Source organism: Chiloscyllium plagiosum, unplaced genomic scaffold (genome assembly GCF_037043375.1).
Source record: "Chiloscyllium plagiosum isolate Xiang-an unplaced genomic scaffold, Cpla_swu_hap1 HiC_scaffold_14, whole genome shotgun sequence".
Classification (NCBI taxonomy): Eukaryota; Metazoa; Chordata; class Chondrichthyes; order Orectolobiformes; family Hemiscylliidae; genus Chiloscyllium; species Chiloscyllium plagiosum.
The window spans coordinates 54760308-55025058 of record NW_028270152.1 but is presented as its reverse complement, the minus strand read 5'-3'; the positions used below and the strand labels follow the sequence as shown (position 1 = coordinate 55025058).

The window sequence follows — 264751 nt, the reverse complement described above, 5'->3', positions numbered from 1 at the left end:
GCCTGATGCATAAAATATTAAGAGACGAGAAGAATTTGGATTGTTAGAAGGTATTTGGTGTCTACGCTCAAGTGCCAGGTAGAAGATTGTGCCATGTCAAGATGCCAGACGCAGTTCCCCAATTTGTTAACATTCCAGATGAGAAGCCGCAAATTGTTAAGCTCCAGGGTGATGACGGATGAACTGGCTCCCTTCTTCATTCACCCACTCTCCTGGTTGGTCATAAAAAGGTTAATTTAATAACAGACATATCTTGTGGGATACATTTCTCACAAGGGTGACGTGTTTTAAAAGGAACCAATACAATGAGGCTCTCTTTAGTTAACAATAAAGAAATAAGAGGTCCTTCAAACATAAAAGCAAAAAAGACACAGATGTACAAATCAGTGTCTGAATTATTCGTTAAGAGCAGATAGTTGGACATTGCAGCAATTGCAGTGGAGAATATTGGTCAGATTGATATTGAGAATCGAACAGTCAATTTTATAATATATATCTTTGCAGATTGATTGAAATTCTGAGTCTTTTCGATCATTATTGAATTCCAGCATTCAGGGTGACAAAGAGAGTCATCTTATTGTTCTTTTTTCCTTTTATTTGGCTACTCACTCTTTGACTTCCAGCAAGCAGACTGACCGAGAGTCTTTACTTTCAATGTTGGGGTAACTAGGAGACAGTGTTTTCACTGTGACTTTCACTGCATGCTAATGCTTGAAGCAAAGTTGGACACATGAAAGTGTTTAGTCCCAAGAACAGACTTCAGTAGAGTTGAAACTACCTTTTTATCCCCTGTATTATTTGAAGGGAAAAACATGAAATGTATCTGTAGCTTGTGACACAATCTGCAGGGTGTGGTTTGTTGTTGAGTAGGAAGCCATCAGCTCCACGTTATATTTTTAGTCACAAAAGATCATATGATAGTCTTTTTTGGCTTGCCTCCACCCTCCTTTGAACGACTTTTGATTGAAGTCACTTTTGCATTCCTAGGAGTGACATTCATGGCCCTCTCTCTCTCTCTCTCTGTCCAGACAATCAATTAATTTACATTTGCACCAATTCTTAAAATATATCAGCCTACTTCTTTAAAAGAAAACATTTTCTCGCTTAATTTACATTTGCAACTTTTTAACATTTTGGAACAACAAGATAAAAATGTCCTTCCTCTTTATGATTCAAAAACATGACCCATGGTCAGGACAATAGCCAACAATATCATCGATAAGAACTATGGATGAAAAAGTCCTCCTCATCAGAGCAATAAGTCTAAAGTGACACTCATAGCTCAGGGTTTCAAAGTGAAACTTGAGATCAAGATGGTAGAATGAATTTCCCATGGTGGTAAAAGTAATCTTGAAAATGTTCTTAGCTCTGTTGGCCACGTTAGTGGGAATATTGGCCTATTGATATAAAAGTTGCATATTTTCATGGAGGAAAAACACCAATCAGTGTTCTTGAAACTACTTAAAATAGAGAGAATTGTCAAAAGAGAGCCATGGAATTTTTAAAACTGCTTTTATTCATTGAATGATATATTAAATAAAGTCATTGAGTCACACAACATGGAAACAGACCCTTCGGTCCAACTCGTCTGCATCAACCATTCATCCCAATCTAGCCTAGTCCCATTTGCCAGCACTTGGCCCACATCCCTCTAAACCCTTCTGATTCATATACCCATCCAGATACGTTTTAAATGTTGTAATTGTACCCACCTCCACCACTTCCTCTGGCAGCTCATTCCATATGCATCACCGTCTGTGTGAAAAAGTTACCACTCAGGTCCTTTATAAATCTTTTCCTTGTCACCTTAAACCTATGTCTCCTAATTTTGGATTCCCCCGTATTAGGAAAAAGACCCTGGCTATCAACCCTATCCATGCCCCTCATGATTTTGGAAACTGCTGCAAGGTCACCCCCTCAGCCTCTGACGCTTCAGGGATAATAGACCCAGCCTATTCAGCCTGTCCCTATAACTCAAACCCTCCAGTCCTGGCCACATCCTCGAGTCATATAGTCATAGAGTAAAAGAGATGTACAGCATGGAAACAGACTCTTCAGTCCAACTTGTGGGATGATGTTCAGGTAATGACCGGAATCAGGGAGTGGCAAAAATAGCCTCTTCATTCGGGCAATCACAGGACAAGTTCGAGGCAGCAATAGAATCCTGAGATATAGTTCTTACAACAGCCTCTTTATACACAGCCTTACATATACAATATTAAAATTCCATTATTATAGTGTTACATTTTTTTATTGATTGTACACAAAGGTTTGAAAGGTTTCTGTCCTGGGAGACAGGAGATGGGTTGAAATGTGCTAAATGCTGGCTGCTACCTCTGAAAAGATTAAGAGAGCCTGTCCGGTTTGCTTGCATAATTAAAAGGTCCATTTGTCTTTTAAGTTCGTAAATGTTAATAAAAGTACTAGGCCTATATGCTCTAAAGAAATTAGAAATTGTACATGTACTTAATAAAAGAATAAAGGATATTAAACTGATTACTGCAGCTGGATTGTGAGATTTATTTACTATTTGCCGGTATGAGTTCATTCGTTCATGCAATTTCATGGAAGCGATGTTTTTCAGTTAGTTTCTTAAAGGGATAATGGAACAGTTAAAAAGTATTTAACATGTACTTACTAACTGGGGAATCTACTCAGGTCCAGGAGATGGTTGGTAAGGGCTGATTAATATTATAATGTTTTGTGGAGATGCAGTGGGAATGGTAATTGTTTTGTATGATATGCTTATTCGAAGATAAACACTGCTTGTAGCAAGGGCTGATAAGGTGTGAAAATGCAGTAACGGGTTTGACAGGGTTGTTTTGATCAGAATGGGTTATTTTAAATTTGGATACTAAAATATACTGCAGAACTGCAGTTTTATGAGTAAATGCATGAAACTGTGTTATAGTAAATAACAGGTTAATAAAAGGTTATGAATGAATGAACGGTAATCCGGTATTAATGAATACACAAACTAGTGAGTGAGTTAATAAAACTAACCTATAACACAACATCTTATAATACAATATCTCACAAGCTCATCTATGCTGACCAGATATCGTATATAAATCTAGTCCTATTTGTCAGCATTTGGCCCATATCCTTCTAAACCCTTGCTATTCATATATCCATCCAGACCCCTTTTAAATGTTGTAATTGTAGCAGCCTCCACCACTTCCTCTGGCGGCTCATTCCATATACACACTACCCTCTGCAAAAAGTTGCCCCTCATATCTGTTTTATATCTTTCCCTTCTCACCTTAAACCTATGCCCTTGGGTTTGGACTCCCCCACCCTGGGGAAATGACCTTACCTATTTACCCTATGCATGCCCCTCATGATTTTATAAACCTCAATAAAGTCACCCCTCAGCTCCAGAGAAAATAGCCTCAGCCTATTCAGCCTCTCTATAGCTCAAACCCTCCAACCTTGGCAATATCCTTGTAAATCTTTTCTGAACCTTTACAAGTTTCACAACATCCTTCTCACAGGAGGAAGACAAGAATTTTCTTTTATATTCATTCACAGAATGAGAGCGTCACTGGCTGGCCAGCATTTATTTCCCATCCCTAATTGCCCAGAAGACAGTTAAGAGTCAATCACAATACTGTGATCTGGAGTCATATGTATGTCAGACCGGGTAGGGATGGCAGTTTCTCTCGCTGAAGGACATCTAGATGGATTTTTCCAACAATTGGAAATGGATTCATGGTCATCATTAGACTCTTAATTCCAGGTTCTTATTGAATTCAAATTCCACAATCTGCTCTGGCAGAATTTGAATCTGTGTCCCCTGAATATTAGCAGGGTCTCTAGGTTAACAGTCCAGCGATAATACCACTCGGCCATCACCTCCCTGATTTGCATGCAAAAGTGGCCGAACCAATGTCCTGTACAGCTGCAACATGACCTCCCAACTCCTATACTCAATGCACTGACCAATAAAGGCAAGCATACCAAACCTGAATCTTTACTGCACCTTCTCAAGTTTACTAACATCTTCCTATAAAAGATCAACCAAATTTATATGCCGTATTCCAAGTGTGACCTCATCAATGTCAGCAGCAACATAATATCCCAACTCCTATACTCAATGTTCTGCCCAACGATGGCAAATGTGCCAAATGCTTTTTTTCACCACCCTGTCTACCTGCAACTCCATTTCTAAGGAACTGTGCACCTGCATCTCTTAGTCTCTCTATTCTGTGGAATTTGAGCAATTGCTTACATATACTATTAAAGTGGGATTTCATAGAATCCCTACAGTGTGGAAACAGGCCCAACAAGTCCACACTGACCCTTCAAGGAGTAACCCAGCCAGGCCTATTTCTACTACCCTATTACTCTACACTTCCCATGACTAATGCACCTAACCAACACATCCCTGAACACTATGTGCAATTTATATGGCCAATTCACCTAACTGGCACATCGTTGGACTTGTAGGAGGAGATCCATACAGACATGTTGAGAATACGCAAACTCCACACAGACAGTCGCCTGAGGTTGGCATCGAACCTGGGCCCCTGATGCTGTGAGGCATCAGTGCTAACCACTGAGCCACCATGCCCCTGATAAGATTTAAGATTGAACTCAGGCTTCAGGGTGATTTAAGTACATAGGCTGAGACATAAAGCAGAATAGGTTAGTGGTAACTTGGAATCAACAATTTTATCAATCATTAGTTATTTGTATTCCAATAAATCATTCCAGGTCATCACAGAAAGATAATGTTGCATTAAAAGAAGAAATGGATCAGTTAAGACTCTTGATTGAATAATGAAATTGGCTATACTCTCAGACAAGACCGGATGCGCATCTTGTTGTATTAGAATTAGGCATTATGACAAGACAAACTTAAACTGAGAATATTTTAAGGGCAAATAATATTTACTCAAGCTTCAAGCCTTTGCAGACCCAAAGTACATGAAATCAGACATTTTTAGTGAAGTTTCATGTTCAAAACATCTGGATGGGTATTTGATACAGCTGAAAATGTGTTGCTGGAAAAGCACAGCAGGTCAGGCAGCATCCAAGGAGCAGGAGAATCGATGTTTCGGCCATGAGCCCTTCTTCAGCCCTTCTTCATTCCTGAAGAAGGGCTCATGCCCGAAACGTCGATTTTCCTGCTCCTTGGATGCTGCCTGACCTGCTGCGCTTTTCCAGCAACACATTTTCAGCTCTGATCTCCAGCATCTGCAGTCCTCACTTTCTCCTATTTGATACAGCTGGGTTTATCATATTCTTGGTGGTGAAAATGGAACATGTATCTTTTGGCCTAGAAAGCTTAAAAAATGAAAGTGCTTATTAAAAATGTGCAAAGAAGCGATAAACATATGTTTTTATTTTGTAAGGATCATTCTGATAATAGAACCTTATACAAATAGTATTTCTTTGGAGGATAATATTCATTCAACAAAAAGTGTAACTGAGAAGTTAACCTTGCTACTGTAGAAGAGATGCTCAAAAGAAATCTCCAAGACTAAATGGGTTGATGCAAATCATCAATTCTCAGATTGTTTAACAAGAATGTTTGCACAAAGAGAATTGTGGAAATCCTTGTTGCATTGTATTATGGTGTGGTGCACAGAATATGAACATTATTTTTTTTCTCTCTTGTATGGTTTGTTTCAAAATATTTTTTGTGTATTATAATTTTTTGAAAAAAAGAATGGAGTCTCTGTTGTATGCTGATTATACTAAGGTTGAGAATACATATTGATTAAGAAACTGAAACACAGATAAACAGAAAACTATAGTATTTCATTAGACCCATTAATGATAATTTAACTTAATAAGCATCCATTTAAAATTTTGTTTATGATACCTGTTAATGGATAGTGTAATTAATTTATTCATTTGATCATATGACTTAGTCAAAATTAGGACCTCTGAGACATATTGATGGTTTGAAAGAAAGTAGGCATTTGTAATGTTGTGAACTGTAAATAATGTAGTGTCATGTAAAATATTGAAATTACATTCCCTTTTTCAAAAACTCAGAATGAGTCAATTCAGAATGAATCCATTCTTTACACTGGGGAACTATTTATGAAGCTCAGTATCCAAAATGCCTGCAAATAAACCTGCCCTACAACTTTCAATGTTTTGTGCACACATAAAGCCTCAGCTTTCTCTGCTCTTACAACCCCTTTAATATTGTTCTCTTTAGTTACAATACCTCTCTTATTCTTTCTACCAAAATGCACCGCACAATACGTCTCTGCATTAAATGTAATTTGTCATGCACCTACACTTTCTATCAGCCTATTACCACCCTCTTCACATAATCATAGATTCTTACAGTGTAGAAGCAGGTTATTCAGCCAATCGAGCCCACATCAACCCTCCGAACAGCATTCCACCCAGACCCACCCTGTCCCTGGAAACCTGCATTTCCCGTGGCTAATCCACATTGCCTGCATATCCCTGGACACTACAGGCAATTTAGCATGACCAATCTACCTAATATGCACATCTTTGGACTGTGGGAGAAACTGGAGCACCCAAAAGAAACCCACACAGACACAGGAAGACAGACAGTCGCCCAAGACTGGAAATTAACCTGGGTCCCTAGTACTGTGAGGCAGCAGTGATAACTCATTGAGCTACCGTGCAAATTTTGAATTTGTGCCCTTTACACCCAAATCATGGATAGTATATCAAGAAAAGTAGTGGCCCTAGTACTGACCTCTGGTGAGCAACTCTCCTCCTCACCAGCTTTCATCCAGTCTGGAAAATAACTATTCGCCACCACTCTCTGTTTTCTATCAAGCAGTTCTAATGGCAGGAACAACAGAAGTGTACATAATAATCATGTATACTGACGAATCCTCAACAGAATTGGAATCAGTACTCCTTCAACTGTAGAAAGACAGAAAGCATAGACCAATCTGCTCTGCCTTTAGATTACTTGCTAAAGTGAAACAACATTAAACCACAAATGAAAAAGAAACTTTAAAGGCAACTTATGCATGTAAAAATGTCTCAGATGATGTTTTGGATTGATAATTTAAGTTAGAAACTGACTATAAGTCCTGTAGGAAATATTAAAGACGCAACTCAAAAATCAATGGTTCAAATTGAAGCTAATGTGGTTAAAAACATCAGTTAGATTCATGTGGGCATTACAAACTGTTGTCTGAGAGTGTAACAGTCAACATGATGGCCAGGAAATATACACTCTGTTCAAGAAATGATTAAAAATTGCATTTTTTATGTGATGAATACGTTTTTGACGAGTACCAAAGGTGATTTGACATAAACTGTCTTCAAAAATCATAAAAGAGGTAGTGACTGAATGACTCAAGAAAATCTGTTTAGTTCTATATCTCAGACTTTTTGATCTCAGACAGTGATTGACAGTTTGCAAATGACCAGTTCAAGAGAATTACATGTGAATATAATTTTATTAATTCACCAAACTATCTTTTAGTTTCATGCACACTGTCCTCAAGTTGAGACACGTTTGCACAATCAAGGTATTCTTGAAAAAAAGAATGAAGATTTTTATCTCACTCTATTAAGTGTAAGAAAAACACGTGTATTGATGGATTAGGAGAAACTGGAAAATGGGTTGAAGAGATTTTATCATATGATTTCTTGGAAAAGGCTATGGAAAACTCTGGATTATTTGTTGTTCATCGGAAAACTAAATCATTTTGGTCAATGATACGACCGACAGCTTTTTTAAAAATAAGGTAAGACATTGCTCTTATGGCCTTAATGGCTTGTCAAACAAACCTGAAGAGAAATTGGAGGATCAATGCTTCTGTTGCCAAGCAACAACTTCTGGGCTTTTTGACTTCTGTTTTGCCACAGAGCTGGGAGCTATTTGCAGTTTGAAGAAAGGTGACAGGAGGGAAAACATCTTTCTCCTTCAGTGAATAAAAGATAACTCTCAGAAAAGCAATAATTAAAAAGATATTTTGATGAAGTATTTTCTGGGATTCAAAGAAAATTCCATAAATCAGTATCTCTGATCTCCTCATAAAGTCCAAAAATGATCAGTTAACTCAATACAAAAATCTGGGTCTAACTGAACTTCCAATTACATTGAGGGTTTCTATCACTCTGTGGCTGACAGCAATTTGATGTTGTTGACAGGGGACGAGAGGAACTATGAGAGATCAACTGATTCTACATTTTTAGTTTTACTTTGGACTTTTGATCCACAAGGGAATGGTCTTCCCTAATTTAGCCTACTCACAATTCCTCTGTAGAGCTGTGTCTTGACCTGCCTGTGTATGTGGGATAAAAAGAACATAGTATCTCAGTTAATAATTAATTTTGCGAGTTGTTTCATGGAAAAGCTTGTTCTTGATAAACAAGTTATTGTTGAGTTCATTGACGAAACCTGGTAAAAGGTTGTTTTGTTCTTAGAACAAGAAAGGGAGGCAATAGCCTAATGATATTACCGCTAAGCTATTAATCTCGAAACTCAACTAATGTTCTCGGGATGGGGTTCGAACTCCATCACAGCAAACAGTAGCATTTTAGAAAATATCTGGACTTAAGAACCATTGTAGATTATCAGAAAAAAACTCATCTGACTCACTAATGTCCTTCAGAAAAGGAAATCTGCCACCTTTGCCTGCTGTGTCCTACATGTGACTGCTGACCCATGGCAATATCATTGACTGTCAACTGCCCTTTGAAGTGGCCTAACAAGCAGCCATTCAGCTGCTATCATATCTCAACAAATAAATGAAAGTAAACTGACCACCTGGCATCGACTTAGGCACTGGAAACGACAATGGCAGAAGCAGCCCTGTTGACTCTGTCAGTTCTCCTTAATAATATCTGGGGACTAGTGTCATAATTGGGAGAATTGTCTCACAGGCTAGTCAAACAACAGCCTTATGTAGTCATGATCACAGAATAATATGTTACAAACCATCTTCCAGATACCACCATCACCATCCCTGCATATATCCTGTCCTTACTGGCAGGACAGACTCAGCATAGGTGGTAGCACAGTGGGATACAGTCATGGGAGTTGCTCTGGGAGTCCTTAAAATTCTGTCCAAACACAAAGTCTCATGGCTTCAGGTTAAACATGGACATGGAAACCTCCTGTTGATTATCACGTGTCATCATGCTTCGGCCAACGAATCTGTACTCCTCCATGTTGAACAACACTTGGAGGCCAGCAAGAGTGCAAATTTTCAATGCCCACCAAAAGTGACTCAGCCACAGTATTACTGATCGAGCTGGTCGGGTCCCAAAGGACAGAGCTGCTAGACTGGGTCTGCAGCAGGTGGTGAGGAAACCAACAAGAGAGAAAAACATACTTGATCACATCCTTACCAATCTGCCAGCTGCAGATGAATCTGACCATGACAGTTTCAATAAGAGTGACTACTGCACAGTCCTTGTTTACATGAAGTCTCATCTTCAAATTGAGAGTAACCTCCATCATTGCTATCACCCGTGCTAAATGGGACAGACTTTCAACAGATTTAGAAACTCAAGACTGGGCATCCATGAGGTGCTGTGGGCCGTTAACAGCAGCAGAACTGTACTCCAGCACAATCTGTAACTTCATAGCCCAGCATATCTCCCACTCAACAATTATCATCAAACCAGGGAATCAACCCTGGTTCAATGGAGGGTGCAGGAGGGCATGCAGGAGCAGCACAAGGCATACCTAAAAATAAAATGTCAACCTGGTGAAGCTACCAAACAGGACTACTTGCATGCCAAACAGCATAAGCAGCACAAACAGAGCGAAGCAATCCCACAACCTATGGATCAGATCTAAGCTGTGCAGTCCTTCCAATCCAGTGTGAATGCTGCTGGATAATTAAATAAGACAGTGGAGGATGTGGCTTCATAAACATCTCCATCCTCATTAATGGGGAAGCCCAACACATCAGTGCATATAACATATCACTCCATGTGATATCGATAAATGATTGGAGGCACCGAAAATTAGAAAGGTTATGGGCTCTGACAACATTCTGGCAACTGTACTGAAGACTTGTTCTCCAGAACTTGCCACTCTCCTACCCATGTTCCAATATAGTAACAAAACTGGCATCTACTTGACAATGTGAAAATTGCCCAGGTATGTCCTGTACTCAAAAAAGAAAGACAAATCCAACCTGGCCTACGAGTGCCCCATCAGTCTACTCTCAATCATCAGTAAAGTGATGGAAGGTGTCATCAACAGTACTATCAAGCAACACCTGCTTAGCAATAACCTACTCAGTGACACCCAGTTTGGGTTCTGCCAAGGCCACTCAGCACCTGATCTCATTATAGCCTTGGTTCAAACACAGACAAAAGAGGTTAATTCCAGACAAGAGGTGAAAGTGACAGCTCTTGACATCAAGGCTACATTCGGTCGAGTGTGACATCAAGGAGCTCTAGCAAAACTGGAGTTAATGAGTATGGGGGGGCAACTCTCTGGTGGTTGGAGTCATACCTGACACACAGGAGGATGGTTGTGATTTTGGAGGTTAGTCATCTCAACTCCAGGACATCCCTCAGGAGTTCCTCAGGCTGGTGTCCTAGGTCCAACCATCTTCAGCTGCCTTATCAATGACCTTCCCACCATTGTAAGGTCAAAAGTGGGGATGTTTGCTGATAATTGCACCATTTTCAGCAACATTCACAACTCCTCAGATACAGAAGCAATCTGTATTCAAATGCAATAAGATCTGGACAATATCCAGGCTTGGGCTGACAAGTGGCAAGTAACATTCATGTCGCACAAAGGCCAGCCAATTACCATTTCCATTAAGAGACAATCGAACTACTACTCCTTGACATTCAATGGTGTTACCAAGACTGAATTCCCCCCTTATCAATATCCTTGGGATTACCATTGACCAGAAACCAAACTGGACTCACCGCATAAACACAACGGCAACAAGAGCAAGCTAGAGACTAGGAATATTGTGGCAAGTAACTCACCTCCTGTCTCCCTAAATCCTGTCCACCATTGACAAGGCACAAGACAGTAGTGTGATAGAATGCTCCCCATTTGTCTTGATGGGTACAGCTCTAACAACAATCAAGAAGCTTCATACCATACAGGGCAAACTAGCTCAATTTTTGGCACCACATCCAACAACATTGTGTACTGTCTACAAGATGCACTGAAAAAATTCACAAAAAGTCCTCAGACCCACGACCACTCCCATCAAGAAGGACAAGTACATATGGGAATACCAGTACCTGCACTTTTGCCCACTTGCCATGCTGGCTTGGAAATATATCACCTTTCCTATACTGTCATTGGATAAAGATCCTGGTATTCTCCCCTGAACAGCATTGTGGGTCAACATGGCCATGGACTGCAGCGGTTCAGGAAGGCAGTTCATCATCATCTTTTCAAGGGCAACTAGAGATAGGCAATAAATGCTGGCCCAGCCAGCAATGCCCACCACCCATGACAGAATTAAAAAATCTAAGAAAGAAAGGAAATTGGCCAGCTTGATGATTAATTAAGACATTCATACGTTTTGGCATGGCTAGTGGAAGAATTGGATTTGATTTTCTGCACACCCATCCCATCAGAGTTATAACTTCAGTGATAGATTCCTCCAGAACACAATGTTACCATCAGAGTTATTGATTGGTGGGAGATTGATGTCACAACTTTCATCTCCATCACAGAAGCAACAGCACTGAGTGTGATCATAACAGAATAACATGGCACAAAGAAGAGGGAAGAGACAACTAGACAAAAAAAAAATGACAAAAGGTTCAGAACATAAGATATAGCACACCTACAACCCAGGGAGAGAATAAACATAAGCAATCAACAGGGGGCAGGAATGATCACAAGAAAAAAGACCACAACTCAGATTGCATAGGGTCTTGAATATTGATTGCTAACCAAAAGAAAGCAGTGGAAAAGTGGAACTATTTCTTAGAAGAAAGGAAACACGAACACACTGCACCCATTAAGGAGAGGAACAATCAGCCTGAAAAAGGGCAATGTGCAGAACATCCTCGCCCTCAGAATGAGACTACGACCAGAGTAGGGAGATTGGTCAAAGCACCATGTGAAGTCTGAGACTCTGGGGCCAATGTTCATCGTGATGCATTAAAGGGGGATATAAATGTGGGGGCGATATAGGGAAATGGAATGAACTTCAGTATTATGCATAATGAAGATGCAATCATAATATCAGAGTTGTATGATTAAGTCGAGAGAATACAAAGGTACCAGGGTATGTAATGATCAATGAAGAGATCTTTGATTTATTAACTCCAGCAGTAGTATTTTGGGAGGATTAAATAGAGTAAGATCATGTACACTGAACAAAGTAGCAGCCAATTTCATATTCATACTCAACAGTCCATCTTGTTCCATGGGCTTCAGCTTTTCTGGCAAGCTTCTGGTGTGGCACATTACCAAACAGCTTTTAAAAATTAGTATACCTCATCAACCACATAATCTTCATCAACTCTGTCTGTTACCTCATTGGAAATCTTAATAAGGCTGCCATTAATTAATCTGTACTGCCTTTCAGTAATGAATCCATATTTGTCCTCATGCCTATTAATTTTGTTCAATTATTATTTCTAAAAAGCTATTCCCAAAGTGAAGTTAAACTGACTGACTTCTAATTGCAAAATTTATCCTCACATCTGTTTTGTTGAACAAACGTAAAACATTTGTAAAATAAAAACTGAAAGAACTACTGATGCTGGAAGTCAGAAACAAAAGCAGAAACTGCTAGAAAGGATCAGCAGGGGAGGCAGCATCTGTGCAGAGAAGTCAGAGTTAATTTTTAGGGTTCAGCAACCTCAGTTCTGAGGAAAGGTCATTGAATTCAAAACATTAATTCCAATTTCTCTCCACAGATGCTGCCTCCCCTGCTGAGCCTTTCCAGCAGTTTCTGCTTTTGTGTGCAAAATATTTGCAGTTCTCCCATAATCTAGTGCCAATCCACATGCCATCTCCTCTACGCCCCAATTTCCAAGGGCCCTAAGAAAATAATAGACAGTACCTGTGTTATTTCTTCCTTACTTCCCTCAGCATCCTAGGTTGTTTCCCACCAACTACTTCTGACTTGTCAATTGTAAGTAGAATCAGCCTTCCTAATACCTCCTTCATCAAACTTGTTCAATAACTTCTTCATTCACTTTGACTCTAGCCACATTTTCTTCCTTGTTGGAAACAGATGAAAAATACTAATTTAGAAACTTGACCATGTCCTGCTTCCATACATAGGTTTATTATCTTTTTGGTTTGGAATCAAACCAGCCTTCTTCGTACTGCGTTTTTACTAATAACATGCCTGTAAAAGACTTTTGGATTCATATCTATTTTTTGGCTGCCCATCTGTTTGTTTCATCATTCTTTCTCTTTGCCTGTCTTCATTCCTTTGTTATTTCCCTTTTGAACTTTCTATATTTGGTCAAATTCTCACTTGTATTATCAACCTGACATCTGTCTCACACATCCTTTTCACTTCTGCTGCATTTTCCATTGTATCTTGTTCCTCATTCATGAAATTCTAGTTTTGTTTATCCTGCCTTCTTTCATCTGGAAACATATCTCAATTCCACCCATACCATCTCTTTAAAGGCAACCCAGGACCGTTTTGTTTTCCAATCTTTAATTGGAATTTACACAAACATGTCCTTTCTTAACCCAGTGAAATTTGCATTCTTCTGAAGTGGGAGATGGCACAGGGCAGGGGACACTAGATACATGGACACACAAGATGGCCACTGAGCCATCAGTTAGCCACTAGACACACAAAATGTTCGCCAGACCACAATATGGAGAGAGACAGCAGAGCAAATGCAGACACTGCCTGGGGCCACCAGAATGCCAGCACAATGCACTCACACCCTAGGTGATTAGTTTAAGCCAGGTGGGGGAGAGTAGCGTACACTCCCTGCCGAAGTGTCTGGATCCAGCCAACACCTTTGATAGAAATGCTAACAGCTTGATATGGACTCAACACGAAATGCCAATAGCAAGGGCTGCAGTAATCGCCCTTCTCAGGAAGAGTGATTTTCACCCATTACTACAGCAATGGACTTCCGCACAGACATTGAAACTGACAAAGTCTGCGCTGAAACTGACACTGACCGCGCTGAAATTAACAAAGGCTATGCCGGAATTGACAATGACTGCAGCGAAACTATTAACGATTCTACAATGTTTACCATAAACAATAATACCTCATCACCAACCTATTATTACAAAACATATAAAAGTATCTTGACATGTGCTCCGGGTTGAGAGAAGACTTGCAACTTACCATTGTGCTGAGGTGTCTTTCTCTCCCCGGAGCTCCGGTATAATTAACTCTGTAATTGAACCCTGACTCTGATGCTGAGGCTGGTGACTTTCCCCACAACACTTCCAATCAAGTAGGTTGGTGTAGATTGTAAAACAGATGAAAGCATTAAGAGAAGATGACCTATTCCACACTTCTCACGATAATTATATGCATTGAAGTCCATTTGAATCTCTGATATCCAGAGATACTAATCTCTGGATATTCTTTTCTACCTTAAAATCACACTATAAGTACACATTGTTCTCAAGTTACATACATTGAAAATTTAACTCTCATGGTTTATGCACAATTACTAAGCTATACAAACAAGAAAGGTGCTACCTTTGATGTTAGAGCTGTGTTGAGTTAGCTGAGCTCAGTGCAGATGGTGGTGGTAGGTGTGGAAAGCTACAACTGGTTTTCATACACCTAGGTAAATGTAAAAATAGAGCCCGCCAACAATACTGAAATAATCAGTTTTGTAAAACAGGTAGTTTGAGGCAACTTGACATGCTGATGAATCATAATAAATATTAATAGAAATAAAATCAGATTGAAAACCTTTTGTGTGAAATGATATAAATATTTCCATACACTATGCTTTCCTCATCAAAATGTCCTCTGGTCTAATGATTAATAAATAGTTATGGCTGGAGCCCAGTTGCACCTTGTAACTCAATAAGCTATGAAAATTATATTAGATATCACACAGTGAGTGAATATGGGGACTTAATAATTTACAGATAAATGTATTATGCAGACACAAATCCCAACAAGAATACTTAAATGGATTTAACTTCAATTCTCATCAATTCAAGGACCTATGAAGTCACATAACAGTGGAGTCTAAAAATAAGACACAGCACTGAGAAAGAAGGGGCAACAAGACTTGAAACAAGTGCTGAGAGAGGTGAGTGGCTTCATTCTGAGCACAGCATTAGAGGGGAGGCAACAAATTAGAAAGGGCGCAGAGTGAGGAGAGTTGTTTCATGCTGAACACAGAGGCAAGAGAGGAAGTGGCAAGTTAATTAAGGTCATGGGGAGTGGGCAGTGACTAGGTTCTGAACACAGTGCAGAGAGATGAGGTAGCAAATTCAAATAGAGCGTGGAGAGTGAGCAAGTTCTTTCTCACCACAGGGTCATGTGAAGAGGCAGCAAGTTTTAAAAATGCGCAGAGGGAGAACAATAGCTCCACTAGGATCATGTTGCCAAGAGAAACAGACATCAAGTTTATAAAGAGCATGGAGTGTGGGCAATGACTTCATTCTCAATACAGTGTCGAGAAAGCCTAAATCCAAAAAGGAATCCATGGGTGATATGGCAGTTAGTGAGCAGTTGCTGTTATGGGGTGATACTAAAAGAAAGTATAATTTTAAAAGTAAAATAGAATAAAATAATCCAGCTACTTGGATTTCAGTAAAGAACACAAACAAAAACTAAAGGACTACATGGAGAATACCTACAGGGAGGCAGTCACACCACAGCTTAGAAGTGTACAGACAGAAAGGGAATGGTTGATTATCAGACAGTCTAAAATAAAACCAGGCAGGTACTGCACGAGTCTACTGAGTCTCTTGTGCTTGCTTATCAAAATTCTATTCTGGAAAGCAGTGCAAGTGATGGTTTGTGTGGGGCCAGACACAAATCTGTGGCACGAAGCGTGTTTCAACTGTAAGGGGATGAGAAAAGGAAAAAAAAAATGGAAAGGCAATAGTAATAGGGGATTCCATAGTCAGGAGATCAGGCAAGCATTTCTGTGGCATGAAAGATGACTCCAAGATGTGTGTGGCCTCCTTGGTAACAGGAGAAAGTGAGGACTGCAGATGCTGGAGATCAGAGCTGAAAATCAGTCAACTGATTCCTCACTCTGAACAACTTCTCTTTCCAATCCTCCCACTTCCTCCAAACCAAAGGAGTAGCCATGGGCACCCGCATGGGCCCCAGCTATGCCTGCCTCTTCGTCGGATATGTGGAACAGTCCATCTTCCGCAGCCACACTGGTACCACCTTCCACCTTTTCCTCCGCTACATCGATGCTATATCGGCGCTACCTTGTGCTCCAACGAGGAGGGTGAACAGTTCATCCACTTTACTAACACCTTCCACCCCGACCTCAAATTTACCTGGACCGTCTCAGACTCCTCCCTCCCCTTCCTAGACCTCTCCATTTCTCGGGTGACCGACTCAACACGGACATTTACTATAAACCAACCGACTCCCACAGCTACCTAGATTACACCTCCTCCCATCCTGCCCCCTGTAAAAACACCAACCCATATTCCCAATTCCTTCGCCTCTGCCGCATCTGCTCCCAGGAGGGCCAGTTCCAATACCGTACAACCCAGATGGCCTCCTTCTTCAAAGACGGCAATTTCCCTTCAGATGTGGTTGACGATGCTCTCCACCGCATCTCCTCTACTTCCCGCTCCTCCGCCCTTGAACCCTGCCCCTCCAATCGCCACCGGGACAGAACCCCACTGGTCCTCACCTACCACCCCACCAACCTCCAGATACATCGTATCATCCTTAGTCATTTCTGCCACCTCCAAACAGACCCCACCACCAAGGATATATTTCCCTCCCCTCCTCTAACAGCGTTCCGAAAAGACCACTCCCTCCCCGACTCCCTCGTCAGGTCCACACCCCCAACCAACCCAAACTCCACTCCCAGCACCTTCCCCTGCAACCGCAAGAAATGCAAAACTTGCGCCCAAACCTCCTCCCTCACTTCCCTCCAAGGTCCCAAGGGATCCTTCCATATCTATCACAAATTCACCTACACCTCCACACACATCATTTACTGCATCCGCTGCACCCAAGGTGGCCTGCTCTATATTGGGGAGACAGGCCGCCTACTTGCGGAACATTTCAGAGAACACCTCTGGGACACCCGCACCAACCAACCCAACTGCCCCGTGGCTGAACACTTTAACTCCCCCTCCCACTCCGCCAAGGACATGTAGGTCCTTGGCCTGCTCCATCGCCAGACCCTGGCAACACGACGCCTGGAGGAAGAGCGCCTCATCTTCTGCCTAGGAACCCTCCAACCACAAGGGATGAATGCAGATTTCTCCAGCTTCTTCATTTCCCCTGCCCCCACCTTATCTCAGTCCCAACCCTTGGACTCAGCACCGCCTTCTTGACCTGCAATCTTCTTCCTGATCTCTCCGCCCCCACCCCCTCTCCGGCCTATCACCCTCACCTCCTTCCACCTATCGCATTTCCAACGCCCCTCCCCCAAGTCCCTCCTCCCTATCTTTTATCTTAGCCTGCTTGGCAGACCTTCCTCATTCCTGAAGAAGGGCTTATGCCAAAAATGTCGATTCTCCTGCTCCTTGGATGCTGCCTGACCTGCTGCGCTTTTCCAGCAACACATTTTTCAGCTCCTTGGTAACCGGGTCAAGGCTGCAGGATATATGAGAGGAGAGGGCTCAGCCAGAAGTTGTGGTCTACATCAGTTCCAACATCATAAACAGGAAGAGGGATGAGGTCCTGAAGGTAGATTTCAAGCAATGAAATTGAAAAGCTCAGGTTGATTCCTAGTGCCATCTGCTAGTGAGCACAAGAACAAAAACAACAACTGATTCAATACATTGCTGGAAAAATAGTGTAGAAGGGAAGGCCATCAAATTTCTGAGACATTGGAACTATCGTTGGGACACATAGGACCTGTAGCAGTTGGATGGATTACACCTTGACAGTCCTAGGGCTGATATCCCCACAGGAATTATTGTTGGAGTACTATTAAGCTAGCTTATCAGAGGTTTGGGAACCTGAGTGGCAACTCAAATTGGATGGGAGTTAAGCTGGTAATAGGGAGTGGAAAAGTTTTGAAGGAGACTAGAAGAAGTGTCTTTGAGTGTGGAACGATATTGAGAAGACAGAGTTAGGGATACCTAAATGCAACATTTCCAATAAAATAGATCTAATGGCACAAATTGAAATAGATGGTTATGGGGCTACAACAGCCTTGGAATTAACTGGTCATCATATACAGCATTAATCACTTTACAAAAAGTCATACTGTTAACATACCATCTCTTTCATATATGCTGCTAGACTTGCAGTGTATTTCCAACTCCTGTTTGTATTTACTTCCTTTCCCTTCACTGAATTTTCTTTGGAATCCTGTCTATCCTGCAATGAATTCTAAGGCAACTTGCTTATTCAGGGTATTAGTCTAGTAAATCATCTCTGAACTCCTTCCAATATGGTGGGTCAGTGGTAGGCACTGCTGCTTCACAGTGTCAGGGACCTGTGTTCAATTCCAACCTCAAGACGACTGTCTATGTGGAGTTTGCACATTCTCCGTGTCTGAATAGGTTTCCGCCAGGTGCTTGGTTTCCTCCCACAGACCAAAGATGTGCAGGTTAGGCAGATTGGCTATGCAAAATTGTCCATAGTGTTCAGGGATGTTCAAGCCAGGTAGGTAAACCATAGGAAATATCGGGGGATGGATCTGGATGGGATGTTGTTCGGTCTGGGCCTGTTGGGTCAAATGGCCTACTTCCACACTGTAGGGACTCTATGCTAGAAGCATGGCTGCATTATGACCAGGACTGGAAACTAAGTCAGGAGAATGTATAATGGGGAAAAGAGAAATGGCAGAGAAGCTAAATTATTACTTTATGTCTGATTTCACTGAGAAAGATAAACAAAAATATTCCAGAATTAGAGAGTCAAGTGACTACGGGAAATAAGGAGTTAAAGGAAATTAGTATTGACTAGAAGGATGAACTAGAGAAATTACTGGAGTTGAAAGTTATTGAGTCTCTAGGACCTGGTAGTCTACATCCCACCATGTTGAAGGAGATGGCTATAGAGATAATTGATGCATTGCGAACCATTTTCCAAACTTCTACAGGTTCTGGAATGATTCTGCAGATTGGAAACTAACAAATGTCATGCCATTATTTAAGAAAGGAGCCAGGGAAAAAAAAAAGAGGACTACAGACCCATCAATCTTATATCAGTGGTATAGAAAATGCTAAAATCTATCACAATGGATGTAACAAATGGACACTTGGATCAGAATTATCTGATTGGGCATAATCAGCAAGAGTTTGCAAATGAAAAATCATTTTGATGAACATGTTAAATTTTCTTCAGGATGTTTTTGAACAAAATGGATAAAGGGCAGACGATGGGTGTACTGCTTTTGAATTTTCAGAGGGTTTTTGATGCCTATGGGTCACAAGCAATGCTGAGCTCACAAGCCTGTTTCACCCTCACTGTGTGGTAGTATGTCTACCAGGGTTGTACTTTGAGAGGCCTCATATAGCTGTTACTTACAGACCCCTCCCTCATGTATGGCAGCACACATTCCACCCACTCTGGGTGTGGACCCAACCATTTTCATTTCTATGATGCACTTTGTGAAGATGATGGAGGGCAACAGCAACCGTTCCTCTGACCATGAGTTCTAGGTTTCACCTCCAGCAATAGGTGAGCACTTTCCCCCACTACCCCATTCCTGTTGCTCCTTCCTGTCAACCTCAACAGTGTTGTACCTCCTCAAGACCCCACTCAACCCATCTATCTGAGGTTACATCCTCATGAGTTAGCTGGAAAATAATTTCCAGAGTAACTACCCATCAAGTTACTCACAAAATAAGCGCCTGTTGAGCCTGTCTACATTTCACATCAAGAGTTGGTGGAGCACGGTGTATGATTTTAAAAATAGCTTCTTCTTAGTGATTTAAATTTGGCAACTGAAAATTAGAGTTATCCTGTCATTTTCTATTTCACAATGACATGATGCCGTAACTTTATAGCAATGTCATTACTTAGCTTCCCTTGAGGGAGCCATCTGACAGGATTTTTACTCCAAGATAAGTTGTGAACAATATACATTACTCAAATGGTGCACTGGGCTTACTGAGCAGTTATAAAGTGTAGTTAAGCAGTTCTTAAGTCCACACAAAATTTGCAGTTACAGTAGAGCTGTCTAATGTGTGTCGTATATGTTGATGTTGTTGATTCTGAAATTTATTTGAGATCAGAACATGTACGGTCTCAGTCCAACTGCAGCTGAATAGGTGAATTGCTACAAAATTGATACAAAACGATGTTTTCATAAAATTATTACAAAATATTTAGCCATTTTATGTGACACTCTTGTCTTTTGTTCCTTCCTTTAGAAAATGACTGAAGATTGCATTTCCCAAACTTTAAGTGCTTCAAAAGGCATTGATTGATTTTGACCAGGGCTTTAAATCTAATGTAGAATATTCCAGTCGCGTAAAATGGCAGTTGAGCTTGAAAGAAGTTGACCTGGAACTTCTGCTCGATTGTGTGCAATTTACACAATATCGAAGTAATGAACAATAGATTGCAGAATTTTATGTCATACAGTCATAGGGACGTCATACAGTCACAGCACGGAAACAGACCGTTCAGTCCAACTCGTCATTGCCGACCAGGTGTCCTAAACTAATGTAGATTCATTTGGCAGCACTCGCCACATATCCCTCCAAACCCTTCCTATTCATATACCCATCCAGATGCCTTTTAAATGTTGTAATTGTACCAGCCTCCACCACTTCCTCTCACATCTCATTCTGTACACGCATCACTCTCTTTGTGAAAAAGTGGTCCCTTCGGTCTCTTTTATATTTTCCGCTCTCACCCTAAACCTATGCCCTCTCACCCTAAACCTATGCCCTCATCCATCCCAGGGAAAATACCTTGTCTATTTACCCTAGCCATGCCCCTCTGATTTTATAAACCTCTATAAGGTCACCCCTCAGCCTCCAACTGCTCTAGCGAAAACAGCCCCAGTCGATTAGGCCTCTTCCTGTAGCTCAAATCCTCCAAACGTGGCAACATTCTTGTATATCTTTTCTGAACCCTTTCAAGTTTCACAACACTCTTCCTATAGGAGGGAGACCAAAATTGCACACAATATTCCAAAAGTGGCAGAACCAATGTCCTGTACAGCCGCTACATGACTTCCCAACTCCCATACTCAAAGCTCTGTCTAATAAAGGAAAGCATACCAAACAACCAAACACCTTCTTCACTATCCTATCTAGCTGCAACTCCACTTTCAAAAAACTATGCATCTATACTCCAAGGTCTCTTCATTCAGCAACACACCCTAAGACCTTACCATTAAGTGCATAAGTCCTGCCCTGATTTGCCTTTCCAAAATGCAGCACCTCATATTTATCTAAATTAAACTCCATCTGCCAGTCCTTGCACCATTGGCCCATCTGGTCAAGATCCTGTTGTACTCGGAGGTAACCTTCTTCCCTCAAGCGTTCCTTAATTCAGCAGACCTTGAGTTTGGGCAATAAAAACAAAAAAATTCTGGCTGAATCAGTGGAGAGAAACAGATTTAATGGGATGGAATTTTGATTTTTGGGTTGTGAGTCTAATGTTGAATGAATTCCCATCTCCTCAGTGCATTGGTGTCAGATGCCTGATGAGAAGTTTGTAGCGATAACCAAATCATGTCTAATAAGGAGGCACTGGCAGTGTCAGTGTCACAAGCCAAGGTGAGAGTTGCCACGACATTTGTGTGTGAGAAAGAGAGAGGAGCAATCCTCAATGATGGCACACTGTGAAAAGAGGTTTGTTCTAAAAAGTTCAATTTAAAGACTCCATAGCTGCCAAGCTGTCACCATGGAGAGAAAATCTCTCAACTGGACAGTCAGCAACTGCAGGTATGGCCTGAGAGCCTTGGTGGGGCATGGACCCCAGTGTGATTTTGTGGCCCAGTTCCAACTCTGATCCTCTGCCAAGGACCATCTGCATTCCCTGGTTGTGTTTTCATCTCAGTAGGGTTCCATAGGCCATAAGGAAACTTCAGGTCGACTTCTGCTGACTAAATCTAACAGGCCAATAAATTAACTTATTCACTCCTGCTGTTAGCCCCACCTAACTCACTCCTGGCTCCTTCCAGATGAAAAAAATGGGCCAGAGCAAGCAACATGACCTGCCACTTACCAAAACCCAGCCTCTGGTCCCATGTCCAAAATCCAAAAGCCTGCCCAATTTTCAGGTCAACAATCGTTAGAACTCCTTTCTGTATTCTTTTGCAGTAGTTTTAAAAAGGTCTTGTGACTCCACCTGTACGATTGACCATACCCCTGGTCACCTAATCACTTTTGGCAGATTCCATTCAGTGCATTGCCTTCTATCATGTGCATAGATTTCATTTGTAAGTTCTGAAAATTTACACAAAAACATAGACTTAAAGAGCAAGATTAGGCCATGTGGACCTCCAACCCCGCTTTCCTGTCCGCCACCCATGAAACCTTGAATGAATTCAATGAACCAGCCTCCACTGTTTTCTGGGAAAGAGAATTCCATTCTGAGACCTCCTCTTCTCAAACTGTGTCCCCGAGGTCGAGACTCTCATGCAAGAGGAAAATATCATCTCAGTATCCACCCTGTCAAATCCTCTCAGGACTTTACATGTTTCCCAAGTTCAGCTCAAACAACTCCACAATGTCCACTGGATAAAGGTCCAACCTGTAACTTAAGGTGCAAAGCCACCAATAGGTACTATTTCTTCAAAAAATCAAAAGAAAATTGAAAACCTAAAGCTGTGCAGGTTTAATACCCCAATTAAATCAGGAAATAGCTTTTCATCTTTGTATGTCATTTTCCGTCATTTAAAATCAATGGCTATGAGGGGCAGGCGGGAAATCAGCACTGTGGCCCAATAGCTGCCATGATCATATTAAATAGTGCAGCAAGCTCAAAGGGTTTTACATTTTACTCCTGCTGTTATTTCTATCCTTATTTCAACTCTCAGGCAATGACTGATACTGATTTAAAATGTTAATTTTCTGTGATAAGATCCATTTTTAGCCACATGAATCAAATTTTATCAAGTTCATCCACACTAATACATCAAGGAGTTTTTTTTTTGAAAAATAATCTTTTTTGTAAAACTGCATTTTTAAAACGTCAGTTAATTCTGTTGGTTCAAGGCAGATCTGTTTTTGGCGATATACAAAGAAACTTCAGCAGAAAAGCAAGAGAAAAGCAAAAGACTTTATAACATGAGCAGAATTAAATTGTCATTTGGACGCAACTTTAAAAAAATACACAAAAGCTTATTGTGCAAAAATAATGCAAATGAATACTGTAGGAGACACCTTTTTTGAATGAAATGTTACTTTATATTAAAAACAGACACGTACAAATATTAGAGATTATAGATATCACATAACAAAAAAAAACTTGGACCTCAATGCAAATCTTTAGTTGGTGTCTGGAGGATTCGTTCTTTTTAAACTGTATTTTCTGTGAAAATCAATTTTAGGATACAGATGATCCTGCTGTCCCAAGTTGGTATGTTCAGAGAACATAAACTGCTGATGGTTGATTAAATATAGTGACACAAGAACAAAATCATTGCTGAATTATATCTCTTTGCATCAGATTATAGATAATTGTCAGTTCTGGAGTACAGAAGAAAATCTATTTCTGTAAAGTTCCAGTTTCATTTCAATACTTTGGTACCATAAAATCCTCCCCTTTCCCATCCTCTGCAATTTTCTACCTCTTCTCAAAGTGCTGAGGTCTGACGCATGGTATCTCTCCGATGTGATCAGATCTCGTCTGTAACTGACAGCAGGCTGTTCCTGCCTAAAGGCTATCACCAGTTCAGCTCTGAACCTGCAGCCAGACCATCGATTTCCAGTCTGACTCATGAGACTTCGGTTTGCTTCCTTCTTAAAAATGATACAAGGGCACTGAGCCCCAAAGTGGTACTTCAGCTGACATCAGTTAAGTCAGCACAGACCAGGAATTGAACCCGCAACCTTCCCGTCTGCAGTCACTTAGTTTTAAGTCAAGTTCCACCTTTACCCATATCATGGTCAAATGCAGCTTAAGAAATCTTCAGTTAAGTAATTCACAGCGTCTGTCTCAAGGAATGTTTTTGCTATGCCAAGTGTGGTGATATTACTCAAAAAAAAATTAAATTTCAGCACACTAAGTACTAGAACAGATTGTATATACCCATTGTTAATTCTTAGAAGGAGAAAAATAATCCAATTGTTTTCCACACAGTTTGCACCACTCACTCTACTTTTTTAACCTCAGATTCTCCTGAGGACAAAGGCATTTTGCAACAGTGGCTTAATATCGTGTAGATACTATCAACAGCGTAGTTCTCCAACACAGGTTATCATTGCAAGTGGCAGCCTGATCTTAACAATGCATTTGGCTAGATTCATTCTAACATTCCTGGCTTCACAGTTAGCCAATTGTACAGTTCATAAAAGGGTGTAAGACAAGCCAAAGTGATATCTTAAGGCTAATGAGAGGAAAGCTCTTCCGCAAGATGAAAAAGTGCATCAAATTTCAAAATAATTACTACTACGAAGTTTTTGCCGTATAAAACTTGCACAGTAACAGGACAGAAACAAAAACGTATGCAAAGTAAAACTGGAAAATTTAAATCGGAGTATTCCCTTTGAAATACAGTGCAGCACACACAAAAATATCTTCCACTTTCAGTCATTATCCGACATGGATAACGCGTAGCTCATATACTTTCCTCATGGCTTGTTCAACCTGTTTCAGGAACACTTGTGGAAGCCTCCCACATAATGTATGTACAGTTTTCAAGAAGTTGTTTTGGAGGGGGAAGTATAGTGACTGAAACAAATTTTCTTCAAAAGGAAACTGAAAGACAAAAATAAGTCATGATCAACATCTTTGCTTTAACATAAATTTCAGTTGTTCCACTGCACATTTATGAATGGATTGGACACATTTTTGCTAGTGATTAAAATAAATTATCAATATTTGACTTCCATTATGTGATTTTAAGACCCAACACCTTTTATGAACTAAGATTATATTAGAAAAGGGAAGACACTAACCTAGGGTAGTCACAGTGATCACTTAAACATGACATCGAAAATTACATCGATAGCCAATTGTACAGTTCATAAAAGGGTGTAATGACAAGCCAAAGTGACATCTTAAGGCTAATGAGAGGAAAGCTCTTCCGCAAGATGAAAAAATGCATCAAATTTCAAAATAATTACTACTACGAGGTTTTTGCTGTATAAAACTTGCACACTAACAGGACAGAAACAAAAACGTATGCAAAGTAAAACTGGAAAATCAACCACCCAGATCTACAGCTCCTGTTTGACTTGCATCTTTATCAAAATAGGAGAAAGCGAGGACTGCAGATGCTGGGTAACAGAGTCGAAAAATGTGGAGCTGAAAAAACACAGCAGGTCAAGCAGGATAAAAGGCTTAGAACATAGAAGATAGAACATAGAACACTACAGCACAGATCAGGCCCTTTGGCCCACGATGTTGTGCCGAACATTTGTCCTAGCTTAAGCACCCATCCATGTACCTATCCAATTGCCGCTTAAAGGTCGCCAGTGATTCTGACTCTACCACTCCCACAGGCAGTGCATTCCATGCCCCCACCACTCTCTGGGTAAAGAATCTACCCTGACATCCCCCCCTATACCTTCCACCCTTCACCTTAAATTTATGTCCCCTTGTAACACTCTTGTACCCGGGGAAAAAGTTTCTGACTGTCTACTCTATCTATTCCTCTGATCATCTTATAAACCTCTATCAAGTCACCCCTCATCCTTCGCTGTTCCAATGAGAAAAGGCGTAGCACTCTCAACTTATCCTCGTACAACCTATTCTGCATTCCAGGCAACATCCTGGTAAATCTTCTCTGCACCCTCTCCAAAGCTTCCACATCTTTCCCAAAGTGAGGCGACCAGAACTGCACACAGTACTCCAAATGTGGCTTAACCAAGGTCCTGTACAGCTGCAACATCACTTCACGACTCTTGAATTCAATCCCTCTGCTAATGAACGCTAATACACCATATGCCTTCTTACAAGCTCTATCCACCTGAGTGGCAACTTTCAAAGATCTATGAACATAGACCCCAAGATCTCTCTGCTCCTCCACCTTACTAAGAACCCTACCATTAACCCTGTATTCCGCATTCTTATTTGTCCTTCCAAAGTGGACAACCTCACACTTGGCAGGGTTGAACTCCATCTGCCACTCCTCAGCCCAGCTCTGCATCATATCCAAGTCTCTTTGCAGCCGACAACGGCCCTCCTCACTATCCACAACTCCACCAATCTTCGTATCATCTGCAAATTTACTGACCCACCCTTCGACTCCCTCTTCCAAGTCATTAATAAAAATTACAAACAGCAGAGGACCCAGAACTGATCCCTACGGAACTCCACTTGTAACTGGGCTCCAGGCTGAATATTTACCATCTACCACCACTCTCTGACTTCGACCGGTTAGCCAGTTTTCTATCCAACTGGCCAAATTTCCCTCTACCCCATGCCTCCTGACTTTCCGCATAAGCCTACCATGGGGAACCTTATCAAATGCCTTACTAAAATCCACGTACACTACATCCACTGCTCTACCCTCATCCACATGCTTGGTCACCTCCTCAAAGAATTCAATCAGACTTGTAAGGCAAGACCTACCCTTCACAAATCCGTGCTGGCTATCCCTAATCAAGCAGCAGCTTTCCAGATACTCATAAATCCTATCCCTCAGTACCCTTTCCATTACTTTGCCTACCACCGAAGTAAGACTAACTGGACTGTAATTCCCAGGGTTATCCCTATTCCCTTTTTTGAACAGGGGCACAACATTCGCCACTCTCCAGTCCCCTGGTACCACCCCCCGTTGACAGTGAAAACGAAAAGATCATTGCCAACGGCATTGCAATTTCCTCTCTTGCTTCCCACATAATCCTGGAATATATCCCGTCAGGCCCGGGGGACTGGTCTATCCTCAAGATGTTCAAAATGCCCAACATATCTTCCTTCCTAACAAGTATCTCTTCTAGCTTACCAGTCCGTTTCACACTCTCCTCTTCAACAATACGGTCCCTCTCATTTGTAAATACTGAAGAAAAGTACTCATTCAAGACCTCTCCTATCTCTTCCAACTCAATACACAGTCTCCCACTACTGTCCTTGATCGGACCTACCCTCGTTCTCGTCATTCTCATGTTTCTCACATACGCATAAAATGCCTTGGGGTTATCCTTGATCCTATCCGCCAAAGATTTTTCATGCCCTCTCTTAGCTCTCCTAATCCCTTTCTTCAGCTCCCTCCTGGCTATCCTGTATCCCTCCAATGCTCTGTCTGAACCTTGTTTCCTCAACCTTATGAATGAGGTAAGCTTATGCCTGCAATGCTGACTCTCCTGCTCCTCGGATGCTGCTTGACCTCCTGTGCTTTTGCAGTGCCACACTTTTTGACATCTTTCCCAAAACGTCATAGAATGAGGTGAAAGTCGATTACAAATTATCCAATTTGATAAAACAATAAATCCAATTCAATGATTTAGTACAGGAGCTAAAATCCCCAATAAACAAGGAAATCTCACAAAATTTACTCACTCTTTCCTGAAAGGATTTTAAGTTAATAACAGGCTCGTACGCTCAGGCAGGCTGGGGTCTAGAAACTTTCATATACCAGAGACCAATGTGGGTGAATTAAATAACTCTGAGACAAGCTGGTGAGAAAGGAAAGAATGGCAGAGAAAATGGAACTGTCTCCAACTGTTAAAAGACGGGATCTCACAGAAGACAGAGAGGAAGAAAATCCAGCATCCCACACAGTCTCAAACTACAAGACCTGTGTCTGCAGCATCAGTGTCTGCTCACGCATGACCACTGACCAGAATATTTACCAGCAGTCTGTAGTCAAAGTAATGCTACCTACTTACTCATTATCTGGGGAGAGATATCTATGTTCTCCAAGACAGCGGGTGCTCACAGTCCTTGCTGGTTGGGAAAACTAAAACTTGAAGTGTGCTGATAAACGAGTTCAAGGGAGGAGTGCAGAAGTGCCATTAATCAACGCTTACTTGAAATGTGAACTTGTTATGGGCCTGGTGACAGTGTGGCAGTTTAAATTTTGCCAGTGCCAGTGACAGATATTTGATTGGGGAACAACTTGGCAACAAATCTCTCACATGCAGAGAAAGATAGTCTGGAGTAGGCAAAAAATTGGCAGATGGAATACAAATGTGGGAAAGTGTCATGTAATGCACTTTAGTAGGAAGAATAAAAGCACAGACTACTTTCTAAATGGGGTAATGCTTCAGAAATCTGAAGCACAAAGGGATTTTGGAGTCCTCATTCAGGATTTTCTTAAGGTTAACACACAGGTTCAGTTGGCAGTTAGGAAGACAAATGCAATATGACATTTATTTCAAGAGGACTGGAAAACAATAGCAGGGACGTATGCTGAGGCTGTATAAGGTCCTGGTCAGGCCACATTTGGAATATTGCGAGCGGTTTTGGGCCCTGTATCTAAAGGAGGATGTGCTGGCATTGGAGGGAGTCCAGAGGAGATTTACAAGAATGATCCCAGGGATGAAGGGCTTGTCATATGAGGAGCATTTGAGGCCCCTCTGTACCTGTATTTCTTTAGTTTAGAAGGATGAGGGTGGCAATCGGATTGAAACTTACAGAATACTGAGAGACCTGGATAGAGTAGACGTAGAGAAGATGTTTCCAAGGGTAGGAGAGACTAGGACCCAAGGGATCAACCTCAGAGTGAGGGGATGACCCTTTAGAACTGAGATGAGGAGGAATTTCATCAACCAGAGGGTGTTTAATCTGTGGATCTCATTGCCCCAGAGGGCCATTGAGGCCAAGTCATTGAGCATATTTAAAACAGAGATAGATCGGTTCTTGATTTATAAGGGGCTCAAGGATTATGGGGAGAAGGCAGGAGAATAGGGTTGAGAAACATATCAGCCGTGATCAAATGGTCAAGCAGACTTGATTGTCAAATGGCCTAATTCTGCTCCAATGATTTATGCTTGAAAATTTGTTGAGCATAAACTGCAGATTACCCAGTTTAGAAAGAAAACAATGAATTCAGACATGGGCATACACAAGGAATGTATTCTAGAATTCAGGTTTTGGAAGGAGCAGATCCCCCTCTGTTTTCTCAGTCTCTCAGAAAACAATGTCTGATGAAAGGCATATCAGAGAAACATCCATTCATCAGTTAAATAATCAAACCTTGCACTACAAGGCCTCTATGCATTTTGCATATTCTTGATCCTCCTTTATGTACAAGACACATTGCCTTTTTAAACTTCAATAACTGTGCTTGTGAGTATGCTTGATTTTATGTTTTATTGCTTTTCTTGCGATTATGAGTAATGTCATTCATTTGTCTTTCACTCAAGAAGTCCCTTGTCATTGGCTTTCTATTTGGTTCTTGTCAAGCAATGCGCTATAGTTTTATTTAAATGTGACATTGCTGCATGCTAAGAAGAGTTTAAAAAAAAATCTTTGTTGCAGTCAACAGGGAAAGTTAAGAAGAATGAAGCCAATTCACCTCTTCTCACTCGGTTGTAGCCACATTATACTAAGTCATATATTAGGTGGGTTCACCCATCAGAATAAAAAGGCTGTGACCAAACAATTCGCTCCAATGGCAAAATGACAACTTCCCATAATGCACTGTCTTCATTATTTCAGTCTTGCTTCTTTTGCAAACTTAATTAATTTTTCCAGTTGATTTTCAGAAACAGAAATAGAACATTCTGGCATGAAAGTAGCGCAATAACAAGATCCTCGTTCTTGTGAAAAGACAAGCAAAACACTTGCCATTACTGTTATTTCACAAATGTTACACTGACAACACAGTAATAATGCACCTTTGACTGCTCTTATGCAGTTTGCAGCAGGAGCAATAGCTCAACTGTCAAGTGCTCTAAGTAATTAATTGTCAGCAGAATTTGTTGATATTACCATCACAGGGACAATCATTTGACTTCTGTTCATTGTATTGATTAAACAAAATAGTAAACTGCAAACTCTGAGAAACTTATGGTGATGCAACATCTGTTTGTCCATTAAATATAACAGAAAGACCTAATGGGGAAAAAATTCTAACATTAGTAATGTGCTCTTATCAGTTTTCAACATATAAAGTCAAGTGGAAATCAGATTTTGAGCTACAGTAAATCAATAATGGAAAGGCAAAACATTTTGGATTCTGGCAATCATTAATTAAAAACAGAAAATATTCAAAACATTTAGCAACCTACATCTGTCTCTTTTCCAGGATTCATATCTCCTCCTCTCCTCTCTTTTCAGAATTCCAAAGGTATCAATCTCTTCTCAACATCCTGTTCTTCACCTCCGTCGCTGAAAATCTTGTCCCTTTTCCACAGCATCGCTCCATGCATTCCAAACTCTCCTTCAGATGTGTCAGTAACTTACTTACACTTCCATCAAGTTTACAGAATGGATTCGCTGTTCATGATGTGATCTCCCATACATTGGGGAGTGACTGGATTAACACTTTCAGAAACACCTCTATTCAGTCCGCAAACATGAACTGGAGCTTCTACTTACCAAGTACAGTACCTTCATTTTAATTTTAAACTCTGCTACCTATCCTTGGGCCTCTGCTCTCAGTGTCCTTCAGTGTTCTGAAGAATTTGAGATCTTCTACCTCAATTTTCATTGGGATGCTTTACAGCCTTGCAAAATCATCACTTCTATCTGCTGACATTCTCTCTATTTTTATTTCCCTTTCCTTTTCATTTAGAATGTAGAACATTACAACGCAGCACAGGCCCTTCGGCCCTCGATGTTGCGCCGACCTGTGGAACCAATCTGAAACACATCTAACCGACACTACTCCATTATTGTCCCTATACCTATCCAATAACCATTTAAATGCCCTTGAAGTTGGCAAGTCTACTACTGTTGCAGGCAATGTGTTCCATGCCCCAACTACTCTGAGTAAAGAAACTACCTCTGACACCTGTCCTATATCTATCACCCCTCAATTTAAAGCTATGTCCCCTCGTGCTAGCCATCACTATCCGAGGAAAAAGGCCGTCACTGTCCACCCTATCTAACCATGTGATTATCTTATGTATTTGGACAGCCAGCATTCATGTTTCCTTGATTCACACCTCCTGTCAACAATTCTGTTGTTTCTTCAATTGTCCCATTACTCTCTTACCTTGCACTATGAACACTATTGTCATTTAATCTGTTTCACACTATTACAGTTCTTTCATTTGTTCTTTATTGTACCTGCTCCCGCCACCCCCATCCCCACTTCACTTGCACAAATGGCTAGTAAGTTGCTAACTGTTTCCAGTTCAGCTGAAAGCTCATCAGCCGAAAACTTTGGCCCAGATTCTCCAATGACCATCATAATAGGTTTGAGTGATATCGACTCTTTTTAAAATTACCCACTTACCTTTTGCCAATTTTTTGGCCACAATTCCAAGACAGACTAGTCCCAAATGCGTCCATCAGTGGACACTGGGGATATACAAGGGCAGGAGTAGGCCATGATACCCTCATTTTGACAACACTTGCAGCTGTATATCAGGAGCTAAAGATCCTAAACGAACTTTGACATTGACTGAGAAAAGGTAAGTGAGGAGTTAGGGTGACAGGTGGATTGGTAAGCTGATAGCGCCATTGTAGGTGAGGGGAATAAAGTATCGAGAGGGTGGATGAGGGAGACAAAGTGCCAGGTAAGTAGATGGACGTTTAGGGTTGGGGCTCTGTGATGCAGGGGTTCTCTGGTGTCAGTTCTGTCATAATTCAGTCACAGTTGGGAGTGGTCAGTTTGACTCCAGACTGGTTTGCGAGCGATGCAGCATCTGGCCGGGTGAGGGGAGAGCTGCGGTATGTTAGGGCTGGTGCGGGGACGGGCATATGTTGGGTCTGGAGTTATCTGGGTGTTAGTTGGGAAGGGCGGGGGGGGGTTGCTGTCAGCAGAGTTTAGACAGTTTAGTTTAATAGTTACTCAACAGTTAAGAGTAGGTTTTTAAGCCTTTAACAATTCCTGGCTAACTATTAAACTGACATGAAGGGGCTTCTTTGGTGAGTTCCAGATGCAGGAGAATTCCTTCTGAGGCGGCTGAGTCTAGAATTCTGCAAGGTCTTCACACATTATTCCAGTCTATACTACTCTAATGACTCGCTGGCCTATGGAATGCCTCTTGTACTTTTTCACAAAAGTGACTAGGCCAGTTGAATATGTGCAGCATTTTCTGTTTTTAAATCAGAAAGAGGCATTTCATCATAGTCTGAGAATGTGAAACTTCCATCTATACTGCTCCTGATTAAAAGAAAGCAGACACATCAATTGTGTTTGAGACACTTACATCACGTATAGCCTCATACATTACTTTGAAGGCAGGCTGTTTATCATCGTGATAAACTCCACGGTTCCCATGGAGAATGGAAACTCCCTGGTCCTCTGCTCCCCGACAGTTGCTGCCATACATACAATGATCTGGTCTATAATTCCATTGACAAGGGAACACATATAGATATTCTACAGAATCAAAACAAATGTTGTTTTAATATCTTCCAAATTCCAACCAAATTACCGTAGACGGAGATGTTTAAGTTAAATCACTGTATAATACAACTGTATACACTCCGTCCCAAAAAAATCACTTTTTTATTTACTTAGTGTATACGTGACCTCCCACTCCCCCAACCACAACATGTTACACTCAGATCAGTAGTTAGTTTCAATTCTTCACCACATTAATTGGGCGTTTTACTTCCTGGTAACTGGTAACTGGGGTGGAGGGGTCAAGTAGACAATATAGGCTGTGGTGTGAGGTTGTGTGGGAGTTTAGACTATGCTCACACAGAATAGAAACCACGTAAAAATTAACAAACTTGGTGAGCCCTCTCAACCACTGTTACACCTATTCTATTCCCATAGCATAAAAATATTTGGGGCGTGCAAGTTTTGTGAAGGTTTGTAGCTCAGGTTGAGGTTTAGGGTGTAGGTTTGCTCGCTGAGCTGTAGGTTTGATATCCAGACCTTTCATTACCTGGCTAGGTAACATCATCAGTGGTGACCTCCAAGTGAAGCAAAGCTGTTGTCTCCTGCTTTCTATTTATATCTTTCTCCTGGATGGGGTTCCTGGAGTTTTTGGTGATGTCATTTTCTGTTCGTTTTCTGAGCAGTTGATAGATGGCATCTAGATCTATGTGTTTGTTTATGGCGTTGTGGTTGGAGTGCCAGGCCTCTAGGAATTCTCTGGCATGCCTTTGCTTAGCCTATCCCAGGATAGATGTGTTGTCCCAGTCGAAATGGTGGCTTTTTTCATCCGTGTGTAGGGCTACGAGGGAGAGAGGGTTGTGCCTTTTTGTGACTATCTGGTGTTCGTGTATCCTGATGGCTAACTTTCTTCCTGTTTGTCCTACGTAGTGTTTGTGGCAGTCCTTGCATGGAATTTTGTAGATGATGTTGGTTTTGTCCATGGGATGTACTGGGTCTTTTAAGTTTGTTAGTTTTTGTTTGAGCGTGTTGGTGGGTTTGTGTGCTACTAGGATTCCGAGGGGTCTTAGTAGTCTGGCTGTCATTTCTGAAACTTCTTTGATGTACGGTAAGGTGGTTAGGGTTTCTGGCTGTGTTTGGTCTGCTTGTTGTGGTTTGTCCTTGAGGAATCTGCGCACTGTATTTTTGAGTATCCGTTCATTTCGACTGGGACACCACATCTATCCTGGGACAGGCTAAGCAAAGGCATGTCAGAGAATTCCTAGAGGCCTGGCACTCCAACCACAACGCCATAAACAAACATATAGACCTAGATGCCATCTATCAACCCCTCTGAAAACGAACAGGAAATGACATCACCACAAACTCCAGGAACCCCATCCAGGAGAAAGATATAAATAGAAAGCAGGAGACAACAGCTTCACTTCACTTGGAGGTCGCCACTGATGATGTTACCTAGCCAGGTAACGAAACGTCTGGATATCAAACCTACAGCTCAGCGAGCAAACCTACACCCTATATTAGGGGTGTATTTGAACAAAGGCCTTTTATATTCCATACACTCTTAAAGACAAAGGTTTAACATTTGTTTTTGCAGGTTTCTCCAGTGACTCAGTGTGCAATGTAGTGTGCAAAGTACAAAGCTGTACAAACCAGGAAGTATGCAGGTGCAGTTTAAACTTTTATTTCGTGATCTAAACCATGTTTATATAGGAAAACTGGAATTAATCCAAATATTCTTCGTTTGTGAGGATTAAAAAGGAGGATCGAACTTGATCCCTGGTGCTGTAGCCCTCCAGTGACAAAGAATGGTAGTGATGTCCCTGATAGCTGCAGCATCTGCTAATGCTCAGCATCTGGGCCAGAATTTCCTCAAATCAATGGGGGTCTCCCTTACCAGTTGGACAGTTGGTCGGATCCCCTGTCATCTCCATGGGGTATGTCTGACAAAACCAAAAGCCTTCAGACACTTAATTAGCCACTGTCAAGTCATCCACGTGACTGACTGACACCCCTGGCAGAACAGGTCCTGCTTGCCATCAGTGAGCCACCAGAGACTGGCAGTACCAATATTACCAATGATAGCAAGTGACAAAGCCTTCACTGAGGCCCAGGATCATCAGGGCTGAATGAAGGTGGGGCAGAATTGTGATAGAGAACTGGAACAGTATCAGAGGCAAAGGCAGGGGCTGACTTTCAGTGGCTATCTCCCACACCGGATGCCAAATCCCTTGATTGGACACAAAGCACCTGATAGCAAAGGATCCCTGGCCCGAGAGACCACTGGAGAAGCCGACAGGTTTTGTCGGATGTCCTTTCAGGTGTGCAGAAATCCCATGCACCCCTCTAACTAATCCCTTAACCATTGATAAATTACAGTGGGCTCAAGGATAATGGATAGCCAGTTGGTCATTAATGGGCTTAATTGATATCCCACCAGTAGTGACTGGGAATCACTCCTACTTGATTAGGGGATGTTCTTCTGATGTTGATGCAGGGCCTCCCCATGATTAAGTGGACTGAGTAACCATGCTTTCCATCACGTTGGGCTGCATAAAATCCATCCTGAGAGTCTTACGCAGAGTATCAAGTCACCTTAGTCCAGAGATCTGCTGTGACATCACAGAAAGATGACTGGAGGTGGTTTAACCTGAGGGTCACCATGCCTTGGGCAAGATGGAAATGGCAGGACTTACAAAGTAATCTCAGCCAATGTGGGAACCAAACCCATGCTGCTGGCATGACTTTGCATCACTAACTGAACCCCTCACAGAGAGTTTGATGCCAATCATCGGTCAGTACAAAAACAGACATGTCTCACTGCTTTCACGAGAAGGGACAAGGAAAATGTTTTGCAAAGGAGTTGTTCATCAACTCTCCTGACTCAAATTTCAAATCATTTGTGAATTAATGGTTTATACTTGTTATAATATTTGGGGTAGAGCTGAAAATGTGTAAAGAGGCCCCAGTGGGAGATGAACTCACGATCTCTGGTTTACAAGATCAGAGGTCTTGGGGTATTTGGGGTAGCATGACATGTGTTTGTTTGTTTCTTTGTTCATATTAGCATTTGTAAAATGGCCTGTAATTGGTTAACATTTATAATACATTTACAGTGAAAGATTACAAAATAAACTTTGATAATGTCCTCTGTCAAAGCATTTAGCCTGATTTGGTACCAGGTCTCAGATTACGCATATTTCAATTGTCTTTGCTCAACTGGAGAAATTGTTTATAAAAAGACAATTGTTATTTTGCTTCTTAATTACTAGGCACAGTACAGTCAAGTTTGTGATTATCACTGTTTACCTGCCACGCATTGCTCAGGCCTTGTTCAGTGCTCCAAAAATGTCTTAATTAGAAAATTGATTTAATTACCTACAAGACAATCTTTGGTATCTGACACAGTTAATATTCTCAAGCAAAACGGCATTTGCAATAACCCTATACTGAAATCACAACAACTCTAAATTTACATCACTTGCTATAACTCCTCTTTTCTACTTTGAAAATGTTTCAAGCTATGATCTTCCATGACTGGTAGGCCGAGGAGGTTGTGCATTGTCACCCCTAGATATGTAATTTGAATGTAATAAGTCTCCTTTCCTTTTGTTTGTTGCAACAATATAAAAGCCCCTTGAAAAGGGGCTGATGAAGTGTTCTGAAGTACTACTTCATCTTATGGGTTGATCAGAAGCAAGTAAAGCTATGATTTCTGTGACTGAATCCTTGATCATTCTATTCAGCAGTGTTCAGGAGCATCTCAAAACTAGGCTAAATGAAGATCAATGAGGCTATGGCTTGGATTTTCACCGCCGCACCTGGGTGTCTGAAACACAACACGTGCAGTTTGACCCTATAGGAGCAGGTATGTTCTCTGTGGAGTCCTTTGGACAGCATTGGTACTATAAAGTATCCCTAATGATATGGTTCTAGTGTATCTTTGGGGATGGTAATTTGCCTTTTGGGAGAGGTATGATGCCTTTTGGAATTGTTAAAAGTAGGTCTGAATGGGCATAAGATAGGCATAAACTTTTCAATTGTCAAGTTCACTGTAACTGTCATCCAACTTGTCAAAACTAATTGTCAAAACTGTCAGAAGTATAAAGATGAATTATTAAGAGGGACTGTCAAAAACAACTCTCAAATGGAGATGTCAAGCAATCAAGGCATTTACATAGCTTGTGTTTTACATCTTTGGAAACATTGTTTTGAGTGTTTAAAAAAAATCACTTAATATTTGACTGTTCACTTAAGCCTGAGAGTTTCTACAAAGGATTAGTACTACGCAACTGATTTCACAACCGTCTGTTATCACAGATGAGTACTTGTCATTCCACATTTTGATACCTTCAAGTGTCCATAGACATATTGAGGTTGGAATGTAATTTTTAAGGATGGTTATAAAGGATTATGCACTTAAATAAAACACTTCATTTAATAAGGTATTATGTAAGGGACATTTTGGAGAGGGACTGAGTTCAAATTGCTGCTGTTGAAGTCAAAATGCAGCCTTTGGAAAGCCTCTGAATTTGAAGAAGAGGATGAGCAGCATTCAGGTATGGCAATACAAGGATTACTATGTGTTATGTATAGAAAATTAGATTGGGGCAGCTGTTTGAGGGGAAATCACATCTGTCATTTGGGAGTCTTCAAAAGGCCAGTTGATCAGAATTCAGGACCAGCATATTCCTGTGAGCAAGAAAGATAAAAATGGCAAGATTTTGGAACCCTGGATGACAGCAGATATGAAAATCTAGTCAAAAAAGCAAAAGGAAGCATTTAGGAGAAAGTGAGGACTGCAGATGCTGGAGATCAGAGCTGAAAAATGTGTTGCTGGAAAAGCGCAGCAGGTCAGGCAGCATCCAAGGAGCAGGAGAATTGATGTTTCAGGCACAAGCCCTTCTTCAGGAAACGTCAATTCTTCTGCTCCTTGGATGCTGCCTGACCTGCTGCGCTTTTCCAGCAACACATTTTTCAGCTCAAAAGGAAGCATTTGTAAGGCTTCGGAAACTAAAGTCAGACAAGGTCCCTGAGGATATCAAGGAAGCAGGCAAGAACTTAAAGAATTAAGAGGGCTAAGAGGGGCCTGAAATTATCTTGACAAGTCAGGTTAAGGAGAATTCCAAGGCATTTTATACATATATTAGCAGCAAGAAGGGAGTTATGGAAAGGTTAGGTCCATTCCAGGACAAATCAGGGAATTTATGTATGTAGCCAGAGGAAGTGGGTGAGGTCCTTAATGAATACTTTGCATCAGTATTCACCAAGGAGAAGTACTGGGATAATAGTAAGATTAGGAAGAGTTATGCTGATAATCTGGGACATGTTGATATTAAGAAGGAAGACGTGGTGAGTGTCTTGAAAAACATTAAGGTAGATAAGTCCACATGGCCTGATGGGATCTATCCCAGGATACTGAAGGAGGCAAGGGAGAAGATTGCTAGGGCCTTGACAGAGTTCATTGTACCCACTTTATCCACAGCTGAAGTCCCAGAATACTAGGGAATAACCAAAGTTGATCTTTTGTTTAAGAAGGGCAACAGGGATAATCTAGGAAATTATAGGCCAGTGAGCCTTAAATTATGGTAGGGAAATTATTGGAGAAGATTCTTAGGGACAGCGTTGATTTGCATTTAGAAAATAATGGACATATTAGAAATAGTATGGTTTTTTGTGGGGATGTCTTGTCTCACAAATTTGATTGAGGGAGTGACAAAGATGACTGATGAGAGTAGGCCAGTGTATGTTGTCAACATGGACCTTACTAAACCATTTGACAGGGTCCCTCATGGTAGTCTGGTCTAGAAGATTAAACCACATGGGATCCACAGTGAATTACTAAGTTGGATACAAATTGACTTGATCTTCGAAGACAAAGGGTAGTTGTGGAAGCGTGTTTTACTGACTGGAGATCTGTGATCAGTATTCCACAAGGATCAGTGCTGGGACCTTTACTTTTTGTAATTTATGTGTAATTGATTTAGATGAAAATGTAGGTGATCTGATTAGTTCGTTTGCAGATGACATGAAGATTAGTGGAGTTATGTGTAGTGAGGAAGGTTATCAAAGCATACAGCACTATATAGACCGGTTGGAAAGTTGAGCAGAGATGGAGTTTAACCCAGACTAGTGTGAGGTGATGAACTTTGGGAGGTCAAATGCAAGAGAAAAGTATACAGTAAATTGTAGGACCCTTTCAAGCGCTGATATCCAAAATGATCTTGGGGTGCTGAAAAGTGCCCAGAAAGTGGCAACACAAGTGAATAAGATGGTAAACAAGGAGTATGGCATGCTTGCCTTCACCATCTGGGACACTAAGTATAAAAGTTAACAAGTCAGTTGTATAAAACATTAATTAGATAACATTTGGAGTGTGCAGTTCTGGTCACCACACTATAAGAAGGCTGTGGAGGCTTTGGAAAGGGTGTAAAAGAGGTTTACCAGAATGTTGGCTGGATTGGAATGTATTAGCTACAAGGAGAGGTTGGACAGACTTAGCTTGTTTTCACTAGAGCATGGGAGACTGAAGGGCGGCCTGACAGAGGTATACAAAATTATGAGAAGCATAAATAGGGTGGATAATTGGAGTCTTTTTCCCAGGGTGGAAATAGGAGGCACAGATTTAAAGTGATGGGGACAAGTTTAAAGGAGATGTGCAAGGCATTTTTTTTTTTACACAGAGGGTAGTAGGTGCCTGGAATGTACTAGGGGAGGTGTACTGTTCTATGTGAAGGGATATAAATGAAGTAAATGAGCTTTTACGAATGTGTGTTTTGCAAAAGTGAAATCTGTAATTTATACTTTATTTTATCTTTGTACAGGTCCTGAGCTCTGTCTACTGTGGATACTGGTTGATCTTGCACAGTAGATGTGAATGCAAAAGATGGTGTGTGAAGTGCATGCATTGGCATTCAGCTGGCATACAGGTTATAGACGGCGAAGGAGCTGGTTACAAGGAAGTAGGTTGGCATAAAGGGTATTTTGAACCATGAAAGGTAGGGGTGAAGGCAAGGCATGATGTGACATGGGATGGCATGAATGAGGCATTATTGAGTGTGTGAGGCATGATGGGATGTGAGGGTTTGAGGACTGTTTTTTTTTTAAACATTTCCATACAGTGTCAGTGTACTCAGCCAGGCCTTTCACGCAGTCTGCATCAGCTACCAGCATCGTCTGCTTTCATTCTGGGGCTGACCAGCTAGACTCCTCAGGAGCTCTACCACGCCAGAATAACAGCTCCAAGCTGTTTAACCTTAACACAGATTATACTCGTCAAGTGGAAAAATGTCCTGCAAATCCAGGCCTCTGTTACGCTGCATTCCAATGCAAAACAAGCAAAAACTGGTCAGAAACTATTATGTTTATCAGCAGCAAAATACTGAAGTTATTCAACAGTTCACAGATCATACACAAGACTTCACCACAGGGAATAGACTCAAGAGATTGCAAGTTTCTAAATATTTTAGAATGTAACAATTAAAATGGAAAGCTAGGTGTTAACTCGTTTTTTTTTCCCCCTTGAGGATACACCTTTTGCCCCACCATGTCTGTGATCATGATGCCATTTGCAACTACTCCCATTGCTTGAAAAAAAATTTAAAAATAAATTATCGTAGCTGGCTTTACATTACTTACCTGGGTTGTAGTGAAAGATAATATTTAATAAATCCTGGTCTCCCCATGTGATATCATTTTTGTATTTATGATATAAAGGGTACAGCAGTTCTTCCCATCTTAGTCCCGTTGGAATCATACTGTTCTATAGGAAAAGATCACAACATAAGCTATTTTACAGATAAAGTAACATTTCACTGACAATCCTACTGGATTATATCACTTACATTTCTGTTGTCAGCCAACTGAGAAAGTACAAAAGTGCACTTGAAGAAACTTCAGGAAATTACCACTTATTTCCCCATATAAAAACTTTAAGGTGATAATGGGTGAATACACTACAGAAATGAGGGGAACACGGTTGAAAGGTCGACAATAATTGTGAAAGGTATAAAGAAGGAATTCATGTTCTGTGTGGTATGGAGGCCCTGCTACAGGAATTCCAAGTGAGCTGGAATACCGTGGGCGCTTTCAAAGATTCCTGCCACTGGCACTGTATTGTTGTGTACCAGGTCAGTCAGTGCCAACCATGAAGCTTTTCACAGTATACATAGCGTGAAGGAAACAAAAAAAAAGCTACTGAGAGTACATAGGTGTCACAGGTGACACTTCATTGCAAATAGAAGTTTACATTCATCTTTTGATTGCTGTTCTACATCATCAATTTCTGATCTAATGTTATTGCAACTGTAGTTACAAGAACCAAGCTGCACAGATATCCATTCTTAGTACCACACCTCCATGCATTCCTGAGAGAGGGGCTGCTTGCTGAATACCACATAACATTTTGCCATTGTTCAGGACTGAACATGCTGCACAATCCCCAATTTCCTTGGAAACACAGCCCTCAACTTATGGGTGACCAGACCCTTGACTGATTTCTGTGAAGCTCCAGAACTGAGTTACCACCAATCCCCTGACTGGATAAACACAGCCTGCAGTGCTATTGTGGTCAACTCCACAGACTGTACTGATATGAACTCTTAAATGTCCCAATGGCCAACAAACTGTGCTCAAGCCCCCAGACTGATATTCAACTGATACTGTTTTGATTTTTCATTTTTATTCATTCAAGGAAAGTGGGCTTCACAAGATAGGCATAATTTATTGCCCATTCATGTGTCTCTTGAGGGGTTGTGGTGAGCTGCCTCTTGAAACACCGCTGTCCATTTAGTGAGGTACAGCCAGGGGGCTGCTTAAGAAGGAGACTGTGGGATTTCTACCCATGACAGTGAAGGAACAAGGTGGTGAGTGGCTTGGAGGGGAATTTACAGAAACTGGAATTTGCTGCTTTAGCCATTCTAGATGGAAGTAGTTGTGAGTTTGGAAGGTGCCATCTAAGGAGCTTCAATGAATTTTCACAATGTATCCTGTAGGTGAGTACACTACTGCAACACAGCATTTGTGGTGTGGGGCTTGGATGTTTGCTTTTGTTGGGCTACTTTGTTCTGGATGGTGTGAAGCTTCTTGAGTGTTTTTGGAGCTGTACTGATCCAGGCAAGTGAGAGTATTCCATCACACTGCAGGCTTGTGTCTTATACGTGGTGGGCAGGCTTTGGGGGGTCAAGAGCTGCTCCAGTATTCCAAGCCTCTGATCTAATGGAGGGAAGATCATTGGTGAAACAACTGAAGATGGTTGGGTCTGGGACGCTATCCTGAGGGACACCTGCAGAAGAAGGTTCCTGGAGATGAGGTAACTGACTTCTATCAATCATAACCATCTTACATTGTGCTCGATATTGTTTAAAATCATTTTCAATCAGATGTCCTAGAAGTGGCAATGGGTGCATAGAAGCTAGTGAGACTTCCTAAATGAATTGCTGCCTACATTTGGTAAGGCCATAAGAAATGAGAACAGGAATAGGCTGTTCAGTCTCTTGAGCCTGCTCCACCAATCAGTAGGTTGAGGTTCATCCAACTTTCTTCACATTCATGTTTTTGCCCTTTCCCCATTACCCTGGGATTGCCCTGTCAAGAATCTATCTCAGCCTTAAATATACACAAGGTCCCTGTCCCTACAGCTCTCTGTGGCAAGGAGATCCAAAGAATCACAATTCTCTGAGAGAAGAAATTCCTTGTCATCTCAGTCTTAAATTGGTGTCCCTTTATTTTGAGACTATGGCCTCTGGTCTGAGACTTTCCCATGAGGGGGAGCATCCTATCAGCATTTCTACTGTCAAACCCATTAAGAATCCTATGTATTTAAGTGTGATTGCCTCTCAATCTTCTAAACTCCAATGAGTAAAGTCACAACCTGTTTAAAGTTTGCTCATAAGGCAATACCTCCATACCAGGGATCAGCGCTTGAACCTTCTTTGGACTGTCTCCAATGAAATGACATCTTTCCTGAAATAAAGGGACCTCAACTGCTTATAGTTCTCCAGATGTGGTCTCACCAGCACTTTGTACAGATGAGGTAAGACTTCCCTACTCTGATTCTCCAACACCCTTGAAATAAGGGACCACATTGCATTTGCTTCCTTGATTACTTGCTGCACATGTGCTAGCTTTCTGTGTTTCATGCACAGATATTATATTACAGCTTTCTGCAGTTACTCTCCATTTTTAAAAAAAATTCTCCCTTCCAAAATGAACAACTTCATATTCTCCCACATTATACCCCATTTGCCAACATTTTGCCCACTTACTATGCTTATCAATATCTCTCATAAACTGTTTGTACCCCTCTCACAACCGACCTTTTCACACATTTTTGTGTCATCTGCGAATTTGACTACAATACAATCATATCTTGCTCCATGCCATTAAATATACATTGTAAACAGCTGTTGTCCCAGCATTGACCTTTGTGGAACCCCACCAATCACAGCTCACCAACCTAAAAGGATCATTATCCCCACTCGCAGTTTCTCGCCCATGAGCCTATTCTCTATTCGTGCCAATGTACTACCTTCAACACTCTGAGCTCTTAAGTTATAACTTAACCTTTTCTGAGGTTCCTTGTTAAGTGCCTTCTGGAAGTCCAAATACAACACACCTACCAGTTCCTCTCTCTATCTACTCTGGTTGAGACTTCCTCAAAAAACTCAAATATTTGTCAGACACGAATTTCCTTTCATGAAGCCATGCTGATTCTGCTTGATTAGAATATGATTTTCCAAATATTCTGCTTTTACTTCCTCAATATTTGATTCCAATACTTCTCTAACTATAGATATCAGGCTAATTGGCCTATAGTTACCCACTTTTTGCCTCGCTCCCTTGTTCAATAGGGGAGTCACATCTGCAGTTTTCCAGTGATATCGTACTTCTCTGGGATCCAAAAAGAATCGCAAAATTGCAATTAATGCATCCACTATCTCTGTAGCTACCCCTTTTAGGTTCCTAGAATGCAAGCCATCAGAACCAGGGAACTTACCCGCCTTTAGCCCTATTTGTTTAGTACCATTTTCTAATTGATGTTACTTAATTCCTCCCCCCATATTCTTTAGTATTAATAGAATGTTCAAAATATCTTGCATTGTTAAGACTGATGAAAAGTATCTGTTTAACTTCTCTGCCATTTTTTGTTCCCTAAAACTGTGCCCAGATTCATTTTCTCAGGGGCCTATGTCCACTTTGACCTCTCTCTTCCTTTTCTTTATGTTTAAAGAAGCTCTTATTGTCAGTTTTTATATTCCTTACTTGTTTGTCCTTGTAGCTTATTCTCTCTGTCTGTATTTTCTTTCTAATCCTCCTTTGCTGGATTCTGAATTAATCCTGATTTTCAGGGCAATCACTGACTTTGACCTCCTTATATGCTTTTTTTCCCAACTGAATACTCTTCTGAACTTTCTTAGTTCACCACAGTTGGGTTATCCCTCTCTCAGAATCTTTTCTAGGATATAGCTTTGCTGAGAGTTATGAATTGTCTCCTTAGACATCTGCTACTGCTTGCTTAAGAAAGACAAGATGGGGGTTTATATATTGATCCTATGCAAGATCAAACTAAAGATGTTGCACGTATGAGACAAACGTGATTATCACTACACTATGGAAACTCTGCACCTTGGTAACGAGCTTGGCAGCAAAAGAGATTTTTTAGGCAAGGCAGAGGTATGGTGAGCAATGAAACTCTCAATGAAGTGGTGCATAAAGACAAGGTTGATAGATTGTGTGCCTTTAAGTAGTTGCATAGTGACTAAATGCTCAGAGAGCAGCTAAGAGGCCTGAGATGCCCTCTGCTCTAATCCATGAGATGAGTGTCTGTCCCTGTGTGCAAATGGAATTACAATGCAAGGTATCAGTTTGTTCCAAAAGTACAGTGTTGATGTTGAGAACTCCATTCTAAATAAGTCAAAGATATGCTCCGATGATGTAGTGAGGCTTGTGTGTGTCCAACGGCGGGTGGACAAAGAATGCAGATAGTCATTATTCATTAGGGTGCCGTGTAAGGTTGGGGAATGCCAGCCAAGATGGAAAGCCAGAGGAGCAAGTAGCAAGCTGGCATTGCCAGGCACCTATCATGTCACAGCTAGTTTCCCTCTGCTGGGTGGAAGGATGGAAAGCTGCAAATGAATGCGGTGAGAATACGAATAATGAGCTGTTAATGCAAATGGACCTCTTTCGTCTCACCAGTGAGTGTTTCACCTCACAATTCAAACACTGGATGCAAAATTGCACTTTTTTTCCCCTCAATATCTTGAATCTGATTTTTCTGATCTCACCGCATTTTCCAAACCATCTCACCACTGCCCACTGTTCAGGCATTGGTAAAGTTCAGCCCTACATGTATGCACCTCAGAGAGTAGGTTATACAAGGGGATCTTTTCTTGGGGGATTGTTAACCACAAGTGCACAGGAGCGAGAGCAGGACATGGGAAACCACAGGTAATAATATAACAACCACAAACATGCTTTGTTGCTGCATATCACTCGGATTTGTTTCACTAATACAAACTAATTTTCAACTTCTGCTGTGTGACATGTCAGTTTTGCAGCCATTTCCTTCTGGGTTTCACTTTGTTGCTGTTTTCGGTGTCCAATACTTGATTGGCAGGATTCTATCTCGGAAACCTGCCTGCCTCTGTTACATCGCATTGTTCACAGCCAGGAGAAGGAACTAAAAATTCTCAACATCTGTGCGATACATTCTCAGATTTCTGGAAGTTCACAAATGGCTTATTCTCTGTGGAGAAACAATGTCAAAACTAGTTTAAAAACATCCTAGCTCTCTACCATTTCAGACAACTTGCACATGTCCGTCAGGTGTATGAACACAACAATCAAAGCCAGCCATTTTTCTAATCCTGCTTGGAATCATGACGCAAAGTCTCATCTTATGTAATATAGATCAAAGAATAATAAAGATCCTGGGACTTGCTTTATACTCCATTAGAAGAGCCTGCCCAGGAAGAACAGTAATGGATTCAGGATGCAGTTGCAGAAAACCCAATTCTTGCAAGATTTATTGTGAACCATTGCTTTGTTACCTTGAATAGTTGATTTCTTATTCGAGTCAGATTCATGAGCATGACTCCTGAATTGACTCCAGCTGCTCCATAATAAGGATGCTGTGCAAATCGACTGTACCATCCAATTCTGGGTATTTCATGTTCTGGGGCCATAGCTGCAAGTTGTGTGGAGTTGAACAAATTCAGGAAATGCCAGACATCATCGATTGGTCTCAGGAAAAGAACATCAGTATCAACATACAGCAGAGAATCGACATCTCTTAGAATCATCTGATTTGGAAGCAGAAAAGCAGAAGGTTTTTTTTAAAAATGCATATTATATGTGAATATGAAATAAAGTGCAAATAAAATAAATTAAGTGCAACATTTATTCAAAATCAGGACCTGATTACCAAGCTAAACAAAATTGAAGATCGGGTTTTCCATTCTAAGTAAGTGCAATCCAAATTGGGATCACAAGATGAGATTTCTAATCCAAGCAGAGCTCTATTCACCAATAAATAAAGGTTTGTAAGGTGCTCAAACTTTTGAGCTCCCTTGATAAGGGATGTAGGGATGACAAGAATGATTTCAATTAAATTCTCTTAATATTTCTGAAACAAGTTTGCAACTTCATTTAAATCAACACAACAGGTATCAGGTTTAATAATCCAAACTCATAGTTCCTAGTTTATTTTAAGAACAGTCTTCTACTCCATTATAAAATGTGATCATTGCCCAAAGTCCACATTTTGTGCATAAAACTGAACTGGTTACAGAGCTTGTCAAAAGTGGACTTCATGCTTTACTGGACTTTAGACTGCATTAAAGATGTTCTACTCATGCCCCATATAATGTTTCTAATAGTAATGACCCTATTAGAAATTTCAATTTCTCGTTAAAATGGAGTTCTAGCTGTTCCTACTCACAAACACCTGAAACCCAAGGAAAGGAAGCACTTGCATTTATGTTGCATGACACAAGTAAGCCAATCTGTCAAGCTGGTCACTATTACATTTAAAATATGACACTAGGCCCCACAAACCATATCAAAGTGAACTCTTCTTAATGATGTTTCTTGATGCATAACTGTTGGTTCAGGTGCCAGAACTATCCTGCTCTTTAAATAATGACATGTGATCCTCTAAATCCACCAAATAGATAGATTAGGTCTCAGTTCAAGAACTCATCTGACACAGTCAATTCTGGTAAATGCAGGTACAACCAAACTACTGCATTAGATGACAATATCTTCTCAAGTCTCGAGAATGGAGCTTAAACCCACCTACCATTTTATTGTGAGCAAACTACAAGGTTTTCAGCAGAGTTGGGGTTAGAATCGACTGCATATTCAAGTATTGTAAAGCGGAAAAGGATTTGTAGATTGGGCAATAATTAGAAAGGACAGGTGGGTTAGTGAAGAGACAATGAGAGTAGCCCATTATCCCTCCAACTTCACAAATTCAGGAAGTCTGCAGGTTTCACAACTTCTCCACATTGTGATCACTTTGGACTTGGAAGTTGGTAGTGCATTGGAGGATGTCTTGTTACAGTTCTTGCATGGTATTTTGTAAATGACATTAGTTTTGCTTCTTGTCTGTATAGGATCTTTCATGTTCATTAGCTGCTGTTTTAGTGTGTTGGTGGGTTTGTGGGCTACCATTATACTAAGGGGTCTGAGTAGTCTGGCAGTCATTTCTGAGATGTCTTTGATATAGGGGAGAGTGGCTAGGGTTTCTGGACGTTTTTTGTCTGCTTGTTTGAGTTTGTTGCTGAGAAATCGGCGGACTGTGTTCATTGGGAACCCAGTCTTTTTGAATACATGGGATAGGTGATTTTCCTCTGCTCTGCGTAGTTCCTCTGTGCTGCAGTGTGTGATGGTTCATTGAAATGATGTTGTGATGCAACATCCCAACATCCACAAATGAAGCTGCATCAGCACATTATTTCAATGAGCCAACACACACTGCAGCACAGAGGAACTACGCAGAGCAGAGGAAAATCACCTATACCATGCATTCAAAAAGACTGAGTTCCCAATGAACACACTCTGCTGATTTCTCAGCAACAAACTCAAACAAGCAGACAAAACATGTTCAGAAACCCTAGCCACTCTCTCCTATACCAAAGACATCTCGGAAATGACTGCCAGACTACTCAGACCCCTTGGTATAATGGTAGCCCACAAACCCACCAACACACTAAAACAGCAGCTAATGAACATGAAAGATCCTATACAGACAAGAAGCAAAACTAATGTCATTTACAAAATACCATGCAAGAACTGTAACACTACATTGGACAAACAGGCAGAAAACTATCCACCAGGATACATGAACACCAACTAGCCACAAAATGACATGACCTTCTCTCACTAGTATCCTTACATACAGATGAGAAAGGACACCACTTCGACTGGGACAACACATCCATCCTTGGACAAGCCAAACAGAGACACGCACAAAAATTCCTAGAAACATGGCATTCCAGCCGGAACTCTGTCAACAAACACATCGAGTTAGACCCCATTTATCACCCCCTGAGAAAAAGAACAGGAAATGACATCGCCACAGGAAATGACATCACCATCCCAAAGAAACCTAAACATATAAGTAGAAAGCAGGAATCATGGACAATGCTTCACCTCGAGGCCCACTGAAGATGTTACCTAGTAGGGTGACGAAACGTCTGGAAATGAACCTTCCAGCTCAACAAGCAAACCTACATCCATTTCCTTCAGCTTTTCAACTTTGATGATTTCTGTCATCTGAAGATTCTGGAGTGATGATATGAAAATCCATCATCTCTAATTACAGACTTCTTTCTTGTTAAAATCTCTCATGCTAACATAGGTGATCTCAACATAACCTATATGGGTTTTTCCATGAGCCTTGAAAACCCAGTGAAGTCTACCAGCTGCCTCTTGACTAGTTGGAGGACAATTTGTTCCTGGACCAGTTGTTCCCTGACTTGCTTTTCTTTGAATAGATTTGGAAAATAAAATGCTACCACAGCCTGAAAAAGGTTAACCTTTTAACTTTGACACTTTTCACAAAAATATCATATTTACATCAGACTTAAGTTTCAGACATATTTGAAATAGAAATCAGTTATACAACTAAAGAAAAAAAATGGAAACATACCGGAAGAAAGAGGCGTTGAGCAGCACATGGTTTAAATAGTTTTTTCCATTCCTGGGGTTTTCCTGCTAAAAAGGTGATTGGGTAGATGTTATAGTCAACTTGCGACCTGAATGAAAACGGCCAAGCTTTAATCTGTTCGAATCAAAAATAAGACATTAAAATACAATATGCAGCATCTCATTTTGTTTTAAAGATGCTTAAGCAGAATGAAATTAATGCAGCTATATTCTGAAACTATGTGAAAACTAACAGATAGCACAACGTCTGCAGAATAATGGTGCATCCACAACATATTGCAAACCAACAAATATACAATGATGAATTCTCAATTCACTGCACACTTTCATTGTAGCAACCTACACTTTTTTAAAATGTTTTCTTTCAAATTACTGCAGTAAATTACCAACATAAGTTCATGTTCAACTATATGGTGAAAAATAAATTGAGGAATTTCCCTTTTCTTTCCCTGAAGGTCAACTGAAGATGTGTACTTTCTAACTTGCACTAACAGTAAAAGTGTAGCACACACGAAATGTGCTACATATTCAAACAATTGTTCATCTCATTTGCATTGGAAACCAGATGTTCAAATAGTTTTCGTTTCTGTTTTTTTGGTCAGCTGCAAAATATGCAAAATCTTATGAACTACAAAGTTCTTTGTGGGTTGGTTTCAAAAACTCCTGCTGAGATAATCACTGAGACGTAGTCCCAAGACTCACTGGCAGCTTTCTTCAAAGGAGCTGTTACCCATGATGATAGATCCAGTATTTTACACTGGGCTGCATAAAACGCAGTTAACACTATAGATAGTCAGCTCATGGGATCGGAGTTAAAAAAAGATTACCTAAAGAATTGTTACCTGATGAAGGAGCAGTGCTCCGAGAGCTAGTACTTCCAAATAACTTTGTTAGACTATAAGCTGGTGTTGTGTGATTTTTAAATTTGTCCTCCCCAGTCTAACACCGGTATCTCCACATCATCACTATCATATATGGCAGACCCAAAATTATTTTCATAAAAGAACAAATGACTGATATTTATGATAATGTTCTGGATGAAATCAATGTCACACCCTGCATATAATTTACTTTTGATTATTGCTGTTGACTCCAGTTGCTGAGTTTCAACTGCAAAGCTTATATGAGAAAAGGGGCATGGAGTTTGCAGTAACCAAAGAAAATAAACAACTGGCTCCACAGGAATGATGATTATACACTTTCCAATTCTTTACAAAAAGTACATTTACTTGTTTTGAGGTTTGTTCCCATTTTCATGATCATCCACATTCCTGTTAATTTGCTAGATTTAAAGTCTCAAAATAATGATTTTCTTTCCTCGAGAAAAATAAACTGCTGGCCTAATTTCATCAAAGGCTACTTTTTGGTTATCAGTGGCCCTTTCTTTTCTTTAATGTTTCAGTCCAAATCTTTCAAAGCTGTTAACATGAGCAGATCAGGGTTCTGTCTTTCCGTAGTCCCTCAGTAATTTTTGTCAAATTTGGATTTTAATTATTTTCTAATTAACCTGTTCAGAGACATTGTTACACACCTGTGGAGCAGGTGGGACTTGAACCAGGGGGCCCAGTGATACTACCACAGCATCACCACAGTCCCCTAAATTTGGAATCCAAGTATAATTCCTAATTTACAACAATTAACCAACATTCCCGCTTAACTGCACAGCCACTCCGAGGGTCAGAGCATAGTGGGTAATGTGCCATCGCTGTTTGCAGCATTGACTTTACCACACACAGCTTTCGGAACTCTGCACAGAGGAAAATAAATTAGTGGGAACACTGCAACTGACCATGTGCACTACCCTTGCAATTTCAGAAACTCAACAACAATATTGTGCTTGAAGAATTTGGATTTCCTTCTACAGGATTTCTTGTCCTTAAAGTTTTTGCACAATAAACATTGACTATATCTACATTGTAAATCACAACCTATGAAATCTCTCCAGTTCACGTGTCTGGACATATAAATAAAACCATTCTGGAGTTTTCAGCTATTTATTGCTTGTGCCAACTTTTTAAAGCTGTTTGCCAACTTTTGGCACTGTCAATTTTCAAACTTATAAATCAGATGCAGGAGAAAGCATTGGTGAGTAATATGAAGGAATAGCCAAAGGGATTTTTAAAAACAGAGACAGCAAGAGAATAACTAGTGAAAGTGTAGGAACCTTTAAGGACCATAGAAGTGATCGTGGACCACCAAGATGTGGGCACAGTCTTTAATGAAGACTTGGCATCAGTCTTCACAATGGAAAAGGATAATGCAGGTACAGAGATCAGCATGGAAAACTATGAGATAGTAAAAGAAATTAACATGGAGGGAGAGACAGTATTAGCAGCTTCAGCATCCTTAAAAATGGTTAAACTCACAGGCATATACAAGGTGTACTCCAGGCTGTTGAGGGATTCTAGCAGTAATTTTTAGATCCTCTGTAGCCACAGGTGAGGTGCCAGAGGACTGCAGAACTGCTAACATTGTCCCATCATTTGAAAAAGGGAGGGAGAGATATATCAGAAAACTATAGGCCAGTCAGTCTAACCTTGGTGATGAGGGAAGTTATTAGAAAGAAGTCTAAGGGACAGAATATATATCTGCATTTAGAGAGGTAGGGACTAAGCAGGAATAATCGGTATGGGTTTGTTAAGGGAGGGGTGGTGATGGGTGGAGGGAACTTACAAGGTAACTGAGTGAGAATGTCATGCTAGATCCCTTTGGTGCTACCTCAGTTTTAGACAGCCTGTAGGATGAGGTGGGGAGAGCGTACTGACTGGTTTCATCTCTGAGCAGCTTGAGGTTTGCCTGGCTGAGTGCACAAGCTTTAAGAGGTCTCTGTCTCCCTGTATTTTCTATGTTTTTACAATGAATTTAGGAGGTGTGTTGATGTCTTTTACACAGATATTTTTGAGGCAAGTTGATGTCTCGAAGCTTTGCTTGGTCAGGGATTATTGCAGTTCTGTGTACCTCTTGATTATCCAGAATATTTGATCAACCAACCCACTCCTGGTCCCATAGGTACCAGTTAATAAAAGGTGTCTGTATTCACTCGTATTGCCCTAGTCTCCAGGGCTGTGGGCCAAGAGCTGGAAAATGGGATTAATGCAGCCATTCTGTAAGTATGATGACCAGTACTGCATATAGTATTCTGGATGCGGTCGCACCAATATACTGTACAACTAAAGCATTACCTCCTTACTCTTTCATTCAATTCCCCTCACAATAAAATAAAACATTCTCCCTTTACAGTAAAACAGATCATTCTCTTAACTGTCCTAATTACCTCCTGTAGCTTCTGCAATTCGTGCACGAGGACACCTGGGTCTTTTTGTGTCTCAGAACTCCGCAGCCTCTTGTCATTTAGATAATTTTTTTTAAAGGTAATACTCTTTTTGCCAAAACGATCAATTTCACACTTTCCCATATTGTATTCAATTTACTAAATATCAAATGCGATCAAGACAAATCGCACAAATTTCTTAGCTAATTCGGTCCCCCGCCCACACCACTGACTTCAGTGTTAATGACATAGAAGGTCATTACATTTCAGGGAACTTCACAAAGGATTATAATTCTCAACTTTGCTGATCTAGCCTTGAAATTCCCTCTCAAGAACCACACCATCATGGATTGTCTCAACGACTGCTCTATTCTGATTGATCAGTCTCTTTCTTAGGCCTTCCTTCATCGGACTCTGAAACTACCCTTGATACTCACTCACAACATCTTAAAGGGAAAAAAAAGTTAAAAAGCAATTAGTACTTGGAAATAAACATACTGGTTGCACTGGAGATCCATTTAAGGAGAGAAGACAAGTCAGATAAGTAAGTGCCACTCGCACATTTTATTGGCTTTTTCTTCTGGGACAGTTCGTTGCTGACAGCTACCATCACTGGGCTAGTCCTGCTCCTGGGACTTTTAGATTAGATTAGATTACATTACATTACAGTGTGGAAACAGGCCCTTCGGCCCAACAAGTCCACACCAACCCGCCGAAGCGCAACCTACCCATACCCCTACATTTACCCTTTACCTAACGCTAGGGGCAACTTAGCATGGCCAATTCACCTGATCTGCACATCTTTGGACTGTGGGAGGAAACCGGAGCACCCGGAGGAAACCCACGCAGACACGGGGAGAACGTGCAAACTCCACACAGTCAGTCGCCTGAGGCGGGAGTTGAACCCGGGTCTCTGGCGCTGTGCTAACTACTGTGCCACCGTGCCGCTCACCGTGCCTCCCAAGCTCTAATCTTGTTCAGTTGTATCAAATAAAAACTGTCTGCAAGCTTTTCAATACTCACTCTCATCAGCATTCAAATGTTAATATTCATTAGCTTCTTCCAAGCCCCTTATGACTTTCTCAGTACAACTTCAGCAACCTTCCCACTGTCTCAACTTCCCTAGGGCTCCTACGGAGTATTGCTGCCTAATACTTCCAAGAACTTTTCTCCAAGTTCTAACCAGACAGAACCTTCCAACTGCTCTTGATTCCTCACTAAGCCCCTACACAGAATCTGTGTAGTTTTGTTGTCCACCCAGCTGTACAGTTTACTGCAGCACTCCCAGCATGGGTTCTGTTCTATTTCTCACACTGTCTCTCACTGCCCGTTATCTTTGAACTTCTTTTCAGTCACCCTCTAAGTTCCTGAGCGACCGATCAAAATCCTTGCACTAAACCACTTCCTGTTGCTGGGCAGAATTGAATATTGTCACTATTTGCTTCAATCATTCCTGTGGTAAAATGTTCCTTAGTCTTAACATGCCTGAGTGCAGACATTTCTTGAATTCCTTACCAGATTTCTTGCTGACTCTCTTATATTGAAAGTCTCTAGCATACTCTTTCCCACAAGCAGAAACAAAATCTCTTTTAAGTGTTTGGGTTATCTATTTTACTTCATGCAACCACCATGTAAATGCCAACTGTTTTCATTTACTCAAAAAAGCACCCTCTCCAACCACAGATAAGCACCTCACCTTCATAAGGGCAATTGCAACTGATGTGTCAAGTGACTTGAATAGAGGCTTCTGCTGTCACACAAACATAAAATGTCAAACGTCAAACATCTCCTGAACAACAGTGACACTATCATTTCTGCATATCAATTGCCATCTAAGGCTTTCCAGATTAGATCAAATGCTGAAGGGAAAACTGCAATACATTGTGGTCAGTTTGTCCTGGAGATCAACCCCATTTTGAATTGAATTAAGACTCTCACAAACTAATTTCAATTCAATCCTTCAGAGGAAACAGAGCGAGGTGACCACCAACCCATCGGGCTGTAAGAAAGTAAGATCCATGTTCCAGCCAGTTCTCATCCTTTTTCAGCATTTAATATTTCCAAAAAGTGTTCAACACTCTGATCATGTGGTGACATGTCATTTTATTTCAATATAGTTCTGAATTAGAAAACAATTCACACCATGCTTCATTTGGATCAATCCTGATTGAATAATTCAGGTCATCAGTCCTGCAGGCACTTTAATAATAAATATTTAGAATTTTCAAAATTATGAACTGTTTCAGAAGTTGGAAACAACATTAAAACATTCATACTAACATTATATATTGGCTAAATATTCCTCCCACTGGGCAACATTAATCCTGGATGTGTATGTAAGTTAGTTCATTTTATAGTGGTATTTAATATTTTAGCATGTCAAATAATGAATGAACCGCAATAATGTTGTTGAAACCCTCATCCATGCCTTTGTTACCTCTACATTGACTATTCTAATACCTCGTGGGTCTTCCACATTCTGCCCATCATTAAATTAATGTCATTCAAAAGTCTGGTGCCCATGTCTTAACTTGCACCAAACTTTGTTCATCCATCACTCCTCTATTGCTTGCCAACTTGCACTGGTATCCAGTAAAGCAATACCTCCATTTTCAAATTCTTATCCTCATTTTCAAATTCTCAGATGGCCTCATTCCTCTTTGTCTCTGAAAGCTCCTGCAACCACACAATTCTCTGAAATATTTTGGCTCCACTAATTCTGGCCTAAGTTGCTTTTATTAAGTGATGTAAGAACTTACTGTTTATGGTGGGCCAGATTTCGTTCAAAAGCAATAAGGTCAATGACCCTCTGTTTATGCACAAATTAGGCAGCAATATCAGACACGCGCAGATATGTAGTTACATGCAAAAATATGGAATGATTGATTCACACAGAAGGTTGTGGTTTCAATCTGGAAACCTGAATACAAATTCTTTGCTGATGCTTCAGTATAGAGGGAGCACCGCAATGTCACAAGTTCAATCGTTTGATAATATATTAAACCATTAGCCCTTTTGCCCTGGATGCAAAGGTTTCCCTGACTGTTTTTGAAAGAAATGCAGGAACGTTTCTCCACCCATGTCCTGTGCAATATTTCCTCAACCAACATTAATACATAGATTATCTGGGTGTTACTACTGTTGTTGTAGGAGCTTGTTGTTTGTAAATTTCAGCCATTGCACATTACAACTCACGTGGCACAGTGGTTAGCACTGCTACCTCACAGCGCCAGGTTCGATTCCAGCCTCGGGCAATTGTTTGCGTGGTGTTTGCACGTTCTCCCCGTGTCTGAGTGGGTTTCCTCCGGGTGCTCCGGTTTCCTCCCACAATCCAAAGATGTACAGGTCAGGTGAATTGGCCATGCTAAATTGGCCATAGTGTTACGTGCATTAGTCAGAGGGAAATGGGTCTGGGAGGGTCAGTGCGGACTTATTGGGCCGAAGGGCGGTTTCCACATTGTAGGTAATCTCAACTGTAGTTACAGTTCAAAAGTAAGTTAATTCTAATATAGTTCTTTCGGGCTGGAAATCACGCTGTAAGTGTTGCTCTATCTGGCTGAGATCAGTTATCCTAACACTGCCAGGGAATATTACAAAAAAATTACATACGGATGCTGGAAATTTGAAACAAAAACAGAATTTGGTGGAGAATGTTCTGGACTCGAAACGTTAACTCTGCTTTCTCTCCACAGATGCTACCATATCTGCTGAACTTCTCCAGCAATTTCTGTTCTTATTTCAAACCAGGGATTAAATGGGGACTTTCCTGTTGTAAATGTCACAGTAGCACAGTGTAAGCACTTGAAGTTACACAAAGTAATAATTGAGTGAATGTCTGTTTATTCACACTGATCAACTTCCATCTGTTGAACACTCTGAAGCTGCATTATACAAACATCAATTAGTTACCAAGGTGCTTTTAAAAATATGGAGAACAATAGATTTTGATTCAGAAATACACTTTGCTGTATAATTAACTATAACAGCAGCAATAAACTGGCCAAAGCATTGAATTGTACTTCTGGTAAAGGAAACATCTGAACTACAAGAGGCCATTCATGTGGGATGCATCAATACATAAGTCATTAAACTATTAAATTAATTCAAATGAAATTCAGAGACACAAGCGCAGAGTCAGAAAATGTAAAGACAGTATGTGGGAGGATAGAAAGCAACCTAGATGCAAAATAAAACAATGCTGGCATAAATTTTCTGACATAAACAGTTGCACTATTTAGCAGACATAATATATATAAACACAGCACTTTAACACCACAAACATCTTTCATTTGAAATACTTACACTAGTTTCAAATTTCGGTTGCAGAGCATCTTCAGCAAAAATATGGAATTTTATCTTATTTAAGGTGAAGAGAAGAACTGATTTTAACATGGTCATTGTTTCTTCAAGCCGGTCCCCACAAGCTACCACTGCTAAATGCATCCACTGTTCTCCCTGCCATGTATGGAGGCGAAAGACTGGTTCATTAGGAATTCTGAAGGGAAAGAAAATATTGGAGAATATTGATCAATCAAAATCTAGCATTACTGCTTTCAAAGTGTACAGTTCAGGCTTCTTCTTTCTTTCCTGACTTAGAACATAGAACAGTACAGTACAGACCCTTGATGTTGTGCCAACCTTTTCTCCAACTCGAAGATCACACTAACCTACATACACTTCATTTTACAATCATCCATATACCTATCCAAGAGTTGCTTAAATGTCCCTAATTCATCTGACTCTACTACCACCGCTGGCAGGGCATTCCACGCACCCACAACTCTCGGTGTAAAGAATCTACCTCTGACATCTCCCCTAGACCTTCCTCCAATTACCTTAAGATTATGCCCCCTCCTGATATACATTTCCACCATGGGAAAAAGTCTCTGGTTATCCACTCTATTTATGCCTCTCATCATCTTGTACACCTTTATCAAGTCACCTCTCATCCTTCCTCACTCCAATGAGAATAGCCCTAGCTCCCTCAACCTTTCATCATAAGACATGCCCTCCAGTCCAGGCAGCATCCTAGTAAATCTCCTCTGCATCCTCTCTAAAGCTTCCATATCCTTCCAATAATGAGGCGACCAGAACTGAACACAGTTCTCTCACTGCCACTGATGGCAGACATGTTAACATGTTCAAAAACTCTCCGACATTTCAGAGGGGGTGTATGTATGGACACTAATCCCAAACCACATCAGGTTTTTATGGATCTGTCAATATCAAAAATGGTCACATATTTTTCTACATCTGCTCTCCTTTGTTTTATTGAAAAATGAACAATTTTTTAATCTAAAACTTACAGTTAGACAGTTTTATCCACATAAATTGCCAACTAAACCGTTCAGAGAATCCTAGAATTTACAGCACAGGACAAGTCCATTTGTCTAATATGCAGCTTTAAAACAGCTCTTCAGTTTGACACATTTCCCTAACCTCCACCCTGGGCTGTGCATTTTTTTAACCTGTTACTATACAATTCCTTAGTGAAAGAGATGGAAGTGGTTGGGTCAGAGATACAGGTTTTTCATCAGTCAAAAGGGATAAGGGGCAAAAGTAAGCAATGTAGAGTTAGGTCACAGATCAACCTCATGGAGGAATAAATTTGAATGGCTAATTGGCCAATCCTGTTCCCATTTATGCTCTCACATAACCAATTCACGACTTACTCAGCAACAGGTCTGACAAAAAAATGAAAAGAATTATAATTGCCAAAGGAAAAGTTCTTCCAAGAAGTGTAATGGAGGCAAAAAACTCCACGGTCATTCAGGAAGCAGTGATGGGAAACAGGACGCTACTACAGGTGACTGGCCAAATGTTGTCCTTACTCATAAACTGTTAATTGTTAACCTGATCAAAAGATAAGGATCAGGTGAAAAAGTTATGGAATTGGTAGATGAGAGTACACAGAAGTACAGTATGTGAGTAAAAGAAAATCTACCATGAGTTGATGTGAACTAGAAGTTATCCACAGATAACAGAAAAAAGTGAGGACTGCAGATGCTGGAGATCAGAACTGAAAGTGTGTTGCTGGAAAAGCGCAGCAGGTCAGGCAGCATCCAAGGAGCAGGAGAATCGACGTTTCGGGCATGAGCCTGAACAGGATGCAATGCCAATGTGTCCTCTCATTTGCCATCCATAAACTTCCTTTCATATTGCTTTATTTTGTTTTAAAGACAATACTGCTGCCTGCATGATAAAATACTAGTCTGGAATATTTAAGGCTCCAAGTGCCTCAGGCTTCTTGCTCTTTATCTCAAAATAAGGTTCTGTAGCACTTAATTTACTGTAAAACTCCTTTCTTTACATCTGCATATAATGGATTATCAAATATAGCTCTCGAGTGTAGGGACTGAGACCTGTCTCTTCACCTACACATTCTAAACTGGTGTCTTGTCTCTTATTGGTGGCAGAATCACATCATCAGTTATACTGCCATGGTTTACGTGACTCTCATTCTGTCACACTCTGCCAAAGTTTCTCTTTAGAAGTAAACAACTGGATTAATAGGTAAAAATTATTTATTTGTGTTGGCTTTGTAATTATTTGCAGTGAGCTGTCAGACAATATGTGGTTGTTTGACTTTGGATTCCTTATAGATACTTGAACAAGCTAAGAATAGAGAGCTGCAGACCATGAGCAAGCAGATGGGACTGGTTAAGAATAGCATCATGATCGGCACAAACATGTTAGGCTGAAGGTAAAAACAAGGACTGCAGATGCTGGAAACCAGAGTGTGAATTAGAGTGGTGCTGGAAAAGCACAGCAGGTCAGGCAGCATCCGAGGAGCAGGAAAATCGATGTTTCGGGCAAAAGCCCTTCATCTATGTTAGGCTGAAGGGCCTGTTCCTGGGCTGTACTGTTCCATATTAGTAACGACAAAACTGAACTAGCTGAACTAGCAGGCAAAGAACACAGTCTTAGAACCTGGATCAGTGCTAAGAATACATTCAAACTGAAACTGAATCTGAAATCCTTCCAATTAAAGAATAAAACCGGAAATATTTTCCAAGTCTGGAGAGAATATTAGAAAATAAATTCAAAGCCAAAGAGAAATGCTTCCACACAGAAAATCTCTGCGCACACCTGAGGATGTTAGCAGAGGAATTCAACTGGTGATTCCAAGAATTCGATGTGATGGAACTTTTTGGCATGTTTGTTTCAAATCCGTTTCTTGAAGTATACATTCGTGGGCTGGTTATCAAATTCCATCAGGTCTTTGATTTACAAAGCAGCAGAGTTCATATGGAGTAAATTACTAATTGAAATGATACTGAGCTGAAAGTCAGATCAAGGGATCGTGATTTTAAAGGATTCAAACAGTGTAAACGACCACTTCTAGCATCTAGTGGTTGAAAGTGAAAGTTTACTTTGACTCCACATACCTCCATGAAACAGTCTTCTTCCAAATGAAGAAAATCAAATCCAAGTATTAAACCCACCTCACCTACACATTTGGTGACTTGTATATGACAAGCATTTCAAAACACAACTCAGGACTTCAACGCACTGGCAGATAATGTACAGTCACAGATGCCTCCATGAGACTTAGTGAATAGTGGACAAATTGAATAATATCATATATTTTAATTTATACTATATAAATTTAAAATCAACTTTTTATTCTACATTTTCCAGGCGTGCACTTTTTCACTGCACTTAGGATACCTAGATATCCCCTTTAGAGATTCTGTAGGATTTAGCTTTGCATTTACTTTGGTATAACCATTGTACAGTCATACACCAATAATTCATTTCCTATCGACCAGTATTACTTCTGCTTATGATACCTTTTCACGAATAGATCTGCTAGACTATCTTTTAATGATTCTTGGAAACAATTTTCTGACCTTTGTGCACGCTTTATCAGATCTTATGAGCTGCACAAATTTCTCTGAAATTTCCCTCAGTTGCTGGTAATTGATATTGATATTGCCAGAGAACAAGATTTTACTTCTTCTACTAGAATAAGATCTTCTTTTCCACCTCAGTCCACTGTTGAACCTAACTGCGTATCTACTGTTACTTGCACCCTACCTGAAACAGTGTCTATGATATTCTTATCATAAAGGACAAAATATATTTCAAATATAAACTGGAAAACAGAAGTTTGGATTGCTGTGTTGTAGAAAATGAACCAGTTTTTTAAAAAGTATAACTTGAAGGATAAGTGGAACTGTGTGGAGTTCATTCATTGGTTACAACAGGAAAGGTTGGATTTGAAACTTTATTGAAACTAATTGGCGCAAGGTACTTTTGGTTGAACACAAATGCCCAGCAAAAGCTTTTGGTGCAGATTTAAACTCTGGTTTGTCACATAACTGACAAAAGGGAATAGCAGTACTCAGGGTTGCGAAAGTGTACAGCAAAGACTGATCATTCTCTCCTTCTCTCTCGGAGTTTCTCTCTCTGTCTCTCTCTCACCCTTGGAATGGAAGAAAGCCAGCATTAAATGATGCTGAAAAGAAACAGTTCAAAATCAAAAAAGATCTAGGTCCAACTGATCAGCTACAAAATTGAGGATCACCTCAATTGAGAACACCATGATATAATTGCCAAAACCCAAAATAGAATTGTTCAAAACTCATGTCATTCACTCATCTTATGTTTTAGACTCCAGTTGTAAAGACTTTGTTCCTCTTTCACTATATTTTCCCCCTACAATATTTCTGCTAAATTGTTTGTCTTGTCTGTCTTATCTGTCCTATTTATGAATGAATATGTGATAACTGGATAAAAAAAGGTATAATTTTTATTAACGTATTAGTTGTTAATAATCTATTTTGCCACTTTTTAAAAGAAAAGCTTGTTATAATAAATAACGTCGTTGCTTTTTTGATAATTGATGAAACCTGATATGAACATGTTTTTATTTGAGATAGGGATCACAGTGAGGCAAATTAACCACCCTTGTGATAATATTCACATTTAAACTTGTGGCAAGTTAGACTTGTGGAACAGGGGGACTGGTTTTCTACATACTCTTCTTTCAGAGTTGTGATAGTATTTAATTGGCTAAAGTCTGCATTTTCATATGGGTAGACACATTTGAGATTTCTAGTCATTGCAAGAGTTGTGCTAAAGGCTTGTGATCCAACTCAATCTGAAGTTTTAGTCCCATAAGATATTCTGTCAACCTTTCACACTCTCATTAATTGTTAACACTCCCTTCTCTATGGCTGTCAAACTCCACTAGCCTCTGTCAAAACACTTGACATAAAACAAATTTTGTTTTAGAGTTCTGTCTGTTTGTGCTTGAATAAGGACTGCTGCTAATGCTGTATTGGTGAGGCATCTGCAGCTACAATGGCGAATTCGCCTGAATTGTGTTAAACAAAAGCATCAAGAGAAAATAACTTCTTTTTACTCTTTTCAAAAGCTAGTCTGTTTCTGACTCCTTATGGGTTGTGTGAGACTGGCGAAGTTGCGAATTTACATTCCTACTTGATTCATTATGTTTAAGAAAAGCCACACATAATTTATATACTGCGGCACCAGAAAAACACTGATGACACTTACCTTCCTTGGAACAATTGTGATGTTTTGTTCTTAGATAATCTTTCCTAGAACTGTAACTGTCATTCAAGAGAATTGGCATTTCTCATTTAGTGTGAAGTCTGCATTCTGTCATAACTTAAACACATCCCTGACCCTATGTTAATGCTTCCTCTTCATGTCATCATGCACTCGGATGTCATCCATTTGGCGAGTGGTTCTTTCTTTCTTTTCTAGGATACTTTTGGGAATAATCTCTGGTGCAGAGGAGATCCCAAACGGTAGATACGGCAAAACTGCCCCAATGGTGTAACAAATGTCCTCAGCAATCTTGACAATTTTTCTAATGGCATTCAGTTTTCTGCAAAACTTACTTGTTGCCAAACTATCATTGGTGAATTAAATAGGATGAATTTCCCTTCTTACTCCTTTATTGAACAAAGTGAGATCCACACACAATCTTATCTCTCCACTGTCTTGGGAATAATTATTAGTCCCGAGCACTACGGTGTAGGTCCTGTCACTGGAGATATGACCCACCCCCACCCCACCTTTCGAACAGGTTGTTAAACTGAGATTTTACTTTTCCAACAAAGAATTAAGAACTTTAAGGGGAGTGTACAAGCAGATGGACTGAGCATCTTATTGCAGCATCATGATGCTCTGCCTTCTGGTGGCCTGAATCTTTGAATACCTATGGAATGCTCTCCCACCTTCATTCTGAAGAACTGTATCCACTCTCTGTAATAGACCTCAAAGAATTTATGTTAAACAATGGGGTATTCTGATTCCTTCATATATAGAATGTTTGTTGACATTTAGCCCTCTGTTGCAATATTTCATTGTGAATTTCTCATGCATTGGAAAATCACTTCCTCCTGCACTTTGGCATTTTATGCTTGTTCGTCTGATTCTCACAGAATTCAACCACGACAGGTTGTCTACCAGCATTGAAACAGCACCTGTGTCAAGTCTGTATTCTGTTTCAAAGGATTGCTCCTTTACGTTGCTGGTCTAGAATCTTTTGAATTCCCTACGAATGTCGTCCTCAGCTCTTGTTCAGTACTTTTAAATGCTTGAACTTTTTCCATTTCCTTTTCTGTGGAAATTATGTTTTTTGCAGGTGATGAAGGGGCCGTTAATTTACAACAATCATTAATTTCCCAACTGGCCAAATTTATTACATTCAGCTCCCAATTCTGGAGGTTTGTAATGTTCGTAAGTTTCTTTGGGGCCACATGGTTTACTATGTTTATCCTTACTCTTTTGCCATTTATGCTGGCTTTCAGGATAGTGACAATTCCCCTATGTATCCAACCGTGTCAGAAGAATTCTCAATGTTTCCTTACAGTAATGACTGATTTTGGGTCCTGATGTCTGCTGGCAAAATGAATTGGATCAACTGTTCCAATGTTAAATCTTTCACGGATTGAAGAAAGTCAGAGAGTCTGTAATCATTACAAGGGATGAGGATTTATCTATACAGTTTCTAATTACTTCATTCTTCAAAGCTCTACACTAGCAATATCCTGGTAGTCAAGAAAATCCATCAAAAAGGCTCCTAATGATTCTCCCAGATGCTGACTTTCCAATCAATAAATCTCTTTTGGGGTCAAAGTATGCATCATATTCCAGAGTACCTTGTTTTGCACTTTGTCTTACCAGAACATGATTAGCTATTGGAGCTACATCATATAAAAATGTGCTGACTTGTTGACGCTGTTTCTTTGGGAGAAAATCTGAATTCATTCATCTGAAACTGCTGCTTCCAGAGCTGCCAGTTCTGACTTGCTGTGGGCCTTCTGTGTTATCAGATTAATGAGGTCAGCCAAGTCTGCTAGCGGTGCAGTAACTACGGATTATCGTGCCTGACTGATCTGCGTGAGCTCTTGGGCTTTTCCGTCGTGCTGCCAAAGTACTTGAATTCCACATCTTTACCTTCCAGACCTTGGTCAATTAGGGTTCCTTTTGACACCCTTCAGAATCTTCAGTTACAGGGCTACAGAAGAAGAAGTCCTCTGAGGCCTTTAACTTGCACGTAGAATCTTCCTTTTCTCCAGTTTTTTTTTTTCCCCAAAGTCAACTTCTTGTCCTCCATGCTTTTTTATTCAGCTGCTCCTACAAAAGTCTTTTGATGCTCTACACAGACGTAGGAGCTTCCATTTTCAGCTGAGTACCTTGAACTCGGTTTTAATTTCAGATTCTGACTGTGACGTTCTTTCTCCCTAGCTGCCAAAATGCTTTGTCTTGTGCTTTAAACCAATACAGTTACCTGAACATTGAGAAACAGTCTGGAGTATCTCAGGTAATGCATGTTTGCACATGCACTGTCCCTGAGATTGTTCGCTCGTTATCACTACGTAAAGCTCTTCAACTTATTATTTACTCTCACAGTCCTTTAATTACACAGGGGTTGTCAAATATACCTCTCAAGTGCAACATCTAAGACTCCCTCCTCACAAGCTCATTCAAGACTAGTGTACACTGTCTTACTGATGGCACAGTCATGTGATCCTTCAGATCATCATGATTTACATGAATCTCAATGTTCCACAAATATCATGCAATGACTGTAAGTGCCAGGAAGCAAGAGATCAGCAAGATTGAAAAGTTAATTGGATGTGCATTCTCACTGAATGTGGGAATATTAAACCGAAGGCAGAAATAAATCAGGTACAAGTGGCTTGCACTTATCAACAATCATTGAAATATTAAAACTTTCGGGGATGTTTCTGATATGCCAGGGCACCTTTTAAAGGCAATAAATTCAGAGTGAAATCATGGAGAAAGATGTTGTGATAATTAGTGACTCATTTAAAATACCCAAATCGTTGCTGGTTAATGGAATAGGAAAAAGCCAGAAAGAGAGCTCAATTATCAACAAGTGTTAATTAATTATAGATCATCACTTTCTACAGCAAACAGGATGGTAAAGAATATCAATGAAAATCCTATAAAGAGCAACTTGCAAGTTTCTGAGAGATACCTTGCTGGCTTGCTATGACTATGAGGAGTAAAGGGCCACCTTTACAGGAAATTCAGAGAACCTTTCTGAGTGTGTTTACGAAACTGGTCACAGGCTCTTTTATGCTACTCCAAAGAAATGTCCTGGTCGGGGAATAAAATAGAGTCATAGAGAGGTACAGCGTGGAAACAGACCCTTCGGTCTAACCCGTTCATGTTGACCAGGTATCCTCAACTAATCTAGTCACATTTGCCAGCACTTGGCCCACATTCCTTTAAACCCTTCCTATTCATATACCCATCCAGATGGATTTTAAATGTTGTAATTGTACCAGCCTCAACCATTTCCTCCGGCAACTCATTCCATACACAAACCACCCTCTGCGTGAAAAAAGTGCACCAGTTTTCACCGATTCAATACATGACCATAATGGACTTAGCTGAAAATGTGTTGCTGGAAAAGCGCAGCAGGTCAGGCAGCCCTTCTTCAGGAATGAGCTGAAGAAGGGCTCATGCCCGAAACGTCGATTCTCCTGCTCCTTGGATGCTGCCTGACCTGCTGTGTTTTCCAGCGACACATTTTCAGCTCTGATCTCCAGCATCTGCAGTCCTCACTTTTTCCATAATGGACTTAATCAGCTAATTGGCATCTTCTCATTTTTTTCATTATGCAGTCCTGATGGGTGAGAATTAGTTCAATCAAAATTCGGTTATTAGATACAATTTCAGGAATTCATGCGTTTATTTTTTTCATATTGAAGTTGTTACAATAAACCAGGTAGTGTGTCAGACATCCTTGGGAAACTGCAATAGGCCAGGTTTTCACCAGCCTTATAGCAACAGGAGACGGCAGGATGGTTCGTAAAATTATTTACACTCTATTGGGTCCAGGCTGGACTTAGTCCTGAACGTTACATTCCTGCCTGCACATTTTACAAGATGCAGACAATGGGACAGATCAATAAAGGACATATTGGTGGAGAAGAGATCATAAGTTCAAGAATTGCCACTTAGTTAGAATTTTATATTTTTTCTGATTTTACTTGATTTTATTTAGAACATATATTTAGTGGTTGGGCAAAGCCAACAAGAAAGGCTGATCATGTTTAACAAAGCTATTGGAGTTTTTTTTTTGGGGGGGGCACACAGTTTAAAGTAGAATACATAAGGGAGAAGCAGTGGATGCTTTTAGATTTTAGGAAGTCTTTTGATAAGGTTCCTCATAAGAGGTTAGTGTGCAAAGTTAAAGTACATTGGATTGTAGGTAATTTATTGAGATAGATTGAGAATTGGTTGACAGACAGGAAACAAATAAATGGGTCTTTTTCCAAGTGGCAGGCAGTGCCTCATGGGGTACTGTGAGGATCAGTGCTTGGGTCCCAGCTATTCCCAACATATAAAAGTTCCTGGATGAGGGAATCAAATTCAACATTTCCAAGGATGCTGATGATAAATCTGGGTGGGATTGTGAATTGTGCACAGGGTACAACAAGGCTTCAAGATAATTTAGACAAGATGAGTGTGTGGGTAAACATATATCAGATGAAATATAACATGGCTAAATGTTAAGTTAAATACTTTTATGTGAAAATCAGAAGAGTATTATTGAGACCAGTGAGCCTTACATGTGTTGTAGGAAAAGCTTTGGAAAGGATTAAAAGAGATAGAATTTATAATCATCTAGCAAGCAACAATTTGATTGCAGATAGTCAACATGGATTTGTCAAGGGCAGGTCATGTCTCACAAACCTCATTGAGTTTTTTTGAGAAGGTGACCAGCATGTGGCTGAAAGTAGGGCAGTTGACATGGTGTACATGGTGTAAAGCCTTTGATAAGGTTCCACGTGGTAGGCTGTTGGAGAAAATGCAGAGGAATGGGATTAAGGGTGATTTAGCAATTTGGATTAGAAACTGGCTTTCTGTAAGAAGGCAGCGAGTGGTGGCTGATGGAAAATATTCAGCTTGGAGTCCGGTTACTGGTGGTGTGCCACAAGGATCTGTCTTGGGACCACTGCTGTTTGTCATTTTTATAAATGACTTAGACGCAGGCATAAGAGGATGCGTTAGTAAGTTTGCAGATGACACTAAAGTCGGCGGAGTAGCAAACAGTGTGGATAAATGTTACAGGTTTCAGGGGGGCTTGGATAAACTGCAGTATTGGGCTGAAAGGTGGCAAATGGAGTTCAATGCAGCTAAATGTGAGGTGATTGATTTTGGGAAGAATAACAGAAAGGCAGAGTACTGGGTGAATAGAAAGATTCTTGGAAGTGTGGATGTGCAAGGGAATCTTGGAATCCATGTACATAGATCCCTGAAAGTTGCCATGCAGGTTGATATTGCTATTAAGAAGGTTTGCAGTGTGTTAGGTTTTATTGGCAGAGGGATTGCATTCCAGAGCTGTAATGTCATGCTGCAACTATACAAAATGCTAGTGCAGCCGCACTTGGAATACTGTGTACAGTTCTGGTCGCCTCATTACAGGAAGGATGTGGAAGCATTGGAAAAGGTGCAGAGGAGATTTAACAGGATGTTGCCTGGTCTGGAGGGAAGGCCTTAGGAGGAAAGGCTGAGAGACTTGGGTCTGTTCTCATTGGAAAGAAGAAGGCTAAGAGGGGATTTGATAGAGATATACAAGATGATCAGAGGATTAGACAGTGAAAGCCTTTTTCTGAGGATGATGACGACGACATCAGCTTGTACGAGGAAACATAACTACAAATTGAGGGGTGATAGATTTAAGACAGATGTCAGAGGCAGAGGCAGGTACTTGACTCAGAAATTCCAATGTAGTTAGGATTAGAGTGGTGCTGGAAAAGCACAGCAGGTCAGGCAGCAACTGAGGAGCAGGAAAATCGACGTTTCGGCAAAAGCCCTTCATCAGGAATAGAGGCAGGGTGCCTGCAGAGTCAATTCCTGATGAAGGGCTTTTGCCCAAAACATCGACTTTCCTGCTCCTCGGATGTTGCCTGATCTGCTGTGCTTTTCCAGCACCACTCTAATCTAGACTCTGGTTTCCAGCATCGGCAGTCCTTGTTTTTCCCAAACCCAGCCACATTAGGGAGATTTAAACAATCCTTGGATAAGCACATGGATGATGATGGGATAGTGTAGGGGGATGGGCTTAGATTAGTTCACAGGTTGGTGCAATATCGAGGGCCGAAGCGCCTGTTCTGCGCTGTATTATTCTACGTTATATTTTCTATGTTCTATTATTCAAATGGTAATTTTAGTTTTGAATTGTGGATGTATAAAAGGATCCGGATGACTTTGTCTACCAGTCAATGAGTTCGTCAATTAAAGTAGATAGGCAGGTGCAGCAAGCAATTACAAAGGCAAATGGTGTGTTGACTGTCATTGCAAGGTGTTTTGAGTTCAGAAATAGGGTTATCTTATGGCAGTTATACAGGGTTTTGGTGAGACCACACCTGGAGTATTGCACAGAGTTTTGGACTCCTACCATAGTTGCTTTGGAGGGAGTTCAGCAGAGATTCACTAGGCTGATACTGGGTACAGCAGGACTGTGGTATGAAGAGAGATTCATTTCACTAGACTTGTATTCACTTGATTTTAGAAGGTTGAGAGAGGATCTGATTGAAACATTTAAAACTCAAACAGGCTGGATTGACCTAAAAGCAGGGAGGATAGTTTCCCTGATTGGTAAATCTCAAATCAGGGATATAGTTTCAGGAAATGGGTAGACCATTTAGGGCTGAGATGAGGAAACATTTCTTCACTCGAAGGACAATGAACCTGGATAAATCCTCTACCCCAGAAGGTCTATTAAAGAAACAGATTGATCATTTTTTGGAGTCTAAAGGCATCAAGTGGTCTGGGGAGAAAGCAAGGATATGGCACTGAGATGGAGGATCAGTCATGATCATATTGAGTGGCGAAGCAGGTTCAAGGAGTTAAGTGGTCCACTCCTGCTCCTCATTCTCTGTTCTAATGTTTCTGTGATTATCAAAGCATGACTCAATGGGCTGAAAGCTCCTATGGCTTATGGTCTTATCCATGGATATAGTATGCTCAGAAACTTGCTTATCTAATGGAACAGAAATCTGTGCAGTAGTTGACTTTTCCAGGAAACTGACAATCAAACTGTGAAACAAGTCTGAAGATTTTTGAAAATGCAAGACTATCAACTTTGGAGACACTGCAAGGATGTGTCCGGACTGAAGGGCTGCTAACAGCAGAGTGTCTCCCAGGTCCACATCATCTAAAAGGTTGGTAAAGTCAGGGCAAAGATTTTCAGATGCTAATCACAGTTGACACTTGGTTTTATTTGGCTCAGGAGACTCCCAGTCGGAAAATGAAAACGCCTTCGGGATGCTTTCAAAGTATCCCTGAGGGGCAGCACGGTGGCACAGTGGTTAGCACTGCTGCCTCACAGCGTCAGACGCCAATTCCCGCCTCAGGCAACTGTCTGTGTGAAGTTTGCACATTCTCCCTGTGGCTGCGTGGGTTTCCTCCAGGTGCCCCGGTTTCCTCCCACAGTCCAAAAAAAATGTGCAGATTAGGTGAATTGGCCATGCTAAATTGCCCGAAGTGTTAGGTGAAGGGGTAAACGTAGGGAAAGGGTCTGGGTAGGTTGCTCTTCGGAGGGTCGGTGTGGACAGAAGGGCCTGTTTCCACACTAAGTAATCTGTCGACACCTTGGAGTCCCTCCCTCGTTGCTCTCAACCAAAATGGAGGTGGTTCATTTGGGTAGAAAACAATAAAATTTCACTGGCAGCATGCAGAGGCAATAGAGAGAGCACAAATCTCCCAAACAACTCTCCTCCCCAACTCTCCAAGCATCATCAGCGCTGTGTGTATCACAGTCGAGAGATGGATTACGCATAGGACTTATGAGCCAGCTGAGAAATTGTTGAACTGGATGTGGAAGCAAGTCTTCGTCAATCTCGAGGACCTACCCAAGAACAAGGAGCTTCTAAATCCCACACGTCCAGTCATGCCTCCTTCACTTAAAGGCCTCCTCCTTCTTCCCCTATCTCCTAGAAACAGGCTGTCCCTGTTTTGTCTTATTACTGAAAGAGCACGGAGACAGAAGTGTTGCTGCATCACGGAACTACCTTTCCTCATACCCAACCCATTCTCAGTTGTCTCAATTACAGAAGACAACATGTCCAGCCTGTGTCTGCAGCCTCTCCGAATGCTGCAAGTGCACCTTATAAAGTTGGGGTTGTAAAGCGAACTAACACTTCTGCTACCCTGAGTTGGCTGCCTTCCCTAAATAAGATCACTGAGGAAATTCTCCATCAGCCTGTGTATGCCAAGAACCTAAGTTGCTGATTCCATCGAAAAATCTCAACTATTCATAGTCAGGTAGCCTAGGTTTGTCAATTGGGGATTATGCCAAAATTTTGAATGTCTTCAATGTATTTTAATCTTGCAAGCCATCTGTTGTACAGAAAGCCAAACTATTTTCTGCAAAATAATTTGCTGTTTTTAACTCCATTCACAATCTCAGACAGTCCCTAAGAGCTTTCTAGTCAATGAACTACTTTCGAAGTTCAGCCAACGTCATGATGTAAGAAACACAGTCGCCAATATCCACAAAACTCAAAACTTAGAATAAGGCAAACTGACCAGATCTTTTTGATTTTAGGTGTTGTTGAGTGATAAGTGTTGAGAAGGCCATCAGAATCATTTCAATAAAACAAATAACTTCAGATGCTGGATGTCTCAAAAAACAGAAAATTCTAGAGAAACTCAGCAGATCTGCAGCACCTGTAGAGTAAAAACAGAGTTAACCTTTCAAATCCAGTGACCCTTCATCAGAACTAGAATTATTTCACTGTTCCTCTTCAAGAAGCATCAAGGGATTATTTGTCGTAGCACAGCATCCAAAAGAGATGATCTCTGACATTGCAACACTTGTTTGATACTCTGAAGTGTTCGAGATTTCAGGCTGAAGTCCATGAAGGGTCATATAAGAACATGGTACATGGAATCCCTACAGTGTGGAAGCAGGCCATTCAACCCATCAAGTCCAGAGCAATCCTGTTAAGGGCATCCCACCCAGACTCACCTCGTCCCTGTAATCTTGTATTCACCATGGCTAATTCACCTAGCCTGCACACTCCTGTACACCATAGGCAATTTACCGTAGCTAATCCACCTAGCCTGCATATCTTTGGATGAGAGAGGAAACCAAAGCATCTGGAGGAAACCCACACAGACAAAGGGAGAACATGTAAACTCCCACACAAACAGCCACTGGAGGGTGGAATTGAGCCCAGGTCCCTGGCACTGTGAGGCAGCAGTGCTAACCACTGAACCACTCTGCTGCCCCAAAGAAAGAGTTCTGAAATATGTTAATGCTCATGTTACATTGAGCTCTACCCAATCAGATGCTGTCATTTTTTTTTTGGGTGACGATACTGGAGACCTGCATGAATATCCAAAGAAAGCAGATATATTTTGAGAGTTGCTAATTTTGCCTGATTAATAATGTAAACTATACCAATTGCTATCACACAATAAACAATCTTGTTATGTCAGACAAATACAACACAGAGGAACTTGAACCCATCACCTCTTAAAGAAGCAAAATTGCAAGCAATGATCCAGATCTGACACCATGCAAGCCCAGTTGATAATAAAAGCGTGAGTAAAGTTGTAAGTCTCCTGCTTTCATTCTGTCAGAGTGCCAAAATTAATTATATGCACTATTGCTTGCTTACTGAGAAATATCATCTTTGTTTTTCAGAGGATTTGGCTTCCATTTCAAAGTGAAACAGGATTGTATGTGGGCAGCAGTCCGAAAATATTCATTAGTACACTGTTTGCCTGCCAACTTCCATACGGCTGAGGAGAAGCATTCATGAAATGCTTGGAAAACATTCAGTTAAAACATTCTGAAAAGGACAGTGATATTTTAAATGTAATATATTTCAGAGCAGTTAAGTTTCTTTTTAAATTAACCACTGTAATACCTTTGCAATGCATTGTATAATTATGAGTTGTATGGCATATTGCTCACTTTATGTCAAATATAAAGATGTCTTTGTCCAATAATTAGAGTTAGAAGAGAACACAAATTATAATAAATGCATACATGCATGGAGTGGTGTAAAGGTAATATCATGAGAGTAGTAATCCAGAACCTCACACTAACGTTCTGGAATATGGGTTCCAAATCCACCATGCTCGAATTTGATAAATATCTGGTCTAACACCAAATGTATTGTCACTATCAATTGCCATATTAACCCATATAATTCATTAATATCCTTTAGGGAAGGAAATTTGTTATCCTGCAAGATCTAGCTTACATGTAACTCCAGATCCACACCAACGTGAAAGATTCTTAACTGGCCACTGGGCAATTAGGAATGGACAATAAATGCTGGCCTAGTCAACAATATGTGCATTATGAACAGTTTTTTAAAATGTCAACATTTTGCATGTATAAAGTCTAATAACCTGTCACAACCCTCCACCCCACTTCAACTTCCTTCTCTCGGTTCTCTTTGAGTACGTTCCTCCTTCCCATATTCCTTTTGCAGTGATTTCCGGGCTCACACAACTCTGTTAAAATGTTCATCTCAACTCCTCCTCTTACAGCCACATGGCACCTGTATCTCCCTCAAACCCCCACAATCCTCCTGGCATACTCCTCCTTCCCTCCCACAACTTCTTACAGTTTCGCACCTCTGCAGCCCAGAGCACACCCTACAACAAAAACCCCAAAGGGCCCAGCTCTCAGCTGAAGCCCCAGCACTGATACCATCCCTGAAATCAATAGGCAAGGAAAGCTTCCCCAGCAATTCTCCCCCCCCCCCCCCCATTTACTTTCCTAACTCATCTACCCATCATAGGTTGTTTATCCCATATGATTGCTGCTGTTAAGGTCACTCATGTGCCAGCAATGGAACAGATTATAAATGTAAGGGTGTTAGATTTAGAGTGGAAATTAAAAACAAATGTGAAACACAGCACGGCACCATCATTCTGTGAAGGCTGCCATTGAGTCATTGACTGAATGCAAGGTATATTCCACCAGACTGCAATTTCAAGGACAATGTGTGCTTTGGTTCACAATCCCACTCATTAGTCCAATGAGTCTGTTGAGTCATAACCTGCAATAGACCTTGAGAAACAGAATACTACTGATATTAGGTTAGTATTTTAGAAACAGGTAAATACTGATGAATGCAGTTTATTTGTCTGAGTATTTGCGACAGTGACAAAAAAAACTTCTACTTTTTCCAAACATTTTTAATACATTGACTTGAAATGAGATTTTGTTGTTTGCATTCTGAGAAATATTACCCATATTATGCAAATTATATGAATGAAGGAAATCACATTCTTCCCTCCAAATGAAAACCTTTCTGACATTTGATGGAGACTTTTATGTCCAACATGTTAGTTTGTACATGAAAGGTCAAGATTCTGGATTAGTGGTGCTGGAAGAGCACAGCAGTTCAGGCAGCATCAAGGGAGCAGCGAAATCGATGTTTCAGGCAAAAGCCCTTCATCAGGAATAAAGGCAGAGAGCCTGAAGCGTGGAGATAGAAGCTAGAGGAGGGTGGGGGTGGGGTGAAAGTAGCACAGAGTACAATAGATGAGTGGGGGAGGAGATGAAGGTGATAGGTCAGGGAGGAGAGGGTGGAGTGGATAGGTGGAAGAGGAGATAGGCAGGTAGGACAAGTCCGGACAAGTCATGGGGACAGTGCTGAGTTGGAAGTTTGGAACTAGGGTGAGGTGGGGGAAGGGGAAATGAGGAAACTGTTGAAGTCCACATTGATGCCCTGGGGTTGAAGTGTTCCGAGGCGGAAGATGAGGCGTTCTTCCTCCAGGCGTCTGGTGGTGAGGGAGCGGTGGTGAAGGAGGCCCAGGACCTCCATGTCCTCGGCAGAGTGGGAGGGGGAGTTGAAATGTACAAGAGTCAGTTTCATTTTCAGATTTGGATTTTATGTAATAGTGAACTAAACATTAAATCTTACAGACCTTTTGAAAGAAGTCAAGTCAGGAGGCTGGGTTCAAGCCCCGCCTACTCCAGAGGTGTGTAATAACATCTCTGAACAGGCTGGTTGGAAAAGATCTGAACAGAAATTGAAAAATGTCAAAGTGTTGCAGCACCACTAGTGAGCCGAGATTGTAAGTGCAATGGGACAATGTTTACATCAGCAGTTTTCATTCCAGATGTCGACATTGGTGTACAACAGGACAGTTGATAAGGATTGAAGATAAGAACACGCAGATGTTAGCCTATTTTAACACCTTATTTAAATCTAAGGTAACGGGGACAGTTTACTCTGTAAAATGTACAAAATGACAGCAAGTTGATGTTTCTTTGGGGGACGACATATATCTGAAGGAAAACACTTCTTGCAACAGCAAAAGGAGCTCAAAATACAAACATCCACAAATATAGGCCAGATAACTGTCTCAGTTTAAACTTCCTGCAGTTAAACACAGTGCTCTCTTTTAAACTGGCTATTCCCCTTTCCCAAAGTCTTTACAAATCACGAACAACCGCAAGGAACTATTATTTCAGATCTAAACAATCGAAAAGCGGGCGTTATTGTCACCCGTCCGCCAAATCCTGAATTTAAACATTCACTCTGAATGTTTGAACTTTGGCACCGGTACATCTGTCAGACCACAGGACGGTGGAGAATGCACGGAAACATTGCTGCCATTCTCCAAACACTAGCTACACAAATAATTGGAGACTATGAACCACTTCTTGTCAACTCCAAACCATTTGCAGGAACAGTCCACCGTTGCTTCAAAGTCAGATGAGCCACTGATGCCCCGTGCAAACGGGAGCTGGCGACTTCTGACAGTGCCAGGCAGTGCGTTTTCTCTTCCTCCCAGCTTCTTACCTGTCACTGGCTGGCTTTTTCCGCCTTTTTGTCAAGGGGCGAGGCTGCTGGTTTAAAACGGGCCGATGCAGCAAGCGAAAAGCGGTGGGCTGTCGAGTCACCAGGCGACCCCGAACGTGCTGGACGGCTTTCAGCGCTGGCCCTTGATCTCTCCGAGGCGGTGGCTCAGTCGCCGAGTTGCCCAGCAGCAGATAGAACAGTAGGCGGCCAGCAGCCAGACAAGCAGCGATTACAGCCAACTTATAGTGAAGTTTCATTGTGTCTGCTCCCCAGCTCCGCTCGCTTCAATCCACGTCATTTGCTGTGCACATTGTTGCCGTAAAGTTCTTCAAACTTTGTCGGAAATTAATTCCAGATTTCGCATTTTTTCCTTGGCCTCCTGGTTCGGTTTTATTGGTGCAGCGTGCACAGCGCCCCATTAAACGTAGCAAATCCTTCCCTCAGCATCCCGCAACGCTGTTGCACCCCATCATTAACAAAAGGAGAGCAAATTACATGTAATCCTTCGAAGGTTGTGGTCATTTTATCTTGTCTGGCAGCATTATGGGGACGGTGTTGTTTCACGTTGTCTGAAGTATATTGCAAATTGGGAGTTACAGATGCATTCAGTATTTGAGTACACGTGACAATAAACCCAATTCTAATTCTTTTGTGGATTTATTTCAAATTTCCAGCTGTTGGAAGTTCCTTCCTCTCCTCTATTAAAAAAATATTCGTTTTCCTTTGTCATGTTCAGCAGCATGACAGTGTAACTTCGCCCATCCTAAAAGTCAATAAAACTTCAAACGATTGGCACAGTTGCTGCTTACGCTTGGATAATGAAAGGCCAGAAAAGCTGGATGCATTCTCATCTTATAATTGAAGCCAATTCCAACGGAAATATATTATTGATTGTATATCAAAGAAAGATTGCAAATTTTGTTTAATGTGCAAAACATAAACCACGATAATCACGGAGGTATGTTTGCATCGCAAAGAGACAAAAGACGAGGAATATTAAACTGAAAGAAGTTAGTAAGCTTGAGGGATATTGGACTAGATTTTGCAGTTGCAATTATAAGAAGTGAAATAAAGGTTGGAGCACATGCATGGGATTGAAGTAAAAGTTTAATATCATAAGTATTTTATTCCTTTTTATTATTTTAGAAATCTATTGATTCTTTTGCATAGAACTGAGAAATTTGATTCCAGTAGAAGAGAGATCCCTAAAACAAAAAAAAATAATATTTCTATGTTTATTTCAGTCTGTAGCATCCTGTTCTTTAAACCATAGTGCAAAAGTATGTTAGCCTTTTCGTTCAGTCTTGCTTAAGGTGGACTCTGTTGAGATGTAAGTTCATGAGTGTATAGTTAGTGAACAGCACTAAAGTTCAACAGTTCGACAGAAAGCAAGAACAACTGAAAGAAATAGTCACTATGAACAAATTATTCATGTGCTTGAGGTGCTAAAAGCATCTGGAATGGGTATATGAGTAGGAAGGGTTTGGAGGAATATGGGCTGGGTGCTGGCACGTGGGGCTAGATTGGGTTGGGATATCGGCATGGACAAGTTGGACTGAAGGGTCTGTTTCCGTGCTGTGCATCTCCATAACTCTAATTGTCTGAGTGAAGTCCCTGAAAATGCCCCAGTCAGGTGTATTGTTCATAACAAGTGACTTTATTAGACCATAGAAACCCTGCAGAGCAGAAAGAGGCCATTCAGCTGATCAGGTCTACATGGACTCTTCAAAGAGCATCCCACTCAGACCCCAGTGTTCCATCATACTCCTCCAACCCCATAACCATGATCAATCCACCTAACCTGGACATCCCTGGACACTACAGGGCAACTTAGCATGACCAATCCACCTAAAATGCACATCTTTGGTCTTTAGATATGACCATGCCAGGATTAGTTCTAAAAACACATGTCAGGGACAACACAGGGAAACCTCAAAAGAAAAGAAAAAGGAAAGAGTGATCGTTGAAGGCCAGAAATTATGATGAATGAGCTAATGTCAAGAGAATGATGTTGAAGTTTTTAACCCAAAGTTTAGACACAGTGCTCAACATTTTATGAGTTCCATCGAAATAAAGTAAATCATTTTAGCGTAAAAAATGTCTTGACAATAATCCACCCAGGACCGACCCTGAAAAGGGTATAAAGGAATGGACTTTTGGCAGGCCTCAGTACAGTAGGTGGTGAAGAACTCTCAAAGAGCACTCCATGCCAGCACTTCAGAGTAGTTTGACAAATTATAAAATTCTCCTGCTTACTTTAAACCAGCACCACAGAAAAGATTTACACCATGCAATAATCTGTGAAAATTCAAGAGGCCAAGAACTATTTAAAGTAAAAATTAACAACTTCATTTCTTAGAGTATAAGAGAATAATTAACTAACAACCATTTACAACTCCTTCCTCTAACCAATCATTTACTTTCCCTTCTATAATACTAGTCTGATAAAACCCCCAAGATTTACAAAATTCAAGTTTTCAAAACCAGCCAGATGTCGGATCTTCTATTTAGATTTTAGATTACATTAGATTACATTACTGTGTGGAAACAGGCCCTTCGGCCCAACAAGTCCACACCGACCCGCCAAAGCGCAACCCACCCATACCCCTACATTTACCCTTACCTAACACTACGGGCAATTTAGCATGGCCAATTCACCTGACCTGCACATCTTTTGGACTGTGGGAGGAAACCGGAGCACCCAGAGGAAACCCAGGCAGACACGGGGAGAATGTGCAAACTCCACACAGTCAGTCGCCTGAGGCAGGAATTGAACCCGGGTCTCTGGCGCTGTGAGGCAGCAGTGCTAATCATTGTGCCACCGTGCCGCCCAAATCTTCCTGTGTCTTCTTTTCTTCTTCGGGATTATGTTTCACCGGTCACGGATTGATAAAGGTACCTTTAAGAGAGATTTTTTTTTCAGGCAGTCTCTACATGAGGGTGGTGTGACAGTTTTCCTTTCAACTGTTCAATTTTCCCTGGGTCTTGTACTCCCAAAGCATCAGATTGTGTCATTGGCTTCCAAGTCTGTCAATATATTAAATTCAAACTTGATTGTAATTTGGGAAATTTTTGGGGGGTATAATTTAAACTGATTGGCTGAATTCAAATCTGTTTTGTTGTTTCCAGGCAACCCAGCTAATCTGGCTTTTGACCAAGTGTTACATTGTTACCTTATTGAGAACACTTGGTGCTGTCATGGAGTTCTGCGAGCTTCTAACTCTCTTAAAGTTACAGTATACCCACATCTTCTTAAGGTTATGCATTGAAATAAATAAGAACATCATGGAAAAATATTCATTTTAATGGAATTAATTGTAGCAGCAACAGACAAATTAAGGAGAGACCGTCGTTCGAAATCTCATTTAATTTGTACCAGTAATAGTTCAAACTTTTTCCTGTACAGATTGCCTCGTGTATCTGCCACATGTACACCAAGATAAATAAAAGCAGAGTTGGCAATTTTAAATGGTAAATTATCTAGTGGGTATTCCCTGGCAGGTTTATTGATAGCAAAGATCTCACTTCTGCTAAAATTCAATTTATAGTTTTGGACTTTTCCACCCCTTGTCTATTTACCCTAACCATGTCCATCATGATTTTATAAACCTCAACCTCTGACACTCCAAGGAAAATAGCCCTAGTCTATTCAGCCACTCCCTATAGCTCAAATCCTCGAACCCAGGCAACATCCTTCTAAATCTTCCTGAATTCTTTCAAGTTTCACAACATCCTTCCGAGAGCAGGGAGACCAGAATTGTACACAATATTCCAAAACTGTCTAACCCGTGTCTTGTACAGCTGCAACATGACCTCCCAACTCATATACTCAATGCACTGACCAATAAAGGAAAGCATGCTAAATGCCTTCTCCACTATCTTATCTGGTTGCGACTCCACTTTCAAGTAACTATGAATATGCACTCCAAGGTCTCTTTGTTCTGCAAAAAAACCCAGGACCTTACCATTGAGTGTACAAATCCTGCCCTGATTTGCTTTTCAAAAATGCAGCATCTCAATTATCTAAATTAAACTCCATCTGCCACTCCTCGGCCATTTGGCCCATCTGATCAAGATCCTGTTGTACTTTGAGGTAACCTTCTTTGCTGTCCACTACATCTCCAATTTTGGTGTCATCTGCAAACTTACTAACCATCCCTCCTATGTTCACATCCAAATCACTTATACAAATGACAAAAAGTAGTGGACCCAGCACTGATTCCTGGGGGCACCCCGTTGGTCACAGGCCTCCAGTCTGAAAAACAACCCTCCTCCACCACTCTCTGTCTTCCACCTTCGAGCCAGCTTGTATCTAACTGGCAGTTCTCCCTGTATTCCATGAGATCTAACCTTGCTAAGAAGTCTACCATGAGGAATCTCATGCTTCACTGAAGTCCATATACATCATGTCTACTGCTCTGCCCTCATCAATCTTCTTTGTTATTTCTTCAAAAAAACTCAATCAAGTTAGTGAGACATGATTTCCCAAGCACACAACCGTGTTGACTGTCTCTAATCGGTCCATGTCTTTCCAAATACGTGTAAATCCAGTCCTTCAGGATTTTCTCCAACAACTTGCCCAATATCAGGCTCACTGCTCTATAGTTCCTTGGTTTGTCCTTACCACCTTTCATAAATAGTGGCACCACATTAGCCACATTAAGTCTTTCAGCACCTCATCTGTGGCTATTGATGGTACAAATATCTCAGCAAGGGGCCCAGCAATCACTTCCCTAGCTTCCCACAGAGTTCTAGGATACACCTGATTTGGTCTCGGGACTTATCCACCTTTATGCATTTTAAGATTTCCAGTACCTCCTCCTCTGAAAATGGACATTTTTAAAGATGTCACTATTTATTTCCCCATCTTCTGCATCTTCCATATTGCTCTCCACAGTAAACACTGATGCAAAAAACTCGTTTACTAACTCCCCCATCTCCATATAGATGGCCTTGCTGATCTTTGAGGGCCCTATTTTCTCCCTAATTCCCCTTTTGTCCTTAATGTATTTATAACATCCCTTTGGATTCTCCTTAACTCTATTTGCCAAAGCTATCTCATGTCCCCTTTTTGCCCTCCTGATTTCCCTCTTAAGTATATTCCTACTGCATTTATACTCTAAGGATTCACTCGATCTCTACTGTCTACACCTGACCTATGCTTTCTTCTTTTTCTTGACCAAAACCTCAATTTCTCCAGTTATCCAGGATTCCCTACACCTACCCGCCTTGCCTTTCACCCTAACAGGAGCACACTGTCTCTGGGCTCTCGTTGTCTCATCTTTGAAGGCTTCCCATTTTACAGCTGTCCCTTTACCTGCGAACATCTGCCCCCAATCAACTTTTGAAAGTTCTTGCGTATTACTGTCAAAATTGGCCTTCCTCAAATTTAGAACTTTAACTTTTCGATCCGGTATATCCTTTTCCATCTCTATTTTAATTCTGATAGAATTATGGTCGCTGGCCCCAAAGTGCTCCCCCACTGACTCCTCAGTCACCTGCCCTGCCTTATTTCCCAGGCGAAGGTCTAGTTTTGCACCTTCTCTCATAGTTACATCAACATTCTGAATCAGAAAATGTTCTTGTATGCACTTAACAAATTCCTCTCCATCCAAGCTCTTAACAGTATGGCAGTCCCAGTCTATGTTTGGCAAGTTAAAATCCCCTACCATAACTACCTTCTTATTTTTACAGATAACTGATCTCCTTACAAATTTGTTTCTCAATTTCCAGCTAACTATTAGGGGGTCTATAGTACAATCCCAAGAAGGTGTTCATCTCTTTCTTATTTCTCAGTTCAACTCAAATAACGTCCCTGGACATATTCCCAAGAATATCCTCCCTAAGTAGCAGTAATGTTATCCCTCTTTAAAAAAGCCACTCCCCCTCATCTCTTGCCCTTCTTTCTATCATTCCTGTAGCATCTGTATGCTGGAACATTAAGCTGCCAGTCCTGTCCATCTCTGAGCCACGTCTCTGTAATTGCTATGATATCCCAGTTCTATTTTCCCAATCATACCCTGAGTTCATCTGCCTTTTCTCTTGCATTGAAATAAATACCATTTAATTTATCATTCTCTGCTTTGTTCATGCCTGCCCTGATTGTTTAACTTGCTCCTTTTCCCAACTGTACCAATCTCAGACTGTTCTCTTTCCTCACTATCTCCCTGGGTATCACTGCTCCACCTTACTAGTTTAAATTACTGTCGGTTCTATCCGAGATTTGCAGTGATGTGCAGGTGCTGGGGTGGACAAAGTTAAAAATTTTACCTAGTTGATTTTAACCCTACTGCGAATCCTCTTGCAAGGATACCTGCCTTGAAGAAGTTTTCCTCCTCTCTCTACAACAATCTCAGGGAGACCCTCTTCCAAACTCGATGCTACTTTCTCCCCACCCCCACCGTCCTCCCACTTATCTCTCCACCCTTCAGGCTCTCTGCCTGTGTTCCTGATGAAGGGCTTTTGCCCGAAACGTCGATTTTACTGCTCCTCGGATGCTGCCTGAACTGCTGTGCTTTGCCAGGACCACTAATTCAGAATCTGGTTTCCAGCATCTGCAGTCATTGTTTTTACCAAGTTAAATATCACACAACACTAGGTTATAGTCCAACAGGTTTATTTGGAAGTACAAGCTTCCAGAGCACTGCTCCTTTGTCAAGTAGCTAGTGGAGTAGGATTATAAAACGCTGATTTTATAGCAAAAAAATCACAGTATCATACACAGATGCGATATATTGAACAAACCTAGATTGCTGTTAAGTCTTTCATCTTTTAGAATAGGTTGCAGGTTTCAATTCATTAATATGTAAATCCCAGAACTTCTTTCAAGACACATTCCTGAGATAACTTAAGGTTTTATCAATCTTGTGTCAGACTGGTTCTATTTCCAAAGTAGGAATTTATAAAATGTCACATGGATAATAAAACATATTGGCTGCCTACAGATTGTGTGTTTTTTGAACAAAATAGAATGTATCTGTAAATACAATTCTGCAAATGTAAATTCACCCCATAGACTTATATTTTTGTATGTGTGCATGTGAGGGAGTGAGAGAGTGTGTGTGCGCGCGTGTGAGTGTGATGGAGTATATGCCTGTGAGAGGATGTGCACATGTGTGTGAGTGTGGGGGCTTTGTCCACCGTGGAGGATGATCACCTAAAGATCCAAAGCTGAATGTCCCTGACCGCAGAGGACTTTGGGATACGCAACAACGAAGAGTGGCCGAGCAGAGGCTGATAGTCAAGTTTAGTACCCATGAGGATGGCCTCAACCGGGACCTTGGATTCATGTCAAACTAAAGGTGACCCCACTACACTTGCGCACACACTCACACACAAGCACACAGACACACACACACTCTTACATACTCACACACTCATGTAAACCCTCTCTCATACACATGGTCTCTTAAACACACAACACCTCACAGACATGCACACACCCTCTCACAGGCATATACTCCAGTGCACTCATGCACGCACTCTATCAAGCACGCACACACAAACAAACGCACTCTCTCTCTCCCTCACATGCATTCACACGCGCACATAAGTCTATGTGGTGAATTTGCATTTGCAGAATTTTATTTGCAGGTACATTATATGTTGTGCAAAAAGCACACAATCTGTAGGCAGTCAATTTTTTTTATAATCCACATGACATTTTATAATTTCCTACTTTGGAAATAGAACCAGTCTGACTCAAGATTGGAATACTTACAGACTTTAACCTCATACTTTAATGCATTGTCTGAGCTGAGATATCACCTTTTTTTAATGAAACCTTAAGTTATCGCAGGAATGTGACTTGAAAGAAGTTGTTCTGGGATTTACATATTAATTAATCAAAACCTGCAACCCATTCTAAAAGATGAAATACTTAACAGCAATCTAGGTTTGTTCAATATATCACATCAGTGAATGATACTGTGATCTTTTGCTATAAATTTTGAGTCCAATGATCCTACTCCACAGATACCTGGTGGATGAGCAGCGCTCTGAAAGCTTGTACATCCAAATAAACCCGTTGGACCATAACCTGGTGTTGTGTGACTTTTAACTAGATTTGCAAGACAGTCTTGATCTTTTCAATTCTGAAAACAAGAGACTTGGTCTGAACTTAGTTGTTACAAAAAAAAACTCATATCAACCCAGACATGGCCTGTCAAATATTTCACTTCCCATATATGTTGAAGGAGAGACTCTGTAATAGGTTGAGCACTTTCTACATCTTGGTAACAACCATGACCAAAATGGCCATAATTGACAAGGAGATCAGTTGCACCACTCAGCTTTCCATGAAAATGGCAGTGAGGACTTGACAACAAAGAACTCAAAAAGTCAACTCAAGTACTATTATACAGAACAATTGTTATTAACACACTCTGATACTCTGATGAGAGCTGGCCTGTGTGTTAGTAAGAGGTGGGAGTTGAGAAACTCAATCAGCAATGTCCCTACGGCACTCTCTGGAGTCAATGGGCAGACTGCCAAACAAATATAGTGTCCTTCTTCAAATCTGCTTTGCTAGCATTCTGGTAAGACTCCTTCAAAACCAACTTTGATGGACTAGACACAAGATATCTGAAAAGCATCTCCTTTGTCAGGTCCTGCTTTCTCAATTCTCAAATGGCCAGGACAAACAAAACTCTACACAGACATTTAAATCCTTCTTGAAATGCAGCAGTATTGACATTAGTGACTGAGGGAAGTTTCTTTTCAATCATTTAAAATGGTGATAACTTGTCCATCAAATGGCATCATACTTTGCACTCAACCATCTTAATAATGAGTCAGAGTGATGGTGGAGATGGAAAGAAAAATAAGCAAATCCTGCATTCTAAATCCCAGTACTTCTGAGATATCCTGTTCCATTAGTCCTATTATTTCTGTGTTCAATTCCCTCTATCAACTTCTCTAGCCTGAAAGGCTACCAATTCAGAAATTTATTGTACCTTGGAAGGCTGCAGACTGGAACTGTAATTGAGTCAACCACTTCCCTCATTTCTAGGCTTCATAACTGCTGTTTCCCAATGCCTAGTCAGCAAGTATAATGAAGCACTTTAATCCAACCATAACCAGTACTTCTAAAATTAATAAATCTTAACACCCTTCATCTCAAAACAAAAATAAAGTAAATAAATTATATGGAACTCTGGCTGCAAAGAATAAATACAAAAAATTAATAATAGGAAAGCTGACCAACACTTTAATAATTAAGCATCAGTAGGCATGGATTTTACTCAATCCAATATCATGCCACAAAGTACAAATGATTAAATAGAATTATCAACAAGTAAATGGGTTGTGAATAAATATGTAATTAAATATGAATGCTTGATTCCAAAAGAATAATATCAGGGGAAATAATTGATTTACCATCCATTCCTTGTATCTTCTTCCCTTTTTTCTGCTGAATTGGGTCTCCACGAATCATCCATATATCCTGGGTTTTTTTTTAGATTACCTACAGTGTGGAAACAGGCCCTTTGGCCCAACCAGTCCACACCGACCCTCCGAAGAGTAACCCACCCAGACCATTTCCCTCTGACTAATGCACCTAACACTATGGACAATTTAGCATGGCCAATTCACCTGACCTGCACATCTTTGGATTGTGGGAGGAAACCGGGGCACCCAGAGAAAACCCACACAGACACGGGGAGAATGTACATAGGCAGTTGCCCGAGGCCGGAATCAAACCAAGGCCCCTGGTGCTGTGAGGCAGCAGTGCTAACCACTGAGCCACCATGCCACCCATTGCTGAGGTGTAAATTACTTGAAAATAAAGAGAAACAAATGCAGAGATTGCCAGAAGTGCACTGCTATCATTTTGTGTGGTCAGTTTATTTAATTCTTCAAACTGCCAATTGCTGTCTGAGATGTGTGGTGGGGTAACTTCGTGGTGGGAACTAGAACTTGCAAATTACAAGCACTAAGGGAGAAGTGGCAGAATATGGGCAACATGATTACATATTATGAGAGGCCTGTATTTTCAACTATTGACAAGGTTTGTAAAGACTGAAAAGGCAGAAGGGCAAGTTAGAGTTAAAATTGAAAGACACAACGTTGATAGATCATTGGTGTGGTCCAAACTTTCTGTTTTATGAGAGATTACTTCATGTAGAAAATAACAAGTGCTGTTACTTCGTTCTGATTTTAGTCAGATTATCCTCAGTAATGGGTTTTCTTCATGGTGGCTCAGTGGTTAGCATGCAGCTTCACAGCACCAGGGTCCCACGTTCGATTCCAGCCTCGGGTGACTGTGCGTGGAATTTGCAAATTCTCCACGTGTCTGTGTGGGTTTTCTCTGGGTGCACCGGTTTCCTCCCACAGTCCAAAGATGTGCAGGTCAGGTGAATTGGCCATGCTAAATTGTCCATAGTGTTTAGTGCGTTAGTCAGAGGGAAATGGGTCTTGTGGGAGCTTAGAAATGTTGTTTTTGCAGATGGGTGAGGGGGTGTAGTGGGGGGAAGGGGAACATTATACAAAGAGTCGCGGAATTCTTGTAGCATGTAGCATACTTAAGGCTAAGACTTTAATGAATATAGAGGGTCTTTTAAAGAAAATAGTTTTAAGCTAGGAAATAACTTTAAAGTGTTGTAGTTGACCACAAAAAGAAGGAGCAGGGGCATTTCACAATAAAGCTTATCATATGATAAAAGAAACTGGATAAAAGAACAAGCTGTAACAAACAAGGAACAAAGAATGCAGACATACAAGGACAGCAGGATGGCCAGATAAGAAAATAACTAACAAGTGAGGTAATCGGCTTATGATAGGATGGGAAAAGGGAGGCGTGATTCCGCAACTTGTAAACTGAATAAGAAAGCTAACATGCTCTGTTTTGGTGCGCATTTCTGCTTGATTGCAGAAGCATCCGGTACTTGCAAGACTGTAATAAATTGTTCTTGTTTCCAAGGCTTTGTCTCAGGCTGATTGATTTGTGAGTGAGTTCTGTTTCTCACAATTGGGGGCCTCGTTCCGGGATCCAAAACTCCGACCGCTCAACAGTCTTGGGACGACGGGCGAGGTGCACCTCGCCGATTTCGGTGATCTCTGTCTCCCTTGCTTGTTGTTCGCGGTTTGGGCAAGTACGATCCGGACTGGGAGACCCTGGAAACAAGGTGGGCAGATGCGGCAGGTTCGGTCGGGCAACTCTTGTGCACAAGACCCGGGTAGGGAAAGGTCTTAAAGGATATATCCAGGTGACCGGGGGCAGCGGTTTGCTGCAGGAATTGCCGCGGGATGGGGTGCACCGAAATGACCAGGTAACTCTATGCACAGACCAAGGTAAGAAAAGAGACCCTTAAGTATTGCCTTGATGGTCGGGACGTACGAAAGTGTGGGATGTGGGAAAAATAGTGTTACTTCTGCAATTCCATTTACTTAAACAAAGTAAATGAACTCACACGAGTGTGTAATTGTTTTAGCCAAGAGCTGAGTCAACAAGAATGGAAACTGTGTGGAGGAAATACATAATTGTTTTTGTATTAGCTAAAATTGTATGCCAGAATGAAATGTGACAGCAAAACAATGGTAGATATTACAGGCAAATAGATAAGATGCTGTGAGGGGAGGAAGTTAAGCTAGATACGCCCGTACAAACAGTAGGTATAAACATCTGTTTCCCACTTTTACAGAAACACAGAAACAAACCCCAATTAAAAGGGTCATAAGGATCAGGGGAAGGTACAGATGGAGGGAGTAGATAATGGTGAAGAAAGAATATGCCTAACAATGACCTACAGCGGGATGAGGTCAAATGGCCTTGTGAGGCCAGAAAGAAGCATTTTGTCACAGACAAGGCCGGATAAAGCAAGAGATAAACAGGAGTAATGGGTGCCGGTCTTAGGGAAGTGGAAGATGTAAACAGGGGAGGAGCAATGTAAAACAAAAGAAACCAAATTATATAAATGTTGTGTATTAATTGAATTTGGGGTGTGTATGTCCCCTTCCTTATAGACACTGGACATCACACCCTCTTGCGAGAGTAAAGTAAAGGACACTACTGATTCAGATTTTGTCTCGGACTGCAATTATTGAAGTGTCTGAGCTTTGTTTCTCACAAAAGTATAGGGAATTGGCGATATGTAAAATAAAGCATATGTCAATGGAAAACAGCCCGTGTCAGAAGGGCTAGTAGCTGAAGGGCTACTGAGGGTGCACTTCGTAACTAACTTATGGCCAGACGTCCAGAAGAATATTTAAAAGCTAGAGGAGTCGTTGCGGGAAGCTCAAAGTGTCTGTGAGATACGGTGTCTGTGTGTGTGTGTGAGAGAGAGAGGGAGAGGGAGAGAGAAAGAGCTGTACAGCGAGTAGAAAGTTTAACCCTTTGTGATTTGGTTTGAATGCACATTTGTTTGTTGGTGATTGAATGTTTGTGCTTTGTTCCCTGGAGCTCGAGATCCGGTACTGTTTTGAATCTGATTTCTACTATGGAAATTTTAACATGATTTCTTTTAAGGTTAAGGATTTTACAGATTATGAAATAAAATGTTAACTCCTGTTCGTTTTCCAGGTAATGACTGCCTTACTATCAGTTTCTAACTAATCTCTTTTATCCTTATATAAAAGTGATTTATGGAGAACAATTGAAGTCTCAAAAAAAAAGCATGTAATTGGTCAGATTAATTGGACGAGTAAGGTGTCTAGTCAGGACCCTGAAGGGGGTGTGGAAGAAGGTGACACCGGACCTCATTAAGATTAATTAAATTAGCAACAATGGGAGGTACGGGGAGTTGCCTGTGTAACGATCGATCTGTAAATAACATTAAAGGGGATATATCCTGCCCGACAGTTCTTTGGGGAGAATGTTGGGTAATTGGGAACACAACTCCCGGATGCGGGAGAAAGATAAGGCTACAACAATAAAATATTGTTGTTTCGTTTGGACTAGAGAAAGTATTAAGGCGCCTGGTATTTTTTTTTGGCCCAAATATGGGTCCGAGGAGGATTGGCTGTGTCAAGATCTTAATATATATGTCAATCGAAAAGAACCGTACAGTCAAAAAGAGTCCGATTATGCGGCTTGTTGGATAGGGAGCGTGGGAAAGAAATTATGTCCCATAAATACGGAGGAATCAGGGAAAGAACAGAAAAAGAATGAACAAGGGAAGCCACAATGGGATCCCTTAACGTGTTTGCCGCCCCCATATACTACTCCCTGGAACGAGCCTACAGCTCCCGAAGTGGAACCAAGTCCAGACACAGAAAGAGGAATGGACTCTGAACTAAAAGATGCAGAACCTGGGGCGGGGGGAGGGGGGCAGAGTCACTCGAGCCACCACACATAAAGGAGGAGCAGAGATAATGGAAAATATAAACTTATGTCCCTTACGAGAGGTTCTGATTGGGGAAGGTACAATTGGATATGTAAATGGTCCCTTAACTAGCAGTGAAGTTAGGGTCTTTAAAAAGGAAATGAAAAGTTTAATAGAGGATCTGGTTGGACTAGCCAAACAATTAGAGCAATCCCGAGGGCCTAATTTATATACCTGGGGAGAACTGATGGCAATTTTAGGAACGTTATTTTCAGGGGAAGAACGAGGTATGATTAGGAGAGCGGCTTTATAGGAATGGGAAAAGAAGCATCCAGTTGGGGAAGAAGGGGCCCCAGCAGAACAGAAATTCCCAAATGTTGACCCTTATTGGGAAAACAATGACAGAGAAGATAGGGAGTCAATGCGGGATCTACGAGAAATGGTAATATTAGGAATTAAAGAGGCGGCACCAAGATCATAAAACTTTGTTAATGCCTTTGAAGTACGACAAGAGAAGGATGAAACCCCTTCTGCATTTCTCAAAAGGCTCAAGGAGGCCACAAGGAAGTATTCGGGAATGGATCCCGATAATCCGATAATCTTAAAGGTCCAGTTTGTAACTAAATAATGGCCGGACATTCAAAAGAAATTACAGAAATTAGATGGATGGAGTGAAAGACAGATGGAAGAACTGTTATGTGAGGCACAGAAAGTGTATGTGAAAAGGGAAGACGAGAAGCAGAAACAGAAAGCCAAAATGATGGTGGCGGCAGTAGAAGAAATAACAAAAAGGAGAATGGGATCAGGGGATAACAGGAAGGGTAGGGGAGGACACGAAAGACAAGGGTCAGATACCCGGGAAAGGAGGCAACAGGCAGGGTGTTACCATTGCGGGAAAGTGGGGCATTTTAAATGGGAATGCCCAGAATTAGCACGAGAAAGGGAAGCCGTTTCCCTAATGATCTTAGATGAAGATTAAGGGAGTCAGGGGTTCCTTCCTCCTGAGACCCACCGGGAACCCTTGATAAATTTAAAGGTGGGGCCTGAAGGGGAGCAGGCAGTATTTCTGGTGGACACAGGAGCGGCACAGTCATCCCTAAGTTTTAGACCTACCGGCGTTAAATTGACTAAGGAGTATCTTAAGGTTTCTGGAGTAAAAGGCGAGGAATTCTTGGTGCCTATTTTTGAGCCAACCCTAATTAGAGGAAATGATGAGGAAGTGATAGGACAATTACTATATATTTCTGACATTGGAAGTAATCTATTAGGTAGGGATTTGATTATATTGCTGGGCTTAAAAATTGGGGTGGAGGATAGTGCAGTAACTGTAATGATGGCTAAGACAACCCAAGGAAGATGGATCCTCCCGGATGAAGGGAGTTATTAAGTAAACCAGTCATGAGAAACATCCTAACCACCTTGCACCAAGGCAGTCATTGGGGCTCCCAAGCCATGTGTGACATAGTGTTAAGGAAGTACGAATGTAAAGGGATATACACATTAGCCAAGCAGGTATGCGCAGGATGCCCGACTTGCCAAAAGATTAATAAGAAAGTAACTAGAGGGGGGCCAAGAGGTGGAAGAAACCCTGGGATAAGACCTTTTCAAAGAATACAGTAGATTACACAAAATTTACCCCAGTAGGGAAACAAAAGTACTTATTAGTCCTAATGGATCAGCTAACTGGGTGGGTGGAGGCGTTTCCAATGTCCTCAGCTACCTCGAAGGGAGTAGTGAAAATTCTTTTAGAACATATAATTCCTTGATATGGAGTGGTGGAAAGTATAGATTCAGACCAAGGTAGCCATTTTACCTCTAAGATTCTACAAGAAGTAATGGCAGAATTAGAGATCTCTTGGGAATTCCACATTCCTTGGCACCCGCCTTCCTCTGGATGGGTGGAACGAATGAATCAAGCCTTAAAGAAGCAATTGTCTAAGCTAGTCCTAGAGACTCGATTACCATGGACAAAAAATGTTTACCTATCGCGTTGCTATGCATTAGGATTGAGCCAAGGCGTGATATAGGCCTCTCTCCTTATGAGATGATGTTTGTTTTACCTTTCTTGGGTGGAAAAGGGGAACTCTACCAACTGTAGAGTTCAATGATAAGTTTTTAAAGAACTATATTGTGGCGCTCAGCTCTTCTTTGTCTGTCCTTAGGAAGAAGGGTCTGTTGACCCAGACACCTCCACTTGAGTTCGCCATACATCGAATACAACCGGGTGATTGGGTCCTGATAAAGACCTGGAAAGATACCAAACTGCACTCAGGCTGAGAGGGACCGTTCCTAACCCTCCTGACTACTGAAACAGCCATCCGAACTGCTGAAAAAGGGTGGAGTCATCACGCTCATGTTGAGGGCCCCGTGGAGGCTCCTTCCCCTTTGGCAGAGTGGCAAGCTCATCCTACAGACAACCCTCTGAAAATCAAGCTGAGCAAAAAGAATGGACTGAGATAAGAGCTTATTAAGTATTGGTTAAAAAACTGTATCCCAAAACAATTGTAAGTGTCGCATGGACTCACTCATCCCTGGTATTTAAAGGGTTAGGGAATAGACAGATAGGGTTGTGAGCTGAAATGAGTGGTCAGCTTTATGTTGTCACGATAATATTGGCGCTAGCTGCCAAGGGGGTGGGTGAGAAAAATCATTTTACCGCTTTATGTTAGAATTATGCTAAACTAAGGGGGCATACCGACTGTTGGGTATGTGCGGAGATCCCACACCATGGGGAATCCAGAATTCCTCTCACGGTAATACCACTTACCAAAGAAGAAGTGTACGATGTACAACTATTTGACTCGGGCTCAAATGATACAACTTGGAGGTTTGAAAGGGGTAATTATAACTTTGCAGGATGGTTCCCTCGACCAGCACTGAAAACTCTGGGTGCTATCGATGGCCTTAGAGTTTCCCCACCGAAAGGAACAGTAAATATCACTTGTTTCTGTAATCAGAATGATACCGCACCCTTCCGATTAGGAAAATCATCTTGTGTCTACTCCAGCTAAGCCACTGCCGCGACCATTCCCCGAGTATTGATTGGGACATATTGGGTGTGTGGCTTAAAGGCCTACCCATTTATCCCCGGCGAGAAGTACGTTTGGAGTGGCGGATGTAACGGGAATGGGTGCTGGGACCATCCAGTTCAGACACTACCTCAAAACCAGAAAGGCTGGAGTGGCTGCTGCTACCTTGCCTATATAATTCCCTACTTGAGGCTGTTAAAGAGAGCCCCAAACATACCTTGGAATAAACAGGGAGGAAGGCGAGTAACCCGGAAAGTAACCGAAGGAGATCGCCTCCTCTGGACTTTGATACCTATGTATGGGACCGCTCGAGCAGGAGTAGAAATACAAAAGTTGGCGACTTCCCTGGAAGAGTTGGCCAACAATACTGCTGATGCGTTGGCCGAAACCCAATCCCAAGTAGCAGCCATAACGACCAAAATGATTGCCACTAGGCTAACGACCCTTCAGAAAGGATGGCTCTGGACTATATTCTAGCAGAGAAGGGTGGTACCTGTGCACTAATTGGCGGGGAATGTTGCACGTACATACCTGAGGTCTCCTCTAACATTACTGATATCTCCAAACATGTGTGAGACAAAATCGCCAAGATAAGGGAGGCCGGTAATCGGTACCGGAACGAAAAAGGATGGGAATGGGGGAATTGGGGATTGACTGGTTGGGGAAGGTGGTTAGTCAATCTAGCTATCTATGGATTATTGATATTAGTGGGTCTGGTGGTAGGGTTCAATGTCCTAAAATGAGTAATGAGCCGACTGATGACATCCCTTGGGGAAGGAATCCAAATAAATCATCAGATGCTTTTACTATCAGCAGGTGATATGCAACAAAGAGAAAGTTAAAGAGTGCTTCTAGAGTTCAAGGGACGAACAACACAAATGTAAAATGTAAGATTGTGAACCTCATCGCCAAAAGGCCTAAGAGGGCAGAACATAAGAAAATGGATTAAAGGAGACTTAATAAGTGCAGAAACAATAGTTTTAAAAAAAAGGGGGAATTGTGGGAGCTTAGAAATGTAGTTTCTGCAGGTGGGTGAGGGGGTGTAGTGGGGGGAAGGGAAGGGGAACATTATACAAACAGTCACGGAATTCTTGTAGCATGTAGCATGTAGCATACTTAAGGCTAAGACTTAAATGAATATAGAGGGTCTTTTAAAGCTAGGAAATAACTTTGAAGTATTGTAGTTGACCACAAAAAGAAGCAGCAGGGGTATTTCACAATAAAGCTTATAGTATGATAAGAGAAAATGGATAAAAGAACAAGCTGTAACAAACAAGGAACAAAGAATGCAGACAAGGACAGCAGGATGGCCAGATAAGAAAATAACTAACAAGTGAGGTAATCGGCTTATGATAGGATGGGAAAAGGGAGGCATGATTCCGCAACTTGTAAACTAAATAAGAAAACTAACATGCTCTGTTTTGGCACGCATTTCTGCTTGATTGCAGAAGCGTCTGGTACTTGCAAGACTGTAATAAATTGTTCTTGTTTCCAAGGCTTTGTCTCAGGCTGATTGATTTGTAAGTGAGTTCTGTTTCTCACAGTCTGGGTGGGTTACTCTTCGAAAGGTTGGTGTGGACTGGTTGAGCCGAAGGGCCTGTTTCCACACTGTAGGAAATCTAATCTAATCTAATCAAAAAAGACAATTGAGAGACACATATCTAAATCATTCTGAACAGTGAAAATCATGAAGATTTTAACACTGTGTGGGGTACAGCTTTGTTTAAGTTAGGTAAAATAAATAATTTTGTGTGGACAAAGGGGGCATGGTGACTCATGGTTAGCACTGCAGCCTCACAGCACCAGGGTCCCAGGTTCAATTCCAGCCTCGGGTGACTGTCTGTGTGGAGTTTGCACGTTCTCCTGGTATCTGCGTGGGTTTCCTCCGGGTGCTCCGGTTTCCTCTCACAGTCCAAAGATGTGCAGGTCAGGTGAATTGGCCATGCTAAATTGCCCACAATGTTAGGTGCATTAGTCAGAGGGAAATGGGTCTGGGTGGGTTACTCTTCGGAGGGTCGGTGTGGACTGGTTGGGCCGAAGGGCCTGTTTCCACACTGTAGGGAATCTAATCATATCTAAATCGTTCTGAACTGTGAAAATCATGAAGATTTTAGCACTGTGTGTACAGCTTTGTTTAAGTCAGGGACCCAAGCAAATGCATTGCGTGCCATTCCTCATGTCTATGACCACCAATGAATTGGTAGATTAGGTCAGCGTTGTGTCAACAGAAATGTTGTTCTGTGTTACCAGACCATTTAAGGTTATCTTCAGCTTATCCATAAAGCCATTGGTCTGCGTCATTGGACATGTGGGATTGGACCCACAGCCTTGTCAAAACTGATGGTCCTTCAATTTCACTTTCTCCATCACTCAACAACATATGCAACAGCACCTTCCCAGCCTATGACCTCTACCATCTCGATGGATCAGGACAGCAGACATAAGGGGACACAACCACATGGAAGTCCCCCTTCTGTCCACATGCTATCCTGATATTGCACTCGACAGCTAATTTTTCATGATTGCTGGGACATAAACCTGGAACTCACTTTCTGAAACAGCTATGGATTTATTAACACCACAAGGATTGCATTCGTTCAAAAAGGCAATTTATCTTCACCTTCACAAGGGCAATTTGACATGGGCAACAAATGCTGGGCCAACCATTCATGCTCGCATCCCATGAAACAATAAAAATGAACATTCTTGTCATTGACATGTAGTCATTGATTGTATATATTTCAGTGGACTGCACTTTTACTAGTTTCACTGAATTATCACTGAAAATATAGATATTTGTGTTCAGGTTGTCCTTTATGCCCCGCAGAGGTTGTCTAGTTATGCTTTTTTTTTATCAACTTATAGTGCAATTTCTACTTGTAGGCATGATCTTGGCAGGATTTTTACTTATCAGCTAAGGGGAGACATGTAACTCCATTTTTCAAAAAGGGAAGGTGACAAAAATAAGGTCACTATCGGCCAATTAGCTGAGCATCAATTATAGGAAAAATTGTTATAATCCATTGTAAATGATGTAATAACAATTTTTTAAAGAAGTAACAAGCCGGAAAGATGAAAGGAAAGCAGTGGATGTAACATATTTGGGCTTCCAGAAACTGCTTAATAAAGTCCTGCTTATTAGGCTACTTAACAGCACAGTGTACAGGTGGTACATTCGCTTAGACAGAGGCTAATTAAAAGAAGACGGAGCGTTGGATTGAGAGGGACCTTTTCAGAGTGACAACTTGTAAATAGTGGGGTGCTTTAAGGATAAATGCTGTGTCCACAATTACTTCCAATATATGTTTCTTAACTTGGATGAGGAGCAGGAATGTTTTATAACAAGGCCTGTGGATGACACAAAAATAGGTGAGAAATCTGTCAGATTTTTAAAAATTCATTGATGGGAAGAGGGCATCACTGGCTAAATTTATTGCCAATCCTAATTGCCACAGTAAAGTCAACTGACTACATTGGTACATAGCTCATGTCCATTGTAGGCCAGATGAGGCAAGGATGGCAGTTTCCTTCCCTCAATGACATTAGTGAACCAGACAGGTTTTTCTGACAATCAAGAATGGTTTTGTGGTTGTTAGGGCTGCTCGTGACTACGCGGCACAAAATGGCCTATGCCTAATATAGCAGAACATGGCTGATAGTGGTTAGAGAGCTGAGGAAAATATTTGATTAATGTAGTCTTCACAAGAAGAACCGTAGTAGCTTTGTAGACCCAAGGTAACAGAACTGAGGCAGAATATGCAGCTGCAGTTGTTTATGCATAAGATATAGGCAAGAACATTTCACATTACACTTATTTACTGAATCTCTCTTGAATTATTTCATCAATCTCTCACAATGCCAATGGTATGTTTTAGTTAATATCCTTCAAATAATCCTAGATATAGATTCTGAAGTAGTTATATGTTCACCTACATACAAAAAAAATGCGCTAAAAGCATCAGAGGAAAAGATTCAAATAAAATTATGAGAGCAAACCAGTCTCAGACAGTAAAAAACAACTCCCATATCGTTACAGGGAGATATGAGTGACTCAGAAACTAGCAGACACTGGAATATGGATTGAATGAGCACATTGTAAGACACCCAAGGATAAAGATAGGGGTGTCCAGTAAATACAGTATGAAAGAAACTGTTCACAACTTGTTAGCTAGAGTATTCTAACACCAGGTCTAACCATATAACTGTGTTGGAACTGATAACATAACAATTAGTAAAAATCAATATTCTTTTGTATTTCCTGCAATGAGGTCAATAAGGAACTTAAAAGGTCATAGAGTCATAGAGATGGACAGTATGGAAACAGACCCTTCGGTCCAACTCGTCCATGCCAACCAGATATCCCAATTCAATTTAGTCCCATTTGCCAGCATATCCCTCCAAACGCTTCTTATTCATATATCCATCCAAGTGCCTTTTAAATGTCGCAATTGTACCAGCCTGTACCACTTACTCTGGCAGCTGATTCCATACACATACCACCCTCTGTGTGAAAAAGTTGCCCCTTTGATCTCTTTTATATCTTTCCCCTCTCACCCTAAACCTATGCCCTCTAGTTCTGGACTTTGTCTATTTATCCTATCCATGCCCCTCATAATTTTGTAAACCTCTATAAGGTCACCTCTCAGTTTCCGGAGCTCCAGGGAAAATAGCCACAGCCTGATCAACCTCTCCCTATAGCTCAAATCCTCCAACCCTGGCAACATCCTTGTAAATCTTTTCTGAACCCTTTCAAGTTTCACAACATCTTTCCGACAGGAAGGAGACCAGAATTGCAATATTCCAACGGTGGCCTAATCAATGTCCTGTACAGCTGCAACATGACCTCTCAACTCCTGTACTCAACAGTCTGACCAATTAAAGAAAGCATACCAAACGCCTTCTTCATTATCCTATTTACCTGCGACTCCAACTTCCAGGACCTATGAGCCTGCACGCCAAGGTCTCTTTGTTCAGCAACACTCCCTAGGACCTTACCATTAAGTGTAAAAGTCCTGCTAAGATTTGCTTTCCCAAAATGCAGCACCTCACATTTATCTGAATTAAACTCCATCTGCCACTTCTCAGCCCATTGGCCCATCTGGTCCAGATCCTGTTGTAATCTGAGGTAACCTTCTTCACTGTCCACTGCACCTCCAATTTTGGTGTCATCTGCAAACTGACTAACTATAACTCTAATACTCACATCCAAATCATTTATGTAAATGACAAAAAGTAGAGGACCCTGCACCAATTCTTGTGGCACTCCACTGGTCATAGGCTTCCAGTCTGAAAAACAAACCTCCACAACCACCTTCTGTCTTCTACCTTTGAGCCACTTCTGTATCCAAATGGCTAGTTCTCCCTTTATTCCGTGTGATCTAACCTTGCTAACCAGTCTCCAAGTATCCAATTAATTAGTAATTAACATTGTGCAGCTGGCAAATGTCTGGGCAGGAATGTACTGGAAGACAATGTCCACTGAAAAAGCTCCAAGAAGGGAGATAAGAGAGCCTGGGAAACATCATGAGACCATGAAGGACCGTAGATAGGTTTTTGAGTATCAAGGGTTATAGGGAGAAAGTGGAAGAATGGGGTTGACTGAATAGCAGAGCAGACTCGATGGACTGAATGGCCTAATTTCTGCTCTGATGTCTTATGTTCTTAGGGACTGGGAGTTAACCACAAGCCTGTCCATCTCTCGCCATTCAGTGATATGATTAGCTTAATTGGAAATAGAACATAGAACATTACAGCGCAGTACAGGCCCTTCGGCCCTCGATGTTGTGCCAACCTGTCAATCTGAAGCCCATCTAACCTACACTATTTCATGTACGTCCATATGCTTGTCCAATGACGACATAAATGTACTTAAAGTTGGCTAGTCTACTACCGTTGCAGGCAAAGCATTCCATACCCTTACTACTCGCTGAGTAAAGAAACTACCTCTGACATTGTCCTATATCTGTCACCTCTCAATTTAAAGCTATGCCCCCTCATGCTCGCCGTCACCATACTTGGAAAAAGGCTCTCCCTGTCCACCCTATTTAACCCTCTGATTATCTTATAGGTCTCTATTAAGGAACCTCTCAACCTTCTTCTCTCTAATGAAAACAGCCTCAAGTCCCTCAGCCTTTCCTCGTAACACCTTCCAGGCAACTTCCTAGTAAATCTCATCTGCACCCTTTCCAAAGCTTCCATATCCTTCTTATAATGCGGTGACCAGAACTGCACACAATGTATTCAATTAAATAATATGATTGGCTTGTAAATGTTAAAGGTGGGATGAAATATATGTTTTCCTTTGTTGGATGAAGACCTCTCTGGATTTTCAGAGGGTTTCTTCCCACCAGTGTAATTTCAATAATCTGTTTGATGCTGAAAGTGAACTCCTGGGTGCTAAGTGAATCATTTGGTCATTCCATCCCAACAATGGTCATATTAGATTCTTAATTCAAATCTTTTTAAATAGAATTCAAATTCCACTACCTGCCAGCAATGTGAGAAAATGTAAGATTTTGCTCTTTAGCAAAAGAAAAGAGGATCTGAGTATTATTTGAATGGAGAAAGACTTCAGAAAGCTTTAGCCTAGAGGGATTTGGGGTCATTGTGCATAAATCATTAAAAGCTAGCATACAAGGTCAGCAGTTAATAGGCAAGGCAAATGGAATGCTGGCCTTTATTTCAAAGGAATTGGAGTATAAAAATAGAGAAGTCTTGTTAAAGCCATCCAAGGAACTAATTAGACTACACCTGGAATACCTAGAATAATTTTGGTCCCGATCTAAGGAAAGGTATACTACCATTGGAGGCAATCCAAAGAAGGAGGGATTGTCTGATGAGGAGAAGTTGAGTAATTTGAGCCGATACTCAATGAGGTTTAGAAAATTGAGAGGTGACCATATTGAAACTTACAAAATTTTTAGGGAACTTAGCTGAGCAGATGTGGAGAGGCTGTTTTATCTTGTGGCAGAGTCGAGAATTAGAGTAATCTCAGAGTAAGGGGTGACCCAATTCGGACAAAGCAGTCATGATTTGGAGGTGCCAGTGTTGGACTGGGGTGTACAAAGTTAAAAATCACACAACACCAGGTTATAGTCCAACAGGTTTATTTGGAAGCACACTAGCGGTCGGAGCGTCGCTCCTTCATCAGGTGGTTGTAACCTGGTGTTGTGTGATTTTTAACTTAGGACAAAGCAGGAATTTCTTCTCTCAGAGGATAGTGAGTCTGTGGAATTCTCTACTACAGAGGGCTGTAAAGCTGGGTCATTGAGTATATTCAATGATGAGATTGTCTGATTTTTAATCAGTAAGGGAATCCAACGTTCGGGGGAAAAGGCAAGAAGGTGAATTGAAGATATCAAGTCAACCATGACATCATTGATTGGCACTGAAAAATGTGTTGCTGGAAAAGCGCAGCAGGTCAGGCAGCATCCAAGGAGCAGGAGAATCGATGTTTTGGGCATAAGCCCTTCATCAGGAATTGATTGGCAGTCATGATTTGGAGATGCCGGTGTTGGACTGGGGTGTACAAAGTTAAAAATCACACAACATCAGGTTATAGTCTAACGGGTTTAATTGGAAACACACCAGCTCCTTTATCAGGTGATAGTGGAGGACACAATTCTAAGGCACAGAATTTATAGCAAAAATTTACAGTGTGATGTAACTGAAACTATACATTGAAAAATACCTTGATTGTCTGCTGAGTCTTTCATCTGTTCGAATACCATGATAGTTTTATTTCTTTCATGTGTAAATCATAAAACCTTTTTTTAAAAGTTGCATTCTCAGGTTAGCTGTAACAATGGACGTTAGCTTGACAATATGTTGAAGGTGTTAGCCCCCTGTGTTCTCTGTCTATGCCACAATGTTTAGATGGATTCTAATCTAAAAAGTGAGAAAACTCCAGGACAACTCCACACAATTCTGTCACGGTAGGCGCTGCAATACGTGTCAGAGTGTGGGTATGGATACCACCATTATACGTGGGGTAACCTCCCACCTTATACGTGGCAGGTACTCATGTGACTTAGCCAACGTTGTCTGTCTTATACGTTACAAGCAAGGATGCCCTGAGGCATGGTACATTGGGGAAACCGAGCAAAGGCTACAACAATGGATGAATGGACACCGCACAACAATCAACAGACAGGAATGTTCCCTACCAGTGGGGGAACACCTCAGTGGTCCAGGACATTCGACCTCGGACCTTCGGGTGACCATCCTCCAAGGTGGACTTCGGGACAGGCAGCTGCGAAAAGTGGCCGAGCAGAGGCTGATAGCTAAGTTCCGTGCTCATAGGGAGGGCCTTGTGTTCATGTCACATTACAGTTGACCATTGCACTATACACACACACAGACACTCTCTCACACACACATACACACGGACACACATATACACAGACATGCACATAGACACTCACACACACCCTTACAGACACACACACTCCCCCACCCACACAGGCATCCTCTCAGAGACTTAGACCACTCTACACTCATGCATACACATACACACTCCCTCTCACAGACACTCACAATCCCCCACCCCAGACACACACACACATACAGACAGACAGACAAAGACCCAAATGCACACACATATTTTGTGGGGTGAATTTGTACTTACAGAGTTAGATTGTACTTTGCTCAAAAACTGCATGAATTCAAGTAAAACTGAGCCCAAAAACTGCATGAATTAATGTAAAACCCTGTTTTCTCACTTTTTAGATTAGAGTCAATCTAAACATCATGGCATAGACAGGGAACACAGGGGGCTAACACCTTCAACATATTGTCTGGCTATCGTCATTGTTAACAGCTAACCTGAGAATGCAACTTTTAAAAAAAAAGGTTTTATGATTTACACATGAAAGAAGTGAAACTATCATGGTATTCGAACAGATGAAAGACTCAACAGACAATCAAGGTATTTTTCAATGTATAATTTCAGTTACATCACACTGTAAACATTTACGATAAATTCTGTGCCTTAGAATTGTGTCCTCCACTATCACCTGATGAAGGAACAGCTCTCTGAAAGCTAGTGTGCTGCCAATTAAACCTGTTGGACTTATAACCTGGTGTTGTGTGATTTTTAACATTGATTGGCAGGACAGACTCAATGAGCTGATTGGCCGACTGTTGCTCCTCTGTTTCATGCTCATATAAATACCATCTCAGATTTACATTGTTCAACTTTTGCAATCTAAAATCTCATTCCTAAAACAAAATTAGGGAGAGATTTGAATAGCAGGATAATAATTTAAAACTTGTGATGTTGGGGAAACCCAGTGCTAATTTAACTCCGTGAGCAGATGGGCAATGAGAGTGTGGTATATAGAGTCATAGAGTCATAGAGATATACAGCATTGAAACAGACCCTTCGGTCCAATCTGTCCATGCCGACCAGATATTTCAACCCAATCTAGTCCCACCTTCCAGCACTCGGCCCATATCCCTCCAAACCCTTCCTATTCATATACCCATCCAAATGCCTCTTAAATGTTTCAATTGTACCAGTCTCCACCACATCCTCTGGCAGCTCATTCCATATACGTATCACTCTCTGTGTGAAAAGGTTGCCCCTTAAGTCTCTTTTATATCTTTTCCCTCTCACCCTAAACCTATGCCCTCTAGTTCTGGACTCCCCGACCCCAGGGAAAAGACTTTGTCTATTTATCCTATCCATGCCCCTCATAATTTTGTAAACCTCTATAAGGTCATCTCTCAGCCTCCAATGCTCCAGGGAAACAGCCTCAGCCTGTTCAGTCTCTCCCTGTAGCTCAAATCCTCCAACCCTGGCAACATCCTTGTAAATCTTTTCTGAACCCTTTCAAGTTTCACATCTTTCCGATACGAAGGAGACCAGAATTGCATGCAATATTCCAATAGTGGCTTAACCAATGTCCTGTACAGCCGCAACTCCTGTACTCAATACTCTGACCAATAAAGGAAAGCATACCAAACGCCTTCTTCACTATCCTATCTACCTGCGACTCCACTTTCAAGGAGCTATGAACCTGCATGCCAAGGTCTCTTTGTTCAGCAACACTCCCTAGGATCTTACCATTAAGTGTATAAGTCCTGCTAAGATTTGCTTTCCCAAAATGTAGCACCTCGCACTTATCTGAATTAAACTCCATCTGCCACTTCTCAGTCCATTAGCCCATCTGGTCCAGATCCTGTTGTAATCTGAGGTAATCCCCTTCGCTGTCCACTACACCTCCAATTTTGGTGTCATCTGCAAACTTATTAACTGTACCTCTTATGCTCGCATTCAAATCATTTATGTAAATGACAAAAAGTAGAGGACCCAGCACCAACCCTTGTGGCACTCCACTAGTCACAGGCATCCAGTATGAAAAACAAACCTCCACCACCACGCTCTGTCACCTTTGAGCCAATTCTGTATCCAAATGGCTAGTTCTCCCTGTATTCCATGAGACCTAACCTTGCTAATCAGTCTCCCATGGGGAACCTTGTTGAACGCCTTACTGAAGTCCAAATAGACCACATCTACCTCTCTGCCCTCATCAATCTTCTTTGTTACTTCTTCAAAAACCTCAATCAAGTTTGTGAGACATGATGTCCCACGCACAAAGCCATGTTGACTATCCCTAATCAGTCCTTGCTTTCCAAATACATGTACATCCTATCCCTTAGGATTCCCTCCAACAACTTGCCCACCACTGAGGTCAGGCTCACCGGTCTATAGTTCTCTGGCTTGTCCTTACCACCCTTCTTAAACAGTGGCATTACGTTAGCCAACCTCCGGTCTTCCGGCACCTCACCTGTGACTATCGATGTTACAAATATCTCAGCAAGAGGCCTGGTAATCACTTCTCTAGTTTCCCACAGAGTTCTAGGGTACACCTGATCAGGTCCTGGGAATTTATCCACATTTAACCGTTTCAAGACATCCAGCACTTCCTCCTTTGTAATCTGGACATTTTGCAAGATGTCACCATCTATTTCCCTACAGTCTGTATCTTCTATATCCTTTTCCACAGTAAATACTGATGCAAAATATTCATTTAGTATCTCCCCCATTTTCTGTGGCTCCACACAAAGGCCTCCTTGTTGATCTTTGAGGGGCCCTATTCTCTCCTCAGTTACTCTTTTGTCCTTAATGTATTTGTAAAAACCCTGTGGATTCTCCTGAACCCTATTTGCCAAAGCTATCTCATGTCCCCTTTTTGCCCTCCTGATTTCCCTCTTAAGTATACTCCTACTTCCTTTATACTCTTTAGATTACTTTACAGTGTGGAAACAGGCCCTTCGGCCCAACAAGTCCACACCGACCGCCGAAGCGCAACCCACCCATACCCCTACATTTACCCCTTACCTAACACTACGGACAATTTAACATGGCCAATTCACCTGACCTGCACATCTTTGGACTGTGGGAGGAAACCGGAGCACCCGGAGGAAACCCACGCAGACACAGGGAGAATGTGCAAACTCCACACAGTCAGTCGCCGGAGGCGGGAATTGAACCCGGGTCTCTGGCGCTGCAAGGCAGCAGTGCTAACCACTGTGCCACCGTGCCGCCCACGGTGCCGCCCACGTGCCGCCTCTTCTAAGGATTCACTCAATCTATTCTGTCTATATGCTTCCTTCTTTTTCTTAACCAAACCCTCAATTTCTTTAGTCATCCAGCATTCCCTATACCTACCAGCCTACCCTTTCATCCTAACAGGAATATACTGTCTCTGGACTCTCGTTATCTCATTTCTGGAAGCTTCCCATTTTCAAGCTGTCCCTTTACCTGCAAACATCTGCCTCCAATCAGCTTTTGAAAGTTCTTGCCTAATACCGTCAAAATTGGCCTTTCTCCAATTCAGAACTTCAACTTTTAGATCTGGTCTATCCTTTTCCATCACTTTTTTAAAATGAATAGAATTATGGTCCCCCCACCCACCCCCCCACCTTACTAGTTTAAATCCTTCCAAGCAGTTCTAGCAAATTTCCCTGCTAGTATATTAGTCCCCTTCCAATTTAGATGCAATCTGTCCTTCTTATACAGGTCACTTCCATCCCAAAAGAGATTCCACTGATCCAAAAATGTGAATCCTTCTCCCATACACCACCTCCTCAGCCATGCATTCATCCGCTCTAACCTCCTATTCCTGCCCTCGTAGCACTGGGAGTAATCCAGATATTACTACCTTTGAGGACCTCCTTTTTAAATTTCTGCCTAACTCTCTGTAATCTCCCTTCAGAATCTCAACCTTTTCCTTTCCTATATTGTTGGTTCCAATGTGAACAATGACCTCTTGTTGGCCCTCTCCCCCGTGAGAACATTCTGCACCTCTCTGAGACATCCTTGATCCTGGCACCAGGGAAACAACACACCATTCTGCTTTTTCTCTGCTGGCCACAGAAACGTCTATGACACAACGTTTGCTGTTGAAAAATGTGATGCTGGAAAAACACAGCAGGCCAGGCAGCATCCGAGGAGCAGGAGAATCAACGTTTTGGGCATAAGCCCTTCTTCAGGAATGACCTCAGGAATATTCAGGAATATTGAGGTTCTTCATCCCTGAAGAAGGGCTTATGCCCGAAACGTCGATTCTCCTGCTCCTCAGATGCTGCCTGCCTGCTGTGTTTTTCCAGCATCACATTTTTCAACTCTGGTCTCCAGCATCTGCAGTCCTCACTTTTCTCCACAACGTTTACTGTGGGAACCTGACACTTGAATTATCTATCATGAGATTGATCATGTAAATTCTCGGGTGAGAACTGAATTGAAACAACCAGTTACATTGTACACACAATCCTATTTGAAGTATTAGGTGACTCCAATTTATGTGTAACACCCTCTGTGAAATCTAAATTTACAGGACTCATATTGACAACAAAGATTTCTTTCTTAGTTCTTCATCTTTTGCATTATGCTGCACGAGAAAAGGGTGTGTACTTTATTGAGATTAAACTTCATAAACTTTCAAGCTCATCAATTACTTTGAAATGTAGTCATTATTGATTCATATGAGAACCAGAAAGCCAACACAACAACAACTTGGGTGTGTGTAGGCTTGAATGTATGTATTACATATACATTCCCATTTGGGGTTTGTTTAGACAATCTTGAACAGTGAAATACCATAAATCAACACGTGTTTCTTTCACTTCCTTGTCACTATTTGGCGCGGCAGAGGAGACTCCTTGCCTCTTGGTGGCGCGGTTGCCTACTTAGTGAGAGGATGTTCTTTTTCCGGGTTGGATGGTCTGAGTCATTCGGATGAGCACGCTGCAGTAGTACGGGCAATAGAGCCAGTGGTAGTGGAACATTGAAGACTGTCACATTCGGGAAACAAAGCATGGTGGAATACTGAGGTTTGCAACATTCGGGGGACAAAGGATATTGGAATATTGTGGTCTGCAACATTCGGGAGACAAAGGACAGTAGAATATTGAGGTCTGCGACATTCGGGGGACAAAGGACAGAGGAATTGTAAGAGGGAACGTTCGTTCAGGCAGACATTCCAAGAACATCATTACAGCGGGAGCACTGTGAGCTGGTTGTGAACTTTCTGCTGAGGTTGCGGCGGCCTCCCCTTCGCCCTGGCTGAACGATCCTGATCGTGATCCTTATTAAAGTATACTGCAATCGTGTAGTCGGTAATAATTAATAGAAGGTAATGTATTCTAAAAATATCAGCACCATGTTGACTTCACCAGTGCAGGAGAGTAAACTTGGGACGCAAAGGTGTGAGTTAGAGAAGTTTGTTTAATCAGACGAAAATGTCCAGTATGAAACATTCACGTGCTGTATCTGGCTGTTTACATGCCTTCAGGTCAGCATGTCCAGAATACCAGCTGTACAGCAACGTACATAACATTTGGCATGATCCACACTATCGGCAAACTTGGTCATAATTTGGAGGTGCCGGTGTTGGACTGGGGTGTACAAAGTTAAAAATCACGCACCACCAGGTTATAGTCCAACAGGTTTAATTGGAAGCACTAGCTTTTGGAGCCCTGCTCCTTCATCAGGTAATTATGGAGGATAAGATTATAAGACACAGAATCTATAGTAAAGGTTTACAGTGTGATGTAACTGAAATTATACATTGACTAAGACCTGGATTGTTTACTAAGTCTCTCATCTTTTAGAATGAACGTGTTGGTTTCAGTTCTTTCATATGTATATCGCAGAACTTTTTTAAAAGTTACATTCTCAAGTGAACTTTAACAATTGGTGTCATGTCAGCCCAGATAATGCATTTAAGGTGTGCGACTGTCTGTGCCACAATGTTCAGACTGATTCTAATCTAAAAAAGGGATTTACAGAATCTTACATGGATTCATGCAGTTTTTGAGCCAAGTAAAATGTAATTGAGCAAGTATAAATTAACCCCACAAACTTATGTGTGTGTGTTCATGTGAGTATGTGTCTGGGAGTGTTCCCTCCCAGTCGGAGAACCCTTCAGCAGTCCGGGACATTTGACATCAGACCTTCGGGTGGCCATCCTCCAAGGTGGACTTTAGGACAGGCACAACGCAAAGTGACCGAGCAGTGGCTGATAGCCAAGTTCGGTACCCATGGGGATGGTGTAAACTGGCATCTTGGGTTCATGTCCCACTACACTGTGCGCACATGCAGACACAGACAGACACGCACATGCATACACACCTACAGACTCTCATACTCACGCAGACCCTCTCTCCTACACAAGCTCTCTCTCATACGCTCACATATGCACTCTTGCACACACGCACCCTCTCAGAGGCACGCATAACCACCACCCCCCCAACATACACACAAATTTGTGGGGCAAATTTGTACTTGCAGAATTGCATTTTATTTTGCTCAAAAACTACATGAATCCAAATAAGATTCTGTAAATCCCTTTTTTAGATTAGAATCAATCTGAACATTGCGGCACGTACAGTCTCACATTATCTGGGCTGACATGACACCAATTGTTAAAGTTCACTTGAGAATGTAACTTTTAAAAAAGTTCTGCGATATACATTTGAAAGAACTGAAACCAACATGTTCATTCTAAAAGATGAGAGACTTAGTAAACAATCCAGGTCTTTCACAATTTCAGTTACATCACACTGTAAACTTTTGCTATAAATTCTGTGTCCTACGATCTTATACTCCACAACTACCTAATGAAGGAGCAGCGCTCAGAAAGCTAGTGCTTTCAAATAGATCTGTTGGACTATAACCTGGTGTTGTGAGTTTTAGCTAACTTGGTGTAATCTAGAGTGTTTTAAAACTTTAAAATTATGATAGTTTGACATAGAACATAGAAGAATACAGCGCAGTACAGGCCCTTTGGCCCTCGATGTTGCGCCGATCCAAGCCCACCTAACCTATACTAACCCACTATCCTCCATATACCTATCCAATGCCCGCTTAAATGCCCATAAAGAGGGAGAGTCCACCACTGCTACTGGCAGGGCATTCCATGAACTTACGACTCGCTGAGTGAAGAACCTACCCCTAACTTCAGTCCTATATCTACCCCCCCTTAATTTAAAGCTATGCCCCCTTGTAATACCCGACTCCATACGCGGGAAAAGGTTCACACTGTCAACCCTATCTAACCCCCTAATCATCTTGTACACCTCAATCAAGTCACCCCTAAACCTTCTTTTCTCTAATGAAAACAGCCCCAAGTGTCTCAGTCTTTCCTCATACGATCTTCCTTCCATACCAGGCAACATCCTGGTAAACCTCCTCTGCACCCGTTCCAGTGCCTCCACATCCTTCCTATAGTATGGCGACCAAAACTGCACACAATATTCCAGATGCGGCCGCACCAGAGTCTTATACAACTGCATCATGACCTCAGGACTCTGGAACTCAATTCCTCTACCAATAAAAGCCAGTACGCCATATGCCTTCCTCACCGCACTATTTACCTGGGTGGCAACTTTCAGAGATCTGTGTACATGGACACCAAGATCCCTCTGCTCATCCACACTACCAAGTATCCGACCATTAGCCCAATACCCCATCTTTTTGTTATTCTTCCCAAAGTGAATCACCTCACACTTAGCTACATTGAATTCCATTTGCCACCTTTCTGCCCAGCTCTGCAGCTTCTCTATATCCTGCTGTAACCTGCCACATCCTTCCTCACTGTCAACAACTCCTCCGACTTTCGTATCATCCGCAAACTTGCTCACCCAACCTTCTAACCCCTCTTCCAGGTCATTTATAAAAATGACAAACAGCAATGGTCCCAAAACAGATCCTTGCGGAACACCGCTAGTGACGGCACTCCATGAAGAAACTTTGCCATCAACTACTACCCTCTGTCTTCTTCCATCCAGCCAATTCCTAATCCAAACCTCCAACTCACCCTCAATGCCATATCTCCGTATTTTCTGCAGTAGCCTACCATGGGGAACCTTATCAAACGCCTTACTAAAATCCATATATACCACATCTACCGCTTTCCCCTCATCAACCTCCTTCGTCACCTTTTCAAAGAATTCAATAAGGTTTGTGAGGCACGACCTGCCCTTCACAAAACCATGCTGACTATCCTTGATCACATTATTCCTATCCAGATGTGCATAAATCCTATCCCTTACAATTCTCTCTAAGACTTTGCCCACAACAGAAGTGAGACTCACCGGCCTATAGTTACTAGGGTTATCCCTACTCCCCTTTTTGAATAAGGGAACCACATTTGCTATCCTCCAGTCTTCTGGGACTACTCCTGTAGACAAAGAGGACATAAAAATCAAGGCCAATGGCTCTGCAATCTCCTCCCTTGCTTCCCAGAGAATCCTAGGATAAATGCCATCAGGCCCAGGGGACTTATCTATTTTCACCTTTTCCAGGATTTCCAACACCTCTTCTCTACATACCTCAAAGCCATCCATTCTACTTATTTGTGACTCAGTATTCACATCGACGACAATGCCCTGTTCCTGAGTAAATACTGAAGAAAAGTATTCATTCAGTGTCTCCCCAATCTCTTCCGCCTCCACATGCAACTTCCCACTACTATCCTTGACTGGACCTATTCCTACCCTAGTCATTCTTTTATTCCTAACATACCTATAGAAAGCCTTAGGGTTTTCCCTAATCCTACCGACTAAGGACCTTTCATGTCCCCTCCTTGCTGCTCTTAGCTCTCTCTTCATGTCCTTCCTGGCTACCCTATAACTCTCCATCGCCCCAATTGAACCTTCACGTCTCATCTTGAGATAGGCCGCCCTCTTCCATTTAACAAGGGATTCCAATTCCTTATTAAACCACGGCTCCCTCGCACGACCCTTTCCTCCCTGCCTGACAGGTACATAATTATCAAGGACACTCAATAGTTGCTCCTTGAACAAGCTCCACATATCATTTACACTCTTGCCTTGGAGTCTACTTTTCCAAGCCACACATCCTAAGTCATGCCTCACCGCATCATAATTTCCCTGACCTCAGCTATAACTCTTGCCCTGTAGTACACACTTATCCCTCTCCATCACGAGAGTAAAAATCACAGAATCACTATCCCCAAAGTGCTCACCTACCTCTAATTCTAACACCTGGCCTGGTTCGTTACCCAGAACCAAATCCAACCTCTTGTTGGCCTGTCTACATATTGTGTCAGGAAACTCTCCTGCACACATTGAACAAACACTGACCCATCTAACGACCTTGAGCTATAGCTTTCCCAATCAATATCAGGAAAGTTAAAGTCCCCCATAACAACCACCCTATTACTGTCACTCATCTCCTGAATCACCTTCCCTATCCTTTCTTCAATGATTCTAGGACTATTAGGAGGCCTGTAAAAGACTCCTAACAGGGTGACCTCACCTTTCCTATTCCTAACCTCAGCCCAAACTACCTCAGATAGCAAGTCCTCATCCATCGTCCTTTCCACCACTGTAATACTATCTTTGACAAGCAATGCCACACCTCCCCCTCTTTTACCCCCACCTCTGACCCTACTAAAACATTTAAATCCTGGAACCTGCAACAGCCAATTCTGTCCCTGTTCTAGCCATGTCTCCGTAATAGCCACAACATCGAAGTCCCAGGTACCAACCCACGCTGCAAGTTCACCTACCTTATTTCGTATACTTCTTGCATTGAAGTATACACACTTCAAGCCACTTTCCTGTTTACAGGCACCCTCCTTTGAAATTGATGCCATGTTCCTAACCTCCCTACACTCCAGGCCCTGCACCCTGAAGCTACAATCTGGGTTCCCATGCCCCTGCAGAGTTAGTTTAAACCCCCCCCCCCCCACCCCCCCAAGAGCACTAGCAAACCTCCCCCCAAGGATACTGGTGCCCCTCATGTTTGATGTTAAATTGGCTGCTGTTAGTACATGTGCATGCAGTGCAAAATTGTCAAGAATTTCATTGTGGCTTGATGTATGAAATGAATGAATAGACTCCAATTCATTGATATCTATATTCATGTCATCTTGTGGCTTGGCTCCACTTTGGGATGATGTAGATCAACATTCCATAATATCATGTAGCATGCTTGCGATTTTGGATAAGATTTTTAGCTCAGGTTGTGTGGATCAGGTTGTAAGTTTGCTTGCTGAGCTGATAGATTTATTCTCTGACATTTCATCACTATGCTAGGTGACATCATCAGTGAGCCTCTGATGAAGCACTGGTGTTCTGTCCTGCTTGTTATTGATCTGTCTCGGTTTGTTATGGTGGGTGATATGACTTCTGGTTCTTTTTCTGAGTTGTTCGTAAGGGGTCCAAATCGATACGTTTGTTAATGGAGTTCTGGTTTGAATGCCAGGCCTCTAGGAATTCCCGTGTGTGTCTTTGTTTAGCCTGTCCTAGGGTGGATGTGTTGTCCCAGTTGACCTGGTATCCCTCTTTGGCTGTGTGCATGGATATGAGTGATGGTTGGTCATGTCTTTTGGTGGCTAGTTGGTGCTCATGTATCCTGGTACCTAGCTTCCTGCCTGTCTGTCCAATGTAATGTTTGTTGCAGTCCTTGTAGGGCTTTTTGTATATGACGTTCGTTCTGCTGGTTGTTGATCCAGGGTCCTTTTAAATTCATCAGGAGCTGTTTCAGTGTGGTGGTGGGCTTGTTGGCTACCGTGATACCTAGGGGTCGGAGTAGTCTGGTCATCATCTCCAAGATGTCTTTAACGTATGGCAGGGTGGCTAGAGTTTCTGGGCGTATTATGTCTTGTTTAGGTTTGTTGTGTAGGAATTGGCAGACTGTGCTTATTGGGTACTCATTGTTCCTGAATATGCCGTGTAGGTGTTTTTCCTCGGCTTCTCTTGGTTCCTGGGTGCAGCAGTGTGTTGTGACTCATTTAAATAATGTTCTGATGCAGCTCCGTTTGTGGGTGCTGAGATGATTGCTCCGATAAGTGAGTATCTGGTCTGTGTGTATGGCTTCCCTGTAGACGCTGATCTGCAGCTCTCCTTTTGGCTTGTTGTTCCACTATGATGTCTCAGAAGGGGAGTCTGTTGTTGTTCTCTTCCTCTTTGGTGAACTTTATACCAATAAGGATGATGTTTATGGTTTCTTCTAATTTGATGCATTTCTTGATGACAAAAGGTGTCATCTACATAGCAGACCCAGAGCTTGAGTTGGATGGTGGGAAGGGCTATTCATTCTAACTTCTGTATAACTGCTTCTGCTAAGAGTCCTGATATTGGTAATCCCATAGGCGTCCCATTGGTCAGTTTGCAGATCTTGTCGTTGAAGGTGAAGTGGGTCGTGAGGCACAGGTCCACTAGTTTGAGGATGCTGTCCTTGCTGATGAAGTTGGTGCTGTCAGGTGTCAAGACAGAAATCTCGTAATCCTACCGGCAGACAAAGGACGCACAATCCTGAACAGAACACAATACATTGAAAAAGCAAACACGCTACGTGCAGATACTAACACCTACCAAAAGGTGGTGATGGACCCAACTCCACAGTTAGAAAACTGTACCACAGCATTCCTGAGCAAACTTCATAAGGCAGGTGAAATTAAAAGACAGACCTCCAAAAAATGAAACCTGAAGGATCCAACACACCCCCTTTCTACAGATTACCAAAGGTACATAAACAAGGGCCCCCCTCAGACTCATAGTCTCACTTCCCGGTCCACTGACGTACAGACTAGCAAAGGAACGAGAAGACAAACTGAAACACCTAGTAGAAGATTCAAGTCACTCCATTTACTCCACCCAGGAATTCCTTAATATCGTCAAGAACACCAAGGTAGAGGACGACGAGGTCATGCTTTCCTTCGACATGATGACCCTATTCACATCAATAAACATCACCCTAGCCCAAGAAACACTGGCTTCATTACTAGACGAACCAAGGACACAAAACACTTGATAGCACTACCACCAGCAGCAAGGACATCATCCTCAAACTAGAAGACCTGTGCCTCTCAACCCACTTCACCTTCACCTTCACCTTCAAAACAAGATCTACAAACAAATCAATGGGATGCCTATGGGATCACCAATAGCAGAAACAGTTATGCAGAGGTTAGAATGAACAGTCCGACCCACGCTGCAGCCCAAGCTTTGGGTCCGCTATGTGGATGGTACCTTTGTCGTCACAAAATACAACAAATTAGAAGAAACCCACAAACAACATCCTTACTGATACAAAGTTCACCAAAGAGGAAGAGAACATTAACAGACTCCCCTTCCTAGATGTCATTGTGGAACGAAAAGCCAATATACAGCTACAGACTAGCATCTATAGGAAAGCCACATACACAGACCAGATATTCAATGACAGGCGCAATCACCTTAACACCCACAAACGGAGCTGCATCAGGACATAATTTAAATGAGCCACTTCACACTGCAGCATGCAGGAACTATGAGCAGCAGAAGAAAAATAACTGTACAGCATATTCAGGAACAACAGGTACTCAATAAACACAGTCTGCCAATTCTTAAACAACAAACAAAAACAAGAAGAGACAACACACCCAGAGACTCTAGCCACAGTACCAGAGATCAGAGACATTTCCGAGATGATGACCAGACCACTCCAACCTCTTGGCGTCGTAGTAGCCTGTATACCTACCACATTGAAACAGTTACTGGTGAAACTAAAGGACCCAGTACCAACCACCAGCATGAGATGTTAAAGGGTTAATTTGCTCTGTTGGCCTCCAGGAAATTGGATGTCCCAGGGGTAGGGTGGTATGTTTCTCTGTCTTGCAGGTAGAATGTCAAAAATTTACATTGCCATCTCCGACTATCCAGAATAAATTTACATTGTTGTCTCCTACTATTCAGAATCAATAAGAATGCTGCAGTTAAAATTCTGACCACACCCTTCAGTTAAAAAAATGACTTGCACCAGATTTTGCCATCAACGAATGATTTAATCACGTTGTTTCTAGAAATAATCAAATCACTACATTGTGTTTTGAGTGGCATGTGACTATGGGGGAGTGACTGGGAGTTGTCTTGTGGGCATTACTGACCGTGATGTGAAATCTTGTATAAAGGAAGAACTGGTCCCTTGTTCAGAGAGATCTTTTGACATGGCTCTGCAAGCATTGTGAAGAGTGTTAAGGGTTCCTCCAAAGCTTTTACTTGCTTAATAAATTTTGGCTGTTCACAGAAGTTGGCGTATTACAGTTGCATCAAGTGTGTAAGAATCTGAAGAAAAACAACTAACAAGCAGAACGAACATCATAATCAAAATAGTCGAGAATGTGGAAAAGCACAGCAGGTCGAGCAGGAGAAATGATGTTTCAGGCATAAACCTTTTATCAGGAATGAAATGTTGACTCTCCTGCTCCTTGAATGCTGCCTGACCTGTTGTGCTTTTCCAGCACCACACACTCGACTCTGATCTCAAGCATCTGTAGCCATTGCTTTGTCCTAGTTATATGCAAAATACTCTACAAAGAGTGCAACAAACACTACATTGGACAGATGGGCAGGAAATTAGCCACCAGGATACATGAGCACCAACTAGCCACCAAAAGACATGACCAGCTATCACTGCTATCCTTACAGATGAAGTCCACTTTGACTGGGACATCACATCCATCCTAAGACAGGCTAAACACAGACACTCATGGGCATTCCTCGAGGTCTGGCACTCAAACAGGAACTCTGTCAGTAAACATGGCCATTTGGACCCCATTAACCAACCTCAGGAAAAAGAACCAGAAATAACAGAAATGATAACATCCATCTTAACAGTCCGAGACACAAAAATAGAAAGCGGGACAGACAACAGCACTTCACCGGAGGCTCACTGATGATGTTACCTAGCATGGTGATGAAACATCTGAGAACAAACCTACCAGCTCAGTGAGCAAACCTAAAACCTAATGTAGTATGCTTTCTTACTTCAGGTGTGGTGCAGTTAGTGAAGAACTGCACATGAGTATAATATGCCAGGTACAAACACTGATGGTTGTTTCTTCATTTTTAAACACTTAAAATTAGTATTTGCATCTAACATTTTCTTATTTGAAAAACATGAGCAATCGTACCTCAATCTCTGTGCTATTTGATAAGATCCTGGTTTATGTTCTTTCATTTTCTTGTTTAGCCCTGTGCCCTTAGATTTTTGTATACTAAAGAAATTAGTTGATCTCAGTCTTTGAGTATGTTAATGACTGAGCATCCATAGTTGCATTGTGAGTATTCTGGTTTGTCAGTTGGTACTTGTTAGATGTGGAATAAAATGATCCTTTATATAGGGGAGCTAATGATTGTGAAATCTTCAAAAATTTTTTACTTGGCAAATTGCTGTTAAATTGGTGCAATATAAAAAAGAGCAAGTTGTTTTAACATGTCTTAGTCTTTGATCTGCTCAGGACCCAGATTTGACAATCTGCCTTATGATGGTTGTACCTTGTTTTACTGATTTTATTGAATAGTTGAACCTTTCTTTAGAAATGTGACAATATATTTTTCCTTGAATCCACTGCTATGGTTTTCCAGGCTTACTGTGATAGTTGCTTTTGGAAATATTTTACTTGATCACTTCAACTATATTGGTTCATTTCTACTTTGGATCATACACCATTGTGTTATAGTTTGATTGCTAGAGCTCCTCTTGGAAGTGCAGGAAGTGAATGCAGATGATCCTAGATACTTGATGGAGCATTCTTCTAAATATTGGCTCTTTGTGGCTGTTTTCTGAGAGAAGTGCTTCTTACTTTGGTGTACTAGTCAAATTTCGCAGTTCAAGATTTTCTCAGACATAGCAAACCATTTCTGTGTATATGGGTGAGTGGTTGGGTGGAAAGAGACTTTTCATGACTGCCAAATGAGTTCCATAAATTTGTAATCTGTGCTAATGTCCCCTTGTTCTTGCCAGCCTGTCTAACTCAAATTGTTTAACTACTGGAACGCAGCTGGTCCTCATCACTTAAGATCTCGATCGTAGTCCGTTTCTGTATTTTGGAGCTTTCTGTCTGAATTGTGTGTTGAGTGACTGAAATGCCACACTTAATTGTAGGATAAGTCCTAATACTGACCTTACCCGTTTTTCAACCACTCATAATCTGAGCAGATGTGATCACAGGCTGAGGAGGAGAAGAACCTGTTTCCCACCTGGCTTAAAATTATCTACGTTCACGATGGACGTACTGTGTCTAGTTATGATCACCCAGTTATAGGAAGGGTATTATTAAGCTGAAGAAGGTTCAGAAGAGATTTGCCAGGATGTTGCCGGTTTTGGAAAGTTTGAGTTATAAAGAAAGGCTGAAACTTTTTTCCACTAGAGCGTAGGAGGTTGAGTGGCGATCTGATACAAGTTTATATAATAATGAGAGGTATAGATAGAGTTAATGATAGTTGTCTTTTCCCAAGGATGGGGACACATTTTTAAGGTGAGAGGAGAGAGATTTAAAAAGGACATGAGGGCAAATGTTTTACACTGAGGGCGGTTCATGTGTGGAATGAACTTCCTGACAAAATGGTGGATGTGCAGACAACTACACTGTTTAAAAAATATTTGGATAAATACATGAATAGGAAAGGTTTGAGGGATGTGGGCCAGGAGCAGGCAGGTGGGACCACTTCAGTTTGGGATTATGTTCAGTATGGACTGGTTGGACTGAAGGGGTCTGATTCCATGCATGACTCTATAACTTCAGCTGATGAGTTTTGTTCTGCCTTCTTGAGCTGTAATTTGTAATTTTTGAGAGAAGGTTAACCTAAAGCATAAATTTGTGTTGGAAACCACCAAGATTGCAAAGAAAGTAGATGGATTCGGGCGTTGTGAGTGTCAGCTTCAATTTTAAGTGGTCCGAGTCCTAAATGGACAGTTGAAGCTGCTAGAAAAAAAAAAGAGATGGAACAAAGAACAGTGCAGGTAGGAATGTGTCCTTCGGCCCATCATGTCTGTGCCGACCATGATGTCATTCTAAACTAATCCAGTCTGCCTGTACATGATCCTTTATTCCCTCCCTGTGTTTATTTCTCTTTCTATATGCCTTCCAGACATTGCTATCGTCTCTGCCTTCACCACCTTGTCCAGCAGTGCTGTCTAGGCACCTACCACCCTCTGTTTTTTAAAAAAAACCTCTCATATCTTCAAACATTTCCCCTCTCACATTAGGTTCCAGCATTCAACTTCTCCACCCAGGAAAATGACTCCCAATTATTCACTCTATCCATCCCTCTCTCAACCTTATACACCTCCATCAGGTTGCCCCTTTGTTTTGGCTAAAGAGTCAAAGCTATCTAAATCTGTTCAAGCTATCTAAGTCTGTCCAACCTCTCTCCACAGCTAATAAACCCCTAACCAGGCAATATCCCAGTAAATACCCCTTCCCAAAGCATCCATATCTTTCCTATAATGTGATGACCAGAACTGCACATAGTAGACCAAATGGACTTCGTAGAATCAGTACAGTGATTCGGCCCAACAAGTCTTAAACGTTGCCATTGTATCTGCTTCTGCCACCTCCCCAGCAGCATGTTCCCAGGTATTTACCACTCAGTATTTTCAAGTTTTTAAAAAAAAACCTCCTTATTCACTTGTGGGATGTGGGCGTCACTGGCTGGCCACCATTTATTGCCCATTCCTAATTGCCCTTGAGAAGGTGGTGGTGAGCTGCCTTCTTGAATTGCTGCAGTCCAAGTGCTGTATGTTGACCCCAATGCCTGAGGGGAGGGAATTGCAGGATTTTGACCCTTGCTTCTCACATCTCCTCTAAACTTTTCCCCCTCTCCCCTGAAACCAATGTTCCCTAGTATTGACATTTCTACCTTGGGGGACAAAGATTCTGACTATCCATTCCTCTCAATTTTGCAAACCTCTATCAGGTCATCCCTCGGCCTTTTGTTTTCACTGAAATGCAAACCAGTTTGTCCAAACTCTCCTCCTAGCTAATACCCTCCAAACCAGGCAACGTCTAGTAAACCGTATCTGTAGTGTCTTTAAGGCCTCCACGGCCTTCTGGTAGTGTGACGACCAGAATCGTACGCAGTATCCAAATGTGGCCTGATTAAAGTTCAATACAGCTGCAACGTGACTTGCTAATTTTTAGACTCTATGCTTTGACTGATTTGAAGGTAAGCATGCCATGCCCCTCCTTGACCACCTTATCCACTTATGTTGTTACCTTACAGGAACTGTCTACCTGTACACCGAGATCCCTCTGCCTGTTCATGAACCTAAGGGTTCTGCCATTTACTGTGTGCTTCTTCCTGCCCCACCCCTGCATCAGACCTTCCAAATTCCATTACCTTGCATTTGTCAGAATTAAATTCCATCTGCCCGAGTCTCCTATGGCAATCCTCAATATCCGCAGCTCTTCCAATCTTTGTATCATGTGCAAACTTACTAATCAGATCACATTCGTTCTCCTCCAAATCATTTATACATACAGAGGAACCTCAATTCATCCGGCATTCGATTAACCAAATTTCAGATCATTCGAAGAAGGTGACAAGGTCCGACACTTGGCTAACTGTTACCCAGCATCAGTTATCCAGCATTCGATTAACCGACGAAATAATCCCCACCTGTGTCGAGGTTCCTCTGTATTACATACAACAGAGATCCTCGCACTAATCTCTGCAGAACATCATTGGTTACGTACCTCCAGTTAGAAAAACACCAGTTCACCATTATACTCTCTTTTCTATGACCAAGCCAGTTCTGTATCCATCCATCATGGTTTCCAAGCGACTTCACCTTCTGTATCAGCCTACAATGAGGAACTTTGCTGAAGTCTACGACGACAACATCCACTGCCCTGCCCTCATCAATTGTCTTCATTGCTTCCTCAAAATAACTCAATCAAGTTGGCGACTTGACAACCTTAATGTTTTTGAAATACCAAACATGTCCTTTTTATTTTAAATAGCAGCATGCCCCAGCATATCAACATACACTTCTCACCATGTACCGTGTCCTCCTTTGTGAATGTCAATGCAAAGTATTCATTAAGGACTTCACCCACTTCATCCGGCTGCCTGCATACATTCCCTCTTTTGTCCTTGAATGGACCTACCCTTGCCCTGCCTACCCTCTTGCTCCTTATGTATGTATGAAGTGCCTTGGGATTTTCCTTAATCCTTTTTTGCCAAGGACGTATCTTGGTCCCTTTTAGCCCTCCTAGCTCCTTGTTTGAGTTCTTTCCTGCTACCTTTGCAGAAGAGCAGAAGAGAGCAGACAACGAGGAAGGCAGAGAGGAGACAGGTGCAAGAGACGCCGGGGGAAGTACCTGTCAGGAACAAGTTGAATCTTTTGGAAACAGTAGAGACAGATGACACTGCCAGTCCGCGAGGCGGCCAGGTCTGTCAATCAAAAGTTGGCGTGGAGGCAGCGCGGACGTCGCACAGAGCCGTGGTAATAGGGGACTCCATAGTGAGAGGAACTGACCGGGGTTTTTGTGGCAGCAGGCGGGACTTAAGGATGGTGTGTTGCCTTCCTGGTGCTAGGGTTAAAGGCATCACAGACAGAGTGCAGGAAATCCTCAAGGATGAAGGTGAAGAGCTAGAGGTGGTGGTACATGTCAGCACAAATGATGTCGGGAAGAAGAGGAGGAATATACTACAGCGGGACTTCGGAGAACTCGGAAGAAGGCTGAAAAGCAGGACGTCCAGGGTGGTCATCTCCGGTTTGCTTCCAGTTCCTCGGGCTGGTGAGGCCAGAAACAGGGAGATAATGGACTTGAACGTGTGGCTGGGGAACTGGTGCAGGAAGCAAGGATTTAAATTCTTGGATCACTGAGGTATGTTTTGTGGTAAGCATAAATTATACAAGAGAGACGGTTTGCACCTTAATAGGTTGGGGACCTGCATTCTGGCAGGCAGATTTGCCACTGCAACACAGCTGCATTTAAACTAAGTAGCTGGGGGGGGGGACAAACTGGATGTTTAAGAAGGAAATTGAAGGGAAAGTTAGAACACGGGAAGTCAAGAAAGACAACTGTATCAATGAAGCAGAAAACTCAAAAAGGGATCATACTGTAAAGTTGAGTGAAATAGGAGTTGATGGGAAGGGTGAGGGCAGTAACAAATTAAAAATACTATATATGAATGCACAAAGCATTAGCAATAAGATGGATGAGCTTGAGGCTCTTTTGGAAATTGGCAGATACGATATTGTGGGGATAACTGAGACGTGGCTTCAAGTGGACAGGGCCTGGGAAATGAATATTCAAGGCTACACGTGCTATCGTAAGGACAGACTGACAGGCAGAGGGGGTGGGGTGGCCATGTTGGTAAGGGATGATATTCAGTCCCTTGCGCAGGGGGGATCTAGAATCACGGGATGTAGAGTCAGTATGGATAGAGCTGAGAAATTCTAAGGGTAAAAAGACCCTCTTGGGAGTTATCTACAGGCCCCCAAACAGTGGTCTGGATGTCGGATAGAAGTTGAATCAGGAGCTGAAATTGGCCTGTCACAAAGATGTTACTACAGTTGTTATGGGGGATTTCAACATGCAGTTAGACTGGGAGAATCAGGATGGTATTGGACCTCAAGAAAGAGACTTTGTGGAGTGCCTCCAAGATGGATTCTTAGAGCAGCTGGTGCTGGAGCCTACCAGGGAGAAGGCAATTCTGGATCTGGTATTGTGCAATGAACCAGAATTGATCAGGGACCTCGAAGTGAAGGAGCTATTGAGAAGTAGTGACCATAATACAATAAGCTTCAATCTGCAATTTGAGAGGGAGCGGGTACAATTGGAAGTGACAATATTTCAGTTGAATAAAGGGAACTATGGAGCTCTGAGGGAGGAGCTGGCCAAAGTTCAATGGTGCAATACCTTAGCAGGGATGACAGTGGAGGAACAATGGCAGATACTTCTGTGTATAATGCAGAAGATGCAGGGTCAGTTCATTCCAAAAAGGGAAAAAATCCTAGGAGGAGGCATGGGCGGCCGTGGTTGACGAGGAACGTTAAGAAACTTATAAAGTTAAAAGAGAAAAAGTATAACATAGCAAAGATAAGTGGGAAAACGGAGGACTGGGAAGCTATTAAAGAACAACAGAGGATTACTAAGAAGGAAATACGCAGAGAAAAAATAAGGTACGAAGATAAACTGGCCAAAAATATAAAGGAGGATAGTAAAAGCTTTTTTTAGGTACGTGAAAGGCAAAAAAATGGTTAAGACTAAAATTGGACCCTTGAAGACAAAAACAGGGGAATATATTACGGGGAACAAAGAAATGGCAGAAGAATTGAATTGGTACTTCAGATCTGTGTTCACTGGGGAGGACACAAGCAATCTCCTTGAGTTAACAGTGGCTGAAGGACCTGAACTGAAGGGAATTTATATTTGCCAGGAATTGGTGTTGGAGAGGCTGTTACGTCTGAAGGTTGATAAGTCCCGGGGCCTGATGGTCTACATCCCAGGGTACTGAAGGACGTGGCTCGAGAAATCGTGGATGCGTTGGTGATTATTTTCCAGAGTTCGATAGATTCGGATCCGTTCCTGCGGATTGGAGGATGACTAATGTTGTACCACTTTTTAAGAAAGGTGGGCGAGAGAAAGCAGGAAATTATAGACCAGTTAGTCTGACCTCAGTGGTGGGAAAGATGCTGGAGTCTATTATAAAGGATGAAATTATGACACATCTGGATAGCAGTAACAGGATAGGTCAGAGTCAGCATGGATTTATGAAGGGGAACTCATGCTTGACTAATCTTCTGGAATTTTTTGAGGATGTAACTCTGAAGATGGACGAGGGAGATCCAGTAGATGTAGTGTACCTGGACTTTCAGAAAGCTTTTGATAAAGTCCCACATAGGAGGTTAGTGAGCAAAATTAGGGTGCATGGTATTGGGGGCAAAGTACAAACTTGGATTGAAAGTTGGTTGGCTGACAGGAAACAAAGAGTAGTGATAAACAGCTCCATTTTGGAATGGCAGGCAGTGACCAGTGCGGTACCGCAGGGATCAGTGCTGGGACCGCAGCTTTTTACAATATATATTAGCAATATAATAACTATATATATATTTGCTGATGATATTAAGCTGGGTGGCAGGGTGAAATGTGAGAAGGATGTTAGGAGATTACAGGGTGACCTGGACAAGTTAGGTAAGTGGGCAGATGCACGGCAGATGCAGTTTAATGTGGATAAATGTATGGTTATCCACTTTGGTGGCAAGAACAGGAAGGCAGATTACTACCTCAATGGAATCAATTTAGGTAAAGGGGCAGTACAAAGAGATCTGGGTGTTCTTGTACACCAGTCAATGAAGGTAAGCATGCAGGTACAGCAGGTAGTGAAGAAGGCTAATAGCATGCTGGCCTTCATAGCAAGAGGGATTGAGTATAGAAGCAAAGAGGTTCTTCTGCAGCTGTACAGGGTCCTGGTGAGACCACACCTGGAGTACTGTGTGCAGTTCTGGTCTCCATTTGAGGAAAGACATTCTGGCTATTGAGGGAGTGTAGCGTAGGTTCACGAGGTCAATTCCTGGAATGGCGGGACTACCTTACACTGAAAGACTGGAGCGACTGGGCTTGTATACCCTTGAGTTTAGAAGACTGAGAGGGGATCTGATTGAGACATATAAGATTATTAAAGGATTGGACACTCTGGAGGCAGGAAACATGTTTCCGCTAATGGGTGAGTGCTGAACCAGAGGACACAGCTTAAAAATACTGGGTAGATCATTTAGGACAGAGATGAGGAGAAATTTCTTCATCCAGAGAGTGGTGGCTGTGTGGAATGCTCTGCCCCAGAGGGCAGTGGAGGCCCACTCTCTGGATTCATTTAAGAAAGAGTTGGATAGAGCTCTCAAGGATACTGGAATCAAGGGTTATGGAGATAAGGTAGGAACAGGATACTGATTAAGGATGATCAGCCATGATCATATTGAATGGTGGTGCAGGCTCGAAAGGCAGAATGGCTTACTCCTGCACCTATTGTCTATTGTCTATATTCTTCAAGGGCTCTGTCTTCACGGTCCTGAAGCTTATGGATGCCTTCTGTTTCTCTTGTTGACGAAGCTCTGTTTCTCTTGTCTTCCAAGGTTCCTGAATCTTGCCATTCTTATCGTTTATTTTCAAGGAACACGATAGTCCTGAATTTTCATCAACTGCCCTTTAAAAGATTCCCACATAGACAATCTAGATTTACCCTCAAACATCTGCCCCAAATCTACTTTCACTAGTTGCTGACTAATATTGTCATAGTTAGCTTTCCCCCAGTTCCATACTTTCTCTCAAGGACTAATCTTATCCTTATCTATAAGTAACTTAAAAAAAAACTGTAGAATTATATTCATTGTTCCCAAAATTCTTCCCTACTAAAACTTCGATCACCTGCCAGTCTCATTTCCCAAAACCAGATTGGGTATGGCCCTTTCCCTGGTTGGACTACTTACCATATATACTCGAGTAAAAGTCGATCTTATGTAAAAGTTGACCTCTTATTTTTGGCCAAAATGTCTGGAATTTTCCATATATCTCATGATAAAGTCGACCCTAGTTCTTCACATATAACAGATCAACATTTGTGAGTCAAGCTATTATCCTGTACATAAATATTATGATAACAAAATAAATTTTTTTGTGCCATTATTTGTTTTGATGTACAATTTGCACCAACATTAGGTTACGGATTTCTTAAGTTCATTATTGAATGAGATCTGTGATTAGTGTGATACAAAGTTTATCGCATCATTATTTTCTGTACAGGATTAGGCCCATGTGCATTACTTCACTATCATTACTCTGCCGCTGTTGATGATTTCTCGCGGCTACAATGTTTGGTGAGACTGTATGAGAGTCAAATGCTTGATAACTTTTTTTTATTAGAAATAAAAACTTAAATTATTAGTTTGAAAAACTAAAACACCAGTAGACAAGACAGAACGGAGGGAAATGCAAGAATTTGGCCCACGAGTTTAAGACACATCAGGTCAGAGTCAGATGACACCTTCCCTTTGTGTGCACCCCATAAATTTAACCTTTTAAAAAATTGTCTAAAAATTTTGACTTTGACATGAACATACATGGTTTGTTTTGCTGCAAGAAACCCTCTTGTGTAGAATTGACACCCCCCAACACCACCCCAATCCAACTCCCTGGTTGTAAGGGCATCCCAGTCAATACAAAGGAAGTTAAATTCGCCCACCACAACAACCCTGTTATTTTCACATTTTTTCCTTTTATCTGTTCCTCTGTCTCCTGCTGGCTGTTGCAATGTCTATAGTACAACTGGGTCATGAATCATTGTTTAAACACAGAAAGGGGAAGTTATTTTCTTTGAGCCAAAGAAAGAACTGAAGATGATTATCAATCACATCAGGCTTTGAAAGCTCGAGAGAGAGATTAGTCATTTGAGGAGAGTTCAGAATCTGGAGTTGTGCAGAATCTGGACTGATTTATAACACCATGACACAACTTTAAATAGAAAGAAGAGATAGGCTCACAGTTAATTGCAACACCCTGGATAGTGCTGTCGAACAAAGACCCCCCCCCCCCCCCCCAAGGGTTCAAGTACATAGTTATGTCACAGGTAGATAGGGTGGTTAAAAAGGCATTAGCACGCATGCCTTCAGTGCTCAGACCATTGAGTATAGGAGTTGGGACATCTCTTCGAGGTTGCACAGGATGTTGGTGAGGCCTCTTTTGGAGTATACTATGCAGTTCTAATCGCCATGGTATAGGAAGGATATTATTAAATTGGAGAGGGCTCAGAAAAGATTTATCAGGATATTGCTGGGACTGGGAAATTCACCCAGTGAAATTCACAACTAATCTTGGAGGAACCTGTTTGGGAGAGTTCACAGCACAGGAACAAGATAAGCGTATATTTTCAAGTGTGGCCTTACAGTAAGTCTGTAGTAGTGAGTAGAGTGGGTTCTTTCTTGATTATATGTTTTATTGAGATACGTCTCTTGATTAAACTTAAGAATATAAACCATAAGTGTTTCGTTCGCCTGGAGCAGTGTTTTGTAGAGGAAAAAGACAGTGTTATTTTCTGGGTCTGTAGATTGAAAGAAGCAAAAATGGCCTGTAGTAGAGTGATATGATCCTCTTGTCGGATGTGGGAGTTGATGGAGAGTTTGTATGTTATTGAGGATTATATCTGCAATAACTGCCATTGGTTGTGAATCCTATCAGATCGAATGGATTGATTGGAGAGACCGTTAGATGCAATGAGGATTTTACAAGAGCAAGGTGATGTGATGGATAGCAGTTGTAGGAATGGAGGAAAGTTGCAGATACACTCACGTAGATGGGTTAACTCCAGGAAAGGTAAGAGAGGTAGGCGGGTAGTGCATGGGTGTTCTGTGGCTATCCCCATTTCAAATAAGTGTGCTGATTTGGAAAATGTAGGGGGTGATGGATTCTCAGGGGAAAGTAGCATGTACAGCCAAGTTTCTGGTATTGAGACTGGCTCGAATGCAATGAAGGGTACATCAGGTTACAAGCAATTAATTGTGTTGGGGGATTCTCTAGTTCTGAGGCAGAGACAGACGTTTCTGTGGCCAGCAGCGAAAAATCAGAATGGTGTGTTGCCTTCCTGATGCCAGGATCAAGGATGTCTCAGAGAGGGTGAAGACTGTTCTCAAGGGGGAGAGGGACCATCAGGAGGTCATTGTACACATTGTAACCAATGACATAAGAAGGCAAAAGGATGAGATTCTGAAGGTGGAATATATAGAGCTAGGCAGGAAGTTAAAAAGGAGATCCCCGAGAGCAGTAATATCTGGATTACTTCCGGTGCTGTGAGCTAGTGAATAGGAATAGGATAATAGAGCAGATGAATGCATGGCTGAGGAGCTGGTGTATGGGTGGAGTATTCCGATTTTTGGATCATTGGAATCTCTTCTTAGGTAGAAGTGACCTGTACAAGAAAGACGGATTGCGCCTGAATTGGACAGGGACTAATATACTGGCAGGGAGATTTGCGAGAGCTGCTCAGGAGGATTTAAACAAGTAAGGTGGGGGTGGGACCCAGGGAGATAGTGAGGAAAGAGATCAGTTCGAGACTGGTACAGTTGAGAACAGAAGTGAGTCAAACAATCTGGGCAGGCAGGGACAAAGCAGAGAACAAGGTAGGACTGATACATTCAAATAAATGTAGTTTAATTTAAGAGGGAATAGGGAAGGCAGATGAACTCAGGGCATGGTTAGGAACATGGGGCTGGGATATCATAGCAATGACAGAAATGTGGCTGAGGGATGGACAGGACTGGCAGCTTAATGTGCCAGGATATAAATGCTACAGGAATGATAGAAAGGAAGGCAAGAGAGGAGGGGGAGAGGTGTTTTTGATAAGGGATAGCATTACAACTGTACTGAGGGAGGATATCCCCAGGAATACATCCAAGGGAGTTATTTGGGTTGAACTGAGAAATAAAAAAGGGATGATCACCTAATTGGGATTGTATTATAGACCCCATAATAGTCAGAGGGAAATTTAGAAACAAATTTGTAAGGTCTTATTTGTTGTGGTTCTGTTTGCCGAACTGGGAATTTGTGTTGCAGACGTTTCGTCCCCTGTCTAGGTGGCATCCTCAGTGCTTGGGAGCCTCCTGTGAAGCACTTCTGTGATCTTTCCTCCGGCATTTGTAGTGGTTTGTATCTGCCACTTCCGGTTGTCAGTTCCAGCTGTCAGTTGCTGTGGTCAATATATTGGGTCCAGTTGCTGGAACTGACAACCGGAAGCGGCAGATTCAAACTACTACAAATGCCGGAGGAAAGATCACAGAAGTGCTTCACAGGAGGCTCCCAAGCACTGAGGATGTCACCTGGGCAGGGGACGAAACGTCTGCAACACAAATTCCCAGCTCGGCGAACAGAACCACAACAACGAGCACCCGAGCTACAAATCTTCTCACAAACTTTGTAAGGTCTTAGTTATCTGTAAGAATAATAGGGTGGTTATGATAGGGGATTTTAACTTTCCAAACATAAATTGGTACAGCCATAGTGTTAAGGGTTGAGATGGAGAAGAATTTAAGTGTATGCAAGAAAATTTTCTGATTCAATATGTGGATGTATCTACTGGAGAAAGTGCAAAACATGACCTACACTTGGGAAATAAGGCAGGGCAGGTGACTGAGGTGTCAGTAGGAGAGCACTTTGGGGTCAGCGACCATAATTCTATTAGATTTAAAATAGTGATGGAAAAGGACAGACCAGATCTAAAAGTTGAAGTTCTAAATTGGAGGAAGGGAAATTTTAATGGTATTAGGCAAGAACTTTCAAAAGCTGATTGGGGGCAGATGTTCACAAGTGAAGGGACAGCTGGAAAAAGGGAAGCCTTCAGAAATGAGATAACGAGAGTCCAAAGACAGTATATTCCTGTTGGGGTGAAAGGAAAGGCTGGTAGGTATGGGGAATGTTGGATAATGAGAGAAATTGAAGATTTGGTTTAGAAAAAGAAGGAAGCATATGTCAGGTATAGACAGGATAGATCAAGTGAATCCTTGGAGTATAAAGGCAGTAGGAGTATACTTAAGAGGGAAGTCACAAGGACAAAAAGTGGACATGAGATAGCTTTGGCATATAGGGTTTAGGAGAATCTGAAGGGTTTTTACAAATACATTAAGGACAAAAGGGTAACTAGGGAGGGAATAGAGGGATGTAGAATAACCGGAGGGAATTAGGACCAATTAGGTGTCTCTGCCAGCTCTTCAGAAGTTGAATGACCTGCACTGTATGCTTAACTTTTCGTCAAGCTTTTGGCAGTTGAGTTAATGATTCAATGTCTTATTATATCAGTTATTGACTCCTCCATTTGAGGCTGTAATAATTTCCATATGGTGCTGCTTTGCTTCCATAAGGTTTATGATTAATTTTGTTTGGGCTTCGTATTTAATGAATACTTTGTACTCTTGCAGGATGGTATTTTGCACTGGTAACTGACCATTGTGATTGACTGACTGTGCTCTTGTGTAACCAACAGAGTTGTCATTTTTTTGATGGATTTTGATTGGTTTCTTATGTTCAGCTGTCATATTTTGCTCTCCCAGAAACACTAGTCAGTACATAAGTAGCAAAGGTCATGTAAGCTGAGGAACTTAACGTGCCTTCTGTAAGTTGCCTTTTGCTTCTGCTAATCTTTGCTCTGAATAAACATGATCTGGTGTTGTAGCCTTGAGGTAGCCACTTTCCGAGGTAAGTAGTCAACATTTCCAGTATATGTATTTTTTGCAAACAGATTAAATTTTTTATTTGGACATGCTAATTTTCAAACTTACTTGCAATGTTATGTTTCTACTTCTAAATGTCGGTGGCTCCTTTGTAGAAATGGTTCCTTGGATTGAGGTAGCAAACTAGGGAGTGCACACATTGCAAAACATGTAACTTCCGTTCATAGCCAAAAGATGTTGAGATCTTTTTAAAGGAGTTCTTAAAACCCAGATTTGTCAATTGTAGCAAATACTTTGGTTCGACGGAAGACCATAAGACCGTAAGTCATAGGAGTGGAAGTAAGGCCATTCAGCCCATCAAGTCTACTCTGCCATTCAATCATGGCTGATGAGCATTTCAACTCCACTTACCCGCTCTCTTCCTGTAGCCCTTAATTCCTTGCGAGATCAAGAATTTGTCAATCTCTGCCTTGAAGACATTTAACGTACCGGCCTCCACTGTGCTCCGTGGTAATGAATTCCACAGGCCCAGCACTCTCTGGCTCAAGAAATGTCTCCTCATTTCCCTTCCTTCTAAACTGACCCCCTCTAATTCTACGGCTATGCCCGTAGGTCCTAGTCTCCCCGCCTAACAGAAACAATTTCCCAGCGTCCACCCTTTTCTAAGCTATGCATGATCTTCTAAGTTTCTGTTAGATCTTCCCTGAGCCTTCTAAACTCTAATGAATACAATTAGAGGATCCTCAGCCGTTCATTGTATGTTAAGCCTACCATTCCAGGGATCATCTGTGTGAATCTCTGCTGGACACGCTCCTTCCTGAGGTGCGGGTCCAAAATTGGTCACAGTATTCTAAATAGGGCCTAATTAGAGCTTTATAAAGTCTCGGAAGCACATCGCTGCTTTTATATTCTAACCCTCTTGAGATAAATGGAAGAGAAGACAGTGTGTTACTGTGGTGGCAATAGTGAAATCTTCAACTCTCAGTGTACACAAGTAATTAAAGAAGGTGTAGGTTCAGGCATTAATTGGGGCAAACTGAAGTTAATTCTCAGATGTTGCAGAGGTTTTAGCAATTACTCCATTTCACCCCCTCTTGAGAAGACTACTCTGTGTCGTCAATGCATGTTCTGAAGCAGAGTCACTGGACACAAATTGTTAACTTTGGTTTTTCTCCACAGATGCTGCCAGACCTGCTGAGTTTGTCCCCAGCAATTTCTGCGTTTGCTTTGGATTTCCAGCATCCGGAGTTCTTTGTTTTGTTTTAATTCCTTGGTTTGGGTTGGCGACTTTTTCCAGTGGATTGAAGGGAGGCTTTGGTGCCAAAATGCGCAGTACATCCAACCTGAAATGAGACTCGATGAGCTTGACTTCAGTCATAGAATAATCGATAGAACAGGTTCACTATAAACACCTGAACAGGGAAGAGCTGGAGTTAAACCTTAGTGCGACTTCTTGGAATATAAATTCACACCTCCATCCCATTCCACTGCTATTGGCTCTGGGCTAATCAGTATCACTTCTTAATTTTTCTGTCCATTCTCCATTTCCCTGTTTGAATGATTAACCACTATGAAAATTGCCATTGAGTAGGTATTTATCACCTTTTGGCAGGATTGAATTATAGATTTTCAAGCGTCTGAGGGCATATTGGAATTAAATATCGAGAGGTAAAACTCATGTGAATCTTTTCAATACTATTTACAAGTCTCGGTTAGGTATCCAAAGCTTTTCTGAAAGTCCCTAGAAGTGCCGTTATGTTTTTCATGTGTTCCATCACTTTGGGATTATACTTCCTCTCATAATTTGACAAAACCAGCTACAGTAAATAGAATGACAAGGTTGGAAGTATTAATTGATCCATGTATCCTCTAACTTGTTGCGTAACCCTTCATAACTTTCCAACTCTTTCAACTTGCCTGATCTTCCTAAACCCTCCAACCCCTAACTTCTCCTTTCATCCCTCACTGTGAGCAGAAAGGAGAGTTGTTTGGACATTTAAAGGCTCACAATCATAATCTCAAGGCTACAATATTAAAAAAAAATCAGCGTATTGAGATTGGTAATCTAATATAAGCTACTGGTTAAATAAGAGTCCAGTTCTGCATGTACAGTGCATGAGCCATCTGGTAAAGCTCTTGAGACTAGCTGTTGGATTGATGTCCACCTCTAAATCAGCAGATTGCATCAAAACCAGGATTTATATTGTAGTTTTTAAAAGTGTGAAATTGTCCTCAAATGTCTCATAAGAATCTCTTCGTTAACGTGCTTAACAGTCTTATTGTGTCTTTAGAGCAATTTTAGATGTAGGAGAGACTTCATTGACATCTTGGAGGTAGTGATGAGATTGAGTAGCATCCATGTGGCTAGACTATAAAAGTTGGAAAGGTTAAGGAAATCTGAGAATATGTATTGCAGAAATGCCAATCTAGGACAGATGTTACTGAACATTCTTTTTTTAATTGACGTTTGGAGCAAGTTGCAGGTAGGTACTGTGAGTGGGTCTGTTGAGAGAGATGCTGAGCTTCTGGCTGTCCTTGATATTGGCTGTATATACGGTCAACTGGATGATGTGCCTCCATGGTCATTGGTTTCCTGGAGCCTATGGCAATTGCTTTTTTGGAAAGTGGAGGGCAATTGCTTGGGGGTTTCCCCTGAAAAGCCGAGGATTTTTCTCCTGCCCCATCCCCCCACCCCACATTGCAAGTTGACTAAGAAAGTTTACGTGTAAGTAAATTTCTTTTTTCCCCCACCCACCTTTCTCGTTATGGGTTTTGGCATTAGATTTTTTTAAATGTGTTGACAGTGCAGCATCAGTGCGAATTGTCTGATGTGTGTGGGGATAATGATGATTGTATTGCAGTGGGTCAGCTAGTTATTCCTTGTCCATTTTCCACATTGGGTTCACTTGGTTTTTACAAAAGGCAATCTTTCATTTTTTCAGGTGGAGACGTCATTAAACTTGGTTTTCAAATTCAGGAAAGAAAAATTGGATGTCACTGGGATTTATTTCTGTGATCAATCACTGCACTTTCAGAGCTGACTGGTATCTTCATGGCTTCCTTTGTTAAAATGAGGCTTTTTGGCAACCACCCAATAAAACTGAAGTGTTTCCAGCCTTTTAACTAGCTCAGTGTGGCTCTGCAGCCTGGCTAAGGCAGTTAGGATCATTAGACGTTTGTGGCCAGCAATAAATAACGGCAAGTGTAATTAATTGTGTGTCCAATCAGTCCTCTGCCAGACTGTTTAATTGCTGCCCTCTGGCAGGTTTTTCCTCTCCATTTCAGATGGAAACTTGGTGGATTCTCAGGGGAAGTGTGATGGTATCTGACTGCTGTTAGTTTGGATGAGATGCTTTGAGAGCAGCCACCGAGAGGAGCTGCTCTGCTTGAGATAAATTGTACGTGACATCTGTGTGATGATCCTGTCAGTGGGAAGCAGTGAGTCCTGTTATCGAGTGTTGAGGTGTTGCAAAGGATTGAGCAGTAATGGGTTTAAATTATGCTGTGCCTTTCATAATCAAAGTGAAGAGGTGTTTCTGTGTTGTTGGAAGAAAAAGGTATTGCTCTTGGAAATACTGCTGACTTGAGTGGTTTTATCCCAGCTTTATCTACCGGAGAAGTCATTAACTTGAGTCAGACCTGTTGTGTGGTGGGGTCAGATGATTAACCTACAATCGATTTATTGTGGAGTTTTTGTTCACTGACTATCATGGCAAGCTTTAGACACAAGTACTTCGCCTTGTTGACTTCACAAGATTGAGTGCGTGAGTTTTATTAACGGCACCAGATACTACACGGGTGCTGATAACCCCCGCAGCTTGACCTCCTGCCCACCTTTAGCACTGCATTTTCTCTCTGTATTGTCAGTCTGATAGTTTGACAGCAGTCCTGAATGGGCTGAACTTTAATTTGGTTAAACATCAGGAAGACAAAAGCGGATGTTTTCAGGCCACTGCCGCAATTGGCAGTCTCTGTAGCTTCTTTGATTCAGAGTTGTGTCGCACTCCAGGCTTCACTCCCACCCCAAAAACATGAGTCTACGCAAAACTCTTGTGTCCTGGTATGCATTTATTGCCTTCCATCCACTCCCTACATGATCATTGACACACATTAGCTGCTGTTCAAACAGTGGTTTTGATTTATACATTCACAACTTGGCGTTGAAATCCCTCCATGACCTTTCACCTCCCTGCTTCTATAATCTCCCCTCTTTGAAAACGTGAGGTTTTGTGTTTCAGGGATTATAGCTAATTTTTTCCCCACCTACTGCTTAATCCACATGGAATTGCCTCCCAAAGCCTCTACTACTAGGGGTGGCACCATGGCTCAGTGGTTGGCACTGCTGCCTCACAACGCCAGGGACCCAGGTTCGATGCCAGCCTTGGGCGACTGCGTGTGTGGAGTTTGCACATTCTCCCAGTGTCTGCGTGGGTTTCCTTCTGGGTGCTCCAGTTTCCTCCCACAGTCCAAAGATGTGCAGGTCAGGTGAATTGGCCATGTTAAATTGCACAGAGTGCTGGTGCATTAGTCAGAGGAAAACGGGTCTGGGTGGGTTACTCTTCAGAGGGTCGGTATGGACTGGTTGGGCCAAAGGGCCTGTTTCCACACTTGAGGGGAATCTAATCTACTAGCAGCATACTGTTTAGCTAGGGATGAGGTACCAGGCAAGCAGACTTTCTTTGAAAAGGGATAAGAGCGTTGCTAGCTAGGCAACATTTATCGCCCATTCCAAATTGTCCAGAGGGTATGTAAGAGTCAACCACATTGCTGTGGGTCTGGAGTCCTTTGTAGGCCAGGCCAGGTTTGAAAGGCAGTTTCTTCCCTAAAGGACATTAATTAACTGGATAGATTTTTCCAACAATGGATTCATGATCATAGTAATAATCTCTATTTCAGATTTTTAAAAACCTGAAATTCAACTTCCATCATCTGCCATGTTGAGATTTGAACCGGGGTCCCCAGAATATTTCCTGGGTCTCCTGATTAACAGTCCATGATACCTCAAGGCTATCATCTCCCCCTTCTTTGTGTTTTGTTATTGTGAGTAGAGAATGTTCTGCACATACATTGGCTTGTGTCTTGTGGAGAGGCTCTGGAGTTGGGACATGAGCTATTCTCCGCAGTGTAATCAGCCTCTGACCTTGGAGTCTCTACCATGTTGATTTTCTGAAGCGTTTAAGTTTTTAATTGGTTGGCAATGAGTATTCTCCGGAACATTGCAAGACCTCTTGTTCTTCTTCACATTGTGCTGATGCCTAGTTTGTGTCCAGTTGAATGAGGAACATCACTGACGAATAACAAATGTGACTTGACATGAACAGTTGCTTTGAGTTCAGCCTTTGTCTCAAGGGGTTTGCCTTGTTACTGTCCAAGAATTCCCTGTTGATTCTACCACAGATCCTCTATTTGAGATGTTCTAATCAATATTAGTTGAAATCTGAACTTTTCAAAGTGACTGTGTCAGCAGACATTGAGCCCTCAGAATATGGCAGAGATTGATGTCTTTTGACCCAATTGATTACAGGGGAACCTCGATTATCTGAATGTGATGGGCAGGCAATATTTCGTTCGGATGATCGATTATTTGGTTGATAGATTAAATGCCTTTCCTCTGGGGTTCGGAGTTTTTGAAGCCTGCTCCCCGATCAGGAGACTGCAGAAGCACACAGCATGTGAGGCCCCGCCCAACCCTGCAACACCTCCCCCGCCCTCAAAATTATCCCCTGCCGTCTAACACTGTCCCTGCCACCCCCAACACCGTCTAACACCTCCCCCGCCCTCAAACCAGTCTAACACTGTCCCCCCTGCTCCCAGGCCCGCCCCCAACGCTGTGCAGCTCCCCCGCCCTCAACGCAGCCTGCCTGCCGTCTAACACCCACCCCCAACACCGTGTTACACTGCCCCCAGCCCCCAACACCATTTAACACTGCCCCCAGCCCCCAATACCATCTAACACTGCCCCTCTCCCTCCCGCCCCCAACACCGTCTCCACTGCCCCCAACACTGTCAAACACCGCCCCCCCCCCCACCTCCAACACTGCCCCTGCCCACCCCCCAACTTCGTACACACTCGCCCCCTCTCCGGGGCAGCTGGACTGGACACTAACAGAAAGACTGCTGCAGCTGCCTGTGTGGGCTAAGTTTCCAAATAGCGTGTGCACACACAGTCACAGCCCCACACACAAATTTTTACTGCAACTCTTTGACAGGTTCCGCCTTTGCCCTGAACAGGACAATGTTGGCCAGATTATCTGGGGATGGGGAGTGGAGGTTTAGGGTGCACCCTGCTGTAGAACCCCAGAGAAAGTGTGGGGACAGAGAGAGAGGGTGGGAGGTCAGTCATTTGGAGACGGTGCTTGTTTACTCACTGTAAGCAACGCGATCACTGTTGGAAGCATGTCTTTGATGTAATGTTTCTATCGGGACCTCGAGATCTCCTTCGGATAATCCGATTTTTGGATAATTAGTATTCGGATAATCGAGATTCCCCTGTATATAGTCGTCGAGTAATACAGCACAGAAGCTGATCCTTCTGTCAAACTGCCCCTGCCGACCAAGTTTCCCAAACGAAACTAGTCCCACTTGCTGTGTGTGGCCCATTTCCCTCTCAACCTTACCTATTCATGTACAGAACAATATCAATTATCTGAACAAGATCTCAAGGTCCTGTAAAAACGCTAAATATTATCTGAACAATCCGTTATTCAAACTCTCAGTTATCTGAATAAAAGACTCCCTGCTCGTCTCGTTTGGATAATTGAGGTTGTTCAGTATCCGTATTTTAAACCTAACTAAGCCTGCATCTACCATTTCCTCTGGCAGTTCATTACATATATGAACCACTTTCTGTGAGAAAGTTGTCCCTCAGGTCCCTTTTTAAATTGTCCTCCTCTCACTTTAAAAATATGCCCCTAGTTTTGAACTCCCCTGCCTCAGCGAAAAGGCCCTTGCTATTCACTGTAACTATGACCCCCATGATATTATAAACCTGTATAAGGTCACCCCTCAACCTTCTATGCTCCGGTGAAAACAGTCCCAGCCGATCCAAACCTCTCCTTATAACTCAAACATTCCTGGCAAATCTTTTCTGAACCCTCCAGCTTAACTCCCTCCTCAGCCTATTGGCCCACTTGATCAAGATCCCTTTGTAATCTTGGACAGTCTTCACTGTTGACTAATGAATTGATCAATCTTACTTCTGCTCTTGAGTTGCAAGGTTTTCTTGTGATTTTTCCAGGTATCTTGCCTCATAGGCTTTGCCACTGAGTGAGTGGAGACAAAAAAGAGAATATTGACTCGATTTACTTTGCAATACGAGGATTGACATGACTTCAACTTGAAGGCTCTTTCTTTTTCCGTAAAAGAATGTTGTTCTGTCCAATTTAGTAATGCAAACAAACTATTCAAAACAGAGCTGGTGATGATTAATGAATTTGACATAGGGGCTGAAAAGAGAACCATGATCACCTGACTTGGCTTCAAAAAAAGTGGAGCTAAAACGCTATTTGTTGAGATTGCATCAGAAAAACTGTCCAAGTCTTACAATTTTTACTCCCTGGAACTACATAACACAAAATACAACAAGGTTTTGAAATTCAGAATTAGTACTTGTCTGCCTGTCCCGTCTCTCTTATGTGAGCTGAGAGTTTTAATTGAAATGGCAATCTTCTGGTCCTGAAATAACCGAATTCTTTTCGTCCAACTTTTGATGTCAAAAGCATTCAATTGTAAAGACGGTATCTTTTTACGTCTTCTGTATTTGTGACTGTAGACTGAACTGTGACAACACTTTTTTTTAAATAAAAAAGCAAGTTACCTGACATTTATTGAAGGGCTTTTTATGCTGCTGTTTATTCAAGCAGAGGGAGAAGTTGTTGAACTTGAGCTGAAGCCTGGGGTTGGCTCAGAAGGGAGATTCAGCTGGCAACAAGTAGCTGTTTGGTCAGGTGTTCATTGATGACAAAGGCCTTCCGTCTGCCAATAACTGAGGTTAGCCCCCAGGTAGCTGAAGAACGTATGGGTGTGAATCTGTTCTGAAGCCATTGACCTCCATAATGGGAGGAGCTGTCCTTTCTGCAGGCAAGAAAGAACAAGCCTGAAGAAAGCGAGTTTATTTCTCCGTATTAGTTGCGGCTTGTAAGTAATAGGTAATAAGTCAGACTTTTTAAAATTCTGAGCCAGTTGCTCTGTGCAACGTGCATTTAAGTGCCACTTGGAGAAGGAAAATTGATGAGCAGCAAGTCCTGACAAAAAAGGATCATCTCAGTAAACTCTGTGGACAGGGACCACTAAAATGCCATCCCAGTCTTTCTCTCCACCCACAGCATCCTTTTTATTTTGTCTGGCTGCATGATTGTAGGCGGTTTTATAAAGAAATACAGTTAGATATTATCATAACTGATGTAGCTAGAATCTATTTGTTACGGATAGTAATTCTTGTTGAGTACAGATTAACCTGGATCTAACACAGATAAATTGGTGAATTTTGCATAGCTTTATGAAATGTTTCAATTTTGTGACTGGTGGGCTTGATTTCCAGCACACTACCCCAGTTGGTCATAATATGTTCAGTTAAAGTTATCTTTTCACCTACCAAGTCTCAAAATGAATAATAACATTCACAAGAAAGTTGAATTTATGAGGGACTCTGTAGTGTAAATTCTATTGTTTTCCCACAGACCATGTTTCCCTGAGGGAGGTTCTGTACTTGATCAAACATTCATTAATGTGGGGTGAAACTCTGTGATTCAGTGTAAATGGGGCTATCAAAAAATGTTCCAGAAAGTTCAATACAAGTGTCAAAAATGGAACCAATATGTCTTGCTGTTTGTTATGTCGAGTGAACTATGTTCAGCTGGAAATTTAACCCATTTAATGGTGCAAAACGTAACTTGAGATAAGTTTATATTCGTGCTGACAGTGTAAAATGTCCTGTTTTAGTAAGTTGACGTTTAGTTAAGCAATCATTTTTAGCATATCTAATCCACTAACATTATGTCTAGGAGGTGAGAGGATTGAAACTTGCTGCCGTTGATAGAGATGTTATTTTTCGTAGTTGTCAATCATTCTAATCCATTGTCCTTTGCACCTTTTAGCATCTCAAAACTACATCAAGCCAGTAGAATGAAGGATAAATATCTCTTCTCTCACAGGCAACAGTAACTGTCCTTTATTCTTCAAATGTATATAGGCCGAGAGGCTACAAAGTCCTGTAATGAGCTGTGACAGATATTTCTCTCATGCTTCACATTTGAGGTCTACTTACATAAACATGCACTTAATCTGAGCATACATTGAGCACCTGCATACATGTGCTGTCACAGTCAAACCTATTTGCTGACCAGGGCCACAGAAACACTTTGTGCCTTTTCACAATAACAAAAGAAGAATTAGTTGACAGAGAGCAGGTTTAAGGTCTAATCTGTATATCTGTTTAGTGAGAGATTAACCCAGCAGACAATCTTGTGTTGCAGTGTATCTTGTTTCACAATTATCAGATGTTGATCACTTTAAAGTCTTCCAATAATACTGAAGCTGGACCAATATCTGTCTGAGAGAAAACTTAGCTGGACTTTGCCTGATGAAGTATTCACCTGCTGCTTTCTCTATTGGTCAAACATTCACAAGTTGTTGCTGAGCAGATCATTTTCTCTCTTTGAGGAGAGAGCTGTCAGTCAAGCACTTGCCCTAGAGATATCCTATGTTATGGCTGACACAATTTGCTCACCAGTCAAAATGTCTTAATGACACTTGGCAGATCTCTTGCAGAGCAGATTTGATTGACAATTTTGTCTTTGGGAATGACAGTACACATATAACGCTTGTGCCATAGACTAGGGGGTCATTCAGTAAACAAACCTATTAGGGTGACTGCCTGTACCAATATGAACCAAGGTAGTTGAAACTCTCTCTACTATTTCCAAATGTTTTGTAATTATGATTTCCTTTTCATTGAGAGAGAAGCCAAGCCTGCTGTCATGGATAGAAGTACTCAGTCATACTCTCTCTCAAATAGTTTTAAAATTTCTCTGGCATTCATCTGAATTGACTTGTCCAAGTGAATAAAATTGAAAGTGCAATCAACCTCTGATCATTTTGTACAGAAACAAACCGTTCAGCTTATTGGATCAATGTTGGTCTATATTATCTCCATATGGGCCAAATGCTGGCAAATGCGACTAGATCAGTTTAGAATACCTGGTCAGCATAGACAAGTTGGACTGAAAGGTCTGTGTCCATGCTGTATGACTCTGTTACTCTATAAGTCTACTAACCTTCATTAAATTCTATTAGTATATCCTCATTTCTTTCTCTCGGTCTGTCCTTGACTGTTCTTTAAATGAATCTGTGCTATTCACATCTCATGACTTGAAGGATTAATTGATGTGCATTCTCAGTACTCTGTAAAGAAGTTTCTCCAGAATTCTGTATTGAATGTATTTTTAACTGTGTGTTTGATATTTACGGCTCATTGTTCTGATCTTTGCTACAATTGAAAACACTTTCTCTGTATCTATCCTTCAGCCTCTTTTAGAACATTGCACATTGCAGCTCAGTACAGGCCCTTTGGCCCTCAATGTTGTGCCAACCTGTAAAACCAATCTGAATCTCATCTATCCTACACTATTCCATTCTCATCCATATGTTTATCCATTGACCATTTAAATGCCCTTAAAGTTGGTGAGTCTACGACTGTTGCAGGCTGTGGATTCCACGCCCCTACTACTCTGAGTAATACAATCACTCCTTCATCTTTTCAAGAGATATGAGCCCTCCCTTTGACAAATGGCTTATGGAGAGTTATGTGAAAATTCTCCGTCCCCTCAGGCTTTAGGATTTGCCAATCTTTTCTGACTCTGGAAATTTATTGTTTTTCTAATATATCTTTGTGTTTCCTCTCCTCCCGTAACTTTTGGAGTTTTATTCTTTTTGCAATGCACAGAGCCACACAATTGCTCTAGTGCAAAAGGGGACCATTTGGCCCATTGGTATGAGTGCCTGTTCTTTTGTAAACATAATTTATGCAGGACCACGTTTTCCTTTCTTTCCCTTACGTCCCTATTTTTCTTCATCTTTAAGGCATTTTAATCTTTTGATCAGTTCTGGTCATCAGTTAAATCTATTTTGCACATGTCTGATGCCTCTGCCTTGCTAACATAAAAATCAGAGCTGTCGGTTTACCAGTTTTGTCAATGTTCACAAGCTCAACAGTTTTTTGACTAACAATTACATCCTTCTAGCTTCTGTGTACAGCACTATCAGTCTGTCGCTGTTTACCCTCGGGTTGCTCTGTACCTCCAAGGCCTTCTGCTGAAATGTATCATCCTATAATTAACAATCGAAGCTGAATTTATCAAGAACCTTCCAAGACCCAAACAGCAAAAAGCTCATTTCAGCCAGTGAAGAATCTCGAGTAAAGCCATTGTGTATTATGGAAAAAGATGGTAACCACTTGTAGATACCATTGACCCATAACCACCAGGGAGATTAATTGACCAGATAATCTGTCTTAGTGATTTATTGAGGGATAAACATGTCCCGTGACACCACAGTTAATTTGTTGTTCTTATTCCTATAATGTCATGGGGTCTTTTTCTGTCTACCTCCCGAGTGCAGATGGGATCATGGCTTAGCATTAAAAATGACTAACTGCACCTGCACCAGTGCAACTGACCATCAACACAGCAATGAACTGTTACTGAGATTGCCCATATCACTATCTTGAGTTGGGCTTGTCTGTTTAATTGCAGAGACCTGCTTTGGTCTTTGCTTTGATTTTGCTCTGAGAATTGATGCCTTTATTTTATTTCTTCAATTACTACAAATTATACTTTTAGATTCCACGTGGTTTGCATTCATTTTGTCAGATAACCTTAGAATAGCTTTATAGCGAGAGAGTTAGCTGTATTTATTCAGTCAGTAAAGGAACATTTTGGAATGATGATGTTGCAAAGTGATTCCTCTGAAAGGGACAATCTGGTTCCTGTGTGAAACCCTGGACGGTAAGTGTTGGGGAGGAGGATGCATCACAGCCATGTCTGATTCTACTCTCCACCTGTGTGTAAATGTGTGTAACCTTGTTAAATGTCCCCCTGGTTCAAACTCCTCGAAGGATCACTCTGCATTACCTTCAGTGTTGCCCTGAATGAGGTAAGTTTAACTTTGCACAGATTGATCACAGCACACCATAGTGGGCTGTGTGCTGGCAACAGAGAATCCAGAAGCAACATAGCTGTGACTTGATACTATCTTATTAGGCATATTGCACAGTACTACTGGCAAATTCTGCATGGTTGCATGCCCAGCGCTATTTGCTCAACCTCTCGAACTTTGGATAGAATAGAGGTGAAATCCCCTGAAGGCATTGCATGTGTTGATTTGAAGTGAGAAAACCTCTGTTTCCAAAAGAACTGTGAATGCTGGAAATCCGAAACCTCTGTTTGCTCTGGCTTTTCAGCTTGGATCCATCTTCACTTTGGAAATTTCCTGTTTCTGTTTAACATCTCTACTTTATAATTACTGTTGTGAATCCTGTCTTTATTTACTGCAAGATTCAGCAATATTCCAATCAAGAACACGAGTGAAAACTTCTCTCAACTTAATTTCCAATGTTAGAACTGAATGTGCTGGAGAAACGCAGCATGTCTGGCAGTATCTGGAGAGAGAAACAATTAAGGTTTTGAGACGGTATGACCTCTTTGGAACTGTGTTCCCTTTGGAGCCTGCTGAGTTTCTCCACTGCATTGTTGTCTCAAATCTGTAGTATTTCACTTTAATTTCTGATGTGTTTTCTTGCAGGATTTGTGCAGTTTTCTGATTTTATCTGGATTAATTATGATCACACCTGCCTTTGAATTGAGTCAAGATCCTAATTTCCTTACTATCATAATCCAAGTCCCATATGCGAAGGTTAATGAAGTTGATCTGCACATCGATGGAGTGGACTTCAAATTTTATGCGAAGCCGTACTTCTTAAGGCAAGTATGACGGCAAATGGATTTGGAGTACATAGCTTTAATTCTCGTGCTAAATTTCGATGTGCTCTAATTTGCAAACTCATTTATCACTCTAATGTGTTTTTTTTTACGGTTAAAGGCATTTATGAGTTGTACACAATTGTATGGCTTTTATAACCTTGAGCATCTACTCTTTCTTTGTGAAAACAGATTGACTCTTCCAGGAAAGATAGTGGAGGATGGCAGAGAGACAGCTTTGTACAATGCTGATGCAGGTAGCAGTGTTACATATATCACTTTGTGTTAGCTTTAATCTTTTGGAAAACTGTATTTGACTGGCTGTAAAGCTGCAAAATATGACTATAGGATGATAAACAGTTGTACTAATGCTGTTAGTTTTAAAGTATTTGTAATAATCAGCCCAGAGCATGTGTTTATGTGCCTTAGCATTATCTTTCTCACTGGATGTGTCCATGATGTAACTGATAGAGGGCATGTCAACAGTGATATTTTTACATAGTTATTGTATCGACTGTTGTATCTGAGAGTTTTTCAGATTTATCCTGCATATTACTTTCTTGTGATATTCTGGGTTATTCTGGGCAAACACTTGATTTCCTCCTTTTATATCCCATTTTTTGACATCATATAAAGCTCCAACCTTCTTTTAGGTTTATTTCAGAAAAGATTCATACAAACTGAGCCAGTTAAGCTGTGTTTATATATTTTTTTAAATCCTCGCAACTTAAAGGGGCTATGTAGCTGTTAGCACTGGGTTTGAGCTGCACCTGGCCGTTTCTGCATCAGGGCTCAAATCCCTAAAATGTTGGCTGCTGACCCTACCGTGGATGTCCACCCATGGATCGGAAATCCTTCATGTCGTCAGTAGATTAATTGCTTCGTACTGATCATGATCATGTTCTCTCTTCAACAGTTCAGACAGAAATGACTCTGCCCTGTGTACAGTTAGTTGGCCAGTTTTCCTGGCACACACTGTCTCTGAGCCTTGATTACTTTCCTGTAGCTGGTGTCAAAAGTGCATGAGCAAATAGTGACGTGCTGCTGTCTAATGTTAGGAATACACAGCTCATTGATAATGACTTGGGTAAAGATACTAAGAATCACTCGATTGAAGTACTGTATCTAACCATCCACCTCCAAAGGTGTGCTGACTTCCACAATTTTATCTCCTCTTCTGAACGTTGGCCTTTGGACCTCGAATGAGATTGACAAAACCATGCATTATCTTTGCTCCACAATGAATTTGAGTTGGGGTTTCTGTCTCTGTCCTCAATACACACATACCGGTCTCTCTGTCTCTGTTTCTTTGCGTCTGTCTCCCTCTGCCTGTCTCTCGTGTTATGAAATGTACTCTGAACTCTGCTGCTGTTGCAATTCCACAGCACCATCTAATTTGGCGCTAATTATCACTGATGCACTAACCTCAAGGACGTTGCAGAATTGGCCTAAGAAAGCAACCTCTGTCCACTTTTTCAACTAAGTGTTATTCACCTTGCCTGATGCATTCTTTCGATCCACTTCTTTCTGAGCACCTTTAGTCAAGCACCTTTTTATGCAATGTCTTTCCACCCTAATGAAAGTAATGTGTGATGATCTTCATGAGAATTCGCAGGTTTTGTTGTCCAACCTGGAATATTTACCAGGTACGAGATAAAGTCTTGTATTTGAAACTGACTATATCCTTTTTCCAGAAATACATCCGTCGACTGACGTGTACATTCACCGGCTATATTTGACATGATGGTCAGCCATGTTGCTGTAACAGCAATGTGTTTGGAATGATTCTGCTGAATATACAGAATTGAGTCAGGCTCGTCGCTGTCTTGGTGTTGTGTTTGACCTCTCGGTGAGCTTCTGCTCACACATCCACTCCATCACCAAAATAGCCTACCTTTTTCTCTGTGACATTGTGTGACTTGGACCCTGCCTCAGCTCATTGCAACTGAGGCCCTCGTCTAGGTTTTTGTTCCTTTCAGACATGACTGTTACACTGCTCTCCTTGATTGTTCTCTGCTTTCCATAAACTCGTGCTCAGGTAACACTGTATCCTGTCACCTCTGTACTTCGGATGGACACTGTCGACTGAACTGGCAACGTTTCCATTTTCAGGTCGTCATCATAAGTATCAAATATCTCCCATATCCTTTCCTCTTGTGCTGTCTGTAACCTCTTCTGGCCACTCAAATCTTCAATCTCCATGTGTTTCCAATTCTGTCACCTTGTGCATCCCTGTTTTCAATCATGGTGATTGATGGCCATGTCTTCAGCCACTTTGGCTGTAAGGTTTTGAATTCTTAAACATCTGGGTACTTAATCTAGGTTAGAAGTTCGGCACAACATCGTGGGCCGAAGGGCCTGTTCTGTGCTGTATTGTTCTATGTTCTATGTTCTATGTTCTGTGCTTCTCTCTACATCTGTGGCTTCCTTGAAGATTCTCCTTTTGGGCCTACTTCGTTTTAGTCAAAGTTTTGATTATTTAGTAGTGGCTTGTTGTTGAATATTACACTCTCAATGCTCCTAATGAAATCTTGAAGCATTTTGTTATGTTTAAGACATAAATGAATGTTTTTGTATGATCTTTGGTATGTTAAATGATCATTCATTTTCTCTGTCCTTTGTGATCTTGATGTCCTGTTTTGAATTGTCTGTCTGTTCCTTATTCTTGCTGTCAATCCATCTTACTCATTGAAAGCTGAGTTTAACTCCATATCAGCAGTATCAACATGTGTTAGATCAAAGTACAGGTGCAGATATGAGTTACATCTTACTTCTACTGGATAATTTAATGATTTGCCTCGACTTGAAGAAAGTATTATGGTATATTACTATTTAGTGGTATTTTAAGGAGTTAGCAACTTTTTAATTGTTTAAATGGAGTTGCTGTTTTAGTAATGACCACAACAGATATGATTGTATTCTTCTTTTAAATTTTGATTTTAGAATCAAAGATCAAATCTAATTAGATACAGGAAAGTGCGAAGATGGTCGAATATTAACCTAAATTTAGAAACACCATTAAATTGGTAAAGAAAGTTCCTGATCCTTGTGTTTTATATGTTTAATGTTTTACAAGACAATCATGAAATTACACCATGGACATACTCATCCTTGGAACTGAAGATGATTTGAATTTCGAGATTGTTAGTGCTTCTTGCAATTCTGAGAGGTTCCCGGGTGTACTAAACTTTTTACCAGAGACACCCTCTCCTTGAACAACCCGTCTTTTTATTCTCTTTGCTTGCACTTCTCAATTAATATTGAAACGCGATAAGTCATTTTGTTACTTCAGACATTGGCAATATTTTCGGTGCTTTTGTAATTAGAAACTGGCAGATAGCTTGCATTGTGTTTTTGAGCGCTGGACACTCGAAATCCTGATCGAAAGAAGAAATGACTCAATGTAAAAGACACAGAGGCAATGATGGGAAACCGAATGCTTTGGTTACTATAATAGAGGTGAATTTTGATGTATTACTTGATGCCAAAAAACTTGTGCCCCTTATGTTAGGTTCTGTGTGTTTCTGTTTGCAGGAAGTTTTACAATAAAGGTTCCGAAAGAGACGCCTGAAGAATACTTTGAGGGGTTGGATATGCTGACTGTGCTTCTGGCACCGAAAGGTTCAAGATCTGCAAAGCCATTGCTGGAAGAGATAGGTGTGTTTGCTGTTAGAAGTGGACCTCCACTTCCCTGTCTCCATCCCCATTTGCTGTTTCAAGTACACCATTCGAAAAGCTGTTTGATTAACTCGGTGACCAAGGGCACAAATATTGCTGGTTGTTTGAGAGTGCTGGGTAATTATTGAAATGTCCTTTCACCAGCCTCAAAGTTTTTTATTGCCAAGGGATGAGATTGGAAGGTTGTCAATAGGTCAAAATATTGATTGATTCTCTTGACTTGTGTGTTATTTAATGTGTGACATCTGTAGCTAAGTTAGTTGGGCCTTTGTCCTCTGGGATCTACTGGGGTGATGCATCTAAGTAGAGTCATAGTTTGTGTTTGTTCCTTTAAGGAACTAATGTCCTTTATTGGATTTGAGATGACTGATTTGTATTTAAAAATTGGTGACTGAGATATCAGGGATTAAATCAGGAAACACATTTTATTTTCTATTTAAATAACAAAAGGCTACGGGCACTAGGACAACAGACCTTTTGTTTAAAAAAAGATGCTTCCTGATTTAACTCCCCCACACCCGGGCTCCCCTTGTCAGATTATTGCCCAGAAATGCTGATGACAAGTGAATTGTTTCTGTAGCCTGGATTGGAATGTGTCAGGATCACATGGAAGTCCCATGCAGTAAGGCTGGGAATTTGAAGTTTCCTTGAAGCAATTATCCGATGTCTGGAACCTTCAGTAAAAGTCCTGTAATCCTGAGTTTGAGTCCTATTTCGGAGGGTTCTAACTCACCTTAAGATTAAATAGTTACTCAGAAAATGTTAGAGGCTTAGAGCCTTTTCAAACTCATTGGTAAGTATTACCATTTAATCGTTAAACTGAACTCTACCTCACCATTGACCCAACTCTTTGCCCTTCTGTAACCACCGTAACCTCTCTCCCACCTGGCACCCTAATTCCACATTTGGCTGAAACACTTACTTTTTCTCAGCAGCTGTTAAAGTGGCTGCAGAGCATTCAGACTGAGGAGTATGCCACACTTAACCATGTTCCCCTGTTTGGAAATAAGTTTGACCATTCCTGGACAGGTCTCCACTAGTTCATGATCGGAGGCTGCTGCCTGAGAAATTAACCAAAGATAAGTGTTTTTTTTTGTTGTGAAATCAGGTGCTTAAATAAGGTTTCTGACCCTGATCAGAAAATCTTGGTTACTGTTCTTGTTCTGCATTCAGCTCACCGAGAAAATGGTTTCTTTCTATCCCCCTCAAATGCTTTCAGCATTTTAACTACTCTGTTGCAATCACCATGTGGACTTCTAAACTTAAGGTAATCCAAGCCAACTTTGTACAACCTGTCCTCCCTAAGTGCCACTTTAAAGTAAGGTACCTGATGAATCTGTGCTGAATCCTCTCCAAGATCAGTTTATTTTGTTTGTTGCTCAAAATGCGATAATAATTCTCAAGATGGATCTAGAGTGAATGCTTGAATTTATAATTGCATTGTCCATTTACAATCTTGCTGAGACTATATACTTTGCTTAGGCCACATTTGGAGTACTGTGTGCAGTTCTGGTCGCCTCACTTTAGGAAAGATGTGGAAGCTTTGGAGAGGGTGCAGAGAAGATTTACCAGGATGTTGTCTGGAATGGAGAATATGTCGTACGAGGATAGGTTGAGAGTGCTAGGCCTTTTCTCGTTGGAACGGCAAAGGATGAGGGGTGACTTGATAGAGGTTTATAAGATGATCAGAGGAATAGATAGAGTAGACAGTCAGAAACTTTTTCCCCGGGTGCAACAAGGGGACATAAATTTAAGGTGAAGGATGGAAGGTATAGGGGAGACGTCAGGGGTGGGTTCTTTACCCAGAGAGTGGTGGGGGCATGGAATGCGCTGCCTGTGGGAGTGGTAGAGTCAGAATCTTTGGTGACCTTTTAAGCGGCAATTGGATAGGTACATGGATGGGTGCTTAAGCTAGGACAAATGTTCGGCACAACATCGTGGGCCGAAGGGCCTGTTCTGTGCTGTATTGTTCTATGTTCTATGTTCTCTGTGTTCAGAGCACTTGCTAACCTATCGTACAAGTTGAAATACGCTCTTCGTTCAAAATGTTCATGAAAATTGTAGCTGTTGAGCTGAGCTTCTAATATTGTTTTCCAACTCTGTACAGCCTTTTAGAACAGAGTAGATGAAATACCCTTTCAATTTTGTTGCAGGACAATCTGTTGACACTGAAGAAGACGAAGATCAGCAAGAATTTGATTGGGAAATTGCGCAAACTCCCTACGTGGAATTGGAAGGAAATGTTCTAAGCCCAACTTGTTTCTACGGCTTTGGAAACCTGAGAACTGGAGTCTTCAGGAGACTGCAGGCAAGCTTTTAAGCATGTAGCGCTTCTGCCAACCTAACGGAGCGTGTTCACTGTTTGTATCAGTTTGTGTGTTGTAGCCATTATAAGCTGGAGCTTGCGGCTTTAATCTGAGAAGACACGATTAGAGGGAACTGTCTCAGGTGTGTGAAGTAGATGTTCTAATGGATCAGGTCCTGTTGATCTGTACAATCTGGACAGAATTATTATCAGTTTTTATAAGAGAAGCAGAGTCATGATGTCTGAAATGTTTTGGGATTTGCATTGGCACATTAATTAACTGGTAAATTTCTAGCATTAATACTCACCTTAATTAGATAATTTGATTTGAGTTCTAATGTAAGTCAAATAAATGAGCAAAATTTGGATGCTAGGAGAGAGTGAGGACTGCAGATGCTGGAGATCAGAGCTGAAAATGTGTTGCTGGAAAAGCGCAGCAGGTCAGGCAGCATCCAAGGAGCAGGACAATCGATGTTTCGGGCATAAGCCCTTCTTCAGGAATGAGGAAGGTGTGCCAAGCAGGCTAAGATAAAAGGTAGGGAGGAAGGACTTGGGGGAGGAGCATTGGGAATGCAATAGGTGGAAGGAGGTTAAGGTGAGGGTGATAGGCCAGAGAGGGGTTGGGGGCGGAGAGGTCGGGAAGAAGATTGCAGGTCAAGAAGGCAGTGCTGAGTCCAAGGGTTGGGACTGAGAAAATGTGGGGGGAGGGGAAATGAGGAAGGTGGAGAAATCTGCATTCATCCCTTGTGGTTGGAGGGTTCCTAACCGGAAGAAGAGGCGCTCTTCCTCTAGGCGTCGTGTTGCCATGGTCTGGCGATGGAGGGGGCCAAGGACCTGCATGTCCTTGGCAGAGTGGGCGGGGGAGTTAAAATGTTCAGCCACGTGGTGGTTGGGTTGGTTGGTGCGGGTGTCTCAGAGGTGTTCTCTGAAACGTTCTGCAAGTAGGCGGCCTGTCTCCCCAATGTAGAGGAGGCCACATCTGGTGAGCGGATGCAGTAAATGATGTGTGTGGCGGTGCAGGTGAATTTGTGACGGATATGGAAGGATGCCTTGGGGGGAGCTGTGGGCGCAAGTTTTGCATTTCTTGCGGTTGCAGGGGAAGGTGCCGGGAATGGAGGTTGGGTTGGTGGGGGGTGTGGACCTGACGAGGGAGTCGCGGAGGGAGTGGTCTTTTTGGAACGCTGATAGGAGAGGGGAGGGAAATTTGGATGCTGCAGTCTGGGCATATGCCTGAAGATGGATCATCAGTCATCCAGAATATTCTTAATATGTATGCTTCACAAGACTTTTTTTTCCATATAATTATCAATATTAATTTAAAGTTTTGAAATATAATTAATTTTGAGTGTTTGAGGTGGTCATGTTATTCTCAATGAGTGTGAGAAATGCCAGTGTGTCAATTGCATTCTTGTAACTTTGGTTGTGAATGAAATTTAATAAGTTGTTCAGCCGGCAGTCATTGAGCATCTGGCTGAGAGAGGATTTTTGTCAATGGTAATGATCACTTTTCAGTGAAATACCCTGGTTTGAAGTCAATTAATTCCCTCCATCTGCTCTTATTGACGGTTAAAAATATTGATGCAAATGACTTGTGCCTGTGGAGCAGAGAGTAGTGAAAGGAAAAAGAAGCCCAGAGGGAGTGAGATGCAGGAGGAAGAGAGAAATGCCTCCGGGTAGCAGAACAGAGTGCAGAAGTACAGTGTTACAGGTGCAGAGTGAAAGATCAGAATTAACATTTGAGGGGTCTGTTCAGAAGTCTAATAAGAGCAGGGAAGAAGCTGTTCTTGAATCTGTTCATACGTGTATTGAAACTTTTATATCTTCTATCCGACGGAAGAGAGTATAATCAGGTGGGAGGGACTCTTGATTATGTTGGTCGCTTGTCCGAGGCAGCAGGAAGTATGGACTGAGTGAACAGATGGAAGGCCGGTTTGCGTGATGGACTGGCCGGTTTGCGTGATGGACTGGCCTGTGTTCACTACTCTCTGTAGGGTCTTGTGGTCTTGAGAGCAGCAATTTCCATGCCACTGTGATGCTTCCAGATAGGATGGAGTCCCCAGCTGTACCCTTTGATCCTGCGCAGACCAGCTTGCTCGAGAATTTGTAGACATCTTTCGCCTCTCCTTACTGCTAATTAGTTGGTTGAATATTTTTGAAATCGTCAGAATGCAGATATGCCTCCCATTCTGGCATTTGCATATTTCTATTTCGATTAAAAGCAAACCTTGGAACAGTTAAAATAGTTGGTGATATTTCTCAATTTCAGATGTGTTACAATGACTAGCATTTTTTAACAGCCATGTTTTGCTTGTCTCTGTCTCCACCTTTTGCTTGCTGTCTCCAATAGGCAGAAGCATACAAACCTCAAAAGTGGTACGTGTTTGAAATGTTTGCATATGTATTTGTGAACGAGACACACAATAAGTAAATGATATCGATATGTGATAGACGTTGTAGTGACAATCTCCACCACATGGGGGAGCCAGCACTCACATGGCTTGAAGTGAACAAGTTACAGTCAGACTCGGGGATCAAGATAGAGGACGTGACAGCAGGAGATATCAAATGGGATTTGGATTTTGAGGGGGTTTTTTGAAGATCAGAGTAAAAAGGCAATAGTTAATCCAACCTGACTAATGCAGAGCGCACAACCCTGGCTGTGCGATTGATGGGTGCAAAATCACTTGGATTCTGTAAGACATGGATTGGGATATAGGATTGAGCAGATTGTACAAGACCACAGTTGCCGCTTTTTTGTGCACGAAGGAGAAATTGAGAGTTTGCTCGGTAACTGGTGGAGGTAATCAATGATATGTATTTAAGGCTGAGATGGATTTTGTTTGGAAGAGGAGACAAGGGAATAGCAGAGCTCTGGAGAAATCTGTTTGCGCAGGATGTGGTTGAGGATGAGGGGTGGTTTGAAAGGAGCAATGTTTAATCTTGGAGAGGGTCTGGGATTGGAAACCCACCTCTGGGCCAAGCAAGATGCTTGGACTTTGTGCCTCTGGATTCGATCTGCATCCCAAAAGAGTTTCAACCAGAGTTAAATTGAAGAGTTATTGATGAGAACCAACTGACACAAAGTGGAATTTTAACAGAATGCTTCCTTCTAAGCCATCCAACTGCAGTGTTGGAGACCAGAGGGAGCTGCAAGGAGTGAGCATGGGGACATAGCAATGGCCAAGCAAGCCATTCAGTTGTATCAACCACTAAAATTCTCAAAGAAAGAATGAAACTGGCAACTGGGCAACGATGGCAAACTCTGCTCTGTCAGTCCTGCAAAGTGCTCCATCATCTGGGGACTCATGCCAAATTTTGGAGATTAGTAACCTGTTACAGTCATACTCACTGGTACCTTCCATGCAATGCTGCAGACAACACCATCACTATCTCTTGAGTATGTCCTGTCACACTGGCACATTTGTATGCAGTCTGGAGGGAGTTGCCCTGGGGGGGAAGTCAACATTTGCTCTGGACCACATGAAGTTTCATTGCATCAGGTCAAACATGGGCAGTAAAGCATCCTGTTGGTTATCACACTTAGCTGATTAATCTGTACTTCTCCATGTTGGACAGGACTTGGAGGAAGCATTGAGGATGGCAAGAGCTCTGAATGTACTGGGGTGGGGTGGGGTGGATTTGAATGTCCACCATCAAGTGTCTCCACAGCAACACAACTGATCAATGGTTGAGTCTTGACGGACATAGCTTCTATCCTGGGACTGAACGGGTAATGAGAGAATCAACATTGGGAAAAATTTAACTCATCTCATGCATCTGCAGCAGTCAGACTGATTGGAATCTATCCATTAGCATCAGTAAGAGTGATTACTGTGCAGTCATTATGGAAACAAGTCCTGTCTTCCCATTCCATGTGTGGCACTATCACCGTGCTTACTGGGATAGACTTCAGAAAGGTCAAGCATCTCAAGAATGGGCATTCATGAGACTCTGTGAACCATCATCAGCAGAAGTGTGCTTCAAACGGTCTGCAGCCTCATGGCCCAGCATATTCCCCATTCTATCATTTACCATCAGGCTAGGGGATCAATATTGGTTCAAAGAAGTGTACGGGAAGGCATGCCAGGAGCAGCACCAGGCATCCCTCAAACTGAAGTGTCAACCTGGTAAAGCTACTAAACGGGATTACTTGTGCGCCAAGCAGCAAGCGATGGGAAGAGCTAAGTGACTCCACAACCAATCTGCTGTCCTGCCACATCCAGTCGTGATTGGTGGTGCTCAAGGAAACGGCTCTCTGGAGGAAGAGACTCCATAATTCTGCTCTTCCTTGATTGATAGGATGTCCAGCAGATCAGTGTAAAAGAGAGACTTTGGAAACCGGGGTTTCAATCAGACCACTCGTTACTTTGGTCCAAATAGGGACAAAAGAACTTAGTGAGGTGAGGGTCCCTGCCATTGACATCAAAGCAGCTTCTGACAAAGTGTGATACCAAGGACTTCTAGGAAAACTGTATTGAGTCAGTGCAAATGGGGGGCGGTGGAATCTCTCCACTGGTTGGAGTCATTCCTAGTCCACAGAAAGATGGTCGTGGTGATTGGAGCTCAGTTATCTCCTTTTCTAGGACATCGCTGGAGAAAGCTTGCGATGGAGCAAGACGGAAGAAACTGGAGAGGGGACATGGGGAGATGGGTTTGTGATGGTTGTGGGTAAGGACAGGGCACAATGCAAGAACCCATGAACAGCAGGTCTGTGGTAGAAGAGACAGTGATGTTGGAAGGTAAAAGGAGATGATAAGTGAATAGCAAAAGAAATAAATGAAAGGCTGACTTGTGACTGGGACGAACAGTAGCTGCTGCATGCGAGAAACAGAGCTGAGGTTATGATCTGAAATTGTTGAACTCTGTGTTGGGTCCATTCAGCTGGAAAATGATTAATCTAAGTCAGGAGAGATGCTGTTCTTTGAACTAATGTTGAGCTCTATTGAAATAGTGCAGGAGGCAGAGGCCAGAGTGGGAGTGGGTGAAGAATTAAAATGACAGGCAGCCAGAAGCTTAGGTTCAAGCTTTGTTCCGCAAAGCAGTCATTCAGATGGTGTGTTTGATCTCCCCAGTGTACAGCTGAGTGCATTATGAGCAAGAAATACAATTGACTCTATTGAAAGAAGTACAAATAAATCACAGATTAAACTGGAAGGAGTGTTCAGAATCTAAAGTGGATCATGGAATCATACAGCGCAGAAGAGAGCCTTCAGCCCCATCAACTCTGTAAATCTCCAGTACTCCTAACTTCTATGGCCCATAGCTATGAATGCTACAAATTAAAAGTGCAGTCCAAGTAGTTTGTCAAGGTTCAGACTATCTTCAGTGCATTCCAGACCCACGCCCCCAACCCCCAGCACACTCTGGGTGAAAATTCTTTTCTTCAGATCCCTTGCCATTCACCTTTAAAAGTATGCTCCCTTATTTGACCCTCTAACTAAGAAGCACAGCTGCTTTCTATCCATTCTGTCTATGCCCCTCCTAATCTTATTTGTCTCTGTAAGGTTCCCCTTCAACCTTCTCTGCTCCAAAGGAACCAACCCTAGCAAATCCTGCACCTACATCTTGCTTCTCCCCAACTCAAAACAGTTGTGAAATACTCATTTAACACTCTACTAATGTCCTCCAGCTCCACGCGCAGATTGTCCCCCTGATTCCTAATGGGCCCTCCTATTGCCCTGGTTATCCTTTTCCCCTTAAAAAAACTTGTAGAATACCTTGGGATTTTCCCCGATCTTGCTCACCGGTGTTTTTTTCCTCATCCCCCCCTTTGCTTTTCTAATTGTTTTCTTAAGATTTACCCTGCACTTTCTGAACCTGATGATTTGCACCCTTTGTACCTATTATACTCTTTTTTTTTTTCTTCTTTTTTTATCCAGCCCTGAATGTTCCTGGTCATTCAGTGTCCTCAGGGCTTGTTGCTCCTACATTTCACCCGAAGGAGAATATATTGGACCTGCGTGCTCCTGAATTCCTTTGTGAAGTCCTCCCACTCTTCTGCTGTAAATGTACCTTTTTCGCTTCCCTTTGGCCACATCCTGTTTTATTTTAACAAAATCGCTCCCCTGTGTCTCTTTCCCCACCCCACCCCACAAAGTCAGAAACGCACATGTCCAGACCATCTTTCTGTTTTACCTCAACCAATTTAAAATGTACCGTGTATAATAGGCATTATCACTAAAATTCTCTTAGACTGTCCCCTCAAATCAGTCCGGCTTCGTTCCCAGAAATTGGTCAGGGTTTAATCCCTTAAATTGTCAGTCTCCTGAGATGTCCACAACGCAGTCACTCGGAGCTGGCAGTTTGATTCATGTGGTCTAGGGCATGTGCATAGGTGCATTTCCTGCTGGATTTGAGGCAAGAAGATGAGGAAATGCTGCCGAACATTTTATGTGAAGGCCAGGCTGAGTTGAAATCCTAATGAATTTATATGAAATATTTTGTTTTATTTGTGAAGTTTGTGATTTTCTTTATAGAATGGCTTTTAAGGTCAGGCCGTAACATTCAGATCTTTCATTTTCATTTGAGCAGTACCAAGTATTGTGCAGATGAAAATGCTAATACAGTGTCGACTAATTGATGATCTGTTTCAGGGAGGCCTACTTAATTGTTTATAGCCTTAAACTAAATATGTTCTTTTTTTAATAAGTTCCAGTTAATTAATTGCTTTAGGCTATAGATTAAAGTGAATAATATCAGGGGATTAACTGAAGAGCAAGTTGAAGACATTTGTGTGAAGTATTGTGACTATTTGAGAACTGGAAATCTTGGAATGAAAATGTTTTAATACAGGCCCAGTTATACTTGCAGCACAACAGTTATGAACAAGAGGAAAGAAAAGCCTGCATTTCTAAAGTGCCTTTTACAACCTTGGATGACTCAAATGATTGATGAAGCTGACTTACTACTGATGTATCTGAATACATGGTAGTTTTGCGCAATGTGCAGCGTGACTGAAGTTACTGACTTGCAAATGCAGGAGCAAAGTTTATTAGTCGGACTTTAAATGGAGTGCAGCATTCGCATGTTTGATGTTTGTTGTTGGTAAGGTCGTGAAAACATGCTTATCGATATGTTGAATATTAATTTTCAACTAATTGCTGAGAAGCAGGAATTGGACCCTTTTGAAAAAGGGCACAGTTTTTGAAACTGGCGAAAATGATTTCAAGTACGTCAAAATGTACATTTCTGTGCATTGCATATTCCAACTGTGTGGTGAGTAGACAGCATGTCTACATAATCCATCGGAGGGAATGGCACACTCCTAGGGTTTGTGAACAATCTTCCTTCCTGTGTCCTATCAGCAAGACATTGAGGAACCTGCCTGCAGTGCTCAGCAGCTAAAGACAAACCATTCAAAGGTTAATTGCCTGGGCAAGAAGTCCTTGATTTTTAAGCTACTGCTCCAGACAAACTAATGGGAATATAATTAGAATCTTCAGTTGGGTTTTAATTACTGGCTGGTGGATAGAGATCACTTAACCAGTTCAAGTCTGTAATGTGATTTAAGCATATGGGCTTCTGAGAAGGTCTTGTTCTTGCTGTCTGTCTCACTCTTTCCCACTATGAGCAAGCTTGGACCCTTGTTTATTCATTTCTCTCCGTTCTGCAGCTGACAGAAAGAAAGAAATCAACTCCACAGCAGCAACCCCACACAGATCGAAAACCCAGCTACGGCTGTTGAACACCTCGGCACTGAAAGTAAGGTTTCTGCCTGCAGCTGAACTGTGACTTTCTTTCAGTTCTGTGGACTCCGATTTGGTTCATCCTCCCGTCCTCTCTAATCTGTGTTTGTGTGTATAGTTGGACTGTGTAGAAGATGGAATGTGTTCTACTACTTGGATCAGTTTAAGTCTAAATATGAGTAGTCTCGTACTTGGCCAAAAGGAAGAATGCCTGTTTGGTTTATCCTTTTACAATCCTGTGTCCAAACAACTAAGTACGTATAACCTTTTCAAATAAAAGTAACCTGTTACAGTCAATCAAGGAGAACCAGGAAGAGTCAACCCCTTGCACCTACTTTTTACAGTAAAATGGTGACATTTTATTCTAGCATGACAAAATATTAGCCATTGCTGTGGGTAGCATGTTAACCTGCAGTGGGTACAGCTTTCTCTGAATATACAATGGCTGCAAGCCCTCTTGAAGTCTAGCACTACATGCGGTGATCTCTGTAGTCAATCAGTCTGAACCAGTGCAAATGATTACTCATCTTGTTGTGTCCATCTTTTTGTGCAAAATGAGGGCATCCACCTGAGTTGCAAAAGCATCATTTTTGCAAAAATGGAATGCTGGCTGACATCAGAAATACTGATGTGGATTGCATGCTGACTAATTGACCTGGAAACATACTTTTCTTGTACTATTTGCTGCGGTAATAAAATGGACTCTGCTGCAGGATTCTTATGCATTCTGTTAGTATTGCCCAGGCTGCTTCAGAGTTTCATAGAACAAAATAATCTTGTCACAGAACTGAGACATTTTCTGGAGGTCAAGTGCCTTCAGTAATGTTCAAGTGTAGTCTATTCAGCTAATGTTTGCAGTATGTGTTGCTAAGAAATGATCTCCTTTGATGAAGAGGTACTTGTTTATAATTTGTCAACTTGGTACAAATAAATCTGGGAGGTTGCAGTGTAGTGCAATTAATCTGCCATGGTTGCTATCTGACCCGGTCTTCATGTGGTGCTAGTAATGTTCCCAATATGGAGCCAATGATAATATTAAGGTTTTATTTAATGGTGCTTCATTGTGGAATGATGAACAAATGAGCAACATGTTGTTTGATTACCGTATTGCCAAGCTTAATTTGGGTTTGTCATCACCAGGATGAACTCACTGATGTGATTGACCTGAAGGAACCAGACAGCACCACAATGGTTGAACGTCGGCAGAAACGGTTAGCTGCTGAAGAGGCCAAGTTTGATTCTGATCATTATCTGTAAGTGAAAATTGTGAGCTTAAACCGAGAGCTGCAATTTTATTGTTAAAGCATTTAAACCATGGCTGATTTTAAAGTTGTCATGTAGAACCAACTTCACTTTTCTAGTCTCTCTCTCTTCGCACATGCACTCTCTTTTTACATACTTTCTGTCTGTCCTTTTTTTTTCTTTTTCGACGACTTCTGTCCCTGTCTTGAAACGTACCTTGATTTAAAATTGTATTTTTATATGTTGTCTCTGCCCTCTCCGTACTTCGTATATTGCTCACTTTCTCAAGTACTTTTTCTCCCTCTTATTATTGTACTCTTAATGTTACAGCCCTTGTGTAGATTTGTGTGAAAACATGCATGCGTTCTGGCTGCCCTGAGGGTTATCCGAATGTACGGTCTCAATAGTGAATATTCCTTTACGCTAGTTCTCCTAGTGATCTCTGGACTCTGAGATGCCAAGCAGCTGTAAAATACTTGGAAACAAATTTAGTTGTCCAAACTTTTTTTTAAAAAAAAAACAAGGATCTTCTGTTCTCTCTGGAGACTTGTTGTGATTTTCACCTTTTTCAGTCAGGATCAACTGCAACCAGAATGGGTGTATACATTGGGTTCAATCAGAGTTTAAGACAGGATAAAATAACCTAGGTATACAACAGAATCATACGACCATGAATACTGACCAGGTCAGCTGGTGCCATCAGCAAACCGCACTTTTTCTTTGGAACCTCATGTCTGCAGAACTTCTGACTACCCAAGAGTGTTAGCCTGGATCTGCCCTGCACACATGAGGTATAATTTGTTTTTTAAAAAGTAAGACTAATTATGGCACAATTCTGCACTGTAAAACTTTTCTGAAGCACATTCCTGCTTCTCTTAGAGAAGTGAACAATACAGAGTTGTTTAGGATTAGGTAGTCACAAAAATGTATTCATTTTATTGTAACCATTTATCAGACTTGCTCATTGAGAATAGATGGCTGTATAAAGTCTTTCATTAAGAAGATATTCTGTGGAGTTTACTTTAGTAGTCACCCAGGTAATGGATTGCACAGCAATCCAACCCTCTGTTTAAATCACAAAACAAGAGTATAGAAAAACCACCCACAGTTTTTTTTATTCTCAAGTCTAGAAAGCTCAATCATGTGTTGACAAAATGTTGAAGTTCCATGAAACTGATATCTTGTTAATTTACTGTCGTAGTGCCATGCAGATGTACAGCATGGAAACAAATTTTCCCCTGAGGTCCCTTTTTAAATCTTTTCCCTCTCACCTTAAACCTGTATCCTCTTGTTTTGGACTCCCCTACCCTGGGGAGTCCAAAACTCCCCTACCCTGGGGAGGCCTTGACAATTCACCCTATCCATAACCCTTCGGTCCAACTTGTACATGCTGGCCAGATACCTTAAGTTTAATCTAGTTCCGTTTACCAGCATTTTGGCCATATCCCTCCAAATCCTTCCGATTCATATACCCATCCAGATGCAATTGTAAATATTGTAATTTTGCCAGCTTCCACCACTTCTTCTGGTGGTTCATTTCATACACATACCACCCTCTGCTTGAAAACGTTACCCCTTAGCCTACAAAGGACTGTTAAACTGTACCCTGAAAATTCCCCTGTTACTCTTGAGTTATGTCTTAATGACCAACATGACGGCATGATGGCTCAGTGGTTAGCACTGCTGCTTCACAGCGCCAGGGACCCGGGTTCAATTCCCATCTGGGGCAGCTGTCTGTGTGGTGTTTGCACATTCTCCCCGTGTCTGCGTGGGTTTTCTCCAGATGCTCCAGTTTCCTCCCACAGTCCAAAGATGTGCAGGTTAGGTGAATTGGCCATGCTAAATTGCCCATTGTGTTTGGTGTAATAGTCAGGGCTGAATGTAGGAGGGTGGATTGCTCTTCGGAGCGTCGGTGTGGACTTGTTGGGCCGAAGGGCCTGTTTCCACACTGTAGGCAATCTAATTTTAAAAAAAAATTGTCAAATGAGATTGTGTAACTTGAAACCCATTTGTATAAAAATGCTTTGACTCTTTTAACTTAAATATATTTCTGTGCATTGTTTACAAAATCGTCATATACAATCCCTACAATGTGGAAGCAGACTGGGTCCAGACTGACATTCCAAAGAGCATCCCACTCTATCCATATAACCCTGCATTTTCCCATAGCTAATTCACCTTTCCTTCATATTCCTGGACACTGGACAATTTAGCATGGCTAATCCACCTAACCTGCACATCTTTGGACTGTGGAAGGGAAGGGGAGCACCCGGAGGAAACCCATGCAGACACGGTAAGAATGTGTAAACTCCACAAAAGCAGTCACCCACTAGTGGAATCGAACTGGGGTCCCTGGCGCTGTGAGGCAGCAGTGCGAACCACTGAGCCAGCTTCCTGTCTGAAGGGAGTGGAGAATGTAGGCATTGTTTTTAAAATCAAATTTTCCTAATGGGTTTAGTAAGTTAATTGTACTAAAATAATCTTGTGACAAATAAATAACAGAATCTTGAGTTGAGGGGGGGAAAAAGTGTACCAAATGTTTTAATTCTTTAGTCAGGTTGGGTTTGCTGGTAAAGAAATACTGTTAAGATGCTGTGACTGTCTTTGACCTTCAGTGCTGACTTGTTTGAGGATGACGCCATTCAGGATTTGCTGAAGTATAAACCTTGGTGGGCAGGCATGCAGAAGAGAAAAGAAGCAAAGAAAACCCGGAGTGAACAACATTCGATGGAGGAGACAGAAAGTCGATTTGGTGAGTGAGTGGACGATGATTACTGTCATCTAACTGACAAACTGATCACTATGTCTTGATAATCATAAAATCCCTATAGGCCAAACAAGTCCACATTGATCCTCCAAAGAGTAGCCCACCCAGACCCATTCTCCCACCCTGTTACTCTACCTTTACCCCTGACTAATGCACCGAACCTATACATCCCTGAACACTATGGACAATTTAGCATGGCCAATTCACCTAACCTGCACATCTTTGGATTGCGGGAGGAAACCGGAGCACCCAGAGCAAACCCCAGCAGACATGGGGAGAATGTGCAAACTTCACACACAGTGTCGCCTAAGACTGGAATCGAACCTGGGACCCTGGTGCTGTGAGGCATCAGTGCTAACCACTGAGCCACCATGCCGCCCACTATTTATTTACTTCCTTTTGTATGACACAACATTTGCTCTGGTAGAGGTTCAACTCGATTAGCATCCAAACAATAGGTCAGAAATTATGGAGTAAGCTCACTCTAAATATGTGTAAACCCACATCAAAAGCATTCAGTTACAAATGTCACTCGAAACAATTTGTTGCAGCACCCAGTTAAGCATATTGATCAATCTCAAAATTATATCCATCAAAATTGCATCATTAGTTTCAAAATCTTGGCACGTCAAATTGTAATTAATTACTCTTAATAGAAATGCTCCTGAGCAAAGTGATCATTTCAAGCCCTAGGCTGTAACCTTCCTTGTGAAATGGCTTACAACATTATACAACAGATGGTTTTGAAGTAAGCAATCTGTTACATATGTACTGCTGATTTATTTCTCTAATTATTGAATCTCTCCTTCCAAGAAAATCTCTTAAATAGGCTGTGATGATTGCAGAAAAAATAAGTTGCATTATTGTAGTAACATCCGCTGTTTTATCCCTGTGAAAGGATTTAAATTACTTAAGAGTTGGAGAGTGGAATATCAACTAGGATTAACGCAGAACAAAGAAAATTATAGCACAGGAACAGGTCCTTTGGCCTTCCAAGCCTGCGCCGATCCAGATCCTTTATCTAAATCTGCTGCCTCTTTTCTAAGGATCTGTATCCCTTTTCTCCCTGCTCATTCATGTATCTGTCTAAATACATCTTTAATGGTGCAAATGTTCCCATCCCTACACTTCCACTGGCAACGTGTTCCAGGCACGCACCACCCTCCATGTGAAGAACCTTCCACACATATCTCCCCTAAACTTTTCCTCTCTCACTTTGAACTAGTGACCCCTAGTAATGAAGCCTTCCACTCTGGGGGGGGGGGGGGGAACAGGGAAAAGCTTCTTGCTATCAATCCTGCCAACACCTCTCATGATTTTGTAAGTCTCAATCAGATCACCCCTCAACCTCTATCTTTCCAATGAAAGTAATCCTAATCCATTCAATCTGTCCTCGTAGCTAGCTAGCACCCTCCATACCAGGCAACATCCTAGTGAACCTCCTCTGCACCCTCTCCAAAGGTCACAAATCAATCTGTTTTGTATTTTAAAGCATTCATCACAAAATCTTTTATTAACACTTTGCAAAATGGTGAGTGAAATAGATACAAATGAACATATGTTAGACATTTCATAATGAAAGACATAAGAGAAAACCTTTTGAGAATTTTGATTTTAAACTAGTGGCATATGATTTCTCGCTTATTTTTGTAAATGGGTTTAAAAATTGATTACGCTGATTTCCCCCCCCCCCCCCCCCCCCCAAATCATTAGATTTAAACAACTGCATACCTCCTGGAGACGTTAATGGAACTTTCTTTACACTGAGGGATTACGGCTGGAGAGAGAAATCTTCAAATCTTTAGCTGAATTGAGGATCTTTTTAATTCAAAAGCTTTGGGCAAGTTTAAAGAAACCTAACTAGGCTAGTTTTTTTTTTCTTTGTTTTTAAAACCAAACTTGAGGCCTTGAGTTTGTGTTTCAGTAAAAGAATGCCATGTTAAGTTAATAAACAAACAAAATTTGATCTATCAAGCCAGATGCAAGTGTAGTCTCTTTTAGAAACTGGAGATTTTTCAGAGTTATAAAGGAAAATGTTCCCCCAGTGGAACCATATAGTTTGTGAAACTTCAAAACCAGGCGTATTTGGTTACAACTCTGAAGAGTACTGGAAGACTCAAAATCTAAGCTCTTAATTTTGATTGTGGAAAAGGCCTCACAGCTCATAGACCAGAATTAAAAAGAAGCAGTTAAGGTAAACCTACAGATGTGATAGGAACGAATTTCCCTGGATTTTTGAGTAACGGTAATATGATGGTGGGTATGGGGAGTTGATGGAATTTTGTTCAGCCAAGTGCTTTTAAATCTTTCAGCTCTTCAACTGTACATACTAATTTATTTTATTTACTTTGTGTCATAAACTTCTTTCTTATCGTTAAAACTAAGTTTTCAGCCTCGTATGCTAATCTTTCAGTGAAAATTTTCAAAGGAACAAATTATGATCAATCAAGTCAGATTTCATTCTGGGATTTTATTTTTTCAATAATAACATCGGTGGGGTGAAGAGCAGTTTAGCATTGGCATGTTTGTCCACATCATTGCAAGTTACTGGCATTTTGGCTTTACATTTAGATAGTTATTTGATGACAGTGGCTAGCAATCTATTAAAGTTACTTCTTTCTCTAAGCATATAACTTCAAACATAACTGCAATTCTGAAAAGTAAGTTGCACATATAAATTGAGGGTTTTTAAAGAAGCAAAATTTGTGAACTGGACAAAACTGCACTCCTTTTTGCTCATTTAGAAGTCCACGCAGTAATAAATCAACAACAGCTTGTGTTGAAGGCACTATGTATAAAATCATAGAACCCCTACAGTGTGGAAACAGGCCCAACAAGTCCACACCGACCCTCCAAAGAGTAAACCACCCAAACCCATTTCCCCTACCCTATATTTACCCCTGACTAATACACCTAACCTGTACATCCCTGAATGCTATAGGCAATTTAGCATGGCCAATTCACCTAACCTGCACACCTTTGGATTGTGGGAGGAAATTGGAGCACCCGGAGGAAACCCACACAGACACAGGGAGAATGTACAAACTCCATGCAGACAGTTGCCCAAGGCTGGAATCGAACTCCGGTCCCTGGCGCTGTGCAGCAGCAGTGCTAACCACTGAGCCACCATGCCGCCGTATAATTGTAACAAATAGTCCCAAGGCACTTAACCAAATTCTGTTTGCAACTCATGGAAGTTATTCACATAGATGCCTGTAAGTTTGTTTTGGTGGTGGTGGGGGCGGGGGGGGGGGGGGGGGGTTGGGGGGAGGAGGTGGGGGGAGAAAGGTGAACAAAGTGGCTTGTGTAATGCATCTTGATGGCTGTGTTTATTGTTGTGCAAATGAATGGTGATGGCTTTATTTTTTTAAGCTGTCATGAATTTGCAAGAATTGGTCTTGATGTTAAACTCAGCATTGTACAAGTTGGGGTTCCATTCAGCAGCCGTTTACAAAGCACAGGCTGTTGTGGCTGAACTAACTGTTCAATGTGTGTATTAGGTCTGCTTTTTTTTTAAAAGAAGCTGATTTTTTTTGGTTGAGTATGTGAGTGGAGTAAACATGGCTGGGTTCAGTAAATTGAATTCACTGCTGCAAAAGAGATGACATTCCACTGCAGCAGAATCTTAAGGATGTCTGCCGCCTTCACTTCATTGCTGGTGAACCAGGGAAGAATCTCATATTTCTTTGTTAATGTTCTGAGCTACGGTATCTTGAAATAATTCGACAGGCATGCAGCAGCTGGTGAAGGTTTAAGTGCTTGAGCTGACATGCATTACTCTGAGTAAATTGTTTAAGATCTGAATAAACTGCAGCCTTTTCAGAGCACAGTTATCCTTCACAGTTGCTGCCTGCTGGAGACCAAATGTTGTCTAAGTCATTTCAAAGGACTGTTTCTGCTGGATGTCTGAGGGAAATGCACACGATCTGTCAGGCCTGAGCCTGACGTGCTTCCTTTGACTGAGCAGATCTGCCCCTGTAGACTCAGTACAAAGACTTGATACTTTTGCATGGATACTTCTAAATGGATTCCTGTCGTAGTGGTATTGTCGCACCTCACTGGGGTGGAGCACTAGAAAGAGAGCCCTGTTACTCCTTCCTGGAGTCGTCATGAAATGGTGCCAGCTCATAGCAACTTGTACACAATTTACTGTATTTTCATAAATACATGTAACAATAAATTACTGAAACTTTTATATAATCTTTCATTTTAGTATGTACAAGTTCCCAATTTATGTGTTGGTGTAGACCAGTTTTCTCTACTTGACAAGAATTGCTATTTCTTAAAATAGATTCTCGCTACAAGAATTACAAACTATTGCCACGTGATTCTAGGTTAAAACTCTAGGCCTGTTATAAAACTCCCCTGAAACACATACACAAACGTGAATAAACATTGGTGTTATGTATGAAGGTAAAAGGAAAACTAGGCAGACAGTTTAATAGCCCTTGTCCCCTCCGTTCACTGAAATGATCCTGTTGTTTCCCAGGTCTTGCTGATCTTCAACCTTCTCCAGGTACTTTTTTTCACGTCGTTTTCAGGGGACACTGAGAAACTGCGTCACCAATCATTAGTCTCTGATTTCTTATTTAAAAGTAGTACCTTTGAGCAAACTGTGGGAGAAGTTAGCTGGCTCGCCTTATTATTGTAGAGTTAAAAATCACACAACACCAGGTTATAGTCCAACAGGTTTAATTGGAAGCACTAGCTTTTGGAGCACTGCTCCTTCATCAGGTGGTTCATCAGGTGACAGCATAAATCAGGTCATTCGGCCCATCAAATCCAGACCGACACTCTAAAGAGCATCCCACCCTCCTACTGTATCCCTGTTACCCTACGTTTCCCATAGCTAATCCACATTCCTGGATAATATGGGCAGTTTAGCATGGCCAATCCACTTAACTTAATCATGAAAATGGCAGCTAACTAATTAAAATCTCTGGTTCACTAACCTGTTTTCTTTAATGGGTAAGCCCTGCATTTGATGCAGTGTCATTCACTGTAATGTTTGATCTTTACTGCCTCAAACGACCTAAAGCTGCTCCAGAATAATTCAGCATGTTCAATAATTATGGCCTTGCCAGCAACTTGCACTTCCCAAGAATGAATCTGTCCAGGAGTCAAATGGAAGAAAAATGGAGTGCAGATAACTTTGCTGATATTTGTGTTTTGACTATGGGGCTTTTTTTTCTTCCCAATACTCTTCAACTGTTGTAACTTCACATTCAGAAGCCCTGTACTTTAAGTGGCTTTAGGTTTCTCCCAGGCAGTAGACTTTTAATGTTTTTCTTTGACTTCACTTTTGGGATGTGGTCCAATTTTATTGCCAGTTCCTAATTGCCCTTCAGAAGGTGGTGGTGAGCTGCCTTCTTGAACCTCTGCATCTGGATGCTTTAGATATACCCACAATGCCAAAAGGGAGGGAATTCCTGGAGTTTAACCCAAGAAACAGCAATATATTTCCAAGTCTGTATACACTGTTGCTACTGAATTTCAGTGGTGGAGAGACTGAACATTTGTGGATATGCTGCCAAACAAGTAGGCTGCTTTGTCTTGGATGGTGTCAGGCTTCTTGAATGTTACTGGAGCTGCATCCATTTAGGTAGGTAGGGTGTATTCCATCACACTTCTGACTTGCATCTTGTCGATGATGGACAGGCTGTGGGGAGTCAGGAAGTGTGTTACTCACCACAGTACTCCGAGCAATGGCATTTATGTCACACGAATGTTACTTTCCACTTCTCAGCCCAAACTGGAATATTGTCCAGATTTTTTGCATTTGAACATGGATTGCTTTAGTATCTGAAGAGTTGTAAATGGTGCTGAATACTGTGCGATCATTGGTAAAAATCCCTGCTTCTGACCTTACAATACAGGGAAGGTTATTGATGAAGCACCTGAAGATGATTGGGTCTATAACAGTACCCAGAGGACCTCCTGTAGAGATGTCTTGGACCACATAAACTGATCTCCAACAGTCATAACCATCGTTCTATATCATAGAATCCCTACAGTGTGGAAATAGGCCCTTTTGGCTCAATAAGCCCACACTGACCCTCTGAAGAGTGATCCTCCAAGACCCATTCCCCATCACTCTACATTCACCCCTGACTAATGCACCTAACCTACACATCAATGAATACTAGGGACAATTTAGCATGGCCAGTTCACCTAACCTGAACGTCTTTGGATTGTGAGAGGAAACCAGAGCACCCGGAGGAAACCCGTGCAGACACGGGGAGAATGTGGAACTCCACACACACACACAGTTGCCCTGGGCTGAAATCGAACCCGGCTCCCTGGCACTCTGAGATTGCAGTGCTAGCCACTGTGTGCAGGGTATAACTCAAACCAGCAAAGAGTTTGCTCCATGATGCCCATTCACTTCAGTTTTGCTAGGGCTCCTTGATGCCACATTCTATGAAATGCACTGTGGCTCTCACCTCACCTCTGCAATTCAGGTCTTTTGCCCGTGTTTGAGGTAAGGCTGTAATGAGGTCAGGAACCGAGTGGCCCTGGCGGAATCCAAACTAGACGTCACTGAACAGGTTAGTGCTGAGCAGGTACTGCTTAACAGCACTGTTGATGATACTTTCCATCACTTTACTAATGATTGAGAGAAGTCTGATGGGGCAATAATTGACTGACTGGTTAGGATGTGATCTACATTTTTTCATACCTGGGCAATTTTCCACATTGTTGAATAGATACCAGTGTTGGAACTATACTGGAAGAGTTTGGCTTGGGGAGTGGCAAGTTCTGCAGCACAAGTCTTCAGTACAGTTGCTGGAATGTTGGGGCCACAGCCTCTGGAGTATCCAGTGCTTCCAACTGTTTGATATCATGTGGAGTGAATTGAATAGGCTGAAGACTGTTCTCTGTAATTCTGGGGATCCCTGGAATACGCTGAGATGGTGCAACCTCTTGGCAGTTCTGTCCGAAGATTGCTGCAGCCTTCGCTTTTGCAGTGATATGCGAGCCCATCATTTGAGGGTGAGGATCTTCTGTGGTGGTGCCTCCTCCAATGAGTTTTGAATTGTTCACCACCATTCACGACTGAAGTGCCTGGACTGCAGAACTTAGATTTGACCCGGTGGTTGTAGGATTGAGTAGCTCTATCATTTGCTGCATATGCTATTTGCCACGCAAGTAGTCCCCTGTTTGGTCACTTCACCAGGTTGAGACCTTATTTTTTAGGTATGCCTGGTGCATTTTCCATTTAAACCAAGGTTGATACCCTGGCTCGACGGTAATGGGTGAGTGAATGATATGCTGGGCCATGGGGTTGCAAATTATATTGGAGTACAGTTCTACTGCTGTTGATGGCCCACTGTACCTTATGGATGCTCAGTCTTGAGTTTCTGGATCCGTTCAAAGTCTGTGCCATTTAGCACAGTGATAGTGCTGCACAACATGATGGATTGTGAAGTGCAGTGGGAGGTTCTGTTTATTTCCAGATCCATTCATATTGTACACGTTTCTGACTCTGATCTAGATGCCATAGTTTGCAGTGAGTTGAAGTTTTAAAAGGTTGCAAGAAAGGAGAGTGGCCAGGAGCCCATTGGAATAGTAGAGATAAATCTGACAAATCCGATTCTAGCTTAGATACTTGAAGGCAACCGATAGCAACGGTACATGATAGAATGGTAATTGCATTAGAACTATGGGTAATTAGCATTCTCCAATTAACTAAGTCTTCATGAGAAATTGTGCCTTACATTTAATAGAATTATATCTGATTTAGATTCATGGGTTCTCTAGGAAAAAAGAATTATATGTGCTTAATTTTTTCAGTAGCTGTGGTGTGACTGAGTACGTGAGATCTGAACAAATGATTTTAAACTGGAGAGCCTTGTACCTGGGTTGTTTTACCACTGAGAGATTTATGGTGTCTGTAATTACTAGACTAATCAAAAGGCATCGAATTGATGAAACATTGCTTATGATGTAAAACAATTTGAGCTCAACAAAATTGATGCATTTATCCCCTGCTTTGCAAGTTTAGACTGAAATGCGAATCTCTCATGTATATTTTTGTCTGTTTGATTTGAAATGGCAAGGATTTATGAAAATTTGCTTTGTTAGCTCTGTACAAGCAAGCAGGAGGAGTGGAACAGCGGAAACCCTGAGCTTCTGGAACAGTTTGCATTAAAATGCTATAATTGAAGTGATGACATAGCTGTGAACTTGTGCACAACAGCCAAAGAATGGGCACTGTCATAAACACCTGATCAAGTACATTATGGAATAAGCAACTCTTTAGCGTTAAAATGATGATCCACCATTATTTCTAATATGATTACGGAAGCAGGTTTTTGGGGGTTAGTTAAAAAGAAAATTCAGACTAGATGTCAGGAAACTCCTCATCATGTCAAGAGAGATTAACATTGAACTGGATCCCAAAAGTAATAGTCAGATTGGATATTTAATTCGTGATTGAATACTTTAGTGATAGAAATTAAATAATGATTTTGATGGGCTGTAATAAAATTGACTAACTTTCCTTCCTTTAATTCTCTTATTTAGATTAGATTAGATTCCCTACAGTGTGGAAACAGGGCATTCGGCCCAACAAGTCCACACCGACCCTCCGAAGAGTAAGCCACCTAGACCCATTCCCCATATTTACCCCTGACTAATGTACCTAACACTATGGGCAATTGAGCATGGCCAATTCACCTGATCTGCACATCTTTGGACTGTGGAAGGAAACTGGAGCACCCAGAAAAAACCCACACAGACATGGGGAGAATGTGCAAATTCCACCCAGACGGTCACCCAAGGCTCGAATTGAACCCGCGTCCCTGGTGCTGTGAGGCAGCAATGCTAACAACTGAGCCACCATGCTTCCCACAATTATTTCCACAAAAAAAATGTTTTGAATATGTTTTAATGATAATGTGAAACGGTGGGGGCTTTTAGAAAGTGATCAGGACGTGACTGAGGAATCTGAACTGTGTTCTCTTGCAACAAGCAAAATAGCTCTCTTTGACTTGTCTCTGAGTAACAAAGTGAGTTAAGTATTCTTAAAACTTTGTATTGGGCCATTGTTATCGCAATTGAATGCAATCTAATATAACTAGAGGGATAAATATAAGGCAAAATCATTTGTTTACAAAAATGAATAGAGTGAAATGAAAGAGAACTTTGGTGCAGGTGAAAGGGAAAGTTGTCCCATTGAGTATTAGGTAAAGGAATATTTAACCAGGAGATGGTAGGTCCTTAAGTGGAGGAAAAAAAGGATTGTATTGATGGACTAAATTTTAAATTTTAAAATGTGACTATTGCTTGCAGCATTGATAATTAATCCTGGACCAAATAAGTTAAAAATCACACAACACTGGGCTATAGTCCAACAGGTTTATTTGGAAGCACTAGCTTTCGGAGCACTGCTCCATCATCAGGTGGTTGACGAAGGAGCAACGCTCCGAAAGCTAGTGCTTCCAAATAAGCCTGTTGGCCTATAGCTTGGTGTTGTGAGAATTTTAACTTGGTACACTGTCCAACACCAGCACCTCCAAATCATGGACCAAATAAAGAAGTCAAAATGCAAAGGTTTATATAATATATTCAAGGATGTGACGGAAACTTTAAAAAGAACGTCAAAGCCACTCAGAATTAAAGCCAATGCTGGTGAAATTCAGCACATCTGGCAGCATCTGTGGAGGGAGAAAAAAAGTTTCTTTCAGAACTGAAGAGGCGGGAGAGTTATTTTTATTCACTTGTGGGATGTGGGCATCACTGGCTGGCCAGCATTTATTGCCCATCCCTAGTTGCCCTTGAGAAGGTGGTGGTGAGCTGTCGTCTTCAAGCGCTGCAGTCCATATGCTATACATAGCCACACAGAAGGAATTCAATGATTTTTGACCCAGCGACAGTGAAAGAACGGTGATATGTTTCCAAGTCAGGATGATGGGTGGCTTGGAGGGGAGCTTGCAGGTGGTCTTTTTTTTTTTGCTTGAGTTAAAGGAGGAAGAAGGACAAGATGATAGAGAAAAACAGATACTGTGAGAGGTGGGCAGACCTTCAAGATCGGCATTCCTGATCCCAGCTGCTGTTGCTGTTGGATAATTCTGATCCCAGAATGAAATCTGGCTTGATAGGTCGTTTTGTTTTAAACATAGAATTCTTTCACTGAAGCATAAATGAATAACGCTGCATATTTGGTTTCAATAATAAAACAGCATCTATTACACAAGAGAAATGTTTTAAAGTAAAATAAAACCAATCAAGCTATCTAAATATTTTAAATTTGGAGATTTCAAAAACTTAGCCAAACAAACGACCCAGTACCATCACTTCGTTTTACTGTTGATCAAAATCCAGAGACATTTTCCTTTCCTAATTAAATTTGCAGGTTGACCTCTTAGAGTCATAGAGATGTACAACATGGAAACAGACCCTTTGATCCAACCCATCTATGCCGACCAGATATCCCAACCCAATCTAGTCCCACCTGCCAGCACCTTGCCTATATCCCTCCAAACCCTTCCTATTCATATACCTATCCAAATGCCTCTTAAATGTTGCAACTGTACCAGCCTCCACCACTTCCTCTGGCAGCTCATTCCATGCATGTACCACCCTCTGCGTGAAAAGGTTGCCCCTTAGGTCTCTCTTTTATATCTTTCTCCTCTCACCCTAAACCTATGCTCTCTAGTTCTGGACTCCTCGACCCCAGGGAAAAGACTTTGTCTATTTATCTTATCCATGCCCCTCATGATTTTGTAAACCTGTATAAGGTCACCCCTCAGCCTGCGACACTTCTCTTCACAGTTCCAGTCCTGTGAGCTGTGAGACCTTTTTTCTCTTGGTCACTCTCTCAGCTGAGAGCTTTGACTTTTCAGTCTCTTAATCTGCAGAGTTCCACCAGAAGACTCCTGGTCTACATCTTTTCATAAACTGCAACCCTTAGGTTGAGGTAACTTATTCCCTTAACTTCTCTCAACAAATTTATTTCTCTTTGAGAAACCATTCTCCTATCGGATTTCAGTCGTGTCTCCTTTGAACTGAATCAAAAAGCTTTCCTGTCCCTGGAGTTTTCTAAGCTAAAAATCAGTCTTTGATTATTCTAAAGTCAACATATTTCAGTATTTTCTCTATCCCCGTTGTAAAACCTCTCAATACAAATAAACTTCAATTAATCCTGCAGGAGCTCTCCAGTCATTTGTTCTTTGATTCAAACTGTCTTACTGTCATGGTTCCAAATAGATTGACCTAGTTGCTTATTTGCGACAAAAGCAGAAATTGCTGGAAAAACTCAGTAGGTCTGGCAGCATCTGTATAGAGAAAGCAGAATTTAATATTTCAGGTTCTGTGACCCTTCTGCAAACCAGACCTGAAGTTTCATTATCAATAATCCTAGACAGTACAGGTCAGGTGAATTGGCCATGTTAAATTGCCCGTAGTGTTAGGTGTATTTGTCAGAGGGAAATGGGTCTGGGTGGGTTACTCTTTGGAGGGTCGGTGTGGAATTGTTGGGCCAAAGGACCTGTTTCCACACTGTAGGGAATCTAATCATTTTTGGACTGTGGGAAGAAACTGGAGCATCCGGAGGAAACCCACGCAGACACTGGGAGAATGTGCAAACTCCACACAGACAGTCGCCCGAGGCTGGAATCAAACCTGGGACCCTGGTGCTGTGAGGCAGCAGTGCTAACCACTATGCCATCATGCCTCCCTGTTCATCTCATTGGAAGCACTTCCAGTTGTTCTGTTTTTAGAGGAGAGAGAATGCTGCAAGTATTGCCTATCACCAGGTGCTGTACTTCTGGGAATGGGGCTAGACTCTAACAACAGTTGCGCTCTCTCAAGTGGCTGCCTCACACTCCTCCTCGTCTTCCTTTGTCATTCAATAGCAAGTAACTTGCCTCCTGTCATCCCTCTACTGTTCACCCTCTCTATATCACAAAATACTGTGCTATAAAACTCCTTTAACAGCACTTTATGAATCTGCAATCTATACCAACTAGAAGGATAACAACAATGGATGAGTAAGAATGCCACTCTCTGCAAGCCACTCCCGATCCTAAATCATTTATATTATCATTACCCCTCTGTCGGTGGATCAAAAACTGGAACTGGCTCCTTACCAGCACTGTTTGGACTCCCACTGTAAGCATTACAGCAGTTCAAGAAAGCACCTCATTGGCACTTTCTCCGGGGCAGCAAATGTTGACCTTTCTAGCGATGCCCGCATCCCACAGACATGTAAAGGAAAAGGTGGAAGTTATGCATGTAGTTCCAAGACACATAGAAGTTGGGATTGTAGGTCTACAAGGGAGTTCCTAGGAACAGGCCCCTCAGGCCTGTTCCATCATTCAGTGAGATCATGGCTGATCTGTGGCCGAACTACATATAGCTGCCTTTGGCCTAAATCTCTTACTATCTTTGCCTAACAAAAATGAATTTATCTCCGATTTAAACTCAGCAACTAATCCTGCATCCAGTGCCATTTGTGGAAGATGGTTCCTAAACTCTACCGCTCTTTGTGTATTGAAGCACTTCCTAATATCTGTCGTGGGTGGTCTGACCCAATCCTCAGACTGTGCCCCTGAATTCTGGAATCCCCAATCCCACGTGCACGTTGTGCTGCTGCCTAGTCTCCTGAATGGGGAGTGGACTTAGCAAGTCCTCACTGTTTCAATCCCATTGAACTGATTTTGGGTGGGGTGGGTGGAAAACCGTAGGAGGCTTCAGCAATGCTGCAGCTCCCTTACACACAAGTGTGTGTCTGCTCAGAAACAAACCTTGAGACAGGGAGAGGGAGCAAGGCAGGCAGAGCAAGGAAAAAAGGAAACTTCAGAAAACTCTGAGCTCCAGAGGAGAGGCATTGAATCAATTAACCGGATAATCAATTACCGAATGAAATACTGCCCGCTCATCACGTTCAGTTAATCAAGGTTCCTCTATATCCTTTGAGTTGCTTGATAAGAGCAGAAATTCAACTGTAAATTCCATCAGCAATATAAATTGTTCTTGCAGAATCAGTTGTTAGGGGTAAAATAATTGGTTTACTTTTCTTTTTGAGAGCATTGAATGCATGCTGTGCAGTCATAGAAATGTACTGTAGGAGTTTGACTGTTCCTTTGTTTAGTGTGTGTGTGTGTGTGTGTGTGTATTTGTTCTCTGAAGCATGCAATCAGCCAGCTTTGAAAAAAATGCCATCTGACAGGATCGTGAAATCTGCAGTGGACCAGCATCTATATAGAAGTTGTAGGAGCATTGAGGATCACTAAGAACAAGGGTGTTCCTGATTGTTAAAACCCCCAAAACAAGAAAACAGTTTAATCCACAATGGAATTGAACAGTACGCAGTTGAGAGGAATATCAGGAAAATTGTGGGTCATTTTAGGTTCCCCTGTAAATTGTGTAGTTTGGTGAAAGCTGAAATACGAAGGAGAATTCTAGTATATTCCAGAGGACTGTCCCACATCTTTGAGTTGGTCCCAGAAGGAGTGAATAAACCTTTAAGGTTCTTGTAGTGTTTAATGGAATAATAATTTTGGAGGTTGAGGGGCAAGAAGAGTAAATAGTGGGACTGCATTTTTAATACAAGTCTTCATAAACTATAGCTTTAAGATTATGTGGTTTCTGCTTAACATTTTCTTCATAGATACAATAAAGTTTGTTTTGTATAAAAATGTGAAATCTTATGGTGTTGCTCTGTTCAGTTATTGAGGTCTTCTCTTTAAACATCAGTAATCTGCAACAAGATCCTAAAAATACAAAGTTGCAACCTGGAAACCTGCATTTTACAGCAGGGTGCAGTAGTCACTCGAAGTAAAACATGGGTCAGTCCTGTGACTCTTTCAGCATGGTTTAATGTGGTGACTTTGTGCTATTTATAGGCGTGGTTTCTCATGTTTGAGAAGAGTATGTTTTTAGTTTCTGACAACATTGTTTGCTGTTCTCGCTTGCAATTGTGCATACTGCACTGCTTCTGAGACTTTTCGGTCTGTTATCTTGTTGGTTATCAAGCTTTTCCTTGACTTTGAGTAGCACATCTTTTAGTCTGTTCTAACTGGTATTTTTGTTGGCTTGCTTAATAAGAAATAAGGGCTATCAATACAGCCCATTCAGTTAGATTGTGGATGGTCTTCAATTTTAACTTGATATTCCTGCCCTTTCCTTGTATTGTTTATATTTTTGATATGTATAAATATTGATTTCAGTCTTGAATGTACTGTGTGACTGAGCGTCCACTCATGAACTCTTGGCAGCGTCTCATCGCTTTTTCTAATAATGTGGATAACCTCACATTTCTCCACGTTGTATTCTGTCTACCAAATTTTTGCCCCCTCACTTGGCCTCTCGAAATCTCTTTGAATCATCTTTGTATCATCCTCACGACTCCCACGAAGGTTTGTGTCATCCCCAAACTAGGGATAATTACATTTGATCCCAATTCCAGATCATTGATATAGTTTGTGTATAGTTGGGCTTCAGTACTGATCCTTGTGATATCCCAGTAATTTGCCAGTCTGAAACAATTCCTGTATTGTTTTCAACCTGTTAAACAGTTCATGCCAATACCTTTCTTCAGTCCCATGTACTATGTTTGTTTACTAACTCCATGTATGGTAGCTTATCAAAAACATTCTCCTAATCTAAGTACTTAACATGCACTGGTTCTGTCTCATATGTTTTCTAGTTATAATTTCATAAATGATTTTCATGAATCATGTTGACTCTGCCTAGTCCTGCCATTATTTTCTAAATGTTGTATTATCACATCCTTCATTCTAGATTCTCATATGTTCACTATAGTTGACATTAGGCTAACAGGTAGGTATTTCCCTGCTTTCTCTCTTTCCCACCTTTCTTAATTGTCGGGTCACATTTGCCATCTTCCTGTCTGAAGGCACCATTCCAGACATACAATAGAATTTTGAAAGGTAATTTCAATGTTTTAATTGAGAGGCAGATAAATGGATGATTGTCAACCACTTCAGTGATTTTTCTGCATTTACGTTTTCCAAATGTGATTTTTATATCTTAAATGTGGCACTGACTGAACATTATCCTATCTTTGCAATTCACTAAGGTGAGCTAAGATTCATTTTGTCTTTTCTTCAAGAAAGGACATAGAAACCTACAGCTCAGAAGGAAGCCATTTGATCTATCATGCCTATGTCAGCTGCCTGAAAGCTGTTGAACTTATCCCCACACACCAGTCTTTTCCACATAACTTTGCAAATCCATTTTCTGAAAAAGCAAATCCAGTCACCTTTTGACCTGTGGAACCAACTGTCACCACCCCTTTGAGTTGTGTGCTCCTGATCATCTATTAATTATATGGTACATACCCTGCTGATGAGGGGTGGATGATTTAACACAGAGACTGCACCCCCATACGGAGGAGGGGAACTGAGGCTAGGAGTGGGAGGTTGAGGGATTTAGGGTCTGGATAGTGAGTGACACTGGGATAGGCTGCTACACCCTGCACTGCCACCTGTGGATAGGCGTCCATTTTCTTTTAGTTTTGTGCACTACTTGGAGGTCCTGTTCATAGGATACTCTGCCCTCTCTAAATAGTGGTCACCCATTGCTCTAGTACATGCTGGCCGCTCTGACTCCTAGTGAAAGAAGTCTTCATTTTGACATTCTCATCCTTGCTTTCAGCTCCTTCCATACTCTGTAATCTCCCCCAACAATCACCCCTCTGAGAGAAGTGCGTTCCTCCAGTTCTGATCTCTGGGGCATCCCTGACTCTAATTACTCCACCATTGATGGCTGTACCTCAGCTGCCTATGCCCTCAACTCTCCAGTTTCTTGTATAACTTTCTCCGACACTCTACCTCAAATTCCTCCTCAATAAAGAATCTGCTAATATCTCCTCAAACAGCTTTGTACTCTATCTTGCTTCAGAATACCTCTGAAGCACCTTGGAACATTTGTATTATCTAGTATGTGCTATGTAAGGATATGTTGTTGTTGATGAAACTTCACTGAACATTTTTTACATTAAAATGTAATTGAAACAAGTACCTTCTAAAACATTTAGATGTTTTTAAAGCTGGTTCAGAAGTGTTTAAAAAAAACAGAAACCTCTCTTGCCCTCAGTTGAATTTTCTGAAGATGAAAAGGAACACTTGCGAAACTTCACCAATAAGAATTACCTGCTGGATAAAAAAGCATGCCACAATGCTTACCTCTGCCTGCTTGACATTATCCTTGCATATGCCTATGAAGTCCGCATCACTGAAGGAGAAACCAATGTAAGTTCACCTGTAAATTCATACAGTTCCTTTTTTAAAAGAAAAGGACATGTTTGAGCTTGTTAGTGAGAACAATATCAGTCCTGGGGAGCAATGTCACTTTCTAATATCTGTTACCTGTAATTAACATTGCGTAGTGAATCAAACACAAGACCAGTCAGTTTACCAGCCACTTGTTTATCAAGTTCTTTATAGAATTCTATTGCCTTTAATTTTCAGTTTTAATTAAGTTCTTCATTGTGTAAAGACAACTTCAGTGCTTTACTCAAGCAGTTGATTGCAGCTATGTCTTACAATTCCAAGCACGACGCTTAATTGTATTTTTCACATTTGAGCCGTTTTTATGTGCTGCATGGCTGAGAGTTTATTTTGACCCATTTATATTCTCTACATAGGCCTCCCACAGGTTTTGGGGGCAGAGAGAGGGTACTTTGCTCATTCTGAGCTGGATTAATCTTCCAGAATGAAATAGTTGTTCTTTCTGTGCTGCCTGTCTATCTGCAGCTTGCTGCCACTCTCAATCTGACAACTGGTATAAAAGTAAATGACTCTACTGTTAATGTACCAGTCGATGATGACTTTGTTAATGATGTCTTTAAAGTGAGCCTTCACTTATGTAATTGTTTTTTTTTCCCTAGACTGAATCCTCGTGGAACATCCGGAAACTGAGTGGGACACTGTGTTGGCTGGATGTAAGAGAAATGCCTTTTTATGCCATTTGTGTTGCCTCCTATATAGTCTTGGGCAAATCAGTCAATTTAAGAGCTCTCAGCTGTCTCCAGCAACGAAATAGATGTTCAGTCATCAAAGCTTATCTCTCTAGAACATTAACTCTGCAATTGTGGATATAAGGGCCTAAATAGGTACCAAGTTGCTACGAGTCATTGATTGACTGGAGTGACAGATGGCAAATGCCTCTTTAGCTGTTGGATAAAAGCCATTAGAGAGTCAGTGAAGATTGATAATGCTTCAGTTATCTAGTGTACGATGCTGATATGGGAGAATTTCTCAAAACCATGAAAGGCAAAGTTATAGCCCCTGTTCAATTGCCTGTTTGCTCAGCTTTTGAATTAGGTGGGCTAAGCACTTTGAATATTTTGAAGTTTACACAGTGGGCCTTTCTCTGCCAGAAAAAAACTAGTTTTTCCAGTGTTTTCCTCTTTATCTTAAGGCAATGATATTCCTCGGGTGTGTGTCCAAGGTTTTCATGTCTTCCTTTGTCTTGCTGATTGTTACCAGACTCTCTGACTGTGTCAGCCTACATTTTAGTTATTTCCTGCTATCCATAAATGAGATGAAATTTACTGAGTATGAAGGAAGGGTCGGTGCCCTGATGTGCATCAGACTGGTGTGGTCTAGAGTAACAAATCCCCTACAACCAACATTCTGTGGGTTAATAGATAAAAACCGAAAGAACTGGAAGCCAAAACAGAAGTTGCTGGAAAAGCTCAGCAGGTCTGGCAGAGTCTGTGAGGAGGAATCAGAGTTCACGTTTCAGGTCCTTCCTCCGTTCTGAGAAAGAGTCACCAGACCCAAAACGTTAACTCTGACTTCTCCAGTGGGTTGAAGTTGATCAAAAGCTGAACTGAACAGCCATAAAAATACTGCAGGCAGAGCAGGCCAGAGACTAGGAATTCTGCAACACCCAGCTTGCTTTCTGTCTCCGGCGCACGTCCAACAGCAACAAGTGCCACGTTGGCTCTGAGATAGAATAGTCTCCACTTTGCTAGTTGGACGGGGCTCCAACAATACTCTAGCTCAAATCATTCAAAACACAACAACTTGTTTGGCGCCATACCCGACACCGTCAACATTTGACACCGTCAACATTTGACACCGTCAACATTTGACACCGTCAACATTTGACACCGTCAACATTTGACACCGTCAACATTTGACACCGTCAACATTCACTCCCTTCACCTTCACCACCACCATCACCACTGCCACACAGTGAGCAGTGCATACCATCCACGAGATGCACTACATCAATTCACCAAGGTTCCTCTGTGTGCACTTTTAAAACTCTCAGCCATGACTGGGGCGGCACGGTGGCACAGTGGTAAGTACTGCTGCCTCACAGCGGCAGAGACCCGGGTTCAATTCCCGCGTCAGGCAACTGTCTGTGTGGAGTTTGCACATTCTCCAGTTTCCTCCCACAGTCCAAAAATGTGCAGGTCAGGTGAATTGGTCATGCTAAATTGCCCGCAGTGTGAGATGTAGGGGAATGGGTCTGGGTGGGTTGCTCTTCAGAGGGTTGGTGTGGGCTTGTTGGGCTGAAGGGCCTGTTTCCGCACTGTAAGTAATCTAATCTAATCTGTAATCTCATGACTACCTAAGGACAAGCTCAGCAGATATTCGGGGAAACCACCACCTGCACGTTCCCCTCTGAGCCATTCTGATTTGGAAATATATCACTGATCCTTGACTGTCAGCTGGTCACACATCCTAAATGCACTGTGGATGTCCTTACACCTCAATAACTGAAGCTGTACAGGATGGCAGCTCTCCAGCATCTTGAGGGAAGTTGGGGATTGGTAATAAACACCAGCCTCACCAACAACACCTACATATTAGCAGCAAACAATAAAATTAGGTCTGAATGAGAATTTCAGCAGCAGATGAACTGAGGTGGGTAAAGTTAGACAATGTTATGAATGTGGAACTCTTGATAGGAGAGCAAATAGGTATTAATATGGTCATGCCCTTCTCTCTCTTATGGTTGATATTTTTGCACTTTTCAGGAAAAACAAATCAGCAGTTGATGAACAATAAGCTGTCTCATTTTTCACTCTCTTTCTTATTGCATTGGAATCCCTGCTCAATGTCATGGCTGTTTCGGCTGAAATCACCAATGACACTTGGACTGGGGATAGACTGGATAATTTGAGTTTGCTTGAGTCTGGCTCACCAAACTATACATGCCCAAAATGAAATCAAAGGCTTCATCTAATTTGAAAATTGACACATGGCTTACTGTTTTGTATGGAAGTTTGTAAAGTCATAAGGTGTACAGGTAAAGTTAATGGGAGCTGTCTTTTCCCTCGGGTGGCTGATCCCGTGATGCAGGTATATAATTTCAAGTGAAAGGAGAAAGATTTAAAAAAGACATGAGGCAAATGTTTCACACAGAGTGGTTCGTGTGTGGAAGGAGCTTCCTGAGGAAGTGGTACATGTGGGCACAGTTACAATGTTCAAAAGACATATAGATATGTACATGAATAGGAAAGGTTTGAGGGATATGGGCCAGAAGCTGGCAGGTGGGGCTAGTTTATTTTTGGATTAGTTTTGGCATCGACTGGTTGGGCTGAAGAGTCTATCCCCATGCTGTGTGACTCTGCGACTCTATTAGAAAGTTTAGTGCTCTGCAGGTGGTTCCCTGAATTTATTGAATTCAAAAGTTTGTGGAGAATGGACTGTTATTGATTGAGTCTTTTCTTCATGGGAGTATGATTGTGGTTTGTAACTTCATTGAATGAATGTTGGGAGCAATTGATACAAACCCACAATCCATTACATTGTAAGCCAGCAGTGTAACCCTTCACTAAAAGAACAGGCCGAAGCATACATCCTTTCTCAATAAGAGTATACCAACCCCACCCCTAGTCCCACCTCTTTGATTAAGTCTTTGTATTGACAATACAAATGGTTGTTTGAAAATGCTTCTGGATAGGTTGAGTGAGAAGGTTCATAGTCTGTGATAATTATCTTCGCAGGGTAAAGTGACGAGTTCAAAAATTCCAAACAAATCCAAGATCATCATCCAAGTTGAAATCTCCTCCATATGTGCAACGCTGAATCTGAATAATTGTTGGATGGAACAAACAGTGTAACCCAGAGTTGTTACTTTTCAGTGCACATGTTTGAACTTTGAATGAATTGATATTGGGTGTTTACAGAGCTCTGTTCAAAGAATAGAATCATAGAGTCCCGACAGTGTGGAAGCAAACCATTCAGCCCACCGAGTCCACACCGACCTTCCGAAGAGCATTCCACCCTACCCACCCCCCTATCCTATCCCTATCACTCTATATTTCCCATGGCTAAACCACATAGCCTGCACACCCCTGGAAACTATGGGGCAATATAGCACGGCCAGTCCATCTAACCTGCACATCTTTGGAGGAAACCAGAGCACCCGGAGGAACCCCACACAGACATGGGGAAAATGTGCAAACTCCACACACAGTCACCTGAGGATGGAGTCAAACCTGGGTCCCTGGTGCTGTGAGGCAGCAGTGCTAACCAATGTGCCGTGCTTAATATCCTGTGTAGTTTCATTATTCTCAGTTATAAACTGCTGTTGCGAGAAGAATCTTTTGCATTTACCTTGGCTGCAATAAAATCACTGGCAGATTTCTTTTTGAATGAAAATAAATAAAATAAGTTATTCTTTGAAACGAATGATCTCATTTTTGTTTAACAGACTTACCATTCTATTCAAGAAGTTGCTGTGTCCTTCTGCAGAAGAGTTTTGTGTTATCCCTTTTACAGACATTTCCACTTGGCTCTGAAAGCTATTGAGGATGCAGTCTTAATACTTCAGCTGGGTAAGAACCATTTATAAAACTGAAATAATGTTAAGAATTTGCCTTTACAAGTTAGTCATCAAAGACGCTGCTCAGTTATTAATCCTGCAGTGAAGCAAAATAGACTGCATAGTGATATATCTGTTGAACTAAAGTCTAGGATCAATCAGTCCCACTTAAGTTGAATGAGATGTAATATCTTCCATTAAGCATTACAAAGACAGAAACTATCATCTGTTGGGTGGAGCCAAGAACTGCCTCCTTAGCCTCAGAGAACCAGACTCTTTGCAATTTTGACACCCTATTTGAGCCCAACTTACGCCTCTGATCCCTTGCTTATACTTTTACCCCATTGCTATTTCCATCCTGAAGTTCCTAATATCTTGTTCATGCCATTGTCCTCTACACACCCAACTATTCCAGTACAATAAAAGCAAGACGTGTAGATGCTGGAAATCGGAAACAAAAACAAATTTGGTGGGGAAACTCCGGGTCAGCTGAAGGGTTACAATGTTGACTCATGCTTTCTCCTCACAGACTTGTTGAGCGTCTCCAGTGATTTCGGCTCTCATTTCAGTTATTTTCAGTGTTTCCCAACCACCGTCCTTAATTTGAACTAAAGTTATCCAACTCTTTGAAGAATTGAATATGTGCAGTAAGGTCCACCTATCTGCCAACAGGACAGTGGCTTCCCAAAGCATCGCTCATGTTTCAATGTCTCATGGCTTCAACCTTTTCTCTGCTACTTCCTCCATTCAGACAACTCCAACCAAGCTCCATGTTCCTCCCAATTTATTATGCATTTCCCCACCCCATCCTTTTATCCCACTATTCACAGTACTACCTTCTCCTGCATCAGCACCATCCTCTGATATTCCTGTACTCTTTTGCTGCCGTGTTCTCATTAAATCCCTTCTCCACACAATCCATGTTGGTCACCTTCCTAACATCTTTTATTGGGCTACAGTCCTCATTTATTTTCTGATTATGCTGTGCAAAGTTCATGAGATTTGTTTGTCGTCAAACTATTTGTGGAATCCACTTAGATGATCAGTGGGGCAACTCCATGAACAAGTTAGCAAATGGATGTTGGAAACCGTTGCATAGTTGGACAAATGTGAATTAATTTTTCAGAACATTTAGTAAATGAGGCATGTAGAGAATGGTCCTTAGTACTGAATATGGAGTGCGGGTACTTTGAGATTAATAAGATTGAGTCAAATTAACACAAAAAATTGAGTTTAACATTTTTAAATAGTGAAGAACTATGAGAGGTTGCTAGGTCCATAATTCACTGAGTGCTGATGCAAATTTGAAAAACATCGACCAAGATATGGTATGTAAACATGAAAAGTTATCATAGACTCTGCATAATGTAAAAAGAGCCTCAGAATTTAATCCAATGGAAGAAAATATTCTATTTTGTTTGTTTTTATTTAGTGTGCCTGATAATGGACAAATGTCCCATTTTTCAGCCGTGTGGTGGAAATCATGTTTATATGCTCAATGATTCCTCTTGGTGTTGGCAGTGTAGAAACCATTTGTTACAAAGATTCTTTGGCCACATTATCTCAGCTGCATTTGAAAGATGAAATCATGGTCAATTAAGAAAATGTTTTGTACATGTATTTTGTACATGGCATTCCTGATGAAGGGCTTTTGCCTGAAATGTCGATTTTCCTGCTCCTCGTATGTTGCCTGACCTGCTGTGCTTTTCCAGCACCACACTAATCTAGACGCTAATTATTGTAATTTGAGTCAGTGGCACATTGGTTCCATGTAAATTATTGCAATGTCTTTGTTTTCAAGCTCTCGCTGAACTTCTGTTTTGGGTAATAAGCAAGATGCATTATTGAAAATATTTGGTTTCATTTTGGAATATTATGTTATAACATGTGGATTATATTGAAGATTAAAAATGTAGCCATTTGGTTTCACTTTGAACTGAGTTGGAGATTTTTTACTTTCTTTTTGTTCATTATCTTTGTTGACTTATAAACACTGCTTGAATCTGTGATAAAAACAGAAATTGCTGGAAAATCTCAACAGATATGGCAGCATCTCTGAAAAGAAAACAGAGTTAACATTTTGGGTTCGGTGACCCTGAATAGGTGAATCTGTGATCCTGTTGAGATGTTCCTAGGAGTAAATAAGCCGGGAGATTGTAATGGATTTGAGGAATTATATACCGATAACTGCTTGGGCATGGAACTGTTCTCTGAACAGCTGCCAAAAAACATAGTCTATTGTGCTTAAACAAAGACCTCCATTCGCTGTGTGTATAGAGAATGGAAATGGGTGTTGTTTAGTGTTGGGTAATTCTGTAGAGTGGAGGAGTGCAGCTGAGGAATAATATTGCACCTACGTCTGAGTGGACTGTGGCATGTGATGGTCAGCAATACCTTTGCTATGTAAAAGGAACTGGCTTCTGGAGGATGAATGGGTGTGGAAGGCATAATGTAAAGACAAAACTGGATTAAGACTGTTGGATTGGTTGAAACTAGCATCTTGTATTGTTTAGAATCATTATTTTTCTTGTACAGTCTGCTTATTTAGTTATTGGTTATATTTGTTTTATTGAAATTTGTACAGTAAATGTTCTTATCATGTTTCTGTTTGAATCCTGGAGTCCTGCTTATTCTCTTAACCTTGGTTTTTCCAGGCATTGTATTCTTTACATTCATCTACTCTGTCACTCTAGATCCAAACAAATGTCCAGTATTCTTATACCTGAGCATACAAAGCCATGCATCTGAAACGAATGTTTGTAGAGGATAATGGAGGTTGTATGAGTTATCATTAGGGCGGCACGGTTGCTCAGTGGTTAGCACTGCTGCCTCACAGCACCAGGGACCCATGTTCCATTCCCACCTCGAGCGACTGTCTGTGTGGAGTTTGCACATTCTCCCCATGTCTGTGTGGGTTTTCTCCGGGTGCTCCAGTTTCCTCCCACAATCCAAAGATGTGCAGGTCAGGTGAATTGGCCATAGTGTCATGTGCATTAGTCAGGGGTAAATGTGGGGTAGGGGAATGGGTCTGGGTGGGATACTCTTTGGAGGGTCGGTGTGTACTTGTTGGGCCGAAGGGACTGTTTCCATACTGGAGAGAATCTAGTCATAAAGACAACTTTGATCTGATGATTGAAGAGCACCCTCTACAGCAACAGTTTCACTTCCCACGTCAGTTGTCTTCACAGCTCCTTTGACTTGGTGCCAAAGACCATTGAATTATGTCAGGGTTGTGCTTTCTGCGCATAATATTAAAGTTGGACCAACACCTTACCTATGTACAAACGTTTGACGTAGATGTAACATACAGAATTGTAGACAACAAGCTTATCCCAGAAGGAGGCAATCTGTGGCCAAGTTTCAATCCACTCCTTTCTCCTCCGCCCTTCAGTATGCTGTTTTCTTTCCCCTCCCCCACTTCAATTTAACCTTTTCTCTAAATACTAGCTGATCTTATTCTAAAGCAGTACTTCAGTATGGCCTCACAAAAACAATTATGGCATGTGCAAGCTCAGTAGTTTTAAAATGTTTATGTGAGGGTAATTGATTCGTTGATTTGCTCCAAACCTGGTGAAAGGCAAGTAGGTTAGCTGCTTCACCTCTGGCAGTAACAACTAAGCTATGCACTAGAGGAGCTTAAAAGTTAGGAGTTTTGAGTTCTCCATCCCCGTGGCAGAATGGTTCCGGTTATCTGTATAGTCACTTAGTGGTATTGAGGATGAAATTTGTCTCATCGTTGCCATAAGCTGTTAAAGAAAGAACTTAGAAAATGTATGATATATAGCTCTTAAGTCCTTGAGAAAACCTGCAGTGTTTCATAAGAATATGAAAGGTGGGAATAGCTGTAGACCACTTGGCCTGTGGAGCCAGTTCAGGTGCTACAGGGAACTAAAAATGGACTTGTGTTCAGATTGCTAAACAAGCTACAAATTGAGTCAGTATAGTACAATGAACTACAGTCTACCATTAACAGTCAAAGTCACTTAATGATTTAATTCAATTTAACCAAGCCCACCTTCTCCTCCCCACATCCCTTCATTTCCCCGAGAGATCACTTCAATCAAGACTGTGGTGAAATGGTAATAGCAATCCAGAATCCATTGTTCTGGATTGAAATTTGAATTTGTTTAAAACAAAGAGCTGGTCTAATGGCAACCTTGTCAATTGTCATAAGAACCCAGCTAGTTCATTAATATCCTTTTTGGGAAAGGGAAAGTCCTGTCCTTGGCCTACTCTGGCCTACCTGCTACTCCGGATGCTCCTAACTATCCTCTGGGCAATAAATGTTAGACGAGATAGTCATGGCCACATCTCGTGAAGGAATAAAAAAAAACTGGGTGTAATTACTGTTCCAATGTAGACAATCTCTTTTCGTGCCAAGAATTCTGAATGATCCAACTTTTATATGAATGATCCAACTTTTATATATATATATATATATATAATAACATAGCAAAATGGGAATTTGATGCTGCAAAAAGTTAGAGAACTTCGATGAAGTGACTTTGACTGTAAGTGGTGGACTGTAGTTCTGGGCCTCCTCCGTCATCAGTCCCTTATGACCTGACGCCTGGAGGAATAAAGCCTCATCTTCTGCTTCGGGACCCTCCAACCGCATGGCATCAATGTAGATTTCACCAGTTTACTCATTCTCCCTTCCTCCACACTCCCCAGTTCCAACCTTCCTTCCCACCTATCCGCTCAACCCTCCCCTGTGACCTATCACCTTTACCCCCACCTCCATCCACCTATTGCACTCTCAGCTCCTTCCCCCCCACCCCCAGCCCCTCACGTCCCATTTACCCCCCCCCCCCGATGTTCCCAGCCTCATTCCTGCTCCTCAGATGCTACCTCACTGGCTGTGCTTTTCCAGCACCACAGTTTTGTCTCTAATCTCCGGCATCTGCAGTACTCCCTTTCATCCATTGTACTATACTGTCTCTTAATTTGTAGCTTGTTTTACAGTCTGGACACGAGTCCATGTTTATTTCCCTGTCACACTTGAACACAAATCTAGCAAAACCAAACTTCAAAGGGATTATCTTACATGTGTCATGCTAATTTGATTCTGCAGCCAGAAGTAAGGTGACTGTTTCCAGCCTGTTTCTCAGCAAGAAACTAGCTTGATTCAAATTGCTGCTTGGAGCAATTTTGTTTCTCTGACTTCACACTTTTCCTCAGATGGTGTAAAAGTGTGAATTACAGGCAAAATGATCAATGTTGTATTCTGGTTATGAATGCATAGTAGGTAAGGAAACATTTAGACTAAATAACAGGCTCGAGGTTTTGGTCTCTACACTTAAGATCGAGCATATTTAATACTTACATTTATATTTGCTTCGCAAGTTATGTGATTGAAACCAGGACTCTATGTAGTTAATCACACTTTCAGCAGAGGGCAAACAGAAGCTAAATGAAGTAAGAAGGGTAAGCTGTTGCACATTGCAGTAAGAAATAGAGTTTTATTGGATGGTCAGTATCTTCCTATCCTGTCTTTAAGGAAAGTAATCTTTACACTGATAGAAGCCATGAAGCAAAAGTATTGCATTTCCAACCATTATTTTGATATATGGTGAAAGAACTGACCAGTGACTCATAATCTGATCTCATTTCTCATTCTACAGTTCCTGTTTAAATTCATGGCACTGTTTGCAGTTTTACAGGCTAAATACCTTGCACTTTATTTTCTATTTGAATTGTCTAACTCCCAGAGTAGCATGTGTATAGATAGATAGATAGATAGATTTTTTTCAAACCTTGTTCACTAAGGTGATCCTGAACAAACTCTGAGGTCATCAGGTCTGTGAATCAGATTCTCAAAATCAGTGATTTCCTTTTACTTTTTGTTATCTTTACTATCACTACTTCTGCATGTAGAATTGAGTAAAAATCCCCAATATCTAAAATGCTGGACAAAACCCTGGACTTTTTCAAAACTTGTAAAAACTAAATGAAAGCTTCAATGAGTTCTGTGGAGAATACACAACAGACCGTGCAGAATTGAGATGGCTGCCTGGAGTTACATCTACACTCTAAGAGGACAATCAAATAAAATTAGCTTTAACTTTTACAGTTTGGGCTACCCAGTGCACACAATATGGGACCAAAAAAACTGCAGATGCTGGAATCCAAGGTAAACAAGCAGGAGGCTGGAAGAACACAGCAAGCCAGGCAGCATCAGGAGGTGAAGAAGTCAACTTTTTGATCCTTCAAGAAGGGTTAATACCCAAAACGTTGACTTCTCCACTACCTGATGCTGCCTAGCTTGCTGTGTTCTTCCAAACAGTATAGGGGCTGTAGACATACTGGACATTCAACCTCAATCAAAATCCAACCACATATACTCTAATCATCGGAAAGCCAATTAACTTCAGAAGAGACCATCAGGTATAACTACAAACCGGGCGCACTTTAAAACTGTGGTTTCCTCCGCGGCGAGCTGAAATTCCCGAGATCCCAAAGTTCCGACCTAGTGAGCCGTGTTGGGAAGGCAGCTGTTGACAGTGCATGGGACTCCAAAGGTAGGAAACCTGATTAAAGATTCTGTAATTAAAGCTAGCGAACAATGTATTGCATAGCATTACTGAGCTCTGTATAGTTAGGTGTCAATTTCCCTGTTTATTGCATTTGCCTATATTTCTTATGTCATACTTAGCTTTTTGTATTGTAAATTAGTGCAAAGATTCTTTTGCTCTGAAACACCTGTCTACTGCCTTCTTCATTTTACATTCCCTAAATATGGCCAGTGTCTAGAACCAGGGATCTGGGGGTGATTCGAACCACTTATAAACCAGAACCCTACATGTATCCAGTAAAACACCCTTTAGCGAGTGTCCAGAGTTAATATTTTAATGGGGCTATTGTCAAAGTTTCTGCATTTCCATTGCAAAGAAAAGTTTGTAATCCAGATTTCCAGCAACCTTTTACTGCGTCTTGGTGCCTTTGTGAATCAATTTGAGTGAATACAACTCCATTGATTTTTGTATTATTACTGCATATTATCAATAACTGAAGTACTTGCAGAATTCTGGTCATTGAGATGTTCAGCTCTGATGGAGAACGAGAATGATGCTATGGGAATTGGAAAATTATGACACCAGCTGACTAATTTTGGGCATGTTTCATCAAGTAAGAATGAAGCTGAAGGTAATTGGTGTTTAAAGATGTTTATGGTAATAACAATCAAAATGAATTAGTTTCCATTCTTGATCATGTTTCATTTGTCATCTTCATCGTCCACAGCACCAGCAGTATTGTGGGGATGGATGGACATCTGCAGTTGGCTGTAGGGATCAGAATTGTGACTTTGATCCCAGCTACAGTTAAAGAAAGGAGATGATTAAGCTGGAGAGAGTCCAGAAGGCATTTACCAATATGTTTCCACATATGACATTCCTGATAAAAGGCTTATGCCCGAAATGTCGACTCTCCTGCTCCTCGAATGCTGCCTGATCTGCTGTGCTTTTCTAGCACCACACATTGACTCTGATCTCCAGCATCTGCAGTCCTCACTTTCTCCCTGTTGCCGAGTACGGAATATTTGAGTTCTAAAGGAAGACTGGATAGCCTGGGACTTTTTTCACTGAGGTGACCTTCCACTAGTTTGTAAAATAATGAGGGGGTATGGAAAGGGTTAATGGTAGTTGTCTGTTCCCTAGGATGGCGGATTTCAAGGCTAGGGGGCACATTCTTAAGGTGAGAGGAGAGAGATTTACAAAAGACACAAGGGGCAATTTCTTTTTTAAACACAGGATGGTTCGCATGTGGGATGAACTTCCTGAGGCAGTGGGGGATATGGGTACAATTACATCGTTTAAAAGACATTTGGATAAGTATATGCATAGGAAAGGTTTGGCGGGATCAGGGCCAGGAGCAGGCAGGTGGAACGAGTTTAGTTTGGGATTATGTTTGGCAAGGACAGTTTGGACCAAAGAGGTCTGATTCTGTGCGCTGTGACTCATGACACTGAGATGGATTGGATGAGTAGTGAACCCACCGACCCTGTGTGCGGCAGAACCTACTAGTAAAAGCTGTTGATGCTGTAGTTCTCCTAGTGCCATCATCAGTGAAGAGGGAAATGCTATAATTGCACTTCCTCGATTGATTGATGTGTTCACATGCTCAAAAAATGTACAATCAAATTTCCCACATGAGCATTTATTGACATTTCATGATGACTCCAAGTTGCAGAATTATTAGCAGCAAGAGCTTTTCTTTTCAAACTTTTCAATGACACTCTCCTTCCTACCGTTTATTAAAAATTCAGGTCTGCCTAGAATATTACATTTTCAAACCATGACAAAAGCTTCCTGTTGAAGCTCGCGTACTCATTTATTTCGACCAGGAAGCCTGATGACAGCCAGAGATGGAAAGGAATGCACTTGTTGTGATACATAAAATAATCTATTAATGATCTCAACGCATCCGTTTTAAGCATTATATAAAAATGCAAACACTAATTAATCTCTAGCATTATTTGATCGAATCAAGGGAAGTAGAATCTGTTTCTTAAGCTGTTGTTGATTAAAGCAGATAACCAGCTGAATATGTACAGGTATGATATCTGAAATGCAGCAGCTCAGGGACTGAGACTATGATGGAATTAGGAGGGTTTTTCTGGAATTTGAATTACCTTAATGAATTGAAGCTGCTGGTCGCTTAAGGGACAAATACAGTCTTTCTTGGCTAATTAACAGGGCTGTTGGTGTAACCTGTGGTTATTAGATTTAACCAGCTCTATCGCCAGGAAATTTCTACCCCACTGTAATGAAGAGTGATGTTCTGCTATCTTGCTAGGTTTAAACATTCGTACTGCTCTGTGGCATGTCTTTCAGCGATCTCTTCTCAATGTTTAGCAGGAGCCTGACCTGTTTATTTCAAGAAAAGGGCAGTGCTAACCTTTTATAAGCAGGTGCATCAGTGTAGTTATTAAAAGAAAGGTACTAAATATAATGGGCAGCTGAATTTAGGGGTCCTGCCCTCCTGCCCCCCTGCCCCCCCCCTCGTAACAGCTGAATGTTATCCTGAAGGCAAAAGATGGCGAATATTTTGTGCCACTGTTACCTCTTCCTTTCTCCCCTTCTCCCTTTTTTTTTCTGTCTCCTTTCTAAAGCAAGATAGCAAACTGGAGTCTTGTGAAGTGTTTTATTCCTGAGACCACTAAAACTGAATATTATTAATAACTTGTGGCGCATGTGCAATGCACTTTGAAGGAAGCACACTCTCTGCCAAGTTGAATTATCTTTGAAGGGAAGTGGGGGTGGGTTAGTGAAGAAGTAGTCACTTAAGTTACAACTTTGATCTCTGTTTGACCTGCATTTATATTTTGTGGCTGTTTAGATAAATTTTGGCTTCCAGCTCTGTTGCTTGTACAGTGTAAAGTCAGAACTTGTGGTATTGTTTATCCTCCAAGTTCTTTCTCTCGGGCAGTTAATTGAGTACTCCTAGCTGTTAGTTTGATGTAAACATTTTATAGGTTCATGTTTCATTTGTGAGACCTTTTGAATATATTCTACCTTTAAGTTTCTACAAATGATGGTGTGAGCTTAATTTTTGCCAACTTTCTCTTCACCTGAATTCCTGTGCAAGAACGTAGAATTACAGGTGTTCATATCTTTAGCTGCTTTTATTAACTCTTAACTAGAAAAATAGTTGTTCAGTCTGTACAGATTTATCAGTATATGTTCTTCCTGTTCAATCAAAAACAAATCTAGACAGGTACAGCAAATAATCAGAAGGCATCTAATATAAAAGTGGGGGTGGTCTTGCTGCAACTCTATTGGGCATTGATGACACTGCATCTGGACAATAAAGGTTTGGTCATTACTTGAGGAGAGATGTACTTGCTTTGGAAGTACTTCCGAGAACGTTCCTGAGGCAGATTCCCTATAAGAAAGAGTTGCCCTGTGAGGGAACGTTGAACAAGTTTGCTCTGTACTCACTGGTGAGTGTAAGAATGAGAGCTGATCTTATTGTCAGCTTGAGTTAACAAGATCATGCTTTGCTGCTCTCACAAACAAATAAATTTCCTTAAAAGTTTATATAGGAGAGGGGATTTGTATTGCTGTAATTAAAATCAGCTAGTTCACCAGAGCATTCTGGGCTACATTTGCATTTAACTGTACCCCACTGCTGCATTTATCATCAGAACTACTTGAGGATTGAAGCAATAAATTAATCTTAATGAAAATAATGGAGTCTTTGTTTTGCCTTTCCCCAGTCTTGGCTTTCTTTCGGCCAGTTCATGAGCTGTAAGTCATGGCATCTGAGTGGCAGAAACTGGGTTCTTCCAGAGAGCTATTCTTTCAATTTGTAGAAACTTAAAGGTAGAATATATTCAAAAGGTCTCACAAATGAAACATGCCAAAACTGAGACTTGACCTCTGGAGGATACTTGAGTGTATACCAATGTACATAGATTTTCTGTCGTTTAGTGTGAATATATTGCTTTAATACCAGCTTCTGCATTTTCTATAGCAGACTCAAAGTTAACTCTTCCTTTCTCCACAGATGCAGCTGAGTTGTCTGTCTCTATTTCAGATTTCCTGCACCAGCAAATATTTTGTTTTTAATCTATGATTTTGAGGTTGGCATAAGTTTTTTTTTTGAATGAAATAATTTCAGAGTGAAATCTTGACATATGCATCTAATAGAGAAAGTAATTGATTGCTTTCTTCCCAAAGTGAATGACCAGGAATTGGCAAAAACCCAAATGTTCCCTTTGGCCCCAATCACCGACTTCGTGAAAATTTGCTATTAACTGGTTTTGATGCTTGTGTCAAAATGAATTTTTGGTTAATCCCCTGTGATTTTAGACAAAACAGTCTGCATCTTGCTGATGCAGGCCTTTTCACATGACATTCTGGTGGAAATTTCCTCTGCCCTTTTTGATTTGAATAAAATTTGTGCTGCAATTTGCTGATAGAGCAATTTAATGACAGTGAAGGAAAGAGGGTGTCTGGGACCTTAGTGAACCAGGCATCAACAGTGTGCCTTCATAGAACCAATGAGATTTAAGGATTGTAAAAGAGGAATGACCATGAAATAGAGTGGACTTGAATCAAAATAAACAGCGGAAGAGAAGTAGACAAGTGAAGAAAACATTGCTTGAGAGAGATAAGGGAATATTTTTAAAAAATTAAAAATCAAACTTGAGCCACAAGAAGGGGACACAGCAGTTCAGATTGCCTCCTTGTGTGGCAAGCGAGATGAATTGACATTTCAGATACAATTATCAGATGGATAAAAGGTTATGTTCGGTATTAATTATAAGCTGCAACATTCTGTGGTAGATTTAATCAGCGATTCATGTAAAACTTCAGTCAGGCTTTAAAAATAACAGGGCATTTAAGGACGTGAAGCTGTTTGTGAGAGACAACTACTAGAGAATCAGAGGAAATAAACCCAGCATTTTGCAGCTTGTGATGTATCTCTGCATGCCTTGAGCTTTTGGAATGTTAATTGTATGTGTAATTGCATTGAGGTGCTGGACGTTCTGTTATACCCCATTAAACAAAAGCTAGAGGGTTCTTGTAGCACTGTGGTAGAGTCCCTATTTCTGAGCCAGATAGACCCTGGTTCAAGTCCCAACCACTCCAGAGGTATGTCATTGCATCTCTGAACAGGTTGATGAGAAATATCTAAACCAAAACTGAAACTAACTGACATTGGGTTCCCAGGATGACCAATTCCACCTCAGAAAAGTCCCAGATGGCCTCCTCCTTTCATGATCGCAACTTCCCTTCCCCCATGGTTGATGATGCTCTCCAGCGCATCTCCTCCATTTCCTACCCCACCACCCTTGAACCCCACCCCTCCCAATGCAACAAGGACAGAACCACCCTGGTCTTCTCACCTTCCACCTCACCAACCTCCGCATACATCACATCATCCTCTGACATTTCCACCACCTCCAAAATGGACCCCACCACCAGAGATATATATCCCTCCCCACCCCTATCAGTGTTCCAGAAAATCCATTCCCTCCGCGACTCCTTCATCAGGTCCACGTCCCCCAACAGCTCTCACCCCACTCCTGCCACCATAGGAAGTGCAAAACCAGTGCCCACAACACTCCCCTCACCTCGGTCCAGGGGATCCTTCCACATCCGTCATAAATTTACCTGCACCTCTACCAATGTCATCTGCTGCATCCGTTGCACCCGATGTGGTGTCCTATACATCGGGGAGACAGGATGCCTCCTTGCAGATCATTTCAGAGAACATCTCTGGAACACTCGCACCCACCAACCCCACTGCCCTGTGGCTGAATACTTCAACTCCCCCTCTCACTCCCATCAAGGACATACAGGTCCTGGGCCTCCTCCACTACCAAACCATTACCACCTGATGCCTGGAGGAAGAACACCTCATATTCCGCCTTGGGACCCTGCAACCTCATGGGATAAATGCGGATTTCAACAGCTTCTTCATTTCCCCCCCCCCCCCCACATTATCCCAGTCCCAAGCCTCCAACTCGGCACCGCCCTCTGGACCCGTTGGTCACTCCCCCCTCTGACCTAGCACCATCTCCCTCACCTTCATCCACTTATCGCCTTCCCAGCTACCTGTCCCCAACCCCACCCCCCTCCCATTTATCGCTCTGCCCCAACCCACAAACCTCATTCTTGACGAAGGGTTTATGCCCGAAACGTCAACTCTCCTCGGTTGCTGCCTGACCTGCTATGCTTTTCGAACAACACCCTCTTGACTCAGATCTCCAGCATCTGCAGTCTTCACCACCTCCTAACTGAAATTGTGGTTGATTTAGAAAGTACACGTTTTCACGTGCCAGCCCTTTTGTAAAAGCTTAGAGAATGAAAGAACTTAAATCATTTTTGTGACTTGTCACGTTTGCAAGATGTACGCATTACAATGATTGACTTGTTTAAAGTGAGATCGCTTGTCCAGTTTTTTTAATGTACGATCCCACACACAGCAGATGGACCAGATATATTACTTTGCAAATGTTGAAAGTTGGAATGTGGCCAGGACTCCAGGATAAGTGCCTTATTCAAGCAGGGCCTTATAGTCTTGTATTTCCTTATGAACTAGTAACTGGATGGGTTCTCTGTTAAATGTTTCATCCACTAGTGACACTCCATTTGTGCAGCACTAATGAATCAAACTAGTTTAGGTGATTAGGTCTGGTGGAACTTGAAACAGCAAGAGACTGCCATCAGTTGAGGATAAATAATAGTAATGAAGAGATTCAGCAAAAGACCAGGGCTGGAAAATAACTGGAATGAATTTCAATGTTTAGAAACTATGGTTTGTTTCCCTTATTCCCAATTCTTAAGATGATGAAGTGTAATAACACCTGAAGGGAAAATATCCTTAATGAAAACAAAAAGTAACATGCCACAAAAGTTAATTCATAAGGAATATTGCAGAGCCACTTTACTGGTGTAGTTATGAAGTCGGAGAGTGCGAAAAGTGACCCTTACAGGTGTGACAGTCCACTGGAGACTCTTCAATACATTATTCAATTGATCTTTTATTGATTGGGCTACCCTGACACCATCTATGTGTGTACTTCTGACTAGAGTAGTTGAGAGTGTCTTTCTCGGTACAAAGTGCCTTGACGCAAATCCTTGAACAATTTTCCCAAGTAAATGTTCTCACCGCCTTCAATCCTGGTGACAACTGTGGGGAAGCTCTGTCAATGGAATGGCAAACAAATAATGGTTTGTATATTGTTGCAACGTGTACTGTGACCATTCCTGAAATTACATGCATTGGTATTGGACGAAGTTAGAATTGAGTTATGCTGATACTAGCTGAAAAAAGAAGGTGGGTCTTTGCAGAAAGAAGTGTTTAATTACCCCAGATTGACTGTCTCTTTAGAATTCATAGCATTTCAGATACTGAGCTCTGAAGTTCAGAAGATTTAAAGACTCACTTTGAGATTTGACCAACAGGTTTTCCCAGTTTAGTTCCAGAGCACAATAGACAAACAACATTAAAAGCATGCTTTGTAATGTGGATGTTTTAGAGTTATCTCTGAAAAGTGCATAATATTTGGAGTTCTTGGCTAAATAATCCCTTAATGACACTTCATTTATGCATTAGAATCATAGAATCCCTACAATGTGGAAACTGGCCCTTCGGCCCAACAAATCCACACCGACCCTCCGAAGAGTAACCTACTGAGGTCTGTTCCCCCAACCCATTATCCTGTATTTTCCCCTGATTAATGCACCTAATCTGCACATCCCTGAACACTATGGGCAATGCATGTAGGTGTGCTCGCTGAGCTGGAAGGTTCATTTCCAGATGTTTCGTCACCAACTAGGTAACATTTCAGTGGGCCTCCAGGTAAAGCACTGTTGATCATTCCTGCTTTCTGTTTATATGTTTGGGTTTCTTTGGGTTGGTGATGTCATTTCCTGTTCTTTTTCTCAGGGGGTGGTAAATAGGGTCTAGCTCGATGTGTTTGTTGATAGAGTTCCGGTTGGAGTTAGGAATTCTCGTGCGTCTCTCTCTTTGGCTTGTCCTAGGATGGATGTGTTGTCCCAGTCGAAGTGGTGTCCCTCCTCATCTATATGTAAGGACACTAGTGAGAGAGGGTCCCCTCGTTTTGTGGTTAGTTGATGTTCATAAAGAAACAAACAAAGAACATTTGCAGCCTAGGAACAGGCCCTTCGGCCCTCCAAGCCTAATCCGATCCAAATATACTGCCTAAATCTGTCGGTCACTTCCTAAGCATCTGTATACCTCTGCTCCCCACCTACTCGTGCATTTTTCCAGATGCATCTTAAATGAATCTACTGTGCCTGCCTCTACCACCTCTGCTGGCAACGCATTCCAAATGCCCACCACCCTCTGTGTGAAGTACTTACCGCGTATATCCCTCTTAAACTTTCCATCTCTCACCTTGAAAGCGTGACCCCTCGTTATTGAATCCTTCACCCTGGGAAAAAGCTTGTCTCTATCCATCCTTCATGATTTTGTAAACCTCAATCAGGTCCCCCCTCAATCTCCTTTTTTCTAATGAAAATAAACCTAACCTACTCAACCTTTCTTCATAGTAAGCACCTTCCATACCAGGCAACATCCTCGTAAGCCTTCTCTGCACCGTCTCCAAAATGTCCACATCCTTTTGGTAATATGGCGACCAGAACTGTACACTGTATTCTAAATGTGGCCAAACCATGTATCTGGTGGCTAGTTTTCTGCATGTTTGTCCAAGGTAATGCTTGTTACAGTCCTTGCACTGTGGGCAATTTAGCATTGCCAATTCACCAACCTGCACATCTTTGGGTTGTGAGAGGAAACCCATACAGACACTGGGGGAATGTGCAAACTCCACACACACAGTTGCCCGAGGCTGGAATCGAACCAGAGTCCCTGGCACTATGAGGCAGCAATGCTATCCACTGAGCGGTCATGCTGACTAATAGATAATTTAGTCTCGTTTTAGTTTGAACTGTCACAGTTTGTCAGCATTTTCTTAGTATACTTAATCTTGCTTCCTGATGCAGCAACTTGTAGTCAGTATTCCCTCTCAGCTATTCAGCATTAACCTTCAGTTATGAACATTGAACTGTGAATCTTTTTCTGTGAGGAAATTAGGGGAAGCTGTTTGTAGTCCACATTTCTTTGAAGAACACATTTTAAGTTTGTTGATGTAACATGTTAACTTCAGTCTTGTCATGACAATGGTAAAATATTAATGTTCAACTTCCATCATCTAACTATTATCTGAGATCTTCCATGGGCTGAAATGGTTTCAAATGAAGGAGGAAACTGTGTCATAAGATGGCATGAGTGGCCACCCGAGGAGCTTTGGCCAAGCTCATGCAACAAATATGATATGGAAAAAGACAGAATAAGCTGAAATTAATGTTGCTTCAGAAGGTACTGAAATTCTGATGTGAAGATACACTCTCTGTTTTTTTTCTTATTTTAACCTTTCTGGAAGTTTCTCATGTTTAGATGAGAGATGCCTGGAGATTATCCAGCTTGAAAAATACTTGGCTGACTTATTGTTTGTTGTTTTCATTTCTTCTTGTTTTAATTTGGATGATTTGTGGACTTGGAAGCAGTTTGTGATAACAGAACAGACCAAGCAAGCGTTTGTTTGTGAGGCCAGACCTGGAAGTCAGTGGCAGTCTGAGTTTGAATAAAACGGTCCCTACAGACACAGCGATCCTGGGCTGAGCATCGTGTTTAAACAGATAACACAAGTTGACTACTAATGATGTCAGTACCTGGGAATTGGTTCTGTCAAGTCTGGAAGGAACCAAATATTCAAGCAGATGACAAATGTTAAATGGTAATTGAGGTCTTGATAAATGGTCAGTTTATCGGTGTAGGATCAGAGTTTAAGTTGTTTTCTTCTAAACTATGTTGTTTGGGTAGATGAGTTTTGGTGGCTCATGACGCAGCAAGGACATTTGAAATATGATATTAAAAGTCTAATGATGAACGAGAATCTATTGCTGATTGTAGAAAAAACCAATCTGGTTCACTGATGTCCTTAAGGGAAGAAAACGGTCATCCTTACTTGGTGTGGCCTACATGTGACTACAGTCCCACAGCAATGCAGTTGACTCTTAACTGCCTTCTGGGCAATTAGGGATGGGCAATAAATGCTGCCTAGCCAGTGGCATATTCATCCTGTGAATAAATAAAGAAGAAAAAAAATCTCCTTGCCTAATCTCCCTCACCAGCTTCTGGAACCCAAGAAAATTGAAAACTGAGTCAGAAGTATTACGAAGTTGATTCTGTGAACTCAGGTGACCCTGATCTGTGATTTCAGTAATACTAACAAGCAGTCTACATGACTGTCTCTGAAACAGTGAAAATGGAAGCCATTGAAGTAATCTGGCCAGTTTTGTTGTGTTATTAATCTCTTAACTGCGGTTATTTGTTTGTCTTTTGTGTGAATGGGAGCTGAAAGCAATTATCTTGGGTTTAAAGCATAGACATTGATCAGATTACCATGTTTAATTTTATTCTCTGCTAAAGTTATTGTATATTTAATAAATGATTAAGTCTTTTGAGAAACACAGCTTGTGTCTGGCATTAATCATTCACAAAGTCTGGGGTAGATTATTCAAAAGTCTGGCTGAGAACCACTAGAGTAACTGTTGGGAGTCTCCGAAGATTTGTGTTGCAAATACAGAGGAAGAAAAGCCAATTTGATTTGGCTACCTGTCTCTGTGTCCTCATGCTTGGAAATAGGTGAGTGACTTGTACTTCAAGAAAACGACTATTGGACAGAGCAAAGAAGGGAAAGAGATGCAAAACAGAAACTAGAAGCTTTCTTCTCTCTCCAGTTTCTCCTCCAACCTCAGCACCAGTGATGAAATAAGTTAAAGAAGCAACCATTCATTTAGGACTCAAATATTCTACAAATGTCACTCTGTCGAGTATTCAGATATCAACTAAGTAACCATTGTGTCTATAGCCAATAACAACTCTAAAAACTTCATACACTGCATATTCTTCATCTTCCAGTTGTACTAGACATTCCTCCCTTTTTAAACCTTGAACTGTGTTTGTGTGTATTTTTATTATGCTTGCCTGGGTTAATGAGTTAATTGAACTTACTCCTCCTTTCACTCTGGGAAACCTTGATTCTTAATTTTGATTGGTACTGTGTTTTAATTGAAGTGTGTGTGGTATGACTGCTTGCTTAAAAAGTATAAAAAAATGTTTATTGTGACTGACCAAAGGAGTTTAAAAAAAGGACAGCTGGTTTACTCCTCACCTGGTCATAACGTTAGTCATGAAATGCAAAGCTTGATCTCCCACCTAATTACAGTAAATTCCTGAGTACCATATCTGAACTGCAGTGAGGTTGGCTTTCATTTCAACTTAATTTTCACTGTATTGAGCCCTGTTTCTTAATCAACCTGTTCAGAAAAATTATTAAGCACCCCCCTGAAACAGGTGGGACCTGAACACAGGCCTCCTGGCTCAAAGGTAGGGATACTACTGCTGCACAGAAGAACCCTTTCATGCTGTGTGAATAACCTGAATACTGCCTGGTTGAGTACAGATTAGCCAGAGTACAAAGCTTCTGTGCTGAATCACTGGTAAAAGCAAGTATTAAATATTTCTAGATAATTAAATGAGATCATAATTGCATTTGAGGCAAGCTAGAGTCCCTGTGTTGATTTGCACTTCAGTTATACGTGACAACTGTTTGCAGAAAGTGCATTTTGGAGTCGTCTGAGATGGTATGGCTAGAACTGCAGAATGATTAACTGGGAGAAAGTACCACAGCAATTCTGTTTCTGATCTGATCCACGTAAAATTTGGGGAGTAAGGAACACCATGAAAGACTTGTTAAAAAAAAAACCTCTCTGGACATGTGTAGAAATATGCTTATTAAATGCCAGCACCATGAGACATTAATCTCTTCATGACTAAACTCGCAATTATAGTAACTGGAGCCATTAAGAAATTAGGATGAGAAAAGTGTCTGATATCTTCTGAATTATTCTACATTATTTTAGAAATGCATGATTAAATAACTGAAGGTATCAACAAAGCAAGAAACAGAGGCTACAGAAAACTGGTTCTCTTATGAAGCAAGTTGTCACATCATAGTTTTTAATTAGCTTGTATGGTTGTCTTTTAAGTGACTGGGAGATAACCTATTTATTATAGCATTTGAAGCTGCTTTTTTCCTTAGATTTTAGGATTTAGTTATGGAAAAAAATTTGCTTTTATGATGTCTTTGCTTAAGTAATTAGTTCCATCTTGAACTTTATTCATAATCTTTGTGAACATAGCATTGTTTATTTAACATTTAATTAAATATTTATTTTCTTCCTTTACATCAGGTAAGTCTGCTGTTCTGAAGTCCCTGCTGGGCATCCATAAGATCTTCAGAGAGAGTGACCCTGCATATCTTTTGAATGACCTCTACATCACAGACTACTGCATTTGGATCCAGAAAGTGAAGTAAGTCTCCTAGCAATACAATTGGGTAATCTCAGCAAACTACAAGGACACTTTCACAGCCTGTAAACTGGCAGTACTTGTGTGACCTACCGTGCATAAATTCTTTCCGATATTTGCATAGCTCTATAGGGTTGCTAGGTGACACTCTGTACCTTATTGAATATGTATAAGGAAAAGTTAAGTGGCTGCCAAAATATGCCATTTGAAATTTATTGTTGTACTCTTCCACATATCATTCTTTCTACAAGCTGCTACTTTTTTTCATTTGTGTATTGCGGGTTGTATTTCAAGTCGTCATCTTTTCTCTGACAATTTCTGAAGTCTTGTAAACCCTTCAAAGATTTTGATGCGATTTCTTTGCTGCGTGATATTTTCAGACAAAATATGCATTAGGAAAATGTCACTTTGAGCTTCAAAGAGCTGTCCACCATTTGACAATATGAATGTTCTTCATAAAGTTGAAAAATGTGGCAGGTAACCAAATCTGAAGTCAAAGGTTTCAAACTTGCTGTCAGGTTATTAGACAATAGAGGCACGCACAAAGTGACAGCTTTGGAAGACTGCTCACAAAAGCCTTGCAGACAGACTTCTGTTTTAAGTCACAGACCTTGAAATACGCATGAATATTTGTTGGAGAGGGTGGGAAACAGAAGTTTGGTAAATCTGCTGTGATCACAAGGAGTAACATCTCCAAAAATGTCACAGTATTAATGACATTTTTTTCACAGCAGAACTTAATTCCACACCACAATATAATTTATGAGCCATTTAACTTTCTGGTGTGTGCTAGCACTTTCCATCTGTTTGATAGAGCTAAATTTGTCCAGATTGACGTTGGCTTGAAAATTGATCTTCACAGCATTCAGGGCAGAGTGTATCGCTGTGCACGTGCTGAGTTTTTGAATATTCCTAAGAGGTGTATTGGTCAGTTGATAAAGTCTAGCTTCGCATAATGGGCGGCACGGTGGCACAGTGGTTAGCACTGTTGCCTCACAGCGCCAGTGACCCGGGTTCAATTCCCACCTCAGGCAATTGACTGTGTGGAGTTTGCACATTCTCCCCGTGTCTACGTGGGTTTCCTCTGGGTGCTGTGGTTTCCTCCCACAGTTCAAAAATGTGAAGGTTAGGTGGATTGGCCATGCTAAGTTGCCCGTAGTGTTAGGTGAAGGGGTAAAATGTAGAGGAATGGGTTTGAGTGGGTTGAGCTTCGGCGGGTCAGTGTGGACTTGTTGGGCTCAAGGGCCTGTTTCCACACTGTAATCTAATCTAACCTAATAAGATGGCACTTCGTGCTGATCTACGTTTTAATTTCTATAGATGAGCATATAAATGGTTGCTTGGTAGTACAGAGCTCGCATACTTTTGAAGAGCAAGACATTCTGTGAAAGATTCACACCTTGCACTCATCAGAACAGAATTGCAAGAATACTCGATCCTTATGGAAGCAATAATTTGTACTGCGGGATAAGAAGGTGCTGTTTGGTTGCCATGTGGACTCTGCAATAAAATCACCAGTATTCTGAGGCTATATGATAAATTCTGCCATTTGTACAATGTTGTTCCCAGATAATTAGCATGCCAGTTTAAGTTAATATGGAAAATCTTGAGTGGTATTGATGGGCCTATGTTATGAAGTGGGTCAAGCCATCTGGGCTGATGGCTAAGCAGTGACCAGGTGGAATTTTGTTGCTTTCAAGGGATTTGGGTCAGACTCTTCCTCTCCTGGAAGATGGCGAGAGAGGAACGTAATTGGCCAGGTTGACATTGATGGAGGCCTGACACCACACATCGATGAAAAACAGGATTCAGTCTGCACAACTTCACAACGTCTTCATTTTGCGTAGTGGGGTTTGAAACAGTTACTCATGCTTAAGGTATCCATATTATAGTATTTTTCTGCTCTTAGATAGTCTGTTAATACATTTGTTTCTTTTTTTGACGGTCTGAAAAGCACAATGTGCCATTTTCATTGTGCTGTTCAAAAGATGAGTTTTGGGTTAGTTGAGTATAAGTTAGTGTAGCAATCAGTTCGCTAATACTCCAAGAACAATGTTCTTTAGTTACCCAATATTTTACCAGGGCCTTGGATTTTTTTATGACTGGTATTCTGTGATTTTGTTTTTCCCCTTTCCTGTGGAGGTTGGACTGCAGAATTCTTTCATTTTCCACAAAACTGTAGTTCAGTTAATGTCGTTATCCCATTAGTGTGTAATCAGGACTTGTTCTGTGCCTAGAATACAGGATTGGATGATAGCAGTGGGATGAAGGCAGGTAGGCAGCTTTCATAATCAGAATGGTGGGTGTGCTGGGCCTGGGTAGCAATATGAACGATTTTAGTATGTAATGGTATTACTGAAGAGTAAATCTGGAGTTCAGCAGAATTTGGATAGTGTCTGCATTAGGAGGTCCACAGTCTGCCAATTCTAAACAGGGTGAGGGGAAGTGTGTTGCTGGTGGGAAGAGCCAGAATAACATTTAGAATGAAGTTTAAAGTAAATTTGCTCAGTGACTGTGAAATGCTTTTTGAGTGTGATCCATAGACACACCATCCATAGACCAAATTTCAAGGTCCTGATTTAGGCTTTTTCAGTGAGTTGGCTTAGCACCTTTTTTATGACTTTTCTCCAGAGTCTGTTCTGTTACTTTCAGTAAAAACCCAGATATTTTCTGTCTGAATATTACACTTTAATACAAATATTAGAAGAACCCCCTTGCTCTTCAACTGTGGTATTTCCATTTCCCACGTGAGTGAATGTATATTCATAGGTTTCATTCTCTGGTTGATCAATTTAATATCAAGCTGTAGGGATATTTTTGCAGTTAATTGATCCGTTCGATACAAAATAACCACATGGGAGCTTTCCAACTTTGATTATGGCACTTTGTCTTGTTAACTTGGGCTGGATTGGAGCAATGCCAAAGAGACGTTGAGGAAGCAATTTAACTCAAGGTTATTAACAGACAATCTACCCCATATCAATAAATAATATTGGCTTTGGCAGTCATGAACTACCATAACAGTAGCTCAGTGGTTAACCCTGCTACCTCACAGCACCAGGAACCCAGGTTCGATTCCACTTTCAGGCGACTGTGTGGAGTTTGCACATTCTCCCCGTGTCTGCATGGGTTTTCTCCGGAGGCTCTGGTTTCCTCCCACAGTCCAAAGGATGTGTAGGTTAGGTGGATTGGCCATGCTAAATTGCCCATGGCATCTAGGGATGTGCAGGCTAGGTGAATTAGCCATCGAAAATTCAGGGTTACAGGGTCTGGCTGGGCTGCTGTTCAGAGGATCAATGTGGACTCAATATGCTGAATGGCCTGCTTCCACACTGTAGGGAGTCTGTGATTCTATGGCTAGGAAATTGAAGTTCCTGTTTAAATCTATTACTAATTTTGTACGTGGTAAAATGCAAATGTGGTCTGACTTGGGTAAACTTAGTGTACAGAGATAAAGTCATCTGTTGTATACTGAGAGCTTTGTTCGTATCATTTTGGAGGTCAGCTTAACTTTGTTTAGAGTTTACATTTATTTCAGTTTAGATTAGATTCCCTACAGTGTGGAAACAGGCCCTTCAGCCCAAACAGTCCACACCGACCCTCTAAAGAATGACCCACCCAAACCCATTTCCCCTCTGACTAATGCACCTAACACTATGGGCAATTTAGCATGGCCAATTCACCTGACTTGCACATCTTTGGACTGTGGGAGGAAACCGGAGCACCTGGAGGAAACCCACGCAGACACTGGGAGAATGTGCAAACTCCACACACAGTCGCCCGAGACCGGAATTGAACATGGGACCCTGGTGCTGTGAGGCAGCAGTGCTAACCATTGAGCCACCGTGCTGCCCTTTGACCACACAGACTGGCTGTGTACAAATTAGTTGCTGCATTTTTGCAACACGAGTGACTGTCTACACTTCCATTGGGAATAGGAGTTGGAACATCATTTTGAGGTTGTACGGGATGTTGGTGAGGCCACGTTTGGAGTACTGTGCGGTTCTGGACACCCTGCTATAGGAAGGAAATCATTAAATTCAAAAGGGTTTAGAAAAGGTTTACTAGGTTGTAGCTCAGAATGGCTTTGAGTTATAAGGAGAGGCTGGACAGGATGGGACCTTTTTCACTGGAGTGTCAGATGCTGAGGGGTGACTTTGTTGAGGTCTATAAGATTGTGATGGGTATCGGTGAGGTGAATGGCAAAGATCTTTTCTCTAGTGTAGGGGAGTTCAAAACCAGAAGACATAGGTTTATGGTGAGAGGGGAAGGATTTAAAAGGGACCTGAGGGGCAACTTTTACATATAGGGTGGTGCATGTATAGAATGAACGGCCAGAGGAAGTGGTGGTTGCAGGTACAGTTAGAGCATTGAAAGACATTTGGACAGGTGCACGAATAGGAAAGGTTTCAAGGGATACAGGCCAAACGCAGGCAATTGGGGCTCGTATAGTTTGGGAAATCTGGTCGTCGTGGGCGAGTTGGACTGAAGGGCCTGTTTCAGTGCTGTATGAATCTACAGGTTGGGAATCCTTTATCCAAAAACCTCAGGAGCAACATTTCTTTTTTGGATGGGTCCATTGGGTCTTTTCAGGGTAGCCTAAAAGAAAACTTTTTTTTTCCCCAAAAGGCCCAATGTCGGTGTGTCTACACATGTGCTTTCAAAAAGCCTTTTGGTTTTTAGGTGTTTTGGGTTTTTGGGCATGTGAGTGAAGGATCCCCAACCTGTAGTTGATTGGCTGTAAAGCACTTGAGACCACGATCAGCTCCAGTGATCATGAATGACTCTAAATACAAAGTCTTTTTTGGATCTGTGATATGTCTGTCTCAATACTTGTCTGTTTTTTAGGAGTTTAGCTTGTGGTATACTTAATAATTTTGCTTCTAAATTTCCAACCTCCGTGCTTAAACATTGATCAACTAAGGACACCAGTCTCTTAGGTTGTTATAGCTGTCTCTGAAGTTTATGGTTTTGTCATTAAAAACATCATAATGACCTTAATTTCACAGCAGTCCGTTTTCCGGTTAATGTGTATTTCTGTCAACCAAATGGATTTATTTTGTCATGTCACCTTAGAACCAATTGACATCTGGTTTTGTCAGATGTGTATTAGGGACAGGAATAGATATGTTTTAATTAGTTTGTTGAAAGCCAGTGTTATTTTGATAGCTCTTTGTCTTGGCAGCTGAACAATGATAAAACAGAATGTAGGGTAATTTCTCCTTGCTTCATACCTGCCCAGACAACACAACATGTTCATGTTCAGTAAGCTTTGGAACCTCGACAAGTCTGACTTCATTCTGCAGCAATCACTAATTTGGGAACACCAGTCAGTTACAAAAGTCCTTTGTTTGTTTCATCATTCTGAAACTCTTGGAATATTTCCAAAATTATCAGCATTAACCTTTGGATTTCCCAAAGCTAACGCATCACTGTTCAGTAGACCACTGAAGGAAGATATGGGACTAGTTCAGTTTAGGAAACCTGGTTGGCATAAGCTGAAGGCAAAAGTGAGGACTGCAGATGCTGGAAACCAGAGTCTAGATTAGAGTGGTGCTGGAAAAGCACAGCAGGTCAGGCAGCATCCGAGGAGCAGGGAAATCAATGTTTCAGGCAAAAGCCCTTCATCAGGAATGTTAGAAATGTTAGGCTGAAGGGTCTGTTTCCGTGTTATAAGACTCTTGATTCTTCAGATCCAGTTCTCTGACAGTAGAGAGAAGGTACAATGCCTCTGAATGGTGATGGTGTGGGTGGAGCAGTGGTGGCACTTGGAATTGATTGGTAAAGTTCGGGTAAGTAATGTTCTTATTTAGTGTTCCTACGATCTTCGTAGAGACTGATAACCTTTAAGATGGATTTTTTCATCTTTTGTCATGGGATGTGAGCTTCATTGGATGAGCCAGCATTTACTCATCATGATGACTCCTGTGAAAGTGTCGGTGAGTTGCCTTCACAGTGAATTGTGCAAAGAATCACATGGCAAGATTTGACATTTTAAGTGTCGCATTACGTTTTATTCTAACAGATCAACATTGACTATGCATTACATAGGAGGCAGTTAATCCTCTCAACAACTTGAAAGCTATCCCTGAACAACTAAACAAACTGAACCTCAGCTTCCACGTTTATACAGTACTTTGCAATGCTGTGCCATTCTTGTTTTTATGTTTTCAATTCCGCCCAGTTTCTCTTTTCCCTGCTACAGTGAGTTATTTTGAAAACCACTTCACTCCATCTCCCTGGGTATAATCCAAATTTTCTTCAGATTATGATTGAAAGATTTTACTCAGGGCTAATGGTTCATAGTTATTGTTTCATAATAGAATTATGTAAAATTAAGATGTGCCATAATCCTATCTCGTAAATTCCCCTTGGGTTTTGCATGGTCTTATTTATCTAAAAGTCTAACTAGTTATTTTCAGACTGTTCAATACTGCCTGCCAGCATGATATTCCATACACATTCCAAGAAGGAAAGTGAATGTCATGTCCAACTCTTGGCATTTCTAAGCCACACTTCAGCACTGAAAGCATTCACTTGTTTCTGGGTGGCACTGAAGCTGACTCACTGCACACTGAAGTTACATGTGTAACTTCAAGCTTTGATTCATGGGTTTAACTTTGCAATCTGGCTTTTGCTTTCTGGATTTGTTCCACAAACATGTGGAAGAAACCTGAATTTTAACAGGATCCTCAGACAAGAAATGAGGGATCTGGGAAAAGGTCCTAAAACGCAAACCTGTGCCAGGTCAGTAGACCGCAAGTTCTGATCTGTCAGGGGCAAGTGTAAGGTAGATGTCAGAAAGTATTTATTGACACACCAGGTACTCAACATCCAGAAAGAGTTAGATGGGAGATGTGTGAGGCCTGGGCATTATATCAGTTCAATGGGGATTTGCGGGGATGTTGCCGGGGTTGGAGGGCTTGGGCTATGGGTGGGTTGGGGGGCGGTGGTGGGTGGGGGGAGGCTGGCTGGGGCTGATTTGCCTGGGGTGTTGGAGACTGAGGGGTGACCTTGTAGAGATTTGCAGAGTTATGAGGGGCATGCGTGGGATAGATGGACGGGGTCTTCTCCCTGGGCTGGGGGCGTCCGAAACTGGAGGGCATGGGTTTGGGGTGAGAGGGGAGATCTGGGGGACAGCTTTTTCGCACGGAGGGTGGTGCATGTGTGGAGTGGGCTGCCGGAGGGAGGTGTTGGAGGCTGGTGCAGTTGCAACATTTAAAAGGCATTTGGATGGGTATATGCCACAAGGATCTGTTTTGGGACCACTGCTGTATGTCATTTTTATAAATGACTTAGACGCAGGCATAGGTGGATGGATTAATAAATTTGCTGACGACACTAAAGTCAGTGGAGTGTGGAAGAATGTTACAGGTTGTAGGGGTACTTGGATTAACTGCAGAATTTGGCTGAGAGATGGCAAATGGAGTTCAGTGCAGCTAATGTGAGGTGTTGCACTTCGGGAAGAATAACCGGAAGGCAGAGTACTGGGTCGATGAAAAGATTCTTGGCAGTGTGGATCTGCGGAGGGATCTTGGAGTCCATGTACATAGATCCCTGAAAGTTGCTACCCAGGTGGATAGTGCTGTTAAGAAGGCATACGGTGTGTTAGGTTTCATTTGTAGAGGGATTGAGTTCCGGAGCCGCAATATCATGCAGCAATCATACAAAACGCTGGTGCGGCCACACTTGGAAGATTATGTACAGTTCTGGTCCCCATATTTCAGGAAGGATGTGGAAACATTGGAAAAGGTGCAGAGGAGATTCACCAGGATGTTGCCTGGTCTGGAGGAAAGGTCTTATGAGGAAAGGCTGAGAGACTTGAACCTGTTCTCATTGGTAAAAAGGGTAAGAGGGGATTTGATAGAGACATACAAGATGATCAGAGGGTTAAATAGGGTAGACAGTGAAAGTCTTTTTCCTAGGATGATGATGTCAGCTTGTATGAGGGGGCATAACTACAAATTGAGGGATGATAGATTTAAGACAGATGTCAGAGGCAGGTTCTTTATACAGAGAGTGGTAAGGGCATGGAATGCCCTACCTGTTAATGTAGTCAACTCAGCCACATTACGAAGATTTAAACAATCCTTAGATAAGCACATGGATGATTTTGGGATAGTGTAGGAGGACGAACTGAGAATAGTTCACAGGTCAGCGCAAAATTGAGGGCCGAATGGCCTGTTCTGCGCTGTATTGTTCTATGTTCTATAACGAGAGAAGAAGATTGTAAAGTTAATATTTTGGAAGAATGAGATCAGATCCTCTAATTAGCCCATCTTGTGTCGTAAAGAACAGCTTATGAGTGTGAATTCTTCAATTTTTCCACAGATTGAAAACTTAAAATCAAGGTGCACTGAATTTTTTAAGAAATGGCTATAGTTGTTTCAAAAGAACCGTCTCCTGGGCAGTCTGCTCTTCCGAATCAATGGCTATTGACTGCAAAGTTGGCTAGTGCCAGTTAATTTTTCATATTTCTGTGCAGGCATTGCCCAAGTGGCTAATATTTAATGTATGTTATGAGCTAGTAGGCTTTTTATTCATGATGTTCCCATCCATGAGAGAGCTGGCAGGAACCCTGAGGCTTTTCTATCTCTTTCCCTTTCGCAGGCGCTCTCCTTTTGACATGCAGCCAATGTAATGCCCTTAATGCCATCCTGACTGTGACCAAATAATGCAGCACAAACTGGACTCCAAGTTAGAATTTTCTGCCCTGTAGGAACTTGCAACGACTTGACTTTATTATATTCTTTCCATAGTACAGTTATTGACAGATTGCTTTTTGCAAAGAGGCTGTAATAGGACTTGCCAGGAAGTGTTTGCTTCTGCCGGTCTAGAATTAGATTTAGAATTAGAAACCCGACAATGTGGAAACAGGCTCTTTGCCCAACAAGTCCACACCAACCCTTCAAAGAGTAACCTACCCAGAACCATTCCCTTATCCTACATTTACCCCTAACTAATACTCCTAACCTACACATCCCTGAACACTATGGGACAATTTAGCATGGCCAATTCACCTAGCCTGCACATCTTTGGATTGTGGGAGGAAACCAGAGCACCCGGAAGAAACCCACGCAGGCACGGGGAGAGTGTGTAAACTTCACCCAGACGTTCCCCCGAGGCTGGAATGGAGCCCGGGTTCCTGGTGCTGTGAGGCGGCAGTGCTAATCTAAGTATTCTACTGTATTCAGCCACATTGAGGAGGGTCTGTGCTATCATATAATGCAACATCGAAGATTTGGTAGGAATTCAGCATTTCAGCTCCTGGCTGCTTCTCTACTGATGAATCCTATCTTGTGAGATTTTAGTCTTGGTTGTTTGATCAAAGTTAGAGCTGTAGAATAAAAATGAAGATGGATTTCAAATTGTGCTTGACGGTCCCGAGTATATTTTATAATCTGTGACAGAGAAGTACTTACAAGCATTGTATATTAGGAATAATCATCCTGAAAGGAAATTTTCAACCATTTAGGCTGCAATTTGAATATTTATGTTGCCTTTCAATGTAACACTCCTGACTGTCCTCATTTTGCAGCCTGACTGAACATAATGCAGAACACATTTTCTTAAAAGGATTGTCTTTTTTGTCAAGGAATTTTGACAAGTTTTTTGGGGGGAAGAGAGGAAGTTTAATTTTAAAGGCTTTTTTTTCCAGTAAAGTACATTCACAAGTTTGCTTTTCAAAAGAAAGATGCTCAAACGAAACCTGGTTAATATGTCAGAACGAGTCTTGGTTATTTCCACAAAATTTGCAAATGGTGAATTGTTGTTACCCAAAATCAGCAGCAATAAGCACCTCAAACTATTGTTGTGGTGTGGTCCCTGAGCATAGCCGCTTGTTAAATGCGTGTGTTGTGAATAATAGGAGACATAAAAGAGCGATATCTGTGTAGTATGATCCATCCGAGGCTGCACACTTAGTTTTTTTAAAAAGAGAAAGCTGACAAATGCGCCTCTGCTCAGACAAGCGCAAGGGAGTAGTCAACGGTATGTTCATTGCTGACCAAAGCAACAACTGAAGTGGGTGAGAATAGCATGTTCATCATGCAAAAATGTAAAAGTAACAGCAAGTTGAATTAATTAAATCCGATCCTAATCGTTTATTACTGGCCTCATGAAGTGTTTTCTCTTGTTCACCTTCGAAAATATCAGCAAGGACCTAAAAAGACCAAAATATATATGGATTCGGATTACAGTGGCGTATCATTGACATACCCTTGGTTCATACTGCCATCAAAGTAAATTCTTAACAATGAGGGTTCTCTTAGACATCAGAAAGTCAAATCCACTTATGGGAGTAGGAGACTCCACGTACGCGCAATCCTTTGCTATAAATTTGAGAATGTGGCGTGAACAGAGTAAGGGCAGATTATGGCATCATTTCTATCATTGCCGCCCAATAAAAAGATGCACCGATAGATTCGGCTTCACTTTCAAATTAAATCACCATTTTTCCTACATTCTTTAAATATGAAATACCTGCTAGAAACTACTTACAGGCATTTGGGTAATAGACAGGTTTCAGCTCATTTGCACCAAGGCAGTCTGCTGAATCTGCCTGCTTAAGTTCATTTACTATAAAAGGGTAACAGTTTGACAGAAGTACTGGATGACTGCAGGAGCTGTGCTGATGATCAGTCATTCCTCTGGTAAAGCTGAAAAATGAAAGGTCGTTGAGGAGAAGTATATCTGAGCAAAGTAGGTGAATTGCCTTAATCTGGAATGCTTCCCTTTAAGTACGGAAAACGATGTCTCGTTTCATTAATGTATTTCTGTTGTATGAATAGTACTAAATGTATTTTAAGAGACGTGCAGAGCCTCTGAACATGGCTTAAATCTGTAAACTAACCATTTATGTTGTATTTTGATGCTTTGTGTAGTGTGCACTGAGTTAAGGACAACAATGTATGCAGGAAAGGAGCCTCATTCCATTGTACACATCAGTTCACTGAAAGCATGTCTGATGCAAAAAGTCTCTATTGATTGATGGAAGTACTCACTGAGTGCATTGCATATAAATCAACAAGCTTCCCAGTTACTGAGGGAAGCAGTTAATCTTGTCTGTACTAATAAGGCAGCGGATTGCCAGTATCTGTTCTCTCGTATCTTTTCAGTTCGGTTTGACATTATCATTCATTTAAAGAAAAGTATTTCGCCTTTATATCAAAATGGATTTAAAAGCTGCAGTAAATCAGTTCTGAAAATATAAGATGCACCACCCTGTTGAATTATGTTCACTGTTACTTTCTGCAGAGAAAGATTGCGATACTAAATCTGTTATGATGTATGTGCTTATTTTTGCTTCCATAGGTCCATTTTTTGCTATCTTATTCCTGTATAATGAAAAGTTGTCCTGAAGAGAGCATTTTGACACACATAAAGCTTGATCCTCTTTTTTTTGTCAAATAAAGCAGACTGGAGTAAGTAGGGATGGCTGTGAGGAGGAAGGTGAATCCACAGTAGTGAAGAGACAATGTGTATTTTCTTTGGATTCAAGGCCTATTGATTTCCCTTGCATCGTGAGCAGATTTTGTGGATGGTTTTTCACAAGATATAATATTTTTCCAAGTTGCAGAATATTTCCAAGTTAGCATTTCTCTTTTCAAAAAAATAAATTTGACAGCTGTGTTGTTCTATTCCAAGATCTCTGAAGACATGAAATAGTTTTCAAAGTTTATCTCTGCAGTCCAAATCGCAACTGAAATGTTATAGTTCCCACCTTCTGACAGTAGAGGTCCTCAGTGAATTGCTGTTTCCTCATTTGCTCACGTTCAGACTTGACGTGAACATCCTTTCCTGCCATTTATTATTTCTTTTGTTTTGTGTCTGCCACCCCCACACCAGAGGAAACCAGAGGGTTCTGTCTTAACCAGAGTGGAGCTAAGACCTGCTGTTGTGCCTTTTGATTTGCATGTGCCCTTTTCCCTCAATCTTTTATCGTTAAGCAGGCAATTAATCTTGTGCTTACATTTTTACTGCTACGTGCGAATAGACATTTTGCACCATAAATTTTAACCATATATTTTATGCAGCTCCTTGCCCAGTCCTGGAGTTGGAAGGAAGCTTTCCGTTGTAGCGAGCAGCGACGCAGCAGGAATCTATATATGATTGGAAGGTGCATCACTTTAATTCCTGCTGTCTAATAGAGATTGATTCTGAATGGTTCAACGGGGTACAACTAAAGATTTCTGTAACCAGAGGAATGATATACCAGAAAGGCCCAGTTGGTTGCCGAGAGCTCCAAGATTCAGATATTGTACTGGGCTATCAACGGTATTGGATTCATAATTATAGTCCTGAACATAACCATTGATCAAATTGTTAATTCTGCCTTTTGAATTCCCAGTATCAGGAGCAAAGTTTCAAGTTCACCAGTGCATCGGGTTAGGACTAGCTGATGCACTATCCACTGCATCCAGATTTACTGCTGTATTCTTTGTTGATCTTACAGATCACTGAAAAATGCTCTTTAATACATCTGCTTTTGTGTTCAGGACATGGACGTGGTCTCTGACTTAAATCCAAGCATCTCTTACAGACGTTCCTTGCCCATTTTTTAAGCAGGCTTAATTTTTAAGTGGGCCAGCAATAACAGTTGACAATTACACAGCTCATTTACTGTGGAAATTGCTCCCAGGTCCTTCGTGGAAGCTTAAGGTCATAATGGATGCAGAGCCAAGGCCTAATAGATGTGACATTTAGAAGGTTTTTAAAGAAGCGGGAGGTGGCGAGACAGATTACAGGAAGGAATTCCAGAACTTGGTATTTTTGCAGCTGATGGCACAACACTCAATGTTGAGGTAAAAAGAGACACTGTGGGTTCCCATTTAAATAGAATGGTAAGGAAATGAACAGCTTGTTTCAGATTAAAGTCATTATTAAACAAGGGATCAAAATGCTGGCCAAATTACAGTCTGCGGTTGAAAGAACAAGTTCACGATTTCAGTCTTGTATCTATTCAACTGGAGGAGATTATATCTTGTGCCTGCCTGACTGTGAAAGGTAGTTGTGGGTTGAGAGTGTAGTGCTGGAAAAGCACACTAGGTCAGGCAGCAACCAAGGAGCAAGAGAATCGATATTTCGGGCATAAGCCCTTCATCAGGAATAAGGGAATTCAGCCCTGATGAAGGGCTTATGCCTGAAATGTCAATTCTCCTGCTCCTCGGATGCTGCCTGACCTGCTGTGCTTTTCCAGCACCACACTCTCGACACTGAGCTCCAGCATCTGCAGTCCTCGCTTTCTCCTGCACCAAAGAGCTGTTTGATAAAATTTGTTGAGTTTGTCAGACCTTTTGTGTGGTGTTTTGTAATGCTTCCATCTAATAGAGAAAGATAATTGTGATAAGAATTTAACAAAGTTGTATATAAAGTCTTTATTGTGCAATGAACAAAGGTGTGTCATGGTGTGAAAGGTTAGTGAGCAGACTTTGTAATTAAATAGAACAGCTTGAGGTGTTTTTTGATTGATGCCATAAATAGGATGAGTTTACTGTTTAAATAAAGTAAGGGTTGGACTCATAGTTCCTATTATACAATGCTGTTCTGTCTTTGGTCAATATACCAAGGAATATCGATTATCCGAAAGACACGGGTGGGAAGTATTTTTGTTTGGATAATCGAATGCCGGATAATACAGTTTAGCCAAGCATTGGGACCTTGCAATCTTGTCCGGATAATCCATAATTCAGATAATTGAGGTTCCTCTAAATGTTATTGTGCCAACAAAGTTTGGTTTGTCTCCAACAGAGAGATAAAAGTTTGCCCAATAATTTGCTGATCATTAAACCTTAGAAAATTCCTAAATTCCATCCAGAATTACCGAGGAATTGTCTCAAAACTGTTCATACTTTGGAATTGTCTGTGTTTGTGAATTATCAGGTCATTCAATAGGTGTCGCGTTCAGATACTTATAGGAAACCGGTTTACTGAAGTGACTGTTCCTTTCTTCTGTGGTTGCTTTTCCCTTTCCTCCCTTTTAAGTCCATGCACAAGGCTCTCTTCCTGGTTTATTTTTATAATTATTTGGCTGTGGCTTTCCTTAAAGTGAATTTTGAGGTTAAATACTTTTTGTTTGAACTACTGTGTGATAGGGTAGCCGAAGTGAAACTCGCCCCGGGGAAGGAATAAAGCGGAACCTGGAAATGGCAGAGGAGTTAAATTCATTGCATCAGTCTTCACAGTAGACGATACAAATGGCATCTCAAAATTACTAATTATTCAAGGGTAAAAAACAGGAACTAAATAGCTGTCACTAGAGCAAAAAGTGCTAAGGAAACACATTGGAGTAAAGACCAGTAAGTCCCCTGCACCTGATGGGATGCATCCTAAATATTAAAGGAAGTAGTTACAAAGATACTGAATGCATTGGTCATAACCCCCCAGGAATCCTTAGGTTGTGGAAAAAATCCAGAGGATTGGAAAACTGCCGATTTAACGTCTTTACTTATAAGGAAGGTGGCAAAAGACAGGTAACTATTGGCTAGTTAGCTTAACGTCTGTTATTAAAAAAATGTTAGAGGAAGAATTTCTTCCCTGAGGGTTGTGAATCTGTGAAATTCTTTACCACTGACACTGTCGAGGCTGGGTCGTTAAGAATACTCAGGGCTGATATAAATAGATTTTTAATCATAAAGGAATCGAGAGTTATGGAAAAAGGCTGGAAGGTGGAATTGGAAGATAGCCATACAGAAATTAAGGGCCACGTTGTTTGATTTGAAACACAATGACTGAATTTGGAATATTGAAGCACATTAAAATAGTACTTCGTAGAATAGTTTTTAATTCTGAAGTCTAATGTCTTAATCTTGGAATTTTCTTTTAAGTTCTGCTTCCTCATTGTAAGATTTTATTTCCATTTCCTCTCCTTTCTTCTACATCTCCTCATCCCCGCTCCCCCCCCCGCCCCCCCCCCCAGTCCTCCCACCTGTATCTCAAAGTAATTGAAAAGCAACCAAAGTTTTAAAAACTAGTGACTTTGTTGTTTTAAATCTAGATTATTCTGAAGCCTGACATCAAATCCATGTGGGTGGATCATGCATTATAAAAAAAATTAGGTTTGATTGTTAAATGCTTAAGAGACAGCCTACATTATCACAGACAATGATGCAGTATCACACCAATCTAGATCTCTTTTGAAAGCCTTGTGGCAAGGTGAAAACCCACCTATTTCGTGAATAAAGTTGATGTTTTCCATAGTCTTTTTAACATTCTTTTAACAGCATGACACTAAGAATATTGTCAGTAATAAAGAGAGATGGACAGTAGCAACTGCTCTATTTTAAATAACATCCGCTAAGACTAGTTTTGATTTGGAGATGCAGGTGTTGGACTGGGGTGTACACAGTTAAAAATCACACAACACCAGGTTATAGTCCAACAGGTTTAATTGGAAGCACACTAGCTTTCGGAACACCGCTGCTGATGAACGGCACTCCAAAAGCTAGTGTGCTTCCAATTAAACCTGTTGGACTATAACCCGGTGTTGTGTGATTTTTTTAACTAAAACTAGTTTGTACTGCATGAGAACAATGTTCTGAAAGGAAAAAATCATGTAAATTCGGCTGAGCAAATAGCAGAATGCTGATCTGGCAGAATCTGCTCGGAATCGTACAGACTACGTGTGAAACCTGAGCACCACCCTCTTTTTCTCAGACAATCTCCATTGACGTGGGGCTGATTTATAACAGTAATAATTTGGAACTTAACCTGTCTTGAGTGGTAGCTTGTCCAATGCTGTCTTAAAATTCATGTAGACAACATTCACAACATTTGTTTCATCAATCTTTATCTGTTCCTTCATCGGAAAATTCAATTAGTCAAGCATAATGCACCTTGTCCAAATCTCTGCTGGTTTTTCTTCACTGACTCAACCATCTCCCTGCCCCGCTTTGTTTTTCTCTGAAGGAGAGTTTTAAAACCTTCCAATATTTGATGCGCCTCCAGTTGCGCAGACTGCCCTTGAATCAGGTCTGAAGTAAGGCTGTTGTATTGCTCCCTGCCCTGCTGCCGGAACATCTCCACATCGAGGGAAGCTCTTTGGCTATCTCCACAAATATGTGCATTCTCTCTCTCTCTCTCTCTCTCTCTCTCTCTCTCTCTCTCTCTCTCTCTCTCTCTCTCTCTCTCTGTCACGCTTTCTCATGTGCTGGCCCCCTTGCTGTCTCTCACCTCAACCTGCCTCGCACCCCCACCTTTCTTTAACCACCTTGGTTACAAGTCATCTGGGAGAAAGTGAGGACTGCAGATACTAGAGATCAGAGTCGAGAGTGTGGTGCTGGAAGAGCACAGCTGGTCAGGCAGCATCCGAGGAGCAGGAGAACCGACGTTTCAGGCATAGGCACCACACTCTTGACTACAATTCACCTGGCCCAGGGGAAGCATAGCGGGTCCCTCTGGTGGCATCTTTTCACGGGGATGAGTCAAGGGTTCGGGATGATAGTTACTCTTAACATAAGTTTGCTGCATCCCTCTACCATTTCCATCTCGATCTTGGCCTTTGGGATTTCTACATAGGATTCCAGACGCTGCACGATTGCCCCCAGACGGTTTTCTCAGAGGCAGCTGTCAGGACTCCTGGAGGGGAAGTGCTGCCTGGCTGCAGTGTTGCAAGGACTGTCTACCATCTGAGAATCTGGGTCTTTACATCCTTGAATAGCTAAGTGCCCAAATCTCATTATTTTTAATCCATTGAAAACATCAAACTGTGGTATGCAGATATATGTGAACCGTGTATTGAACTGGAAGTTATTCAATCCAACCCAAATTGATCATGCTGCTAATAAAGTGATACACTGAGTGATTTTAATCAGTGAACAGATCCTGACAGCTTGGAGCAGCCAGATGGGAGGAGTGAACATGTCAGTAACCATTTATTTTAAAAGTGGCTTTTCCAATGTTTGTTCGTTTTTGGATTGTGACCATTTATCAATCAGTAGCTTCAGCAGAACTGGTTGTACTCTTGTTGTGACTGCCTTTTCATCTGGTACTTTTAACTATATAAATCTGATCTGGGATTTCATAACCTAACTTGCTGGAGTGTAGCCAGTAGAGAACTACTTGTACATTGTCAAGAACGTGAAGCTTCTTAAATAAACAGAGGATTAATTGTATTTGTGGCATGTCATTCAAGTGACAGGAGAGGTTGTAATCAGTCGACACTTGTGTTTGCCCTCGAGCTAGTTGGATTACAGCAGCCTGAGTAAACACACATTCTGGAGGGAAGTGCAAGGATCTTTTCACACCATTACTTTGTTTAACTATGAAATATAACTGCTTTGTTTCATTGCCTTTGAGGACACTGCAAGTTCTAAAGAATTTGCATGTTTTTTTCCAGTTTTATTTTTTTTTCTTGAGTAATATTGAATTGTCAAGGGCAGGAGTGAACTTGGTTTTAAATGATGCCTAGACCTACTGCCCAAATTGAATGGGCACTGCTAGGTCAAATGCATGGTCGTTTTGTGTTCACGTGGCAGTCTCTTATTGTACCTGGTTCTGCTCACCACACTACCAGAAGGATATGGATGCATTGGAGAGGATACAGAAAAAGTTTACCAGGATGCTGTCTGATATGTGGGGGATCTTAAGCTATGAGGAAAGGTTGAATAGACTGGACTTGTTTTCCCTGGAATGCAGGAGGTTTAGGGGAAACCTCATAGAAGTTCAAAAGATTGTGAATGGCATGGATAGAGTGGAAAGTCTGAGTCTTTTACCCCAGGATGGAGGCGTCAGTTACTAGGGGTCACAGTTTCAAGGTGCAGGGAAGGGGGTATGTTTAAAAGAGATGTGCGAGACATGTTTTTCACACAACAAGTGGTGAGTGCCTGGAACATACTGCCAAAGGAGGAGGTGGAAGCAGACACAATAGCCGCATTCAGGAAGCACCTGGACGCATACATGAATGGGAATGGAATAGAGGGCTATAGATCCTATAAGTGAAGACAAGGGCAAAATGTGTCAGTGTAGGCTTGAAGGGCTGAAGGGCCTGTTGCTGTGCTGTATTGTTCTTTCACCTGATGCCCCAATATCTCAAGTTGAAAATTCTTTTAGATGCATTGTTGCCACCTCAGCATGGTGGTAAAAACAATGACTGCAGATGCTGGAAACCAGATTCTGGATCAGTGGTGCTGGAAGGCCCTAAAGGAGCCTTCCACATCCATCAAAGTTTTACCTGCACATCCACTAATATCATTTATTGTATCCGTTGCTCCCGATGCGGTCTCCTCTACATTGGGGAGACTGGGCACCTCCTAGCAGAGCGCTTTAGGGAACATCTCCGAGACACCCGCACCAATCAACCAAACCGCCCCGTGGCTCAACATTTCAACTCCCCCTCCCACTCTGCTGAGGATATGGAGGTGCTGGGCCTCCTCCACCGCCGCTCCCTCACCACCAGACGCATGGAAGAAGAACGCCTCATCTTCCGCCTCGGAACACTTCAACCCGAGGGCATCAATGTGGACTTCAACAGCTTCCTCATTTCCCCTTCCCCCACTTCATCCTAGTTTCTAACCTCCAGCAAAACTGTCCCCTTGACTTGTCCGGACTTGTCCGACCTGCCCAGCTCCTTTTCCACCTATCCACTCCACCCTCTCCTCCCTGACCTATCACCTTCATCTCCTCCCCCACTGACCTATTGTACTCTATGCTACTCTATCCCCACCCCCACCCTCCTCTAGCTTATCTCTCCACGCTTCAGGCTCTCTGTCTTTATTCCTGATGAAGGGCTTTTGCCCGAAACGTCGATTTCGAAGCTTCTCGGATGCTGCCTGAACTGCTGTGCCACCTCAGCATACTCCATCGACTTGAGAATACTCTGTCCAAACTTCAGGTTAGCCATGAATACAGCTGCTTTTTAATTCCTGTTCCCCCATTACCCATTATTGAAGGCTGCATCTTCACCTTCTTAAATTGAGCTCTGTAGTTTCTTGCCTAAATCCCCCTCAGAATCCCTACAATGCAGAAGCAGGCCATTTGGCCCTTTGAATCCACACCAACCCTCCAAAGAACATCCCACCCAGACCCACTGCATCCCTGCAACCCTCCATTTCCCACGGCTAATTCACGTAGCCAGCACATCCCTGGACGCCATGGCCAGTCTACCTAATCTGCACATCTTTGGATTGCGGAAGGAAACTGGAGCACTTGGAGGAAACCCACACCGGCAAAGGGAGAATGTGCGCACTCCACACAGACAATCGCCCGAGGCTGGGATCGAACCCACATCCCTGATGCTGTAAGGCAGCAGTGCTAACCACTGAACCAGCGGCAACCACTCCATCTCCTTTCTCCTCCGTTAAGGATCTCCTTAAAACTCATTTCTTTTGACCAAGCTTGTGACCACTCGTCCAGTATGTGCTTTCTTGTCTCATGCCTCAGTGAAGCATTTTGGAGTTTTATTTTGCTTGCTCTGAATCTAATTTGTTACCAGCAGTGATAGGAATAAACCTCAGGTTCTCAGTAATATAAATGTTGGGCTCAGTGCTATCTATCATAAAGCACATTTAGTCTGGTTTTTACTAGCACTCTCACCTTTTACATTGAGTTTCTTCAAAATGTTTCAACACAATATCTTCAGGTTGCAGTATTAACTGCCTGTACGAAACTAGGGATTGTGTTTTATATTACTGGCTTATACAGAGGAATCTCGGTTATCCGAATATCAATATCCAAAATTCGGTTTATCCGATGAAGATCTCAAGGTCCCACAAAAACGTTACATCAAAGAGATAAGTGTATTTGATTTACCGGTACTGAAGAACATGTGAAAACGCTGGCAAAAACAAAGAAACACAAGCAGCTCAAGCATCAGCGACTGGATTTTTTTTTTAGGTAAGCGTTAGTTACACCGCCCTTTGCAAAAGTAAATATCTTACAGCGTATTCCCATTACTTTACTGGGCCCTTCATGAAAAAAGGCCGAGAAAGTAAACGCATACACGAGGCAGTGCTTCTGTCTCTCTATCATGTCATTGAGTTCACGGAAACTGACAAATCCTCTTGCGATTGTAGAAGCTGTTCTGGACCTTGTTTAATACTGGGATTTCACATCGTATTTATGTGATGGTAAGGATTTAATCCTTCTCAGTTTAACCTGTAATTTGCAGATTGCAAAGATTAGTTTGTTTAAATAGCAGACTCATTAAAATTACAGATTTAAACAAATTCTCTGGTAGTGCACAGTGTTAGACCAATATGGCTTCCCTTGTTTAAGGTAAAATCCTTATTCGAATAATCAATTATCCAAACAAAATAGTGCCCGCCCATCTCGTTCTGATAATCAGGATTCCTCTGTACATTGTTGCTCGGACCACTTCTCCATGCTTTTTTAGAACAGAAAGGCAGTAGACTGGAAGGAAAATAAATCTATGAAATGATTTCAATAGCAATTGTAAGTTAGATAGGAAAAGACTTCTCAACTTGATCTGTGCTTGGAGGTGTATAGCACTTTGGGAGTAGTAGAATCATAGAATCCCTACAGTGTGGAAGCAGACAATTCGGCCCATTGAGCCCAGACTGACTCTCTGAAGAGCATCCCACCCAGACCATCCCTGTAAGCTGCATTTGCCATGGCTAATCCATCTAGCCTGTAAACCCCTGGACACTATAGGTCATTTAGCATAGCCAATCCACCTAACCTGCACATCTCTGGAATGTGGAAACTGGAGCACCTGGAGAAAACTCTCTCAGACACTGAGCACGCACATGCTCCACACAAACCGTCACCTGATGGTAGACTTGAATCCGAATCCTGGTAGTGTAAGGCAGCAGCGCTAACCAGTGAGTCACCGTGCTGCCCATTGATAGAGTCAGCTTGCGGACTGCTGCTTGATAGTGAGGCGGCAAATGAGGGCTGATGAGAGTATCTGTTCCCTCTTTTGGTATCTTGAAGTTACAATGGAGCAATTTCCCCAGTGATCAGAAAGTGCACCATTTGTGTTTCAGTTCCATTGTCTGGTCCTTCAGAATTGCTGTAAACCCTGTTGCTAGGGCTTGGCATGTAAGCCATTTCAGAAAGATGGTATATTTGAATGGGTAAATGTGTATTATATTCAAGTCCAGTTGCTTTACTGTTAAAGCAATTGTTGTGAACAGATTGTATTTAATCCCATTAAGTTTTGTTGAAATTCCATCATTCATCACGATAATAGAAAAGGTAATGCTCCATGCTACTGAAAGGATTAGGGACCCGCGTCATATTGATTATGTCAGTTAAAGTCAATTTAATTCAAACTGTTATTTTAGTGATTTAACAGGTCAATGCTGTGGGACATATTTGCATTTTAAAAGGCAGTATCTGTATCTGCTGTGAACTAAAATTCAACAGTGGTAATTATTTCATCTAAGAATAAATTGGAATGAGGTTTTAGTGACATTTTATAATTGGTCCTTTCAGTCTAATGATGCTAAGTGGGAGTACATGGACTGATTGAAGAAAAGAGACAGATGCCTGAAATTGAATTTCGCAAAGAAGCAGGTGGATATGACAAAGTCCATCAGCATTTGCAAAGAAAAATGATTATCATTGCAGGTGTAGGTTTACCATTAAAATTTAGGAGATAAGTGAACCTTTCATTAGACAAACCTGAAGGAAGCTGTGTGGAAGGGAACTGGTGAAAATCAAATACCAAGCATGTTCACTCTTGTCACAGAGAACTGATTAGCACGCAGGTCTAAAGATGGGGGCACCTCTGTGAAGCATTGGTAAACCCATTAGTGGAGCATGAAGATGGACAGTGTCAAAGGCTATGCCAAAAATGCTAATTGCAGAAGACTGATATAAATGTGAAATTTACGCACAGCTGGTTGGCACACCAAAAGTCAAGCACAGCCTGACGTTTGTATGATACAATTCGACCACTTTGACTATGTCGTAGGCATCAGGGTATATCTTGTACCACTGATGGGACAGATCCACCAGAGGGGGCAGCAGAATGGTATACAGTTGGGAAGGAATTACCCTGGAAGTCAGCTGGGCCTGGGCCCTGGGATCATTGAGGCTTCTTGAGCAAGGAAGCCACCTGCTGATTACCCCTTCCTTTGTCTTCAGTCCACGTCTGTGTCGAATACTAGTTGGAAGAAGCACGGAGGGTGGGAAGTACACAGAATATACTCGATGAATGGGGTTCTTCAAGGTCCATCGACAATAATAGCTCGGTAGCACCACACCTCACGAAGCTGGCTGCGTCCTAACGGATATAACTGTCAGACTGTGGCAGTTGTTGAGGGGACCAACAAGAAGAAAATCTTGCTTGACCTCCAAGTATTGTTGTGGAGGTGTACGTGACCAGCACACATTTCTTTTGTGAAGCTGGAGCTCCATCTTCACCCTGAGGATATTTTCTATTGTGTCTGACACTATCACTGTACTAAATGGCATAGACTTGGAACAGATCCAACAACTCTAGAATGAGGATCCATGGGGCACTGTGGGCTATTAACAACAGAATTATTTTCGCCTACGTACTGTGACCTCTTGGCCTGGCATAGCCCCCATTCTACCATAACCAAGAGGCCAACCCTGGTTCAATGAGGATAACAACAGAAAATGCCAGGAGCTGCACCCTGCATCGCTAAAAATCACCAAGGATGCATTCTGCTTTGGCTGTTTAGCATGCAAGTAATAAACAGCTGTGCAATCTCTCAACCAACAGATCAGATCTAAGCTCTCCAATCCTGTCACATCCAGTCATGAACAGTGGTGGGTAGTCAAACCACTCGCTGGAGGAGGAGGCTTTACAAATTACCCCGTCCCAACTGATGGGAGAACCCAGCATATCAGTGCAAAAGCTGGGGCTAAAATGTTTGCCAACATCTTCAGCCAGAAGTGCAGAGTGGGTAATCCATCATGGCCTTCATCACAGGCACCAGTCTTCAACCAATTTGATTCACTGCACGTGGTACCAAGAAGCAGCTAAAGGCACTGGCTATGGCCCTGACAACATTCCAGCGATAGTATTAAAGATATACTCCAGAATTAGGCATGGCCCTTGCTAAGCTATTTCAGTACAGCTACAACACTGGCATCTGCCCAGCAACTTAGAAAATTACCCAGTTATGTGCTATTAATTACACAACAGGAATCTGCTCTCTGCTTGGTTTGGGTTCCACCAGGACCACTCAGCTCCTGATTTCATTACAGTCTAAGTCCAAGTATGGCTAAAAAATTGAATTCCTGAGGTGAGGTGAGAATGCTTGTCTTTGATGTCAAGGTAGCATTTGCCTGAGTATGGTATCAAGGAATCCTCTTAAAACTAGAGTTAATGGGATGGGTGGGGGCTGTATACTGGTTGGGGTCATATGGTAACACTAAGGAAGATGGTTGGCAGAGGTCAGTTATGTTAGTTCCAGGACAATACTGCAGGAGTTTCTCAGGGTATTGCCTTAAACCCTCGCATCTTTTGTTGTTTCCGTCCTGACGACAACATGATAGTGGATTTTTGCTGATAATTCCGCATGGTTCAACGCCATTTGTGACACAGATGCTGCACGATTGAGACAACATTCGGGGTTTATCTGATAGGAGGCAGGTATCATGTTGCACAAGTGCCAGGCAATGGCTCTGCCAGCACAAAGACAATCTAACCCTCTTTCTTTGGCATTCAACTGTATTACCATGTGAATGCCTCACTACCTACAGTCTGGGGGTGGGATGGAAGATTACCATTGACCCGAAACCGAATTGGACTGGCCGTATAAATACTGTGGCTGCAAAAATAAAGAATTCTGCTGTGAGAACTCACCACCATCTACAAAGACACAAGATGGAATTGCAACTTGCTTAGATGGGTGGAATGCCAAGAACAGTCAGAAGCTCAGCAGCATCCAGGACAAAGCAGCCAATTGTTTTGGCACCCATCCACCACCTTAACCATTCATTCCCTCCGCTGCTGATGTTCAGGGGCTACAGGGTGTACCATTTACAAGATGTTCTGTAGAAGCCCACAAAGGCTGCTTCAACAGTACTTTCCAAACCCATAGCCTCTATCTCCTCAAAGGCTAGGTTAACATGCTTGGGGACGTCAATACATGTTACTGCCCTTTGAGGACACACATCATCCTGACTTGGAACTACGTTACCGTTCCCTCGCTGTCACTGGGTTAAGTAACTGGAACTCATTTCCTGACAATACTGTGGGGGTACTTGCATTACATTTGACTACAGCAGCTCGCAACCACCTTCCTTAGGGCAGTTCGAGACGGGCAGCAAATGTTAGCCTAGCTAGTGACTCCCACATCCTGTGAATGAATGGGAACTTAACTCCCTGTGTATGACTTTCGTATTTGATCTTGCCACTACTTTGCCAGATGAAATGGAAATCCAGATTTTAGCTTCTAAAGAATTTCCTGCATCTTGAGTGAATGATGAAGCTATCATCTAGTCCATTGTTACAGAAAGTTTAAAATATTGGGCTGTTACAAGCTAGTGATTACAGCTCTCTTGATTAATAGGCAACAGAAATATCCAATTTGGAATTGGAACGGAGGGTGTGTTAAGGGTACAGGGTTTTAGCAAGTGACCGAGTGCAATGATGTTATTTGCGGTGCAATGCTTAGCATTTCCTGATCTCCTCCTCAGGCTGACAGCTGTTAGCCTCAAATGAGCATGGTTTTAATTTCTGCTTTATCAATGTAGTACATGTCTTCCACATTGTTGCTGCTTTGCTTTTTGAGTTTGCATTAAATGTGCTTACATGTCATGGTAGAGTGGGAGAGGGTGGGGGTAGTTGTCAGCGGGAGTAGTACAGTACCAAGTCATTGAATTCAACAAGATCCAAGATTCAAATCCTGGTTCAATACTGTGACCAATCTTGGCTATGCAGGCAATTCACCTCTGTGTGTGTGTGTGTATATATACTATATATGGGATAAATGTGCCAACTGAGCAGTGTTTTATATACAATGACCCTTGTTTTGTGAAGATTAATTGATGACAGTAGCAGACACATTTCTGCAGCCACAAAAGTAAAGTAGGTTGGCAGCACTCACATTGACTCCCTTGGTTAATAATGGCTCTCAAGTTCTTAAGAACCTTTCAGTGCCTTGTTCATTAAACTCTACCCCAGTATTGGTCACTGCTTTCAGGAAAAGAGGGAAATAAAAAGCAAGGGGGAATGTTCTCTGGTGAGAGGTTACGATTTTACAGGCTCGCGTTCTTGTATAAATCAAGTTTCTTGTTATTTCTATGTGCTCATTTTCCGTGATTGTGAATTATTTTGTCAGTTTGCTGCAGTCACTTGGCTGTGCTGTATGAATATGTTGTGTCTTGTAGGTTACCAGACTTAAACAGAGGAAATGAAACAGTTGATTTGTGTTTTATAGTCGTGGTGGCTGCTTTCAGGAAGTGGTGAAAAGTTGATTGATTGGTGTGAGTTGGAGCAGAGCTGCAAGAAACCAGATGTAGTAACTATTAATATCAATTTAACCGTGACCTAGCACGGTCTTCGCTGCAAGGTACTGTGTTCAGAAAATTTGTATTTTCTGTAACGTCCAGCTATGTACAGCTGAAGTTCTGTCATACTTTACATTTGGTCATGCTTCACTAAGCTGTTGGCCGACATTAACTGAAACATCTTCAAGATTGACACTATCTTGTTCTATTTGCTTGCTACATTTATTTGTCTTTCTTTGTGGTATGTATCCCTTTTGTTTTTGATTATTGCAATATTGCCTTTTACCTCCTGTTAGGAGAGTTGGATGCCCACTTGGTCTCTGTGGGACACCAGATCCTTCAAACAGATTTCCGAGGAGGGATGCAGCTTTCCTTTCCTTCTGAAGGTCTAAATTAACTCCGCCTCCACTCTTGGCTTCAAGTGAACTCAGCCAATTTGCTGCTGTCTAAATATATTTCTGTTCCAAGGCGAGAAACTTGGAAAGATGCTGTTGCGGTCAAGCAGAACCGATAATACCTCGGCATAGCCTAAAAGATAAATTTCTACCTCATTTTCAAGACCAAGTATGATCCTTTCTGTAATGGCATTCAGTGCTTGGGCATTCATTCCCAACTCCTATTCTGACTATGAAAAGGTTACTCTCATGACTTTGCTCTGAGGGATGCCTTGTTTCTACCCATTATCAGGCTGGATAATCCAGTGGAGGTAAAACGTTCAGTAGTTTTGTGCACGTATGAAAATGGCAAACTAGGATCCAAGTGTGCTATTTGGCAGTTGCCATCAATGCCAACAGCAGTAAGCCCTCGTTTAAAGATGTGATTGAAAATTACAACTTTAAGTGAAACATCGATTCCCATAGGAATCAGTGTTAAAGCTGAGGTAGTGTTCTGTAGGACTTTTTTTTAAAGAAGACCTTAAAGCATTATACCCTCTTAAGGTTTTATATACTTACATTGTTACATTGCTAAATGATAATGTTTTGATTTTAAAAGTCACATACAAAAAAACTTGCACAGAATTTGTCAAATACCATAGGCCCTTGCTTCTCCAATCTTATCCTACTTTCTGATTTGCTGTTCCACCATTTGCAGCTGCTTTTTCAGCCAGCTTGTGCTGTCTTTTGCTGGGACTCCCTCCCTCAGCAAACCTCCTCCCCTCCACCTCTTTAAAAAGCTCCAGGGTTTGTGCAAACGTCCTGGGATTGCTTGAATTGGTTGCGTATATTTTAAACTGCTTTGGCTCCTTGCCAGTCACATTGGCATTGAAGCGAGGCACAGAGAGAGAGGCTGCAAGTCAGAGGGTGAGGGTGATGGTGAGGCCAAACGTCAACGTTAAAATGAATCAAAGTGCGCAACACAGTTACAAGTCTCCGCAACTGCCCAGTTTTAAAATGTAGTAGCATTAAATGGGGCAACATTTATTGAGGACTGGTCATAGAGATAAGCCCAGATAATGGGAACCTATAGCCAAATCCTTGTTATCCATGGGGGAATAGGGAGGGACATGGACTCCCCATGAATAAGACAAAAATGCAAATACAGAGGAAACGCGATTATCCGAATACCAATTATCTGAAAATCGGATTATCCAAAGCAGATCTCGAGGTCCCAATAGAAACATTACATCAAAGACATGTTTCCAACAGTGACCATGTCTTTTGTTTACTGTGATTAAACAGGCACCGTCTCCAAATGACTGACCTCCTGCCTTCTCTCCCCACACTTTCCCTGGAGTTCTACAGAGTGGTGTACCCTAACCCCACCCCCACCCCCAGCTTCCCAGGAATAATCTCTCCAACATTGCAGGGCAAGCGTGGAACCTGTCAAAGATTTGCAGTAACAAGTTGTGTGTGTGGCTGTGTGCTATTTGGAGACTTGCCCCACAGAAGCAGCTGCAGCTGCAGCAGCAGCAGTTTTCTTGTTGGTATGCAGTCCGGACGCCCCAGAGAGGAGCCGAGGGTAGATGGGCAAAAGTGGGCATTGTGTTGGGGGGTGGGGGTTGGACCAGGTTGGGGGCGAGAGGTGTTTTTTTTTTCCCAGGTTGGGAGCGGGGTTTGGGGTGCAGAGGCAGGTTTGGACCGGGTTGGGAGCAGGGTTTGGGGGGTGGGGGCAGGTTTGGACCGGGTTGGGGGAGGGATTGGAATGGGTTGGGGAGGGATTGGAATGGGTTGGACCGAGTTGGCATGGAGTTGGGCGGGTTGGGGGCGGGGTCTCGCCCGCTGTGCGCTGCTGCAGTCTCCTGAACGTGCAGCAGACTTTAAAACACCGAGCCCCAGAGGAAAGGCATTTAACCGATTTTCCGAATAATTGATTATCCGAACAAAATAGTGCCCGCCCATCTCATTTGGATAATCGAGTTTCCACTGTCATGCTACAATTCTCCTACCACAAAAGTCGGAACTATCCATTGTGACCTGTCAATTCGGTTTAAAAAATGGAGTCCAGGTTGACCTCCCAAGTACTGAGTAGCGGATAGTGAATATACCTTGAGTGAGTATACCTTATGTTTCCTTAGAGACCTACAATTCCTTAATTTGGTTGAGAAAAAATGAGTTTGTGGTTTTTTTTGTGTTTTCAGATGTCTAATGTCCTTTGTAAGTTGCCAGAAGCTGTTTACACTTTGAATGTTGGACTTATTATTTTAGATTCATCGAAATGAGATTAATGTATAAGATTAAATGATGAGGGATAGTTTGAAACAATTATGCCTTGTTACGGGTTATTAAACTGCTAAAGTGACCCGAGATTCATTCTTGTTGAAAGAAGCGGAGGAAACGTTGAAGGGATAATTACTCGAATCACTTTCACAGCTTGTCAGTAACTGATGTGGAGAAATCAGGAGGATGTAGATCATAGAATCCCTACAATGCAGAAACAGCCATTCTGCCCATTGAGTCTGCACTGACCATTCCAATCTATTCCTGTAACCTCACATTTACCTTGGCTAATCCACCTCGCCAGCACATCTCTGTATACTATAGCATGGCCAATCCACGTAACCTGCCCATCTTTAGACTGTGGAAGGAAGCCAGAGCACCCAGGGGAAATCCACACAGACAATGGGAGAATGTGCAAACTCCACACAGATATTCACCTAAGTCTCCCTGGCATTGCGAGTCAGCAGTGCTAATGACTGAGCCACTGTGCTGTTCCTATTCTGCAACTCCAGATCAGCTGCCTGTTCTCCATTTTTAGTCAGGTTACAAAGGAGTTAGGTGGTGATGGAATGGGTCATTGTTCAGTCAGAGAAATGAACTCCTTTTATGATTACAATATAGTTTGTGACCCTTCGAGTTTCAAATTTAAGATTTGTTTTAAGTCACTGCCTTTTGTAGTTAGCAGTAATCTAATGGTACCAGCCACTGTTAGTGCTCACAGCTGCACAGAGACTTCAGTAGGCTTTTGTGTGTCAACTCAAAGATGATTCGAAATGCGTTTGAATTTAGTGCCCTGTACAGGAAGTCTGGCAATGGGAGCATGTGACCTCAAATGATTAAGGTTGAAAATTCTAGGATCAGAATCAGTTAGAGTAATTAATTAAATACATATCATGTTTGTTGTCGAGCAGCATAAGGGCTGGATTTCTGCTCATTTCTCCACTCTTTACAGTCTTCTGCTTTCATTTTCACTATTTCAATTCAGCATCTAGCATCACTGTTCTCTTTTTCTTAAAATCTTGCTTCACAACTTCCTAATCCATTTTCAAGCACCTCTTTTCGTGAAGTTTGGATAATATTCTCTAGTTTATGGGGAGGTAATGGCCTAATGGTATTGTTGCTGGACTGTTAATTCAGACTCTCTGATGATGTTCTTGGTACCTGGCTTCAAATCCTGCCATGGTAAATGGTGGAATTTGAATTCAGTAAATATCTGGAATTAAGAGTTTAATCATGACCATGAATCCATTGCCAATTGTTGGAAAAACCATCCGGTTCACGAATGTCCGTTAGGGAAGGAAACTACCATCCCTACCTGGTATGGCCTACATATGACTTCTGACTCCTGACAAAGTGGTTGACCCTTAACTGCCCCCCCTGGGCAATTAGGGATGGGCAATAAATGCTGCCTAGTCAGCGTGGGATGGGACCATTCACCACAGCAGATTCGCCGCCAACGATTAGCCACTGCCCTTTGACCACCACGTATGTTGAACGTACCATCCACAAACCATGTCGATTCTGCTAAATGATGTATCCAAGATTCCCTACCAAATATGATTATACGATTACTTCTTTGACCATCCAATAGTGTATATACTTCTACTAAATAAGCAGCGTTCAACGTATGTATGCATGTTTGAAATGGTGAAGTCCTTGGTACCTAATCCCAGATCACAGTATATCCATTGTGACTTCGAGTAGGCAGCTATCAGTGCTATGAAAGAATGCTTTCCTGAAGTTAGAATTAGGGGCTGTTTCTTTCAGTTGGCACAAAGTATGCATAGATTTGTTGCTGCAGTTGGAACAACTCGTCAATACAACACCGATCCTGATTATGCTTTAAAAGCAAAAATGATAATTGCTTTGGCTTTTATCTTTATAAATGAATAGCGCATAACTATCAAATGAACTAAAATTTCATTGTTTAATATTAATGTGAGATTTTTAAAATATATTTCCTTTTTCTGGTTAAAGTTTGTAATTCATTTTTATATATAAACCAATAAAATGATATTTATTTTACCTCTTTTTTTAATCAATATGTAGTTGTATAAATAAAGGGGACTGAGAAGTATGAAAGCATAGGCGGGAGGGGAAAACAATCAGTACATATATATATTTCCGGTGGCAAATAGTCTCCAGAGGTCAAACGATCCCAATGGAGAAACGCTGGTGGAGAACTGGCAGTGGCTAATCATCAGCGGCGAATCGTCACCAACCCAGTCAGCGATGTCCTCATCCCGTGAATGAATTTTAAAATAAAGTCTCCAACATTCTAACCTTTCAGTGTCTATTTTCCTCAAGGCCTACCAAACAAGGCACTCCACGTCACAGGTTTGATCATAGTTATGAAGCCACTTTATACTAAATATTGCTTGGAGGATTTGAGCCTCGAAGGATTGTAGAAAATTGATTTCTTTCAGATTCTGTGGAAATGAATTTTTTGTGGTCTCTTTATGAAAGGTGACTGAGTTCACTGTGGACATTGAAGATTATTTTTAACAAGGTTTACTCTAAATCACATGACTGTTGATAGCTGCTTGCTTTGTTGTAGACCCTGCTGAGGCTGTTTTGAACAGTGACTGACTTGTGAAGCTTGTTTTATCTGAATCCGCTGGGGGGAAGCTTGCTAAGAACTAGCTGTGGTAGAGGAAACTCGCTGAGAGCAAGCAGCCCAGCTGATCGTACTCCTGAAAGGAAATCCCTTGTGTTGAATTCCAGATGAAATCTCTTTGTCCTTTTGAAAGAGTGATTGAATAAAATCACATCAAAAATTGTATTTGTTGAGGTTGTGTCTACAAGATAACTGTGTGTGATTAGTGAGTTCACTGTACTAGCCATATACCGGCATATAATTTATATTTTATCCTTTTGTCTTGGAGATCAACCCATTAGTCAAAATATTCCTTTTCTGAAAGCCAATCCTTACAGAGAAAAAGCTTTCCCCCTCCTTCTGTAAATAATGTCTGTGTTTGTTTGTGAATATAATTTGGGGATATTTAGAGGGCTAACTATTTATTCTTCTATATTACTGACTGTTGTGATAACCAATTACTGCATCATCATCATCAAATACGTTTTATTTTTAAATTAAACAAATAATTGTATTTATAAGAAATCTAGTGAGTAAATTATTTTGCTTAAAACTGATATAGAAAAGGTTTTCAATTGATCATATTGGTCACTAGGACAAGTATTTTTATTTTGTGGTATGACCCTGGAATGTTAAGAAGTGAGTGAAAATGCACTTATCCAGCCTCTGTTCTAAGATAATACTGAAGGTCTCTGTTCGTTCCCATGTTGAGCAATTCTGTGTTTGGATAATACATTCTTTAGCATTGCTATTCTAGCTCTTTTTTTTTGTTTAAAGCAGTACCATGCGTCCCAGGTATATGCATTGTGATATAAAACCAAAACGCCACAAATCTGAAGTAAAAACAGAAGATGATGGAAATGCTGAGCTGGTTTGACCCAGTTCTGACGATGGGCCAGCAACTTGGAATGTAAACTCCTGCTTCTGCCTTCACAGATGCCGCATACATCGAGCATTTTGGGTTTTTTTTTTTGGTCAACTTATTCAGGCAAGTTATGACCCTCTCTAGAGCAGATGGGACTTGAACTCAGCCCTCCTGGCTCAGAGATAGGGACTGTACCAGTGCACCACCAGAGTACCCGCATTTTCTGTTGTTTAGATACCATTTTATATTTTACTTAAATTGAGATACGTGTTCCAGCTGTTAACCATTTATCTTGAGCTTATGTTATTTTATTGATTTGAATCATGTACAGAAAGCAAAATGAAGTAAGAGGAAAGCTGAGATTGAGGGGAGAAATAAAGCAAGCAATGAGAACATCTGAAAAATGTGCACTTTATTTTTCTAACGTCTCCAGCTGAAATCTGAAGGATCAGACCTTCACGTTTGTAGAGCTAAGTTTTCAGCCTCAGGGAGGTTCTCTGGAGTATTTACTACACCAATGAACGATCTACTTACGCTGAAATGAGTGAACCCTAACTTCCTTTTGAGTGTGCACCTTCACCCCACTGTAGGAACGTCACCGTTGGGTCTCTCATTGAGTTGCTGCAAAAATGGAACTTGTGGAGGCAATTCAGACTGCATGTACCTAACTTTGTTGAACTGCACATGTGCTGTCGCCAGAAGCTGTTGTCTGTAATGAGATGAGTGCAAATAATCTAGCTGTTAGACCATCGCCATGATATCAAAGGATGGAAACTCCCAGGAAGTACAATATAATCAAAATTCATTTGGACATGTCAGTCCAGTTTAGTATTCTAAGAATCTGTATGTGAAATATTTTCATTTAAATATTCATTCGATGCAATTCATCCAAAATGTGTCATCGTTCAAAGATTTGCAAATGGATTATTTTTAGCTACAGTTTTGAAAGTCCTGGTTCATGTATAACCTTTCTGAGTAAACTAGTTATAGTATTTATCAGGATTGAACTGTGCTACTTAATAAATATGCGTGGTTGCCATGGTGCGCAGACATTGGTTGCCATTTAATTGGGAATGCAATTTGATTTTGAAAATTCCCTGCATTTTCAAGGTTAAGACTCATTACTTTCAGGTTAGCAGCACTTTGATTTTTAATGGGTTCCAATTTTAAAATGTAGTAAATGAAGTAATAATGAGACATTCTGAATAGGCAGTTGTCAGTTCTTCACTACGGTACAAATGTACATGCACAAAAGACTGTTTGAGATTAATGATTACTTTTCTTTTTCGTAATGCAATAGAGAAACAGTACAATGATAATCCAGAGACATGGATGCCCAGTACAACAGCAGGGAATTTAATGTTCAGTTAATTAAAGAAATCTAGAATTAACAAAAACTGGTATCGGTAGTGGTGCACATCAAGCTGCAGGTTTGCTATAGAAATTTATTTGGTTCACTCATGTTCTTTCATAGGTTTTATGATCTTTTATTCCCCTAAGAGCAGAAGTAGACCATTCAGCCCATTGAGTTTGCTCCACTGTTCAATAAGATCACGGCTATCTGATAACCCTCAACTCCACTTTCTTGTCTCTTCCCCAGAACCCTTACGGATTAAAAATCTATTTGAATCAACCTTAAATATTCTTAACCCAGCCATGAGAGTAAAGAATTCCATACAAATTCTTCCTCACCTTAAGTGGGCGACCTCTTACTCCTAGCTTATGCCTCTCTCACAAGGGAAAACCACCTCTCAACATCTAACTTGTCAAGATCCCTAAGAGTCTTAAATGCTTCAATAAAGTTGTCTCTTGTTCTCCTCAGGTGTGTTCGAGCTGATTCTGTCCTCGTAAAACAGTTTCTGTATAGCCAGGATCAACTGAGTTGAACCTTCACTGCGCTGTGTCTAATGGCAATATAGAAAAAAGCGTACTTTTATTTAGTGTCTTTCGCAGCCAGCAGATAGTAAAAACACTTTATGATGAATGAAGCACTTTTTGAAGTATTGTCAGTGTTGGAATGTTGGGCTTAGAGTCATAGAGATGTACAGGACAGAAACAAATCCTTCGGACCAACTCGTCTGTGCTGACCAGATGTCCCAACCTAATCCTGTCCCATTTGCCAGCACTTGGCGCATATCCCTCCAAACCCTTCCTATTCATATACCCATTCAGATGCCTTTTAAATGCTGTAATTGTACCAGCCTCCACCACGTCCTCTGGCAATTCATTCCATACACACACCACCCTCTGCGTGAAAAAGTTGCCCCTTATGTCCCTTTTGTATCTTTCCCTTCTCACCGTAAACCTATGGCCTCTAGTTCTGGACTACCTGACCCCAGGAAAAAGACTTTGTCTATTTATCCTATCCATGCCCCTCATAATTTTGTAAACCTCTATAAGGTCACACCTCAGCCTCCAACGCTCCAGGGAAAACAGCCCCAGCCTATTCAGCCTCTCCCTCAAATCATCCAACATGTTCTGCGCTGTATTGTTCTATGTTCTATCCTTGTAAATCTTTTCTGAACCCTTTCAAGTTTCACAACATCCTTCCTATAGGAAGGCGACCAGAATTGCATGCAATATTCCAACAGTGGCCTAACCAACATCCTGTACAGCCACAACATGACCTCCCAACTTATATATTCAGTGCTGTGACCAATAAAGGAAAGCATACCAAATACCTTGTTCACTAATCTATCTACCTGCAACTCTACTTTGAAGGAGCTATGAACCTGTTCTCCAAGGTCTCTTTGTTCAGCAACACTCCCAGGACATTACCATTTGTTTTGTTTTTTCTGAAATGCAACACCTCCCATTTATCTAAATTAAACTCCATCTGCCACTCCTCAGTCCATTGGCCCATCTTATCAAGCTCCCGTTGTAATCCAAGGTAATCTTCTTCGCTGAGCACTATACCTCCAGTTTTGGTGTCATTTGCAAATTTACTAACTATACCTCTTATGCTCATATCCAAATCATTTACATAAATGACAAGAAGTAGTGGACCCAGTACTGATCCTTGAGGCACTCCACTGGTCACAATCTTCCAGTCTGAAAAGCAGCCCTCCGCCAACACCCTGTGCCATCTTAAGGCAGACAATTTGCCCACAGCAGGCTTGACAAATACCAGTGTATTCATGATCAGATAATCTGATTTCATGGGATTGACTGACGGGGGAGAAGAATGCTGGCCATAAACCCAGGGATCAGTCCTCTCCTCTCCCTCGCAGTAGTGATGTATGATCCTTTCGGTCCATCTGAAGGGGCAGGTGAGACTATGATTGGACATCTCAATCACACATGGTATCTCCACCAGTGCAGTTTTGCTTTGGCATGTCAGTCTCGCTAATCCCAGATTGGAACTTGAACCCACAACTTTCTCAGGCCAGAATGCTGCCTGCCATTTAAACCAAAGCCAGGAGTAAGGATGTCTATCATCTACACCTTGTCTGACCAGTGGGTGACTCCAGAATCAGACCCATGACTTTTAACTGGCCTTGATATTGCAAGCAACTCCATTGCATCAAACCACTACAAAACCTCGAATACACTCAAAAACTAGAGGGACCACTCAGCTTCAGTCTAACACTGACCACAACAAAGCCACATCAGTCCAGTTGTTTAGAACATCTGGGAAGTTGTGCCAAATCTGGGAGAGGTGTCCCACATAATAGACAAACAGCATTTTGTCATTGGCTTAATCACACCTTTCACCCACTGATCCTGCCTCGTCTCTCACCATTTGTGTCTTCCATATTGCATTCCCAGACCAAATCCATCAGAAATGGTGGGCCGATGATGTAGTCAGGGAGGTGGCCTTGGATGCTCTCAGATAAATTTGAGGCTGGCTGTTTTGCAATGAATGACTCATCAAAGTTCTAAAACATTCCATCATCTCCAAGACAGAATCAGTAATATTCAGCATCCTATCCACCATCTTAAATCTTCATTCCCTCCACCACGGTGCACAATGACAGCAGTCTGAGTCTGCACGATGTACTGGATTTATTCACCAAACATTCAGAAGCAAATGTCTGAAACCCACAATTTGTATTCCCTCAAAAGACAAAGGCAGAACGGACCACTGCCACTGGCAAGTTTTTTTTGTCATTCTGAACGGGAAATATATTTCTGTCCAGATCAAAATTCTGGAACTGCCTCCCACAGAGTACTGTCAGCACAGCTACATTTCAGTCGCAGTGGGTCAAAATGGCTGCTCCTCCCTACCATCCTAAAAGCTATTTAGGAAGAAGGTAAATGTAGAAATGCTGGTTGATCTGCTATAATCGGTGTCTCGTTAATGTGAATTCACTGTAATGTGATTGACTAATTAGGGACACTGTTTCTAAAGCGCAAGCTTTTAAGATGTGTGTTGGCTGTAATGCGATTACATCACCAACACTTTAAGTACTGTTTCTAAGCATGATTTTTCTATAATGTGGGGTTGCACAAGAACGCACCTGTCGCATTATAGATCAGTCACAATCTTGTCAACAGGCTTAATGGGCTAAATGGTCTACACCTTCTGTTTCCTTTGTCTTGCCAGTGATATCCATATCCCATTAGTGAATAAAATAAAGCCTTGTACTTTCTCACAAGGCATTAATTATTTGTCTCCATATAGTTGGGTAGTCACTTTGTCTACTCAGTGGTTCTTCGTAGTGTGGTATCACCACAAACGCTTCATTACTGCTTTATTTCCTCAATCAAAATTCCATAACCTAAAAGAGGCTTTACCTTTCATTCCCACTTCTTTCAGTTTTTGGTAACAACCTTCTGTGAGTTACTCATTTTACGTCATTTGCAAAATTGAAGTGTCCAGTCTTGTAGCTTTTCACTGCCCACTTTCAGTGTTATGCCCTCAAAGTACAATCGGCTAAAACCTTGCACTTCTGAATGCCTTAGCTACTACAGATATGTAATGCTTATCTGAAATCTTTGGGGCCATTGTTTTTCGTATTTCAGTATAAATGACATTTTCACAGTGAAATAAAAAAAATACCGAATAGCAGACATACGTGACTAGTACGAACACTAAGACACAATTGATATCTGCCAGTGCTGGGCCATGCCTCCTCGTCACATCTGAGTGACATGGGTCGAATGGGTGTGGAGTTGGGTCACCTGTTCGCACCCCAAACAATCTTGTTATACAGAAAAAAAACTTCACGAGAAGACTTTGGATTTCGGAGCTTTTCAGATTCCGGAATTTAGGATAAAGGGTTGTGTACCTGTATTTGCAAGATCATTCTCATATTGGTTGCTCTCAGGCTTTCCTTTGGGAATTCTATTTTTTTGGGTATAGATATTAAATTGATGAGTCTGACATCTCTCCAGTAGAGAAGGATTGAAGAATGGGGATAATTAGTAAATGCACCATTCTATTTTGCAGGAAGCTGGAGAAAATCAGTCCTTCGACTCTTACGTGCTTCGTAATGGAGTAGCACTGTCAGGGCCTACCAAATGTGGGTCAGTCCTGAAGCCTGTATATTATTTTGAGTACATGAAAGAATAAGATGAGAGAAAATATATAAGAAAAGGAATTTGCAGATCCAATAAATGCGAACCTACTGTCTAATGTTAACACTATATTGTCAAGGGGTCATCTTTTTAAAATGAAAATGGAGGAATTTCTCCTATCAGAGGTTCATTAGTGTTTGAAATTTCCTTTCCCAGACAGCAGGGGAGGTGGAGTCATTGAATATATTCAAGACTGAGACAGGTTTGTCACAGAATCATGGGATAGTTGTGGCTTGGAAGGAGGCTTTTTAAAATTCATTCATGGGTTGAGGAAATCGCTGATCAGGCAGCAACTATTGCCCATCCCTAATTGCCCAGAGGGCAGTTAAGTCAACCATATTGCCATGGGTCAGGAGTCATATGTAGGCCCGACGAGGTAAGGATGGCAATTTCCTTCCCTAAAAGAAGGACATTAGTGAACCAGATTGGGTTTTTATGACCATCAACAATGGGTCGTGGTCATCATTAGACTTGTAATTCCAGTTATTTTTATTCAATTCAAATTCCACCATCTGCCATGACTGGATTTGAAAACAGGTTGCCAGACATGATCTGGGTTGACAGTCCAGCAATAATACCACAAGGCCATCACATCACCATAACTGGGCTATTGTTGATCTCCAAGAACCTGAGGGTTGCGTATGAAGTTTTTTGGTCGGGGAGAAGTGGAGTTAAGGCCAGAATCTGATCAACCATGATCATATTAGAATGGCGATCGTATTGAGTCTCAAAGGGCCTGTTTCTTTTGATATTGTGCCAGTTGGTTTGATAAACAGACTTTGTAGCTGAGGCTTTCTAGTTCAGGCTTGTCTTGTGTTGCTATCTATGTTGGAGCCTTTTCCTCTACACAGAGGCATGGTGTAGAATTTAAAACTCAGTGGGTTTTAATTTTGTGGAGATGTGTAGAAAAGTTTAAAAATTGACTGGTGAACTGAAGTGCCATTCATGAAAAGTACGGTAAAACAGAATATTTAATCGTCCTTATTTTATTATTCTTGGAGCCCTCTACTTGATGGATAGATGTCCACTTATGTATTTAAATAAAACAAGTGTGCTCGGGTGATTTTAAATATTCAAATTAAAGAAGACAAGAAATGTTGATCCATCTTGGGTCTTTTAATGAATTTTTAATATCGAAAGGTTCTGCCTGGAAATGAAATTATTCTAAAAATAGTGACCAAGCATTAAGAGGCATAAACAGCTCCCATATGATAGAAGCATAGCTATTTGTCATTGCTGTTATCTTAAACATTCTCGCTTCCTCGCAGTCCATTTATATTGCTTTCAAACAATTGCTGTGGGATTTGTATCATCATCTGTCAGACTTGTACCAAGTCATCTCATTTGGTAAATGACCATAGCCATCACACAATCTATACTCCAAGGTGTGAGATGTGCCTTCAAGATTAACCTGATAAACTGCCTCCTGATAAACATACTGCCCAAATATTTAGCTGCTTTCACAGGGAGAAAGGGGCACAAACCTGTGAAGTGACAACTGATTCAAGAGCTTTGAAGAGTCAAAGGAGATTGAAGAGGCTGCAAGGATGGAGTGATCAACTGAAGTGCAGTTTCCACCCAATAATAAGTAATATAGAAGATTGATATATCTGCTTTACATGTGATGTAAACGTAAATACATTCATAAAGAATGTTATCATAAAACTAACGCTAACTTTGCAATTAATTGTTTTCAGCAGTGAACTCATACTTCACCCTGACCAGTCATTTAAATGTGTGATTTGTACAAGGCTTCTGAGTTTTCACCTGGTGAAGTTCAATTTTAGTGTGACACACATTGGCAGAACAGGAAGGACATTTGGCAAGGCTGAATAATGGATAACAAATGCATTCCATCTAATCATTCTTTCCTTGCAACCTCTTCAGAATCCTTGAATATGCCGTCATTTACTATTCTCGTGTTTGTATCCAGCAGGGATAATTTGATAATGATCAGTACCAAGAGCTGGGTTAGCATGTATTGTTCTCTTCCTTTCCCAGCCTGTGATCACCGAATTTTGTTTTTATTTTTGCTAACTAGCTCAGAATATCAAATCTGAACAAATCAAAAATTAAATTGGAAATATTCTACTTCTGTGCATCATGAGGTTGACCAGACTTCTAATTTTGTCCCACTCCTGAGCTGGTTACAGCAGAGTTCAAACTTAAAAGGGAAGTCATGTTGCTATACTGTATATACTTACCTGTGCTTGGTGTAAGGGAAAAGCCAGCCAGGGATTTTTTTTAAGTTAACAGGTGAAGAGTTTTATATCTAAAACTCACTCAAGCAAAGTTGCAGAGATTTTTAACAAAACGTTTAAAATGTATCCAACTGCCTACTCATTTTAAAAAAAAAAGCACATGCAACCAACTTCCCATCAAACATCTCCCAATCCATGTGAGAATAAAGTGCAATAAAAATCTACAAAGTTTTAGATGTTAAAACTTGACAAAGGGGCGGCATGGTGGCTCAGTGGTTAGCACTGCTGCCTCACAGCACCAGGGTCCCCGGTTCGATTCCAACCTCGGGCGACTGTGTGGAGTTTGCACATTCTCCCCGAGTCTGCGTGGGTTTTCTCCGGGTGCTCCGGTTTCCTCCCACAGTCCAAAGATGTGCAGGTCAGGTGAATTGGCCATCTTAAACTGCCCATAGTGCTAGGTGCATTACTCAGAGGGGAATGGGTCTGGGTGGGTTGCTCTTCGGAGGGTCGGCGTGGACTGGTTGGGCCGAAGGGCCTGTTTCCATTAGATGCTAATCTAATGAGTGCAGTCTGAAAATGAATCATTTCCAGATTGTCCTGAGGTTTCTTTTTGGTTTTCAGAAGAGATATTTCTACCATTGTTGCTGCTCCCCAGGACAGGCAATTTGCAGTTGCAGCTTGGTCTGATTCTCTTGTTTTCTTGAAGACAGTGGCATTGATTTGGAATTCTCTCTGAAGAACCTTGAGCTTGTAGTAATAAAGCCTTCAGACCTCAAGCAGCTTTGATGAGTGAGATTTCCGTGAAAGAGAGACAGGGCTACAGGTGTTGCTGCTTCTGCCCTGTCACAGTTTCTATTGCTGTCAGTTCAAAAACAAGCATTTATTTTTACACCCATGACTTCTCTCTGAGACCTCAGACTTTGCGTCTCCATAAAATAAGTTTGTTTTTAACAAATGCAACACTTGTGCAGCTATTCACGAGTGTTCTTTGAAAAGCATTATTTTAAAAAAAGTTCAAGATATTTATCTGTGATGTTATAAATGAATATTTTAGATAACAAACCCTCATAGCAACCTGTACATGTATATCCATTCTTAATCAAGCAGTTCTCACGTTTGTTATGGCTTTATGCTGTTCCTGTAAAGTTTTCCTAATGCATGTTAAATTTTCATTTAAATTCTCCTGATTTTCCCCAGAATTAGACCTTTCCCAAAGGAGTGTGTTTCAGACTGCAATCAAGAAGAAACAGAAATTGCTGGAGAAATTCAGCAGATCTGGCAGTGTCCATAGAGAGAAAGTAATGTTTCGGGTCCAGTAATGAGCTGAGGAAGGGTCACTGGATCTGAAATATTAACTTTACTTTCTCTGCACGGATACTGCCAGACTTGCTGAATATCTCCAGTAATTTTTGCTTCACATTTCCACCATCCATAGTTCTTTGTCTTTCTTTAGTGAGCAAATATTTGTGATTGAACTTGAAAGCTTTGTGCTTTGTTTGTATCAATACCTCATGGTGCAATTTGTTAACTACTGAGAGGAGCAACTCACAATTTCATGGATGCTAAAGATCTCAAATAAAAACACTAGATGTTGAAGAAACTCAGCAGGTCTGAAAACCATCTACAGTGAGAGAAACCGTTTGTTTCGAATCCTGAGTGACCCCTCTTCAGAACTGAAGGAGAGTCATCTTGGATTTGAAGTGTTAACTCTGTTTCTGTCTCCACAGGGGCTGCTAGGCCTGCAAAGTTTCTCTAACACTTTTCCGTTTTTATTGCATGGTTTTAGGGAATGGATGAAATTAGCTGACACAGTCCTTCTATTGATCCGCAAGTTTCCACATCGGACGCTGCTCCTGTTATTGCTATCACAGGCTTTGCTTGACCATAATTCTCTGACGTGGTTTGCGTAAATATGAGTTTCTAGACAGTTAAATCTGAAAATTAGTGGCTGCTAGTAGGTCACCGGGGCATCGTAAAGCTAATGCAATTTTTTTTTACAAGCAGACTAAGCGATTAAACTTCTTAAGTAACCATGTGAAATCCATGGGTTTAAAGGTTCGACATAATGTCGAATTGACATATTGGAATTGTTGAAGCACTGTTGGCTTTATAATGGATATTCTGTTTTCCACCGTTATAACATTCTCCATTGTGATTGGAGTTAGAAATACTGTAAATTATTTAAATGTGACTCGGAATTGCTCTGCACAGAGACTCAAAACTTGTTGGCAGAAATAATGCTCAAATGTTGTGTTTGTCTTTGATCATTTAATAATTAAAAATTAAGTGTTATTTAAAGGATTCGTGAATGGTGCAGTTTAGAATATGACAGCATTGAAAAATGGCACAATTGTTCATAAATTAGCAAGTTAAAAAATGTATTCCTTTCTCTTGTAGGTCAAAGAAGCTTGCATCCTTAGCCGAGACACTGCGGAATGTAAAAATCACAAAGAGTAATTTAAGTTTTGAACTGGAAGAATTGGAGAAAGCAGCGCTATTAGTTCAAGAGGAAGAAAATGAAATCAAGCCAGGGCAGAGTGGTCTCCAATCACCCCTTTCAGAAAGTGAGACTCAGAAAGATAATGACTCTGAGGAATCGAATAGCTCATCCTATGATACTGGAGAGTCTGATTCATGTGAAAATGATTTGTCTAGGTGTAGCATTTCTGAGGAAATGGATAGAAAATCTTTGTGTCATGCAACAGAGGCTGACTGTGTCACTGAATTCAAAGCTAAAGAGGATTTGATCAAATTGAACTGTGGTGATGAAACTATGCATATGGATGCCACAGGATATCCAGTTAACTGTCCATTGGGAGAGACTTCCACTGACAAATCATCTCCAAGAAGATTGATAGAAGAAGTTGCAGATCAGTTGCAGTCAATGGGGTTTTCAGAGCACTGTGAAAAATCTGCTGTTGAGAATTCGGAGCACAGACCAACAAGCCTGCCTGTTCAGAATTTGGCACAGTATCAGCATTCACAGACGACCTCACAGCAGACTTTCTTAGAGGTGTCTCCTAAGAGGAATTGCCTGCTGCTTGTTGCAGATCCTGATAACACAGAGGATTTTATAAACCTGGCATGAGTCCAGCTTGCATGCTAGAAAAGAACAAACTGATTTACATGCAAGTGGCTGACGCTGGTCATTGTACTTATTAGATCACTTTAGAAATGAAAATTTGCTCTTAAATGCTTTGGTGTTTACGCACATTTATACCAGATATTGTGCAAAAACTATATTCCTTGTGTCTTCAAAATAATAGGTATTGTCATAATTGCCTTTATTGCTGCATTGTGTTGTGATGTTAAATTAAATCACTATGCGATAAGTTTAACCAGTGTTAGTCAATTTAAGACACAGTTGAGATTTGCTTTCGATCACATCAGTCCTTATTGTATCGAGCTTATGTTTATTTTATGGCTGCCTTTTTTAAGTCAAGCAAACGTTCATCAAAACAGTATCAGATAGTAAGTCTGTGGCAGCCCAATAGGCAACATGTCCTTCCAAGAACAGTGCTGTGGGCTGATAGAATATGGTTTTGAGTCAATGGACTCACCTTTTGCTCAGAAACACATCCCATGTAGGATATTGCCTGTGAGCTGATTGCTGCCTCATTAGCTATGGAATTGTATGCAGTGTGAGAAAAGGGAGGCTTAAATGATGAGAGACTTAATTTTCAAAACAGAGAAAAGCGTAGGTAAAATGGCAAATGTAATTTACAATGTAATGTGCAACTGCTGGGCAGGAGCTGAACAGTCAATCCATTTGTACTAATAGTGTCACTCAAATTCGGATGTTGAGAAAGGTGCAATGCTCATTAAAGTTAATGTCAGAGCTGACTGGATCCTGGAAAGCACTCATTATTGACGAGGTTGTGAAAGAGAGAGCACAAAGCAAGATGAGGCTGAGCTGTACCTATTCGAATTCCAGCAAATGTAATCACTGAGCTATATTATAGAATGAAAATTCAAAATAAACAAATTTACACACTGTAAAATCTGTCAGAAAGATGTAGCAATTATCAGGCACCTAATGATTGTCCTAACTGCCTTTTAATGATTTTAAAGTAGCACTAAGAAGCAACCGCTCTCTTCAAAGATTGCCTGATATCTGTCCCCACCTATGGATTTGTTGAGATATTTCATATGGATTTGTATAATCCCTTGAATGAAAACAACTGCAAACATTGAAATATTGGAATCCAGTAAATATGCTTCTTGCCTTTTCAGGTCCGGATGTCTCTTAATAATCGCAAGGTTTGCTTGGAAACAAGGAAAATGTATTTCAGGAGCAACTGATGTGTGTTCCTTTATGAAATAGAGACTGTTACATGTTATGCAAAAAAAAATTGCAACCTGAAATAGTTGCTCCCACACCCTCAGAACACCTTAATTTTGCCTTGAGGTAATGTGATAGGATTTATTGAGTCCTTTGAGAGCCAGCGTTCACACGTGAAAATGCAAGAATTTGTTTCTCGTGCTCCAGAAAAATTGGCTGAGAGTCCTGACAAATTGCATTTTGAAATAGGAATGTGTGCAATTTTGGCATCCTGACACTGGGTGTCACAATTTTATTTTTACAAAGCTCATTTGGAGAGCCGGTGCCATTGAAACAATTTATTTTTGTATGATTTGTTATTGAGTTGGTGCAACAGCTTCCAAACTAGTCACATTGCCTTGATCACATCATGTTACTTTCCATTTAGTGGCTGATTCATTCTTCATAGCATTCAGTTAATAAATCCATACCTGGTAAGTATAGGAACGTAGGATTTAGGAGCAAGAGTAGAAAGGACCTTTGGCCCTCTCAACCTGCTCCACCATTCAATAAGATCATGGCTGATCTTGTTGTAATCTTAGCTTCACTTTCCTATCTGGACCCTTCGATTGTCTTATTTATTAAAAACATATCTAACTCAACTGTGAATGAATTCGAAGATCCAGCCTCCACTACCTTCAAATGGAGAAACCTCATACGAGTAAAAAATGTAGAAATGACTACTGTTGGAATTTAATATAGGAGATCTTTAACCACAAATGAAATTTTCCTGAATTTACACAGCAAGTATTGTTAAATGTACAACAAAATCTTGCATATTTATAGTACTTTTACTGCATGGCAATACTTCCCAAGGTCATTTTATAGATTGTTAACTGTGATTCAGTCAGTTAGCACTCTTGTCTCTGAACTGGACTGGAACAGAGATTTGAGCACAACATTCAGTTTAATAGTTGATTTGAGATGTCCCTTGGATGGGATGTTAATCCAGTGCTCCATCTGTCCCCTCATATGGATGTAAAACCTCGCATGGCACTGTCTTGTACCAGAGCAGAAGAATAATATTTGGTCAATATTTTATCCTCTAACCAAATCACAAAAGTAACCTGTCTGATGGTTATCACATTGACCTTGCTTTATATAAACTGCCTGTGGTATAAATTCCCACTTCATAGCAGTAATTACATGTCAAGAAATAATTCATTGATTGTAAATAGCTTTGGCATATTCAGAGGTCATGAAAGGGGCTACACACAGGTAAGTGTTTCTGTCTTTATGACTACAAGTGACTGGACACAAGTCACTTTAGTATGACTGAAGGTTCTAGCTGACCCAAGCCTGTAACAAACAGGGAAAAATGCATATCAAATAGATGGATAATCTCAGTTGAGGTCATTCTGCACAATCCATTTGTCAGTACTCTTCATTTTTATTATTTTAAGTCCAAATTAAATTCTGACAAGTTGAGGAAATTTTGGGAGGGAGGTCTTATGGAGAGATTTGAATGGGTATATGTTAGATCTGTGACTCTTTGTTTCATATCTGGTGGATCTACCATGTTTCATGTCCATGTTATTTGCCTTATTTTTGAAAGCAGATAGGAATAAGCTATCTCTGCTTATTTAAATGAGTGTCAATATGTTTCATAATCGTAGAATCGTGACAGTCCGGAAGCAGGCCATTTGGTCCATTAAGTCCACACCTGCCCTCAAAAGTGCATCCCACCCACACTCTTACCCCGAACCCATCGCTATAACCCTGAATTTCCATGGCTAATCCACCTAACCTGTACATCCTGGACACTGGGCAATTTACCATGGGTAATCCACCTAACCTACACATCCTTGGACTGTGGGAGGAAGCCACAGTGTGTGGAGTTTGCACAAAGGGTGGAATCAAATTTGGTTCCCTGGCACTGACACAGTAGTGCTAACCACTGAGCCATCATACCACCCTTAATACTACTTACCATTTAGCTGCATGTAATTGATAATCTTGTGCTTGGTTGAATTCTCTGCCTGAAGGCAAGTCTGACCGGTAGAGCTATGAGCTCCACCACTAGTTATCACAACTGTATAATTTTACAAAGCTCCTTACTGACATAGTGACACTGAATCAATTTATTTTTCATTGTGAAGTTACTTAATGAGTTGTGCAACAACACCATTTAGCTTGAATACATCCTGTTACTCTCCAAGAGGCAGGTCCTGAATCCACCCCACCCAGAACAGAGCTGAAACCTGTTATGAAGGTATAGGTGTGTACTGTACCTTTTAAGAGAAAGGAAGCTAGTAAGGAATGACTGAAAGCACAGAGTGAGCTGAACAATTTTAATATGTAACACTTGGTTGAAACAAATAGCTGGGGTTGTGTTGCCATGGAACAAAAAAAATTCAAATTCGGCCAATCAGTTTAAATTATGCCCCAGATACTAAAATCCAATCAAATTTAAATTTGATGTTTGGATGACATCAAACCAATGAAATGATTAAATGTTTTAGGGTATAAAACCAGACATTTTGAACAGTTAGGGGAAAATTGCCTAGAAAACCAATAAGTATAGACTGCTAGCCAAATGGCTCTCTGAAAGGTACCTGTCCATAAGAAATTTGTGCAGCAGAACACCATAGCCAACTTAGAGAAAAATCTACAGAGGAGAGTCAACAAAGCTGACTGATTCTGAAATGTGATTTTTTTTTTTAGGGTTTTTTTTATTGGACCAGTATTGTGGAGTGGGCGGTAAAAGGTTGGTGTAAGAGAAAGAAGTTGCAAATGGTTGTTTAATGTTCTCTTTTGGACTTAAAGAATAAAATTGTTAATTTTAACTTTAAGCAGGACCTATGGGATAGTTCTTTGCCTCTCAAAATTTAACAGGTTACGGTGTGAGGTGAGCTTCTTTGTGTGTTGAGTTTAAATCAGCAGAGGGGTTTACCCTGTGTCGTAACAAACCCTATGGTGTTGGCATAAATCTGATCCATGCCAACCATGAGCCAGCTGAGTCAACCAGCCCCGAGGAGTCAGAATTGCTAAGCAACATACACTTTTACTTAAACGTTATGGTCTAGAATGGTAGAATAGGGATGGTAGAGGCTCCAGTTCCCTTCTGTCCCATGGCTGACCAGGAATATTTCCTACGTTCACCACTTGCCATTCAGGCATGTGTTGGAAGAATTTGCAAGTTGATACTTTCTGTTTTTACGCTATATTATTGACAAGTAAATCAGACTCGAACCCAGAGTTTCTGGTTCAAAGACAGGAACAATGCCAAAAGACACTCATAATTGGTAACATTATAGTTAAACATTAAACTGGTCTGTTGCTCAATGAATGCACAGCAAAAGAAATAATACTCTTGAGTTAGCCAGCAGTCCCCAATCCCATTTATTATGAGATTTGTGAAATCCGTATTTGTTGGTGAATCAGTAAGAAATCTGCCAAATTAATGTAAGCAACAAACCAGTTTTCACATATACTGAAGACTGAATTTATCATAGATTTATAGCGATGTACAGCATGGATGGCAATATTGCTCTTAAATATACACCTTCACTCATGTCTACAATCCAAATCTTAAATAGTCTCTGAAGTGTTTGGAACTGACTGCACACCTCCACTAAGATCTTGTGAGGGTCTTACTGAACAACAGAATAAACTTTGCTGGGTTCAATGCATGATGATATAATGCATATTGAAATCACTTTATACTTATCCATTAATGTGAATTTTGGCCTTTTATACCTACAGGCTTTATATCAGGCATAGTTTCTAGAGTTAACTGGAGCTTCTCTTGTACATATTATGATGATGTTGTTCCTTTATCAAGGTGATGTTGTTCCTTTATCAAGGTTATGTTGTCCTTTTCAGGTGAAAGGCACAGGTTCTGAAAAGGCCAATTTGATTATAGCTAACAGATACCGCCTCATGAAAAAGGCTTTCAAGTTTAAAAAAAAAACTTGTACAGCATTTTGTTTGGATAGTCTGTTGGGTTTTCAGATAGGTTAAGCTATTTGGTGTTCTGTTCTTTTTTTGTGTGTTTAATGCGGTAATCTTGTAAATAAATTCTGTTTTGCTTAAAGCTAAGTGGCTTGACCAGCTGCATCACTCCTGGGATATCCGCGTTATACCTGCTTAAAATAACTAGTAAAGTTAGGATCTGGACTACTTTCTTGGAATGTTTTGAGGGGGTCTGACCTGGTCCACAACAACAGTGGTGCAGCATGAGGTAATCCAACAGCATTTCTGGAGCAGAGTGCATCAAAGTGGCATAATACCTCAATATATAGCACTGTTGTGCTCTGGGAGCTGAGCCACTGAAGAATCAGTTGGAACTTTCTTCAAAATATGTAATATGACAGTTTATTTTTTACTGGCCTGGGCCAGAAGACGTAAAAACAGCAAAGAGTCCAGCCGATTCAATTCCCAAACTGTGTATCCGAAAATAAATTGTGCAGTGTCATCACAATAAGCAAATCTGTTTGGAGATGATTCATTTAAACTGAAATTCAGCGTGTAATTGATTCTGGAAATTTCTCAATGGGACTGCTAATGTTGATGATGTGCAAGCCTGTTAATTGACAATGGATCTGCACACCAGGTAGAATTCAAACACGATTCTGAAAAAGAGATGGTGATGGGAACACTGCAACTGAAAATATCAAACTCCAGCAAGAAATGTTGGAAGCATTCAAGAGATCAGATAGAGGAGAGTAGGATTAACAATTCAGATTGACAACCACTTGTCTGAAATGGTGATATTAGATCATTAATTTAAAATATTACCTTTATCTTCATAACCTTATAAACTTCAATTAAAATGCAGTAATAATTGCAGTATCTTAAATATCAAATATATCTCCACTGTAATGGCCCTATAATCATGCTGCTGAACATGTGATGCACTTTCTTGTTTGCTTTATTTTGTTTCTATAGTACATTCCCATGTAGTATTGTGACCTAACCAACATCACTGCACTTTACTCCAAGTTCTGGTCATTTTTTTAAAAAAAGGACACAGATCAGTGCCTCCTTTGTACTGGCTGAATCGAATATGTGCAACCTCCAATTAGTTTTGATTTGGATTGATGTTTATGTTGTGGACTCATTCAGCACGAGTTGGGGGCTGGTGTGGGAAGAAGAAAGTATTTCTGTGTTTTGGTAGGCGGGTTAGTGAACTTGGAGCCTCAGAGTGCTGTGGTGCTTTATCTGTAATTCAGTGTGCATCCCATGATGCAGCAATGATTGGTAATGACTTGAGGCAAAATGGAAAATTGTTTGTTTGGTAGGTCTAATCCTAATTATGCATAAACAATTGAAACCCTTTAGCAGAAATGCCAAATTGAGCAGTTTCTTACACCCTGCTACTGAACAACATCTCTTAGCAGTTAGCAATCTTAACTTTATATACCTTTTTGTTTGGTTTTTCACTCAGACAGTTCTACTAAGCAACAGGTGACTTCTACCAGGATTGTTCTCCACAATTTCTACATTGACGAGGTGGAGGATGTGCTTTTATTCTTCTAACGCAGAGATCTACTGTCTGATATTACTTTCAGAAGCAATCTTCTGACATAAACATGGAGTTAGTTAGGAAAAATGAGGCCAAGGTGAGGGATAATGGCTATGTATTCCAGTATTCAGGATATGACAGATGATGCCTCTCTGGGATCTGTACTAGATCCACAGTATTTCATCATATCTACAAATATACTCTGAAGAAATAGAGAGCTCTGTATCTAGGTTTGCTATTAACAAGTTAATCTGTGCTGTAAGTAGAGTCACTTGGAGCAGGATGTTTCAGCTATGCATTGAGAGATGAAGTGAGTGAACTGGCAAACAGTTCAATATCAGAAAGTGTAAAGCCATACGTTTTTCTGAACTCACAGTGGAGCAGAGTATTTTTTAAGTGTGAAGAAACTAGAAGCTGTGGTGGAGCAGAGAGATTTAGGGGGTGCCATCAATTGAAAAGCTAGCAGACTGATGCAAAACAAAATGAGAGATAAAGCTACCATTCTGAAAATGGCATTTGCACCAAAAAGAGATACAGTGATACTGAAGTCTCTTGTTAGACCACATTAGGATACTGCATTCAGTTCTGGGCACCACACCTCAAGAAGGATGAACTGACTTGTAGTGGGTGCAAAACCAATTTCAGCAGAATGAGAACAGGGCGGAGAGAGTTGGAGTCATACATTCAATTTTGGATGATCAAGAGCTGATCTAATTCAACTGAAATGATTCATGGATATAGGGGAGATAGCGAGAAACTATTTCCTGTGTGTGTGCCTACATGAGTAAGTGTAATCTTACAATTAGACCTCAAGTTATCAGAGACTGTCAGAAAACATGTGACATCATAGCAGTGGTGGTTTGAACACTCCTCAGTATTAGTCTTCTCAGAGCCATATCCAATATGGACCACCACAGCTGTAAACCGCTCCCCCCCCTCACCACCCCAAGCCACTGTTATCGCCCCTGGCGAGCTTCCCTATTTTATTAGTTCCAGATAGGTTAACCCAAATTGTCAAACACCCCAGGTACGGAGGGATGAATTGGCTCTCTTTTTTTTTTAGTCGTCTGCCTCTTTTGTTAGTCAAAGTAAAGTTAATTTTTAAAGGATCCTTTTTGCTGCCTTTCTTCTCAATCAACTGAATTTGTTTTAAAATAAACCAAATTAAGCAGGCTGCCTTGAGTTAAGAAAAGTATATGTTTATATCTTATTAAACCAAGAGAAATAATAACATGACCCACTTTCAGATTCAAAATTAGAGCTGAGTCTAAATAGATAAAAGTTAATAAAGGTGTGCAGATTGCAGAGTAAACAAGTGAAACTCACTTTTAACCACTTTCTGTCTATACTGAAAAGGGGAAAACACAAACATTATTGTTGCCCAGATTGTTCTATTTTCCATATACTTTTCTCAGTCTGAGAGCTCTCAGAAGATGACAGTTCATTTGCAGCGCATTTCTCCTTATGAAATGCCTCGCATTAAAGCTTCTTTGTCACTTATGAGATGTGACATTCCAGGTGCTTACTTAAGGGTGGGGTTATCAACATTGGTTTTCCAGACAGTAACTGAATTACATTGCTCAAAATTTACACTCCTGCCTCTAACATTGCCTTATGAAGGAAAAAAAACATCATTTAGGATGAAAAGAAGTTTACCAAGATGTTGTCTAGACTGGAATTATTAGCTATAAGGTGAACTTGGACAAAATTGGATTGTTTTCACTAGAGCATCAGCAGCTGCCTGGCAACCTGATAGAAACGTATAAAATTGAGAGAAATAGGGTGGATAGTCGGAGTCTTTATCTCAGGCTGGAAATAGCAGATTGGGGCTGTTTTCCCTGGAGTGTGAGGCTGTGGAGATAACCTTGTAGAGGTTTATAAAATCATGAGGGACATGGAAATGGTGAATTGTCTAGGTCTTTTTCCCAGGGTAAGACAGTCCAAAACTAGAGGGCATAGGTTTAAGGTGAGAGGGAAAAGATTTAAAAGGGACGTAGGGGGCAATTTTTTCACACACAAGGTGGTGCGTGTGTGGAATGAGCTGATGGGGAGGAGGTGGTAGAGGCTGGTACAATTACAACATTTGAAAGGTATCTAATGGGTACATAAATAGGAAAGAGAGAGATATGGGCTAAATGTTGGTAAATGGTACAAGATTAATTTGGGAAATCAGGTCAGTGTGGATGAATTGGACTCATTGATCTGTTTCTGTGCTGTATAACACTGCATGAAATACTAGGGGGCATAGGTTTTACCCTGGAGGGGGTGGGGGGCAGTGGGGAGTTGGAATTTAAAAGAAATCTGTGAGGCGTGTTTTTTTTACACAGTGTGGTAGGTGCTGTGACACACTGGGGGGTTGGTTGTAGAAGCAGATATGATAGTAACTTCTAAGAGGCATTTAGACTGATATGTGAACAGGCATGGAATAGAGGGATATGGACCATGTGCAGGGATTAGTTGGGATGAGATCGGTTTAGAATAATACAGACATGGTGGACTGAAGGGCCTGTTGTGTGCTGTACTGTTCTTTAGATTTTTAAAACAATAAATTCCTAGACGTTCCAGAGCTATGATCCATTTTCTTGACACCACACGCTATCCTGCCTTGGAATTATATTTTGAGGAGTCAAAATTCTGGAAGAGATTATGGATGTACGTATATCACACTGACTGCAATGCCTCCAGCTCCCTGAGGGCATTTGGGGATTAGCAAAAAATTATCACCCTGACAGTGATGCACAAAGGCCACGAATGAATGAAAACGAAATCCAAAATAGATCTGCATTCAAATTGAAGGAATGGTTTTCAGCAAAATTTGAATAATATTATCAATTTTACAGCAGCAAATCAGCATTGCTTTGAAATTTTATATTTCTTTTATAATTGCATGTATATTGCAATTTACTGTAAGCTATCTAGATTGAAGTAAGGTGCAAAATATCCTGATTTCTGATGGGAAGACCATGTGAAAAATATAACAAAAAGAAATGGTTTTGGAAATAGGTTTTCATGATTGTATCAGAACAGAGGCTGTTTGACCCATCATATAGGAAGATGATGGCCAAATAGTATCACCTGACTGTTAATCCAGAGACCCAGGTAATGTCCTGGAGACTCAGAGTCGAATCCTGCCATTGCAGATGGTGGGATTTGAATTCAATAAAGATTTGGAATTAAGTGACTAATGATTAGTGAACTGCCATCCTTACTTGGCCTGGTCTACATGTGCCTCCAGACCCATAGCAATGTGGTTGAATCTTAAATGCCCTCTGGGCCATTACAGATGGACAATAGATGCTGGCCTAGTCAATGATGCCCTCATCTCGTGAATAAGTGAAAAAAAATCTATGTCAGGTGACAAAGAGTTATTCAGCCTAATCACATTTTCCATCTCGGCCTATAGCCCTGTGGTTTATTGATTTTCAAGTATTTATCCAGTTGGCTTTTTAAATGTGATGAGGGTTTTTGGCCCCATCATGTTTCAAGTAATAAATCCCTGACCCATCACCTTCTGGCTGAAACATATTCTCATAGAGTGATAATCATAGAGTCATACAGCATGTAATCAGGCCCTTTGGCCCACCATGTCTATGCTGACCAATCAACATCAAACTACACTGACCCCATTTACCTGCACTTGGTCCAAAGTCTACTATGCCGTGGCATTTTTAGTTCTCATCCAGATGCTTGTTGAATTTTGCAAGAGTACTTGCTTCTACCACCTCCTCAGGCAGTACATATATCTACCACCTTCTGGGTGTAAAGATAGTTCCTCTGATGTTTCCTCTAAACAGCTAGTTCTTCATTGTAAAATTGTGCACTCTGATCTTAGGTGCATCTGCAGTTGAGAAGAAATTTTTATGATCTACTCTATGCTTCTCAATTTTGTGTACCTCAATCAAATATCCTCTCAGCCACCTTCTGCTCCAGGGAAAACAAACCCCAGCCTATCAAGTCTCTCCCCGAAATACTTTTCATCCTAGGCAACATCATGATGAATCTCCTCTGCACTCTCTCCAATGCAATCGCATCGTTCTGATAATATGGCAACTAGAACTGCACTCAGTATTCCATCTATTACAAAACCAATGTTTTATAAAGGTGTAACAAGACATCCTTGAACTTATATTTTATGCACTTCACTACCCTGTCTACTTGTGCTGATACCTTCAGGAATCTATGGACTTTATTTCTCAGTGCTGTCTCATGACCTACCATTCATTGTATATATCCTTCCTTTATGATGCACCATATTGTGCTTAGAACCATTTAAATCCATCTGCCTTGCTCTGCTCAATTTGCCACCTGATCAATATCAGATTGTAGCCTGAGACTGTTCTCCCAATTTTCATGTCATCTGTAATTTTAATAATTATACCTTTTACATTCACATCCAAGTCATTAATGTAAATAACAAACTGCAAGGGTCCCAGCACCAAACCCTGTGGTACATTGTTGGTCACAGACTTCCAATTACAAAAAACATCCCCAAACCTTTGCCTCCAATTTGGAAGCCAGTTTTAGACCCAGTTTACTAACTTGCTTTATGTCCCATGGGCTCTTAAGTTTTAGACAAGTTTTCCAAGTCAAAGGCCATGCAAGCCACTTCAATTAGGTAAAAACAATGACTGCAGATGCTGGAAACCATTGCATTGCCCTCATCAATGCATTTAGTCATCTATTCAAAAAACATGGTGAAATTACTCTGACAGGATCTCCCTCTAATAAATTCATACTGACTCTTCCTGATCAATGCCTGTCTTTCCAGGTATTGATTAACCCTGTTCTTCAGAATTGTTTTTCAATAATTTCCCTACCACTGATGCCAGGCTAACTGGACTGTAATTACTTGGCCTATCCTTCTTAGCTTGTTGAACAAAGAGCCCACATTAACTACCTTTCAGTTCCCTAGCACTTCACCTATGACCAATGAAAGTCTTAAATATATGTGCCAAGGCCCCAGTAATCTCCTCTCTTGCCTCGCATAGCATCTTGTTAGGCCCTGCAGATTTATGCATCTTTCCGCTTTCTAAAGCATCCATTGTGTCCTTCTCATTATTCTTAACATATTCGAAAACCTTGCCATACCAACTAAAATACCTGGCTACAATGCCTTTCTCCTCTGTGAATACAGATGAGAAGTATTCATTTAAGACCTCACTCATGTCCACTGACTCCACACATAGGTTGCCCCTTTGGTCGCGCATAGGTACCACTGTTTCTCCTTAAAGGCCCTCCAATCCTCCTGCCTGTTTACATTGAATCTTTGTCCTCTGGTTATTAACATATCTGCTGATGGAACTAGGTCCTTCCCATTCATTCAACCTAGGCTCCGCATAATTTTAACGCCTGAATTTAAACGATCATTCTTCTTTATTAAACCTCTCCTGTCCTAGCAACACCATCATCTATTTGGTTTATATTCTCCCTAATATGATCACATTCCTCCTATAAGGTCATAGTTCTTATTGTGGTCGATGCAGTTTTTGAGATAGTTCTTAACCCCTTTCTTTAAGCCTTGTAGTCAGTACTCCTCATCAACCATTTATTTGTCCTGCAACTTCCAGGAATCTAGGAGAAAGTGAGGACTGCAGATGCTGGAGATCAGAGCTGAAAAATGTGTTGCTGGAAAAGCGCAGCAGGTCAGGCAGCATCCAAGGAGCAGGAGAATCGAGGTTTCGGGCATAAGCCCTTCTTCAGGAATGAGGAAGGTGTGCCAAACAGGCTAAGATAAAAGGTAGGGAAGTTGGAGGGTTCCTAGGTGGAAGATGTTCTCTAAAACGTTTCTCCTCTACATTGGGGAGACAGGCTGCCTACTTGCGGAACGTTTCAGAGAACACCTCTGGGACACCTGGACCAACCAACCCAACCACCCCGTGGCTGAACACTTTAACTCCCCCTCCCACTCCGCCAATGACATGCAGGTCCTTGGCGGCCTCCTCCATCGCCAGACCATGGCAACATGACGCCTGGAGGAAGAGCGCCTCATCTTCAGCCTAGGAACCCTCCAACCACAAGGGATGAATGCAGATTTCTCCAGCTTCCTCATTTCCCCTCCCCCCACCTTATCTCAGTCCCAACCCTCAGACTCAGCACCGGCTTCTTGACCTGCAATCTTCTTCCTGACCTCTCCGCCCCCACCCCCTCTCCGGTCTATCACCCTCACCTTAACCTCCTTCCACCTATCACATTTCCAATGTTCTCCCCCAAGTCCCTCCTCCCTACCTTTTATCTTAGCCTGCTTGGCACACCTTCCTCATTCCTGAAGAAGGGCTTATGCCCGAAACGTCGATTCTCCTGCTCCTTGGATGCTGCCTGGCCTGCTGCGTTTTTCCAGCAACACATTTTTCACTTCCAGGAATCTGTCAATATCTTCTGTTCCTCGTAACGTCTCTGTACCCAACTGTTTGTTGTGCATTCCTTGCCTCACCTACTCTCCACAAATGCTATTTCTTTCACTCTTTTTAAAAATGTCTATGTATGTGGAATTTGGGTGTCCTTGGCCCAGTTAGCATTTAATTGCCCATTCTCATTTTTTTCACTTATTGCGCACGCATGTCTCTGCTGGCCAGCATTTATTGCCCATGCCTGGTTGACCTTGAGAAAGTGGTGGTGAGTTTCCTTCTTTAACCATTGCAGTCCATATACTGTAAATTGACCCACAATGGTCTGGAGAGAATTCCAGGATTTTGACACAACATAGAAGGAACAGCAATATATTTCCAAGTCAGGATGGTAAGTGGCTTGTGTAATGGAAAGTTAACATTTATTGTGAAATCTGTAAAAGAATACTTTGCAGGCAGGCAAAAAAGCAAAGTCAGGAAAAATGTAAAAGTTAAACTAGACTCAGTCGTCTCACAAGGACAGTAAACTATCAACAGTCAAGGAATGAGAAAAATAACTCCATGTGTGGAAAGGAGCTCGAATGTTCCCTGCTCTTGACCTTGAGATGCGATAAGAGTAAACAAAGCTTATTATAAAGGGAATATGTGAAAGCTATTCAGGCACCCCTTACATGCAGCATTTTGCCAATGTATTGGGTCAGCTCTGCAGAGTTCAAAATAAACTTTTTCTTTGCTCTTGCTAGCATTTGAGCCGAGTCAATTTAATTTCCACGACAGTAGACTTGGGGGCTTACCTGGGACCCCGCGACTGGGTAAGATTCTGAAGATTCCCAGGAGGCACAGGCGCCAGCGCCTTGAAGGACTTTCACTTCATCTTGAGTACTAAATTGACCCCTTTGTAAGAGAGGACTGGGAATCTGTGGATTACCCCAGCGCTGGGGTCCGAACTGAATAGGGTCGGGGTAAGAGTCGTGGCTTAAGGGAACTTTTAGGGAAATAGTTTTCCCATGCACCTGCTGCCCTTGTCCTTCCAGGTGGAAATGAGGGTGGATTTGGAAGGTGCTTTCTAAGGGTCTTTGACGGATTTTAGCAGTGCATTTGTAAATAGGAGACATTGCTGTCACTAAGAGTTGGTAGTGGATGCTTGTGGATGTGGTTTCAATCAAGATAGCTACTTTGGCCTGGATGGTGTCAAGCTTCTTAAATGTTGCTAGAGTCATCCAGACAAGTGAGGAATATTCCATGATACTCCTGATTTGAGTCTTGTAGATGGTGGACAGGACAAGGAGACAGGAGATTCTTTATTAGCCACAATATTCCTAGTCTTTGATTTGTGAACTGTAGCTTACACCTATTTAAGAGGCTATAACCATATGGCTGAGAGTATGGAGTCACATGTCAGTCAAAGGAGGTAAGGATGGCAGATTTCCTTTACTGAAGGTTATTAACAAACCAGATTTTCATTTACAATTTCCCCCAGTAATTACGTGGTTACCATTTTCATTTAGTGTTCGTGTTTTACCACTTATTATGGTGGGATTCAAACCCATGTCCCCAGATCATTATCCCTGGGATATGGAATTACTATCGCATTTGACATTACCATAACTTTACTGCCTGCCCATAGTGTGTGATAATTGTTGGCGCTGGTAGTAGGCAGTACTTAGCCCAGGTAGTTTCATTCGTCACATAGATACAACAGTCTATTGAATGCGACCAGGAGTAAAAGCTCTGCCCAAATTAGTAGTCCCCTAACCCAACTTCACCTGCCTGGGGATGCTAAGAACAATTGACTGGAGTCAGCAATTTTGAATGGGCAGGACTGAATCTGGAGCAGTTCAGACCTGTCGAGTGAGTTGGCAGTGGAGGGTCAGTGATTGTACAAACTAACTGTGGTACCGGAGTATATCAACAGAACTTTTGTGAGAATGCTGCCTTGAATTTTATGGCATTCTCCTAATTAGCTGGTCTGCAAATAGACAGAAGAACAATGAGTCTTCCTGTTTGCAATAGGGTTTTATACAGAATCTCTCTCACATGCACTTTTTTGATTAAGTGTGATTCCTGATATCATGGTGTTGTCATTTCATTTGGCTGCAGGGATGGGACTAGAGATAGGCCAGTGGAGAATTCTCTCTTACTGACTGGAATACCAATCTGAGCCATGGTCTGACCTCCAGGACTTTCCAGGGAGGATGGCTTTGGAGAAGGAGTTTGCAGCTGTCTGCCTGCCAATATCAATTGTCAACGAGACCAGTTAAAATGGCATTGATGATGCTTGACAGGAGCTGATTAGAATTCTACGGGGTCGACCACATGGGTTAAGGCCCAAACTCACAACAATAGACTGGGTGGTGTGGGACCAGTATGCCAAAGTGGGCCCAACTGAATTTACCCTCCGCTTGGACAAAGACTGTGACTGTGGTCTATCCTCTCGAGGCTCTCTATTCAGATTGGTAATCTGACAGCTGCGGCCATTTTCTCCGCTTCTTGAAGTGTGTGTGGTTTGTGGGTTTGTACATTCTTCTGTATTATTGCCTGTGTACGCTAAGCAGTTAGTGCATCTTCTTAGAATCTATTTTGATTGATAATAAACCAATAATTACATTTGCTGAAGAAACTTTGTTGATGGATCTTTTTCTAGACAAGGTTTCAAGTGGCTCAACTAGTAAAGTCTTATGACTTATGGAATAGTGGAACTGGGGCAACCATGATTTCTTTCAGTTTCAGTCATAGCAGCCATAAGCTTGTGCTGTTAACTGCCCCAGAGTGCTACTATTTCATCCAATATTCCACATTTAGGGAAAAGAAGACCATCCTCATTTTTATTTCTGAATGGAATACAGTGATCCTACTTGAAATGTGCATATGGAGTAAAGGCAGGCAGAATTATCCAACTTTCTTAACTGCACATTTGCTAAATGGCCCTGCAACACTCCTATGAGCAAAAGCCAAATCACTGAAATACCAGAGGATGCCCAGAACCTGGAATGCTGTACTTAAGAAAATATTTGCATTTGGTAGGGAGAAAATTGTTGGGGCAAATTCAAAGTCTTGAGTTTGCTTGGTCAAATAACTGACTCCTGACTCAAGTGGCAAGGGCTTTCAGGAAGCTATGTTCCCATTAATTTACACTGGGCTGAAGATGTTAATTCTAAGAGGGCTTGGCATTCTGATTTAGAATTTACCCACTAATGAGACAGCACTGTCAAAAACAGTCATCCGCAAACCTCCAGGCCTACCAAATTCAAACAGCAAATGACAGCAAGTAGGACTAAAGTGGTTGAGTGTCAAGAATGGGATTGACAGGAATTGGAGATTATGTGAGAACTGGCTTCAGTCATGCAGCAATAATGATTTACACTTTTCATATGAAATTGACATGGGATGGTGCTGCCAGGAAAGTGAGCTGCCCTGAGTTGGGTTTATTCAAAAGGCTAGCAAAATATAGCTGCCGTCATACAATGGTATGGAAACCAGGTTGCACAATATTTTACATGTTACAGGATTAGTCCTTAAGGGACTATACTTTTTCAAAGTTTCCATAAATTTACTAATAACTTCCGAATTCTTGATGTTTTAGTGGGCAGCTGTAGGTAGAACATTCTCACTATGTGAATTATTGCATCAGGTATATTTTTGAGTTGTAAGCTTTCAATTTATGGAAATTTTGTTATGGAACATTATCTGGCATTCAAGTAAAAATTAGCTGCTTGATTAAATACCAGTGTTAAAGCCTCTGATTTCTCTGCAATGTTTTGTTTAAAGGCCACACTGTTTCAATTCTCTCAGCTTGTGCTATCATTGCTTCACTCACACACTTCCTGTTCGCTCAGTAGGAGCTTGCATTATTATCTGCTGTGATAATGTCCTTTGAGACAGCTTATTAGAACCCTGTCCTCAGTGTCTGGGCATTAGTTGAGCTCTGGCTTTGAAGTTGAATTTTACTTGGAGACTGTCAGCCATAAAAATGGCAAGAGTCTGTGATTCTGTGAAATGTGACTGCTGATTATATGCTTTGCTGGGTTCTTTTTCATCTCTTCGTTATATTTTATGTGGGTTGTGTATTGTTTATTACATACATATGGATTCTTTTGCAGCTGTGTTATTAACTTTGCTTACAAAGGCAGGGTAATGTAAAGCTACAATCCTGTAGGCCATTTAATTTCTTTGACATGTTGCAGAATTCAAATTTATTTTTGGTTCATCCTTTTATTTTTAACTTTATAACTGTGACAACAGTGTGTGTTTGGCCGTCTAATGCAATGTAAGACAAAAGGAAAGAATATGCATTAATAAAGTTATAAGCTACAATTCTTGGATTGGTTTTCTCCCCACATCCTTCAAGTTTTCCGGTGAGTCTATTGGTGCTTCTTTTCCTTGTCAAAATGCCTATGCTTCAGTGAGTATGAGTAAGTCATTCTTGATGTGCTTGATCCTGTCCTTACTCAGCCCTATTTTACACAGCATGTCCATTCTTCAATATTAAGCTCAAGTTTGCAAGGAGGAACACTTGGTAGTTGAGATGCACTCGAGCACAATGTCAGAAAAAAATCATTATACTAATTTGAAAGTTACTCTACATTCAAGACTACTGCAAGCATTGCTGTACTGGTTGACACTAATTGAATTACTGAGGTAAACAAATCAACAAGTTTCAGGTTTGATCTCCAGGATGTGCTCAGGAAGCTGCCATTAGCCAGGACAGGATCCCAGTGCCCTGCAAAAAGAGAATCAGGCATTGGTTGTGCACAATTAATCTTCCTTTTGACCATAGGCAGGTCTGACCCATAGCACTACAATCTCAACTGTGGGATCTGTCTCCATTACCTACCCAATCAGAACAGGCTTGGAATCCCATGCTACTGGCACCAATCTGATCCACATGCCAAGCCAACTGCACCAACATGCCAAAGAAGTCCAAGTTACTGTGGCAACACACACTGTTACATGTAGCTATATATAGCAATGATAGAGGCAGTCATAGAGTCATGCAACATGGAAATAAACCCTTCAGTCCAATTTGTCCATGCCAACCAGACATCCCAATCCGATCTAGTTCCATTTGCCAGCATTTGACCCATATCCTTCTAAACCCTTCCTATGCATATACCCATCCAGAAGCCTTTTAAATGTTATAATTGTACTCACCTCCACTACTTCCCCTGGCAGCTCATTCCATACACACACCACCCTCTACATGAAAGTTACCATTCAGGTCCCTTTTAAATATTTCCCCTCACCTTAAACATATGCCCTTTAGTTTTGGGCTCCCCTCCTTGGGGAAAAAAAGACCTCAGCTATTTATCCTATCCATGCCCCTCATGGTTTTATAAACCTCTATAAGGTGACCCTTCAGCATCTGATGCTCCGGGAGAATAAAGCCCTAGCCTATTCAGGTCAAACCCTCCAGTCCTGGCAACATCCTTGTAACTATTTTGTGCACCGTCTCAAGTTTAACAACATCCTTCCTAAAGAAGGGCAACCAGAATTGACCTCTCCTGGAAAATATCTAACTGTAGATGATCAGTGAGAAAAGGTTTATAATTGTCTATTTTCCCACCACCATTTATGACTCTCAGGCCAGCTGAAAACTGAATATGACTGAAGTATGATGGATGGCTCTAAAGCAGAAACTTTGCTCCCCCATGATATAGATGAGATAAAAGAAACTTGGGCATTCAATTGTTTTCAGCTTGACCACATGATCAGTAACTTGACCAAGCGAAGCACCTGCTTGAAGTTGAACCAGCGGCACGGTGGCACAGTGGTTAGCACTGCTGCCTCACAGCGCCAGAGACCCGGGTTCAATTCCCGCCTCAGACGACTGACTGTGTGGAGTTTGCACATTCTCCCCGTGTCTGCGTGGGTTTCCTCCGGGTGCTCCGGTTTCCTCCCACACTCCAAAAACGTGCAGATTAGGTGAATTGGCCACGCTAAATTGCCTGTAGTGTTAGGTGCAGGGGTAAATGTAGGGGAATGGGTCTGGGTGGGTGCGCTTCGGCGGGTCGATGTGGACTTGTTGGGCCGAAGGGCCTGTTTCCACACTGTAAAGTAATCTAATCAGCTTGATTTTCATCCGACTGAAATGCATCACAAAGTAACACCCCCCAAATTCACATAATATAATCTTCCAAAATTCAAAAAGTTGACTTGTTTTGTGTGCTATAAAGGTCTGAAATGGTTAATGTCTCAAAGATTGTGAATAATATCACCCACTGAGATAATGTTAGAGATCACTGGGAAAAGAGATCTTGCACAGACTTTAGGGGAGAGATATATTATTGTGATGTCTGTATAATTTACATTGACTCAGTGGGTTAGCACTGCTGCCTCACAGCGCCAGAGACTGGATTCAATTCCAACCTCGGACAACTGTCTGTGTGGGGTTTGCACATTCTCCCGTGTCTGCATGCATTTCTGCTGGGTGCTCCAGTTTCCTCCCACTGTCCAAACATGTGCAGGTTAGGTGGATTGGCCATGCTAAATTATCCACAGAGTTCAGTGATGTGTAGGTTAGGTGCATTAGCCATGGGAAATGACGGATTATAGGGATAGGGATGAGTCTGGGTCTGGGTGGAATGCTCTTCAGAGGGTCAGTGTGAATTTGTTGGGCTGAATGGCCTTTTTCCACACTCTGAGATTTCTATGATTCTAGTTTGCTAACATACAGTACACTCTACAATTGTTATTAGATATACCTGAGAGTGGGTATCTACATCCCAACCCATACCAAATGGTAGCAGCTATTAGAAACTGGGCACAGCAGTGAAGAACTAGGGGAAAAAAATCAAAAATCAACTTTTGCTCAAACCTGCCGGGAGAATGCTGAAGAGCTCCAGAGCAAATTCATAAGAGAAGTGGAATCATGGAGATTAGAAGATTTACTTATACAGACTCACAGGCCCTATCACAAGTGATAGGGACTTGTGTGGACAACCCTAAATCCAGATTCAAGCCAAAAACTGCATTCGATGATTCACTGAGTAAAACTTTAGTAGGCTTGTTAGTGGGACTTTGCTGAATGCAAACTGAATGGAAGGTAATAACTAGAGGATATCAAGATCAGATAGACACCAATAAACCTAATTGAGAATTCTGAAGAAATGTTTATGCCCAAACAACAGTGAGAATTTGGAATATGGAATACACATATCAATGAATAGTTGAAGTGAAGAATATTGATGCATTTAAGTGGAAGCTAAGCAAGCTTTTAAGGGAAAGGGGAATAGAGGGTTACAATGTTGGATTTTAGTTGAGAAAACTTAAGAGGAAACTAGAGTGGAGCATAAACACTAACATGGATTGATTGGGCTGAATAGCCTGTTTCTCTGCTATATGTACCACATAGCATAACAACATTATAATAAATGGTACGAAATAATTGGGCCAAATGAGCAACTTTAAAAATAAAAAAGTTCTGTAGCTCTGATTTGGAACAATGCCCTAATAACCAGGAACCATGAAGCACTTCTTTCTTCTACTTACCAGACAAGGAGTCAATGAAATATCAGACAAATAAGATGAGGTTTTATAAACTCTTGGCATTTATTTCAACCTCAGAACCCCAAGATTTTGGATCAAGCCAGCATCAATAGAAAAGTCCAGAAACTGAGCAAATAATAGATAATTTTTTCATGAACTTTATAGACTAGTTGAAAAATGTGAATTTAGAGCTTTGAACAGATTGCTATAGATATTATTGATGAATCTCTATCATATTTATTGTAGTTTAAAGAAGACTTCACTACAGAGAAAGCCATTTAGCTGGTGAGACAAGCAAAGGTAAATTCATTACTGACCATCATTGCAGCAGATGCATCAATTGCAGGCTTTTTTTACAAGAATAACCAGATGGATATTGATGAGAAGTTTATTATTTAAAACTCTGTCAGATACTGAGACAAGGTACATAGTTGTAGAGGTTCTTCCCCCCACATGGACTTGCAAAAAAATTTCAGACTACATAAGTGGTTTGAAAGCGGTTACAGAGACAGAACACAAGCTCTCAGTTTCTTTATTCGATGAGAAGGAACTCACTATAATACAAGAATGCAGTGCTACATTTATGAAGTGGGATATGTACAAAGTAAACCACTCACAACAGCAGATATACTCTCTAGAGCAACTATTGATTATTCTACACAACAGGATGTTACTTTCTTTGAAGAGATTGAATCTTACTCTGAGTCTATGACAGCACAATTTTGACAAGTCAAAACAAATGCATCATTTGCAGATATAGAATGAGAAATGAAACCAAATTTGCCAAAAAAAAGCACACAAGGTCTGCCAGAAAAATGTTTAGATTAGATTAGATTAGATTAGATTACTTACAGTGTGGAAACAGGCCCTTCGGCCCAACAAGTCCACACCGACCCGCCGAAGCGCAATCCCACCCATACCCCTACATTTACCCCTTACCTAACACTACGGGCAATTTAGCATGGCCAATTCACCTGACCTGCACATCTTTGGACTGTGGGAGTTCTAGTGTTATAGTCATGGAAACCTACCACCAATACAGAGTGCACTTCACTATCATGGACAATGTATTAGTATATGACAAGATTCTAGTTATCCCAGATTGATGTTCCATTCGAAGTACCAGATGGTATACAGTAGAAGAATCTTATTTCAGGAATCAACTAGAAACCAAATATTCAATTGTATACACATTTGTTCTTAAATTTATAAGGGCAAGCACACAATCAAGACATGTTGTATAAGGGTCAGAAATGGCCATGAAAGAGTTAGTGTATGGCATATGTAAATAATATCACCCACTGCTACCCACTTGATAACAGTCATATATGGAAAGGAGAACTTGCATGGACTTTAAGCACAATAGGTGTATTAATATATTTTTTTTAACTAGTAAGTGTGCAATAAACTAATTTCTGTTAACATGCAAAAGACTTTCTAAACTCCACTAGCTGATTTGAAATTTAGGTATCCCTCTTCCTAAATCTTCCAACAATTTGTAGACATGTTAAAGGTGTAAATCTAAACTGTGAATGTTCTGTTATAGTTCTTCCCAGAAGGTGTATAGCAATGTGTTTGTGCCAAGTACACTGTCTCTGTTAACAGGCCACTAATACCAAAATATCCATTATTTTAATGTTGAGAAATTTGGAACAATCCTATTTGAACATGTCAACAACTTTGTACCTTTTTCCTGGATTCCATCAACCTGGTTGATTGCCAGTTCAGGTGAGGTCCAAAGATTTGGACCATTGGTTTACAACTCAAACTCATGACTCTCTCTCTCATGACTTTACCAAGACTGTTTATCACTGCCTTTGTCTTTCCCTGGTGTTGAAACTCTAAACTATGTTTTTGTGAGTAAAAAGCTATATCTCTCTAATTCTTTTCTGCAGGTTGGAGACTAACTAAATTACTTACATTCTTGAATGCCTTGGCTAGTATTGTTGGCAGTATGAAGTCCCAGAAGACATAATCCTTGCTTATCCCTATCTGCTGTCTGCCCTAATAAATTGATTTGATGATGCTCATTCACAAATGGAAGTGAAGAAGGTGACCTCAGATTACAACAGGATCTTGATCAGATGGGCCAATGGGCTGAGAAATGGCAGATGGAATTTACTTCAGGTAAATGCAAGGTGCTACATTTTGGGAAAGCAAATCTTACCAGGACTTATACACTTAATGGTAAGGTCCTAGCGAGTGTTGCTGAACAAAGACACCTTGGAGTGCAGGTTCATAGCTCCTTGAAAGTGGAGTCACAGGTAGATAGGATAGTGAAGAAAGCATTTGGTATGGTTTCCTTTATTGGTCAGAGTACAAAGTACAGGAGTTTGGAGGTCATTTTGCAGCTGTACGGGATATTGGTTAGGCCACTTTTGGAATATTGCGTGCAGTTCTGGTCTCCTTCTTTGTGAAACTTGAAAGGGTTCAGAAAAGATTTACAAGAATGTTGCCAGGGTTGGAGGATTTGACCTATAGGGAGAGGTTGAATAGACTGGAGCTGTTTTCCCTGGAATGTCGGAGGCTGAGAGGACCTTTTAGAGGTTTATAAAATCATGAGGGGCATGGAAAAGATTAAATAGACAAAGTCTCTTCCCTGCGGTGGGGATGTCCAGAACTAGAGGGCATAGGTTTAGGCTGAGAGGGGAAAGAGAGGGGAAACCTTTTCACGCAGAGGGTGGTGCGTGTATGAAATGAGCTGCCAGAGGAAGTGGTGGAGACTAGTACAATTGCAACATTCAAAAGGCATCTGGATGGGTATATGAATAGGAAGGGTTTGGAGGGATATGGGCCGGGTGCTGGCAGGTGGGGCTAGATTGGGATATCTGGTCAGCATGGATAAGTTGGACCAAAGGGTCTGTTTCCGTGCTGTACATCTCTATGACTCTTTGACTCTATATGCACATCACTATACAACCACATACAGTACTTACAACAATAACTATTTTCTTTCTGCCTGTTCTTGCCTAGTTGTATTCTTTCTCATTAGTTGTGACCACAATAGTTCCTGTAATAGCTTGTCCTGTTCTTGCATAATTTCCTCATGTGTACTTACCAAGGAACTGTCATTGCCCCTTCTCCTATTATTTATCTACATGTTGCTTACCACAGTGCGATAGTTCAGACTACAAGGTTCAAGACCTCCTTTATGCATTATTCCATTGTTGCTGTCTGATTCTATCAGTCATTGAACAACACCTTTCACCCTGTCACTGCCTTTCCTGTTTTCAAAATGCAATTTCTTGGGATTAAGATTTTTTAACTTTCTCTGCACTTGTTCTGTTTTCTCATTCTCCCCCTACCTTGTGATCCATTATTTATTGTCCAATCTGTGAGGTTACAAATGTTAGGTTACAACTGAATTTCAGTGTTGCTGTCATGGTTCACCGCAATTCCTTGTTTTTTTCAAATAGAGAATGTTTTAACATGTTCACAAAATTCAAAGTGGTTTAATGTAAATTGTAACTAGATAGCTGGCTTCAATGTGATGTGTGTTCTAATGTAATTAGAGTGAGGGCTGTACAGGTTAGTCATTATGTTTGAAAAGAAAATTCCGGCTGATAAGTACCAAAAGATAAATAAATTTTTCATTTTCAAACATGCTGAGTTTTATTATTTGTTCAAAAATAATAACACATCTCTGATTTCTTGTACATTCCTGTAAACTTAAATAAAGAAACAGGTTTGCAAATAGTTGACATTCACCACTCTAGAGCCTTGTTTCTTCAAAGGATTTATTCACAATATGTGCATCACACAAAACTGCATTTACATTCTCTATCAATTAAAACAATTGGTATTAATGTGATTTTCACACTGCAGGCAGTAGTTGGTTATACAAGGAGCAGGAAAGCAAAAGACAATGACGTCGTGGGACTTTAGTGTGGGCTTTTGCCCAACTGAACAGAATGCCAAAACCAAGAATAGTGAGAGAGAATGCAAAACAAACTGTCAAGCTGCTGTTGGAAGTCAAGAAATGGATGAGAGACAAAAACCTGCAAAAATGTTTCTACTTTTTGGCCACAGGAAATAATTGAAGTGAATATTATGGCTGTCTTTATGGGGATGTTAAATAAATACACAAAGTATTTTGACAGGGTGAGATGAAGAACTGTGGAAGACCTCTTCAGTGGTGCAAAAACTATAGGATTGACCTGTTGGGCCTAATGGCCTGTTTTGGACTGTAAATGTTTTTTGAATACTTTGTGACTCTGAACACTTGAAATTGTGTAATCCACCAACCAGTGTTTTCTGACAATATGGATTTCTTCAATTAGATCAGCATTTTTCCACCTCATGATATAATAAAGGTTTGGATCATAACCCCATGCTGTTGTACATCTTTATTTGTATTGTTTATTTGATAAAGTTACTTGTAAAATTTCACCCTGGAATGTTTTCTACTGTGGTCTTCAATATTAAGAGGAGAGATATTGTGATTACAGCCACTTACAGGTAAAGTCAGTCTAAGTAGAGTTATCTGACCTGATCACATGGGAAGGGGGACACATTTCAATTTTCTCTTTCTCAGTCGGTGAGCAAATTTCAGAAAGGTGAGAGTTACCAAAACTATAAATACCAAACCCTCTGCCTCTGTCTCATTTATTGCAAATTGAAATGGGAAAAGACTGTTTTAAAGGACAGTTTTTGATGACATATATAACAGCAGGTAACCATGCATGCGCACAACTTCAGACCCAACACCCTCTCAAAATGCCTGATTTGTTCCTTTTTCTCCCTCATATTTATTAACTGCCCCATTAATAAACTTAATATTCGCTTCAATTATTTTCTATAATCACAATTTCCACATTCTAACAATTCTTGAGATAAGAATGTACTGAGAAAAGGTGCAGTTATGAAACTGGCTTCAGTCGCGGTTTGGGAAGATGGTGAATGAGAATGCTGGGAGGGAGGGGGCAGTGGTATTGAGTTTGCAGGAGGGTAATGTTAGCATGAGAACTGGGAGGAACCCTCCCTTCCTCCTCCTCTCTCTGCCACCTCTTCACTCTTTCGCCACTTCTCTCACACCAGCATCCCCTCTCTCTTGCTCACCCACTCTCCCCCGTCCCCTCTTCCTCTCCCCTCTCTTCCTCTACAGTTTCCATTCCCCACTATTTCTCCCAGATGCTGTTCTACCCTCCCCAATCCCCTGGTCACTTGTGAAACCTCCAATACTTCCAATCGTGTGAATCTTCTTAAAAACAAGTGTATGGAATCTAACATTGGGGATTTGTCTTTTTGGTTCAAGAACTTCTGCCAACTCAATTTCAGTGGACTTCTCATCTCATGACCATACGTCAATTCAAATAAACTAAATCCAGCAAATTCATTAAGGGAATCTCTGGTCTTCCATACCAAACATTTAATGTAAGGTTTAATGACATTATTGGAAAAGATAACATAATTGCAAAAACATTTTTAAAAGTATAAATTGTTTGAATAAATTCAAGATCTAAGAAATGCAAAGATTCTGTCAGTCTGTTTTGCTCACTCTCCTCTATGTCTCTTGCCCTCCTCTCTCTTTTTC

General features: G+C 41.3%; 2 protein-coding genes and 1 pseudogene across 5 annotated transcripts; 2 read left to right on the top strand and 1 right to left on the bottom strand.

Annotated features, from left to right (window-relative positions):
- Nucleotides 1-23243: 23243 nt before the first annotated feature.
- Nucleotides 23244-74907, bottom strand: gxylt2 (glucoside xylosyltransferase 2). 2 transcript variants are annotated; one of them, XM_087994455.1, is made up of 7 exons: nucleotides 74296-74907; nucleotides 56297-56489; nucleotides 48707-48838; nucleotides 45603-45854; nucleotides 40192-40315; nucleotides 32441-32589; nucleotides 23244-24905 (listed from the first exon to the last, which is right to left on the bottom strand). In XM_087994455.1, the coding sequence occupies exons 1-7, from the start codon at nucleotides 74550-74552 to the stop codon at nucleotides 24741-24743; spliced, it is 1272 nt and encodes a 423-aa protein (XP_087850581.1). In that variant the 5' UTR covers nucleotides 74553-74907; the 3' UTR covers nucleotides 23244-24740. The 2 variants fall into 2 exon arrangements, with proteins under 2 accessions (XP_087850581.1, XP_043564290.1); XM_043708355.2 differs by having other exon boundaries at nucleotides 23245-24905; nucleotides 32417-32589; nucleotides 74296-74878.
- A 10303-nt stretch (nucleotides 74908-85210) lies between these two features.
- LOC148147971 (syncytin-1-like) lies at nucleotides 85211-91531 on the top strand (annotated as a pseudogene). Its single transcript, XR_015759273.1, has 2 exons — nucleotides 85211-85587; nucleotides 89720-91531. The product of XR_015759273.1 is annotated as a syncytin-1-like (transcript).
- A 12307-nt stretch (nucleotides 91532-103838) lies between these two features.
- On the top strand, nucleotides 103839-244948 carry shq1 (SHQ1, H/ACA ribonucleoprotein assembly factor). Of its 2 annotated transcripts, XM_087994454.1 has the most exons (13): nucleotides 103839-103965; nucleotides 104007-104226; nucleotides 138849-139027; nucleotides 139217-139281; nucleotides 142559-142681; nucleotides 144856-145010; nucleotides 153833-153945; nucleotides 156550-156686; nucleotides 172767-172921; nucleotides 173560-173613; nucleotides 177348-177471; nucleotides 196256-196376; nucleotides 237999-244948. In XM_087994454.1, the coding sequence occupies exons 3-13, from the start codon at nucleotides 138885-138887 to the stop codon at nucleotides 238687-238689; spliced, it is 1881 nt and encodes a 626-aa protein (XP_087850580.1). In that variant the 5' UTR covers nucleotides 103839-103965; nucleotides 104007-104226; nucleotides 138849-138884; the 3' UTR covers nucleotides 238690-244948. The 2 variants fall into 2 exon arrangements, with proteins under 2 accessions (XP_087850580.1, XP_043564288.2); XM_043708353.2 differs by having other exon boundaries at nucleotides 103840-104226.
- The last annotated feature ends 19803 nt before the right edge of the window (nucleotides 244949-264751 follow it).

Bases quoted from the DNA above. Each gene is read 5' to 3' on its own strand.
- gxylt2 (XM_043708355.2), bottom strand. From the start codon at position 74,552: ATGAAACTTCACTATAAGTTGGCTGTAATCGCTGCTTGTCTGGCTGCT. The intron at 56,490-74,295 runs GTAAGAAGCTGG...CTTTCCCTTCAG, and splicing joins AAAAAGCCAGCCAGTGACAG to AATTCCTAATGAACCAGTCT. The intron at 32,590-40,191 runs GTAAGTAATGTA...TTGATTCTGTAG, and splicing joins TATCTTTCACTACAACCCAG to AATATCTATATGTGTTCCCT.
- shq1 (XM_087994454.1), top strand. From the start codon at position 138,885: ATGATCACACCTGCCTTTGAATTGAGTCAAGATCCTAATTTCCTTACT. The intron at 139,028-139,216 runs GCAAGTATGACG...TTGTGAAAACAG, and splicing joins GCGAAGCCGTACTTCTTAAG to ATTGACTCTTCCAGGAAAGA. The intron at 145,011-153,832 runs GCAAGCTTTTAA...TGTCATCACCAG, and splicing joins GAGTCTTCAGGAGACTGCAG to GATGAACTCACTGATGTGAT.